At 45.4% G+C, this 288,358-nt stretch overlaps 1 protein-coding gene and 1 long non-coding RNA gene across 6 annotated transcripts; one reads left to right on the top strand and one right to left on the bottom strand.

The window, feature by feature from the left end:
* Positions 1 to 135,039: 135,039 nt before the first annotated feature.
* Positions 135,040 to 252,611, top strand: LOC146869490 (uncharacterized). Of its 5 annotated transcripts, XR_014960049.1 has the most exons (7): positions 149,482 to 149,617; positions 162,425 to 162,551; positions 195,840 to 195,947; positions 200,540 to 200,611; positions 202,551 to 202,646; positions 221,636 to 222,551; positions 252,544 to 252,611. XR_014960049.1 is itself a non-coding variant. In XM_085599941.1 (6 exons), exons 2-6 carry the CDS (start codon positions 162,518 to 162,520, stop codon positions 222,496 to 222,498), a joined length of 1,173 nt encoding a protein of 390 aa, XP_085456067.1. In that variant the 5' UTR covers positions 135,040 to 135,107; positions 162,425 to 162,517; the 3' UTR covers positions 222,499 to 226,174. The 5 variants fall into 5 exon arrangements, 4 of the variants coding, with proteins under 4 accessions (XP_085456067.1, XP_085456069.1, XP_085456061.1 ...); XM_085599941.1 differs by lacking the exons at positions 149,482 to 149,617; positions 252,544 to 252,611 and adding an exon at positions 135,040 to 135,107 and having other exon boundaries at positions 221,636 to 226,174; XM_085599935.1 differs by lacking the exon at positions 252,544 to 252,611 and having other exon boundaries at positions 149,467 to 149,617; positions 162,431 to 162,551; positions 221,636 to 226,174.
* Positions 162,546 to 166,992, bottom strand: LOC146869491 (uncharacterized). The gene is made up of 3 exons (XR_014960092.1): positions 166,061 to 166,992; positions 163,716 to 163,849; positions 162,546 to 162,702 (listed from the first exon to the last, which is right to left on the bottom strand). It is a non-coding gene; the product is annotated as an uncharacterized LOC146869491 (long non-coding RNA).
* Positions 252,612 to 288,358: the final 35,747 nt, after the last annotated feature.

Raw genomic sequence — 288,358 nt, 5'->3', positions numbered from 1 at the left:
GGGGCAAGAAGGGTCCATGAGAGGGAGGCGGGGGGGGGGGTGAGAAGTTAAAAGTTAAGTGTCGGCTTGATGCAAAGCTAAGTAAGGTACTTGTGAAAACCACAGAGAACTTTCTTGATGTTTATACCACAACATGGCGACGCGACATCTGACTGGTGTCAGTCATTGGTGCCAAATTACAGGACGCCTTTAACGGTTATTCAAACTGAAAAAGCCCATACTACTAACGTGTGAAATTGATTCTGGAAAGAGTATTTATAGCTGTCTTCATCCATTTAAGATCATTTCAGCTATGATGATTCCTGCAACCAAGAATTCTTAAACATCTAAGCGGTCATTACCTTATCTACTGCAATTGATAAACAAAATAGATGGTGTACAATAATGTTAATTCTTCCATTAATTGCTATCAGCAGTTATCCCTTTCATTGATATTTGCATATAGAATTATCTGCAGACTAGGATAGGATTGCAGACAAAGAACACTCCTTCCCCCGATGAAGACTTCAAAAAGTTATAGCATAGCCAAAAAATCAGAAGCTAATCTTCTCTCCTGTGGCTGTTATGAAAATGAGATAATGTTTCTTTTCATATACAGCACTACAGGGCTACTTTAAGAATTGACTAAATTACCCTTAAAATTACTTTTTTTGATCTGTGTGGAACGGTGATGTGTTTCAGTCGTCTTAGGGATTTTTAGGTATATTTGTAATATGTCTGTCCAATAGATTCTGATACTTTGAAAAATGTTCTTTGGTCTTGGTCATAGTATATGTTGATCGCGCCTCCGAGAACATTATGGTGTTCAAAAGAATAGAGGTTATTTCGCCACCCTGGATATATGAACTTATGAATCATAGGTTTATTGTGTAGGTAATGTGGCTGGAAAGGCTGAAGTAATTCCCCTTCCAGGATGGGAGGGGGAACGTATTACTCCCACATTTGATGGGGGTGAAGATAAAGGGCTTTTTGCAGTGAAAATACGTTTTAAAAGAAGTGATTTTGCACTGAGGGCTCCATTCCCTCTGTAGGAATTCTGTGCTATATAGGTTCCGCCCAGAGATTAGTAGCCTGTGGAAAATGCCGCAAGACATTCTCACTAGATCCCTGCAAATGGCTGAGCTGTCCAGCCACATGATTGGGAATATCTACTATAAAAAACAGTAAAAGTAGGGTTGGTGATGTAAATCCCCCCCCCCCCCCCCATAGTTTTAAGTTTTTTGAAAATGTGGCATGTGTTGGGCCCACCTAAAAGTATTAGTAGACCAGACTAGACTGAATTTATTTCTGTGAAATTGCTTGTGTTGCTGTTGCCTGCTAGAGACAGCTTTGACTACTTGCCCTTACTGCCCATGGAGAGTCAAGTGTACAATGGGAATAAACAGCAGCCCCGGGCGCTGGTAGTAAATGACAGATGCCAAAGTAGATACTGCCTGTAACTCCTGACTGATATGGAGCACAGACCTCACACGTCCCTGTTCTGAGATTTAAGGAATGCTTGGTAATGACCACCCCGTCTTCTCATTTACCCCCCGCCCCCTGAAGATGTTCGTCTAGTCGTTGTATGTTGGCGCTGTACAACCCAGCACTGGGAGCTGAGGCAGGCATGCTCTTGGTCACCGCGTCCTCCGTTTAGATCCAAGGGGTGCGTATTCCGTGTGCAATGGTGCTTTAACACAGGTCGAGAAGCGATTAAGGTCATGCATGTTCTTACTTCTGTGCTTATGACTGCCCTCCTCTGCCACAGGTACCAGGGCCATATTGGCGCATCTATAATTGTGGGCGGCGTGGATTGCAAGGGGTCCCACCTGTACACCATCTACCCCCATGGATCCACCGACACGCTTCCCTTCGTTGCCATGGGTAAGACTTTCTTTCCTGTACTGTAAGCATGACTGAGGTGTTTGAGTAATGGACAGTGCACCATGGTGGAGAGAATGCCATTATGACTATGACACAAGTAGACATAGTACCTGTAGAGACTTATAGATAGATTAATGCTCACTAATGTATGGACGTGCATAAGAGAGTGAATGACCGACCGAGAGGCAGACAAACACACACGGCCATGGATGGAGAGATGAGCAGACACAGAGACGGGCAGATACACCGTTTGATAGACCACGAATTCATAATGTAGACAGATCAGACATACATACTCTACCTCTGGAGCTGTCTGTAGATGATGAGGGGTGACTTGTCACTAGATGCTGGTTCTAATCCGTTCTCATCTTGCGGCCACAGGTTCCGGATCAGATGCTGCCATCGCTGTATTGGAAGATCGTTTCAAGCCCAACATGGAGGTGAGAGTTTCTCCCCATGTAGCAATGGTTTTCACTAACGTCGCTTTATTATCCAGTGCATAGAAGGAGGGGCGATGATTGTGCTGCACATATGTGGTAATACACCAGCGCTATCAGTATTACAGAGGGGGCTGCGGGCCCTTCTGTAATGCCAAAGTGCCCCAGGGACACACAAAGCGGTGGCACACGCCTGTGGTAATATGACCTCTGGTGTAGAGATCTTTGTAAAGCCTACAGGTCACCAGTTTTCAGTCCTGGAAGGTTAACTAAGCTTTAGATCTTTCAGAAGCTAACAAAATGGACACTCTTAAGTTACTAATAACACTTTTTATTTACAAAATTCACTTTGAGACGTGCAGTGTATAAATATTTTATATTATAATATAATACAATGTGACACTATATTATATATGCCAATCTCACTTTGAGATTATTTGCAATATCAGATGCATGCTGAAGTCAGAAATCACCTGTAATACCAATATTATGTCACTTCTAACAACTTTGTATTAGTTGCACAGCCATGATTTGAATTCCGACTACGGACTTGCAATTTGAAAAGACACGTCATCGTGTTGTTGTTCAAAAAAACTTTCTTCCAACCCGGTTGTCTTGAGCAATTTTCACTCATATCTTTGCTCCTTTTGCCATCCAAAGCACTAGAAAAGCATATTCATGCTCAGGTTTCTTTTTTGTTGAATTCAAATCTTTCCTGGACTCTAATTAGTCTGGTTTAAGCCATTTCATAGCACTGAACCTGCTTCACTGTTTGTCACTGAATCTGCTTTCCTGTGTCACTGAATCTACTTTCCTGTGTCACTGAATCTGCTTTCCTGTATGTCACTGAACCAGCTTTCCTGTATGTCACTGAACCAGCTTTCCTGTATGTCACTGAATCTGATTTCCTGTACGTCACTGAATCTACTTTCCTTTTGTGTATGTCACTGAACCTGCTTTACGGTAAGTCACTGATTCTACTTTCCTGTATGTCACTGAATCTACTTTCCTATATGTCACTGAATCTGCTTTCATGTATTTCACTGAATCTTCTTTCATGTATGTCACTGATAATCTTAAACTTGCAGTGGATCGGGGAGTCCTGGCTCCCTAGATCCTCCTGGATATCTCGGCAGCTATTGTGTCCCATATTATTCTTCTGCTTTTTCTTGCATATTGTGGCTCATACTCAACATTGATAAGACTTATAATTATTGCCGCCCCCAGTGCATGGTCAGCTGCTTTATGACCACCTGAGGCGGAGTACTCTACCCTCCCATACTCACTCTGCCAAAAAGATGGGCGTTTGCTTTGATCCCACTCTGCCATTTTGCACCCAGCAGATTCTTTCATCTTCAGGTCATCCAAAGTATTATTCTTTTTCTTCCAAAGGACCCCCACAGTGCCATGGTACAGTCCATTTTTATGTCTGAGCTTGAACATGCATCTCTCCTCAGCCTCCTCTGCCCTGCCGCTGTCTCTTCTGGTCCCCGCTCTTTGCCCCGGTTTCCTTCGGAAGTGGTCGGCGTCTGTGGTCCTCTGCCTCTGTTATGGGGCTTGTCATGGTTTAGATCCCAAACATATTTTGAAAAAAACAAACAAAAACTGGTCATGTATCAACCATTCCACACCCGATGCTCTCAGGCTCAACTGTATTCCAAAAGTCCATAAACTCCATTCTGAATGCAGAAATATTGACTTTCCGGCCACTGGTTGCGGGTATCTTAAAGCCAGGATCTCATCATCAGGTCTCCTGATAATGATCCTACGTTTTTTTGCATTCCTGATTCTGTGCACTGCTTCCTCCATTAGCTTCAGGACACTTTTAGTGGTAATAGCGCGCAGTATAATTGTATATTGTGTTTATCTAGTGGAAGTCATGTGCCGGCAGGACTAGCAAGTGCAGCAGAAGAGACACTGTGCATGCTGTCCCCTCGTAGACAGGCCATGCGACACAAAGTTGGAATGGAGTGGGAGGCTAAGGGCCAGGGTGATTGCTGGGTAAAGTCTGTGGTGTAGAATTTAGAAGCGAAGAACAACTGTCCTCGTCACTGCTAAGTAAGATCATGAACTGGGCAGATGTCACTCCCTTCTCAAACCACCAAAAAACCAGACGCATGTGTCACTTACTCCCAGCACTATCTGATGGACCAGTCCCCAGCAGAGCTCTTGTCAATAGCCAAGGTGAATGCCTGATGATTGCAGATTGCCAGATGTGGTTGTGGGAATCCGTTTTGCTATGTCTGCTGCGGGCTGGGATTGATGGGACAATGAGAGGCCTAGTGCCTATGTGTAGGATGTTTGGCTTCTCTTCCCTCCACACCATGTGATTTCTTTGAGTATAAGCCGGGCTGTCCCAGCAGAAGGTAAGTGAGTGAATGTTGATCTACAATACTAGTGTCTGGAATACGAAGCTGTCCCTCCAGCATGTGTGTGATAGTAGATTATTCCTAGAACGCGTCTCTCCGCAGTACAACTCTGCATCTCTTTTCCTAATGTGTGTTCCTGGAGTTGTACTTCTCTTGCTTATTGCTTTGCCTTCAGACTCACTACGGGTATACAGGATCACATAGAAGTGACATCCAATTTCACTACTTCTATTGCCTTTTATTCCCTTTTGCCATTTTTCGGTCCACTTCATCGCTCACAGCGTGAGGATGCCAAACAGCTGGTGCGGGAGGCCATTACTGCTGGAATCTCACATGTGACTTGGGATCCGGGAGCAATGTGGACTTGTGCATCATCACCAAGGAGGGCACGGAGTCTCTGCGTGGGTATGACAGCCCAGGCCAGAGCGGGCACAGGTGAGCCTGAATCAGTTCTGCTCCTGAGCGTCTTTACTCATGCATATCCCTAATAGACTCTTGGCAACGTGTAGCTGGTCTTTTCTTAAAGGGTTATAATTGTGAATTCTTCCTGTGAATTCTGCTGCGGAAATGTTACCCCAGTATGTAGTTAGCAGTGCCATGTGTCTCCAATGTGAAGCTGTGCTTCTCCCTTGTCTGGCAGAGCAAAACAGTAGAACTCTGATTGAGACCACAGGAGAAATTAATGTGTCTGGATATGTGGTTTGTTGGATCTTTTTAGATGGTATTTGTACCTGTGACCCCTACAATTGCTCCATTTTAAGGAATCCTGTCTCCACCATCATAACAATGTGTTTCTGTGGTCCATGGATCAATGTCAAGTTATCACAAGTGTCTAACTCAAGCCCTCTGAACTTGTTGTTTTCCCAGGCTTGGGTCTTACCGTTACCGGAAGGGGACCACCGCAGTACCGACGAAAACCATCACGCCCCTGGAGCTTGAAGTAGTGGAAGAGGTGGTGCAACCCATGGACACAGAATGAAATCCACTGTGAGCTTTCATCAGTCCTGAACTAGAGGTGTATAAATTAGTCTATCTTCCCCAGCCAGGAGCAGAGGCATGACTGTCCCCCAGCCCTACAACACAGGGTTGCAACTTTCTCAATCCTGTGCCAGCTGTAGGCTAGTGGTGTCTGGCTAGCTTGCTCCATCCAAGAGCTGCCTCTATGCAATTTCTGTGTCATCAGCCAGACCTGGCAACAGGTGCACAAATCTTTCTACCATCCCTTATCCCTTCTCTAAATATATGAGGTCTCCGCACATTATATCACCAGCTGCGTGACGACATGCAGCTCCGTCCTTTCGTCTTTGAGCAGTCCTCCAAGTTATGCTGCTCTTTTCATCCTCCCTTATAGGTCAGAACCTGTGGGCTGGATTGTACACCTCATTCAATCCACCTTCAGTCCTAGGCCTCTGAGGAACAGCTACTCCCATCCCCCATGCCTGGTCAGAGGAGCGCAACACTCCTTGGATTATCCACACGACCTGGGCCACATCTGTGAGGTTCCCTCCATTTTCACATTGCCATCAGAGGTGTGCAGCTCCTTCAATGCTCCTCCTCCCCTAAACTTAGAAAAGTGTGTTCGAGGCATATGAGCTGCAGATCACACACTGAGGATAAGATCGCCATCTGGTGTTGGGCTCGGATGATTGCAGGTTGTTGTTGTCTTCGGAAGAAGCCTTTGGTCACGAGGTTGGTGACTCCTCCCCTGGACAACAGTGCGCATGGGCATCCACTCCATCGTCAGATTGTTTTTTTCCGCCATTGGGTTCGGATGAACTTTTTCCGCTCCAGCAGAAAACTTTTAGCAATCGATTTAACTCCTTAATCTTCATTCCATCGACGTCGAAATCAACTCGGACCGGTTCCGGAAGCGGCTGATGGACAGGACACCCTTCAAAAAATGCCCCCAGTGTGGAGCGAAGTTCCCCCACAGTGACCACCACGAGGTTTGTAACCTCTGCCTGTCGCCGGAACACAACGAGTCCACCTGCCCAGCTTGTGCCGCTTTCCGTTCGAAGAAGACCCTCCGGGACCGAAGAGCTCGACGCCATATTATGGCCAAACCAGCTCCAGAACCGGAGGACATCTTTGCTCAAGATGTTCCCGAAGATGACACCGAAGATCTCGAGATCGTGTCCGAGGCCGACGATTCCGATGACCTCATCACTCCAGGGCAGTGTGTGAGTACCACCCCCCTGCCCCTGCCCCATCCAAAAAAGCATTGGTCAAGACTCCGCCAGCTGGGCCCAGTCGCGACCAAAAATCCTCTTCAGAAGCCCCGCCCTCGGGCCCGGCTCCGAAGACATCTAAGCCTGTAGGTGGCTCGGGCTCGAGCAAACCTCATCTGATTGTGCCTTTAACACCCTCGGCACCGAAAAAACCACTATCGGCACCGAAACAGGCTTCAAGACCGAAATCTCCTTCGGCACCGAAACGTTCCTCGGCACCGAAGTCTCCACCGGCGCCGAAACGGTCTTCGACACCGATGCCTAAAAGTCCCTCGGCACCGAAACATACATCGGCACCGAAACATACATCGGCACCGAAAACTCCATCGGCTCCGAAAAATCCACCGGACCCAAAACATCCTTCGGCACCGAAAACATCATCGGCACCGAAAACTACGTCCACACCGAAAAAAGCTCATAAAGACCCGAAGCGGCCGTCGCCGCCACCACCTTCGGAGCCAGATGAACTTTTTCGACCAGATCCTACTCAAAAGCGGATCTACATCAATCCCGACACTGGACATGTGACTGCCGTCCCATATAAAAAGCGGAAGCTGGACATTACACCTCCTCCAGCTCCCATACGGAAAAAGGACTGTGCCACTTCACCACTTCGTCCTTCCTCTCCTGTATTACCTCCTGACCCGTCCCCCCCTCCTCCTCCTGCTTCTCCTTTACCTTTACCTTTACCATCTCCCTATCATTCACCTCCTCCACAGGATGATAATGATGACTTAGGGGGAGGGACGGACCCTGATTTATTTAATGATCCTGTTGATCCAAACGACCCGTTTACATTTCCAGACACAGCACCAGTAGATGACTGGCCTTATCCAATGCCTGACATGCCTGACCCCACTACCTACCCCTCCAAGCCCTCCCCTCCTGATGACCATTTGGGGTTTGGCCAACTAATAAATAGGGCAGCAACATTCCATGGTGTCACTATGCACACGGACCCCCTTGAAGAGGATTTTCTCCTCGATACCTTTGAGCAGTCACAAAAAACTGTTCATATACTTCCCATGATTAAAGGGGTTATAAAGCATGCCACTGAGGTCTTTAAAGACCCTGTTCGAGCAAGGTTTCTCAACCCCCGCATCGAAAAAAAGTACCGACCAGCCCCACAGGACCCTGCATACATTAAAGCCCTGCTCCCTTTAGACTCCTTGGTCGTATCAAATGCCAGGAAGCGCGTTAACTCACAGACAACTGGAGAAACGCCCCCCCCAGACAAGGAGTCTAAGCTTTTAGAGGCCTCAGGCAAATGAGTCGCCGCACAGGCGGCGAACCACTGGCGTATTGCCAATACCCAGGCCCTGTTGGCCCGGTATGACAGGGCGCATTATGACCAACTTGAGGACCTTATGCCAACACCTGCCTGATCCCTTTAAGTCCCAGGCCGCTGACCTCATTCAAGAAGGCAAGTTAATATCTAATGCCTCTATTAAATGCGCCTTAGATGCGGCAGACACTGCTTCTCGGGCGGTCAATACTAGCGTCTTACTCAGACGACATGCCTGGCTCCGTATTTCCGGTTTTAAACCTGAGGTTCAAACCGCAATTCTAGCTCAACCTTTCAACCAAGAGCAGTTATTTGGCCCTGCAGTGGACACTGCATTAGAAAAAATGAAAAAAGATAATGAAACTGCCAAGTCCATGGGAGCACTGCAGTCTCCTCAAAACCGGGGTTCCTTTCGTCGCTCCTTTTATAGAGGAGGCTCCAAAAACACATCAACTGAGACCACGTCCACCTTTAAAAATTCTGGACAAACATCCCCTAACAGAGGTTATTTCCGGGGAGGTTATAGGGGAAACAATAACAAAGGTCGAGGGCGGGGCAACAATAACAACACCCGCACCTCCCCAGCCACCAAACAGTGACTTGCCACCACTCCCCCCAGACCATTCCACTCCGGTCGGGGGGCGACTCCAACAATTCCTACCTGTCTGGACTTCCATCACCACAGACAGATGGGTAAGACAAATTATCCAGTCTGGATACTGCCTAGAACTCCTACAATCCCCCCCAAACATACCACCCAAACAACGTCCAATGTCCTCACATCATCTCTCTCTCCTCAAACAAGAAGTTCAATCCCTGTTACAAAAACATGCGATAGAACCAGTTCCCCTTCAACATCAGGGAACCGGGGTGTATTCTCTAAACTTCCTCATTCCCAAAAAGGACAAAACATTACGGCCCATACTGGATCTCAGACTGCTAAACCAGTATATACATTCAGATCATTTTCATATGACTACCCTCCAACAAGTCCTCCCACTGTTACAACAGGGAGACTTCCTTGCCACTTTGGACCTCAAGGACGCGTACTTTCACATCCCTATGCATCCCGCTCACAGAAAATATCTACGATTTGTGGTAGATGGGCAACACTATCAATTCACAGTTCTCCCATTCGGAGTAACAACAGCACCCAGAGTGTTCACCAAGTGCTTAGCAGTCGTGGCAGCGCACCTCAGAAGACAACAGATCCATGTCTTCCCCTATCTGGACGATTGGCTCATAAAAGCCAATACTCACCAAAAATGCGTTCTCCACACTCATCGCACCATTCAAACTCTCCACGATTTGGGGTTCACTATCAACTACCCCAAATCCCATCTACAACCTTCCCACTTACATCAGTATCTAGGAGCAACCATAGATACATCCAAAGCCATTGCTTATCCCAGCACTGCCAGGATAGCCGTATACAAAATCTCATCTCTCAATTTCACACTCATCCATCTCTTCCAGCAAGAGTGTTCATGCAGCTCCTAGGCATGATGGCGTCCTGCATCTCCATAGTCCCACACGCACGACTTCAGATGCGTCCCTTACAGGAATGTCTAGCACAACAGTGGAACCAAGCTCACGGACAACTTACCGATCTGGTGTTGGTGGACAGTCGCTCGCTTCGCTCACTGAAATGGTGGAACACCATCAACCTGTCCAAAGGACGACCGTTCTTAGAGCCTCTTCCACAAGTTGTGCTAACTACCGACGCATCTCTCACAGGGTGGGGAGCCCACCTCCTTCACCATACCACTCAGGGCAGATGGACCAGTCAACAGAAACTGCTCCACATCAACCACCTGGAACTCTTAGCAGTGTTCCTAGCACTAAAATCCTTTCAAGTTCACCTAAAGAACAAAACTGTCCTCATACGCACAGACAACATGACGACAATGTATTATATACAGAAACAGGGAGGGACACATTCTCTCCAACTGTCCCAACTGGCACAGCAAATCTGGAGATGGGCAATTCCCCAAAACATCTACCTGTTAGCAGAACATCTCCCAGGGATCCACAATCAAGTGGCCGACCTCCTAAGTCGCTACACACAGCAGATCCACGAATGGGAACTACACCCCAAGGTTCTACTCCCCTTCTTCCAAAAGTGGGGACAACCAGACATAGACCTGTTCGCCACTCCCGAAAACACAAAATGCCCAACCTTCGCCGCCAGGTTTCCACACCCACAGTCGAAGGGCAATGCCCTATGGATGAACTGGTCAGGCAGATTTGCGTACGCTTTTACGCCTCTCCCACTAGTTCCATTTGTGGTACGCAAACTGAAACAACAGTCACTAACACTAATACTAGTGGCTCCCACTTGGGCACGTCAACCGTGGTTCACCACACTTCTGGAACTATCTTTAGTTCCACATCAAAGGCTACGCCTCTCCCCGGATCTATTAACCCAGAACCATGGAGAAATCAGACACCCAGATCCTCAAACACTGAACCTAGCGATCTGGCTCCTGAGGTCTTAGAGTTCGGTTACCTCAATCTCCCTCCAGACTGTATGAAAATCATAAAGACGCCCTACTACTAGAGCGTGTTATGCCGCTAAATGGAAACGATTTGCCATCTACTGCGCTAATAATGACATACATCCATTGGATGCTTCCATCCAAAACATCATTTGCTATCTACTACACTTGCAAAGATGCAATCTAGCGTATTCCTCTATACGTTTACACCTAGCAGCCTTGGCAGCCTACTTGCAAAATAGGCAACACCTGTCCCTTTTTAAGGTACCAGCCATCAAAGCGTTTATGGAAGGTCTCAAAAGAATTCTTCCCCCAAGATTGCCACCTGCCCCAGTGTGGAATCTCAATGTGGTTCTAACAAGACTCATGGGTCCCCCATTTGAACCTATGCACAAATGTGAATTGCAATTCCTAACATGGAAGGTAGCTTTCCTTATCGCAATCACTTCCCTACGCAGAGTAAGTGAAATACAAGCCCTTACACTAGAGGAACCTTTCTTACAACTACACCGTAACAAAGTGGTTCTTAGGACAAACCCTAAATTTCTCCCAAAAGTGATTTCCCCTTTCCACCTTAACCAATCAGTAGAGCTACCAGTCTTTTTCCCAAACCCAGACTCCGTAGCTGAAAGGGCCCTACATACCTTAGATGTCAAAAGAGCCTTGCTTTATTACATCGACAGGACAAAACCTTTTCGAAAGATAAAACAACTCTTTGTTGCTTTCGCACCACCACATAAAGGCAATCCGATCTCCAAATCAGGTATAGCCCGGTGGATAGTTAAATGCATCCAAATATGCTACCTAAAGGCTAAACGTACACTTACAGTTCCCCCTAGGGCGCACTCCACGCGTAAAATAGGGGCTTCTATGGCCTTCTTAGGTAACATTCCCTTAGAAGACATTTGCAAGGCAGCCACGTGGTCTACCACGCATACCTTCACTAAACACTATTGTGTTGACGTGCAGGCCAAACAACAGGCCTCCGTGGGCCAGGCTGTCCTAAAAACTTTATTTCAAGCTGCTGCAACGGATACAGGCGACCACCGCTAAGGGGAAGCACTGCTGTATAATCTATCCTCAGTGTGTGATCTGCAGCTCATATGCCTCGAACGGAATATGCTACTTACCAGTATGCATCTGTTCTTGGCATGTAGAGCTGCAGAGTCACACACGCCCGCCCGCCTCCCCGGGACCTGTATCTGTTCCAGCATCCGTCTTACTTAGACATTACACATGGACATCCTTTCTTTCATTCCTATACACTCCATCTTTTCCCATCATGGCGAAAAAACAATCTGACGATGGAGTGGATGCCCATGCGCACTGTTGTCCAGGGGAGGAGTCACCAACTTCGTGACCAAAGGCTTCTTCCGAAGACAACAACAACCTGCAATCATCCGAGCCCAACACCAGATGGCGATCTTATCCTCAGTGTGTGACTCTGCAGCTCTACATGCCAAGAACAGATGCATACTGGTAAGTAGCATATTCCTTTCTTTCTTTGAATCCACCCACAGGTCCAGAGGTATACAGTTCAAGCTCTCCTCCCCGAGACACTGTGGTGCAGCTAACATGCACTACACCCATGAGTCCCCACATGAAATTGCTACCCTCTATAGAAACATCACACATTTAGATTACATTACACTCTTTTTCTTTTCCTTTCTATACTTTTATTCAATTAATTTTAAAGGATTTTTTGATAAATTGTATAAAAACAAAATCTTATTTTAGTCAAAATTTGACATCTTGTTGCTTTTTGGGATATTTTCCAGTTCCTCAATAGATAAATCCCAAACATTGTCATGGGAAACAAAATACACAACTAATATTTGATTGATTCACTGTTCTTCTTCAGAAATAGATGTTCGAGGCATATGAGCTGTAGATTCTATACTTTAGCATAGATCGCCATCTAGTGTTGGGCTCGGATGTTTGCAGTTTGTTTTTGTCGAAGAAGTCTTTGTAGTCACAGGATAGGTGACTCCTCCTTATGGTGATTGTGCGCATGGGCATCGACTCCATCTTAAGATTGTTTTTTTCCGCCATCAGGTTTGGATATAAACGGCTGCGCTTCGGGTCAGTATCGTATTCGATTCCCCTTCAACACGCAATCCTTTACCGCTCGACAGTATTGTTTTTGATCGTGCTTCTCGACGCGGATCCAACACAAATCTCAACACCTTCGATTCCGGTCGTCGAGCCGGGCTGTTGGGCCTATCCGCGCCATCAGGCCCTACAGCTAATGTAAAGAACTCCATTCAAATAATGCCCCTTGTGTGGTGCCAAATTCCCACACACTGATCTCCAAGAGGTCTGTAACCTTTGCCTCTCTCCAGAACACGAGGACAAAGGGGCATATCAACAAGGGCTTTATCTCTGCTTTTTTGCCTTTAAAAGCCAAAAAGGAGAGATAAAACTAGCGCCCTATCAACAACAGGGTCCTAACATGCAAATTTGCATGTTACCACCCTTTTACTCTACGCTTCCCCTTGCATCTCTAATGAGATGCAAAGGGGGCGTTCCAGAGTAAAATAATAGGAGAAATGTCGCTAAGCGACATTTCTCCTATTATCAAGAATGTCGCTAACCCTGTTAGAGACAAAAAAAGCAGCGCTAACCGCGGTTAACGCTGCTTTTTTACGTCTGGTATGTTTCAGACTTAGCCATGATATCCTGTGGAAGGAGGATATCATGGCTAAGTTTGCCTGTCCCTATCAACAAGCTAACGTGAGATTATCGCTGGGTTTCCAGCGATAATCTCACGTTAGCCTGTTAGCCTGAGGATTTTTATCGCTATTGAGATAAGCGTTGCTAATAGCACGCTATCTCAGCGATAAAAATTCACGCTAGCCGGCGATAATTATCCGAGCGCTAAGTGCGCTTAGAGATAATTATCGCCGGTTGTTGTTGATATGCCCCAAAGATTGCCCGGCCTGCGCTTCATTCACATCGAAGAGAACCATACGTGATCACCGGGCTCGAAGTCACATAATGTCTCGATCCACTACCTCAGTGCCGGACGACATCTTCGATGCAGGCCCTGATGCTCCCGAGGAACAAGAACCGGAAAATGAGGACATCAGCGTCTCCGAGGCCGACGAATCAGAGGCCAAAGATCAGATGGTTACTCCAGGGCAACGAACCGTGAGCACCGACATCGACACCCCCTTCTCAAAAACATAAGGCTCCGGTAACACCTTCACCTTCCGGCTCAGGTCGACACCTTGACAGAACTTCTGATGCCCCACCTTCAGGCTCGGCTCCGAAGTCCAAAGACAAGCCTTCAGGCGACTCGGGAACGAGCCAGCCACGTATTGGTACCGAACTATCATTCTCGGTACCGAAACCCAAACATTCGGCACCGAAATACCATCCGAATAAACCCTTGAAGCCGCAACCAGGCCACAAATCTTCAGAGCTGAAAAAGAGCAAATCTTCGGAGCCGAAAAAACTCAACAAATCCTCAGAGGCCAAAAAATCCTCGGAGCTCAAAAAAGACCATAAATCCTCGGAGCCAAAAAAGTCCTCGGACTCCTCAGGTCCTCCAAAGCAAAAGGACACTCAAATTCCTCCTAAAGCTTCGGAATCAAGGCCAAAACAACCAAAATCATCGGTGCCGAACAAGGATACTGGATTAGAAGACCTATTTCAACCAGATCTAGTGGACCCTAAACAAAAAAACCTTCATATTGACCCTAAAACTGGTAAAACAATTCTATAAAAAAAGAGACTTTTGAACTCCCCAGCAGAACCCAAAATACCCTTAAAGAAGAGAGACATGGGAACGTCTCCAGCCAGGCCTTTCTCTCCTCCAAATATCCCCACTACACCACTTTACCACTTTCTCCAGCACACTCTCCAGTGCTTCCATATTCGCCTACACCACAAGATGGTGATGATGATCACCTTGAGTGTGGGAGGGGATGAAATCCCACAAGAGGATAATGATGATGACACTACTCTCCCTCCACCTGATCCTTGGGAGGATTATGATAATCCACCAGACGTCCCAAATCTCCCCGATCCAGACTCCTACCCATCTAGGCCATCCCCCCAGATGGCAACATAGGTTTTGCACAGCTCATAAACAGAGCTGCACAATATCATGGGGTCGAATTACATTCATTCCCACAGGAAGAAGATTTTTTGTTGGAGACTTTCACACAGTCACAAAAATCAACAAGCACTCTACCTACGTTAAAGGGTATCATCAAACATGCACCTGACATTTTTAAAGATCTTGTTAGGGCTAGAGTTGTCAACCCCAGGATCAAGAAAAAATACAAGCCAGCTCCCAACGATCCAGCTTATATTAAAGCACAGCTCCCTCTAGATTAATTGGTGGTGTCAAATGCACGTAAACGTTTAAATTCCCAAACATCACGGGATGCCGCACCTCCAGATAAGGAGTCTAAATTACTAGATGCATCTGGCAAACGCGTTGCCTCACAAGCAACAAATCACTGGTGCATTGTCAATATCCAAGCTTTACTGGCCAGGTATGATAGGGCCCATTACGATGAGCTTGAAAAGCTAATACAACATCTTCCTGATCAGTATAAGGCTAAGGCTAATGACCTCATACAAGAGGGAAAATTAATCACAAACACATAAAGTGTGCTCTTGATGCAGCCGACACAGCGTCCCGTGCAGTTAACACAAGCGTTCTACTACACAGACACGCATGGCTGCACATATCTGGGTTTATACAAGATGTGCAGTCCACAATTCTTAATCAACCTTTTGATCAAGAACACTTATTTGGACCCACTTTAGACACATCTTTGGAGAAAATGAAGAAGGACTCAGAAACTGCTAAGTCCATGGGAGCCCTACAGGTAACAACCAGTAGAGGTTCCTTGCGTCGCGTCTTTTATAGGGGCGCCTCTAAATCTATTGGGACGGACAACACCACATCCACCTACAAAAACACTTCTCAAACCTCTCCTAGTAGAGGCTATTTCAGAGGAGGTTATAGAGGAAACAACAACAAGGGTAGAGGCCGCGGTAATAACACCTGCACCTCTCCTACTACAAAACAGTGACTCCCCCCGACCATTCCACTCCAGTCGGGGGAAGACTATCACAGTTCCTACCTGTCTGGAATTCCATAACCACAGACAAGTGGGTAAGACAAATTATCCAGCATGGTTACTGCCTGGAACTCACTTCAACTCCCCCATTGATACCCCCAAACAACGCCCGATGTCCCCAGAACATCTGACACTGTTAAAACAAGAGATTCTCTCCTTATTACAAAAACAGGCAATAGAACCAGTTCCCTTACCTCATCAAGGAACAGGGATTTACTCCCTTTACTTTCTAATCTCAAAGAAAGACGGTGCTCTCAGACCAATACTAGACCTCCGACCGTTAAATCTCTGCATACAGTCAGACCACTTCCACATGGTCACTCTCCAACAGGTGCTCCCACTGCTCCAACAGGGCGATTTCCTTGCCACTCTAGACCTCAAGGACGCCTACTTTCATATTCCCATTCACCCCGTTCACAGAAAATGTTTACGGTTTGTAGTGGACCGACAGCACTACCAATTCAAAGTCCTCCCATTCGGAGTGACTACAGTATGCCGAGTCTTCACAAAATGTCTTGCAGTAGCCGCAGCTCATTTGCGCAGACAACACATTCACATGTTTCCATATCTCGTTGACTGGCTCATAAAAGCCAAGCCACACACACAATGTGTAAACAATACACACAGAACAATCCAGCTGCTCCACGACTTGGGATTCACAATAAATCTACCCGAGTCACACCTTCAACTGTCTCACATTATTCAGCATCTAGGTGCCACAATAGATACCTCAAAAGCCCTTGCATACCCCAATCCAGTCAGGATAGCCAGCATGCAAGCTCTCATATCAAAATTCCAACCTCAGCACTCCCTTCCAGCTCGAGTGTTCATGCAGCTAATAGGTATGATGGCCTCTTGCATCCTCATCGTTCCTTATGCAAGACTTCAAATGCGTCCCCTACAAGTTGAACCAAGCTCAAGGCCAGTTAACAGATCTGATGTTGGTGGACAGCCGCACACATTGCTCTTCAGTGGTGGAACACACAAAACCTATCCAAAGGGTGGGCGTTCCTCGACCCGGTTCCACAAATAGTGCTAACCACAGACGCATTGCTCACTGGATGGGGAGCTCATCTCCAAAACTAAACCTTTTAGGGTATATGGACCCATCAACAAAAACAACTCCACATAAATCACCTGGAGTTACTGCCAATCTTTCTAGTAATAAAGTCTTTTCAACTTTTGCTGCTGGGCAAAGCTGTCTTGATCCGTCAGACAACATGACAGCAATGTATTACATACAAAAGCAGGGGGATACGCTCTCTTCAGCTCTCACAACTAGCGCAAAGCATATGGAGATGGGCCATTCCTCAAAACACTTACCTCCTCGCAGAACACAATCTACTCAGTCGTCAAACACAGCAGATCCATGAATAGAAACTTCATCCTCAAGTTCTTCTTCCATTCTTTCACATGTGGGGTCATCCAGACATAAATCTGTTTGCCACACACCAAAACGCAGAATGCCCAAGCTTCGCCTCCAGATATCCACACCCATTGTCCAAAGGCGATGCACTACGGATGAACTGGTCAGGCAGATTTGCATACGCTTTTCCACCTTATTCCGTTACTGGTTCGTAAGCTCAAACAACACTCCCTCACAATGATCCTAGTCACTCCAACATGGGCACGCCAACCATGGTTCACAACCCTGTTGGAAGTTTCAGTAGTGCCTCATCAAAAGCTCCACCTCTCTCCCAAATTCCAGAACCATGGAGAGATAAGGCACCCAGATCCCAATCAACTCAATGAACATCATTAAGGTGTCTAGACGTCCTACTACTAGAGCATGCTATGCTGCAAAGCTGAAGCGATTTGCCATTTATTGTACAAATAACAAAATCGATCCGCTAGATGCTTCCATCCAAAATATTATCTGTTATCTTTTACATCTACAACAATGTAACCTAGCATATACATCTATACGGTTACATCTTGCTGCTAACCTCCAAAACAGTCAATATTTGTAATTTTTTTGACGTACCCGCTATCAAAGCATTTGTGGAAGGACTTAAAAGAATAGTTCCACCTAGAGTTCCACCTTCTCCGATATGGAATCTCAACATAGTCCTCACCAGACTTATGGGTCCCCCATTTGAACCTCTGCACAAGATCGAGTTGCAGTTCCTTACTTGGAAAGTAGCTTTCCTTGTAGCCATCACATCACTTAGAGGAGTTATTGAACTGCAGGGATTAACCATACAAGAAACATTTCTACAAATACACCATAGAAAAGTGGTTCTTAGGCCTAATCCAAAATTTCTACCTAAAGTGGTATCTGCCTTTCACCTTAATCAGTCGGTTGAACTTCCAGGATTTTTCCCTCAACCAGTCTCAGTAGCACAACCCGCTCTCCTCCCGTTAGACATTAAAAGAGCCGTACTCTACTACATGGAAAGAACTAAAAGTTTTAGTAGAACAAAGCAACTTTTTGTCACTTTCTCCCCACCTCACAAAAGCAATCCCATTTCAAAAACAGGAATTGCAAGGTGGATTGGTAAATGCATCCAAATATGCTATCTCAAGGCTAAACGCACATTAACTATTCCCCCTAGAGCTCATTCCACATGCAAACTAGGGGCTTCTATTGCATTCTTAGGGAACATTCCTCTAGATGACATCTGCAAAGCAGCAACTTGGTCTGCACCACATACTTTCACTAAACACTATTGTGTAGATGTGCAAGCAAAGCAACAAGCTAATGTGGGCCAGGCTGTATTAAGAACACTTTTTCACACTACTGCAACGGATACAGGTGTCCACCGCTAGGGAGAAAACTGCTTTATAGTCTATGCTAAAGTATACAATCTGCAGCTCATATGCCTCGAACGGAAAATGCTACTTACCAGTATGCATCTGTTCTTGGCATGTAGAGCTGTAGAGTTGTATAAGCCCAGCCAGCTCCCTGGGTACCTTTATCTTTTGCAGTATTATCTTATCTTACTTAGATACATCACATGGACATCCTTTTCTATTTTCTTCCTAACTCCATCATCACCCTTTATGGCGAAAAACAGTCTGAAGATAGAGTTGATGCCCATGCGCACTATCACCATAAAGAGGAGTCACCTATCCGGTGACTACAAATACTTCTTTGACAAAAACAAACTGCAAACAATCGAGCCGAACACCAGATGGCGATATATGCTAAAGTATACAACTCTACAGCTCTACATGCCAAGAACAGATGCATACTGGTAAGTAGTATTTTCCATCTGCTGATGGTGTGATGTACATCCATTCGGTGTCCTCCTGCTCTTGGAATTTTCACTATTTTGTTTACCTCGTGCCCAGTCTCCTTAATCAAATCTTTCCTCAAAACAATTCCTTTGATGTATTCAATTGTTTTTATTCTTTATTAATTTTTTTCTTACAGTCTCAAAAAAGATGGCAGCTCATCTGCATCATTGATGCCTCTTGGATGTACGGTTCTCAATGTTTATAGCGAGAATATCTCTTGTTTTAATGCATTCAGTCTTGCATCTCCTGCTCCTCTATTGATTTTAAAACCTCTTAATATTTGATTAATCTGTTTGTGTTAGATTGTGCTTATATTGATTGAAATGTATGCCAATTGTTGATTTAACGTTCTTCATGCTTATATTGCAATGATGATGCTTCAAACATAACTTCCCAGAATGTTCTGTTATCCCTGTGTGCACTAGCCAACATCTTGCATGATCATTTACTTTAGTTTTACTTCCCATATTGGTGATCTGCAATATTTCTCTTTGTATTCTCAATTACCACCATTCATTCAACAGTACATTTGAGTTTTTTGGTTCTGTGATCTTTTGTTGATTCCTGATATGATTTAAATAAGTAGACCTCTAAACTGTTTTCTCATTGATAAAATACAAGTATTTTTCTTTAAATGTGTTTCACTTCTGGTTTTTTTAGTTTCCAATGTTTGAAAATTGCTTTCCATATTTTGGATAATTGTTGAGAATAATTTATTATGTAATTCATTTTGTATATTACCTTACATGATCCTCAATTCTGGGTTAGGGGCAGTACTTCCAGGGCAGTGAGGACAGAAGTGCTATGAAAGATTCCCCAAGATTGTATAGGGGCCTGGCAACATTCACCAGCTATTTCAGCTTTCTACGCTTCTAAACCAGTTCATCATCTGGCCTTGTCTCCACACTTTATTATTTTCTTCCCTTCCTGGTTCTCTGTTCTAGTGGCACACCTCATTATTCTCCAACTATTCTCCACCTTTGTTCCCCCTTATTTCTCCTGTTCCTGAATTTAAAAAGACCTCTATTTCCTTAGCTGCATTGGCTCATCTACCAGGGGCAATATATGGTGATAAGGAATAAAGGGGAGCCATTTTGAGAAAGTCCATTGGATATTTATCTGCTCTCCTGAATCACACTGGCACTTACTTACAATTACCCTGATTCATCCCCTATCATGAATCACAGACAGGAAAATCTTTCAAATTATCTACCTGTAGTTGCTTATCAAAAAATTCATGAATTCCTTGAGGAATTTGCAGCATGGAGATATATGTATATGTATACACATTACCTACTGGCGGTCGCCAGTAGGTAGTTATAGTTAGGACCACGTTTCCATAGGAAAACCTCAACATTCTATTTTGAATAACTTTGGCGCCGGTCGACGAATCCTCGCAAATTTCTCAAAATAGGTGGGGCGCTACGCTCCGCTCCTACCCTGAAAGTCTCGGGGGGATCCGTCAAGCGGGGGCTGAGATAAAAGGGGGGTCCCAAAACGCGTTTTTCCCATGCATTTTTCCATAGGACCTTTAGAACGAGCTACAGCCCGAACGGCTGAACAGAATTACTCAAAATTTGGCAGAGAGGTAGTCCCTAGGTCAAGGAAGTGCCTTTTGTAGGTTTGGTGTAAATCTGTTCAGTAGATTCTGAGAAAATAGCCTTTAAATCAATATATATATCTGAGCCCGCTTACGGTACGCTTACCGTACGCTTACGGTAAGCGTACGGTGGCGTGCGCGAGCGCGATTCTGATTGGCTCTTAGATCTTAGTAAACATTCGAATCGGCCGAAACCAGGAAGCGGCGGCCGCCATTTTGTGTATTTCACTCTGAAAAAAAAGAGTGAAAACAAGGAAAGGGGGCAATGAGGAGAGTTACAGACCCCCTAACAATTGTAAGGGGGTCAAAGAAGGACAGAAAAGTACAAAAAAAACATTTATTGATTTTAAAAAAAATCACGGGGTACGCGTACGGTAAGCTTACGGTAAGCGTACGGTAAAAAAAATAAAAATAAATAAATGAAAAGCAGATTTAAGAGTTTAGAAATTAGGGAGCTCTAAAAAGAGCTGTTGTGTTTATGAAGTCATTTTTTTTAGTGGTACCTACAAGTAAGTACCGATGCAGAGTCTAAGGTTCAAGAGGAAGACTCTGTTCCCTTCATCATTGAAGTGCACACCATCTCCTCTATAAATGTCTTGCATGTCATAACGCAAGTTGTTGTGGTAAATGGCACCCATACCATAGTCACGGAGGAAAGCAGAAACAGATTTGTTGACGTGCTTTCTTGCTTTGTCAATCTGCGGACAGAAATGATTGGACCAGTTCCATTTTTGCCTTTGGCATATGTTGGAAAACACAAAGGCAGTTTTAGGGAAAAGTGTAAACAGTTGTGCAAAGGTGTCCTTCATAAGCATTTCCAGACCTACCCCAGTCAAAGTGCCTAGGTCATTGCCACCACAGTGCACTATTATGAGGTCAGGGTGTTGGATTTGAATGAAGGATTTCACCAATGGCATCAATTGGTGCCACTTTAACCCTCTCTGACCAATCCATTTAATGTCTACATTTGGCAAAGCAAGGTCTCTCACCATATCTGTTTTCTCTGCAAACTTTTCACTCCAGAAGACATAGCTGTGCCCTACAATCCACACTGTGAACATCTTCAAAGGAGAACTGGATGCACTCAGGAGGTGTCTTTCAGTAGAATGGCAATATGAAAAGAAAGACAGTTTGGAAATGGAGGCATACATATTTTTTTAAAACAAAAAGAACTGATTGGCTGTTTCATACCATTCCAGAATAAAAACTAGGCTGTATGTGAAAATTAATAGAAGCATGTTTTGTATTGGTACAAAAAAATGTGTAACCAAAGAACAGTACTATGGATTTGCTGTTAGGTTTGAAAAGTCAAGCACTCTTGCTCTGTGGAATTGAAACATTGTGTGTCGAACTTCTGACCTAACTGCACACAGCAGTGTTCCATGAGCTGTTGCTATGGTAGCAGGCAGAAGTCAAGTTGGGGGAAGGGTACTAGGCAGAAGTCAAGTTGGGGGCAGGGTAATTAAGGAAAAGGGTTGGTTTTCAACCAATAGAAATGTGTGATTACATTTGAAAAAAAGGGGGAAGCACTGAGATTTGAAACTTACATGTATATGTGTGGAAAAATAGAGGGAAAGTTTGCCATTATCTGGTTCTGCTGAGAGGAGAGAGGTGAACACAACAGAGATCCTGGCTCTGATAATCTGCTGTTTGAGTGTCACATTTCTTTCACAACTAACTAATTTTAAAGGTGAGTTTACAGTTTGAGAGGGGATGTATGTGGTAACTTAAGAAATGAATAATAGAAATGGGAATTGTTTTTGTTGTAGTTACACATGGTGGTTTCATAATGTGTCAGTGTGTAAAAGTGATTTACACTTGCCCCGAAAAAAAAAAAGAGCAGTAAGTGTGCTTTCAAATTGGCAAAGAAATTTCGTTTTGGGACTAATGTGAAAACATGACTCTGTGTGCATAGAAGAATTATAGGCAGAGATTTATTGCGTCTTGCTCTGGTGATTTCACAGTAGCATTAGATGGAAAGGGGGAGCGAATTATTGGGGGAAGAAGCAGAGGCTTAGCACACACCCATGTCCTTGCCGTGTATAGTCATGCACAGTATTTACAAGCCAGTGGGGTTTTCAGGTTTAAGTCTGTAATGCAAATACATTCAGCATCACTAAGGCTGGTTGCCCTTGCTGGAGTGTAGGCAGTCACAGAGAATGCACATGGTGGTGGTCTGAAAAAAAAACAGCTTGGACACGTGCAATTAAATAAATCAAAAATAGTGGTTTCATAATGTGTCAGTCTGTAAAAGTGATTTCAAATTGTAAAAAGAGATTTTCACTTGGCCCGAAAAAAAAAGAGCAGTAAGTGTGCTTTGAAATTGGCAAAGAAATTTCGTTTTGGCACTAATGTGAAAACATGACTCTGTGTGCATAGAAGAATTATAGGCAGAGATTTATTGCGTCTTGCTCTGGTGATTTCACAGTTGCATTAGATGGAAAGGGGGAGCGAATTATTGGGGGAAGAAGCAGAGGCTTAGCACACACCCATGTCCTTGCCGTGTATAGTCATGCACAGTATTTACAAGCCAGTGGGGTTTTCAGGTTTAAGTCTGTAATGCAAATACATTCAGCATCACTAAGGCTGGTTGCCCTTGGTGGAGTGTAGGCAGTCACAGAGAATGCACATGGTGGTGGTCTGAAAAAAAAACAGCTTGGACACGTGCAATTAAATAAATCAAAAATAGTGGTTTCATAATGTGTCAGTCTGTAAAAGTGATTTCAAATTGTAAAAAGAGATTTTCACTTGGCCCGAAAAAAAAAAGAGCAGTAAGTGTGCTTTCAAATTGGCAAAGAAATTTCGTTTTGGGACTAATGTGAAAACATGACTCTGTGTGCATAGAAGAATTATAGGCAGAGATTTATTGCGTCTTGCTCTGGTGATTTCACAGTTGCATTAGATGGAAAGGGGGAGCGAATTATTGGGGGAAGAAGCAGAGGCTTAGCACACACCCATGTCCTTGCCGTGTATAGTCATGCACAGTATTTACAAGCCAGTGGGGTTTTCAGGTTTAAGTCTGTAATGCAAATACATTCAGCATCACTAAGGCTGGTTGCCCTTGGTGGAGTGTAGGCAGTCACAGAGAATGCACATGGTGGTGGTCTGAAAAAAAAACAGCTTGGACACGTGCAATTAAATAAATCAAAAATAGTGGTTTCATAATGTGTCAGTCTGTAAAAGTGATTTCAAATTGTAAAAAGAGATTTTCACTTGGCCCGAAAAAAAAAGAGCAGTAAGTGTGCTTTGAAATTGGCAAAGAAATTTCGTTTTGGCACTAATGTGAAAACATGACTCTGTGTGCATAGAAGAATTATAGGCAGAGATTTATTGCGTCTTGCTCTGGTGATTTCACAGTTGCATTAGATGGAAAGGGGGAGCGAATTATTGGGGGAAGAAGCAGAGGCTTAGCACACACCCATGTCCTTGCCGTGTATAGTCATGCACAGTATTTACAAGCCAGTGGGGTTTTCAGGTTTAAGTCTGTAATGCAAATACATTCAGCATCACTAAGGCTGGTTGCCCTTGGTGGAGTGTAGGCAGTCACAGAGAATGGACATGGTGGTGGTCTGAAAAAAAAACAGCTTGGACACGTGCAATTAAATAAATCAAAAATAGTGGTTTCATAATGTGTCAGTCTGTAAAAGTGATTTCAAATTGTAAAAAGAGATTTTCACTTGGCCCAAAAAAAAAAGAGCAGTAAGTGTGCTTTCAAATTGGCAAAGAAATTTCGTTTTGGCACTAATGTGAAAACATGACTCTGTGTGCATAGAAGAATTATAGGCAGAGATTTATTGCGTCTTGCTCTGGTGATTTCACAGTTGCATTAGATGGAAAGGGGGAGCGAATTATTGGCGGAAGAAGCAGAGGCTTAGCACACACCCATGTCCTTGCCGTGTATAGTCATGCACAGTATTTACAAGCCAGTGGGGTGTTCAGGTTTAAGTCTGTAATGCAAATACATTCAGCATCACTAAGGTTGGTTGCCCTTGGTGGAGTGTAGGCAGTCACAGAGAATGCACATGGTGGTGGTCTGAAAAAAAAACAGCTTGAACACGTGCAATTAAATAAATCAAAAATAGTGGTTTCATAATGTGTCAGTCTGTAAAAGTGATTTCAAATTGTAAAAAGAGATTTACACTTGCCCCGAAAAAAAAAAAGAGCAGTAAGTGTGCTTTCAAATTGGCAAAGAAATTTCGTTTTGGGACTAATGTGAAAACATGACTCTGTGTGCATAGAAGAATTATAGGCAGAGATTTATTGCGTCTTGCTCTGGTGATTTCACAGTAGCATTAGATGGAAAGGGGGAGCGAATTATTGGGGGAAGAAGCAGAGGCTTAGCACACACCCATGTCCTTGCCGTGTATAGTCATGCACAGTATTTACAAGCCAGTGGGGTTTTCAGGTTTAAGTCTGTAATGCAAATACATTCAGCATCACTAAGGCTGGTTGCCCTTGCTGGAGTGTAGGCAGTCACAGAGAATGCACATGGTGGTGGTCTGAAAAAAAAACAGCTTGGACACGTGCAATTAAATAAATCAAAAATAGTGGTTTCATAATGTGTCAGTCTGTAAAAGTGATTTCAAATTGTAAAAAGAGATTTTCACTTGGCCCGAAAAAAAAAGAGCAGTAAGTGTGCTTTGAAATTGGCAAAGAAATTTCGTTTTGGCACTAATGTGAAAACATGACTCTGTGTGCATAGAAGAATTATAGGCAGAGATTTATTGCGTCTTGCTCTGGTGATTTCACAGTTGCATTAGATGGAAAGGGGGAGCGAATTATTGGGGGAAGAAGCAGAGGCTTAGCACACACCCATGTCCTTGCCGTGTATAGTCATGCACAGTATTTACAAGCCAGTGGGGTTTTCAGGTTTAAGTCTGTAATGCAAATACATTCAGCATCACTAAGGCTGGTTGCCCTTGGTGGAGTGTAGGCAGTCACAGAGAATGCACATGGTGGTGGTCTGAAAAAAAAACAGCTTGGACACGTGCAATTAAATAAATCAAAAATAGTGGTTTCATAATGTGTCAGTCTGTAAAAGTGATTTCAAATTGTAAAAAGAGATTTTCACTTGGCCCGAAAAAAAAAAGAGCAGTAAGTGTGCTTTCAAATTGGCAAAGAAATTTCGTTTTGGGACTAATGTGAAAACATGACTCTGTGTGCATAGAAGAATTATAGGCAGAGATTTATTGCGTCTTGCTCTGGTGATTTCACAGTTGCATTAGATGGAAAGGGGGAGCGAATTATTGGGGGAAGAAGCAGAGGCTTAGCACACACCCATGTCCTTGCCGTGTATAGTCATGCACAGTATTTACAAGCCAGTGGGGTTTTCAGGTTTAAGTCTGTAATGCAAATACATTCAGCATCACTAAGGCTGGTTGCCCTTGGTGGAGTGTAGGCAGTCACAGAGAATGCACATGGTGGTGGTCTGAAAAAAAAACAGCTTGGACACGTGCAATTAAATAAATCAAAAATAGTGGTTTCATAATGTGTCAGTCTGTAAAAGTGATTTCAAATTGTAAAAAGAGATTTTCACTTGGCCCGAAAAAAAAAGAGCAGTAAGTGTGCTTTGAAATTGGCAAAGAAATTTCGTTTTGGCACTAATGTGAAAACATGACTCTGTGTGCATAGAAGAATTATAGGCAGAGATTTATTGCGTCTTGCTCTGGTGATTTCACAGTTGCATTAGATGGAAAGGGGGAGCGAATTATTGGGGGAAGAAGCAGAGGCTTAGCACACACCCATGTCCTTGCCGTGTATAGTCATGCACAGTATTTACAAGCCAGTGGGGTTTTCAGGTTTAAGTCTGTAATGCAAATACATTCAGCATCACTAAGGCTGGTTGCCCTTGGTGGAGTGTAGGCAGTCACAGAGAATGGACATGGTGGTGGTCTGAAAAAAAAACAGCTTGGACACGTGCAATTAAATAAATCAAAAATAGTGGTTTCATAATGTGTCAGTCTGTAAAAGTGATTTCAAATTGTAAAAAGAGATTTTCACTTGGCCCAAAAAAAAAAGAGCAGTAAATGTGCTTTCAAATTGGCAAAGAAATTTCGTTTTGGCACTAATGTGAAAACATGACTCTGTGTGCATAGAAGAATTATAGGCAGAGATTTATTGCGTCTTGCTCTGGTGATTTCACAGTTGCATTAGATGGAAAGGGGGAGCGAATTATTGGAGGAAGATGCAGAGGCTTAGCACACACCCATGTCCTTGCCGTGTATAGTCATGCACAGTATTTACAAGCCAGTGGGGTGTTCAGGTTTAAGTCTGTAATGCAAATACATTCAGCATCACTAAGGTTGGTTGCCCTTGGTGGAGTGTAGGCAGTCACAGAGAATGCACATGGTGGTGGTCTGAAAAAAAAACAGCTTGAACACGTGCAATTAAATAAATCAAAAATAGTGGTTTCATAATGTGTCAGTCTGTAAAAGTGATTTCAAATTGTAAAAAGAGATTTTCACTTGGCCCGAAAAAAAAAGAGCAGTAAGTGTGCTTTGAAATTGGCAAAGAAATTTCGTTTTGGCACTAATGTGAAAACATGACTCTGTGTGCATAGAAGAATTATAGGCAGAGATTTATTGCGTCTTGCTCTGGTGATTTCACAGTTGCATTAGATGGAAAGGGGGAGCGAATTATTGGGGGAAGAAGCAGAGGCTTAGCACACACCCATGTCCTTGCCGTGTATAGTCATGCACAGTATTTACAAGCCAGTGGGGTTTTCAGGTTTAAGTCTGTAATGCAAATACATTCAGCATCACTAAGGCTGGTTGCCCTTGGTGGAGTGTAGGCAGTCACAGAGAATGCACATGGTGGTGGTCTGAAAAAAAAACAGCTTGGACACGTGCAATTAAATAAATCAAAAATAGTGGTTTCATAATGTGTCAGTCTGTAAAAGTGATTTCAAATTGTAAAAAGAGATTTTCACTTGGCCCAAAAAAAAAAGAGCAGTAAGTGTGCTTTCAAATTGGCAAAGAAATTTCGTTTTGGGACTAATGTGAAAACATGACTCTGTGTGCATAGAAGAATTATAGGCAGAGATTTATTGCGTCTTGCTCTGGTGATTTCACAGTTGCATTAGATGGAAAGGGGGAGCGAAATATTGGGGGAAGAAGCAGAGGCTTAGCACACACCCATGTCCTTGCCGTGTATAGTCATGCACAGTATTTACAAGCCAGTGGGGTTTTCAGGTTTAAGTCTGTAATGCAAATACATTCAGCATCACTAAGGCTGGTTGCCCTTGGTGGAGTGTAGGCAGTCACAGAGAATGCACATGGTGGTGGTCTGAAAAAAAACAGCTTGGACACGTGCAATTAAATAAATCAAAAATAGTGGTTTCATAATGTGTCAGTCTGTAAAAGGGATTTCAAATTGTAAAAAGAGATTTTCACTTGGCCCGAAAAAAAAGAGCAGTAAGTGTGCTTTGAAATTGGCAAAGAAATTTCATTTTGGGACTAATGTGAAAACATGACTCTGTGTGCATAGAAGAATTATAGGCAGAGATTTATTGCGTCTTGCTCTGGTGATTTCACAGTTGCATTAGATGGAAAGGGGGAGCGAATTATTGGGGGAAGAAGCAGAGGCTTAGCACACACCCATGTCCTTGCCGTGTATAGTCATGCACAGTATTTACAAGCCAGTGGGGTTTTCAGGTTTAAGTCTGTAATGCAAATACATTCAGCATCACTAAGGCTGGTTGCCCTTGGTGGAGTGTAGGCAGTCACAGAGAATGCACATGGTGGTGGTCTGAAAAAAAAACAGCTTGGACACGTGCAATTAAATAAATCAAAAATAGTGGTTTCATAATGTGTCAGTCTGTAAAAGTGATTTCAAATTGTAAAAAGAGATTTTCACTTGGCCCGAAAAAAAAAAGAGCAGTAAGTGTGCTTTCAAATTGGCAAAGAAATTTCGTTTTGGGACTAATGTGAAAACATGACTCTGTGTGCATAGAAGAATTATAGGCAGAGATTTATTGCGTCTTGCTCTGGTGATTTCACAGTTGCATTAGATGGAAAGGGGGAGCGAATTATTGGCGGAAGAAGCAGAGGCTTAGCACACACCCATGTCCTTGCCGTGTATAGTCATGCACAGTATTTACAAGCCAGTGGGGTTTTCAGGTTTAAGTCTGTAATGCAAATACATTCAGCATCACTAAGGCTGGTTGCCCTTGGTGGAGTGTAGCACTGTGGACATGGGCTTTTTAAAAAATCTGAAAAGTGGTTTCATAATGTGACAGTTTGTAAAAGAGATTTTCACTTGCCCAAAAAAAAGAGCAGTTTGTGTGCATTCAAATTGGCAAAGAAATTTCGTTTTGTGACTATTGTGAAAAGAAATGTAGTAATATATTTAAATACAATAACAGATTTTTTTTTTAGTTTTTTTCAGGTATTGCTGAAGAACAGTGAACAAAATTTAAGATGCCTACAAAATCTCGAGTTCAAAAAACGCTAAAAAAAAAACTATATTTGAAGACAACTGGAGGACCAAAGTTAGTAGAAGATGCTGATGTTGGGAAAAAGAAAAAATCTTCTGGTAAGCAAAAAAAACAATTTCTAAACAAAATATTCAAAACAAAGAAAAATGTACAAAATGTCTGTTCTCGGAAAAATGTAACAAAACATAGAGAACAGCAAAAAATTGAGAATTTAGTTAATGCAAATATACCTTCTGCAATTGAAAAGTTTAACATAAACAGAAAAACAGCATTTAAAGAGATACGTAGAAAAATGTTTCAGAGAAGAGTTATGTCCAATTTGATAAAGGATATAAAGAAATATAAGCAAAAGGCTAAATATTACAAGAGAAAAAAAGAAATTGAAGCCATTGCAGCAAAAGCATTAGAATTAAAAAGGAAACTATTCATATTAATTTTGAATAGGATGCGTACATTAGATAAAATGGTTAATGTACTGAAATCACAAAGCAAAAGCAAAAGAGTAGTGAACAGAACAAACTTTTGTAAAGTGTTTTTAGGAAAGTGGATGCATAGTTCAAGTAGTGAACCTTTTTTTAATGAAGAGAGCTATTTTCAAAGTAATAGTTTGCTGCATGCAGTTGACACCAGAGGTCGTTCATACGAAGTAAAAAATGGTTGCATAATGGAGAAGGAGATAATGGTTCCAAGAGATGAGGTACAAGTGATGGCAGATGAGGCAATGGGGAGACGTCCTAAAGCCCCAGTGTACACTTGGAATTGTAGTAGTATTTGCACTGTGCGTCAGGAATCTATTGACAGATTTCGAGAGTTTCTAAGAGAATATAGTAAAAAAAGTGTAAAACAAAAGATTAAGGTGCTTCAAACTCTGGATCCATGCAGAGTGAGAGAGAATACTGGTTTGCAGGGTCATTCTCTTGCTTGTCTATCTAGAAAAGTGTGCAATAGTGTTTTCCATCATTTTAGGATGCTGGCTGTTCATCATACTGAAATGAGAAAGTTTGTGAGACGGTTGTATTTTGCCAAAAGTCCAGCAATAAAGTTAAATGAATTGAATAGGGCTCTGTTCCGAGGAACGGTATCAGATGTAGAGAAGGTTGTTGATGAAATTCAGTTTTGTTACTTTGGTCCTGAACAAAACAGTGCAGAGAAGGACACAGTAAATGAGGCAGAAGTGGAAGACAATGTAGAACCCTCTGTAAGTAACACATTTAATGATCATATAACAAAATTTGCAATAGTCTCTAATGAAAGACCAAATTTTACTTGTATTTGTTGCCGCAGAACTCATTATAGAAAACAAACTAGGAATGTTGATCTCTACAGAAAGAGTGAAAATGAAGATAATTATAAGTGGAAGGAATTTGCCACATATATATTTCTAGAAAATTGTTTTGAATTGGGTGAAGATCAGCGTATTTGTAAATACTGTTATAACAAGTTAGAGGAAAATAGAATGCCGACCAGAGCTGTACATAATAATTTAGAATTGGATGCTATTCCTGCTGAACTTTCTGAATTAAATACATATGAGTCTATACTCATTCAATGTGTTCATCCGTTCCAGACCATAGTACGTATGGAGCCCAAAACTGGTAAATTACCTCCTTCAGATTTACTGAGAGGTTTAAAAGGTAGAGTGGTGTATTTGCCCTTGGATTTGAAAAAAAATATGGAAACTATTGATGCGGATACTTTGGAAACTGAACCATTAATTATTCTGGTTAATGGTGTACCTACAAAGAATAAGAAGATTTGGCAGGAGCTGGTAGATGTGCGGAAAGTACAAAGAGCAAATTTGTATTTGAAAAAAAATAACAAATGGTATGAATCAATTTATATAGAAGAAGAAGAAGAAGAAGAAGATTTACAAGGAGACACAGAAACACCAACTGGACAAATTGAAAAAGTGGACAAGTCAAAGGAAGAAGAAATTTATGAACATTTTAGCATACATCCTCTCCATTCGAAAGAAGTTATGGGAGACAATATTGATCTCTTTCAGATGAAGAAAGCAAAAGGAAATCCCGTGAGTGTATGGGAGGAGAGCTTGGAAGCTCGATGTTTTCCCCAGCTGTTTCCTAAAGGAAAAGGAGGACGATACGATGAACGTCCAGAACAGATTCCAGCTTCAGAGTATCGAACTACAAGACTATATGCTGAAGATCCCAGATTTCGACAAAGTATTCCTTATTTGTTCCATCTTTTATTTGAAAGCGACTTGTCTGCACTGTCTTATGCAGTAAATCACATTTTAAAAAGTGGAGTACATTTACAAAATGTGTCTGCTAAGGATTTTATGGAGAAAGTGCAGCACCGAGATGATCATTTGGAAACACAACTGATCAATCTGATGGCTTGTCAGCGTGGGACAAATGAATATTGGTACCGACGCCATGGTGAACTAAAATGCATGTTACGCAATTTAGGAACACCAACATGGTTCCTTACCCTAAGCTGTGCCGAGTACGCTTGGGATGATTTACTGGATTTTCTACGAGAGGCCAATTCAAACATTAAAAACATCGAATACAAGACAGCAGGAGAACTGTGCTCATTGGATCCGGTTAATGTTTGCAGATATTTCAATCATAGATTTGAGGCTATGATGTCCTTCATCTGCAATAAAAAAAATCCACCCCTTGGAGAAGTAGTGGATTTCTTTTGGAGAAAAGAGTACCAGGCAAGAGGTGCTCCTCATATTCATATGCTGCTGTGGATCAAGGATGCCCCAAAGTTTGGAACAGATACTGATGAAGCAGTGTTATCTTACATTGAAGAATATGCAACATGTGCTATACCAAAAAGCACAGAAGAGAACAAGTTAAAGGAGCAAGTTCTACGTTTCCAAAGTCATCGGTGTGGAAAATACTGTCGACGGAAATACAAGAGCAAAGAAAAATACTACACTAAATGTCGATTTGGATTTCCTAGACCTGTTCTTTCAAATGGAAGAGTCAACAGTTTTATGTCAGCTGTGAGACATACTATCACAAGAAAATCACCTAAGAATACCTACAACCTTAAAAGAAAAGAAGAATCTAAAAATATAAATGACTACAACCCAGTCATTTTATCCATGTGGAACGCTAACATGGATATACAGTATGTTGCTGACAATTCCATTGCTGTTGCTCGATATGTAACGTCTTACATTACGAAATCAGAAAAAACAGAATTGAAGGAAATGTGGGAAGAGATTTCTCACGAGAAGACTGTCAGTAAGAAGCTGTACAGTTTCAGTTTGAAGATGTTATCGCATCGAGAAATTGGATCCTACGAATGTTCAGATAGGTTATCTTCTGCAAGTCTCTACTCGAAGTCAAGAAGAATAATTTGGGCAAGTTTAGGCCTTGCAGCAATGAGAAATCGGGTACTGAAATCTGTTGGAGAAATTGAATATTTGGCTGAGAATGACCCAGAAAGTACAGATATATTGAAAACAAACATGTTGGACACATATTATCCCAAGAGAAGTCATCATCTGGAGAACATGTGTCTCTATGAAGTGTTACAGAACTACATTTATTCACGGAAAGCTGCAGAAGACATCAACAGTGGAAAATATAAAGTTGTTGGTGAAGAAGGATGTTTGGTGAAGCAAACCAAAGGAAGTTTGATAAATCACCGGAAGCTGAGTTGCGACACTACCGACAAGAAAGAATTTTACTACTTGGCTCTTTTACAGTTGTTTAAACCATGGCGTACAGAGGATGAACTACTGGGAGAATTCCAGAGCTATGAAGATTCTTTTAATGCTTGCAAAGACAGCATACAATGCAGTACATTCTCAACTTATCTGCAAATGTTAAATGAAGAAATTGAACAGGAAACTACAATTGCAGCAGAAATAGCTAGAGACAGTTCTCAGGACAGCCAAAGTTCAGGAACATACAGTCAAGATCCCCTAGGACAACCAATCGTTGAAAATGAAGCATCAATAGCCATGAATGAAGTGGAAACGGCTATGAATTAAGGTCAAGAAGAATTTATAGACTTAGAAAATTTGGAAAGACAACTGAATCAAGAGCAGCAACAAATTTATGAAGAGATCAAAAACAAAATTGATCACGGATTTCTACATATCAAAAAAGAGTGCTCATGCACATCATTTCATCCAATCAGGATGTATGTAAGCGGACAAGCTGGCACTGGAAAAAGTTTCCTAATTAAAGTCATCAGAAGCTACCTAAAGCAAAAAACGGATTCTACTTTGTCTTGTGTGGTTACTGCTCCAACTGGGTTAGCAGCATATAACATAAAAGGAATCACCTTACATCGTTTGCTAATGTTACCAGTGGAGCATGAGAACAAAATACAATTCAACAAGCTAACTGGAGAAGCATCCTTGGAAGTTTCAAGAGTATTGAAGAAGATGCAAGTTCTCATTATTGATGAGGTGAGCATGGTATCAAACTTAATGCTTGCCTTTGTGCATTTAAGAATGCAGCAAATTTTGAAGACAGACTATGACGTGTTATTTGGTGGAAAACACGTCATAGTTTTTGGGGATCTTTTGCAACTTACTCCAGTTAAAGGACAACCAGTGTTTAATACTGTGACACATGAAGACACGAAGAAGTCATTGGGAAGCATTGGAAATACAAATATTTGGTCCTTCTTTGAGTACAAGGAACTTACAACTAATATGAGGCAAGCAAACGATGAAGAATATGGAAGTATTCTGAAAGATATCAGGATTGGAATACTCACAGAAGTTGGGAAAAAAGCATTACAGAGTCGGCTGCTACATAATTTATTTCCAAAGGAAGAAATAGTTGCAGAGAAAATATACAAGAATATTGCAGAAAACAAAAGTGTCATCTGCTTAATGCCAACTCTACGTGAATGCTCAATATTCAATGAGGAGCTTTTGAAATTGGAAAAGGAAGAGATCAGGAAATTGGAAGCAGTGGACAAAATTGAGGATGGAAGAATTACTGTCACAGTAACAGGCAAAATGAAAAATAAATTGGACTCACTAGAGAAGAACATCTCCAAAACAGCTGGATTAGAAAAAAATCTATATGTTTGCATGAACTGTAGAGTATTTTTAAGAAGAAATTTGGATGTTGAAAAAGGTTTAGTTAATGGAGCGATGGGAAGAGTTGTGGGTTTTATTAATTATCAGAAAAAAGAAGGAGTTGAATGTTTAAAAATAAAATTTGATCAGATAGAAGAAGTTAAAGATATTTGTCGTTGTTCAGTTCGTTTCATGCTTGTGAAAGACTTGTATGTACGTAGGAAGCAGTTTCCGTTTTCTCTAGCATATGCTGTAACTATTCACAAGTCTCAAGGATTGACTGTAGATTGTGCTTTTGTGAACATTGGTTCAACTGTGTTCAAAGAAGGTATGGCATATGTAGCTTTGTCACGAGTGAAAACATTATCTGGTTTATTCATGATAGACTTTGATGACTCAAAAGTTAGTGCTGATACAAACTGTGTAAAGGAGTATAATAGATTAAGAAGAAGCTATGCTCCTCATTTAGGTCAGTATCCTGTGTTGGAGAAACGTGTAGTTTCTCGTAAAAGGAGAAATGAGAATATCTGTAATGAAGATGTAGAGAGGAGGAAAAAAAAGAGGAGTGATGTAATTGCAAGCAAAAAGAATAAGGAAAATGAAGAACAGGTTGTAGGATGTTATTTTGAAAATACCTCTGGTGTCAACTGCTACGCAAATGTAGTGCTGAATGTTGCATTTTATCTGGAAAGTTTGCAAGAGCAGATAATAGTAAATCAGGGAAAAAGATTCTGTTCAGAGCTGAGTCTCCTTTTTCAAAAGCTGAGTAAAGATAAAACTCAAATAGAAAGTGCTACTGACATTAGAAAACTTTTAGATGTATGTTCAGGACGAACACAGTTTTCTCAAAATGAACAGCAAGATGCACACGAATTTTTGATGTATTTTCTTCAGGTAGTGGAAGAAGAAGGAGTTCCCATTGACATTTTTTTTGGTCTCTCTTATAAATGGGAACATAGTTGTGATAATTGTTATAATATATGTGGCTCTATTGTTGATAATGAAAGGTTTATTTATTTGACATTGCCAGAGAGTAAAACAGTCACTTTTGCAAAATTAGTTAAAGATGCTAATCATAGCATGAAATGTGGTGAGTGTAATTCTGACATGTTATCAACATTAATTTTAAGGGAATACGGACAGTATGTAATTTTAATGATGCAACGATGTAGAGCTGATGGATCAAAATTGGATACTTTAATAAAGAAGTTTACAGGACAGCAATTATCAATTTCAGGAAAAACTTTTGTAACTGTTGCAATAATTTTCCATGATGGACCTACTGTTACTTCTGGACATTACACAGTTTATCTAAAATGTGAAAAAGGCTGGACACTGTGTAATGATTCCCAATTGATTTTCAAACAACGTTTGCCTTTTGATTTAGCAAATTCCTATCTAATCTTCCTGAAACCTAAATTTTAGAGAGACTTGGCAAGATCTGGACAAAATAATTTTACCATTTTACTGGATTACCATTGCAATTTTGTAGAAAAAATATTTTTAAAATTATCATTTGGCCTAAAGGAAAGATAACCAATTGTAATGTGGACTTTTTTAATTTTTAATGCAATTTTGAAAAACCAATAATTTAGAGATAATCGGTAACTTCTGCACATTTTAAATTTTGGAATGCTATTGAACTGCCATTGGAAATTTTTTCAATAATGATTTAAAAAATTACTATTTGGCCATGTGGAAAAGTAAGCAATTCTATTGTGGACTAAATAAATTATTCAAAAAATTTTCGTGAACCAAAATGTTACAGAGAATCGGTGAGATCTGGACAGATTAAACTTTAGAATTTTAATGGATTTCCCTTGGAAATTTATTCCAGGAAAAAAAAAAAAATACTATTTGGCCTAAAGGAAATAAAATCAGATGTATTTTGGAGTTATTTGAGATATAATATTGTGATTATACTTCTCAAACAAACATATCAGACGGTATTTTAAAGAAAAAAGTATTGTTTTTAGATGATATTTTTTTAGAATAATATGCATTTCTGTAATGATAAGTTTAAGTGAGAAGAGATTCTGGGCTTTTTTAATACAATCTTTGAGATTGTTAATTTTTTTTGCCCGCTGTAAAATGATGAATGCAATTGCTTTCACAATTTATAGTGAAATGCAATATATTCTGAAAACAGCAAAAATAAGGCAAAAATATTTTTTGGTAAAAAATGTAAATATGTGTACTGTATTATAAAATGGTTTAAAAATATTAATACTTTTTTCTTTATTTTCAGATCGATATAGAAAATTTTCGGAAACTACAACCATTTTAAAAACTATTTTTTAAAAAAACAAATGAATAAATATTTTTTTGAGTGAGTATGGTAAGTCATTAATAATAATTGTAGTCTCTCAAGGACCTTGTAATGTGATAAATGATTTTTAGTGTTTTTTTTAAAAAATAAAAAAAAAGGTACGCTTACCGTACGCGTACGGTAAAAAAAAAAAAAAAAAGTTTTTAAAAAAATGTAAAAAAAAGATGAAAGATAAGGTTGGCTCTTAAAAGAACCGTTGTGTTCATGCAGGGACAGAGGAAAGGAAGCATGGGAAAATCATTCATAGCTACAAATGTGCTGATCTATTTTGTTGTTCACTAGGGAAACACTGGTCTCCCTATGACAAATTAGACCTTTACAAAATGTGCAATGAATATCAACCTTCCGAAATCGAAGGTTCATTTCCAGAGGGCCAGCAAAAGGAGATTCTCCCCCCACAGATGAAGGGCTCACCTGACCTGCAGAAGAAGGAGTCAGCCCTGCAGGTGATGGTCCAGGCTGAGCTGCTGTGGATGTACTGGCTCGTCTTTCTGAAGAGTTACCTCCAAAAAGATGACCATGTGTCCTTCTGTGTACATCCTGGAGGTGTCTCTTCATGGTGTGATTCCCAAAGGAATACTTCCTGTTAGGATTACCTCTAGAAAGTACACGCTGACACAGCTTGCAAGTAACTAAGGGTGCATTCACCTTTTGCTGGCCTTCTGGAAACGTAAAATAATCCCAAACATAAGAAGGCTTTTGTTTCCTCGATCTCTGCCTCAAGACAGTGCTGCTGGTGCTAGCCTCACTCTCAGAAGAGCTCTGCTGTTCTGCCATCGTATCCCAAAGACAAACCAGCTCCTTCTCCCAAGGGATCACAAGCAGAAATGAGGGGAATGGGTGTGGTGTAGGAGAGTTCTAGAACTGAAAGTAGTTGCAACCAATCAAAAGTTGTGTTTCAAGATCACATGACCTACCGTACGCTTACGGTACGCTTACGGTACGCTTACGGCAAAAAGTACGCGTGCGCGTAAAAAAGACACGCGCTTCCGCGCATGCGCATAACAGTCACTACCCGGCACTTCCGCGTAACGTGCGCGTGTGGCGTAAGCGCGCACGCGTCCCACGCGCAGTACGCGCGGCTACGCAAAGTACGTAACTATACGCAAGTAGCGTAGATAGATTACGGACGTTGCGTAAACCGTACGCTTACCGTGAGCTTACGGTACGCGTACTATAAAAAAAAAAAAAAAAAAAAAAAAAAAAACTGGAAATAAATTTTACGTTTATTTTAAAAAATATATATAAAAAAAATATTTAAGGATTTTAAAAATTTAAGCATAGTCTTTATAAAAGGTAAGAAAATTAAATTAAAAATATGTTTGAAAAAAATGAAGAATAAAAAAAAAAATAGCATTTAAAAAACCTTGCAAATTCACTGAAAAAACCATGGGTTTCACACACGTTATAGTTAGGAATTAGCATTTAAAAAACCTTGCAAATTCACTGAAAAAACCATGGGTTTCACACACGTTATAGTTAGGAATTAGCATTTAAAAAACCTTAGAAATTCACTGAAAAAACCATAGGTTTCACACACGTTATAGTTAGGAATTAGCATTTAAAAAACCTTAGAAATTCAGTGAAAAAACCATAGGTTTCACACATGTTATAGTTAGCTGGACATTTTACTCGTAAAAAACCAATGAAATTGCCCCGTTATAGTTAGTTCAGCTAACTATAACTCGCGCGCCCGCAATGCACTGCTGATGACGTCACATATTACATCACTCATGACATGGTCAGTGACATCACTCATGACATCACTGATGACATCTCAAATGACATCACTGATGACATCACTGATGACATCATCCTTGTGATAGAGTGGCAGACCTCCTCTCACCTTAATATAAGCTTTGATACACACATTCAAAAATAGAGACTAAAAATTTCAAAACAATGGACATACCAATACCAGTTACAACAACCTCTTCAGTAATTCTAAGATCCATATACACATCCACTCATTCACCAACAGTCCTATACAGTCACTCATACATGTACTCACTCATCATATGTACTCATACACCTATACATCCTGTTACATAATGCCACTCATCCATAGAGTTACTCACACACATAGTCACTCATGCTAATAAAGAATCAAACATACATTCACCTGCATATACAGTTATACACACACCACCACACTTACTTCTACGGAAACTTACACATACTTAGTCTTTTAAACAATCACTTATAGAAACACATACTTATTCATACAGGAACTCTTTCAATCTCTCCCTCTCACATATACTCACATATATACACCAATAGTCACATATACTAGTTTAAAACATATGTAGTTACTCCTGAAGACACTATTGAGACAGTCTTTCACTCACTAACACACCCATACACACACTCATCCACCCATACAGTCCTGCACACATGCTGTCTTCAACACATACAAACAGTGAGTCACTCATTCATGCACCTATGCACTACGTAATACCCCCCACCGAACCATACAGACACTCAGACTGATACTCAAAAAAACAACTAATAACCTATATAGACACCCATGTAGCTACTCACCAACCCATGCAGCCACTTATACACAAAGTGAGAGATACACTTAATCAGTCAGTTACACAATCAATTTTTCAAAAACAAATCATCCATTTAGACACTTATATACCCATTTATTCTTCCATCGACCTTGAGATATACATATATAAAACATATTTAATTTTCAGAAAAACACACATTCACTGGATGATGTCATCAGTGATGTCATCAGTGATGTCATTTGAGATGTCATCAGTGATGTCATGAGTGATGTCACTGACCATGTCATGAGTGATGTAATATGTGACGTCATCAGCAGTGCATTGCGGGCGCGCGAGTTATAGTTAGCTGAACTAACTATAACGGGGCAATTTCATTGGTTTTTTACGAGTAAAATGTCCAGCTAACTATAACATGTGTGAAACCTATGGTTTTTTCACTGAATTTCTAAGGTTTTTTAAATGCTAATTCCTAACTATAACGTGTGTGAAACCTATGGTTTTTTCAGTGAATTTCTAAGGTTTTTTAAATGCTAATTCCTAACTATAACGTGTGTGAAACCCATGGTTTTTTCAGTGAATATATATATAAACACATACAAGAAATATATGTGCCAATACCTTCTTTTTGTGAAAAAGGAAGCATTCATGTGTATACTATATTTTTAGATTATTTGATATTATCAAAGAAGTAATTGGCACATATATTTCTTGTGTATATATATATATATTATCTACTGGCGGTCACCAGTAGATAGTTATAGTTAGGACCGTGTTTCTATAGGAAATCTCAAAATTCTATTTTGAATAACTTTTGCGCCGGTTGACGAATCCTCGCAAAATTTTCAAAACTAATGGGGCGCTCCGCTCAGCTCCTACCCTGAAAGTCTCGGGGTGATTCGTCAAGCGGGGGCCGAGAAAAATGGGGGGTCCCAAAACGCGTTTTCCCCATGCATTTTCCCATAGGACCTTTAGTCGAAGGTACAGCCCGAACGGCTGGACAGAATTACTTGAAATTTGGCAAAGAGGTAGTCCTCAGGTCAAAGAAGTGCCTTTTGCATATATGGAGTCAATCTGTTCAGTATTTCCTAAGAAAATTGCAGTTGAAAGTACATAAATATCTATAGCCGCGCACCGTGCGCGAGCGTAATTCTGATTGGTGGATAGATGTCAGTAAACATTCGAATCGGTCGAAATCAGGAAGTGTCGGCCGCCATTTTGTCTGTCGCACTGAAAAGGAAAGGTGGAGAACGTGAAAAGGGGGCAGGGTGGAGAGTTCCTGACCCCCTAGCCTTTGTCTGGGGGTCACTGAAGGACCCCGAAGGGTGAAAAAAACATTTTATTCTTTTTAAAAAAATCACGGTGTGCGCACACCGTGCGCGCATGGTAAAAAACCCTTGAAACACAAAAAAAACCATATAAGAACATGAAAAGGGGGTAGGGTAGAGAGTTTCTGACCCCCTAGCCTTTGTCAGGGGGTCCCTAAAGGACCCCAAAGGGTGAAAAAAAAATTAGATTTTTTTTCAAAAAATCGCAAGGGTGCGCGCACCGTGCGCGCATGGTGAAAAACCCTTAAAAAAAAAAAACCTTTTAAAACTGTTTATAATTTTATAGAAGATATTAACTATGCTGTTCAACTTTATCCAAATTCAACAAAAAAAAGGTGAGCCATTCCAAATTACAGGATACAGCCAATCTATTACTATATACATAGGTAGTTTATTGTAAAATGAATATATCAAAAATATAATTATACATTCATAAATTTGCATTTAAAAAACCTTGCAAATTCACTAAAAAAACCATAGGTTTCACACACGTTATAGTTAGGAATTAGCATTTAAAAAACCTTTGAAATTCACTGAAAAAACCATAGGGTTCACACACGTTATAGTTAGGAACTAGCATTTAAAAAACCTTGCAAATTCACTTAAAAAACCATAGGTTTCACACATGTTATAGTTAGCTGGACATTTCACTCGTAAAAAACCAATGAAATTCCACCGTTATAGTTAGTTAAGGTAACTATAACTCGCGCGACCGCAATCCACTGCTGATGACGTCACATATTACATCACTGATGACATCATCCAGTGAAAATGTGTCTTTCTGTAAAATAAATATTTTTTATATATGTATATCTTGGAAGAATAAATGGGTAAATAAGTGTCTAAATACAGTGATGTAATATGTGACGTCATCAACAGTGGATTGCGGTCGCGCGAGTAATAGTTACCTTAACTAATTATAACGGTGGAATTTCATTGGTTTTTTACGAGTGAAATGTCCAGCTAACTATAACATGTGTGAAACCTATGGTTTTTTAAGTGAATATATATATATATATCTATCTATATATATATATATAGATATATATATATATATTATCTACTGGTAAGATAGTTATAGTTAGGACCTATTTTCCATAGGAAATCCGCAACATTCTATTGGGAATATCTTTGGCGCCGATTGACGAATCTTCGCGAAATTCTCCAAACCTTTGGCCAGCTCCGCTCCGCTCCTACCCTGAAAGTTTTGTGGTGATTTGTCAAGCGGAGGCCGAGAAAAAAGGGGGTCCCAAAACGCGTTTTCCCCATGCAATTTCCCATAGGATCTGTTGTCGCACCTACAGCCCGAACCGCTGAACGGAATGACACCAAATTTAACAAGGAGGTAGTCCTCAGTTTGGACTCGTGCCTTTTGTATATATGGTGTGAATCTGTTCAGTAGTTCCTGAGAAAATTAAGGTAAAACATTTAGTGATATCTATGGCCGCGGAGGATCCGCGGACTCTACCCGCACCGTAAGCACACCCTCCCCGAACTGAGCGCGCACCCTCCCGATCGTGCGCTGCATGCTAATTGGCTGTCGAGTGTCTCTCTACATTCTAAACCAGGAACTGTTGGCGGCCATTTTATGCCTCGGTAGAAGCGAGGCTGAAGAAGCAAGGGGAATAAGTGTGTAAAACATATAAAGGGGGCAGAGTGGAAATACTCTGACCCTCTAGAGGTGCTTAGGAGGTCCCAGAAGGTCCCCCTGGGGCCCCCCCTTTTTAAAAAAAAAACAAAAACGGCGAAATGCGCGCATGGTGCATGCATCCTATCGCGTTGGGTGCGCGGATCCACGGCAATGTTTTTTTTAAAAAGACAAGAAATCATTGGTTGTATGACTACTTTCTACACTGAAAGGTAGGGTGTATGTTTCTGTTTTTTAAAGGTATGATTCTTATTGATTAACAAAAACAGATTGTACGGAACATTATATATGATAAGCTGATATGTTGAAAAGTCAAGCACACTTCCTGTCTTGATTAGCAATCATGTGTGCTGAACTTGTGACCTGTGAGCTCAGTGCAGTGTTCCGTGAGCTGTTTCTATGGTAACAGGCAGAAGACAGATTGGGGGAAGGGTTGAAATGTATTTCAGTTGGAAAGGGTTGAAATGTTTAACCAATAGAAATGTGTGTTTGCTTTTGAGTTTATGTGTGAAGGATTGTGATTTGATGTTTACATGTAAATGTGTAGAAAATGAGAGGGAAACTTTTCCATTCTTTGTTTTTGCTGAGAGGTGCACAGTGCAGAGATTCTGTAAAAGAAAATATGGTGAGTGATTGATATACTTCTTAATCTACAAAAGAACTTGAAAGATGAGTTATTTAATTGTGAGGGGATGTATGTAGACTATTTTGATTTTAATCAGACTAATGTATTTCTCCTGCTAAAGTGTAGGGAGTACTTTTTTTCTCTACAATGTGTGTGCATGTAGAAACCATTCTGTGATAAGCATTTGTGTTTTTCATGTGTTTGTAGACCGATAACTGTGCTGTTTTTATATTTTGGTAGAATTGGAAAGCAGTCATTGTTTATGAATTTGTGAAATGAGTTATGTTATGTTTCTATAATAAAATGTAGTACTACTTCTAGATGAAGAGATGTGTTTTGGTATAGTGCAAGAGATAGTGTTGATTGTCTAGAATCACACAGTGAGTCTGTGTGCATTTGGGAACCACTGTGAGAGAAGAATTTGGTAACATTGTGTATTTGCTGACAGATAACTGTTTTAACTTGTCATGTTGTGAAGTTTTAGTAGCATTAGAAGACAGTTATGGCTTATGACTTGATTAAATGAGTCAGGCCTTGACAGAAAAGTGCAGTCCTGAAATATGTAGATTGTGTGCAGTTCCCTTACCACTTGCACTGTAGTGAATGAGTTTTGGTAAACCCCTAGGGATAGTGGTGCTTGTCTAGAATCACACTGTGAGTTAGTGTGTAATTGGGATCAGTGTGAGAGAAGCATTTGGTAACATCATGTATTTGCTGACAGATAACTGTTTTAAAACCTGTCATGTTGTGAAGTTTTAGTAGCATTAGAATCCAGTCTTTGCTTATGCGTTGATTAAATGAGTCATGGGGACTTACTTACTGGTGAAAACCCTTCCAGAACGCCGATAATCGCCGACGCCTTGATCTGGGAACCGCCACTTGCTCCTGCAGCCTCCCTATGTCCCAGGAGGGATTGACCGCCTGAGTCCCGCGTAAACAGCTTGCAGCACCCGCTTCGCGGGTGCCGCAGCGCGGCGCCCAGGTGTGGGGTCGAGGCAGCAGGTCTACACCCAGCATCCAGCACCCGGGAGGAACAAAGAACTGCGCAAGGTAACTGGGGGCGCGTGACGCAGGGACTCCATAGACCAGGAGTCCCCGCGCTGCACAGGTGTGCACGGCCGCGCCCACAGCAAGCCAGGCCCCCGGCCGTCCAAGCTCTGTTAAAAAGCGAAACTTTCCAGAGCACAGTGGGACTTACTTACTGGTGAAAACCCTTCCAGAACGCCGATAATCGCCGACGCCTTGATCTGGGAACCGCCACTTGCTCCTGCAGCCTCCCTATGTCCCAGGAGGGATTGACCGCCTGAGTCCCGCGTAAACAGCTTGCAGCACCCGCTTTGCGGGTGCCGCAGCGCGGCGCCCAGGTGTGGGGTCGAGGCAGCAGGTCTACACCCAGCATTCAGCACCCGGGAGGAACAAAGAACTGCGCAAGGTAACTGGGGGCGCGTGACGCAGGGACTCCATAGACCAGGAGTCCCCGCGCTGCACAGGTGTGCACGGCCGCGCCCACAGCAAGCCAGGCCCCCGGCCGCAACACCATCTACAAACAAAGTGCGGCAACGCTTAGCGGGACGTGAGCGGGACGCCGAGCGAAGCCCGGGCAAAGGGCGGGCCCTCTGTGGCCCTCAGGGGCCAGAAGAGGCCGGGCTGGGCCAGCCCCCCAAAATTGCCCTTTTAAAAATTCATCGCTAACAGTCTCACGGCAACTAGCCTGACTACTGGCCATCCCCATCGAGACAAGCTACATCTGCCCGTTACCCCCCAACACAGTACCCCTTGCAATGAGGAAAACTACTAAGAAGACCAGGATGCCTACCCTAAGATCGAGCACAAAAGCCAAATCGGATCATCCACCCCCTCTACCGACCCTTACTGCCATCGACAAAATGCTCAAACAGACTATAGGGGCGGTTTCCGACGCCATAGCTAACACCGAGAGAAGAATGTCCTTACCACCTGTAACTATCATCCAAGAAACTCAGGATTCACTGATTAATCTATCAGAAGCCTCCGAAGACTTGGCAGAGGAGATCGATACTAGCCGGCCCATAACCCCACCATCTTTTGCTGACCTTCCTCGTGCCCAGGTGCCCGCTGAAACCAGCAGGGATAGACCTGGCGCACAAACAAGCATTCAAACAAACACTTATGACAAAGACGTACTCCCCGCGGAGAAAACGCCGCATAGGGAAGGCCACAAACAAGGGAGGAAAAAAGGTCACGTAAAATCCAGTAATCACAATCTGATCACGCCTATAAACCCATCTACACCCGGAATACCATGCTGGATAACCAACATGGTGGCGGATCTTAAACTTGACCTGGAGCACTCCATCACGGTGCTGTTAAAACCCCTCATAGCAAAAATAGATAGACTGACATCACTGGTTAACAATAAGGGGATCAGCCCGAAAACCCATCCTGTGCAGGAACGGGTCTCGACAAAACTAAAGGACCCTACACCAACAAGTTTACCAAAAGATAAGGTCTCTTTAGCAACCAATGGGGGGGCTAAGCTCAATAATACCAGTGTCACGCAGAAAGGAGCTAAGGAAAAACAAAAGGTCGCCTCTACCCCGCAAACAGGCAAAAATAAAAATCAAACACCCACTGGCAACAATAAACCCCCACCCGGATCTTCACAAATGTTAGAAGAAAATAAGGCCCTAACCCCTAAGGCGGACCCTAAGTCCTCCCGGATTCCCACCGCGACAACCACCAACGAAAAGAAAACTGCAACACGCTTCAGGACAATTAATCTTCCGCCTGAGGCATTGCCCTTTGTAGTCGTCCTAACAGGAGTTCCTCCTTTAAAGAAGGGTCAACGGGAATCACAAATCGAACTAAAAAACAAATGTGTACAGTGGCTGCAAATACACAGACCTTTGCCCCCTAACATCTACGGGGAAATCCTTTCAGTGAGAAGGGGCGAGTGGATCGGCAAAGGTACCAAGACCATTGCAGGGGACATTATTACGGTGAACTTTAGAGACATGGCGGCTGTTAACTTCATCTGCAACGCCCCCCCGAGTTATACTCGATCACAAATTCACCCGGTTCATCTATCCTACTTTTACCCCTTTGCACCTCAAAGGCCCAGGCAGAATATTGGTCCTAACAGAACACCGCATTTGGGTTTCCAATATGGCCCACCTCAACGGCAAAGGCCAAATCCTGTATTCCCAACCTATGACTCCTCTATAACGCAGTACGCCCATTGGAACAGGTTCAGTACACTTGAAGGGGTGGACTGACAGAGATTGGGCTGTTCATCTCCAAAAACCAAATACAGGAAGGAGCCAAGTTTACCATCAACAGGGATAAAAGAAGGAGCAGACCAGGGCCAAACTGATGTTTTGGGTCCTGTGCATACCATAGGAGGCAGTAGCACACCACCGAATACCATCCGGGGAAAAGGGGAGGGGACAAATCCCACAACAGATAACTCCCACTCTACTCATAGAAGAATTGCTACCCCCTACAGGCCGCAACCAAGCCGGGTTGCCGTACCCGCAACGGATAAACAATCAAAGCCTTTGCTAGGCGAGGGAAAAAGAACACCCAAGGTCATGATCCATGATAATCTATTAATAGCTACCTGGAACATTGCAGGGCTAGCGGCCAAGTTCGCATCTCAGGACTGGCTCAGCTATATAAGCAAATTCCATATCTTATGCCTGCAAGAGACCTGGGCCACTGAACCGCACGCCTATAGCCTGGAAGGCTATAAAAGCTTCTTCGTCCCTGCAAAAAAAGCTACTTCGGGGAGAGCAAGTGGGGGGCTCGCGGTCTATGTCAATTTAGACATCAAGGGCACCTGGTCCAACACCAAATGGGCCACACACAACCTCCAAGTACTAAGGTTCACTTCACCAAGATTAACATTCCTGCTAATGAACTGGTACAACGCACCGGCTATAACGGAGAAGGGTATAGCCATAAATGAACTAGAAAATTGTTTGAACTTTTTATCTAAGACACCAAATCCCACGGGCTTAATACTAATGGGAGATTTTAATTGTCACCTTTGTGAGAAACTAATACCCTTCAACAACGACTGGTCAAGATGCACGATCATGAAAGGCCCACACTTCACCCATTCAACAGAGGGCTGGGATCTAGAAAGACTAATGAAAAGGCACAACCTAATCCAAACTCTAGACCTTGTTATCCTAAACGAGAAAGGAGAATTAACCCCAACATTCAAAGGAAGAGGTTGTCACTCTTACATCGACTTTGCACTAGTCTCTACCAATCTAAAAAGAAGCATCAGCACAATCATCATAGAGGCCAGCAGCTTCAGTGATCACAATCCGGTGATCATTAAAATGGAAGGTTTTGTTTTTTCACTCCAAAAGAGACCTGCTATCATGGAAAGAGCAGTGGACCAGGGTAGAAGAATCAAATGGGCCAAAATTAATGTGGACAGCTTTTACAAAAGACTATTACTCGAAGCCTTAGCAGCAATCGATAAATGTCTTGACCCCTGCGTAACCGGAGCTGAGGTGGTGAAGGCATTTGAAGAAATCGCGCAGGTTGTAAATAACTCCCTACAAACCACAGGAGCTAAGAATAAAATGCCCCTAAACCCCCGTTGGTTTGACTCAAATTGCACAAAGGCGCTGAAAAACCTGAAGGATAGCCTCCATGCCCAACCAAGGGACAAAACGAAGGTGGCACGGAACAGAGCCGAATACAAAAAAGCTCTGAAGGTACGAAAGCAAAGTATACAAAACCAGGCTTGGGAAGACTTAAGGGACGCCGCAGAAAGAAAAGACTCTATTGCCTTCTGGAAAGTGATCAACGCCCCCTGCTTCCAGGACCATGGGGCTCCAAAAATCATGAACACCATTCTGCCGGAGCAATGGCAGAAACATTTCCAGAGCCTATATAACCATTCAAACCAGGCACCCCAGGAGGAGTTAGCGGAGGCCCATCAGCCCGTTAAGCTAAATTTCACCCTGAAGGAGGTCGAACTAGGAATAACCGGGCTCAGCAAAAATAAAGCGTCGGGCCCGGACGGAATTCCACCAGACCTATTCCTAAGTAGACCTGAACTATGGGCTCCGTTACTTACGAGGGTGCTAAACGAGGCAGTGGAGGCAGGCCTCCCCCAGTCCTGGTCAACGGCGACCATAGTCCCCATCTATAAAAAAGGCAACCGTGATGACCCCCAATGTTACCGACCCATTTCTCTCATCGACGTGACAGCCAAGGTCCTGGGGCGAGTCATCCTATTGAGATTGCAAGACTGGGCAGAGGAGCAACAAATCCTCTCCGAAATCCAATACGGTTTCAGGAAAGGCAGATCTACCACTGACCAATGCCTAAATCTATACCTCCTGATTGCAAAATATACCATCGCCGGGAGGGGGTCAATACACATGGGGTTTATGGACCTCTCAGCGGCCTTCGATCGCGTAAACAGGAGAAAGCTCTGGGCTATGCTAAAGGAACTAGGAGCGGACCAATCACTAGTCGACACTCTACAAAACCTCCACCGGAACACCTCTGCAAGCGTAAGGTACAGCCAGGAAGGTAAAAAGACCGATCCCTTCATCTGCAATAGTGGAGTAAGGCAGGGATGCATCCTTGCGCCCTTCCTTTTCTCTATTTACATTAATGCATTGGAAAAGGACCTCCTTAAGCTTAAAGTTGACTCACCCCAAATCGGTCATCGAGCAGTGCCCGTACTACTCTACGCCGATGACGCGGTCCTGCTCTCTAGAACACCGCTGGGACTGCAAAAACTAATTGACGGGTTTGTCAAATTCATGGACAAACTGGACCTGGCAACAAACCTGGAAAAGTCCTATATTATGTCATCTGGGAAACCCACAAAAGGAACTTTCACTTATAACATCGGGTCACATAAAATAGACCAGGTCAAGTCTTTTACGTACTTGGGGGTGTTATTCGATCACGACTTATCGTTTAAACCCCTGATTGAGAAGCACTCTACAAAACTGGCAGCTGCAGTAGGAGCAATCATGGGGTATGGGCAAAGACTAGGGAAATGGTCCCCGGAACAAATTCTGACCTTATACAGATCCATCTGCTGTGCGAAAGTAAGTTATGGGGCAGAAGTGTGGGGCTTCCTGGGCAAAAAAGCACAGCCGCTTCAGACTGAAGAAAACAAATTCTTACGAAGAATATTAAAAGTTCCACAGAGTGTTTCGGCCCACATTATACACGAAGAGGTAGGAGAACCCTTTCTAGAGGACAAAATCAAATCCAAACCTCTCCTGGCATGGGTGAAAGTATGGACCAACCCTGAGGCGGCCCTTACAAGACAAATCATTGAGGACTGCCTCAAAAGAGACAAAGGCCACGCAATCCCCTGGCTGAAATTTGTCAAGAAGTCGCTAACAGAGATTGGTTGCTCTAAATACTTCTCATCCCCCGACTCTCTGACCCCGGAGAGCAAGACCTTGGTTAAAAAACTTTTTCTTACACATCTGAAGACATCAAGGGCTGAAAAAGAGAAGCATAAACCCACCAATCTCTTGTATAACGACCTCACTGCGAAGCAAGGCATGGAACCCTATCTGAGGGTCATGTACAACGCGCAGGATCGCTACCTCATGACCCGTTTCAGAATTAACATGTTACACCACATCCTTGCAGTGCCATCTGGGTTTACCCACACAGTGGAGGAGAAGGGTACCTGCGGCTGCGATCTTAGATCTCCGCAGGACACCCTCCACTTTGTTTTACTGTGTCCATTTTACACGATGCCAAGACGCAAGTTCCTGGTGGGAATCCTGAAAGAGCTAAAATTTAAACACGCAAAACTGGCGCTGAGATTCCTACAGGAAGCGGAGGACGCTTATACCCTGTTTTGCACGATAAACTTTATTCGAATTGCAACAAGACTGAGGAACACCAGAGACATTGGCCCCTAACGTGATTTGAACATTTAAACTCTTTAAATCCCCTGGCCCTCTCCCTGAGTACAGAAAATCTTAACATTTATACTTTTTAAACTGAATATCACTTGCTGTGTTTTTAATTTGTGTATATATATTGTATTTGCGCTTTTATGGTGTCTTTTTAAGAACCGAATAAAGATTATAATTGAATTGAATTGAGTCATGCTTTGACACTGATGTGCTGTACTTAAATATGTAGATTGTGTGCAGTACCATTAACTCTTCCAGACTGGTGAATGAGTTTTGGTAAACTCCTAGGATAGTGTTGCTTGTCTAAAATCACACTGTGAGTCTGTGTGCATTTGGGTAAGGATTGTGAGAGAAGAATTTGGTAACATCGTGTATTTGCTGACAGATAACTGTTTTAAAACCGGTCATGTCAAGTTTTAGTAGCATTAGAAGCCAGTCTTTGCTTATGCTTTGATTAAATGAGTCAGGCTTTGACACAAAAGTGCAGTCCTGAAATATGAAGATTGTGTGCAGTTCCCTTACCACTTCCACAGTAGTGAATGATTTTTGGTAAACTCCTGGGTATAGTGGTTGTTGTCTAGAATCACACTGTGAGTGTGTGTGCATTTGGGAACCACTATGAGAGAAGCATTTGGTAACATCGTGTATTTGCAGACAGATAACTATTTTAAAACCTGTCATGTTGTCAAGTTTTAGTAGCATTAGAAGCTAGTCATTGCTTATGCGTTGATTAAATGAGTCAGGCATTGACACTAAAGTGCAGTCGTGAAATATGTAGATTGTGTGCAGTTCCCTTACCACTTCCACTGTAGTGAATGAGTTTTGGTAATCTGCTAGGGATAGTGTTGTTTGTCTAGAATCACACTGTGAGTCTGTGTGCATTTGGGAACCACTGTGAGAGAAGTGTTTGGTAACATCGCGTATTTGCTGACAGATAACTGTTTTAAAACATGTCATGTTGTCAAGTTTTAGTAGCATTAGAAGACAGTTATGGCTTATGCTTTCATTATATGAGTCAGGCATTGGCAGTAAATTGCAGTCGTGAAATATGTAGATTGTGTGCAGTTCCCTTACCACTTGCACTGTAGTGAATGAGTTTTGGTAAACTCAAAGGGATAGTGGTGCTTGTCTAGAATCACACTGTGAGTTAGTGTGTATTTGAGATCACTGTGAGAGAAGCATTTGGTAACATCATGTATTTGCTGACAGATAACTGTTTTAAAACCTGTCATGTTGTGAAGTTTTAGTAGCATTAGAATCCAGTCTTTGCTTATGTGTTGATTAAATGAGTCATGCTTTGACACTGATGTGGTGTACTTAAATATGTAGATTGTGTGCAGTACCATTAACTCTTCCAGACTAGTGAATGAGTTTCTGTAAACTCCTAGGATAGTGTTGCTTGTCTAAAATCACACTGTGAGTCTGTGTGCATTTGGGTAAGGATTGTGAGAGAAGCATTTGGTAACATCGTGTATTTGCTGACAGATAACTGTTTTAAAACCGGTCATGTTGTCAAGTTTTAGTAGCATTAGAATCCAGTTTTTGCTTATGTGTTGATTAAATGAGTCATGCTTTGACACTGATGTGGTGTACTTAAATATGTAGATTGTGTGCAGTACCATTAACTCATCCAGACTAGTGAATGAGTTTCTGTAAACTCCTAGGATAGTGTTGCTTGTCTAAAATCACACTGTGAGTCTGTGTGCATTTGGGTAAGGATTGTGAGAGAAGCATTTGGTAACATCGTGTATTTGCTGACAGATAACTGTTTTAAAACCGGTCATGTTGTCAAGTTTTAGTAGCATTAGAAGCCAGTCTTTGCTTATGCTTTGATTATATGAGTCAGGCTTTGACATAAAAGTGCAGTCCTGAAATATGAAGATTGTGTGCAGTTCCTTTACCACTTTCACAGTAGTGAATGATTTTTGGTAAACTCCTAGGTATAGTGGTTGTTGTCTAGAATCACACTGTGAGTCTGTGTGCATTTGGGAACCACTGTGAGATAAGCATTTGGTAACATCGTGTATTTGCTGACAGATAACTAATTTAAAACCTCTCATGTTGTCAAGTTTTAGTAGCATTAGAAGCTAGTCTTTGCTTATGCATTGATAAAATGAGTCCGGGTTTGACACTAAGGTGCAGTACCATGTACTATTCTGTTCACTGTGGCAGAACTGAAAATGTTAAAGTTTTACCTAAGCACTGTCCTAAAAGTAGTCTGATTATTTAGTCAGTTTCTAAGTACCAAATAGATTGCTTCAAATGTCTATGCAGTATGCATGTAGTGTTCTAACATACTATACACTTGTCTTTTACACCTTCAATTCCCTAGTCAGTATCCATACACTTCCAGGAAACATCCTGTCACTTCCTTTGCAGTTCTCTAGAGACCCATTCAACAGCATGTACTAATCCGTTCACTGTGCCAAAACCCAAACACTTATAAATACACCTAGACACTCTCTTTCCAGTACTCTAATGATTCAGTCACTGCCTAAGTATTCATGCACTGAGCCAGGTCTTAGCACATGGACTACTTCAAACCCCTATCCACTATGCATGCAGTCCTCTAAGCACCTACACACTTGTCCTTCACACCTTCAATTCCCCAGTCAGTATCCGTTCACTTCCAGCAAACACCCTGTCACTCCATTTGCACTCCTCTAGTGACCCATTCAGCAAATTGTACTAATCCATTCACTGCGCCAAACCCTAATAAATTCACCCAGGCACTCTCCTTGCAGTACTCTAATCATTGAGTCAGTACCCAAGTACTCATCCAGTGACCCAGGCCTTAGTATATGAACTGCTTCAAACCCCTATCCACTATGCATGCAGTCCTCTAACCACCTACACAATTGTCTTTCACACCTTCAATTCCCTAGTCAGTATCCATACACTTCCAGGAAATACCCTGTCACTCCCTTTGCAGTCCTCTAGTGACCCATTCAGCACCATGTACTAATCCATTCACTGTGCTAAAACCCAAACACTTATAAATTCACTAAGATACTATCTTTGCAGTACTCTAATCATTCAGTCAGTGCCTAAGTATTCATACACTGAGCCAGGCCTTAGCACATGGACTGCTTCAAACCCCTATGCACTATGCATGGAGTCTTCTAACCACCTAGACACTTGTCTTTCACACTTTCAATTTCCTAGTAAGTATCCATACAGTCCAGCACTTGTCACTGCCTTTGCACTCCTCTAGTGACCCATTCAGTACCAAGTACTAATCTATTCCCTGTGCGAAAAGCCTAGAACTCTTATAAATTCACCTAGGCACTCTCCTTGCTGTACTCTAATCATTCAGTCAGTACCCAAGTAATCATGCAGTGAGCCAGGCCTTAGCACATGGACTGCTTTAAATGCCTATGCAGTATGGATGCAGTCCTCTAATCACCTACACAGTTGTGTTTCACAACTTCTATTCCCTAGTTAGTATTCATACTCTTCTAGGAAACACCCTATGACTCACCCAGTGTGTCTACTGTAATCATTTAGTCAGTTAGCATGTAGTCTTTTAGTGAGGTAGGTTTTAGGGCATGAACTGCTTCATAGTAGTATGCACTATGCATGTAGTGTTTTAACGATCGTCACACTTGTGGTTCAGGGCTATAGTTTCTTAGTCAGTTTTTATATAAAATGTGTTTGTACAGTAATGGAATAGTATACATTTGTAAGTTATTAACCCCTTCGATGCGGCGCCGATTCCCGCTCAGCGCTGACCGTTTCTTGCGCGGGCGTGGTCATGACGGAACGGTTCCGTCATGAGCACAGCTCAACCGACGCTCATGATGGAACCGTTCCGTCATGAGCGCCGAAGGGGTTAATATACATTTATTTGTGATTCTTTTTTACAGATACAGAACAGGAGTGTTTCTCATCTGTTTGCACTCTTCTCGTGCAAGATTGTTTGGATGAAGGGTCCTTAGGTGTTTCATCATACTTGCTGTGCCGCACGAGTATTTTTTGTTAGGATCTCCTCGTAACAGAACTCTTTGGCAAATCTTGCGAGAGACGAAGGTGGCATTGGTCTTTGTTTGCCCCTTGGAAAAAGTAAAAAATTTCCTCACCACTGAAGAAAAACGTTGTTGGCGTGGTGCCTTCTGCAAAAAAATTTCCTCAGATTCGGTAAATATTTTAAAGCGCCAACATTTACAGTTTTTGTAAGTTAAACTTATAAAATGTTGTTAGCTGTATGCATTTTATATATTTGTGATTTGTTTCTTGTGGTATTTTGTTGAGAATACCATGTTGGTTTTTTTTAAGAATCTTTCTTATTTTCCAGGTCTGTCGTCGACATCCATTATCCCCACAGGAGTGTTCCGCCTTGTTGTTTTTTATTATTGTTGTTACATTTTGTTTATTAGTTTATTGTTCATATATATGTTAATAAAAAAATAAAGTTTGAAAATAGTTTGTTTATATATTTATTATTATAAAAAAATAAAGTTGGAAAAAAAAATTATAACGTTTTTGGTTGTTCTCTTAACTGCTGTGTGACTCTTTCTTGTTCTTATTACTGTTATTTGATGGAGTCCACCATGATGTTAAATTTTGGGGCACTTATCACTGGAATACTGGTGATATCTGCAGTTTGCACCAACTTCTGAATAGTGTGTTAGATTTATCTCAACTTTACTTCCGTTAAAGTGCTGATAATGAAATGGAGAGTAGCCGTTCCTGTGCAAAAAGACACGAGGTGCACCTTTCCGATTTATTCTAAATACTAAAATCCTGTATTGAATTGCACTGAGGTATTTGCTGCACTTACAGTGTACACACAAAATCTATTAAGAAATCTCATTGTATTTATATTGATTGGGTATAGTGCGTCAGGTGCTGGATCTTGACGAGATACACTGCTCAGTTCGTATGTTGTTCTGCACACAAAAAAAATCACATCACAAATTTCACACCAATTGCAATGCGAAACAAATTCCGACGATAAGACACGTTAGCACCAGGGATTTTACACCTGCTTTCTGCTGGTGTTAAGCAGTACAACTACCTGCACCATGAAAGGGAACACAGCCAAGAGCCACACCAGAACACCCACAAGTGCCATAGAGTCAATCAGCATGATACAGGGATAACCATGAGGGCCAGAAGACTCATCTCAACAACTCCAGGACTGCCAATGCCCCCCAAACCCACATCTTAGTAAGTGTCTCCCTCTGGTCATTGTCTTAGCATGATAGGCACGAGCCCTGCAACATCACAGTGTGCTGTCACCTCAGCGTTGGCAGTGAGCCTGGACGTGTAGCTACGCACGCATCCTCCTGCATGCACAACTGGCGTGTGCTGGTCTGGGGTTCACAGGTCAGTGCAGGGGTGTGCCTATCTGGCAAGGGGAACGGGGTATCTCGGACATGTCCGTGTACAGGAAGTGCGGTAAGTGTGTCTCTGTGTTCTGGTGTGGCCTGCTACAAGAGCCGCAGCAGTCGATGTTGTAAAGTGGCATGCACCACCTACAAACAGCACTGTGATGGTGTAGTTGGAATGCAGCAGGACATGCGCAAATAGGCATTACAATGGTGTGCCGTACGAGTGCATGAGATACAACAGCGCACCGTAGAAAAGTGTGGGGGCTCGTGGGAGGGAGGAGCAGCCGTTTGGCAACATAACACACAGTGAACTCGACCATGTGCCACATGCTGGGCATCTCATCCATGATGACCACTGTCGCAGACATCCCACAACACCAACGACTGGCCTTTGTACACATCCTGTATGAATGCAGCGTGGTTTTCACTTCTATGCTTGTTCAGTGGTGTGATGTTGGCGGGTTGTGTGACTTGTGCTCCTTGTTGGTGTGTTTCATTTTGGCCATTGTTAGTCTATATGTGTGTTGTACTTAATTGTGCATGTGTGCCATTCTGCCCATCTCCCCCCTCCCCCCACTCCCTGCTTCTTCCTCTTCCTAGTGCTGTTGTGTCTATAATTGTGTTGCTGCACACATAAATACATGTAATGAATAAACTAGAATAGTTCCTTCATTCTTTTAGGTTTCAAAACTTCTCTATTGGTTTCTTTTTAATTTTCCATATGAACCGTTTTTTTAATATTCAACAAAACATAGAAGTCAGAAGTGCAACGTATTCTATCAACACACTTTCTAGAACATTCTACAACACGTGCAGGTTAAAAGTTCATCAATTTTTTAAAACTTAACGATATTTTTTTGTATCATTTTCTTGAATATTTAACGACACGTGCAGGTTAAAAGTTCACGATTGTTTTAAGTTCGAACAGTGCCTTCCAAATGCAAGTAGAAGGTGTGGTTGAGCTGAGCAAATTTTATCCTATGATATGTACTCCACGTTGAAACTGCTTTTTCTTAACCAATCACAAGATGCTTATCCACAAAACTAATGTGCACCCTACTTTTAAAAAAGAATGCTTTTCATGATATGTTTAGAGATAAGTTATAGATAGGAATTAGCATTTAAAAAACCTTTGAAATTCACTGAAAATAACATAGGTTTCATGCACGTTATAGTTAGGAATTGGCATTTAAAACACCTTTGAAATTCACTGAAAGAACCATAGGTTTCAGGCACGTTATAGTTAGGAATTAGCATTTAAAAAACCTTTCAGGGGCTTTATAGTTAGCTGGACATTTCCCTCGTACAAAACCCTAGAAATTCCCCTGTTATAGTTAGTTCAGCTAATTATAACTCGCCCCCCCCGCAATGCACTGCTGATGACGTCACATATTACATCACTCATGACATGGTCAGTGACATCACTCATGACATCACTGATGACATCTCAAATGACATCACTGATGACTTCATCCAGTGACTGTGTGTTTCTGTAAAGTTTAAATATATTTTATATATTTATAGTGAAAGGCCTGTGGAAGAATGAGTGTGTGTACAAGTGTGTGAATGGATGATTTTCTAGGTGCGTAACTGACTCTATAAGTGAGTCATTAAATGTATCTTACTGCGGACTAGTGACTAAACTGTGTGAATATCTGTATGTGTCTGTGTGTAGGTGTATAACTGGCTGCATGGTTTTGTGAATAGCTATATGAGTGTCTATATGGGTTATTGATTGGTTGTCTGAGTATCTGTATGGGTGCCTGAGTGTTTGTGTGGGTAGGGCGTGTGTGACTCTATCCATAGATGTGTGAGTGGGTGATTCTATGGGTGCATGGTTTTAAGAGTGCATCTGTGATCAACTGTATGGTTGGGTGAGTGTATGTATGGGTGTGTTTGGGATTGAATGTATATCTCAGTGGTACATGTGTGACTAACTACATATGTGAAAGGCAGTATATATGCTTGTAAGAGTATATAAGTGGGTATATGTGAGAGTGTGTGATTGTGAGAGTGGCTGTATGGATGAGTGTGTGCTTGTATCAATGATTGTATAAGAGCATAAGAATGTGGTACTATTTTTATGAGTAAGTGAACTTGAGTGTGTTTAACTGTATAGGTGAGTAAATTGGACTGTGTTTAATTACTTGCACGACTGACTAGGTGTGTCAGTACCTCAATGGATGATTGGCGGTCTGTGAGTGTCTATATAGGTGTATAAATGCATATGATAGTCTTGTTCGGAGTGACTGTAAGTATGAGTGACTGTACAGGTGAGTGAGTGGAGGTGTATGTAGACCTAAGAGTTAATGAGTGGGTATGTAGCTATTGGTATTGGAGTATCTATGGTTTTGAGAATGGACGTCTGAAATTTTGAGTTGGTGTATCAAAGGTTAAATTAGGGTGTGAGAAGATGCAGTAATTTATCACATGGATGACGTCATCAGTGAGGTCATCAGTGATGTCATTTGAGATGTCATCAGTGATGTCACTGACCATGTCATGAGTGATGTAATATGTGATGTCATCAGCAGCGCATTGCGGGGCCGCGAGTTATAGTTAGCTGAACTAACTATAACAGGGGAATTTCTAGGATTTTGTATGAGGGAAATGTCCAGCTAACTATTACGCCCCTGAAACCTATGTTTTTTTCAGTGAATATATATATATATATATATATATCCAGCTCACGGGGAGTGTCCAAAAATCGAATCGCACTCGCACACAGAGTAGCTTTCCCCATCGCTATTTATTGGTAAAGCAGTTGCACTTGCCAGTAAAATTCAGCATCCGACGACATCCCTGATGCGTTTCGAATCATCTTTTTCAAAGGGTGATTGCAGTCTAAAAGAGCATGTGTGGCAACGCCCACCCTGTAATGCGTTATTGTGAGTCCTGATAGGACAACTCTGAATGAGTCATCACGTTGCATGCTGGTAGGTGAAGTCCACTATTAGTCCCCAAATGGATGCGCTTTTGAAATTTGATGCAATTCGAGGTCTAACATGAGCCCTGGAAAGCGCCGCTGCATTGATCCATCTTTGTACCTCACTCTGAAGCTCATGACATCTAGAGCTCCGTGACCTTCCTTATGAAGTGGTGCAGATTCAGCGGCAGGACGGCCGCTCAATATCCAGCTCACGGGGAGTGTCCAAAAATCGAATCGCACACAGAGTAGCTTTCCCCATCGCTATTTATTGGTAAAGCAGTTGCACTTGCCGGTAAAATTCAGCAAAATCGAATCGCACTCGCACACAGAGTAGCCACACATGCTCTGTTAGACTGCAATCACCCTTTGAAAAAGATGATTCGAAACGCGTCAGCAAGTTACTGGCAAGTGCAACTGCTTTACCAATAAATAGCGATGGGGAAAGCTACTCTGAGTGCGATTCGATTTTTGGACACTCCTCGTGAGCTGGAGATATATATATATATATATATATATATATATATATATATATATATATATATATATATATATATATATATATATATATATATATATCCACACAAAAAGGCGCGCTCCTTCCAGCAGCGTCAAACGGGCCACACCAACAGTGCTTGTAAATAGTTCTTTATTCAAAGAAAAAAACAAACAGGCATTACGCGTTTCGAGTCTAGCGACTCTTAATCATATGCCAATCGCCACAATGACGGTGGGTTCGTTAGCTTTTAAAACGTAGCTTGTGAGACATTGAGAAAGGACAATTTTTCCAGTTTAAAGGGACAGTTAATTTCTTGAGTATTTATTCAAGGTTTCATCAATTAACTTGATATTTTGCGCAGCGAAGGCCAGTACAGTCTCTCCAATATTCTCCAGGTTAATCCTTTAAACCTTAAGTGGCATTATTCTCTGTTTATCTTCGTTGCTCATTTCATTTCGTTATTCATTTAATTTTCGGGACTCCATCTCCCATAATACCTCATAACTGTCCTTGTTACTTTTCTGGTTCCCAATGTCGATTTTGGCAAAACTTTACTGACTCAACTGTGTTCCAAGAGCAATACATGCTATAATAGGAAAGTTCCATACCTCGGCCACAGTCTTCATCAGGAAAATTTCACTACCACCGTATTCTTTGTCAGCTTGTAGTTCGTCTTTCAGGTAAAATCAAGCACGATATATATATATATCAAAGTGCCCCAAAGCAACGGGAGGTCACTCGACGGCATTCTCCTCAGTGACAAGCTTCGTTGCAACTCGCCTGTCTTCACCCAGACATTATACCATAAAGCCGACGCGTTTCGAGGCTTTGCGCCTCTTCTTCTTGGGCAGGCAATGATACACTGAGCGCTCACCATTCTCCTTTATTTAGTATTATCGTCCTTAATGGGCGTGGCCTCATTGGCCTAATGGCATTCTGGGACTGGTAGTCCTCAATGGTAAGTGTTTTAATTGTTTTCCTTAGTAGGTGCAGCGTATCAAATGTCTTATTTGAAATCAATTTTCTTCCTAAGTAGGATGGGACTCAGGCAGACGAGCATTTTATCTGCATGAGAACGCCGTGCTTCGTGATTTGGAGTCGTTCCACTTCACAGCCTTTTCATCATTCGGAAAATGGTGCTCCTCCCCACGGCAAGGGCGGCCGTGTAAATATGTAGATCAAAGTGCCCCAAAGCAACGGGAGGTCACTCGACGGCATTCTCCTCAGTGACAAGCCTCGCTGCAACTCGCCTGTCTTCACCCAGACATTATACCATAAAGCCGACGCGTTTCGAGGCTTTGCGCCTCTTCTTCTTGGGCAGGCAATGATACACTGAGCGCTCACCATTCTCCTTTATTTAGTATTATCGTCCTTAATGGGCGTGGCCTCATTGGCCTGATGGCATTCTGGGACTGGTAGTCCTCAATGGTAAGTGTTTTAATTGTTTTCCTTAGTAGGTGCAGCGTATCAAATGTCTTATTTGAAATCAATTTTCTTCCTAAGTAGGATGGGACTCAGGCAGACGAGCATTTTATCTGCATGAGAACGCCGTGCTTCGTGATTTGGAGTCGTTCCACTTCACAGCCTTTTCATCATTCGGAAAATGGTGCTCCTCCCCACGGCAAGGGCGGCCGTGTAAATATGTAGATCAAAGTGCCCCAAAGCAACGGGAGGTCACTCGACGGCATTCTCCTCAGTGACAAGCCTCGCTGCAACTCGCCTGTCTTCACCCAGACATTATACCATAAAGCTGACGCGTTTCGAGGCTTTGCGCCTCTTCTTCTTGGGCAGGCAATGATACACTGAGCGCTCACCATTCTCCTTTATTTAGTATTATCGTCCTTAATGGGCGTGGCCTCATTGGCCTGATGGCATTCTGGGACTGGTAGTCCTCAATGGTAAGTGTTTTAATTGTTTTCCTTAGTAGGTGCAGCTTATCAAATGTCTTATTTGAAATCAATTTTCTTCCTAAGTAGGATGGGATTCAGGCAGAGGAGCATTTTATCTGCATGAGAACGCCGTGCTTCGTGATTTGGAGTCGTTCCACTTCACAGCCTTTTCATCATTCGGAAAAGGGTGCTCCTCCCCACGGCAAGGGCAGCCGTGTAAATATGTAGATCAAAGTGCCCCAAAGCAACGGGAGGTCACTCGACGGCATTCTCCTCAGTGACAAGCCTCGCTGCAACTCGCCTGTCTTCACCCAGACATTATACCATAAAGCCAACGCGTTTCGAGGCTTTGCGCCTCTTCTTCTTGGGCAGGCAATGATACACTGAGCGCTCACCATTCTCCTTTATTTAGTATTATCGTCCTTAATGGGCGTGGCCTCATTGGCCTGATGGCATTCTGGGACTGGTAGTCCTCAATGGTAAGTGTTTTAATTGTTTTCCTTAGTAGGTGCAGCGTATCAAATGTCTTATTTGAAATCAATTTTCTTCCTAAGTAGGATGGGATTCAGGCAGACGAGCATTTTATCTGCATGAGAACGCCGTGCTTCGTGATTTGGAGTTGTTCCACTTCACAGCCTTTTCATCGTTCACAAAATGGTGCTCCTCCCCACGGCAAGGGCGGCCGTGTAAATATGTAGATCAAAGTGCCCCAAAGCAACGGGAGGTCACTCGACAGCATTCTCCTCAGTGACAAGCCTCGCTGCAACTTGCCTGTCTTCACCCAGACATTATACCATAAAGCCGACGCGTTTCGAGGCTATGCGCCTCTTCTTCTTGGGCAGGCAATGATACACTGAGCGCTCACCATTCTCCTTTATTTAGTATTATAGTCCTTAATGGGCGTGGCTCATTGGCCTGATGGCATTCTGGGACTGGTAGTCCTCAATGGTAAGTGTTTTAATTGTTTTTCTTAGTAGGTGCAGCGTATCAAATGTCTTATTTGAAATCAATTTTCTTCCTAAGTAGGATGGGATTCAGGCAGACGAGCATTTTATCTGCATGAGAACGCCGTGCTTCGTGATTTGGAGTCGTTCCACTTCACAGCCTTTTCATCATTCGGAAAATGGTGCTCCTCCCCACGGCAAGGGCGGCCGTTTAAATATGTAGATCAAAGTGCCCCAAAGCAACGGGAGGTCACTCGACGGCATTCTCCTCAGTGACAAGCCTCGCTGCAACTCGCCTGTCTTCACCCAGACATTATACCATAAAGCCGACGCGTTTCGAGGCTTTGCGCCTCTTCTTCTTGGGCAGGCAATGATACACTGAGCGCTCACCATTCTCCTTTATTTAGTATTATCGTCCTTAATGGGCGTGGCCTCATTGGCCTGATGGCATTCTGGGAGTGGTAGTCCTCAATGGTAAGTGTTTTAATTGTTTTCCTTAGTAGGTGCAGCGTATCAAATGTCTTATTTGAAATCAATTTTCTTCCTAAGTAGGACGGGATTCAGGCAGACGAGCATTTTATCTGCATGAGAACGCCGTGCTTCGTGATTTGGAGTCGTTCCACTTCACAGCCTTTTCATCGTTCGGAAAATGGTGCTCCTCCCCACGGCAAGGGCGGCTGTGTAAATATGTAGATCAAAGTGCCCCAAAGCAACGGGAGGTCACTCGACGGCATTCTCCTCAGTGACAAGCCTCGCTGCAACTCGCCTGTCTTCACCCAGACATTATACCATAAAGCCAACGCGTTTCGAGGCTTTGCACCTCTTCTTCTTGGGCAGGCAATGATACACTGAGCGCTCACCATTCTCCTTTATTTAGTATTATCGTCCTTAATGGGCGTGGCCGTCGAGTGATCTCCCAAAATGTAAGGGCCATTGTTTTAAAGATTGTTACACGGCAGCCTGGCCGTGGGGAGAGGCACCATCGTCATCTGGCAGCGAAATGGAAACCAGATGAGCGAGGCTGCAGGTTTGCACTGTTTGAACTTGCTGAGCACGATGTTCTATATGCAAATTTAGCTTGCCGGAATGAAAAACGACCTACTAAGGAAATAATGTATAAAAAATGAGCAAATGAACATTTGAAATTACCAAAATGTATATTGACTCTCGTATCAAGGACTAAATGTCCCATCATGCATCATAACAACAGGCACTGTGCACACGCCCACTGGAGGGCGGTGTGATAATGCAATAAAACCGGATGTGGTATACATGATGCGGGCCTCAGATGTATAATTTGCAGCCCCAGAGGAAGAGGTTTTCACCTTGAAACGCGTTGGGCAAATTAACACTTCGTGAATTAAGAAGGCAGGCTGCATGGCACACGAGCGCCGTCGAGTGATCTCCCAAAACGTAAGGGCCATTGTTTTAAAGATTGTTACACGGCAGCCTGGCCGTGGGGAGAGGCACCATCATCATCTGGCAGCGAAATGGAAACCAGATGAGCGAGGCTGCAGGTTTGCACTGTTTGAACTTGCTGAGCACGACGTTCTATATGCAAATTTAGCCTGCCGGAATGAAAAACGACCTACTAAGGAAATAATGTATAAAAAATGAGCAAATGAACATTTGAAATTACCAAAATGTATATTGACTCTCGTATCAAGGACTAAATGTCCCATCATGCATCATAACAACAGGCACTGTGCACACGCCCACTGGAGGGCGGTGTGATAATGCAATAAAACCGGATGTGGTATACATGATGCGAGCCTCAGATGTATAATTTGCAGCCCCAGAGGAAGAGGTTTTCACCTTGAAACACGTTGGGCAAATTAACACTTCGTGAATTAAGAAGGCAGGCTGCATGGCACACGAGCACCGTCGAGGGATCTCCCAAAACGTAAGGGCCATTGTTGAAAAAAAAAAAAAAATATATATATATATATATATATATATCAAGCTCCTGGTTGACACACGCAGTTTGGAAGGCACTCGAGCAGCTGCGTAAGGCTCAACCTGTTCCTTAAATCACTGGTACGGGCAGCATCCGCCTGCAAGCAGAAATAAATGCAAATCACTTTTTTGCCTGACGCGTTTCGTTTATTAACTTCTTCAGAGGCTGTACCATGATGAACACTCCCCCATCGCTTTTAATGTCTATTTCATCTGCCACGCCCAGATGGGCTGTCCGAATGGAACTGTGGTGATTGCTGGGAAATGGAGTGTCCGAAATTAATCCTCAGATGGAAGCACATTTCTTTAAGCTCTGGATGAGCCCCCACAAGCGTTACTGTCCTCAATCCAGCGCAGTTGCCCCATGATCAGGTAGGTAAATACCATCCACATGGCCCCCAATGTTCGCGGGGTGGTGCCCTTCCGACGGCCGTGTAGCCGCCAAAACATCAAGCTCCTGGTTGACACACGCAGTTTGGAAGGCACTCGAGCAGCTGCGTAAGGCTCAACCTGTTCCTTAAATCACTGGTACGGGCAGCATCCGCCTGCATGCAGAAATAAATGCAAATCACTTTTTTGCCTGACGCGTTTCGTTTATTAACTTCTTCAGAGGCAGTACCATGATGAACACTCCCCCATCGCTTTTAATGTCTATTTCATCTACCACGCCCAGATGGGCTGTCCGAATGGAACTGTGGTGATTGCTGGGAAATGGAGTGTCCGAAATTAATCCTCAGATGGAAGCACATTTCTTTAAGCTCTGGATGAGCCCCCACAAGCGTTACTGTCCTCAATCCAGCACAGTTGCCCCATGATCAGGTAGGTAAATACCATCCACATGGCCCCCAATGTTCGCGGGGTGGTGCCCTTCCGACGGCCGTGTAGCCGCCAAAACATCAAGCTCCTGGTTGACACACGCAGTTTGGAAGTATTAAAGCGATGGGGGAGTGTTCATCATGGTACTGCCTCTGAAGAAGTTAATAAACGAAACGCGTCAGGCAAAAAAGTGATTTGCATTTATTTCTGCTTGCAGGCGGATGCTGCCCGTACCAGTGATTTAACGAACAGGTTGAGCCTTACGCAGCTGCTCGTGTGCCTTCCAAACTGCGTGTGTCAACCAGGAGCTTGATATATATATATATATATTTCCATGCTGCAAATTCCTCAAGGAATTTATTCCATCAAAATAAAAAAATCAAGGGTACATGCAAGGAAAATCATAGTCAACGTGTTTCGCCAACTGAGCCTATCCTGGAATCATCGTGGCTCATGTTTTTTATACGTTGAATTCATGTCCTTCCTTACTGTCCATGACCCCCTGACAACTAGAACACTAACAGTATCACAATACTGGAGTTAGTCAGTATCCATTTTCGAATTCAACCTATACTACGCGCTCAAATACATAATCTGCAGCAAGTTTCTAATCATTCCATTAGAATAGCATTGAATCAGCGATGTTAATACATTTCTTGAACGTTCGTGCAATCTACAATCCAATTTCAATATTTTGTGTATTTACATTCTTAGAAACATATTGAGTCATGATAGCAAACATTATTATTAGTTGTCATGACGAAATCTTTGAATATCCACTGTTACAAATTGACTCAGCCACCAGCTTGTCTGCAGATTCATAGTTCTCCACACACTTTATTGTTTTTACTCCTGTTTTTGCTATGTATTCGCCTCCAAGAATCTTTATGTTCTATTTGAATCATCCCATTGTCCATTCATTCCATTCAACTAATATGTGGAAGACCAAGGCCTCATGTATGACGTTTTGACGTAGGGCAGTGCTGCAAGGAATCTTGCTGCGCTGCCCTACATCAAAACAAAAGGGCCGGAATGCGCAATATCTATGAAATACTTTGCATTCCTGTCCTTTTCCACTTCACTGGCGCACTGGCATGCGCCAATGCAGACCTCCTTGCACCATAGTGCAAGGGTGCCTGTGTTGCGGGGCTGATTGTGTTCAGGAAGGTGCACCTTCCTCTACAAAATCAATCAATACTGGCGATTTCATCTTTCTATGTGTGCTGAAGAATGCAGCACAAATAGAAAAGGGAAAAATGGAGAAATTAAAACATTTATCCTCGCTGCGCCTCCCTCACACCACCAATGGGGTGGCGTTAGATTCTGACGTATTCCCAGGTTTATGATTTCTCCTAAATTTGGGAATGCTTCAGATTCAATGGATGTTGCGTGGGAACACCCGCAGCAACACCCATGGAACGCTCCTTTCACGCGGTGTTGTGCCTGAAACGGGCACATGTTTACAAGCCCTTAATAAGCCATGTAAAGTGGCTTTACGAGGCCTTATAAATATGCCGGGGCACATTTCGCTACTGGGTCAAAAACGTGACGTTCCAGCATCGCAAAAGTGCTCATAAATGAGGCCCCTAATGTCTGAGCTTCTAATGTGTGAGTATAATGGAGGTTAATCTCACATAAACTTTGAATATGAAAACCATTAATTGCACTCCTCATCCTAAACATATATATACACACACAATTTGTGTATCACTTTTATGTCTTGTGTGACTGGATGTACTGTACATAAGAATTTTGTATTTTGTGCACTCTTATTCCATTTGTGTAATGGTGTCTTGACTTCATGTACAACCATCTGAACTGTTTACAATTCTTGTGTGTATTATTCAAACTTGGCAGGACTCTTCTCCACACTTTGGCATCTTCATCTCCAAAGCTGTATCCTGGTAGGGCTGGGGTTATTCAAGGCACTTATTGGTTGATCACACACAGCTCTTGACTGTTGTTTCTTGTTTGCTTACAAGAATTTACGTATTCTTTGTCTTTATGTTATGTCAACAGCGCCAAGCAGTGGTTCTTAGGTGACCTGGGGCTGCTGTCAGTGCTTTTCTGAAGCAGTGTCTTATCCGACCCCTAATTCTTCCCGTGTTCCTAACTGATGTATTATTATGCGGTGCATCAGTTGGAACAGGTCGTTGGTTCTGAGTGTCGGCTATATGTTTTGGGGAGTTCATCCGTGAATTGAATCCTGACAGTAGGGGAAGTGCTCGCCGGCTGGCACAGATTCTTTTATGCTCTTTCTGGAAGTTTCTGATTTGAAGTGGGCATGACAAGTAGTCTGGGTTGCCGCAAGCTCTTTTATGAGTAAAGTTGAGCAGTGTATGAATCTAATTTCATATCCATCACTTTTTTGATTTAGTTGTAACTATCAAGCATAAGTCTTCCACAACCACCATCAGAACATGCAGGACCACTGAATTCTGATCTACGGCGGAGTGCTGTTGGGACATGTCCTATGGTGCCACCACCATGGCGGTGCTATTGTAGCAATAGAAGCATCAATATGGTCATTGTCAAGAAAGGAAGGTTGGAAAATTATGCCTTGCATAGGCAGGCAAACAGCATTGTCTCATCTGTGCTTAAAAACCTATAAAGCTCAGTAGGGTTCTAAGATCCTTTTCCAACTCCCCAAAGGTATCTACCAGTTTTAACACTCCTAGGTTTCTTCTCCTGCTTTTCTAACAGTTCTAAGAAAGTGAAAAAAAAGTTTATGAGTGGTAAGTTGGCGGTGACTTAAGACTACACCACCACCCAACAAGCTACCACCATTTGGTCATTGTTATTTGACAGATGACACAACAAACACAAGTTTCAGTAACACGAAAGAGCAAGCACAGTAAGTAAATAGACTGCATAACATACAGTTCACAGTAGTTTTACAGTCATCGAGGAGAATTTCTATAAATTGAAAAAGCAATAAGTAAATATTAGCAAAGATCATTGTTTTTCTTAGCATGTGATCAAATCAAGAGAAGGGGAAAACAAAGAGAAGATAAGGAAACAAATGTACTGGAATGAGGGGCTGGGAGTGCCAACAACAATGATCTACAAACAAATAATAATAGATCAAAGCAAACAAAACCCTATATCCACCCTGGATAGAATAAATGTAATTAAACTGTGCCTCTTCAAAGTAGATTTCTCAAAAATGACCAGTTCACATACAGAGGTCGGGACAGTGTCCACTCTTTTGACCACAAAAAAGTACATGAAGGAAACATTATCTCTGCCTCCGGTCAAAGATTTGCATTTAATCTTAGTTATGGAATGCTATTAATGATGGCATGTTTAGGGGTGGACATCCATTCCTATACCAATTACATTTTAGAGGCAATATTTCTGAAACAACATTTCCTTTAAGAATGTCCACAATATATGAAGCACAGCCCACTACTATGCAAATGAAATGATAAACAAAATGTCATTTAAAAACAACACAAATATCAAGTATCAGCCAGTGTTGTGCCATTAATTACCAGAATGTTATCAATCATACCCAGAATTTGAAAGAATGAGTCAGTATAATGGCAGGAATAGTGAGGGCATCTTCAGGAATGCCAACAACATGTCTAGGATGGGGCACTTTTGTGCCAGGGATTGCCTGAATGATTTATAGATTGTCCGCAGTACCACAGTTACACCGGGTATAGCAAAATGTTTGCCAAGTATGCTCAAAATAAGTCTTAAATATGCCATCATGATGCCTGGCATAACCACTACCAGTATGTGCTAGGGTTATCCCACGGTTAAGTCAAGGATAGCATGGATGTTTTCGGGAATGGTCACAATATGTTCAGAATGGGCCACAGTGATGCCAGGAAGAGCCAGAATGAGCTATCAATAATAATAATAAAGCTCACACTTTGTCAACAATCGGCCACTATTATAACAGAGACAGGAAGAATATTCCGAGGCCCAGGAACACCCAGAATATGGCATTGGTTGGCCACTATTATGGCAGGAATATCCTGTATGTTGTCAAGGATGATCACAAAATATCCCAGATTGGGATACATTTTTCCAGAGATAGCCATAACTCCATCATGAATGCCTATATTATGCAATTGACCTCTTTTTCTAGAGCTAGAATGAATAGTGTCGTGAATGTCCACAGTGTGTCAAAGGTGAGCTATCATCATGCCAGGAATAGCTTGAATGTCGCAATGTATCATGGATGGCCCATTACTATGGCAAAAATAGCCAGAAAGTGGCAACAAATGCCGTCAGTGTTGCACAAATGGATCATTGATGTGCTTGGGATGACCACATTGTTATGAAGGATGTCTACAAGAAGTCATGCGAGGGTAGCACCAGTAGCCATCACCTGGTAACATCATCCAGTCCTCATTACCATAACCACTACCTCTTACCAGTACCCACATGCAGACATGTCCACTCACATGCATATGTATACTCACACACATAAACATGTGCACATGGATGCATACACTCTTCTTTCCAGCTTACTTTCCTAAGCCCAGCAGCACTGCAGGTGTCCCTTCCCTAGCTTTGCTGAAGCGACGAAGTCGCTGGAACAGCGTTTCAACAGGGAGATTTGAAAATTGTAATTGAAAGTTTGTGCGTGTCCCAGCTCAGGTCTGGCTTCATCTGCCAGCTGCAAATAGGGAGGGATTAGGGAGCGTGTCATAAATCTTTATTCATCTCATCTCATTTGAGCTCATGAAAGTGTCATTCTGTGCTTTACATTCTCTGTTTTCCAGTCCTCCTCTGGCACTGTTGATGGGCTGCATCATAACAAAGTTAATCCAACTATTCTTCTGCTTCAAAGCATCGTCTTCACATAATGCTACCCTAAGACCTGTTGCTGAGCAATAGCCGGTGCTTACACATCCACAGGTATCTGAAACAAAGCAAATTAACACTCCTACAACTCAAGTTGCTTCTTAAGGGTTCCCAAATTCTAAAAACATATTTTCTAAGTGAGATAACCTTATCTCAAGCTAATGATTATCTGAAGAATCCAGAAGATAAGAGATCAATTTTTTAAAACTAATTTGTAGTTCCAAAAATTGATAAATCTCCTTCTCAATACTATCCAAACATTTTGTATCATAAAAGAGACGTACATTATATTATTTATTTCTGTTTTAAGGAGCTGATGCTCTACAAAAATGTATAAAATCCTTTCAATAAGAAGGTAATATTCCAGTAAAATTTGAATTCTTGGAGCAACAGCCATGTGTTCCATTCTTCCTAAAAGCGATCGAACTTATTAAGCAACCATTTTTGAAAAAGATAGGATATAAATTAATACAAAGCAAATTTAAAAACCTCATTTGATTCAGAACACAATGCGCTGAGCTACATTTACTCCTGAGGCCACTTGAGCAGACAACTAAAATTTGTTTTATCATTTTCCTTGTATACCTTTTTTTTTTAACTTTATTTAACATTTTGTCACGAAGGCAATATCATATGCATTAGTATACACAGTCGTAAGTAATACATAAAAATATAAAGAAGCTTGCACAGTTATAAATCTCCAAGTGTCCAATATCACCTACCAAGTGGACGCATCCAGGGTCAACATATTGCTTACTACTCAGCAGTCCTTAGATTTAAAAAGTGTAACATCTCATCATATTGTGTGATTGCCACAGTCGAGAACCCGGTACATAAGAGCTGTAAATTCATAGGAGGGAGCGCTCTGAAAGGCGAAGAGACAGACATTACAGTCTACAAGTTGCGGGCTAGCATCCCATTAACCAACCACGGTGGGAACTATGCCTTGCTGTAGCTGTGACTCGATTGGGAAACAAGGAAACCCTACCCACAAGGAGCCTGGGTATTGTGTGCTGTAAGGAGACAATAGCTCATGCGGATTAATACTGTAGCTGTGAGGCAGAGTCTTGCTGTCGCGATGTGAGGTATGATCTGAATTAATCCCTTTTGTCTCTGGGACGTGATGAAGACGGGACTGTTGTGGAGTACATATCACTATTCGTGTTACAGGAAGCCAAGCTGCCCAACCAACTCTGAACTGTAGGTACTGTCCTTCAGCCCCAGTGTATAGCCACCTCTCTCTTGGCCAATAAAAGACTAAGAGCCACAAATTTCCGAAACTTTTTAGGAAAGTTGGCCACATAGCCCAAGAGAGCGATTTCAGGCATGGGGTTAATTGGTGAGTTGAAAATGTCGCCCAGTGTTTTGTGTACCGCTCCCCAATACGGTTGTAAGCGAGGACAGGTCCATGCTAGGTGTGCGAAGTCTGCTTGGGGGGGACTCGCATTTGCGGCAGCAATGGGGTCTGGAAGGGTCCAGCCTGTGGACTCTGGCAGGTGTGACGTAAACTCTACGCAGGAACTTAAAGTGGAGTAGTTTGTGTCTGCTGTTGAGGGATACATCTTTCGTGACTGCACAGCAGGCAGTCCACTGGTCATCGATTATCGGGCTGCCCAAATCCCCTTCTCAGTCCCTTTGGATTTTGTCATCATTGACGGGATGAGTCTCGCACAAGCTTTGTATAATTTGGAGATGAGGTGGGCACCCAGTTCACTTTCAGTAACTAATGATAAGGGGGCAAACGATTCTGGTTCAAGGGGAAAGCTGGGTAATGCGACGCGCATTGCTGATTGAATTCGCCCGAGCACAAATCGGTCCATGAATGTGGCGTTGTCATCACTCACCGCAAAGGTGTGGCCATCTGGGAACAAGTTATCCGTTTTTGCGATGGCGAATTTGGTTAAGGTGCGTTGTACGACTCGCTCACCCGACATTGGTAGCCATCATGAATTAGGGAGTGGTAGGGCTGTTGAATATAGAGTGGCAGTGTTGGTGACCCGCTGTAGCTTTTCCCAGGCCCAGCTTGTTGTTGAGACTAAATATTGTTAGGGTCTCTAGGGAGGCCCTTGAGGAGGACTGTAGACAATTGTTTGGGGAGGACAAGGTGGAGAAGTGTAGCTCACTGGTTAGAGGAGGCATACCCTGAAGCAGAGGTCAGACCCGGGACCAGGGTTCAATTCCCGACGCGGCAGGGTCCGGAGCCCAATTGTCCACGGACTCGATAATTCTCGCTTCGGTGCCCACTCTAAGCACGAGTTCACACTATGCAGCTCTGGGCAACAAGCTTGCTTAATCTCCACAACGGCCCCCCCGCGGCGGGATGCCTGGCTTTCTTTCACCTTGGGGATGCCCAGTACGGGTTATCTCACAGGGAAAAACCAGGACGGGTTCCCAATGCAAGCGCCAATATGCCCAAGGGTAAGTTGAGCGCTATATAAGAACACATAATAATAATAATAATTCTGGCTGAAGGAATGGGATCTTGGCGTCTGGGTGGTACCAAGCATAAGCATAGCTAAACTGAGCTTCTAGATAATATAAATGGAGACCAGGGAACCCGTAGCCGCCTCTGTCATAAGGAAGAGTGAGTACTTACCAGCGTACTCGTGCCAGTTTATCGCCCCAGACCAACCGTATCAAGTGTGATCTGAATGTTGAAAAAAAACAGTTTGGAAGGGGTAAGGGAATATTGTTGAAAAGGTATAGGAATTTGGGGAGGACAACCATCTTGATTATGGCTACCCTGCCTGCCATACATAATGGCAACTTCAGCCACCTGTCAATTTGTGTCTCCAGGGTGGCGATAACCTGCCCATAATTGAGGCGCACGATCAACTCTGTTTCTAAGTGTATGTGTCTTTCCAAATATTTAACCAAATCTGTACACCATTCCAGTGGGTACTCCAGTTCCCAGGGGGTCGTGCTGCGCATCAGGGGAACAATCACGGACTTGTGCCAGTTGATGCCCAGGCCAGAGTGCTGGCCAAATCGGAGTATCTTTCGTATGAGGGGATCTAGGTTGACACGTGGCTCACGAACATAGAGGATGGTGTCATCTGCGTAAAGTGAGACTAGCAGGGGGCCTGTATTAAATTGCAAGCCTCTCCGGAGATGGTTTTCTTGAAAATGACCAATAAGTGGGTCCATAGCAAGAATGAATAGAAAGGGCGACAACGGGCAGCCTTGTCGTGTGCCCTGCGACAGTAAAAAGGGTCGGGAGAGTATGCCGTTTAACCGGAGGTGGTAGCAATGAAACCTATAGGCATTCCCATACGGCACATGATTGACATGAAAAAGGGCCACTCCAGAGAATCGAAAGCCTTTTCCATGTCAGGTAGAATAGCAGCCGCTGGTGTTTCCAGATTTATCCAGTGTAGTACGGAAAAGAGAGTTCTGAGGTTCAATGATGTGGAACGGCGGAGAACAAAGCCAGATTGGGCAGGGGAGATGATGAATTCCATTAATTGAGATAGATGCCCCGCAATAATTTTAGCAAGGATTTTGTAGTCTAAATTTAATAACGACAGGAGCCACAGAACTGTGGGTCTTTCCAGGTTTTGGGAGAAGGATTATGGCCGCTTCGTGAAGTGTGAGAGGTAGGATTTGTCTCTCAAGGGCCACGGCATATACCTCTATAAGTTGCGGCACCAATAAGTCTTTATAGGCCTTGTAAAAGTCGCCCGTGAACCCGTCCAGCCCGGGGGCAGAGGATGACCGCAGGGAGTCAATGGTCCCCAATACATCATTTTCGGAGATGGGTTCCGCTAGGAAGTCCTGCATATCTTTCTCAAGGTAGACTAACGCTATCTCAGACAGGTAGGATTCCAGGGCAGTGTGATCGTTCCCTATTCTGGAGGTGTACAAAGTTGTAAAGTAGGACAGAAATTTGTCGCAAATTTCTGTGGCGCCGATAAGTTGCTGGCCGGTGGACATCTGTAACTCGGTGACATAGGCTTTACTGAATGGGGATCGGAGCATCTGTGCTAGCACCCTCCCCCGCTGCTCTCCCTCTCCATACTGTTTTGCAGTTTGATATTGGCCAATGAAAAGCATCTCACATTCTGCAGTGTCTCTATAATCTGCGAGCAGGGCTACTCGGGTCTGTTCAGTGTCTAGGCTGCGTGTTCGTGCCAGGGTGGCGTCCAAGTCAGCTACCTCGCGTTCTAATCGGGACAGTGTACCCCAGCATGTTTGGAAATACACACACCCTGTATATATGCTTTGAATCCCTCCCAAAAAACAGCCATTGTGTCTACAGAGTTAGTATTGATGGTAAAGTAATCTTCAATTGCTTCACGAATTTCATGTTGAAACAGGTCATCCTGTAGTGCACGGCTCGGGAAGCGCCAGTGCCTTTCGAACCCTTCCGGGCGGGGGACCTTCAGAAACCGTATCACAGGGGAGTGATCTAAATATGTCCTCGGGAGAGTCTGAATCGAGTGGCAACAACTGGAGATGCCTGGGGACAGCAACCAATAGTCAATTCTGGTCCAGGTGTTGTGATAACCTGTGTAATGAGTGTATTCCATGAGGGTGGGATTGCGTGTGTTCCATATGTCAAGCAGAGATAATTGTTCGCATAAGTACATAAGCGCACAGCGAGCGCGGGGCTTGGAATCAGAAGCAATGGAGGTGCTATCCAGGGTCAGGTCGGGAATAATGTTGAAGTCCCCTCCTACTAGAAAAGCCATAGGTCCCAGTTTTAGGAGCTGAAGGAGCAGAGAATGAAAAAAGTCAGGGAAATCAGCGTTCAGGCCATATACGCACACCAGTGCCACCACGTGCCCCATCAATGACCCAACCACAATGGTATATCTGCCCTCCCTGTCACATATAATCGTGTGGGGTTGAATGAGACCCTCTTGTGAATAAAGATGGCAGTGCCCCTAGCGTAGTTGCTGAAATTAGTAAAATATCTGTGCACGCCCCAACTGGAAGCAAAGCGGGCGGGGTCAGACGTGGGCAAGTGCATCTCCTGCAGAAAGGCAATATCATTTTTGTGGCACAGTAAATAATGTAAGACATGGAGATTTTTGCGGTTATCATTAAGGCCCCGGATGTTGCATGACATCAAAAATAGGTTGGAGGGTCCACTAACGCTACCTAGCTGGGTCATGGAGGGGTCGTAACTAGGATGAAAAAAGTATTGCGCAGTATTTCAATGCGGATTTTGACTGTGATCAAACATATGAGCAACCAAACGTAACTCAACAATAGCTATCGTCCCCTGCCCACCACCCAACCTTACAACCTGACAAGTAAGGCACAAACAATATTTCCAAATATATCAAAAGTACCAATCGAGGCAACAAGAAAATGCAAAAAGCCCCAAAAAGGCACATCCGTAAGCTAGAAAGCAAAACCATGGTGTACACCAACTGGTGGTGGCAACGCCACGACAATCAACCAGCGCTATGGAACGGTGAGTAGTGAAATGCAATATCCCAGAGTTCTCAGGAGTCGGTAGAAAAAAAAGTATCAGGTTAAGATCAGCCAAGGCCAGTCCCAGAGAAAAGTTCCATACTGGCCTCCGAACCGCATTGTGAGGGAGGAGGTCAGCACTATCTGCGACCGTCTTAGTGTTGTTTTTATATGTGCGACAGAATTCCTGAAACTCAGTGGGGTTGTCAAAGATGCGGGCCCTGCTGCTGACCTTCACGCGTAGTCGTGCTGGATATAGCATGCCATACTTTAGGTTGAGGTTCCTGAGTGCAGCCTTGGTGCCATTGAACTTGCGGCGGGCCTCCTGGACCATGATGGTGAAGTCCGGATAGAGTGACAGTTTTGAGCCCTGCCAGGTGGTGTCTCCACATTCGCGAGCAAGACGCAGTGTCTCGGTCCCTAAAGTACATGATCCGTGCAATGATGGGTCTTGGTGGGCATCCTGGGTTGGGTCGGGGGCCCAGCGTACGGTGGGTGCGCTCCACCACGAAGCCAGGGGTGAAAGATTCCCTCCCAAACATATCAGTCAGAAGTGTCCAACAAAGACGGCCATACGGCCTGTGGCGGTCGCCTCAGGCACTCCCAAAATGCGAACGTTGTTCCGTCGACTGTGCACCTCCAGGTCTTCGTTCTTTATTGCCACGTCTTTAAGTATACGTTCTAACCTTTCAAGCCGTTTGGGGGACTGCGCCGTGCTGTCTTCGATGTCGGATATGCGGGCTTCTGCAACATCAAGGCGTCAGTCATGCACCTGAATTTTAGCGCTGAGATCAGCAAGGTTCTTGTCTAGAGTGTCAAACCTACCATCTAGAGACTTGAATCCTTCTCTCACCTCTTGTAGCAGCAAGCCAACCTGTCCCATGGGGTCATCGAGGCGCATCGCTTCTTGTCTGCCCTCCCCCATGTCGGAACTGTTCTCAGGGGCCGTCTCCGCAACTTTCTCAAAAGGGAGAGTCCTCTGCTTCGGGTCTTTGCGGCCCATGCCGCTCCCTAGCACAATTGGTAGGTAACAAGTGGATGGCCCCAGGGATGGACTCAAGTGGAAGGCAGGGGCCAGGGCACACACCCAACGGAATGGATCGAAGACCAAGGAGGTGGGAAGGGCTATGTGTCGTCCAGAGGGTGGGCAGTGCAGGCCGGGTGCGTGAGAAAGTCCAGTAACTGTGGGGAGTGGCGAGAGTACAGAAGGACAGTGTGGAGAGCAATAGCCTGGCAGGCTAGCAGGTACAGGCGACAACTCTGGAAGCGGTTGCAGTTGCGGTCAAGCTGGAGAGCGTAACGCGGTCTTAGGGAAAGAGGAGGCAGCAGTTGCGGCGAGGCCGGGCCCACGCTGGCAGCGATAGAAACAGGGGGAGGGGGGTCAGCAAGGCACGGGCTGTGGCATTACTCTGCAGATCTTGCACTGTGAGCCCACTATGGCCCGGGGACCACAACTGTGAAGACCACACATGCCCTGTCCCCGCGGGGCTCAGTATGCTACGGGGATGCTCACTTTCCGATGCACGAGCGGTCAAACGGACCGGGCTTAGATCAATGCAGTGAAAGCGGTGGGTGATTAAGCCCCGCGCCCAGCGCACTCACCGCCTCTCCGCCCCATTGCCACAGCTCAATGGAGATACAGGGCTCGCGCTCCACTCACGGGTCTCGGGTGCTCCAGGCCGGCGCTGCCGCCATTTTGTGGATCGCCCTCGCCGCCTTGAACATCGGAGATCACGATCACTGAGGCTCCGATCCGCAAGCAGCGAGGATCACTGGGCTCAAGAAGCGCTCACAGGTCTCATGGTGGTAATCTCATGGCGATCCGCCCCGTTTCAATGGGGGATATTAGTAGTGTAGCTGGAAAGGCTGGCGGAGCTTCAATGCCGTGCGGCCATCTCGGTCCGCGGCTTGGCCACGCCTTCCTTGTATACTTTAAGCTTCCAAAATGGGTGGACCATAACCTGATCTCTCAAAAGTGTATAACATATTTTTGGGTTAGAGAACAACTCAACACAGGTTAAAAAGTTACATCCCCACAAAGTTTCTTGTTCCATCGACAGAGGATTTTATGAAATAACAATGCTTACCTCCAGTGCTTCTCATAGGCAACTAACTTTATAAACTAACCTTCTGGGGGGTTTGGTGAGGTGTAGCTTAGCCTCAAAATAAGATGGGCGCGCTCTTTATGTCAGTGTGGCCCGGCCCTATTCTGGCCTTAAATGGGGATCCCAGCCCAGCTTGTATTGCTAGGAAACAGTATTAGACCTGCCATGCATCAACGTGCTTTGAGGGGATCAACTTCTGATTGTTATCAGCAAGAATGAGAGCCATACTTGCTGACATGGCGCACTCTACTTAAAGGGCTGAGGACCTGGCGGCATATTTACAATGAAATGGCGCAGCGCACGAATAATTTTGCTGTGTCGAGTTGTGTCATTTCATAAAACACAGGGATGGCCGGTATGTACAATAATACGGCACACCCCTGTGCTCTCCCTTGCGCCGGAGCTGAAACAGCAGCCATGCACCAACAAGGCACCCTTACACCATGGTGCAAGGGTGCCTGCGTTGCAGGGATGATTGTTCTGGTGCAGGAAGGTACCCCTTCCTGCACCACAACAATCATTAATGGAATTTTGCTACTTCTATGTGTGCTGCGCTCTGCAGCACACATAGAGCAAAAAACAAGGAGAAATAAAAGTATTTCTCTTTGTTGCACCACTTTAAACCCTCCCCTGGAAAAGCATTGCCTTAGATTTACGAATCCTTGTAAATCTGGGGGAAGTGTGAAAAAACCATTGGTGTTGATAGAAACACCTTAGTCAAGAAAAGACCTCCTTGTCAACAATTCATTCAAACCAACGCACCTTTCGTACAAAGGGGATGAGGATGGACAGCAGCAGCATAAAGCACAAATAAGAAGAAATAAATCAGATAAATTTATTAAGCATAATAAAAGCGATGTGCAGAGTCAAATAGTTAATAATGCAACAGAAGACAATTTCATCGTATCAAGGTGTAAATATTAAAAAACAGTCAATCTAATCAAAAATAAGAAAAGACCTATACAATAATGCACAACACAACATTAAAATTGGGAACAACATACAAGGAAAACATTGTAATTATAATCCTATTGACACAAGGAAATCACCAAATCAAGAAGTTTTGTCAATTGTGACCCAGATCAATGTCCTTTTCGATTATATGTCACACAAACCAGTATTATTAGATTTTGAGTGGTTTCCTTTTTTAAAAAAGCATCGACGCGTTTCGGTGGGCCAAGATTCACAGCCAACACCTTCTTCAGGAAAAGTGCAATACAGTCCCAATAGTTAAAATCCTATAGAGATACAAAAAAACATTATATAGTCCCAATAGTTGGAATCCTATAAAGAACATAACATAAAAACAAATATTGTCAACATGTAGTATCTCTGCAAATGATTATCAGTATTATTTCTTCTTACCTAATAAAAATGCATACTGTCCACAAACATCCTCCGTAATACATTCATTCTCTCATCCTATCCAAACAGCAATCAGACTCCATTTATGTCACACCAAAAGGTGGGAAATTAGTGAGATATCACTTACACTTACACTAATGCAAATTGAACAGTATGGTATGTCCAAAAGACCGGCTACACCATGAAGGTAGTGGTCGTGTTAGTAATGCCTTATATAGGGTCGCAATGCTATAATCTATGCGTGCCCATAATCACACTAATAGTTCCTCATATTATAGTACTCATTATATCATGATATATTTCCCAGATGTTATATGAGAGGGGGACTTACATGAATCTTTTAGTAAGCAATGTCCATAAGGATCCTGCCAACGGTTCTGAACTTTCACTCATATATATATATATATTTTATTCGAAAATTCCTTGATTGCAGACACCCTATTTAGACAAAAAAATCAATAACAGACTGCTTGGTTTAGTGCTAGGCTAGGGTGTCAGGTTTAATTCGTCTGAAATATAGATAATACTTATATATACCTTGTGTTTGATCACATGCGGGTCTCAATGGACCTTGCCTGACTCACAAATATGCCAACGTCTGTGTCTATATGAAGCATGATTTTTCACGAGACCTAGAGGGAAAATATATAACTAGTTTAAACTCTATTCTCCGCAACCACATATCGCCAGGATTAATGTTGTTCTAACAATAAAGTCAAGTTGAAAAATAAAAAACGATTGAGAAAGGCTAATTAATAATAAGCAGCACCGCTATATGAGCCATACTGATGCATGCCTATCGCTAAGGCTGTGCAAGCTGAAAGTAGCTCCAGACCAAACGGTTGATAGGGGCCAACCTTTCATGAATCCCAGGCCCCAAGTATAGGCATTCCCAAGTTAGCCTTATATACAACTTCTAAAGGTCTCATTATGTATAACCATAGCGACATCTATATGCATACTGGAACTCCCATGTGATAATTTAGCAGGCCAAAGTGTATCCCCTATGCTTCAGGGAGGGCACCTAAGTATACGGGTAACAGAAAATGAAAATAACCCGACATAACTTGGTGTCGTAGAGTCTAAAGCAGACCTAGAGCTAGCTATGACCGAGCAACACGGTCCAATAAAAGTGGAGATAACCCGACATAAATTTGTGTCATGAATCCTACAGCCGACCTAAAGCTAGCTACGACCGAGCCACACGGTCCGATACTCATTAAATCACGTTTCCCCAGGTTTTCAATAAAGAGAGAAACAGCACAAATACAAATAGGACAATATACCTTACGTGCTGTCTCAACATTCGGTCACCGTGCCTTCGTCTGATATATATAAAAACGGATAAATTTAGTCCGGAGACGGTGCCGAAGAAGCACTGTGGAAATAAAAAAAAAAAATTTTAATCAACCCAAGTACCTAGAAAGTAGTTGATCGAACCAACCGCCCATCGCTAATTCTGCTAAAAACTTACCTCAATCTCGACTTGTTAAGGTATACGTGGCACGGTCTTCCTCGTCGGGTAAATGTAGAAATTGGACAACGCAGAATTCAAACACCGAGCATTTAATGGCCCCGCTAGTCGGAAGTAGATTCAACTCTTCCGGGGTATCCAAGCCTAGCTTCAGATCCTATATGTAATGCCCCAGAAAGAATGCGCCATCTTAGAGATGAGAATTGAAATGACGAACAGCTAGCATACGCATCACCATTGCTCGCATCAAATACAATATGACAAATCAGACCCGTGAAGGGTATGATGATGTATATCAGCCTATAGGAAAGGACAAACCAGTTCAGGATTGGTTCACAAAATATTTTTTGTCCCATGTTCGTCAACCCCTATAACATCGAATCCATCCTTGGAAGGTACACAGTGTGGGTGAGATGCTTAGTCACGGCATGAAGTACGAAACCCAATACTATTATTGAATAGTCCTGATGTTAAGCCTCAATGAGGGTAAAACATCCTCACGTAGTAGCTAATATATCCCAACCGGCCGTTAAGTGATCAGGAGCGCCATATTGGAAAGGTACGGCAGATACACACAACCCATAAAATCTAGGGAGACAAAGTGTATACTAGCATCAGGCCGTGCAGAAAAAATATATATTAATTAAGGTAATGAAAGCATAAGTCGGTGTAAACTCTACCAACGGGAATAAAATGATCTGATAGATGGAATATAACCACAAGCTGGTGTCATGAGCCTAGATGGACCTATATACAGGATATAAGTAGCCCCAGTACGGGACAGGGGTCTAAATAGGTCTTTTTAAACACAGACCAGTCTTGTAGCCTGAATAGCGATTAATCACACTGACTGCCTAACGGGAAAAGTATGAGTATAAACAAAAAGACGCTAAAATGACTATACCAGTATATAGGTAATTATAAACGCAGGCCAGTGTTTTTGCCTTGATAGCGTTTTTTAATCATATTGACTGTCTAACTGGAGAGGTAAGAATATGAACGACAAGGCACTTAAATGACTCTACCAGTATTGATTATCTTGATAGAAACACCCACAGCAACACCCATGACACGTCCCTTTGACGCAGAGTACTGCATGAAAGAGGGCCATATTTACAAGGCCGTGTAAAGCCACACAAAGTGGCTTTGCGTGGTCTTGTAAATATGGGCCAGCACATAGCACCACCGGAGCGTCAAATAAAGTGACGCTCCAATGATGCTATGGGATTGTGAATATAACCCCTCATGCTCCTGTCAGGTGTAATCGCCAGTGCCTACCATGCTCTTGGGGTGCCGCAGGTAGGGAAATGCTTGTACTGTGCTGTCTGAGTGTGTCCCGCAAGCTTCTGCTCCCCTGTGACGATGACAAGATTAAGAGGGAGAGTCACACAGGTGTAGTGCTGCAGTTGGTTGTGGTGAAAACGGTCCGTGAAGTGGATGGAGGTGTGAACTGTGATTCCTGACATCTGTTTGAGGAGGCTGCCGCTGATCGGTTCACAGAGCTTTGGCCATCTTGGATTGGGCTGGGCTCCACCTGATGACATCATTAATCAACGTTTGCAGGACCATATTTACAGCCATTGTTTACTTTCATATCTTTTATAAAGCCTCCCAGTTCCAGGAACACTTCACACGTCTGCACGCTCAAGCAGTGGAGGGGACAGGCTTGATCAGTCACTCCATATCTGTTAGCATAAGCACACTCGTACAGTGCCACACATTTGCTGAACGTGGGGAAAGGTAAGCCACAGTACCAAATGTAGTGATCATTATTAAACAAATACTGGTGCATGGACACACCCTCATTTTTTTTGTTTATGTGGCCAGGATTATCCCCTTCAGTGCCCATGACGAGATAGTCTCGTCATGGAGCGCGGTTGCGCTGTGCCCATGACGAGACTATCTCGTCATGAACCACGCCCGCTACTGAAACGCCCGGCACAGGGCGTGGAAAGGGCGGGGCACTGAAGAGGTTAGATTCTCCACCAGATTTTTGTTTCTTTATCTACTTGAACTACAATTAGTTTTTTAAAGCATGGACAGCTGAAACTGTTCCATCTATATGTGAAGAAAACATACAGGTCGCTCTTTTTTTCTGAAGCAGGAGCGGGGAGACGGTCTGGTGCTACCTCATGTATCCTAGAAATGGAAATGTACTCCTCTGCTCTCAACTAGATTCTGACTCAGTCTAAAGCTGTAAAAGTGTCACTACGGTTGAGCAGGCCAAGACTGATACCAACAAAGAAGTCACAGCTTTTCACACAGAACTGGCCTCCCTCAAAACTAGGCTAGATTAGACAGAGAGGAGGAATGATTTGGAATGAAGCATTTTGGAGATGCCAAACTGGGAAAGTGAATTGTGGAATCTCCAGCAAAAAGTAATTGATTTAGAAAATGGAAGTAGATAAAATAATATTGAAGTATATGGAATTCCAGAAAATGAGGAAGGAGAGAATTTTACAAATTTCCTAAAGTCAACCTTAATGACAGTCCAATTTGAGGGGCTGTTAGAATTTCAGAGAGTTCGTTGAATCAATTCTAGTCATATGGGCCACCAGGAATTACCTAGGCAATAGTCACATTGCCTCTGGCACTTTCAAGGGAAGGCAATACTTCATGCTGTTAAAACACACGGCCAGTATCAGTATAAGGGTCATAGAATCTTGACTGCAGCAGATTTCTCCTATGAAATTAACAGTGTCAGGAGACAATCTTTAGCTCTCTGTCCATCGCAGAAAAAGTATGACACCATTATGCAAGACAAAAGAATATCATGATCCGTCATAGCAAAAACAAGTGCTAACACTGATGTAGGAAGAGCACATGGACACAGGCCCAGTCCCAACAGCTAAGAACAGAATTTCTCAACAGAATTCGAAGATGTGAAATTAGACAAACAAAATACCCCACATTATGAATCACAGCTGACTAAAAAAAAATAGTGTTCCTGCAAGAAGGCATACAGATGGCACCTCAGCAGAGCGAGAAAAGTCCAGATGCCTATTGATGGAAGCCAACTGTTTTCAGAAGGATAGAAACTAGTTGACTTTTACTATAAAAACACTGCCAGAACAGTCACCTTTTCTCTCATATATATGGTTCCCTCCATATCCATGATACTCGATCATGCTAGGCTCACTCAATTAGTGCTGGAGCGTTTCCTGGGTACAGCTAAGCTTCCACTTAGCGCGCCATTCAAAGTTACAGGGTTTTTTATTGTGTCTGGTTGTATCTACTTTGACCTTACCTGTGTATAAATATGTTGCTTCTCTTTTACTCTTCTAACCAACTTGCAAATATAACATGCTCCAAATTCTTACTAGAATGCTTTCATTCATTAGATATATTATTCAGAATTAAGGCACTCAACTATTGATGTTCATGCTTAGCATTTTTAGTATATAAACAATAAGAATCTCGCCATCCTCCTATTAAAATTCAACAGACAGAATAAAGACATTAAACAGAAAAAGATCCTTGCATCGAAGTAAACGGATATAGCTCTCCTCCAGGAAACGCATCTCTTCCAAGTTGAATCTTCACAATTGCAGCGAGACTCGGTTGGAAAGGTGCTGTATGGAACCAGAACACAACATAGAAAAGGAAGTGTAGCTAGCTTAGTAGATAAGAACCTACCAGTTAGAATCTGTAAGTCATGGTCAGATCCAAATGGCAGATATGAATTCGGCAAACTGCATATCCATTCTTCTATGTGACACTTAGCAGCTCTATTCATGCCCCTAATGATAGGAGAAGAAATGTCCTCTCTGATCTGAGTAGGCTACTGATCGAACTCAGATGCCCCAAGATGATAAAAGGGGAAGACGACAATATCGCAGTAGATCCTTGGCGGATATTACTCCCCTGAGTGAGGCAATATACGTTTCTATCATGTACACGTTAATGAAAATAGGATCAATAGGTTTATGGTCTCCTACACTGTGAGTTTAAGGCTGCGTGGGAATGAGACACTTGACTATGGCCTTTCAGATAACTCTACCTTTACCAACTCCTAAAATGGCTTTGGTACATGGGCAATCCAATTTGGAGTGTTTGTGACAGCAAAAAGGTTTTGTACATCTGGCCAGCATGTTCCACATCCTATGTACTAGGTAACATGCTCTATGTTCTCGTCTTATGTACTAGCAGTCAAAGAGAGTCATTTAAGTCAGTTCCCCAGAAGGTAGCAAATGGGATTTTTCTTTATAACAATTTGTGACAACCTAGAATCCTTAAGTTATTTCAGTGCAGATAGTTTTCTTGATCAGTTAACTTTGACTAGACTCTTCACAATTTTTCTGAAGCATTAAAAGATTCCTCTACAGCCATATCACCTTCTTTCAGCATCTGGGTGATTAAAGGAATAATCTGGCACCCATTAAGGTGTATTCTGAAGCAAATACAGGAATCTGGGGAGTGTCATTATCTAACACTTGTCCCCTCTGCCCATGAGGGAGAGTGGAAGATTTCTCCAGTGGTTAGTTACAGAATGCCCCTTTGCATATGCCTTGCCTTATTTCTGAGCCCCCTCACAGCTTCACATATATTTTACAATGCATATTTACGTTTGAAATTTGGTTTATTTTTTTTCACAGTATAACTTTTTTTGTTAAAAGTTAATAGTGTATAAATGGTCCATGTGTCATATTGATGCAATATGATATTTAGAGAGAAACACAGTTGATACTGGATGAATCTGCATAGGAATTCACATTTCTATTCACAACTCTAATCACAGATCACAAGTTTAGTTTGTCTCATCATAATATTGGGAAATGTTATATAAAGCCAGTAGTCGAGCCGCTCTGAGAGAAAGCTTCTACGTGACTAACAGTCTGCATTAAAGTCACACTAGTAATCTGCTATGAGAATGTTTGCAGAACATCAACAAACAGAGACTAAGAGTGGGATTACCTATGGGCAAACAGCAGACTGGACAAAAGCCAACACTATGAGCAGGTATGTGTGTACTCTTTAGGAAACTCCCAATGTTGGTACTGATGTATACATTAGCTAGGATTAGGAAGGAAGGGAGCTCATGACAGGGGTCACAGTCTGTGTTTACTGGCCAAGTTGGTGAGTTGGATCAAACTGGTTGCAGAGTCCGGGGTCAGGTGGAGGTAGTAATAAAGAGGGATTCTCCCTAAAGGCTCGCACAGAGGGAGCCTGTAAAGCAGTGCGCTGCAGAGTCCGGGGTCAGGTGGAGGTAGTAATGAAGAGGGATTCTCCCTGAAGGCTCGCACAGAGGGAGCCTGTAAGGGAGTGTGCTGCAGAGTCCGGGGTCAGGTGGAGGTAGTAATGAAGAGGGATTCTCCCTGAAGGCTCGCACAGAGAGAGCCTATAAGGGAGCGCGTTGCGGAGTCCAGGGTCAGGTGCAGGTAGTAATGAAGAGGGAAGGCTCGCACAGAGGGAGCCTGTAAGGGAGTGCGTTGCAGAGTCCGGGGTCAGGTGGAGGTAGTAATGAAGAGGGAAGGCTCGCACAGAAGGAGCCTGTAAGGGACTGCGTTGCAGAGTCCGGGGTCAGGTGGAGGTAGTAATGAAGAGGGAGTCTCCCTGAAGGCTCGCACAGAGGGAGCCTGTAAGGGACTGCGTTGCAGAGTCCGGGGTCAGGTGGAGGTAGTAATGAAGAGGGATTCTCCCTGAAGGCTCGCACAGAGGGAGCCTGTAAGGGAGCGCGCTGCAGAGTCCGGCGTCAGGTGGAGGTAGTAATGAAGAGGGATTCTCCCTGAAGGCTCGCACAGAGGGAGCCTGTAAGGGAGCGCGCTGCAGAGTCTGGCGTCAGGTGGAGGTAGTAATGAAGAGAGATTCTCCCTGAAGGCTCGCACAGAGGGAGCCTGTAAGGGAGCGTGCTGCAGAGTCCGGTGTCAGGTGGAGGTAGTCATGAAGAGGGATTCTCCCTGAAGGCTCGCACAGAGAGAGCCAGTAAGGGAGCGCGTTGCAGAGTCCAGGGTCAGGTGGAGGTAGTAATGAAGAGGGATTCTCCCTGAAGGCTCGCACAGAGGGAGCCTGTAAGGGAGTGCGTTGCAGAGTCCGGGGTCAGGTGGAGGTAGTAATGAAGAGGGAAGGCTCGCACAGAGGGAGCCTGTAAGGGACTGCGTTGCAGAGTCCGGGGTCAGGTGGAGGTAGTAATGAAGAGGGAGTCTCCCTGAAGGCTCGCACAGAGGGAGCCTGTAAGGGACTGCGTTGCAGAGTCCGGGGTCAGGTGGAGGTAGTAATGAAGAGGGATTCTCCCTGAAGGCTCACACAGAGGGAGCCTGTAAGGGAGCGCGCTGCAGAGTCCGGCGTCAGGTGGAGGTAGTAATGAAGAGGGATTCTCCCTGAAGGCTCGCACAGAGGGAGCCTGTAAGGGAGCGCGCTGCAGAGTCTGGCGTCAGGTGGAGGTAGTAATGAAGAGAGATTCTCCCTGAAGGCTCGCACAGAGGGAACCTGTAAGGGAGCGTGCTGCAGAGTCCGGTGTCAGGTGGAGGTAGTCATGAAGAGGGATTCTCCCTGAAGGCTCGCACAGAGAGAGCCTGTAAGGGAGCGCGTTGCAGAGTCCAGGGTCAGGTGGAGGTAGTAATGAAGAGGGATTCTCCCTGAAGGCTCGCACAGAGGGAGCCTGTAAGGGAGTGCGTTGCAGAGTCCGGGGTCAGGTGGAGGTAGTAATGAAGAGGGAAGGCTCGCACAGAGGGAGCCTGTAAGGGACTGCGTTGCAGAGTCCGGGGTCAGGTGGCGGTAGTAATGAAGAGGGAGTATCCCTGAAGGCTCGCACAGAGGGAGCCTGTAAGGGAGTGCGTTGCAGAGTCCAAGGTCAGGTGGAGGTAGTAATGAAGAGGGATTCTCCCTGAAGGCTCGCACAGAGGGAGCCTGTAAGGGAGTGCGTTGCAGAGTCAGGTGGAGGTAGTAATGAAGAGGGATTCTCCCTGAAGGCTCGCACAGAGGGAGCCTGTAAGGGAGTGCGTTGCAGAGTCCAGGGTCAGGTGGAGGTAGTCATGAAGAGGGATTCTCCCTGAAGGCTCGCACAGAGGGAGCCTGTAAGGGAGTGCGTTGCAGAGTCTGGGGTCAGGTGAAGGTAGTAATGAAGAAGGATTCTCCCTGAAGGCTCGCACAGAGGGAGACTGTAAGGGGTGCGATGCAGAGTCAGGGGTCAGGTGGGGGTAGTAATGAAGAGGGATTCTCCCTGAAGGCTCGCACAGAGGGAGCCTGTAAGGGAGCGCGCTACAGAGTCAGGGGTCAGGTGGGGTTAGTAATGAAGAGGGATTCTCCCTGAAGGCTCGCACAGAGGGAGCCTGTAAGGGGTGCGATGCAGAGTCTGGGGTCAGGTGAAGGTAGTAATGAAGAGGGATTCTCCCTGAAGGCTCGCACAGAGGGAGCCTGTAAGGGAGCGCGTTGCAGAGTCAGGGGTCAGGTGGAGGTAGTAATGAAGAAGGATTCTCCCTGAAGGCTCGCACAGAGGGAGCCTGTAAGGGAGTGCGTTGCAAACTCCGGGGTCAGGCGGAGGTAGTAATGAAGAGGGATTCTTCCTGAAGGCTCGCACAGAGGGAGCCTGTAAGAATATTGCCAAAAAGTGTCAAATTGTTTATTTTCACGCGGCTGCTGTCCATCTTTATATGAACCTGAAGGTTTGATAGAGACAGTGAGACTGGACAGCACTGTAACCCGCAGGGACTGGACATTGGCGCTTCCGCATATTTCTAGCGCCTTTTTAAGCACCACCCCCACCCATTTCGTGAATCTCACTCACACAGAGAGGTCAAGTCAGCAGTGCAGGGTCAGGCTTTATGGTAAAGTGCAGACGCCGGGACTGAAGCCCTGATCTTCTGAACCCACCTTTGACAGATAGCCCCCGAAACAAAATATAATCAAATATTCAAAGTATGGCGACTAAACCCATTTCTTTGCAGTTTGAAGAGCAATGAGAGAGCACCAGAAACACAAACGCGTCTCACAAGAGTGCAGCACAGTCATGTGAGCTAGTGATCTCAGAATTCAGAGTTACAATATTTAACACAAATTATCTAGGCGATAAAAATGCTGCGGCTTGTGACTGTTTTACCAGAACAATTCAACATACGGCGCTGGACGCTGGGCCCTCATGCAAACAACCGCACATCGGAGAGCGGCATTTCACATCGTACTACAGTTTCCATCATCCAAATAAAACACCAAACACCACAGAAATGTGATTTAAGAAACAGAGGCAGTGAAATTGATAATCTGGAAGTTTTACGGTCTAAAACAGAAGATCTTTTGGGGTTTTGGAGAAAAAAAAGCCACCCACAATGGGAGAGATGTCAACCTCCTGCAGGGATGTGTTCATGGGTACACGCTGTGTCCAGAAGGGCAACATGAAAGCAGAGACGTCATATGCTGTTTTTAGGAGCCACCTCTCCCTCCAAACTTTGTAGCCTTCTTATCCCGGCTCCCACTACCTATCCTCACCGTGTGATCTACGCAAACCACTTTTTCTCCCCCCACGTCGGATCCCCTTCCTGACAAAAATGGAAGCAGTTCAGTCAGTCAGTCAGTCACACAGCTTTATTCGATCTCTTTAAAACGGATCATAAAAGCACAAGTTATCTAAAAATTCCAACACAATATATACACATATATACACATTTAAAATAAGAATTAAACAGTTGCAGTGATCCGGGTAAATTCATATAAAAAACGTTTATAAAAAAAAGCTGTTGAGAATTTAAAATTAATTAATTAGTTGTTGCTACTAAAATGTTGTCCCACCTTTTTCCTCTTCCTAAGACAAGCCCACAAAAATGAGGCAACAGAACAGCCTACAAATGGATCCGGTGGAGTTTTTAAGAAGTACATGGCCACCCGGCACTGCCTAAAAGTGTGGTACCTCAGGATTGGGAGTATGAATGTTTTCCTTTCCTCTGTATAGGTCTAGCAAAATAATACAATGTGTAGATCTGACTGTACTGGTAGTTTTTACAGGGACAGGGTAAGAGGTCTGCTAATTTATATTTATTTTGGGGGTATCCCAGGAGTAGCGGGATCATGTTCATGCGGAAACGCAAAAGGATAAATCTGCGTTGCGCATTATTTATGCGTGATAAATACTGAAAACCTTCCCCCGATCTTGGTGGTACCACATCATATAGAATGGAGGAATGATGAATACGTTTCTTTTCTCTTCGGGCATACTTTGATCTCTTAATTAATAAATCAGTTATTCTTTCCTATGAAACCCTTTTGCAGGACTCAGGGAAGCAGTTAGAAAGGCCTGTGGGCTAGTATTAAGCTTAATTGTTACATATTTAATAATACTGAAGAGGTAATTGATCTAAGTGTTTGATTATTTCTGACACCTGTCGGCCAAGAGTTCCAATAAGGGCCACCTCAGCCTTTCGTCTTTCCAAATTGGCGCACTGAGCATCATTACCGCGTGTCAACCTGACGCTTGGAAATTCCAGGGCTTAGAATCGGTATAGCTCCTTCTTATAACGATTTATTGTCAAAAAATCGAGTTTGGGAAATCAAGTCGAGTGTTTTTGAAAATATTAAATACAAAAATCATTTATACAGCTAGTCCCCTAATTTGGTGTTACTCAAGCCAAAATAGGCAAATGAGGTAAGGTGCTGGCAGCTCACCGAAAAGTGCTGACAATCGATGTTTTTTTGTGTGATGTGCTTTTTTTGCACACCTTTTTAACCTAACACGACTTTTGATACACCCTTTGCACGATTCTACACGAAAACACATTTTGGGTGAATCTGAATTGAAGACTGCAAGTGTCTGTCCACGTTAGTGTCACACAGCCCTGCGCCGTGAGTGTTGGCCTGGTGCTAATCGAGCGGACCCGTTAGTGCTTTAAATGGGCCGGTGCTGTCCGGTACTGAGCACCGGCGCTTCTTTAATTTGAAGGGGAAAGTACCTCCAAAAGCGATTGGACGGCTCGTCAGGAGTAGTAAGCGCTATATAAATGCAATTACAATATAATACAATACCTGCACTTCTCAGTGCTGCTGCAACACATTACAACGGAGGAGCACCGGGACATCTGAAGAGCAAACAGGTACTCCTAAGAGAGGGTACTACCACATGTATGTTTCCATTTAAAGCACTGCCAGACAGGGGTGGTTTGTGTGGGATTCCACTCTGGCATGAGCGGTTTTGAGCATCTACAGTACTGCCAGTTTGAACCGGAATATTGATATCTTTTGGGGTCTGTTGCTTCGATGTGTTATTTTCTTTTGATTAGCGTGGCTTCCCTTGCGTGTGTGTATGTTTAGGTCTCGCTGAGACAGCAAAAGCTGTCTCTTTGAGACATTTTGTAAGTGGGCTTTCAAAAGTGCTACCTACATGGTTTTGCTGGCCTAGGGCTTGAGTGCACGATGGCGTGCACGTGCACAGGTGCTCCTCGGCTCATTGCATTCCCCCCTCCTTCTCACCCAGCCCTTTGGCGCTCTGCTCGATTACTTTCACTTTCGCCGCTTTGACCCTTGCATTCCCCCCTCCCTTCTCACCCAGCCCTTTGATGCTCTGCTCGATTACTTTCACTTTCGCCGCTTTGATGTTTGATCGCAAACGCGATCACTTCCGCTTGTTCCTGATTCCATGCAAGATCCTTGAAATGGCATTTCAAACACTGCATGCCTCTAAGCAGTTTTTGATCGATGCCTATGGCTTCGCCGCCCATGTTCTGTCTGCCGCTGCCCAATGGCTTTCTAAGATTCACATAAAAGGGGGATTTCCTTTAAAAATGTCATTTGAAGGTTTGTACCATGGAAGTGCACATGGCACGGTGAAACCTGCTTTGCATTTTATTTTCCGTGGTTGAGGTAAAGCTCCCAGGAGCAGAGAGTGTTGCCTATATAACTATTAGATCAAAGAATGAATAAGAGGTTAATGCGCATATTCATACAATTCCATCTCTTTCTGCTCCTGTATGCGTCATGGGTCCTCTTGGGCTAGTACAGTGTGTGCTGCTCTGCGCGGCCACTTGTAGTTTGATATTCTTTCCCCCTTTGTTTGCAGTTTCCATTTAATGTCTTAATGCACTATATATTCAGATCGGTATAGAGTGAAATCTTATTGGACTCTGCATACAGGTTGCAGAAGATGCAACATTGGTTGTTACGAAGAAGGTAGATTTTTCTTGACTATGGTCTCAGAGAAATAGTAAAATAAAGGGTAGGGTGAGGATGGAGGTGAGGCGCGGGGGGGATGCAAATCACATTGAAATGAATGTTTTCAGAAACTCCTGGCATGGAGAAAGTGCTAAGGTAAAATAGAAGTAAAGTGAAGCAGGCGCATGTCCACAGTTCCTACCACCTGCAGTATTCACTCACCCCGGCAAGTGACTGAGAGTGGGCCCATAAAACAATTGGCACCACATCTTGGACTGCAGATCTCAGCTGGGTTTTTTTTTTAGGCAAAATGATGCCCGTTTATTTTCCGTTGGTGCTCCAAGCACTTTGTGAGCTGGGGTTTCTGGGCTCTGTTTAGGTGTAGCTGTACAGGTGAATGTTGAGTTGTGTTCTGTAGGCCCGGGTGAAATTAAAATTATGCATCATTTTGGGAATTTCACAATATGCTTGTTACACAAAATTCCTAAAAGTATGCCAGTATGCCACTTTATGTAATTACGTGCCACTCAGTAAACATTTGAATGCACAGGAACAGCAGGACGGCGGTACCTGTTTTCCACTGTTGTTTTGATTTTATTGTAATTTTTTAGCACAAAATGTGTGTTCATGTCAAATTTTGCTGTGATGACGTATTTCAAACTAAAAAATATGGAACTAAATGACAGATTTGCATTCTTATTTACATGCCATTTCATGTATATTTGCAAAAAGTTTGCACAACTAGACAAAAGCAAATTACACTCATTTTCACACACACCTAGTATTCAGAAGGATAGAAGGTTTGATCTCTTCGGAAACAGTTTGGGACATGCACGACTGGCAAATTTGCCCATGCATCACAAAAACATCACTCAGGTAATATGAATAATACAATCTCAAGTGTCAAAGAGCATGACCTGATTGTTGTTTACAAAAATGTTGTCCCATCGGATTTGATATTAGAACATCGACACCCAATGGCATGATATTTTCATAGAAATCCCGATATACTGCAAAGTATCTTTATGCATCAACAAGAGCTAAGAGTTGGCTTTCTGGGGTCGTATTACATCAAGTGCCCTTGGGCGCAACGGATGTTTGCGCCCTCTTTGCACAACCCCGGGGCTCTTTAGTATTACTGAAGGGGCTGCAGACTTTTGTGCGGCCCCTTCTGTAATCCCGATAGTCCTGGCGCACATAAAGTACCAGCGCTACCTTCAGGGGACCTTTCCTCGTTTGCATGGGGGCGTGCCCCATGCAAATGAGGAAATCCCTTTGCCTCTGTATTACAGATGCAGCGCAGAGGCAAAGAAGCTCTCAGGAGTCACACTGACAGTGCGCCACCAAGAAGGTGGCACATTGTCAGTGCGCCCTCTTAGAGCCGAAGGGGGGATAGAGGGTCCCCCAGACATCCCCTTGCAGGTGGGTGCAGTCACTGACAGCACCCGCCTGCAAGGGGATCTCCAATCCCCTATAATAGTGCCGGCTGCTGCCTTCATAGTGAAAACACGGAGGGGCTTCAAAGCGCCGCTCTGTCTTTCACAGGAATGCTTTGCCCTGGCAGCGCAAGTTTGCGGCTGCCCTGAAGGCACCACATTCATCATAATATGTTGCATTTTCCTTCAGTGCGCTGGACGCACCTTTTTAGGTCTCGCCTTGCTATCGCGTAAGCGATCACAAAGCGAGACTATTGTAAGGGGCTCCCAAAACTGCTCCGAAAAGCGGATTGCATGGCGAGCACGCGCACAATCACGTGCATCGTGCCGCCATGCAATCCGTTTGGCATCGCACTTCAAAGGGTCCGCTCCCCCGCCTGGAATGCGCTCCCCCGCCCCCGCCAAGCACGCGCGCCACGCTCCGCCGGGCTTGTCTTGTTTCTCATGTTACTGAACGCCCCCCCCTACCCCCCTTCTTCCTCTGTCGCACATCTATTTTCATTCTCTTTTCGCGCTGTGTTTTTTAATGCCTTTTGTTTTTACTAAAATTGCATACACTATACGCTTACTTATAGGGGCATTCAGCCACTCCTCTTCATTCATTGGCCCGCTGTTATGTCATTTAAAAGATTTTACTTTTTTCCGCCGGGCTTGTCTTGTTTCTAATGTTACTGAACGCCCCCCCACCCCCCTTCTTCCTCTATCGCACATCTATTTTTATTCTCTTTTTGCGCTGTGTTTTTTAATGCCTTTTGTTTTTACTAAAATTGCACACACTATACGCTTACTTCTAGGGGCATTCAGCCACTCCTCTTCATTCATTGGCCCGCTGTTATGTCATTTACATTTTTTACTTTTTGCAGTTGTGTATAGCACGAACTCGACCGGAGGTATCAGAGCCTTTACATGAGCACCAGTTGCATACCAGATGGACACATTTATTTTTAGGCACGGGGAGATAAGTGATTTTTTTTGTTGCACATTTCTATAGCGCGAACTCGACCGAAGGTATCAGAGCGCTTTGCATGACCACCGGTTACGTTACACAAGGACACATCCAGGCACGGGGAGATTAAGTGATTTGCCCAGAATCACAGGATGTTTGAGCCTGTCTCTGATCTGCTCTTTACCGCCATCTGTAGCGCTAGCATCCTTCTTTTGGGCTCGAGGCGCCGAAGTTGCAATCTTAAAATTATAATCTGTTAATATGTCTTCTAGGTGGTGGCAGAAGGAAAGAAAGATACAGGCCTCTCTTTTATTCAAAGAAAGAATCCTTAACTTTTACCTAACAAGGCTGTGTTTTTGCCAGTCGTTTAACCGGGAACTACAAGTACCAGAATGCACCGTGCTTCGCAGAGCATGGACTGACTGAACACCACTCGCCAGACTCGAACATGAAGCCTGGCTCTGGCTCAGCTGGAAGTGCTGTTGTAACCGCAAGATCATACCGAGCCGACCCTTGATGCGGCTTTTTGCCTGCCTCTACCCGCGATTTGGTATTAAGGCCAGAGCTGTCAGGTTCGAATCTCGGTGTCGGCTCAACATCATGTGATTCTGGGCAAGTCACTTCATCTCCCGCTATAAACAATGCATGGATAGTTGTGTAATACAACTGATGCCCAGGTAAAGCGCTCCAATACCTGTGGCCGCTATATTTAAAAAACAGCCGAAGAATGCACTAAGAGGTTAAAACACAAAACAGAAACCTAATGACTGGCTGTTTGTACAGAGTGAAACCAGAAAACACGGATAGATACTGTGAGAAGTTGGCCTGGTATATGATGTTCACTAGTTAAAGTGACCACCTTGTACCATGCCAAGCAACCCTTATGGTGTGGTTGTAAGTCAACCTTTTTGGACTAGCTGCCCTAGTGGTAGCGTAGGCTAAGCAGTCTTTGAGGCCAAACTCGTTAAAGCGTGTTAAGCAGGCTGTTTTACCACATGTAACCCCCCTTTATACCAATGAAAGGACACCACACAGATATACAAAATATATATGTATTTATTACTCAAAGTATCCCCTAGACTCTTTATGAGCACAGGAGCACAAATCGTTAAACAAGAAAGTATTACAATATACAGAAGTTGCACTTTATATAGATGGGCCCTGGTGGCCACTCAAACCATATACTAAAATAGTGGTATAAGTACCACGAACAGGAAAGGGAAAAGGCCTAGGGCCTCTAGAATCGCTGGGCCTACAAGGAGCTAACTTCAGTTAGTGACCAGGAGGTCCACGGGTCGCGTGTGCAGTGAGGAAAGTTACACACGGGCTCCCATAGGTTTTCAATGGGTGCGTAAAAGTTCAAAAGTTACTGCAAAAAGGGTGTTCTGGGTGAGCTACGAACTTAAGACTTAAAACACAGACACTAGACATGTTTCTCTACACTTGGGCACCAGAGTGCCAGCTTTACCTCACCCACAGGAAGCGGGTGCATAGGCCTCGAAGTGCGTCGGGTTTCGTCTATCAATTCAATGGAGCCTGATGACAAAGATGCTGCAGGCGGCCGGTCCAGAAGAGATGCGGTGGATCCAAGGGTGGATCGGAGTTGTAGAAGACCTGAAAGCAGAGGGGACAGTGTTCACAGTCACTAGCCAGTGACCAGCGTGGCACCAGGTAGGTACCAGGCGATGTCGGGTGCAAACAGGTGATGAGGTGTAGCTTGTCTCCGCAGCCACGTGGTCCCTGAAGGTCGACGACGTCCAGGAGTCGGTTCACGGGCTGTCCCATGCAGGCTCTCGCTGTCGGCGGTGTCGGCGACTCGAAGGAAGCAAACAAGCCTTGGCAAAAGCAGAAGTTGTGAAGAATGAAGAAAGCTGATTACTCTGACCAGCAAGGTCAGAGGGGCTGCTCCTTTTGAGGGGAGCAAGGGCCAGTCTGGAGCAACCAGACCAGCATCGTAGTTTTCGAAGTTCTTTGCCAAAATGGCCACTAGCCAACGGGCCAGGGTCCGGTTAGGCGCGTCGAGTTGCAAAGTGCAGAGGGGCCCCACGCAGATCGTGGAGATGCTGGAGGGCTCACCTTTGGTGCAGATGCCGCTCGGGAGTTGGGCTTCTCAGGTCCCAAAGCACAACTTGGAGGGAGCCTCTGTTGTCGCGCTTGCAGCTTGTCGTGGGTCTTTCAAGATGGCTGGCTCCACGTGTCTCGGTGCCTCCAGGTTCCTTCTTTTCAGGGACTGTGGATCGGGCGGTGAGAGGTCTGGAGGTCCAGGTCTTGTCGGGCTCTGGGCTCGGGCTCCGGCAGAAGGCGGCGGCAAAGCAGACGTCGAGTAGCTAGTTGGTGCTTGCGTTAGCAAGATGGTCACTCCCTGACCATAGGTGAGATTTCCTTCTGTCCTCTGTGCAGCAGAGCATCGAAGTTCCCGTCTTCTCCTTTAGTTCAAGTTGATTCCAGGATGTCTGAAGTCTTAGGACACAGCTCCTACCTTTAAGCGGATTCTAGGGGCCGGACTACCTGCTAGGTCCCTCCCTAAGGGTGGGACCAGGAAGGGGGGTGGTTACACCCCCAATCCTTTGTCCAGCTCGCCCCAGGTCCGGGGCTGGTGTGCCCCAGGACCGGTTTGAACTGGCATATGCACCGAGGCTCCTTGTGAGCCTCAGGCATGTCTGATTCCATTCAAGCCCTACCTGACCAATACACAAAATCCTGTCTGGGGTGGTGCTCGCACCTCCCCTGGCAGGAAACCCTTTGTCCACGTCTCCCAAGCTGGAAGGACTCCCAGCAGCAGGAGGGCAGACTTGTGTCTGTGGTGGCAGCATACATTTTGTGGAGCTGAGGCTATGTCTGATTTTACCCGGGTTTCAGGTACTGTACATGTCGTGTCCCTCTAGAAGGGTGGAATGCTAACCCCGTCGCCAGAATTGGCGAGGGGTTAGTATTCCAATTCGTATGACACCTTACTCGACATGTTTTGATAAAGCCAAACCAAAGATAGCATTTAACCGCGAGGTTCATAATGCACTTAAGAGTATATGGTATGACGATATCTGGAAACGGTAGAAGGAAGTTGTTCCGACCACTGCAGACAGGCTCAGCTCATGCCAGAGCACCATCTCACATGGAACCAAGCACTCTGCCTTCAGGATTGTTAAGGCCTGCCATAGGAGTGACTTATAGGTTAACATGTGTCCCATATAAGGTTAGGTATAGGTATTCTACACCTAAGTAAGAGGTGGTTACACCAACTTACCCCAGCTGAGTGATCAGCCAGTTGTGTCAAAATCGCTAGGCCAGGCCAGGGGTGGCATAATACATGCTTCAGCCCCTGGTAGGCCTTAGATACACCAATGCCCTGGGTACCTAGTTTACACTGGTACAGGGGCTCACAGGGTGATCCAACCAATTGGGTATGTACCTAGGGTACATGGAGTCCATTTTAAAGAGAGAACAGCTAGGCTGAGATCCTGAATGGCAGGATCTCAGGCCAACTAAGTCGAAAAACCAGCTAGACAGTAGGCAAAAAATTGGGGGTAACCATAGTCAGATATCCACCTTCCTACAGACACCTGCTTACATTGTGTGATTTTAGGCCAATGTTGTTTTTACCAAAACTCTTTTTTCTTCGTTATCACCGTCACGCATGAAAGCGCTTGAGAAAGTGCGAGTTCAGGCTACCATTTGTACAAAACTATCACTTTTAATAAGTGCTTATCAGGGCAGTCCTATAACGTGCCCTGTTAGTGTCAAATCTTCCACAGGTTAAAGAAACATTTTTTTGAACTTTGAAGACTCGCTATCATATTTTACGTGAATTGTTGTATTTTTGTGCAAGTGGTTTACGGCTCGGCTCGTGCACAGCTCTGAGATCCCAACCAGACTTTGCTAGCACGTAAACGTGCCATGTCGCCTCCCACGGGTATGTGTCACTGCGCGGGGGAGGGGTGGGGCCGGTGGAGAGAGATCACCCAAGGCGCTAGCCTGCTGTGACGAGCAGATGGCCCCTCCGAATTACTTGTCCCCCCACCTCCATTACCTCCCTTTCTTCTGTTGCCTCCCACCCCATCATTACTTCTCACCCACCTCCCTCTCACTCTAGTCCACCCCCTTGTTAATCCCCCCTGCGCCTGGCCCCCCTTCCCTCCATCTCTCTTACTCCTAATAACTCCACCTCCTTGTGATATGTCCCCTCTCCATAGCTCTCTCACCACTGTCCACTCCTGCCCCCCCTTGTCATCTCCCCTCTTCATCAGTTTATCGACAACCTCCTGCGCCTCCTTCCCCCTGGCACACGCTCTTTACCTCTGTCCTCTATCACAACCCGGCAGGCTGCCCCACCTACTCGTTTACCCATTTGTCTCCCCCTCAGGTCTCTCACCACTGCCCGCGGCCGCCTTTCGTACCTGTCCACCCCGTCCCCCCATCATTACCTCTCTCGTCACTGCCCTGAGCTTTCCCTTTGCTAATCTGCCCCGCAGCTCTCTTACTCCTCTAGCTTCTTCTCGCCTTTTACCCCCTCAGCAGCCCCCCATCTCTCTCCACTGCCCTATGCTCTCCCCAATCTAATCTGCCCCGCAGCTCTCTTACTCCTGTAGCTTCTTCTCGCCTTTTACCCCCTCAGCAGCCCCCATCTCTCTCCACTGCCCCATGCTCTCCCCAATCTAATCTGCCCCGCAGCTCTCTTACTCCTGTAGCTTCTTCTCGCCTCTTACCCCCTCAGCAGCCCCCCATCTCTCTCCACTGCCCTATGCTCACCCCAATCTAATCTGCCCCGCAGCTCTCTTACTCCTGTAGCTTCTTCTCGCCTTTTACCCCCTCAGCAGCCCCCATCTCTCTCCACTGCCCCATGCTCTCCCCAATCTAATCTGCCCCGCAGCTCTCTTACTCCTGTAGCTTCTTCTCGCCTCTTACCCCCTCAGCAGCCCCTGCTCTCTCATATAATTTATTTTTAACCAGCGTGATTGTTGGGAAATCTTAGCTTACACCTCTGCCCCCCCCACACTCTCCATCTTACTGCCAAAGCTACGCCCCCAGTGATTGCCTCTCGTTATGCTATATTCAGGGGGTGCATTATGCCGTTCAATAGTAAATTCATGGGGTGTCAAGGGCCTCTCCCCTCCCAAAATTTACCCAATCTTTCTCTGGAGAAAGCAACGTCAACATTTTGATTATATTTCTAAACATTTTAAAACCCATTTCAAACAGTTTGGGAAACAATTAGGTACGTGCAGGTCCAACAAAAGCCGCTACTAAAACAAGCATTTGCAATGCAATAGGTCTCGCAGTTACGAGAGTTTCAGCTATTGGCATTGTAAATAACAATGCCTTTTATTTATGTTTTTAAAACAAAAATAAAAAGTATTATTATTTGCAATGTCAATAGCTCAAACTCTCGTAAATGCGAGACCTATTGCATTGCAAATGCTTGTTTGTGTTTGCTTGCTGGGTGCACATAGCCCAGTGTTCAAAATCTCCCAATACTTCAGCTGGGTCCAAGAGAGACCACATGCATGCTGTCTACAATAGCCTTCATATTTCATTCAAATGTGTGGACTCATTTTTAGATCGAGCTTCGATCCACCTGTTATATTGGTTGTGTGGGGTGTGTCACACCCACCAATGGCCATTGGCTGTTAGCTACATCATTTACAAAAGCTGGCTTGTTATTGGTGCATTTGTTTGAATGTTCCTCCTTTGTGGACTTACCTCCCTCGCTTGCGATTTCACTAAGTGAACCTTTTGTTTGGCCATCACACTGTACAGCGTGTGATGGCCTCTCCTTTTGTCTGGGTTATTTATAGCTGTTTATTCCTGCACTCAGCGCGGCTGCCTGCATTCCTGAAATAGGAGCTGCAACTGGGATGGCTGGGCACGGGAGTGCCCTGCTTGTTTAATTTATGAAGTGCACTTCTAGAGATTGTACGTGATTGTAGCATCGTGCTACAAAGAACCACGGACACTTCTTGTGGTTTACAGGAGCTTTATTTATCAGCCTCTTCTCTCTGCCTTGTCCCTACACTAACTGCCCCTCTATCCTGTCGGGACTCCTCCTCTTCCCTTGACCCTCCGGCTCCGCCCTCCCAGCTACTGGACTGCTAACTCTATTACATCTCCCCTTTTCTTAATAAAACAAACGGGCAACAGTGCTTTAGTCCATTTCTACAATGAGTCTCTTGGGTGGCCGGATTTCACGACGTGGCCGCAGTGACATGTTCCCGGTGAGTACACTCGTCACTGGCTCACTTTGCTGACCTCTGTCTTCAGTGTCAATAGTGTCATGTTCTTCACTTGCAGGCATGAGAGTCGTGTCTATCCCTGGTCCGTTCGGGTCTCGCGGACACCTCTTGAAATGGGAGACATTTCTGGTGATTCTGTGCTGCTCAGATTCTGCGGTCAGCATAGTGCCCTTCTGTTGAGTAACTACCAGGGGCTCATCACAGAAGTGGGAATCAGTCTTTTTCCGCTGCTCTTGTTTGACGAGGACGTGATCCCCTTCATGCAAGGACGGAGACCTCGCTCTTCTCTTTGCGTCAGCATACGATTTCATTTTGTCCTTGTTGTGCTTATCCGTCACTACCATTTCCTGATGGATGAGATTTGGTGATACTGCTTGCAAGGCGCCCTCCCATGTCGGGATGCGATTTCTCATTGGTCGCCCTAGCATGAGGGTTGCAGGGCATTGTCCGGTGGTTGAGTGTGGTGTTGTCCGGTACGCTCTGAGGACTTCAGTCAGGGCTTCCTGTAGTTCTTTCTTCTCAGCGGACGCTTGCTGAAATGTCTTTTTAATCGTGGCCATAAATCTCTCAATGGTGCCATTTGTTTGGGGCCAGAGTGGTGTGACCTTTCGGTGTTTGAAGTCCATGTGCTTCGCAAAGGCACTGAATTCGTGTCCATTGAATGGGGGACCATTGTCCGTTTTGACTTCTCTGGGGACACCCCATGTTGCAAATACTTCGTCTAGCACTTTGAGAGTGCAAGAGGCGCTAGTAGATGATATGATTTGTGCGATGGGAAATCGTGAATATTCATCGATTATGGCAACCACGTATTTGCCAGACTGCAGTGGCCCATAAAAGTCCATGGCAACTTCTTGCCATACTCCACTGGGTAAGGTGGTCATCTGTAGCGGTGCCGGTGGATTGCTTTGGCTGGTCAGCTGACAGAGGTGGCAGTCCCTTAGCGTGGACTCTACCATCTGATCCAGGAAGGGGAACCAGACGCATTCCCGCAGAGCTCGCTTTGTGGACACCACTCCTCTATGGCCTTCATGGGCCAGGTCGATTACTCCCTGCCGTAGTTGACTGGGGATGACGAGTCGTTGGTCTCTTAGAATGACTCCATCCGCGGTGACCGATAGTTCATCACAGACGTGCCGGAATGCCTGAATCTCTTTCCGGATTGTCGAATCTGTGTCTTCTTCTTGCGTGTTATGTCTCCATTTATTAGTTCGGATCCGGTGTAACACTATTTGCAGGATGGTGTCCTGGGCGGTGACCTCCCGAATGACATCCATGGGCATGGCCGGTGGCAGTGCTCGGGCAGCCACGAAGTGAATATATTCCTCGGCAATCGATGGGCTCGATTCTGAAGATGGCTGAGGATGACGGGACATGTAGTCAGCCGGGTTCTCCTCCTTCCCCGGTTTATGAATAATTGTGAAAGTGTACTCCTGAAGTCGGAGACCCCATCTCTCAATTCTCGGAGGCATCTTGGATTTGGGATTGCCGTAGATGGTGAGCAGCGCCTGATGATCCGTGATCAAGGTAAAGTGCTTGCCATATATAAACACATGAAAATGTTCGCACGCCCATACTACAGCAAGACTTTCCTTCTCCGGCTGCGAGTACTTCTTCTCGGGATCCGACAGGCTGCGGCTGGCATATGCGACGATCCGCCTCTGGTCAGAGTCATTCTCATATTGAGCCAGGATGGCCCCCAATCCAACAGGGCTGGCATCAACAGTGATCTCCGTCTTCCGTCGTGGATTGAAATAGGAGAGGCTGTCGGCCGACTCCACTGCGCACTTTATTTCCGTGAACGCCCTCTCACACTCAGGTGTCCAGTCAAACGGTTGACCAAGCTTGGTCAGGATCCGAAGGGGGTGACTGATAGTCGCGTAGTCCTGGATGTAGCGGGCACAATAGCTGGCCATCCCTAAGAAAGACCTCAAGTCATTGACATCCTGCGGGCTGTTGGTGTTGTTCAACGTCGCAATCTTATCCGGGTCAGGCTTCATGCCCTCGTCGGAGAAGATATGACCGAAGAACTTCAGAGTGGCCTTGTGGAACTCACATTTCTCTTTGTTCAGCGTCAAATTTGCATCCAGCAGGGCATGGCAAACGCGATCAAGAGCGATGTCATGCTCACTAACATCAGACCCATAGACCAGGATGTCGTCGCTGTAATTCAGCGTGTTCGGAATGTGTTGAATGATCTGGCGGATAGCTTCCTGGAAAATTTCCACGGCAGACGAGACTGTGGTAAACAAAAATCTTCTTTACCGGACTGAATTTCATACGGGATCTTGAAATAAAATAAAATAGCTCAGAATAACAAGAGGCAGAATCCGTGGTATAAGAGTTTCTAAATGGGCTTTATTCCATCAAAATGGCCGACTCGAGTCGCGGCCTTCAGGTTCCGTCACCACGAGGGTTCAGGAAGTGAAGTACAATACTTTATTGACAGACATGTATTTTTATAATAAGTACATTACAATGAAACGAATGTAGAAGGCGTAACATTTGATAAGAAAAGTGACAAAACAGGTACGTAATCGAAACTAGGCGTAATAAGGAATAAAAGAAACATGATTGGTTAGGATTATCAGACATAGGTGGATCTATAAGATAATACTTGGCATAGATGCGCGCGCAGCAGCATGACGTGTGATTGACGTGCAACTAGGGGGTGAAGGGGACTTGACATTTAGCTCTACATGTGGAGACGAGAAGTCTGGGGGGTCAAGTCAACCTAATCCCAAATCATATCTAACATCCTATGTTTAAAGAACTATGTTATCCACAAGGAAGGACTCTCGGACAGAATCTAGTCTATACTGACTGTGTGCGTGCACAAACGCCTAAGTGTCTATATGAGATGCGAGAGGCAGAAAACTTTCCATGACAGCAGGGCTATGAATCACTTGCAGGAGGACGGAAAGGCTGAGTCCTTTGCTTGTGAGCTAAAGGAAATGTTTACCTAAATCACTAGACAGGAATGCATCGGCTGGAGAGCAAAATAGATAATTCGAAGGTGAAATACAGCTTCTTGGCAGGCAGGCGAAAACTGGCCGAGGCAGGCACCGTTAGCTGCACAGGGAGTAGGACAAAGTTCATGGATACAGATGCGAGCTCAAGCTGAAGCTGTCAAAAGACAGAGAGCAGGGAAAGGCTTTGAGGACAGAATCGGGCCTACTTGCCTGAACTGTAAAAATGGAGTAACTTAGCCATATAAAGTCGGTGGCCTTTCATGCTTAGGAATCGAATATCCAGCCCATTGATGGCGGATCTGACAGAGAACATGTCGACGGTAGACACACATATGTTTGCGTCTTAGAAACTGGAACTGGAGGGAACATACATGTACTTGTAACATGCATATAGAACCGTTGGGGTCCAAGATAGGGGACATAACTGATCAGGAAAATCCACATTTCCACATTCCCTCCTTGTCCCCTACTTGCCCTTCAAGAGATATCAATCTTCATCATTCCATCGATTTGCTCATGGAGCATCATTTCTTCTTCCTTCTTCTTCCGGTATTTTGAACGAGAACTGTGATATGGAATGCATGATGTGGCACACAGACCACAAATCGCTGGTCCACATTGCAGGCATAAACAACAACTGAAGAGCATAAGAAGGCCAATACCTAGGAAGGAGAGAACTCTCCATCCCCAGGCTGATATCACACTCCAAAACCACCCGGACCACGTCCAAGTGCCTGGATTCTCGTGTATCTGGCTCACAATCTTATGAAGGCGTGTTATAGCTTTATATACAGATGGCGAATTTTCTGGTATAAATATGCAGCAGCTGGATCCGATGACCCTGCAAGCTCCGCCCCTATCGGCCAGGATGACGTCAAGGACAAGACGATTCTGGAGAACAACAATTCTCATCACTGATTGTTCTTCTGTCAGATTGCCTAGGGCGGCTATAGTCTCGTTTACTACAGCTTCAAGAGTCTTGGTTAGTCTGCGTATCAGCTTACTATTTGATATTGTACCTATATAGGGAAAGATACCTTTATTGAAATCTACATACTTGTCCCATGCCGTCTCAGTATAATCGACAACTGGGAGATCTCTTCGCTCTCTATTGTGTACTAAATGAACATTTCGATAATAATCAGGGGGGGCTAGGAAAACAGGTGGCAGAAGGAATGCTATGTAACAGGTACCATCCCAATCTAGAGGCAGACGCATATATGCCGTCTGACCACATATAAAGTAAGAATGGCGAGAAGCTCTAAATGAAGATTTACCTTGATCACGATATTCTACTGTAGTAACGCATTGGCTATGGCCCATATGTATGGAACCAACTTTTCTCACACATAATTCACCCTTAACTGGAAATACAGACATAGTGGGCAGAATTAGTTCAACTTCGGTTTTGACATTCAAAATCATAAGATTAGGTGTAAAATTACCTAATCTATACACTTCATTTTCTAAATCAGTTCCTGTTCTACTGGGGTGACCCTCCTTATTAGGGTGACAGACTTTGAATAAAACTAGATTCAGATTTCCCCATATCCAATGTTGTTGATAAACTGCTGTGTCTGGGTCTATGGAATTTAATAAACTAAACCATGCTCCACAGGAGCCATTGTGTGTGAACGGATGTGGAAAGAAAGGCAGAACTCCTTTGTTATTCTGATAGGGAGGGAGTCGGCCACACACCCAACAATTGGTGGCATTACTAGTCTGATGGGAATGATGTAACATACTAATGAAGGTGTTATTGCGCAGCGCAAGTCTATAGGATAATTCATGTGGCGGTAGGTCACTAAAAGAATGTTCAGCAGTAATATTATAAACATGTCTAGAAATAGGATGATATATGTGCAAAATCACACTCGTAATGATTATTAAAACACTCAATAAAAACAGAATTAATAATGTCCTCACACAGTAGCTACGCAGTGATTTACAATACGCCTGTCGTTTCAACATTTCTCTGGTATTTTCTCTACTCAGGTCCAAGGGATACATGTCAGAGACAATTCAACCGCTTCACCTTGGAGAGGACTTAAACAATCAAATTGCTCGACTGTTTGGGCCTAAGTTTTAATTTATAGTTCTGAGAGTCATTCCTTTCAACAAAGGGAAGTTTTGAATCAGTCTGTGAGGGAGTGCAGGGCACAGTGTCTATATCCGAGGATAGTCCATGAAATTTCTTGACGTGACTGGAATGTATCCATCCTTTGCGGCCCTCCACTTTCACGGCTGTTCTTGTGGTCAGCAGGACTAGCTTCGGTGTTTTCCACCTGGGCTCCAATTGGGTTTTCCGATCGAAATTCCTCACAAACACCAGATCCCCCGGAGCAACGTCATGGGGTTTCACCTCAGTGTTGTCAGGAAAAGCTGCAGCTACCTGTGAACGACAAGATTGTAGTGCAGACATCAAGGAAGCCAGGTAATCTGTCAGCATATTACAATTAACATCAGTTATTTTACGTGGTACAGGCGTCCCCCACATATTTGGTGGTCTTCCGAAGATCACCTCATACGGGGATAGCCCTGTTCGAGAGTGTGCTACCATTCTTATGTAAAATAGTGCAACTGGTAAGGCTACTATCCAATCAACACCTTTCTCCTTACATATTTTAGACAATCTGATTTTCAAAATTTGATTATGTCGTTCCACGAGACCTGCTGCCTCGGGGTGTCGGACACAGTGGAACTTCCACTGATATCCCAACAAAAGTGAGACATGTTTCATTAATTCGGATGAGAAAGGCTGGCCGTTATCTGAATATACAACACGTGGTAAACCGTACCGTGGGAAGAATTCTCGAACTAGCTGCTTGGCAGTAGTCGGGGCAGTGTAATCTGATACGGGATACGCCTCTGTCCAACGGGAGAGAGCGCAGACAACTACAAGAACATATTTGAATCCTCGACATCGTTCCATCTGGATATAATCCATTTGGAGCACTTCAAAAGGATGATCAGGGGTCTGGAATCCTCCCTGTTCTACGGGAACACTTTTTCCCGGGTTGAACTGACAACATATCATACAGGTACGAACTTTTTGTTTAGCTGCTGCTCGTAAATGTTTGTTGAACCAAATGTGCTGAATGCTGTCTAGCATAGCCTTCTCTCCTAAATGTGCTGGACTGTGAACTGTAGCTATAATGGCTTGAACCATGGAATCAGGGAGAAACCATACAGATTTCTCCTTCGTCATCCATCCTTGATCTGTCTGGATCCCTCCTAGTTCAGTCCATTTCTTTATTTCTTCTGCTGTGGCATGTGTCTGTATGTCAATTACGTCAAGTGCGGGATCCTTAATTGTCATACACTGTGTTGGTGTCTGAACTATTGGCTTTGTCATGTCTAATGTGCGATTCTGAGCAGTCTGTTTAGCTGTTCTGTCAGCTAAATCATTGCCTTGAGAAATGGTATCAGTAACCTTCGTGTGTGCTTTACATTTCATAATCGATATAGCAGTGGGTAGATGTATTGCGTCTAACAAAGCATGAATGAGGGGTCCGTGCTGAATGTGGGCACCATGGGAAGTTAAATAACCTCTCTCTCGCCACAGCACGCCGAAGTCGTGTACAACTCCGAATGCATAACGTGAGTCAGTGTATACATTAACTTTCTTATTTGTGGCTTGAATACAGGCTTGTGTTAGAGCAATAAGTTCTGCTGCTTGGGCTGACAAAGTATCTATACAATTTGTCTCAATAACTTCAGTGTCTGTTGTGACTGCATACGCGGCCACTAAATCTCCTGTACTTGTTCTCATGCACGATCCGTCTACATACAACGTCAGGTCTGGATCTAACAATGGAACGTCTGTCAAGTCTTGTCTAGGTTTCGTCTTTATTTCAATGATTTCAACACAATCATGAGCTAGTGGGTCTGTTCCAATTACAGGTAATAGTGTAGCAGGATTCAATGTATTACACCGTCGGATCTCTATGTGTGGTTGAAACAATGTCAGTTCATAACCGGTAAGTCTTGCTATGGTCAAGTGTTGTGTTTGTGTTCGGTTCACAAGAACCTCTACTGCATGTGGTACTTGTACTGTCAATGGATGTCCTAACACTATGGCATCGCTTTGTCTGATTGCTAAAGCTGTCGCTGCCACTGATTTCAGGCATGCAGGCAAAGCCTGAGCTACGGGATCTAATGTACTGGAAAAATAAGCACATGGCTTGCGTGATCCTGCTTGATCCTGAGTGAGTACTGACAAGGCAGTACCTTCGCGTTCTGTAACAAAGAGTGTAAAATGTTTGCTATAACATGGTGTTGCTAAAACAGGTGCTTGACATAAAGCTTCCTTTAGGCTTTCAAAAGCTTGTGTATGTTCCTGAGTCCAAGGGAGAACAGTCGATGTGGCTGCCTCCTGTGTGGTTAACTGAATGAGTGGTTTTGCTAGAAATGCGTACTGAGGGATCCACTGCCTACAATATGAAGTGAGGCCTATGAAAGCTCGCACCTCCTTTTGTGTCTGGGGTATTGACATGTTAGCAATTAACTGGATGCGATCTGGTGTAAGCTGCCTTCCCTCCTTGGACAGCGAGTGACCAAGATAAATGACTCGCTGGACACAGAATTGCAGCTTAGAAGGAGACACCTTGTGCCCCTTGTCGGCTAGGAAATGTAAAACTGTCAGAGAAGCTTTTTCACATTCTGGCTCGCTTCTTGCGGTGATCAGCAGATCATCGACATATTGAAGCAGTGCAGTATTGACTGGCATGTGGATACTGTCAAGTTCTCGTTTCAGTGCTTGGCTGTAGATGCTGGGGCTTTCTGTGAATCCTTGGGGAGCGCGTGAGAATTTAAAACTGCGCCCATTTAAACTGAATCCGAACAAATATTGGCTTTCCGGATCTATTGGGACGCTGAAAAAGGCATTCTTGAGATCGATTACAGTAAAGAATGTTGCTTCGGAATCAATTGCTGTCAACAATGATGATATGTCAGGGACCACAGGGAATTGTGGTACAATACACTTGTTTAGTTCACGCAAATCAATAACCAATCGGTACACTGGTGGGGCAGTAGGATCAGTTCGTTTAAGAATCGGAATTATCGGTGAATTACATACATTGGAGTCTGTTTCTACAACTACTCCCTGGACAATCAGCTCATCAATGATTTTCAGCAAAGCCACTACAGCATCATGCGGTAACTTGTATTGTCGCATTCGTGGTAGTACCACTCCTGCTTTCAGGGTGACTCGATAGGGTGTAATGTTCATGCAGCCAACATCCGTAGGGCCTTGTGCCCATAGATGTACTGGTAAAGTCTGTAGTCGGGGATCCATGTCTCTAGACACATAGTGACCTTTAAAATCACGTAAAAACAACCTTACTCCTTCCGGAGAACAACATATTATGGCTCCTAGTGCTTTCAGAGTTTTAATTCCTAACAGATTTTCTGGGCATGATTTAGTAAGCAATAAATCTGTAGTTCGTGTCAAAGGTCCTATCGTAAGTGGTAGAGGCTGTGATACTACATTAACAATAGGTTTTCCTGAAAAACCAAGGGAAACATTTTGAGAGCCTGAGAGGGGTGCCCCTGGAACTTCACTACGTTTTATGGTCGTTCGACTTGCCCCTGTATCGAGTAAGAATTTTCTATCTTGACCTAATAATTCACTATGTACATAAGGTCCTTCTTGATCTACAGGAATCTCGATAAGCGGTAAGTCAACTTCCCTCTCTAGGCTGGTTCATGCGTAACGCTGATACTCAGGGTATTCATACTGTGCAGTCTGATACATTTGTCGTGTTGTGGTTTGTGTGGCAGTAGCAGGCAACGGTGGTGCAGCTGGCACAAACTGTATGGGTTGCTGTGAGGCTGGCATGGACTGTTGTTGAACTGGCATGGACTGTCCATGCTGCATAGCTCCTTGTTCATTCTGATCTTGTCTAACTAATCGTGGTCTCTCCTTTGCAATACCTGTAGCTATATTACGTTTCAGGACTGGACAATCGTGTACATAATGGCCCAGTTGTTTACAGTAATTGCAGGTTCCCTTTACAGGAACTGCAGAATCACCAGAATGTGTCACACCCTTTTTGTGACCATCTGCTGGTACTGTCTGAGAAACTAGCATTTTCATTTTTGTATCCTTCATGCGTCTATGCTCGTGTTCTTGTTCATCCCTAATTCTATTGTGATGATACTGTAACATTTGTAGCATTTGTGACGGAGTGTTACTTTGCCAGGTACTCTCGAATTTCAATATTCTATTCTTTACTGGAGGCAATGCATTTTCCACTAATTTTGTCACAAATAAATGTGGATATGAGTCACTACTTGCTTTTATACCACTATTTATACCAAAACATTTTTCAAATCGAGCATAATAATCGCTTGTGTCTTCATCTTGCTTTTGTTTGCAGGCTGTGATTGCACCCCAATCTTCCTTTTTTGTAGTTAATAAACGTGGCAGTACCTGTACTAGTAAACCTGGTAACAGTTTAACTTTATCCCCGAGCCCTGAACCTGCAGTTCGGCCCCTTTCTTCCTCTGCTAATGCTGTCCAGTCTATCTTTTGGTCACCCACTTCCCACTCTTTTTCTTTCAGTTTTTCATAAATGCCAGCAGGCAAAAGCACCTTTAATATCGTCATAATATCAGGAAAGGTGTACTCTCCCATCAGTAACATGTCTTTAATTTCTCGGTGGAAACCCGCTGGGTCTTTGTCATGACTAGGTACTACTTTCTTCATTTCCAATAATTCCATTTTTGATATGGGTGTGTAAACAAATACACGGTGAAACTCATTGTCTTCGCCTTTTATTGGGTGCACTTCTCGTAGGGGATTTTGTCTATCCATATAGTACGGCGCTCTTTCTCTGCGGGGCAGCGAGAGAGAATCCGGACTTACAAAAAGGACATACTGCTTACGTGACACTAATATCTCTTTAATTAGCTTGTTACTAGAACCTCTCCATCTGTTCGTGAGTAGTTCCGTTAATATATCAGGTAAAGGACCAGGGTCAGCATGTTGGCTCTTATATAATATGAGGAGTTGCTGAATCATATAGATTCCAGCTAAACGTTGTTCATCTGTACTGAGATTAAAAAACGTGTGTGCTACGGTCTCATCACCGTATTTTTCAGGACTGTCAATCCAGTGAACGGCTGATCTAGCTAATTCTTGCTCATCCATGGAATCGAGGAGGTGGTAACCCCTTCGTTCTCGTAGTATTTTATCTGCGGCTTGAAACGAATGTTCAGGAGACTTCAGATTTATTATAGGCGTCGGATACGTTCTGCTATTATTTGGGCATACAGAGTGTATGGGATCAGAAAAACATCTAGCATTATCACAGGATCTTCCTCTGCCTACATAGGCTATGGTCTCTGACTGTCTTGCGGAATTCCCTGATTCGGACACTTCATCTTGCTCAAACTCGTCTGTTCCCAATCTTTCTTCATGAATACGCTCTATTTCTTTACGGATTTTTCGGCACATGGCTATTATACAATTTTGCTTATCGTGTCTCCCTTCTGATATATTCTGACTCCATCTTGTAAGAATAAGCATTGTATTCGGGTCTACCCCCGAGCGGTCTTGATTTCTGATCACACAGTTTATGAGGAAACGTAACAGTTCCCCCTGTATCTCTACTTTCTGGAATTCCATAGCTCTGTTAATACATCCTGGATCTCGTCCTGTTTGAACAAAATGATATATGTTATCTAGATGCGTAATCATTCCTGGTAACCTTGCTAAATACTCTGCGGCTCGCCTGATACGTAATGATGCCAGGACCATTTCGTCCTCTTTACCAACCACCGGGTCATATCTACAATTTACAAGGAGTTCCTTAAGCGTACGTTCACTTACGAATTTAGGTGTCCGTGAATGCGCTGACTCTTGAAAAACAAGTTTATTTATTCTGGGTGGTGTAAAGGTAATGCTAGCACCTCCCGTGGCCCCATCTGGGGCGTCGGGTGTGAATGGATTCGTTGAACGTGACACAGCAACTATGGGTGTCGATACCCCTGTAGGATCGACTGCGGAGACAGATGCGGAAACAGATGTGCTTGCCGAAGCTTGTGTCGGGACTTGCTGTTGCACGGGGACAGATACCTGATCCTGACGTTGAACCCCTACACCAGACGGTCTATGTGGTGCGGCGTTAGCATACTCGGGAGCTGCGTCGTCTAGATATGAGGAAAGAAAAACATCTTCTGCGGTTCTGGGATGCCCTTTTGGATGTACCTTAATTGGAAATAATGGGGGTGGCAAGTCTTTTGGCATCTCTGGAGCAGCCTTAGGTAGTCCTTCGGCTAGAAGGGGATACATACCATTCATAAGAGCATTTCTTTGTCTATTTACTTGTTCTGATTTCACTCGGATACCTTCCTCAATTAATAGATATTCTTGAACTTTATTTGAACTTTCTTTACTCCTCTCTTCTTGTCTACGTGCTTTTTCTGTACGTCTATGAGATTCTTTACGCCATAACTCAACAGCGTCTTTCTGTGACTGTCTGACCTTTCTTTTCCATAACTCTTCCTCTACTTTCATGATGCATTCTGCATCCCAGGTTCCCGCTACGGGCCACCTTTGACTTTCCGGCAATCCCTTGGTATAATCTACCCATAGATCAAGAAACAATATGGCATCTAAGCCATGCTTATGGTACATAAAATGCCCTGGAGTGTCCCTAGGAGGAATAGGAACTGCTTCTTCAAGCACCCCTTTTCTGGTAGTAATCTGTCTTAACTTCGAGAAGAGCGGCATATTGACAACTGATCTGATACTTACTCTTGAACTCACTTTATACGAAAAACACAATAATGAACAGTGAACAATGAACACTCATTCATACCACAATATTTGAACACTTTAAACATTAAACATTAAACATTTAACAACGACCGACAATGATGACAGTCTGCCTAACTAATCACCACGCTGAATTCTTGACAATAACTGCATACTTCGGAATACTTGATATACTGCTAAACAGTACATATACACTGCTAAACAGTGCAGACCGGATTTGTGTACCCAAATCCGTCTTGACCGGCACAACCTATGTGCGCGTCAACACGCCTCCCCGGCGATGGTACTCACCGAGTAGCTCCTTGAAACGGAAGGCCTCAGAGAATGGACAGGACTCGATGACTGCGGACAGCGGACCCTCTGGACATCGGGATTTCGAGAAACCTGGTGGGCCTCTGTATACCTCGGATCTTGCTCTCTCAGCTAGGCTCTGGTCGGGATACTTCGCACTTCTCACCGCCTCGTCTGGGTTGATCGCAGCCTCAGTCGCCCCCGCTTGACCGGAGGGAGCTTACAGGAAATCCTGCTGGTACGCGTTTATGGTCCGTCCAGCTGTGGCAGGAGACCGGGCCTGCAACGCACCGCCGGCGCGTGAGATGAGAAAGTGTCCCTGTTCGGGCGCCATTATGTGGTAAACAAAAATCTTCTTTACCGGACTGAATTTCATACGGGATCTTGAAATAAAATAAAATAGCTCAGAATAACAAGAGGCAGAATCCGTGGTATAAGAGTTTCTAAATGGGCTTTATTCCATCAAAATGGCCGACTCGAGTCGCGGCCTTCAGGTTCCGTCACCACGAGGGTTCAGGAAGTGAAGTACAATACTTTATTGACAGACATGTATTTTTATAATAAGTACATTACAATGAAACGAATGTAGAAGGCGTAACATTTGATAAGAAAAGTGACAAAACAGGTACGTAATCGAAACTAGGCGTAATAAGGAATAAAAGAAACATGATTGGTTAGGATTATCAGACATAGGTGGATCTATAAGATAATACTTGGCATAGATGCGCGCGCAGCAGCATGACGTGTGATTGACGTGCAACTAGGGGGTGAAGGGGACTTGACATTTAGCTCTACATGTGGAGACGAGAAGTCTGGGGGGTCAAGTCAACCTAATCCCAAATCATATCTAACATCCTATGTTTAAAGAACTATGTTATCCACAAGGAAGGACTCTCGGACAGAATCTAGTCTATACTGACTGTGTGCGTGCACAAACGCCTAAGTGTCTATATGAGATGCGAGAGGCAGAAAACTTTCCATGACAGCAGGGCTATGAATCACTTGCAGGAGGACGGAAAGGCTGAGTCCTTTGCTTGTGAGCTAAAGGAAATGTTTACCTAAATCACTAGACAGGAATGCATCGGCTGGAGAGCAAAATAGATAATTCGAAGGTGAAATACAGCTTCTTGGCAGGCAGGCGAAAACTGGCCGAGGCAGGCACCGTTAGCTGCACAGGGAGTAGGACAAAGTTCATGGATACAGATGCGAGCTCAAGCTGAAGCTGTCAAAAGACAGAGAGCAGGGAAAGGCTTTGAGGACAGAATCGGGCCTACTTGCCTGAACTGTAAAAATGGAGTAACTTAGCCATATAAAGTCGGTGGCCTTTCATGCTTAGGAATCGAATATCCAGCCCATTGATGGCGGATCTGACAGAGAACATGTCGACGGTAGACACACATATGTTTGCGTCTTAGAAACTGGAACTGGAGGGAACATACATGTACTTGTAACATGCATATAGAACCGTTGGGGTCCAAGATAGGGGACATAACTGATCAGGAAAATCCACATTTCCACAAGACACCAAAGCTCAGCCGTTTGTACCGGAACAGCCCTAGGTGTGTAGCGAACGTGGTGATGTAACGAGACTTGGCGTCCAGTTCTAGTTGGTGATAACCTTTATTCAAGTCCAGCTTTGAAAACACCCTTGCGCCATTCAGGGCAGCGATCATATCGCTCAGGTGTGGTCCAGGGTGCCGCTCTCTTTCAATTGCGGTATTGGGCAAGCGCATGTCAACGCACAATCTCACTTTGTTGGGAGTCCCCTTTTTCGGTACGATGACCACCGGCGATACCCACGGCGTCGGGCCATCCGTGCGCTCGATGATGTCCGCTGAAAGCAGTTCCTGAAGTTCCTACTCAACAGCACTTTGAAGATGATAGGGAACCCGTCGTGGGTGCTGCGCAACGGGCTTGACCTGTTCATTGATGTGCAGCCGAATTTGGCAACCTCTCAGCTTGCCTAGACCGTGAAAGAGTTCGGGAAACTTGGTAACGTAGTCCTGTGTGTTGTTGATTTTGAATAAAATTTCCACCAGACGAAGCCGCTCCGCCGTGGGGAGGCTAAGAAGGCAGTCGGCTTCAGGCCCTTTGATGACATGTATGACCGCCTGTATGGTGATGTTGCCATGCGTGAGCGTTGTGTGGAATTTGCCCAGACAGGGAAGCGGTTTGTTGGCCATCCACGTGAAAACGCGGACCGGTGCAAAAGTCAGTGGGGGTTTTGGGACCATTTTGTCATGCTCCGTAACTGGAATGTAGTTCAGCGAAGCACCGCTATCCATGACAAATTTATTGTTGTGATTCCCCACTTTAATGTCTAGTCGCGGATATTTTTTTTAGCTGATTGGGGTCTGCAAGCATATTCAAGTATTCCACTGTGTATGTAGAATCTCGGGAGGATGATGAGCTCGAGTCCCGAGATGGGGATCGGCGTTCCCAACATGACCTGCGTGATTCCCGGCTAGAATGTGATGAGCCTGGGGACCGCACGAGCTCTCCTTGAACGGCTCGTATGTGGTGTTTCCGGGTGTCTGAGCGGGACGATCTCGTTGTTTCACTTCACTTGTTTCGGTGGTAGTCCCCACACATTGCTTCGAAGTGATTAGACCGCCCACATTTCCTGCACCGTTGGCCCATGGCCGGACAGGTGTCCACATGAGGATAGTCACGTCCACACCGATAACATCGCTTAGTCCTTTCTGTCTTCCGATCTCTTCGCCTGAGCTCCCTTCTCCCATACTCTGGACGCCGTTGGTGAGACGACGTGCTGTGCCTCCATTTGTTCTCCGGCGAATATTTCCTTCTGCCACTCGAGCGTTCTTGAACGCGGTGTGCTTGCTCATGGCTGACGTTGTGACCTGTTTCAATGGTGGCAGCGTGGTCCTCCGCTTGGTCATATATGCGGGTCATTTCTTCAATCTCTTCTAGTTCGTGGGGTTTCCTCAGTAGCCGTCTCCGGAGTGTCTCTGAGTGGCAACCTGTTATTATTTGCGATTTGATGGCAGCATCAGGCGAGAATGTTTCAAACTCGCAGTATCTCGACAGCCGTCGTAGCCTGGTGATGAATGCACCCATCGCTTCCTCCTTTCCTTGGCGTGCTTGATGGAATGTATGGCGCTCATAATCTACGTTTCTTTTGTGAAGGAATTTTTTGTTCAGTGCCTCACGCACTTTGTCATACGTCCCCGTTTCAGCAGGCGGAAGATCCTTGATTATTTTGCTTATTTCTCGGCCTGCGAGGTTGCGGAGGGCAATTAACTTCTCTTTGTCTTCCGTCACCTTGGATCCCTCAATATAGTCTTCGAAGTCTTCCAACCATTCTTGCCACTTTGGGCCCATACTCCCTCCTGTGGTCACGGTCAGACATTCCAGAGCTCGCAGGTGTGATCCTCCCGCAACGAGGAGCTTCCGCTGTGGTGAGGTCGACATTGCGTCGTTGTCTTCTTTCCACTCCCTCGGTGGTGCTTGTTTCTTTACGTGTTCTCGCCAATGCTTGTTTATTTGCTCTCGTCAATGCTTGTTTGTTTGCTCTTGTCGACGCTTGTTTATTTGCTCTGGCCACTGCTTGTTTACTTGCTCTCGTCAATGCTTGTTTATTTCTTCTTGCCAATGCTTGTTTACTTGTACTTGCCAATGCTTGTTTTATGTCCCTTCGCCAATGCTTGTTTATTTGCACTTGACAAGGCTTGCTTATTTGCTGGGTGCCTGACTTCAAGATGGCCGCTCTGCACCACTCAAGGGGACTGTCTCGAAAACTGCCTGACTTCAAGATGGCCGCCGTCCCTGCACACACACGAGGCGCTCTCTCCTAGCTCAGTCAGTCATTTCCATGCTGGACTCACCGGCGGGCAGCTTCAGGGTGACACTCTTCAAATTCTGCTTATCTCCGACGGCGACAGCTATCAGGTGAGGTCGGGGTGGGCTCCCGCCTTATTCTGCAGCTTCCCGCTTTTCCTTCGCGACAGCGTGCCAAAGCTCACGCATCGGGCGTGAGGTTAACCGGCATCGACGGGCTTTCAGCTCGTATTTCAACGCGCTCAACGACGCGCGCTGGCAGGCTTTCGGAGACAGCATCTCCAACGTAGAGGCACTCCTCTCTTCGTTCTGGGGCACAAGGCAGGGTCGGGGTGGGCTCCCGACTTCACTGGTGGCATCCAACTCTTACACATCCAGCGTGCATCGCGCTTCGGAGCGATCAGTCGCTTCAGGCAGGTCCACACCTGCTCCTGTGGCTGCTCCCGGCTCTTCAATAATCTCGGGGGCTCCTTGGACAGTGGGGGCTTGCTTATCCCACTCTCGTCGCCAGTTGTAGCATCGTGCTACAAAGAACCACGGACACTTCTTGTGGTTTACAGGAGCTTTATTTATCAGCCTCTTCTCTCTGCCTTGTCCCTACACTAACTGCCCCTCTATCCTGTCGGGACTCCTCCTCTTCCCTTGACCCTCCGGCTCCGCCCTCCCAGCTACTGGACTGCTAACTCTATTACAGTGATCGCAGAAATAAACAATTTTTTAGCTTGTGTTTTTCGTTATTTAGTGCACGCGAGCACCCTGCTTGTTTAATTTACGGTGTGCACTTCTGGAGATTGTGCGCGATCGCAGAAATAAACACAATAGACTACTGTGCTTGTACCTTATCCTGCCGGAGCTCCTGACTGTGGTGACTTACGTCTGCTGCAAATCTCCGTATTTACCCCGGTAGCGGAGACCGGAGAGGAGCAGTGGGGCCCGAGATAAGAGGAGCGGTTGACGCACTGGAAACCTGCCCTTCACTGCACGTTGATGTCCCAAGCAGTTGCTGTGGCTTTTGTCAATCCTACATGTCTTTCGTCTCCAGTGGTACTCTCTAGGAAACTAATAATGGGAATTCACTTTAGGTGAAACGTTTCTGCGCTACCTGCATTACAAATATAATCAGAGGTTTTTTTTTTACATCTATTATATCCGAGTTTAGTTTTAGGGCACGTCCTGGAGTAGCTAAGTAATCCCTGGTTGTTTGTAAAGATTGCATTTTTTCAATTTTATTTTTAAATAGATGTTTCTTTGCTCGCATTTATCATTTTTATTTTGAAATAGCTGTCGTTCCGACACTGATAAATTGCATTTTGTCAATATGACCCAAGGTTTGGCTGGACATACTCCTGCTTTCATTTCAGTGCCAAGACTGTTCCTTGTCTTGCATGAGTGATTTGCCTCAGCCCAGATTTCAAATTTTGAGGACGCTAAGCCTATTTGAAAGTTGCAAAAACCTTTTTTTTGTTTTTGAAATTACGTTTTTCCCAACACAATTTTCCCCAAAAAATGCTGCTCTCTGAATGATGCTTGTTTCATCCTAGGTCGAGTCAGTAATCGCAACAAAGTCGTCCAGCAAGAGGTAATATATGTGAACACGTGTGAATTCTGATAGGAAAGCTTCATTGCAGATCAGGAGCGCTCTGTCTGCATTTGGAAAACTGAGTCACCATCTCAGTAATATGTGACCAGCAACGTACGGTGCATTTTGCACATTCCAGAGAGAATTAATGGTGGCATAGTTAATGAGCTTTCATGAAAATAATAGCCAGTGTCTACTAAGCACACCTTTGTGTCGCCACCAGTCATCACGTCAGTTTCGCTTTTGATGAAGATATTAAGCTTAAACATGTCGGGGCATAATCTCAAGGATCTATTGCCGAGTTATCGGCACTTTATCGCAGCCAAAGTCACGATCAATCTATCACGCAATTCACAAGCTGGTGCTAACAGCCGATACCACCAGTTTACCTGCGATAGCATCCGCAAAAAACATCGCCACAGATGACCCCGGCAACTATCGCTAATGAGATGCATAGTAGGTGTTCCCGAGCAAAAATCAGCGACAACACCACACCTCAACATTCTCAATGACCATCCAAATCGGCGATAAGACCACACAACAGGTGATAAGGCGCGTTAGCAGCATGAAATTAACACCTGCTCTGACCTGGTGTAAAGTCGGACAACAACCTGCACCATCAAAGGGAGCCCAGCCCAGAGCCACACATGAAGAACAACAGATGCCATGGAGCCACTGACCATGCATCCCGCAGCCCCGAGAGGGCAACAACACCCACCGCCACCCCCCCGGACTCCCCTCTGCCCTTGCCCACACCATCATTGCCCACAGGCTGACGGTACCAACACAGCGGACAACCAACATCCCTCCACAGACAAAGCTGCTGGCTGTGCTGCACCAGTTGGCCTCTTGTACCTTCCAACCAACAACCGCCAGAGTCGGAGGAGTCTCACAGCCAGCCATATCCAAATCCCCCACACCTGTCCTGGATGCCATCATCAGCCTGGTACCCCAGTATCTATACGTCCACCACAATGCACAGGAACAGCTGGAGACCAAGCAAGGACTATACGCCATAGCTGGATTCCTGCATGTGTTGGGGGCAATCGACTGCACATATGTCCTACTTGTGCCCCCTGCCGACACTGCACACAATCACCGCAACAGAAAGCACACACATTCAATCAATGTGCAGGCAATAGTGGACCTCCGGGGACTCTTCCCCAATGTCTTTGTCAACTACCCAGGCAGTGCGCATGATTCCTTCATCTTCCGACAATCCATCATCAACCAGCGCTTTGAGGCTGGCACCTACGCGAATGCACTGCTCGTTGGTAAGTACCAAATGAACATACCACCCACCTCAACTCCACACTCATGCAACACACAACTCTGGCAATGCACACGTTACAAAATCAAATACAACATGCCAAACAACATGCCCACCCACCAGACACAACAGCACAACTTACTGTGGCAACACAGGGCTAGCCATGTACATGAGCCATCATCGGCATGGCACCTTAGCCACACAATAGTGGAATGCGGGGAGAGGTGGGAACCAGGCATGTGTGGAGGAGGCAAGTGACCCATGAATGATAATGTACACAACGCCAAGTGTGGTGGAGATGTGCTGGACACACTGCAGTATGCAGACCACAGACAAATCCATGTCTACATGCACTGCTGTTGTTTGGAGTGTAGTGGACAGTGGACGCAACCATGTCACCCCAGCCTGTGGGGAAGATTGTGGAAATGTAGCTTGTGACGTTCCCACCCCCCTGTAAGCGTGTGCGGAGTGGGCTGGCCCAGCGCACACCAGGCCAGCGTAGGGGTGTGAATAAAAAGCACGTAGCTCTGGGCGTGGTTCTCTTCCGGAATGGCCAACGTGTCTGCCAGGGCGGCACCCCTCACGCCACCATGAGGCCGATGCCATGAGCGGTAGTGTCTGCGATCCTGAGCGCCTGCTGCACCCTAGGCCGCTGGTCCCCAGACCAGTCTTGCCCGCCACTGCGCAACCAGGCCTCACTGCTCACCTGCCGACACCGGCGTGCGTCAAAGAGAGCACACCACGTGCCGGCGCAAGCTCAAAGATGAGGCCCGCGACCTTGGCAGCCTCCTCAGACCATCACGGCCTCCGCGACACAGGCCCACTGTACTCCTTTCTCGTTGATGTACTCTACCGCTGCCTCTGGCCTACACTGCGGTCAAGTAGGTCACACATTTGGAACTGAGTCTTGATTATACAATGGCAGAGTACATATATTTATTGCAGATTTGATTTACTCCCTTCGATGTGGTGCCACTAACTCTGTGCATAGCATTCGAACGACACCTGTCGTGGTCCCTTGCTGACTACTGCCTTCTGCTAACACTGCGGTCGAGTAGGTCACACATTGTGAACTCAGTCATGATTTATTTATGGCATATTGTATATCATTGTACTCGCCTCATTGCAGAATGCATCCCCTTCATTGCAGACTGCATCCCCTTTCAGCTCCGGTGCCACTAAGTCTGTTCCCCAACATCCATGGACACTTTCCGGTTGAACTTTGGTGGCGACTGAGACTATGGACTGGGGAGTGTCTTCATCATGTTGGTGATACTGACTTTGTGGCAAAAATGAGGCTCTAGCATTCCACTCCTCCATTTGCCGCTTCCAGACGGCTTCTGCCCTCTGCATCATGCCCTGGAGGACACCTTCCACTATCCCTCGCAAACCTCCGCTACATTCACCTTCGACATCGACGAGGAGCCGCTCAGCTCGCGTGGCCCTATCTCACTGCACCGCAAGTCACCGTCCCGTGGCGGTGTGCCTGTGCCGGCCGCAGTGCATCCGGGGCCACTACCTCTGTGCAGCTCAAGTCATGGACCCTGTCTGATAGCATATTGGATGGCCTCCGGGTCGATGGACTGGGGTCATCAAGGCCATGTGTCTGTGGCCCTGCGCTGTACGCTGGCTCCGGCCTCATCTGTGGTCCACCTGGGCTCACCCATCAAATCGAGTCCTGACCTGCCTGGACATCGCATCACCGCTGGATGCACACGCCACCACCGGCAGGACCAACTCCAAACAGGTGCCAGAGTCGGAAGTGTCTTACTGCTAGCCTATTAGAGTTGCTCACACCTGTCGTGGATGCCATCATCAGCTTGATACCCTGCTCAGCTCTTCAGGTGCCACTAACTCAGTGCACCACAACTCATGGACCATTCAGCTTGCATATTGGGTGAACACTGTACTTTCTCCGGCTACCACCATGATGCTTCACAGTTGTTTCTGTTATGCTGGTGTTTTCTGTTTTCGCTTTAATTGTGATCACTGTTCAAGTGTTTGCCAGCACCAACGACTCCATGAGGGCTGGCTTACACTCACCCCACACACATCCAGCACATGTGTCACTGTACATGTGACCCTGGCAATAAAGGTTTCAAGCGCATGTGCCCGTTGCCAGTTCAATGAACTATCTGAGTGTGTCTGTGTGCTCATGATGTATGCATTGGGGCCCCGGGCCCTACAACATCACAATGTGCCATGTACAGAGGACGCAGCAATGTCACCGCAGGCAGCGGGTGAGACCTTGCACATGTAGCTTTGTCGTCCCCCACTCAATTCGCAAGAGGAGTGAACTGGGCATGCGTACGCCAGTCCAGCGTGGGGGTTTGGATGATTATCCCGTGGCTCTGGGTGTGGTTCAGTACTGGAAATGTGCTAAGGCATGTGTCTCTGTCACAGTGTGGGTCTCCGTTCAGGAGTGTAGATGGTCCCTGATGGGACTTTGACACCTACATATGTGATCTAGTTCGGCTTCCATGAGGTAGAACCCCACTGCACCTGTTTGGCCACCCCCTTCTGGCAGTCTGACACCTTGCCTTGGAATGCGATGTGTGCTTCGGTGGGCTGCTGGGAGCCAGCCGTGGTGGTGGGTGCTTCCTGCTGTTTGGTCTGTGTAGGGGGTGTGGTCTCCACGATGCAGCTGGGCTGGCCTGCTCCTGGAGGTGGGGTGCCTAAGATGTCCATTAGCTGTTGTAGGGCATTTGTGTCGAAGGTGTGGAGGTCCTCTTCAGCATCACTGTACAGTTGTCTCGTCTGCTCTGCTCGAGGTGTTGTTTGTCTCTCTGCAATGTGAAGGGGGAGATGCTTGTTGACATTGTGTTGGCATGTAGGTTGGCATATTGTTCAAGTATACATACAGACTGCATGACAATGTACATTGTGACTGTTTGGGAGGAGCGGACTATTTGATGCGGGACAGTGAACATTTGGACTACCTGACGTAGGTGAGGTTGTACGCATACATTTTCATCTCACAGTTTCCTGCGATGTCAGATGTGATTGGCCATTTTCTATGCATAAGCGGACCCAGTTGTGTCCTCTGTTCTGCAGTGTAAGTGTTGCACTGTGTACCACATTGTCGTCCATGTGGTTGTGCTGTCATTGCTATGTGTGTGTGCTGCATTGTGGGAGAGTCACACCTGTAGCTGTGATTTTGCTGCCCCCTATCCTTTGGAGGTGGTGTGCCTTTGACTTTTGTGCTTTTAAGGTGCTGTGATGTTGGCGACTTGGGCCATTTGTGCTCTTGGACGGTATTTGTACTCTTGTGCATTGTTTGTCTGCAGATGTATTGTTGACGTCAGTGGTTGTTTGTGCATGTGGATGTGTCAGAGTGTGACCTGCTCCTTTCCGGATGTGTTCCACACTCAGCCACCTCAGTTTCGTGGCGTGAACAATGTCATGGTGATTGTAATCCAGCCATGCTGCTCGTCATGTGGTGTCACTTGCATTGTCAGTGTGGCTCACAAATACGCATCTTTGCTGTGTTTCGCACGGGTGCACGTGTGTGTTGTGGAATTGGTGATGTGTGGGGTGGGACCCCTTTGGGCACATGGTGGACGGGGACCTACTTGATGTTTGTATGTGTGCTGCAGTGTGCCACGGGGATCAGAGACATGACCCAGGGTCATTGTGGGTGTGCGGTGTGCTACATGTCATTGTGCTTGTGTGCCATTGTGCCCATCACTCCCTGTCCCCCCAGTCCCTGTTCATTACTCACCATGTTGATGTTGTGTCAGGTCATGTCGAGCAGTGTCCGGACTCCCGATTCCTTGCACCGTCTCCACACTGATGACTCTGGCCACCATTTGCTCCGGCTCCTCCTGTGGCGCAAGACTCCCACCTCCATTCACCGTTGCTGCCTTCCTGTTGGCGTGCCAGCGCATCTTGGACTCCTCGACACTCCGACTGCATTCACGATGGAATGCCATTTTTACCTCTGTGTTGCCAATGACACGGTGGAGGTGACTGACAGTTGCTCTTAGTGTTCTGTCACCTTCGTGACGACGATCCGTTTGTCATGTGGACTGTAACCCGTCGACCTCTTCTACTTGGCCTTCCACGACCCCAAAGTTCCTTGCTGGTGGTCTGTGAGGCATGTGGGGTTTGCGTTGACCTGGGCACTCGTTCTGGGTGCATCCATGTTGCTACGCAGTTTATTTTGTTTTTGGTGCGTTTTTCTTGTTCTGCTTTTATAGTGCATTTTCCCGCATTACGCGTGGGAATTGCAGGTCTGTCGCTAGTTATCGCTGATTTTTGTATCGCGGTTGGCCACATTGCAACTTTATTCGCGTTCGTGTTTCGCATTTTTGCAGCATCGCGTTAATTTTAACGCGGTCATTAGACGCGTTATCATGGGACTATCGCATGGTGCTGCCAGGTTGAGAATACTACTTTACCACGGCGTTGTTTTCCCGCGATAGACTGCGATATGCGAAGTGTTAAGCTAAATTTGCGATGGTTATCACACGTTCTTGAGAATATGCCCGTCTTGTACTAGATTTCTTCTGTTTCGGAAGGGTTCAAGCAGTAATAATATTTCAAAGGGAGGGGGGGAGCGCTCTTAGTTCTGCCGTTTAAAAAAAATTCCTGCTGGTAATTAGAAGTCAGTCAGCTGCTTGCCTTTATACTTGCATTGTGTAACGAGGGTGCAGAAATCCAACATTAAGCAGCATTCGTGTACTGGCAAACGGGAGCTCTGTGTCCCACAGTTCACTATTATGTAAATTTAGAGGTCTGCCAGTAAAGCCATTGCTATACCCAGATCACTTCTTGGGTCGAGAGATGATGTAAACTTAAATTTCACAGTCTGTTTTTTTTTTTACACAAACTGGAACTTTCATTCCAAAGTACATGGCCTCAGTATGGAATACATATATTGTTTTCAGCTTTGTACCTTAACAGTCTGCTTTTTAGTGGAAATGTTTGGGCATCCTCATAGCAGGAGTGCCTTAAGTGGCATTTTTGGGTTCCACCTACAGTGCAGCGCGCATGCGCTGCCAGCGAAAGCTATTGCTAATAAAAAAGCTTCAAACTGGATGCCGATAGTGCTTTGAAAATAGGTGTTTCAGAGCGCTAAAGAGCGCAGCATTGCCACAGTAGGCACTTCAGCAAAGTAAGTAGAAACAAAACATATTTCAGTGGCATTGACTGTGTTTCATCTTGTGTTGCTGTGCAAGGTGTCGAAAAAAAATTACTGACAAAACCAGTTGATGTCACAAAGGTGAAACCGGATGGCTTTGCCAATGCTTGGTTAAAGAGAGGATGGAGACTTGAACCATGCCTAAAAAGGCTCTCTACTTCAAATAGGTTGTATAGAGCGCACTTAGTTTGGAGGCCCGTAAACTTAGATCATCTCTCATTATATTTATAACTAGCTATGTCATTGGCCTGGACCAAATGATTTTCAAGCAGTGCCAAATATACGAGGTCTTTGTTCCAAGAAATCTCAGCTCGGTAAGTCAAGGCACCAATGAATTTGCGCGACGGTGTTGATGAATTCACAAGTAAGCTGGTGACATGTATCTAGCCATGAGCTTGCATTGGCTCTTATTTCACCTAGCCATTTTTCCATTGAGGTCCTTTATTAAACCCCATTGAACTTTGGCAAACCCCAAGCAATGCTTTATTAAAAAAATGCACATTTTGCTTCCAAAATACTTTTTGTATTTTAAAAAAAATATTTTTGTCAGTGCCTTTATTTCATCATATACCACATTGTCACCGTTGATGTTACTGGTTTGTTTACATTTTGCAACTATTTGGTACTTCTTAGTTATCTTCTTGGGCAATGTTGCATAAAACACTATTGAGTAAACAATGTGAACTTATAAAATATTGCATACCACTATATCACAAGATAAGTATAAAGCTAAGTATATATTTACTATTCTAAACTCAATCAATCAAAAACCTTTATTCGTTCTTGAAAACAATAGACCGTAAAAGTACATAAAAATATTGCACATAACTGTGAACACACATAGAAGTTTAATATGATGAGAAATAAGTAAGGAATTTTTAAAATACTAAGAGAGAGTTTTGAAGTACAAGACAAAACATGATGGCTAGTACCTCAAATAACCAGGCTGGCTGAACAACGTGACCATATAATTACATTGAAATATTACACATAGCTAAGAGCGCTCAAAGTTCTTAACTCAACATTTAATTTCTGCAATGATGGCGTAGTAGGATGCAATATTGTTTTCATGCAATACATTACACAAGATATAGTGAACCCACATTAAGTTTTGAAGAATGTATGACTGGTTGATTTCACTCATGTAATGAGACAAACGTAATATATTTTCAGAGAACTGTTAAGTATTCTGATTGATTATGTTACACTGAAGTTTTATGAATGTATTGTGAAAAAAACAAACGTTATTGATTCAATTCTCAGTCCAGACAAAACAAACCAGAAGTCAGCATGGTGGCAACAAGTAGAAAAAAAACAGGTCACCCACATCAAAAGCGAAAGCTACCAATTCTTCTGGAAATAACGTTTTCACTATGTCAACTATAAAGTCCCATTTTGTTGCTTTGTCTTTGAAAAATTAAAACACTATTGGCTGGTACGTGATGCCGTCTCAGAATCGCTGGCCGGCATTGCACAATTTCACTGAATGTGCTCCAGCTATGCCACCAAAGGTACTTTTTGGCAAGCAAAAACACTGTATGGGTGAGAAACCTCGAATATAGTGAAGGGTTTTTATCTGGGTGGAAGAAGTGGTGCACAAGAGCGGGCTTAGGTGGTCTCTCCCACACACATGGATATAGCTTCAAACCTAAACAAGCATCTGCAATGCAATCTGTCTCGCATTACTGAAAGTTTGAGCTATTGGTGTTGCTAATAATTATGCAACGCCAATAGCTCAAACTTTCAGTAATGCGAGAGATATTGCATTTTACATTTTCTTTCTATTTATTTATTTGTTTACGCAATCGCGGCACTCGTGCTTGTTGCTTACAAAATAAATAAATAGAAAAAAACATTTGCAAATCAATAGCTCTCGCATTACTGAAAATTTGAGCTCTTGGCGTTGCATTATTATTAGCAATGCCAAGAGCTCAAACTTTCAGTAAGGCGAGACCGATTGCATTGCAAATGCTTGTTCTTAGTTGTTGTGCTTCTGTGCGTTCGGGGTCCTGCTGGTGTGGCTGTTTGGACAGGTAAGGGGGTTGAAGGTGTTGACGTCTATAAGTTGGTCATTGCTGTGCTTTTGTGCCCGGACGTTTTTCCTTTGCCACAGTCTACAGCGCCTCAGTCTGTAACGAGGTGACGCTTGTGTGACACTTGCAGTCGGTCATCCGGCTGTGCTCACCCAGAGACTGTACTTCAGTAGTGCACAACAAAGGAATGTGAGAAAATGACATTGTAAAAAATATAAGGTGTTCATTAGAGAAGTTATCGATGGTCACGCATGCGTGTCTGTGTGTGTGAAGTATTTTGCGGGCTGCATTATTAAAAAGCAGGAAACAGAAAGGCTACTGAAGTCCAGTGTAACCTCGATGATGCTGGTAATTGTCAAGCCTGCTGTTTCTCAAAATGTAAAGGGTCACTTTTTATCAGGCCGTGGCCTCACGTGTGTGGCATGGGCCCTAGAGCAAGGACGGACATGGAGCCCATGGCCTCTGGATGGACAGCGTTCAGTTGCCCCTCAGGCCTCTGGGCCCCAGTGCCACTGCTCCTTATACACCAGTGGGAGCTATGGCTCTGGCACACCACTTGAAACGCTATCTGATATTATTTATTTATTTGTATTTACAGAGCTTGTAGAGCGCGCAGCTACCCAAAAGGGTCTCCCGGCGCTAGAGCAAACAGCAACAGGGTGCATAAGCCCAAATTAGAATCCACTGAGCTCATTAAGAGCAGCTGAAGAGCAATGATTTCAAATTCTTATGGAACTTGAGTAGAGAATGGCAGTTCCTGAGAGCCAAAGGAAGAGAGTGCCAGAGTTTAGGGCCTAAGTATGCAAAGGAGCATCCCTTCATGCGGGCCAGGTGAAACCTGGGCACAGTGCATAGGGTGAGGTTAGCTGATCTCAATGGTCAGGTGGGGAAATAAGTTGACAACAGACCTTTGATGTATGTAGGGGCGAGGCTGTGCCTAGCTAGATTATCGCCCTTCACCTGGTGTTTGCTAGTTTTAGTGCAGGCAGCGTAATATGTGCACCATTGGTGTGTACCTGTGTACATGTGCACAGCCGGCGTCACCCCAATAGCAGAGTATTTTTTTTTTTTTTGTTTCCACCCAGACCCCCTTGGATTAGGCAGGACAGTTTAGGTCTGAGCAGACAGCAGTTTCCCCAAGACTCCTTGCTGTGCGACATGTCGAAACAGGTCTACAGCAGCAGCCAGCGGGTGCAACTTTTCACATCCTACTTTCTGCCTTTCAAAGCCCACTGACTCGGATTGCAGTTTGCATTTTTGTTCAAACGAACATTTCCGGTGAAGGGTTGGGCGTGCCACATTCCTATGGCTAAACACAGGAACAGAAGAGTTCTGCAAAATGTGTTTGTTAGACTTGGAATCTTTTGACGCGTTTCCCCTGAACTTTTGCTTTCTGACCTCCCGTTTTTGACTCTGTTTTTGCTGATGTAGTGTTTCTGCGCACTCTTCTCACTGCTGATCAGTGGTAAAGTGCAAATGCTCCTGTGATAAGTTGTGTTATGGATTGGTGTTTCCATGATTGGATATTTGATTTACTTGTTAGTCCCTAGTAAAGTCCACTGAGTGTGCCAGGGCCTGTGAATCAAATGCTACTAGCGGGCCTGCAGCACTGATTGTGCCACCCATGTGAGTAGCCCTGAAAAGGTAACTCAGACCCGCCATTGCGGAGTCTGTGCGCAGTTTGTAACTGCGATGTCGACTTGGACAGTGCACACACTTGCCAGTCCATCACCTTCCCTTTTCTTACATGTCAGCCACGCCTAAGGTAGGTCCAAGGTACCCCTGTGGGCTGGGTGCAGTGTATGTGAAAGGCAGAACATTCCCTGTTGTCTGTGCAATGTCCTGATAGTAAATTACGGCCAATTTTGTTTTTCGCTATTGCAAGGCTACCTGTTCCCCATAGCACAGAATGGGAAATTTGTTTATAACATCTTATAAACAGGAAATTAGGTAGGAAAATAAAGTTTTGTATTCCTGAAGGGGGAGGAGATTTCCTTGCACCTCAAAGGGCCTAGTCTGCCTCTGACCATGCCGTCTCCCTCTCCTGTCAGGAAATCACACCAGAGAATACAGAACTGGGCACAGACACTCTCTGCCTAAGAGATCAAATGATTTTGGGATATAAATATTGGGGCCCAGGCCCCTGAACTTTAGAACTCTTTTGGACCAAGAAGACTGCCAAGAAGAAGCTATGAGGAGGGACTACCACAATGCTCTGTGCTTTGCTGTGTTGACCTGCAGTGGCTGCTTTGGTCTTGGACTGAACTTTCTGCAATCAACTTTTGTGAGTTTCTCCAAGGGCTTGAGGTAGAGCTTGCCCCCGTACAAGAAGTTTCAGGAACAGCAAAGACTTCAAGCTCTTCTGCCCTCAGCACTGGGAACTGTGTGTTTTGTACTGCAACAGAAGAAAAAGCAACCAGGCGACGTCGACGACGCTGCAGCCAACTCAGTGTCCTGAAGGCACCGCAGAAGGCACCGCGACTCTGGTCTTACCGACGACGCCTGCTGATACCACCGAGCCGCTGCTGGCACCGCGACCTGTGAGACCCACACTCTGTACCGCTTCACTTCAGGACACCCTGGTATCCCAGATGCCGCCGCTCCACGTCAGAATCGACACTGCTGTTTGCACCGTGGTCTAGGGCACCGCTCGTAAAGTTACACAACGCACCGCTCTCATCCCACACTGCAGCCTTGGCCTACAGACTCTGGCGCCATCGACTCCAGTTTGTCTGCCGACGACAGCGCTTCAGCAACGACGCCGCTGCTTGCACCGCAACCTGCCTGCACCGCGACAGGAACTGTATTCACTTCACACTGCGACCCTGGTCTCACCTACGACGTCATCTGACACCGCCACCGAGGCACTGCTCGCACTGCGACCTGAGGGCACAGCACGCCGCACCGCTGCACTTCGCACCGCAGCACCGGACGCCTGCCGACGCAAGCGCTCCTGACTTCAACAGAGAGAAGTTCGATCTGCGACGCGTGTGACTTCGAAGGCCCCGACGACTCCTGCACCGATCTCCGGAACAGATGCCTGCGAACACCGTGCTTTCGGAAGCTCAACGAGAGGTCGCCGATGCCCTGCATTTCTAATAGGTACTGTTTGCGGGTCTTCCCGACACCGTAGCTTGCCCGCGACACCGCGGTCAGCCAGAACTGTTTGGATTTGTTTTCTCACAACGCCATGATATCGATATCAAGGAACTGGTTTTCAAGCATATTTTGATAACCGTAGATTTTTAAGTACTAAATTGTGGATTGTATCGTTTTTGGTCTTGTCTTAAGTATATAACAATATTGGATATTTTTCTAAACTGGTGTGGTGTCCTTTTGTAGGGCTTACACTGTATTACTGTTGGTTATGTGCAAATGGTTTACACGCTGCCGCTAAGATAAGCCTGACTGCTTGTGCCAAGCTACCAAGGGTGTGAGCAGGGGTTATTTTAGGAGTGTAACTCCCTTATCTTGACTAGAGTGATGGTTTCTGCTTGGCTTTGGCACATGTCCTAGCCTACCAAAAATCCCATTTCTAACAGTGCTCTTCTTGACAAAGCATATTTTTTTTAGATTAAAACGCAATTTGTTTAAGTTTTGGCATTGCCAGCAGCAAATCACATCACCTAGAATATATTGAAGGGACAGGCAGTGGTGTAGCAGAAACTGACCCCCTCCTGCCCCGAAATGTGACGACGGGCCCCTCAGTCTCCCTTATCTCAAAGAAATATATATATATTTTTTTTTTTCACTGAAAATAACCTTAGGTTTCAGGGACGATATAGTTAGAAATTAGCATTTAAAAAAACTAAATTCACTGAAAAACCCACAGGTTTCAGGGACGTTATAGTTAGAAATTAGCATTTAAAAAACCTTTAAAATTCAATGAAAAAACCATAGGTTTGAGGGAAAGTACAGTTAGAAATTGGCATTTAAAGACCATAGAAATAAACTAAAAAAAACACAGGTTTCAGGGACGTTATAGTTAGTTGGACATTTCACTCGCACAAAACCAGAGAAATTCGGCCGTTATAGTTAGCTCAGCTAGCTATAACTCACGCCCCCGCAATGCACTGCAGATGACGTCACATATTACATCATTTATGACATGGCCAGTGACATCACTTGTGTTAAATATATCTTAAAAGGGACTTACCGCCCACTCTATTGCTTTCATTGGTTTGTGTGCTTGCGACTTACTTTTGCTCTGTTTCTATTGGCTGTAGCACACTGTTTCCTCATCCTGTGCTTCTTTTATCAGTTTCCCTTCACCAAATTACGGTTTCCATTTGCTTTCGCATTCCAGGTCGTGGCTTGCCCAGCCCTCCCACCACCTCACTCCTGTCGCCTCTTCTCTCTTTCCTCCAGTAGCCGCCTCCAACTGTCCTTTTTATTATTTTGAAGTATAGCACCCCATCAGACGCCCGCATTTGTTTTCTATATTTTTTGCAATTAAATATAATGCAAACCCGATTGCAACACTTTACACAAGCATCAGTTGCATTACAAATGGACACGTTCATTTTTGGCAATGAGACATTTAAGTGAGCCTCCTTTTGAGGCCTGAACCCAGTTCCCCAGCTTCAAATGTGGCCCCCTACAGCCGGTACGCCACATATTTGCATGTTCAGCTCGTACTGTACTAAATTTATTGAGCAAGAGGCACTTTTCCAGTTGTGCGTGTTATTGACTTATTTCATATGTGTAGTGTGTACATGGGGTGAGCAAGGCGGGGGACTAGAATTTGTGAGGGTTGTTGACTTCTTTCTGCTTCTTATCGAGTGATCTAGCAGTCAGTGGTGGTTGGGGCTAGCAACGCTTTCCAGCCCTTTAAATGCGGGCACTGCCCACAGACGAGCGTTAAAACAAGAATAAGGACGTATGTCTTTGGTGCTAAAACAGTGATTTTTACTTATTTTTTTTTATTGATCTTTTATTAAATCGCTGTTGTGGTTTTTTGCACAGATAGTTTTTTTTATGCAAAGCAGAGTTTTTAATCTCACTTATGGGATTTTACTTTCAATCTCGAACCATAATTCAGGTTCTTCCTGGCTTTTTCTTTTTATTTCGTATGAGTGGTGTTTACATGGGGAGAGCAAAGCGAGGAACTTGAATTTGTGAGGGCTGTTGACTTCATCCGGCGCTCCTTTCTGCTTCTCATCGAGCGCTCTAGCGGTTGGTGGTGGGCGGGGCTAGCAGAGTATTTTTTCCTGTAATATATACCTTATCCAAAGTGAACATTTACCTGTGGGTGCTGCTATTAATCATCCATACGCCCGCCAGACAACGAAAATGTGAAACAAAAAAATTGACTGCTTTCTTTTAAACATGGGTCTTTCTAAATAATATTTGCACAGCTGTGCGCATTTAAAGTATGCTGTGGTTTAAACAACAATTTATGCTATCTCATTTTATACTAGCAGCACACAATGTAAAAGTTTTTGAGAGCTATTGCATTTCTTCATTTTGGGGGCGCACTAACTCGTTGTTACAATTCTAACAGGGAAATATATTGGCTACTGATACATTACACACATCCTCTTATGCCCAACAGTAAAATCGCCACACAGAAACACATTGCAAATAGTATATTTTAGGATTAAAACACTGCTCCAAATTTTTTTAGCATGCTGAATATTTCTTTTACAAGCCTATACTTCATACTAATCTTCTCCTTCTTTCTAAAACACAATATCATACAACTTTTCCTGCCGGCGTACAATATGTGAGCATTTTTTGGAGAACACATTTCACAAAATATATTTGGGGTCCATAAATCACTAGAAATCTATATAACACATTTCCTTTCTTTATTTCATATATTTATCTAACTTCGTCACATTTATTACATGAAGTGTATCCTCCTTGGGAAAGTTGTGCATGAATTCAAGTAGACAAGGAATCTTCACTCTTTGATAGGAGTTTATTCCAGCCAACAGGATATACAAGTATACAGGTGTAGAGGGCTCAAGGTGGCTGCTCCAACTGCTAGAAAAGCAATTCCATCCTCTAACCCAAACATTCCAAACATGTAATACATGGAATACTTAGACAAGTACAAAGTAACGTTCTAACATTTATATGTAAAAGAAGTGCACTAAGAATGAATGCATAGACACCACATATCTCCCTCCTTTTTACAAAAAGAGAAAATTACACATTTGACAAAAATTGTGAACAAAGATCCTTATTTAACATACCTACTGGGAATTCTCCTAAATCTCGAACTCCTTCTGACCTCAGGAGAACTTTCACCAATATTTACAACTGGATTGTAAACAGGATTGGATCTGGCCAAACGACCAAAATTCCACCATTGACCATTCTCTAATTTTGCAGAGTTACCTCTAATAATGACTACACGTGCAGGATCCCTAAACTTTGATTTCCCTTTTTGCAGTAACAAAGGATCCTTGACACGAACAAGATCACCAACAACAAATTTGACTTATTTCTTGGAGACAGGCACGAAAAGTTTATCACATCTCCTAACACTTGCTTCATCACTGCGATTTTTGGCAATGAGTGAATTCTCTGCAACATCACATTTATTATCCAAGCAATTCAACTTCCAAAACGGATTGAGCGTAGATACCACTTTCCTCCCTCTCATCAATTCAAAAGGAACACAACCAGATACAGAGTGAGGAGTAGTCCTATATGCCCACACTACATCTCTAACAGCAGACTCACAGTCTACTCTAGCTTTGATGGCACTCTGAATGCATTCAACTAGCACCCTATTGAATCTTTCATCTTTGCCATTTGCTTGAGGAAAGTATAAAGGAGTGCGCAAATGTTTGATGCCCATCTTTGTCAGAAATTCTTGCATGAGTTGTGAAGTAAACTGAACCCCATTATCTGTAAGTAATTCCTCCGGTGTGCCCTCTCTGCTGAACACATCCTGAAGAAATTTAATGACAGATTTTGTGTTTGGTTCAGAAACACCTCTGACCTCTACCCACCTGGATAAATGATCAATTAAGACTATGAAATATCTCATACAATTGGGTAGTACATGAAATGGTCCAAGTAAATCTACTGTGACCTTTTGCCACACTCTATTGGGAGAAATTGAAGGTTTGGGAGACGGAGAACTTGTGACCAAATGTTTGTCACTGTACAAACACTGTGTACAATTAACAACAAGTGCTTCCACATCTCGATCAACCGATGGCCACCCAAAATCATTGCGAACTTTGCGCTTGGTGGCAGTCATACCCAAATGACCTGAATGTGCCGTTTCTAGGATTCTTTGTCGAAGGCAATTTGGGGGAATCAATTTACCTTCTCTGACTAAGAGATCACCTTCCAGAGATAACTCATTTGCAACCTTACAAAATGGTTGTAACTCAGGTTCAACAGATCTTTCCTTAGGCCAACCTTTCACTACAAATTCCATAACTTGTTTGAGTACTGCATCACTTTCTAATGCTTTATGCCACTCTACCATGTCAGAACAGATTACAGTGTCATCAATGCTGGCAATTATACACTCTTCAATGTCATCTTCTGAAACATTAGACTTGTCCACCTGCACAGGATGTCTGGATAAAAAGTCAGCTTTAATATGTTTTCCTCCAGCTATGTATTGTACTACAAAATTGAATTCCAACAGCTTTGTGGATAGCCTGGCTAACCTAGCAGTTGCTTTTTTGATTTTGTTGCCAGAAAGGATGTCTACTAAAGGCTTGTGATCGGTTCTCAAACAGAATTTTCTCCCCCACAAATATGGTTTGAATTTCTCAATTCCCCATACACAAGCAAGTAATTCTTTTTCGATAACTGAATATCTCAGTTCAACATCTTTCATGCGTCTGGATGCAAAACCAATTGTAAGCTCATTGTTGCCAGACATTTGCAATAATACAGCACCCATGCCATAAGAACTGGCATCCACAGTAACAAAAGTATCCCGCCCTTCCACGTATGCTTGAAGAGCAGGTGCAGAAAGAATGCTCTCTTTAATGCGCTGAAAATGATCTTGACAGGTGGCTGTCCATATAAAATCCGAGTTTTTCTTTAAAAGACTTCTGAAACATTCAGTGAGACTTGCGAAGTTCTTTATAAACTTGGAATAAAATTCGCAAAGTCCAATGAATGATCGAAGTTGATCTTTGTCAATAGGGTGAGGTGCATTGACAATACCATCCACAATGCTGGGTTTAGGTTTAACACCATCCTTGGAAAGAACGTGTCCTAAGTATTCAATTTCATTTACTAGAAAGATGCATTTATCTTCTCTGACAGTAACATGATTGTTTTGCAATAAGGTAAGTACTTTTTCAAGTACCATGTTGTGTTCTTCTTTTGAAACAGTGTGCACCAAAATGTCATCTTGAAACACAACTACATTGGGAATATCTTTGAATAGGTTACTCATGACTTTCTGAAATACAGAAGCAGCTGACACCAAGCCAAATGGCATCCTACGAAACTGGAAAGTACCATCAGGTGTAACGAAGGCCGTGAGGTGCCTTGATGACACATCCAGTTCCACCTGATGATACGCAGCTCGTAAATCTAGTTTGGAAAACCATTTGGATTGGCCGACAGCGGTGATTAGATCTTCAATGCGGGGTAAAGGATAGTTCTCTACCCAAATCGCATTGTTAATAGTGCGCAAGTCAATGCATAGACGAAGTTCGCCATTTGTTTTCTTGGCCAAAACAATCGGAGAAAGCCATAGGGTGGCATCTACTTTCTCTATAATGCCATCCTTTTGCATACTGTTCAACATAGCCGACAGTTCACCTCTAACACTGTGAGGAACTTTGCGTAGTTTATGCTTGACTGGTTGCGCACCTTCCTTAACCTTGATGGTGTGGTAAAAAAAATTAATCAAGCCAATTTTATCAGAAAAAACATTTTTAAATTTCTCTTTCCAAGTTGAATGGTCAGAAACTGAATTGGTAAGAGAAACGGGATATTTATGACCAGGTTAAATGATCATCCCAAATTCTGCTTGGTGCCACCACCCCAGAACATTAATACCTTTGTAAGCCACATAAATTTTACCATGAATGGTTTTAGTTTCAAAAGTGATGTTGCCACAGAAGTATCCTGCTAAGTCAATCCTGCTGCCTTCAAAAGCGGTAGTGACAACATCAGGAGGTAATAACACTTTGTGAGACCAGCTTTGTTTATACTTGTCAATAGAAATAATAGTAATTCTTGCACCCGAATCTATGAGTAGAGGAATGTTGATATTATCAATGAAAATCTGAACTAAAGGATCAGAAATTGTGTTCTCGGAATGTACATTATTAATGTCAATGCAATCTACTGCTAACATTAATTCTTCAAATTTGTTTTCTACAACATCAGTGTCAACATCAGAATCTTGAACCAGTCTGATAGGGTGGAGTTTTCCTCCTCTACAAACATTGCCAAAGTGACCAATTTTCTTACATTTCCAGCACTCTTGTGCTGCAGCTGGACAATTTTTAAAACTTGAAACATGGGAATTTGAACCGCACCTAAAACATACAATTCTGCCGCGACCAAAAGACGTACCTCTGAAACTTCTAAAATTTGAGAAAGCGCCTCTGGTTTTGTTGGTTACAGTATCATTTGTGTGTGATGGTTTTGTTGACAAAGCACAAGTGGTTGAGGGCAAAGGTTGAGTTTGCAAAATTTTTGAATCGCATTCAGAGGTTTCAATACTCTTTGCTATATCAATAGCTTCATCTAATGAAGGATTTCTACAGGATAACAACCTTTGTTGAATTTTCTTTGAATAACATCTAGATACTAATGGATCTCTAATTAATTGTGATGTAAAATGATTAATTGTGATGTAAAATGATCAAAATCACAGTAGCTGGCCAAAACTTTTAAAGCTGTTATGTGTCAATGGACTCATTGGGACCTTGGATGCGTGTAAAAAATTTGTGACGATGAACAACTAAATTAACTTTTCCCTCATAATAAATAGTTAATTTTTTGACAGCCAGCTGATATTCATCTAGATCACCTAAATCTTGGCCCAAATATACTGGTAAATGATCAAAAACATTTTGCCCTTCAACACCTAAGTAATAATACATAAGACTACGTTTTCTTTCTGGTTTGAATTTCAAACCATCAATAGCACCTATGTAGGCTTCAAAGGATCTGAACCAAAGTCGCCATTTTAGAGGTGGTTCCCCAGGGTCCTGTAGAAATAAAGCGGGAGGCGTAACGGTTTGCATGATGTAATCTGTAAATAAATGAACTAGGGCAGTTGTACCTGTAAATGGAAATGAATAATTAAATGGTAAACATGGAACAAATATTGACAATGTGATACAAAAAGCGTTGTTGATGGCTGTGCTTCAAATGTCAATCAGCAAAAACCCCCCCAAAATTGTTTTTTTGTTTTTTTTTACATGAGGAAAAACTCAAGCATATAGAGTGTTAATTGTTGATGAAGGGAAATGAAAAAAAATTATCCAACAGATGGCGCTGTGACAAAAGATAATGAAATCAAGGAGTGTAGTAGTTCTTGTTATGGAGCACTTCCTTTGAAAATGCAGTTGAACAAGTCTATGGTCACACTCCAGCTGTGAATCTGAAAGGAGTGGATATCCGTGAAGAAAAAACAAGGTAAAAGATAATATGCAGAGTAGTAGTCAAGAGCTGTATTTACTTATTTTGAAAGTAACTTGTTTGTTGGCAAAGCAAGGAAAACTAGACGTTTAATTCAAAGTGTGTATGCCTTTTAAAAGCAAATGTATTCAAAGAGCTGTTTAATACTTGGCTGTTGAACTTGGAAACGGGATGAAAAATGGACAAACGTGTGAAAAGACAATGACTGTGCCTTCGCTTCTGAATTAACACGTTAAATAAAAGCAAGGAAATGTGGAAATAAAGGCTTTCCCTTCACGCTAGATTGAGCTTGTTGAAGGGAAACACTTAAAAAGATTAATGGCTTTCCCTTCACGCTTGGGAGAACAAGTCACTTAAGGACGGGTGTTTATCTTTAATTGTTGTTTACTTAGAGATGACACTGGGCAGAGCGCGCTGAAGTCGAAGTGCTGGTGATTGACAAAAGGTAGATTCCAGACTTGAGAGCATGCACTAGAGCACTTGTGCTGTTTAGAAGGTCTAATTGAAGGTAAAAAACGAGCGCGCTGCAGGCTGAGTGTTGAATGTTGACAGTGGAAGAATTCCAGACTTGAAAACACACTCTAGAGCTCTCGCGCTGTGTGGAAGATTTAATTTAAAGATAAACAACGATGCGCTGCCAAAGTTTACTTTGAAATCGTTGATGCTCTTTAATTGAAGCGCGCAATGCTTGACTTGCACTATGAAAGTCTATGCTTTGAAGCTCGCGCTGAGAGGTAAAGGCTTAAAAAGATTTATTTACTTTCAAGTCTTTAATCACGAAGCTCGCGCTGAGACGTGTAGTCTTGGAAAGATTTGTTTACTTTCAAGTCTTTGATCACGTACTTCGTACAGCTTTATCAAAGCATATCAGGAAATGGTTTTAACGCGCATCAGAATAATTGGATAGTGAGAGTTTAAAACAACACGCTTATTGTTGAAAGTACTGAAATGAATCTTGTGCAGGCAAATAATTGTAATTGAGTGACAGGGGGATGTCACAGGAAAACGATTTGGCCTGAAATGAATCCTTGAGCCCTCAGAAATAACAAAGAGATTACAGTACCTTATTGAAGTGGGAAAGAATAAAGTCCATTTTCTCTCAGATTTTGAAGTAGAAGAAAAATAAAATTATTCATCCCAAGCTTGTCGCCAATTTTGAAGTGTATCCTCCTTGGGAAAGTTGTGCAGGAATTCAAGTAGACAAGGAATCTTCACTCTTTGATAGGAGTTTATTCCAGCCAACAGGATATACAAGTATACAGGTGTAGAGGGCTCAAGGTGGCTGCTCCAACTGCTAGAGAAGCAATTCCATCCTCTAACCCAAACATTCCAAACATGTAATACATGGAATACTTAGACAAGTACAAAGTAACGTTCTAACATTTATATGTAAAAGAAGTGCACTAAGAATGAATGCATAGACACCACATTACATTAAACCGCACATGTGCTGTGCAGAGATAACAGACATCCCTCTTTAAACACATATGTAGTGAGTAAGACGTTGGGCGAAGCACAATTGTTGAAGTTATTCTTTATTGTAGATTAAGGTGCTGCACAGCAGCCGGCAGAAGGAAACATCAGGCAGCAACTGTACCAACATATTCATACCAAGGTTCTTAATTCTCTAGTGGAATACTAAAACCAAAATGGCCACTACACAGCGAAGACGTAACCATACATAAAATACTTCCAAAATGGCGCTTAGAATTTGCGTGCATGAAACGACTGGTGCTCAGACCTTCGCAATGCCGGTGCCGCTATTTTAAATAAACATTTAACAGTACCTCACAGTCCCCAACAAGAGAGTATGTGGTCCTCACAAATCTTCCTTCAACTGTCGTCGTTCTTAAGACATATGTGACAGCGTCGCAGGACCGTACAGCAGGACAGAGGCTCAGACGGAGACCGTGGGTTCAGTAGTCACCTGAAGATTGTAGCCATCAATTTTGTAGTGAGTAAGACGTTGGCGGAGCACAATTGTTGAAATTATTCTTTATTGTAGATTCAGGTGCAGAGGCCGGCAAAGTTCTCAATTCTCTAGTGGAATACTGTAACGCCCTGAACGTCTCAGGATCGTTTAACAGACACGATAATGAGAACGCAACCACTTGTGAAGGTTTAGTTATTTTAATGAAGGCAAAAATAATACAAGGAATAAACAAAGGTTATAGTCACTGGAATCCTCCAGGCTAAGTACGTTACCAGCCCACAGCACGGATGGTCCTAACCGTCCTCTGCATATACGCCGATCCCGGCGTATGCCAACAGAGGGCAGAAATGAAATGGCCGACAATGCCAATCGGTAGGCTGTGAGGGGCACGAAGAGTGTTGGGGAGAATCGAGGAGTCAGGGAAACACCCAGCCGGGGTCTCTACCTGAAGGGAGCAGCCGCTCAACCTCTTCCTCAGACTGCACCGGGACGCGGAGTCACCTCCTGGTGATGCGTCACCGATACCCCAATCACAAGCAAAGAAGACTGAACCGAGAGCAGCCGCTCGATCGATCCTGTGGACTTCCGAGTCTGTAACGCGGCAAACACCTCCTGGTGTGCGTTACAGCTGGCAGTCCCTGTATCTCTGGTCGGGCTGGGAGTTACGACTCCAACCAGCAAAAGCGCCACTGCGCTTTGACTCAGCCGAGTCAAAAAGTGAAGCTCAATGGTTATCCGGTAGAGCTTCCGGGTCCTTCACAGGTGACGATGGGGCAAGACACGGCCCAGGGAGTAACGACTCGACCTACCTCCGTTCTTGCCTTACTGGAGCACCACTCCGGAACACTGCTCTTCACTAAGCAGGTACGTCGGTGTAAACACAATATCCGACAGCGTTGTACCTCCCGGTTCCTCCCTTTATAGGGCGTGTTGTCCTTGAGTTATGTAACAGCTCTCCTGTTTACATAAGGGCGTGTTTTCCTTGAGTTATGTAACAGCTCTCCTGTTTACATAAGGGCGTGTTTTCCTTGAGTTATGTAACAGCTCTCCTGTTTACATAACCTCTCAACCGCTAAGTATCCTGGGAGATGTAGTCCGTTTTCGCTGGTTACCGTTTTCCTCCCCTCGCATGACAGGAATTCTTGACAGTACATCCTCCCTCTCAGCGGCTCCCCACGGGTCCAGCGCTGGCAGGAAAACGCCGATGGAACAAGGAGACCAAGCGCGGAGCATGAACCCCTTCGGCCGGTTCCCATGACTGCTCCTCCGGGCCATAGCCTTTCCACGCAACCAGGTACCACAGCTTCCCCCTGCACCATTTGGACGCCCGTATGCCCGACACTTCATACTCCACCTCCGACTCCACGCATACCTGCCTAGGTGTCCCAGACGGCTTGGAGGGTGCTGGTTTGAGCAATGATACATGAAAGACAGGGTGTATCCGCAATGACTGGGGCAAGCACACCTTCACGTTCACGGGACCCATACACTTGGTAATTCGATAGGGGCCCATGTACTTGGGATGGAACACACTGTTCTTTCGAAACCTCATGTTTCTTGTGGATATCCAGACGTAGTCTCCAGTGCGGTACAGTGGCCCGGGCCTTCTCTTCCTGTCTGCCGCAGCCTTGTATCTTCTCTTGGCCTCTATTAGGACAGCCCTTGAGCGCATCAACGTGTCTTTTATGTGTGCCACCCTGTCCGCTGTGGCGGGAATCCTGTCCTCTCTGAACGGATGTAGAAATGGCAAGAACCTGGGATGTTGGCCATAGTTGCTATAGAACGGAGATGACTGTGTGGAGCTGTGAGTGGCGTTGTTATAGGCTATCTCTGCAACCCATAGCAAGTCGACCCATTCTTCCCTGGTCCACAAAACATCGCAGATACTGTTTGAGCGTTTGGTTCAGGCACTCGGTTTGGCCGTCCGTTTGAGGGTGGTAGCTGGTGGACAGGGCGGTCTTAACATGCAGCGCAGTGCACCAAGTCTTCCAGAATTGCGCAGTAAACTGCGACCCCCGGTCCGACACGATCACCCCAGGTAATCCATGCAGTCGTACCACATTCTTTAGGAGTAGTGACGCCAATTCCCCGGCCGTAGGGACTCTCTTGCAGGGGATGAAGTGCCCCATTGTCGTCAAGTAATCCACCACCACCAGTATTGCCGTCATCCCCTGGTCTACCGGTAGGCCCACCACGAAGTCCAGTGATATGCTATCCCATGGTCTATCCGGGGTCGGAAGTGGATGTAAGAGCCCTTGGGTTCGGCCATGGTCGGCCTTCATGGTAGCACACGTAGGACACTCCTGTCCCCACCTCCTGACATCCACTCTCATGGTTGGCCACCAGAAATGCCGTCCCATGCTAGCCACCGTTTTTTCAAAGCCCAAATGACCTGCGCATGGAGAGTCATGGCACCAGATGAATGCTTGTTTCCTTAGCCTAGGCGTGGGTATCAATAGGCACCTGCCCTTCAGGGGTATCCCGTCCTTCAGCTGCCATTCTCTGTGACTGAGGAGCCACCTCCGCCATGCGAATGACCTGATCCCTCTCTTCATTCCCCTCAGGAAAGTATCCGGTTGGATAACCTCCAATACCATCCTCGGGGAAATGATGGAATGCTCGGTCGCAGGCAATGGTTCCTTAACTGCAGATTGACGGGACAGGGCGTCCGCCTTCCGGTTTTCCGTCCCCGGCCGATATGTGATGCGGAAGTTGAACCCCGCAAAGAAGATCATCCACCGCAGCTGTCTGGGAGAAAGGTGTCTTGTGGCCGTCATGAACTGTAGGTTCCGATGGTCCGTGTACACCGATACCACATGTCTTGCCCCCATCAACCAATGCCTCCATTCGGTGAAGGCGTCCTTGATTGCGAGAAGCTCCTTCTCCGCAATATGGTAGTTGCGTTCGGCGTCGTTGAGTTTGCGGGACATGTACGCAACGGGATGAAGCACCCCTGTGTCGTGGTTGCGTTGGGACAAGATAGCCCCCAGCGCCACATCCGATGCGTCCGCTTCCACCACGTAGGGGAGATCCGGATCGGGGTGAGCCAACACCGGCGCCTTACCAAAGGCGCTTTTCAGGGCCTCAAAGGCTTTGTTCGCTTCAGGGGACCAGACAAACTCCTTGGACTTCCTCAGTAGCTGTGTGATTGGGGCCACCAATCCTGAAAATCCATCTATAAACCGCCTGTAAAAGTTGGCGAAGCCAATGAAACTTTGGACGTCCTTCACGCTTTGGGGCACCGGCCATTCTATCACCGCCTTGATCTTTCGTTCTGCCATCTCCTGTCCCTCTGGACTCAGCATCACTCCGAGGAATTCCACGGATGTGACGTGGAAGTCACACTTGCTGAGTTTACAAAACAGCATGTTTTCCCTCAGCTTTTGGAGCACAGCTTTGACGTGGTGTACGTGCTCCTCCACACTGGACGAATAGATGAGGATGTCGTCGATATATACGACCACGTAGATATCCAACTCCTCTCTGAATACCTCATTCAAAAAGTACTGAAAGGCTGCCGGGGCGTTGCACAGACCGAACGGCATGACGAGGTACTCAAAAAGGCCGAACCTGGTCTTAAAGGCGGTCTTCCACTCGTCTCCGTCCCTCATGCGCACCAGATGGTATGCCCCTTTCAAATCCAACTTGGTGTAGATACGAGCTTTCTTGACCTGTTCCAGAAGTACACTGATGAGAGGCAAGGGGTACCGATTCTTTACGGTTATCGCATTCAATGCCCTAAAGTCCACACAGGCTCTCAGCTCCCCATTAGCCTTCGGGATGAAGAAGAGTGGCGAGGCGGCCGGAGACTTGGACGGGCGGATGAATCCTAGCTTGAGGAGTTTATCCAGGTACCCCCGGAGATGCACGTTTTCAGGCTCCGTCAGGGCATACAGCCTGCCGCTGGGAACGCTGGCCCCTGGCACCAGGTCGATCTGGCAGTCAAACTGTCTATGTGGTGGTAGCACTTCCGCCTTCACCTCATCAAATACATCCTCAAAACTGTGATAAGCCTGGGGGAGAGCCACATCTTTTTCTGCCGCTGTAGCCACCGTCTGACTCCCGCTCTCATCTGCGTCAAGGGATTCCGTTCTTATTCCACAATGTAGGATGCAATACGGTGACGTCAGTTCGATGCGATGTGTTGGCCAATCCACAGAGGGGTTGTGTTTCTGTAGCCACGGCAATCCCAATATGACGCCATATTGGGGCGCTCGGATGATGTTAAAATCGATTTGTTCCAAATGGTTCCTCCCACATCTCATCGGAAGGACCCCCGTGTGCTGCCCGATGGGCCCCGTCACCAATCGCCTTCCGTCTACAGCATAGACGTCTTCGGGTACAGCTTTGGGAAGAAGCACTAGCCCTAGCCTGCATGCCTCGTTGTGGTCCATAAACATGCCAGTGGCCCCTGAATCCACCATGACCACAATGGGTATCCACTGGTCATGCACTCCCACGTGCACCGTGAGAAACAGGTGTCGTGGTCCCTTAGTGACCGAGTTGGAAAGTGAAGGGATGGATGAGTGACTCCGAGATGCCCCTTCTTTGGTCTGGGAGTCCTCTAGTTTTCCGCCGGTACGTCCACCACGGCTGTTACCGACCGGTTGGCCCGATAACGTGACGTCTTCGGTTTGGCAGGGCATTCACGTACGTAGTGGCCTTTTTTGCCACAATATAGGCACAATCCTTGTTTACGGCGTGACTCTTTCTCCGTGGCTGTGAGGCTCGCTCGTATTGCGCCGATGTCCATGGGTTCTCCCTTGGATGCGGTGGAAGTTTCAGGACTTCCCACTGTCACATAGGATGGAAGGGATTTTCCTTTTCTCCCATGATCCCCCTTTCTTTCACTTAGCCTATGTTCCAGCCGTAATACCAGGTTGATAAGGCCCTCACATGTCTTGGGTTGTGGGTCAATATGAGCCACGGCGTCCTTGAGCTCATCGCACAGCCCGTGATGGAAGAGCGCCGTCTGTTTAGCAACAGGCCACTTGGTTTCCGCAACCAGCCTTCGGAACGCGTTGAGATACTGCACCAGGTCGTTGGATCCCTGTCTCAACTCAAGCATTTCACGGTCCGCCGTGTACGAGTCAGCCCTTCTGTCGAAGACCTTCAGGAATTCCTCGCGAAAAGCACCCCAATCACATAAGATGGGGTAGTCCCTGCTCACCAGAGGTACGGCCCATTGTGCCGCGTTTCCAGCCAAATAGGATATAAGGAAAGCCACACGAGCCTGACTCGTGGGGAACGCCCTTGGTTTGCACGATAAATGTAGCGCCACTTGTGTGAGGAATACCTGCACTGTGTTAGGATCCCCACTGTACCTCTCTGGTGTTGCCAAGGGGACGGCTACCGGCATTTCCACTACTACCGCAGGGGTCTGGTTCGTGAGGGAGGTGCTGGGCGTGAGCGGGTCCAATTGGATAGCATCCAGTCTGGCTTTTACATCGGCTGTTTCTTGCCTGGAGGCAGCCAATTCAATTTGCACGGTCGCTAAAGCAGCCAGCACATCATCAAGTGTTGCCATGTCTGTTATCGACCGGGAGACAGTTAGTGTTATTGAGGTCGGATATTTTGTAACGCCCTGAACGTCTCAGGATCGTTTAACAGACACGATAATGAGAACGCAACCACTTGTGAAGGTTTAGTTATTTTAATGAAGGCAAAAATAATACAAGGAATAAACAAAGGTTATAGTCACTGGAATCCTCCAGGCTAAGTACGTTACCAGCCCACAGCACGGATGGTCCTAACCGTCCTCTGCATATACGCCGATCCCGGCGTATGCCAACAGAGGGCAGAAATGAAATGGCCGACAATGCCAATCGGTAGGCTGTGAGGGGCACGAAGAGTGTTGGGGAGAATCGAGGAGTCAGGGAAACACCCAGCCGGGGTCTCTACCTGAAGGGAGCAGCCGCTCAACCTCTTCTTCAGACTGCACCGGGACGCGGAGTCACCTCCTGGTGATGCGTCACCGATACCCCAATCACAAGCAAAGAAGACTGAACCGAGAGCAGCCGCTCGATCGATCCTGTGGACTTCCGAGTCTGTAACGCGGCAAACACCTCCTGGTGTGCGTTACAGCTGGCAGTCCCTGTATCTCTGGTCGGGCTGGGAGTTACGACTCCAACCAGCAAAAGCGCCACTGCGCTTTGACTCAGCCGAGTCAAAAAGCGAAGCTCAATGGTTATCCGGTAGAGCTTCCGGGTCCTTCACAGGTGACGATGGGGCAAGACACGGCCCAGGGAGTAACGACTCGACCTACCTCCGTTCTTGCCTTACTGGAGCACCACTCCGGAACACTGCTCTTCACTAAGCAGGTACGTCGGTGTAAACACAATATCCGACAGCGTTGTACCTCCCGGTTCCTCCCTTTATAGGGCGTGTTGTCCTTGAGTTATGTAACAGCTCTCCTGTTTACATAAGGGCGTGTTTTCCTTGAGTTATGTAACAGCTCTCCTGTTTACATAAGGGCGTGTTTTCCTTGAGTTATGTAACAGCTCTCCTGTTTACATAACCTCTCAACCGCTAAGTATCCTGGGAGATGTAGTCCGTTTTCGCTGGTTACCGTTTTCCTCCCCTCGCATGACAGGAATTCTTGACAAATACTCACGGCCAGAACATTATGGCGCGAGCATTTCAACAAGTAAAGTATGCGGAGCAAACCACTACAACATTCTTCCGTGTTTTCCAACTCTCCAACAATAATTTATTGTTGGCGCCATTTTACCATAAGTGAATTTACAGTACTTCACACTCTTATTAATGAAACTTTTACATTCCATGGTGCTTTTATTATTCTCTTTTCCCTCGCTTCTTCTCTGGTCCTAAATCTAATTTCTGGGCAATCACTTGAATTCATTCCCTGAAGTCCATCTTCACTCCTCATTACACCCTCTTCTACTCCACCAAACACAGCAAAAATAAAAAAAATATTATTAATCATATAGGTGGAACCAAGTGCATTTCCAATGCTTGTTTTATATGCAAGCACACAGGTTTCACCTGCATTTTTAAATTTCCACTATCATAACTATTGAAAATCCGAGCTCCACCCATTCATTCCAATATTTTGACCAATTCAAAACAATATATCACGCAGCACAAACTCGGTCACATTCCAAAAGGTCAGTAAGACCTGCTCAGTATTGACCTTCATGGCTCAAATTGAGTGATACATATGTAACATTTTATGTTTTTTTCAGTTGTTGTAGTATTATGATTCTACAAATATTTGTTTTTTTCTTGTCTGATAATTTGGTCTTATATAATCTACTAATTATCCTCTGGCTTTTGAATGTCCCACATAATTGTAATTTTATTATCTGTAATTCGCGGATGTCTTTGCAAGCATGATAACCAACTAAAGCTCTCCACACATTCACTGCACTTGAACGGTTTTTCTTGTGTGTGCTCGCTGATGATTCTGTAAAGCAGAAGCTTCACTAAAACTACTTCCAAATTCACTGCAGCGGTCACAAAATGCTTTGTGTGTGTGTGTGTCTTGAGACTGGATAGCAGCTTTTGACGTTTGCAGATAAAGATTATTCTTCCTCCTGGTGAATACAAATTGGGACTGTACTATATATTTTAGACAGCAGAACTTCTCTTTCCTTTATCCTTCTATCGATTGTCAACACTCTGTTGTATTTTTTTTTTATTGGTTGCTGTGGTATAGTCAGGAAGAGTTTACAATACACCTAGGGCGCTGAATGATGATCTATTATCATTTTAGGAATCAAGAGCACTACGGTAATCACATCATATTGATCCCATGATCAAAGCTTGTATTGGACACTTGCTTACACAGGAAGTGGTTCATCAATGGTGTTACCTTAATTTTCTGGACGTCATTTCTCAGTCTTGTGCCGTGAAGGTGCAGAGCTCAGACTCTTGCATTCACTGAATTCCTCTTGACTGTTTCTTCCACGATCTGTCAGTTTTTGTTCAGGTTACAGAATACTGTTACACAATACTTCAGACAGTTGTTATGCAAATTCAAAGTATTATCTTAATTATTATAATAATTTTGTGCATTCAAGGCGTTTCCTATTGAATGTAAAGAGATTCATAATTACTAAATGCAAATGTAATATAATGTAATATAATGTGAATACACAATATTTATCTGGCTGTAAAAGACATCTGTTTGCTATCTTTGAAACTTATCAAAGGACATTTCACCATATACAGATATTTAACTAAAAGTTCTGTTGAGTAAGTCACATTGTATTTACTTCAGAAAAGGAGGTGATTTACCAGTGTTCACAGAGTAACTTCGTGAAGAACGGGTGCTCACAGAGCACCCACATGCTACAGGTAGAGCTTTAGGAAGATGCACATTGTCAAAATTTAATTTAAGAAAGAACAGATTGAAGAAAAAAGGCTGAGCAGGATGTGCTGCTGATACTTAAGTTTCAGGAAGTGAATAACAAAGGTAACTCTTCAGGAAGCATATAAGGTGTGCTTTTCTGTTCACTTTGGGTTAGCTCAAGTGCCAACTTCTGTCTTTACCTTGCTTTTTGTTAAGTAACCTTTACCACTATCCCTGCCCCCATGGGGTTGGTTCAAGCATTTTTGGTATCTTACAACTTAAAAGACTGATGCATTATTGTGCAATGAGGTGGATTTCGTTTTGCCATAACATTTGTTCACCTCTCTAAAACTAGCACATCTTACAGGGACTTCCTCTGGCTGGCACACATTATAAAGAAGAGATTCTTTAGTTCTCCCTAAAGTAGATAAACATCAGACCTTGTTGCATTTCAAGCTGCAGCTCCTTTCTGGACAGGGATTTTTTGTAAAGCAGAATGAGGGGCTCGTTATAATGTCCCGCTTTTACAATATGCGCACAGATAAGGCAAACAAACTGATTCATAATTTAATTTAAATTAACAATATCAATCATTAAGGTCTTATAATAGAGAATCTATGACAACCAATTATTTATTTACCTGACAAATCGTCACAGCCTGCATATTAATCTTTTTTTTTTGCTAAAGCGCCAGAAAGCACAAAGTACCAAGGATAGTAATTATCGCTGTAGAACCGCTATGGAGCGCAGGTCAGATACACTAACCAGGTTTGTCAATGATTTCACCTCCTGACTTTAGTCCTTTAAGTTTCAATTAACCACAAGAGTACAATTTTAAAGCCCCTCCCCCCAGGATCTCAGAGGAGGCATTAGAGACAAACTGGGTGTCAGGCAGAGTCCAGTCCAGGCATAGTTGCCACTGATCAACTGGGCAGTTTCAGAAAGGTTTCTTGTTGCTTGAACAGGTCAGCTTTATAACCCTTGCAGTCCACATCTTTGTTCTTGGTAGAAGAGAGAGCAGGCCCAGTCCTCTAGGGATCTACTCAGGCAGGAAAAAGGCAACTTTCTAAAAGTGCAAAAACAACAATTGATAGACAGAATGCCGAACAATCTCATACATTCACCCCAGTACAGAGATCTGGGCCTAAATCCATCGTTTTTTGCTCACCATGCCATTCCAGTTTGAACCCAGCCATATGCAAATCAGTCTTGACCCTGTACCTCATGGGAACAGTCCAGCCCGAACTTTCTAAAAGTACCTTTTCCTTAATAGTTATACAAAATGTGATTTTATCATTAAATTGGAGTTTGAATGTCTCTTACAAAGAGTTCTTGAATTGTTTTGCTATCTGCTCCCAAACAGCAATTAGCCTTATTAGATGTAATAATGTAACCCAGTGTTTTACTATGGAGCAACCAGCCGTGCTACAGCGAAAATAGGTGTAGGACCTTTTTCACTGTACTGACATGTTGAACAGTAAACCTTTACCTGTCCTACTTTTAAATATGGTGTACAGTGCCTTATGGATGATAAGGCCTATGTGGAGGGGTCTTATTGATGATAACGCCTACGTGGAGGGGTCTTATTGATGATAAGGCCTACGTGGAGGGGTCTTATTAATATTTATAAAAAAACATTAGGTCGGTCGAAAGGAGTGATTTTTTTGACAAGACGCATTTCCAGTTTAAAACTACGCGGCCAGACTACAATGGTAAAAGACACAATTGATGGACGGAATGCAGAACAAATCAAAACATTGACCCCCAGTCAAGAGATATGGGTTAAGTCCATCATTTCTTTGCTCACCATGTCACCCCAGACTACAATGCTAAACCTGGAGACCTGCTTAATAGTGCAACTGTAGTGTTTGACACAATGTCTGCTGCAGTCCAATGGTAGCATTCAATTTACAGGCCGGGGGTATACTTTGTACCATTCACTAGGGACCTATAGGAAATTAAACAAACCAATCAGTTGTATACCAATTTTACAGTGTCCAAAGGAGGAGTACAATCACTTTACTACTGGCTGGCTGGGGTAAAAGGCACAAGAGTTCTGTAGCCGGCAAAAATAAGGGGCAGCAAAAAATGAAGCCTCCTGCTAGCCAAAAGCTATGGTAGACCAATCGATAGCCTGCAAAGATGATAAAATGTGGAAACTTTTCTTATGTCTATTGTGTAAGGTATGCCTGGAGCAGGCCTACTGTCTCTATGACAGCACAGGCAACAAATCCAGTTCAGAAGTGGTATCACCGGGTTCAAGTCTTGAGTCATCAACACAAGTTTCGGTGTGAAATCCAAATGTAATCTACCACCTTCTTCACGGCGCAAAAAGGTTAAAAGTAAAGGAGGGCAGGGGAACTAGAGAAAATATAAAATCTTTAACAAAGGAAGGGCTGACATGACTACAATAAACTCATATGCAATAGAGAGTGTGTCTTCGATACATGGGTAGGATAGAGGTTGAAAAACAAAAAAGGTTACGACCTACACAAATAAGTGCCCATATCCAAACTCTATATGGCCTTACAGAAAGAAATGACCCAAATGTGTGGGAAACCAAAGATTATGTCAGGTTCGAATAACAATCCAATAGTTTTCCAGTGCTGCCCTACAGTCTTAGAGAAATAAAGATTGTAAACGTAAGTAACTAATAAATAGACTAGCACTAACACCTTTACGCTAAGACATTGAACGACCTAAAAATCCTACCCATATTTGCCGAATTAAGTTTGCAGGGGTGTAACTAGTTGGGTTGCAAAATAATGTCCCAGGTCAGGCGAAGTGGAGGGGCTAACGGGAAGGGGTGACGGTGGGTCAACCAAACTGACCCAATACCAGCAGAGCACCCAATGGGATAGAGGAGAAAGGCCAATTAGAAATATAAAAACGTGTATTGATAGTACTTAATTAGAGAGATTAGACAAACCAAATCTTACCTCTAAGTCTGGGCACAAGGACAAAGAAACCACTGCCAACGGTGATAAGATGACAACCACCGAGGGAAAATATTATCCAAACTAGATCGAGATCCCTGATATAAGTGCTTCGTGTTGTGCCCACACACCCATTCTCTCAGGTATACTACAGAAGAGAGAGAAACACAGATGTCCTCACTATGAAACAGTGGTAAGGGGAAAGTCTTCAACATGAACACAGATTCCTACAGAATGAAGAGATATCCGTAAGGGAAACCCTTCAAGATCCCCTTGAAATGCATAGGAAGACTTCTCCCTTATTGCGCCCATGAAATCCAGTGAATAATCCCCAGATCATGACAATGGGCAGGTGCCTACTGTTCACGGAAAGATAAAGAAGGACCTCCAACCAAGACCCTAACTAAACGGTAAAGCCTCGGTCTCAAAAACTTGCAGTGGCTGAAGAAAGGAAAAAAACACACCGCCTCTCCTTCCATCATAATGAGAAATTCCAGATCGCTCGGTAGCTGAAAGAAACGCCCCAGAGCCGTTTACACTGCCCGCTCAGACTCCGCCCTGCACATGCCTCATGCTGAAGGCAGCTCCTGAACAGGTCACTGACACTGAGCCCGCTCTATGCTGCCGCGCGCTGCGCTTCCTACGTGCTGACAGCGGTATGAACGGGAATGAACGGTGGACCATGCGAGGGGAAAGCGCTCTCCCTGAATAAACATGCCGCGCTGTCGCTCAGACCTCCCACTCTGTTTGAGGTCCCTTTACGCATTTTGTTATCCAAAAAATGTATTTCTGAGCTTCCCGCGGCAGCACTGTAAACAACCGTTCAGGACTGTGGCTGGCCCGGAGGCGCTTTAATACCACACACCGGATCCTAGGCGCTACACACGTGACATATCAATCACTCAGAATAAAGGAAAATCTCATGTCTGACTCCGTTTTGAATCTTTCAGCCCAGGTACTTTGATCCCTTGATGCTACTGCCCCTTAAATGATCTATTTCCCAAAAAGTGACCTTGCTCTCTGAGCTCGCGCAGTAAGAAGCGACATATCCCGGGCATGCGTAGTAAGCATGTCACTTATTGTCAGGGCATGCGCAGTGAGACATGGCACTTAACTTGCGAGCATGCGTAGTAGTGATACACGATACTTATCTTCTGGACATGCGCAGTAAGTAGATCTCTATAGGCAGCAGTAAGTGCCACAGTGCCCAGCAGGGAGAGGTTTAAATAAACTTCCAGGCTCCTCTCTCCAATCACTTGCTCGCTTTTATTCAGCCGGTAATCGCAAGATCCCAGTGAAGAGCCGCCCACGAGGTACCATGGAGGTGAGATCGGCTTGATATAGTTTGTCGGTACTTAGGGCTCATCACTGTCTGTGCCCCTCTGACAGCTTACCTCTGCCCCCAGTGTCACTTCAGGTAGGGTTAACCCCCTCCCTCCAGTGTCACTTCAGGTAGGGTTAAAGGCCACCCAGTGTGACTTCAGGTATGTTAACTCCCCTCCCTTTAGTGTCACTTCAGGTATGTTAACCCCCTCTACCTTCAGTGTCACTTCAGGTACGGTTGACTCCCCAGTGTCACTTTAGGTAGGGTTAACCCCCTCCAGTGTCACTTCAGGTACTGTTACCCCCCCTCCAGTGTCACTTCAGGTAGGGTTAACCCCCCCCCAGTGTCTCTTCATGTGGGGTTAACCCCCCCCCTCCTCCTCTAGTGTCGCTTTAGGTAGGGTTAACCCCCCTCCAGTGTCGCTTTAGGTAGGGTTAACCCCCTTCCGGTGTCACATCAGGTAGGATTAACCCCCCTCCAGTGTCACTTCAGGTATGTTAAACCCCCTCCCTCCAGTGTCACTTCTGGTAGGGTTAAACGCCCCCCAGTTTCACTTCAAGGCTGTTAAACACGCCCCCCCTTCAGTGTCACTTCAGGTATGTTAAACCCCCTTCAGGTTCGGTTGACTCCCCAGTGTCACTTCCGGTAGGGTTAACGCCCTCTCCCCCGGAGTCACTTCAGGTAGGGTTAATCTCCCCACTCATGTCACTTCTGGTAGGTCTTAAGCCCCCTGCCAGTGCCACTTCAGGTAAGGTTAACCCCCCTGAAGTGTCACCTCAGATGGGGTTACCCCCTCTACAGTGTCACTTCAGGTAGGCTTAACCCCCCCGACCCTAGTGTCACTTCAGGTAGGGTCACCCCCCCCCGTCCCCCTCCAGTGTCGCTTCAGGTAGGGTTAACGCTTCAGGTAGGGTTAGCCTCACCCAGAGTCAGTACAGGTAGGGATACCCCACTTCCAGTGTCACTTCAGGTAGAGTTAACCCCCACTCCAGTGTCACTTCAGGTAGAGTTAACCCTCACTCCAGTGTCACTTCATTAGGGTTACCCCCCCATTCCCGTGTCACTTCAGGTAGGGTTTAACTCCCCCTTAAGCGCTCATATTCTATATATTCCTATTCCTGAAGCTCTACACACTCCCTTACCTCTGTACCTCTTCGTGATTGCACTGCCCACACCAGTGTTCTTAGCACACACACACACCTGAATGGTGTATTCTTTAACAGATGATTTCACACTCACTCCTGTTACAATTCACTGATTCAGCTTTTTTAACCCCAGTAAGACACATAACTGCAGCATGTTGTTTCTCCTCCTCCTCCTCCGTCAGAGCTTGTGCCTTGATCACTGGTGCATCTACACTGTACACTCTTTCGTACTTTGGAAAAATGTTGTTTGCAACATGAATATGGTATCCTCCTCTAACATCCAACGACTGTCCTGAGAGTTTGCGGAGTACACTAACGTGGCGCAGAGGAAACGCCAGGAAGACGAGTGAGGAGTACTTTCTGCCACTCGGGTCAGAGAAATCATATTGTGGTTTTTGTATACCCTGGAAGGAGGACTATAGAAGATTAGTGATTGTATAGAAGTCTATCTCAAGCAGTAGATTTCTGGAATAGAGAGATATTTTACAAGCCCTGACGGACGCATCATATCTGACGAAACACGTGTTGGCTAGTGCTGGAAATATCTCAGGAATCAACATCGGAGTTGAAAGAAGATGGACTGGACTTCGATTTCACAATACATACTGAATGGTGCTCAGTATAACTTGCCTTTTTGTTATGTATGACTGCCATTGTCAGCCTCCATCACGAGTAGCAGAGTTATTCACTATGGTAATATAGGAACAGGGGGAGGCGTTCCAGGCGTCTCTATCAGCACTCTCAAATAGCCTGTCAGTGCAGTGCTGGCTTTAGTTTCCGTTTGGGAGCAGAGGCTCACGAGGAGCAGGCCGGGAGATGCACAGAAGGCGGTGGAGGTAGATGGCAAGAGGCTAACTTTTTAAACATTTGATGCTGGGAGTTGAGGCTGTTATGGCTGTCTCCCCCATTACCTCTAGGTTTCCCATTACCTCTAGGTCGCTTGTCCTCGACCCACTCCTCGAACTATGAGGTGCCTATCCAGTCCCAGGAGCCAGGGGCTACAATAAAGTACCATTCCCTCAGCGCTTCCTGTTTTGTTACCTGTCCTGCAGATGCAAGGCAGGGAATTCTGAAGTCGACTTCCACCAGCGTAGGTGATGTTATTCTCGCTTCTGGGCTCGGAGAAAAATTCTCTACCTATGTGGTAGCTATGCTGGTTGGGAGAGCATAAACAAATCCCCCTGGCACCCGATGGTGTCAATAGGAACATCATTTTAATGAAAGTCAGTCTGATATGACTTGTCTTCCCTCGGCTATGTGAGTGTTGCTGAAAGAGCACTCTTTACGCTTATAGGAGCAGGTCTCTTTGTTCATCGCTACTTCCCCCATTATGTTAGGTAGAGTTTGTATGGCTCAGATAATCGCTTGTAAGGGTTTCCAGGTGGTGGAGTAAGTGTGTAGATGTTGGGTGTCAGACCCTGCAGAAATTAGTTGAAGAGCCATGTCTTTAGCTTCTTGTGGAATTCAAGAAGTGAGGAGTAGGCCCGGATGTGTTGGGGAGTTTGCAAGGAAGAATGTGGCTGAGTGCAGGTGTCTTGTGGGGTGGTAGAAGTGCAGGCTTTTATTCAGGTATGCAGGTCTGATGTTGTGCAGCACTTTGTATGTATGCATGAGGAGTTTGAATTGGCTGCGTTTGTGGATGAGGAGCCAGTAGAGCTCTTTGAGGCGTGGTAAGATGTGGGTACACCGTGAGAGGTCAAGGATTCGTTTTGCTTTGGCATTCTGGAAGCAGTGTAGGAGGTGGTTGGAGCTCCTGGCGTAGAGTGCGTTGCTGTGCTGTAATCTGCTAGTGATGAGGGATTGCATGATAGTGTGCCTGGTGTTAAGAGATAGCCATCTGAATATCTTGAAGTCATGAGAAGAATGTGGAAGAAGGAGGAGCTGACCGCATTGACCTGCGATGCCATGTTGAGCTTGTCATCCAGGATGCTTCCTAGGTTTCTGACACGGTCAGTCAAGGTAGAAGTTTATCCAAACTCCGAAGACCACCACCTGGAGCCCTGTGGAGAGTTCTTGTTCCCAAAGATCAGCACTTCCGTCTTGTCGGAGTTGTCATCCAGTCTGCTGCGTTGATCATGCAGTTGGAGAAGTTGCTTCTGATGATGGTGGACTTGTCTGTCACAGACAGGAGAAGTTGGATGTCATTGGTGTAGGATATGATGGTGATGCCTTTGGAGCTATGATGTTGGTGACCAGGGTCATGTAGCTGTTGAACAGGGTTGGGCTGAGTGAAGAATCTAGAGAGCCTTCACAGATCAGCTCCTTGGATTCTGATTTGTACGGTGGTAGTCTGAATTTCTTTATTCTTTCTGTGAGAAAGGATCCTATCCAGTTGAGGGCTGGTCCTTGAATACCTATCTTGTAGAGTCTTCTGATGAGTGTGTGGTTGGAGACTATATCGAAGACTGCGGAGAGGTTGAGTAGGATAAGGGCTATGGCTTCTCCTAGGTCCAGCATAGTGCAGATGTTGTCTATGAGTGCTGTTTCTGTGCTGTGGTTGTCCTAAATCCTGATTCGGTGTGGTTCAGTAGGTTGTAGTGTTCGAGGTGGCTGGTGAGTTGTCTGTTGATGGCCTTCTCCATCACTTTGGCCTGTAATAAAGCAGAGAGAAGGAATGGATGTTGTTCAGCTCACTGAGGTTGGCTGATTACAAATAAAATGTTATTAAGGTGGGCATTGACTGATGCATGTTTCCAGACTTCTGGGAAGGTGGCAGATTTGATGGAGATGTTGATGATGTGAGCGACAGCACTGCTGATTGGTGGACCTCCCACATTGTATATGTGGTGGAGAGATGGGTCCGTAGGTGCCCCGGAGCGTTCTGTTTTCATGATTGCTGCAGTATCTTCTTTGGTGAGAGTTTTCCATTCATTCAGTCATTCGTCTCTTTTTGTGGTGGTCAGGTGGATGATCAGATATTTGGGGTCTGATTTTTGTTCGGAGTTGCTGTAGAACTTTTCTGTTTTGCTGTGGATAACTTGTCGTCGAATTCCAGTGAAAGAGTGATGGTGCTGGCTTTGACCTCAGGGTGGTGAACGTTTTATGATTGTGACAATCTCCTTGCAGCTGTTGGAGCTTGCCTCTAATCGTTGGGTTAGTGGCCTTCTTTTGGTGACTCTCAGAAGTTGGTGTGAGCGTCTCAGTGTGGCCTTGTAGGTGGATCTGCATTGTCGTTGGTTCTCCATTTTCTTTCTAGCTGCTTGAGTAGCGTTTAGATTCTTGGAGGTCCTCTGTTTACCAGCTGGCTTGTTTGTTGGTTCTTCTTTGTTTGTTGCTTTTGATGGGCACAAGAGAGTCTGAAAAGTTCTTGATCCATTTGATGAAATTGGTGATGTCCGTGTCGAGGTTATTGTTGGTTTTGAGTTAGTCTGTTTGGAGGACGATGAGCCAGTCTGCCTCTGTTACTTTGTTCCAGCTACGGCTGGGTAGGTTGATGCTTGTGGGTGCATTGTCTTGCGCTGTGGTGATTACAAAGTTTATGATGGAGTGGTCAGTCCCTGTACGCAGTGAGGTGGTGTTTTAGGTGATCAAATCACTGATAGTGAAAATTGGATCCAGGGTATTTCCTGCAATGTGAGTAGGGCCTTGATACTTGAGGCTCTGCGCAACACAAAGATATCTCATCACACAGCCTCAACACTCCTTCACTCACCAAGCACACTACTGAGATCTGAGACCTACTACATGAACATTTGCTGGGCATTCTTATTTTTTTCAAGGCAACATGAATGAACCTTCGGACCAGACATTGCCACAGCAATCTCGGATGACTACAAGATTGTTAGACAGGACCTCCAGAGCAAGCCCAGAGGCAGAGGTGCCATCATACTCAAGAACACAATCCTCTGCTTCACCACCACGGACTCCACCGCCAACTATATGGAACACTTCACTTTCAAGCTTCACACCATAGCCAACCTCAGCCTATTAGGAACCCTTATATGCAGACCTCTGAGACCCGCTCCAACTACATGTGCAATTTCACAAACTTCATTGTGCCCCATATCATCGATGCCAGCACATTCATCCGCCTCAGAGATCTCAACTTTCACCTAGAAGACCCCACTGACCCATACTCCACAGCTCTCTTACAGACCCTCAGAAACCTAGGGCTTCCCAAGCATATTACCAGACTGATCTATGCCGCTGGTCATCTCCTGGACCCAATTTACACTTCCCTCAGCTACATCACAGTCAACAATACAGTACCATTGACCTGGACAGACCATGGGCTTATCAGCTTCAGCGTTCACATCCTATAACACCCAAAACCTCACTTCATTGGAACTGCCTGCCGGATCTGGAACAAAGTCACAGAACCCGACTGGACCACCATACTCACCACGCTCAACCTGAACATGCCAGCAGCCTACCTACTGCCATCAGAAGGTTCAACAGATGATTAACTTCCTGGGCCAACGTTCTGGCCCTCTTAATTCTTGAGCAGAAAGGCATCACCCCAAGACCCAACCCAACGCAAGCTGGTACACAGCAGATCTCAGTCTGACAAGAGACACTGCAAGCAACTGGAGAATAGGTGTCAATTCACCCAAGACACCGCTTACAAAGACACTGGCTGATGCCAATTGACAAAAGTACAACTACCACAGACCATATCAATGCCTGCACAAACAAGAGAAAGGAGATTTTCACCACTGTCAAGGAGTTCACCGCCCTGCCACGTGTCTACAGCTGTAATGCCCTCACAAGACCTCTGTGACAAACTCTGAATACTCCAGCAACAACATTGCCACCATCTATGGAAACTTTGGCCGGCAACCAGACCCCATCACCCAGGTCGCCCAACTCCTCACTGAGACTGGGGACCAAATACTGACTGCCTGGATCACCATCACCCAGACTCAATAACTACTACCATAATGACAGACTACTCGGGCTCCTGCCGACTCCTGCCCAGACCACATCTTCACCAAATGACTCCTTCCTAACAGCGAAGTTCTAACTACCAACCTCAGTGCCTCCACTGACTTAGCCGATATCCCAGACACCTGCAAACCGTCACTCCCCTGCTCAAGAAGCCATCTGCCACACTCTCCAACTACAGGCCCAACTCCCTCCTACCATACCCAACCAAGGTCTCAGAGAAGGTAATCAATCTATCACTCATTGACCACCTCAACAACCATCAACCCTTTGACATCACTCAATAATGTTTTAGGCTCAACCAAAGCATGGAACTGGCACTCATTGCCCCCACAGACAACATCCGCATGATTCTAGATAGGGTAATCTGTGTCCCTCATCGTCCTGTATCTTTTGACAGCCCTCAGCACCATCTCACACCCTATCCTCATCATGCATCTGCATGACTTCAGTGTCCAAAGACCACCCTCCACTGGATCTGCTCCTTCTAAACTGAGAAAACACAAGCTGGCAGTCTGGCACTGTATTTCTCAGTAGCCTGCAAACTAATCTGTGGAGTGTGACCTGGTCAGTGCCCGTCGCTCATCCCGCCGCGTGGCTCACCTGTGTGTGCCTAGTCCCCGTTTGCCGCCGCCACTGCCAGTAACTGTTTCTTGGATTGTTATTGTATTTTATTTAATTGTATTGTGCCAGTACTCTGTTTCTCCCGCTGTTGTGCCCCTGACTGTTTGCCTGCTATCGCCGTTTTCCTCCCCCTGTTTGCCACTGTCGTGCCCCTGATTGCATTTCTGTTCTCTCGGTTCTCCCGCTGATCTACCCCGCTCCCCGCTGCTGCTCCCCCGCGGCCCCACCCCCGTTCCTTCAGCCTCACCTCGCTCCCCTCCCCACTCGCCACCCCGCTCCCGCCTCCCAGCTGCTCCTCCCTCCCACTGAGTACTTAAGGTGGTGTCCGCGAGGCGGGGAGCTGTGACCTGACCTGACCTGGTCAGTGCCGGTCGCTCCACCCGCCGCGTGGCCCACCTGCGTGTGCCTAGTCCCTGTTTGCCGCCGCCACTGCCAGTAACTGTTTCTTGGATTGTTATTGTATTTTATTTTATTGTATTGTGCCAGTACTCTGTTTCTCCCGCTGTTGTGCCCCTGACTGTTTGCCTGCTATCGCCGTTTTCCTCCCCCTGTTTGCCACTGTCGTGCCCCTGATTGCATTTCGGTTCTCTCGGTTCTCCCGCTGATTCACCCCGCTCCCCGCTCCCTGCCGCTGCTCCCCCACGGCCCCACCCCCATTCCTTCAGCCTCACCTCGCATCGCTCCCCTCCCCACTCGCCACCCCGCTCCCGCCTCCCAGCTGCTCCTCCCTCCCACTGAGTACTTAAGGTGGTGTCCGCGAGGCGGGGAGCTGTGACCTGACCTGGTCAGTGCCGGTCGCTCCACCCGCCGCGTGGCCCACCTGCGTGTGCCTAGTCCCCGTTTGCCGCCGCCACTGCCTCCACTGCCAGTAACTGTTTCTTGGATTGTTATTGTATTTTATTTTATTGTATTGTGCCAGTACTCTGTTTCTCCCGCTGCTGTGCCCCTGACTGTTTGCCTGCTATCGCCGTTTACCTCCCCCTGTTTGCCACTGTCGTGCCCCTGATTGCATTTCTGTTCTCTCCGTTCTCCCGCTGATCCACCCCGCTCCCCGCTCCCTGCCGCTGCTCCCCCGCGGCCCCACCCCCGTTCCTTAAGCCTCACCTCGCATCGCTCCCCTCCCCACTCGCCACCCCGCTCCCACGTCCCAGCTGCTCCACCCTCGCTCCGCCCCCTCCACTCTCCATTTATGGCAGAGTCCGCACGTACGCGCAGCGTTCACGCCCAGCGGGTGCGCCAATGGTGCGCCGAAGGCGCGCCAAAGGCAAGCCCGTCTGCGCCCATCCACGCCTGGACCGCGCCCAGCGCCAGACCCCCTGGCCCCCGCAGATGCCATCCCACCCGCCAGACGTATGACGCCGCCACCCTCAGCGCACTCAACACCGGACGCCTCCCCGGCTGCCACCAAGCCACCCCAGGACGCACCAGCGGACCCTTCACCTGCTAATCCTGCAAGTTCCCCTGCATCCGGACCTGCAACCGACCCGCACCCGCCAAGCCAAGCACCAACAGCAACCACCTGAAGTGCATCCTACTCAACACCCGCTCCGTCCAAAAACACGCCGTGGAACTATGGAACCTGCTCGACACCACATCTCCGGACGTCGCCTTCCTCACGGAGACCTGGATGAACGCCTCCTCAGCACCCAACATCGCCATAGCCATCCCGGACGGTTACAAGATCACCCGGAGGGACCGCGTCAACCAGACAGGAGGAGGCATCGCCATCGTCCACAAGAACACCATCCGCATCATGACCAACTCCGAAGACACCCTCGCAGCCGCCGAACATCTTCACTTCCAGATACACACCGACCCCAAGACCACACTCAGAGGCACCCTCATCTACAGACCCCCAGGACCCCGCACACATTTCAGCGAAGACATCGCAGACTTCATCAGCCCATACGCCCTCCCCTCCGCTGACTACATCCTCCTAGGGGACCTCAACTTCCACCTGGAGAACAACAACGACAACAACACCACCACCCTACTGGACAACCTCGCCAACCTCGGACTCAAGCAACTAGTGAACACCCCCACCCACTACGCCGGACACACGCTCGACCCAATCTTCTCCTCCAGCAAGTACATCTCCTTCAGCCACTCCACCGGACTCCACTGGACAGACCACAGCTGCGTCCACTTCAGCTTCAGAAAGACCACCACTCACCACCTCCCGCAACAGGTCCCCCGCAGGAACTGGAACAAGATCACCACCGACCACATCACTGAACCACAACCCTCCCGCCAGATCAACGGACCCCAACCAAGCAGCCCACAACCTCACGCAGTGGATCACCAACTGCGCCGACGACCTCGCACCCCAGAAAACGCATCCCAGCAGGCCCGGAAGCAAGAAAGCCCTGTGGTTCAACGGCGACCTCAAGAACTCCAAGAAGAACTGCCGCACCCTCGAGAAAGCCTGGCGAAAGAATCCGACCACAGACAACATGACCGCCCTCAAGCACGCCACCCGCAAACACCACCAGCTGATCCACACCACCAAGAAGACAGCATTCAAGGAACGACTAGACAACAACGCACACAACTGCAAGGAGCTCTTCAGTATCGTCAAAGAGCTCTCCAACCCCAGCGCCGGAAACAACGACATCACTCCCTCACAAGACCTCTGCGACTCACTCGCCACGTTCTTCCACCGCAAGATCGCAGACATACACAACAGCTTCGGCGAACAGACCACGCACCCCACCACTGAACCAACGCCCCCCCCCCCCCCCCACCACCCTGCGTGACTGGACCCCAGTCAACACCGAAGACACCATCCGCACGATGAACACCATCCACTCCGGATCGCCAACCGACCCATGCCCTCACCACGTCTTCAACAAGGCCGACTCCGTCATCGCGCCCCATCTCCTGGACATCATCAACTGCTCCTTCAACACTGCCACCTTCCCGGAGAGCTGGAAACACGCCGAACTCAGCGCCATCCTGAAGAAACCATCAGCAGACCCCGCCGACCTCAAGAACTACCGCCCCATCTCGCTCCTCCCGTTTCCTGCCAAAGTCATCGAGAAGACCGTCAACAGACAGCTGGCCGCCTTCCACGAGACGAACGGATCCCTCGACCACTCACAGTCCGGCTTCCGAGCCAATCACAGCACCGAGACCGCCCTCATCGCAGCCACCGACGACATCCGAACCCTGCTCGACAACGGGGAAACAGCGGCCCTCATCCTCCTGGACCTCTCCGCAGCGTTCGATACTGTCTGCCACCGCACCCTAGTACAACGCCTCAGCAACGTCGGAATCCAAGAGAAGGCACTGGAGTGGATCATCTCGTTCCTCGCCGGAAGAACCCAGAGAGTCCGCCTCCCCCAGTTCAGATCTGAGGCCACCGAAGTCATCTGCGGCGTACCACAAGGATCATCACTCAGCCCCACCCTCTTCAACGTGTACATGAGCCCCCTCGCAGCCATCGCACGCAAACACAGCCTCAACATCATCTCCTACGCCGATGACACCCAGCTGATCCTCTCCCTCACCAACGACCCCGCTACCGCCAGAACCAACCTACACGAAGGGATGAGAAAAGTTGCCGAGTGGATGAAGAACAGCTGCCTGAAACTGAACTCAGACAAGACGGAAGTCCTCATCCTCGGATCACCACCATCTGCCTGGGACGACTCCTGGTGGCCCTAGGCAGCGCACCCAAACCAACGGACCACGCACGCAACCTGGTTCTTCATCCTGGACTCCTCCCTGTCCATGACCAGACAAGTCAACGCCGTCTCGTCTTCATGTTTCAACATCCTTCGCATGCTCCGAAAGATCTTCCGATGGATCCCCACCGAAACCAGGAAGACGGTCACCCAGGCACTTGTCACCAGCCGACTGGACTACGGAAACACCCTCTACACCGGAACCACAGCCAAACTGCAACAAAGACTCCAACGCATCCAGAACGCCTTCGCACGACTCATCCTGGACATCCCCCGCCACAGCCACATCTCCGGACACCTGGAAGACCTGCACTGGCTCCCCGTCAGCAAAAGAATCACGTTCCGCCTCCTCACCCACGCACACAAAGCCCTCCACGACCTGGGCCCCAGGTACCTCAACAACCGCCTGACCTTCTACACTCCCACCCGCCAACTACGATCGACCAGCCACGCCCTCGCCGCCGTCCCACGCATCCGAAGAGCCATCATGGGAGGAAGATCCTTCTCCTACCTGGCAGCCAAGACCTGGAATTCCCTCCCCATCCACCTCCGGATCACCCAAGACCACCTCGCCTTCAGGAAACTACTCAAGACCTGGCTGTTCGAGCAGTAGCGGACCCCCTTACCCCCCCCCCCCCCCAAGCGCCTTGAGACCCCCCGGGTGAGTAGCGCGCTATACAAATTTCTTGATTGATTGAGTAGCACAAGGCTGTTCCCTCAGCCCCACGCTTTTCAACGCATACATGATCCCACTGGACAAAGTCATGCAAACCCACAACATCAACATTCTCTCCTACGCCAATGAAATGCAACTGATAATCTCCCTCTCAGACAGGACCCCTAAAACAAGAAGCAAGATCACCACCTGCATGACGAATGGAAGCAGTCCAACTATCTGAAGCTGAACACCGACAGTTCAGATGTAGTCATCTTCGGCCGCAGCACCTTAACTTGGAATTACAACTTGTAACCGTTGAACTGGGACCTACATCCTCAACCAACAACTACACCAGGGAACTCTGGATCATCATAGACAACTAACTGAGCATAGAGAGTCAAGTCAATGACGTCACAGCATCGTGCTCCCACACCCTGAAAATGGTAATGAAGATTTACAAGTGCTCCCCTACCACACCAGAAAGACTGTCAGCTTCGCCTTCGTCACCATCAAACTATACTGCGAAAACACCCTCACTGCCGGAATCTCCAAACAACCAACCAGAAGGCTTTATTCCATCCGGAACTAAGCAGCAAGACTGATACTCAAACTCCCACACTGGACCCACACACACACCACACCTCAGGGAGCTCCACTGGGTCCCCGTACACATATGCCCTCACTTCAGACTCCTTACACATACATTCAAGACACTACAAAACTTTATTCCCCCTTACCTGAATCACCTTCTGCCAACCACACAGACTCCTCCGTTCTGTCCAACTCCTACTTGCACATATCCCATGCATACACAGAAACAAAGCCAAGGGCCGGGCGTTCTTGCACGTTGCTACTAAAGCCCAGAATGACTTACCTCCTCACATCTCAGCCTCCTTCTCGCTTCTTGAGTTCCGTAGTAGGCTGAAGACTTGTCTTTTGGAGTAACCTCGCTATAGACAGTTTAGACTCCAGTACTCGCATAGCGTTAGGATACCCTCAAGGTTGATAGCGCGCTCTACAAATACTTGTAACCTAGCATAACCGTATCAAGCTCATCCAGATGGAATTACATTGGCTCCACTTGCCAGGCCTCAACATCTTCAAATCAGATGCATCATTTACAAAGCCATCACGAATAACACCCCTGCTTACTTTACAGACAAGCTCACCAACTCTGGTGTCACTCGGCACACCCACAGCCTGGACACCATCAGGCTGGAGACTAAGAACACTACATCACAGTATAGAAGCAAGACACAAACTATCTCAGCTTTTATCACTCGTTGACCTTATTCTTGCCTTTGACCCTGTACACAACTCTTCTGCCGTTTGGTGCTGTACAAGTACCATATAAATATAAACCTATGCGCATACACACATGTATTAACATGCCCAGATAAATAGCAATTCATGTTCCCTATTAATTTCCTGCAAATTGAATCTGCAAAATTTAATGGAGCAAAACCTTATCGCCCACTGTAATTACTGCATGCAATAAACACCTCCTTGTTTATAGATGTGTGTGAGGGGATTGTCTTTTAATGACCCACTTGTAATCAGGCACTGAGTGTTAAAACTATTATTTAATCAATTGTTTCATATTTAAAGTGGTCTTCAGCCCCTCCCAGTCAGTTTATTCATTCCGCCTTTTTAATTTCAGAAATGCTCTTAAGTGTATCAATCTCTGCTTCTATTAAAAAGAAGAGGAAGAATGTAGTGGAAAGTTAACATTAAGGTCAATCTATTTAAGATGAACACAGGGACACAGAGTGTAGCAGCCAAGATAGAAACATAACAGTTTTTGTTCCAGACACAGGTTCCCTTTGGCAATGCTTCTTGCAGTTTCTCACCGGACGACTGGAATCTTTTACAAGAATGGCAGAAGGAGCTCTATGGGAACGTGATGAAAGAAATTCACCGGGCGCTGATCTCGCTGGGTAAAGTTGCAGTATTGATCATTAATATGAGACGTTGCTGTCATCCGGATACTGCATGTATGGATTCTTGCTTTGAAGTTCTGTCTTTGTTCTATCACTTTCATTCTTCCAGCAGTAATGTTGTGGGTGTGTCGAGGTGGAGTGGGTACTCCTGAAAAACAGGCCGCAGTGGTTATGATGCATGCTTAAAGATTGTTAGTGGTAACAAGCATTTGCAATGCAATAGGTCACGCATTTACAAGAGTTTGAGCTATTGGCATTGTAAATGACAACGCCAATAGCTTAAACTTTTGCAAATGCAAGACCCATTGCATTGCAAATGCTATTTTTGGAAAATCTCCCCATGCTGCGCTTTCACTTTGAACTGAGAGCCAATCATTTGCAACTAAATAACAAAGACAAAGGGGAAATTGGAGGTTTTAATCATCAGACGGGTAAGACCTCAAAAGTGAGCATTGCTTCCCATTAGCCGCCACAGATAATCAATGAAAAGACAGACTTAGTTTGAGGTCTACAGACAAATTGGTTGTTTAAAAAAATAATTGTTTTCATGCAAATCTTTTTTTACATTTTTTGACCAAAAACTGGCCACACATGTTTCACGACATCAAGGTCTCTTCATCAGGGCCATACAATGGGCTACAAAGTAAAAGTTAATGTCAAAACAGACAGTGATCATAACCAGATACAAGGAAAGACAAGAAAAAGGTAATGAATGAGATAAATAAACAAAACAATCATTACATCAGAATCACTTGTGAATATCTTCTGGATAAAATAAAATTGAAAAATCAAAGACACAACGGGTTTGTGAACATAAACAAAGATATGCAAAGGATAGACCCATAGGTACCAATCAAAAAAAACCCATACTGTAGTATTGAAACTATTGTTATCAATATAGTGGACACAGTCCCCTCCTTTTCAGTGATTCCTTTGGGATGAGATAGCTATAGTTTTACTATAACATTTATCAGTGGAACATTTACCATAGAAGTACGTGACAGGATATGACGACAAAAACTCAGTAGGAGTGGATGGAGGTTGGCGGGGGATAGCTCAGAGAAAAAATAATACCTAGGGGGAAACTGGCATCATAAATGAGTTCAGAAAGGCCTGGTACAGGCACAGAGAGTTTGAGTAAGCAAAGATAAAGTTGCATACCACGTAGAGTCTGGGTTTTCAAAGAACGCAAGGAGTGGGCAGGCTGAAATGGCTTCTCTTCAAATGTAATTTCTGCTTAGTTTTGCAAATGCCCTCTATTCCTCCAAGGCTGTGGAAGCTGTTACTTCATGTTACTGCAATGTCAAACAATACAAGAAATACTTTTCTTGAAAAAAAATATAAGTGGTGCAATACAATTTCACACGGGAACAGAGCAGATCTTTTTTTAATCGACCTCTACATCTTTCTCCACCCTCCCACCCAAGTAACTGAATGGCGTGTGCGCTCAGACAATGTCTGAATTGCTTCCCTTCATATGACCAGAAATCTGGGATACTGTGTGCAGTCTGTAAATACGGCCCTGAGGAATACGTTACAGTAGTCAAAGTATGCTGCTTGCGAGGCAGGATGGGGTTTCTTAATCGGTTCAGTCTGTTTGAGAGCGGTACTGAAATTACATTGCGCTTCCCAGCATGCCTTGTGTTGCTGGTGGAGTAAGCCGCCCCCAGGTTTGTTTCTGGTTTACATCTGGTTATAGAGTTTGTTAGTAGCAGCTATGTTGGTGAAATTAGAAAAATAATTGGACATTATCAACCATCTACAGATGTAAAACAAGTGAGAAGGGGCGGGCATACTTCTCTGTGGGGCCAACGGTTGCACATACCCCTCGTTCGCACACATTCTCTTTTCCTGCACACAGCGTTTGAAACAAGCATTTGCAATGCAATAGGTCTCACATTCACACGATTTTGAGGTATTGGCATTGTTAAATGACAATGCCTTCTATTTATGTTTTGGGTTTTAAAACATAAATACAAGGCATTTGTTATTTACAATACAATACAATACAGGATGACACGATGTAAAAAGGACTTCCATCTCCAGCCCAAAAAACAGATACTAAAATAAAAATAAAAAATTGACTTTATACACTAAGACAAGGGGCCTGTATACTCTACATAGTGGTGGTTTGGCATTATCACTGTCCGTCAATATTTCTGAGGAACCCTAGAGTCACCAAACCTGCAACAATAACATGGCAGACCCCAACAGATTTACAACGCGATTACACTTAGCCAAGGGCAACCTGGGAGAGGAGCCAGGGCTCTGTTTGGATAGTGGGAATAAATGAGTAGAAGGGAAGGAGTGGAATTTCCACCCAAGGTTTTAGGGGGTGTATCCTGTACTGCCCATCACAGGTCCCCCCTACCTATAGCCCCACACCTATAAAACAGATTCCCCGTTCAGAACAAAAAGATGGGAGGAAAAGAGATTAATAAGGAGATTGGATGTAATGGAGAGCTACTCAATCAGTCGGAGTTTGTCAAAAAGGGAGATAAACTTATATCAATCTTTCTAATCAGGGATGTCCATGAAGAACACATTATATGGGGTTTGGGTGCTGCCAACTTGATCATTTCTTGCCAGTCCCTTAATTAAACAATCGATTCAGGACTTTATTTTTTTTTTTAACTTCCGAACTGCCACAAGGTGGTAGTTTAGACTTGAGGCAGCAGCAGAAATACTATATTTGGACGAGAATGAATGAAACTTTTCATGAGCAAAATGAAGCAATGGAGATGAGGGAGATATATAAATATCACAAATTACAACTATTTGCACAATGAGACACTACAAGCTTCTTGGTGCATCCCTGTGTTGGAGGAGGTGAAATGTCTGGCAGGCATTTACTGCACTGTGAGAGGTGGACATCGGTGAAGTTTGAATGGGAGCTTCTGAAGGCAGTGAAAGGCCCGTTGGCAGCGCTACTGTGCCCACTCCAACTGAGCGAGACAAGGAGGTGGAAAGACACGGACAGAGTGACACTAGGACACAGACACAGTAACAGACGCGTATTTACAGACCCTGAGATTTATAGAGATAGACAGAGGAGCATAAAGACATGGGTAGACTTCCGCTACAACTTAATGCAGACACAGGGTAGAAAGGTGCATGGCACTCACACCAACACGTAGGGAGACATTAATGGGGCATACAGGAATGAGTGAATTGGCACTGACAATTAATTACAAACAATGCAAAGATTGAAACTTTGAGAAACTTAGAGAGACTGAAAACGGAATAAAAGGCTTAAATAATTAATGTGACCTTGTGGGGGTTGTGAAAAGTGACAACATGATGCCAAAATCAACTGCATGGCTATTTATTGCACAGGACCAGTAACACATTTTTTAATCATCATGCAGCACTCTCGAGGCTGATGTTTACCCAAAGTCACTAGTTAATTATGCCACAAAAAAAGACATTGTTTACTAGACACACAACCAAGCACTTCACAAAGTTAGAGAGTCGCAAATCTTAAAGCAGTCAGATTTATTGCTTACCCGGCTGGAAAGCGGACTTCAAACTGTCTGTAGCTCCCTGGAATGGTTCAGGACAGGCACTGGAGCGTCTAATCAGCAGCCCCTGCTCCCTGCCCTGTCTCGACCCCTCCTCGGGGCCCGACTTTGTCCATTACTCTGAGGCCTGGTCTGTACTACCTGTCACGGTGCAGCACTGCACCCAGGGTCTCCTTGCGCCTCCCGGGACAGCTTCTCTGCCGCATCGGGGTTTCTAGTTTTAGACGCTTGGCCATAGCTAACCCCTGGCAACGGCTGGGCTCAGCACTGGCCCCCCATCATGGAGCGAGGAGGGCGATGGCTGCCGTGATGGACTGCTACTCCGGGAAGCATATGAAATAGGCCTCCCGTCCCAGGCGTTGCGACTGCGAACCCGGGCTGCGGCATTAGGTGCACCTCAGACAGCTTTCCAGGCTGACGGGGCAGGAAGGGGAGGCTAACGGCGCAATGGGGTTGAATGAGGAGCGGACAGCTTTATTTCCGGTTTCTACCAAGATAGGAACCCATAATGTAACAGCACAGCACCAGCAGGAGCGTCTGCCGGCGCTGGTTGAAACTTTAAGTTGTGCACTGCTCGCGCGCTGCAGCAGGTCAAAGATTCTATCCCTCCTCGGGGCAGAAGTAATTGCGCAAAATCAGACTGACTCTCATGACGTCCGTGCTGAATGCCGTGGTGTAACATTGTAGACAAACCTCGCTCAGCTGAGCCAGACCCCCAGCTCCAAGCAGCAGATCGCAGCTTGCACTAGCTTGCTAATTCGGTAACACAGTGGTTCTAAATGCTAATTAAAGCTCTCCGCTTGACAGTTGAGGAGGCGCTTTGAATGGGTGACATCGCATTTCAGTGCCGTGATACGGTCCACCTCACTGAAATGCGGTGTGTGACACTTGGCAGGGCTGCCTTGCTTGCCGCCTGCTCCTCCTTCTGCTGCTGAGCAGTGGGGGCGGGTAGAGGGAGGGGTGTCATGCGGAACACCTCACTGAAATGCGACGTGTGCCTTGCTTGCCGACTGCTCCTCCTCCTGCATTGCTGCCCCTGGCCTCTGCTGCTGCGCAGTGGGGGCGGGTAGAGGGAGGGGTGTGATGCGGTCCACCTCACTGAAATGCGGTGTGAGACACTTGGCAGGGCTGCCTTGCTTGCCGACTGCTCCTCCTCCTGCATTGCTGCTCCTGGCCTCTGCTGCTGAGCAGTGGGGGCGGGTAGAGGGAGGGGTGTCATGTGAGTTCGGGACGGTGCAATGCTGGTAGGCATAGAGGGCTGCTGTATGAAAGTGAAAGTGCGGTATGGCGCACTGTTATAAAGTAAGAAATGGATGGTTTTGACTGCCTTTTTACATAATAAGTGCGGTCTGCACGCTACAATGAAAGTGAAAGGGCGCATGGCGTGCTGATTGTTGCAGGAAAGCATGTCGGGCCTGCAGTACGAGAAATTAATTAAAGAAAAGAGTGCTTACAGACTAAAATAAACGTACTGTGTAACAGCCGAAGTAAAAGAGCAAGTCCTCATGGGAGGTTACAAATGAAGACAGGACGGTACCCAGGAGGGGCTAACAAGTCTATTACCATTCAGAAGCCACTATATACGAAGGACAATGACACAAGCCACAGAAAAATATGGGTGGAGATTGGGCGTGGCTTCAAGTCCATACCCTAATACAGCATGGCTTTCAGAGCAGCCCATGCGCTGCCTAGGCTTGACCTAAAAAGGGAACGGCGGCCACTGGACTGGGACAGTAGTAAATTAGGGCATACTTTGGACACGAAGGGCATGCTTGGCTGGTGGGGGTAGAGGCTGCCCGAGAAGAGGTAGTACTGACCAACCGTGTGCTGCGAACAGCCAAAGGCCAAAGTGCGGCCGGGCATTGGCTGCTTTTGAAGGGTTGGGCGCAGAACCTTCCTGTCCATACATTAAGCTAATAATATTAGCCAGTTAGATGTGGTTTCTATGATATCTAGGCCTGAGTAAGTTGCCACTCTGCTATTGCCCACTCTATTAATTCTGCTTTCCAGGCTTTTCCTTCGGGCCTTAGACCTCACCCACTGTATTGCAATCCGCCTCCTCGTCAACATAATACTGAGCGCCAAAATTCAGGTTTTCATTATGGAGCATTTTCTTTTGGCATCACACCCAACAGGCACATTTTGATAGAGAAGGATGCTTGCATCTGCTGCAAACTGCGGGCCTGGTGGGGTATTTCTTAGTCAATTTATTTGGCCTCAGGTAGGTTCAATATAAATGCAGAAAACACGCTCGCTAAAATGTTGCCTTCACTCGTTCACATGATGTGAGGAACCATGTGTTTTTGCAGTGCCCCCCTATATTTTTTCCCCAATTGTTACCTCCTAGATGCTGATTTTCTGACTGCGAGTTTGCCCTGGGCTATGCTAACCAGACCCAGGGCCAGTACTCTGATTAAAAAGGTATATAGTAATTAGGTATAATTACAGTTGGCAATGACAGACTCCTCTAAATCCCTAGTATATAATGGGGCAAGAGGGATTCAAACTACCTATAAGTCCCTAGTATATAATCGGGCCGGGAGGTTTATAGGCCCAGTTTACTTCCTGCACTGGAGTGTGCACTGTTGTTTTGCCTGCTGTCACTTTTAAAGGCAGCCCTGCTTTGCAGACTGTCTTTAAAAGTAGATTGTATGCAAATTTGACTTTGGAATTAAAGGTACTTCCAAAGTGCTAATCTACCTTATTTTTACATAAGTCTCCCCTAGGTGCCCCAAGGGTGGGGTGCCATGCAGTTACATGCAGGGACATTATAAAAGGTGTTTTATATGCCATAGTGAGTGAAAAACAAACAATTTCCCTTTTCCCTATTGTAGACACTTCGCTTCATAGGCTAATATTGAAATATTTTATTTTAGTACATATAACGATAGAAAAATATCATTCAAGGATTCAAAAAGATTGGTAATGATAAATCCAATGACTTGCCACTGTTGAATTTACCATAAATAATGGGGAAGAAATGTTATTGGGCTTCCTTTTTTGTGAGCCCAAATCCAGTCTTCTAGCAGCCTCTCCTGATTAGTCAGCCTTAACAGGCTTAGCCAAGCCGCTTTGATGAGGTGATAGTGGCCTGCGTGAGCAAAGGTTATCTGGTGTGGAGAGCTCTGCAGCTGCAAGGAACAGGTCACAAGGGGGAGTATCAAACTGGACTTCAAAGACAGCAGGACAGCAAGGAATGCCCCCCTGCCAGCTGGCAGGCCTAGGAATGGAATTTGCAGAAGGTCTGGTGGGGGATTGTTAATGGAAATGAGCCACACAGGGCTCGGAAAATCCACTCGTCCAGTGTCAATAGCGAGCCAGATTAAATCGGGACAAGCTATCTTTAGGGCCTACTCGCCCATTCTGGCGAGCTGACAAAAGGTGTTCCACTTGCTCACAAAGTAAATGACCAATAAAAATGCCTTTAAAATCTGTTATCTTGTCACATTTTTCCTCTTCCTGTCTCTCTACATTTACTTTACTTTCTGTCACTGAAGTTAGAGGATTTTGTAAAGTGACCTGCGTGACAGTCAGGATGAGACCCGTTCACGGGTCAACTACATTACAGTTAGGTTGAGTAGTGTATTCAAGTTACTAGACATGCAGGTGTAGTAAAATGTTTGATTTTTCGAGCCCTGCCACATGAGTAGGTTGGTTTAGCTATGTTTTACTCTGCTGGAGAAGAATCCTCCATCTTGGATTTTAAAGTGCAGTGCTTTGTGGTACAAGAATATGCCACACTTTGGAGGAGCTGTCATACTTTTGGGTGGCACCCTGCACCTGATTGGACAATGGTGCCCCCTCCCCCCTCGCTTGGTGCCCCAGAGCATTGAATAAATATGTGAGGGCCATATTTGGTGTTATTTTAAAGATAAAAATATTTCTTATTTTTATAACATGGTGTGGTATGTTTATTGTGTGTTGTCTAACGTATTTAATGTATTGGTGTTTTTAAATGCTTTACACACATTTGTTTACTAAGTTAAGCCTCCCTGCTCATTGCCAGCTACCAGCTGTTGAGCTATGGGCTAGTTTACTGAGACCTTGACTGAAACTAACATTGCATTGGTAGCCTTATTCATAGTGGTAGGTTCATACTTACCCCTACTAATAATCCACCTTCCAACACATGCCCTCATCCATTCTGCCACAGTCGGTTCATCTGAACAGTCAGCACTCCACTGGTCCATAGCTTGGTCATGCCACCTTTATCTATCACTAAGGCCGCATGTAGATGTGTTATTCAGCTCTGCCAAGTACTATGCATCAGGGTACTTGGCAGGTGTCTGCATCACCTCGCCAGTCCCATTACCTGTTGTACGACTGCATGTTCCTGTTATTTATATGGGGACAAAATCCAAATCCCTCGGGCAGTGTGTGCTAATGCATTCTGATGCAGTTGAGAGTATATAGAGTTCCTCTTGTGAATGGGAGCATTTATGCCCCGAACACGAACCAGATGCATGTTTTCGAGTCTCTGGCCCTGCAGTTGTCACGAGACATGCCAATTGCAATGGTGTTTGGAGGAGATTATAATTGTGTGGAAATGTGACCCTGGCTAGGTCAGTTCCCCCTCTTATTGGCTAACCAGTAGTAAAATTAACTTAGACTATCGAGGATGGGCGATAAACTGAGATTTGGCTGACGTCTGGAGACTAAGGTATATTCCTCTTATAAACCAGTTTATGATCTACATGTCCAACTGGATAGACTGATGTGCTTCCCGGAATTAGTGAGATCATATACATAGAGTATTCTACCAGCACATTAATGGACCGCGGGCCCTTCATTTTCAGAGTTGTGTGGAGATGACAGCTAGCACCAATTCCTTCATGGAGGCTCTCGCCCTTACATTTACACAAACATATGTTTAGAGATCCCTTGGGCAATGCAGGTGGGAAATATTTTTGAATCAATCATGGCACAACACACCACATCAACTTAGAGTGGGATGTCTTTAAGGGTGTGGTACGGGGCTTTTGCATCAGTCAAACAATAGGAGTGCAAAAGTCCTTAAAAAACAAATTGATCAAACTGGAAGGCAGCATGCATGCGCTGGAAATGGCTTTCCAGTAGACCCCTTGATCAAACCCATATTAGGAAAATGAGAAACATGCAACTGTGGTGGCACAGTTAAGGGCCCTGAATGATCAAGAACACTTGGACTCCACACATGCAGAGAGTGGCAGAGCAGAAACTGCTGGCCTGGTTGTTATAACCTGAAGGGAGGAGCTAGCTGCTCAGTGACTGAGATTAATAGATCACTAGGTGACGTCGTGTTCTGTCAGTGTGACATGCACATGGTCTTTATTCAACATTATTGAGAACTGTGTGACAAACCACCCCCGGTTCCTGAGGAGGAAATGGAGACATTTCTGGATAGGGTAACATTTTCACAGTTAGCGGTTGAAGAGTGTGAGACATTAGGTGGGCCAGTAATGGAGTCTGAAATTAAAGAAGCCATCAAGGAACTTGCGAGGGGTATAATGTTGAGGATGTATGGGCTACTGGTGGAATTCTATCAGACATATGTGGTCTCCTCGGCATCCTGTTTGGCCGCCATTTATTCTGGGTCATAGAAATGGGGTTCCTAGCTAGACACTACTAGAGAGGCTCTGATTGTCTCCATCTCCAAGCCCATAGTAATGTATTTGCAGTAGCCTTATCCCCTCTTCACGAGGAACTTGTATTACAAAATCATCAGCAAATATTTGCTGTCACCCACCTCAGGCTTGTATTGGAGACAGGCTGTTGGTGCAAATGTCTAAGAGCAGAAGAATGCCTTCTTTTTAAAAGTTACAAACACAAAGTACCTTGTCTGAAATTATTTACACACAAATTGGTTTGATGTAATCAAGAAAAGTAATTAGCATGACCACTTCTTCATTGCGTTATATTCGTTTTACAATTTATAGGTTCATTTTACAAGACAAATAATAACCATTGGATGACATAACCATTAGTTAAATATATAAACTTCAGTGGCCCACATCTCATTCATGAGTGCCTAAAACCAACAGAAAACAATGTAAAACATTACCTAGTTTGAAAATCAGTTAAAAATGTACTAGTTCACAACTCTGTTACAGAAGGAGTTGCATTTATTTCCCTCAATTACCAATACTCCTGAACTAAATATAAAACATCAGGGGTTAGTACACCTTATTATTCTGGCCAATATGAGGCCCCAAATCAGTCACACAGGTTGCCTCTCCAAGGTAAGCACTTCCATATCATCCAAAAGCTTGGCAGTCGACGCAATTCAACCTCTTTTGTTTTAGGGTCTCCTCGGGCTAGAGAACTAGGTACAACTTACTAAAAGTGGCCTTTTTTTAGAGTGTAGTGATAAATTTGACTTTAGCAGTAGAGAGGATTTTTACCATTCCAGAGTTAATAAACATGACAGATCTACTCCCACTCAATCTAGAAATTAAGTGAACTAAGGCATCCCCAATATTTTCCTATGAGAGGGATGGGCCTCACTGTAGTGAAAAACAAATTTAAGTGTTTTTCACTACCAGGACACATAAAACTTAAACGTACATGTCCTGCCTTTTGGTTGCACAGCACCCTTCCCTATGGGCTACCTGGGTCCAACCAGAGAAATGTCTTAAATGTAATAAAAGGAGAGTGCAACTCTTAGCAAGGGGTTTTAAAGGCCAAGTTGACATGGCAGTGTAAACTGCACACACAGGCCTGAGACATCTTTAAAGGACTACTTAAATGGGAGGCACAATCCATGCTGTAGGCGGTCCACTAGTAGCATTTAATTTACAGGTCCTGGGCACATGTAGTGCACTCTACTAGACCATGTTTATGGGAGTGAGCACAAGCACTTTAGCACTGGTACAACCGCGATCTGGTACAGGTAGGATCTTTATTCCATGGTACAACCGTGATCTGGTACAGGTAGGATCTTTATTCCATGGTACAACCGTGATCTGGTACAGGTAAGATCTTTATTCTATGGTACAGTCGTATTCTGGTACAGGTATGTTCTTCATTCCATGTTACAATCACACTCCGGTACAGGTGGGTTCTTTATTCCAAGTTACAATCACAGGTTGGTAGAGGTAATTTCTTTATTCCACGCTACAATCACAATCATGTACAGGTAGGTTCTTTACTCCATGTTACAATGACAATCTGGTATAGGTGGTAGGTTCTTTATTCCATGATACAATCACACTCTGGTACATTTCGGTTCTTAATTCCTTGTTACTATCACACTATGGTATTGTAGCTTCTTTATTCCATGATACAGTTGCAATCGGTTACAGGCCGGTTCTTTGTTCCATGTTACAATCACGATCTGGTCCAGGTAGGTTCTGAATTCCATGTTGCAATAACAATCTGGTACAGGTGGTAGATGTAATATTCCATGATATAATCACACTCTGGTAGAGGTAGGTTTTTTATCCCATGTTACAATCACACTCTGGTACATGTGGGTTCTTTATCCCATGTTACAATCAGACTCTGGTACAGGTAGGTTCTTTATTCTATGTTAAAATCACACTCCGGTACCGGTGTCTGTTCTTTATTCCATGTCACAATCACAGTCTTGTACATATGGGTTCTTAATTCCATGTTACAATCACAGTCTGTTACATGTGGGTTCTTAATTCCATGTTACAATCAGTCTTGTACAAGTGTTGTTTTTATTCCATGTTACCATCACACTCTGGCACAGGTAGGTTCTTTGTTCCATGTTAAAATCACAATCTGGTACAAGTCAGTAATTCATTCCATGTTACAATCATAATCTGGTACATGTGGGTTCCTTATTCCATGTTACAATCACAATCTGGTACATGTGGGTTCTTTATCCCATGTTACAATCAGACTCTGGTACAGGTAGGTTCTTTATTCTATGTTAAAATCACACTCCGGTCGCTTCAGAGTAACTTGCTGCAGGTGCAACACACCATACAATAATACCTTATGGGTGCAGCAAAGGAGATCTGGGAAGCATCGCAACACAGAATATATCAGTAGGGGGACAAGTCAAGTAAAATGCTGCATAGACTCTGCCTGGTAGACAGAGCCCCCGCTGCGGTCCTGACCTTACGGGACGCTGAGGGTAGCCTTTGCTCATCTCCGGGAGGGTCGCTCAAGAATTCGCACGGCACTTTACCTCACTATACGAATGTCGCAAGCAACTCTCAGAAGCCCAAATAGCGGAGTTTCTCAGAGATATCCCACCCCGCAGACTCGCTGACCAGGTACGGGAGCAACTAGAAGCCCCAATCACACTTGATGAGTTGAGCGGGGCCTTGCATGACATGCGCCTGGGGTGGGCCCCTTGACCCAACGGATTCCCCATAGAATTTCTGCCACCGCACATGCACATGCCAGGCCCACATCTACTGGCAGCAATACAGGATGCCCATGAACAGAATATATTACCCTGGGCGTGGCGTCACGCGGAGATTGTTTTATTCCTCAAACCGGGTCGCCCGACGGAGAAGCCCTCTTCATACCGCCCAATTTCCCTCATTAACTTCGAACCAAAACTCCTAGGGAAGGTTCTGGCGGATCACCTGTGCACCTGTGAGGCGGACTTAATCCATCCAGACCAATCAGGCTTTATGCCATACCGAGACACCTGTCAGAACATCTGCAGAGTACATAACGCCGTGGCATTAGCCCCAGAATTAGGACGCCCAGCGGCTATATTATTGGCCGACATATACAAAGCATTTGATTCTCTTAGCTAGGTCTATCTCTTCCAATTACTCGAAGTGGCTAATTTTGGCCCTCTATTTACAACGTATGTCCATTTGCTATACACTGACTTGACGGCCTCCGTGCGTATAGCAGGTCATCGCTCACACCCCTTCCCTATATGCAGGGGCACGAGGCAGGGATGCCCCCGCTATTATTTGCTTTGGCTGTGGAGCCCCTGGCTGTGTGGGTTTGGAGTGACCCAGTTTTCCGTGGATTTGAGTCGTCTCAGGTGAGATCGGATCGTATTGCGCTGTATGCGGATTATGTCCTCTTCTTTTTAACGGACCCGTGGTTCTCAGGCCCACACCTCTTGCAAATCCTCAGAGGGTTTGGGTAAACTACGGGCCTCCACACCAACCCTGCTTAATCCGTGCTTTTTCCAGTATGTGACAACCAGGGGCGGGGCACCTGGGCGACGCAGCTATCGCACGCGACTGGGGGTTTTAAATATTTAGGCATTTTTATGTCGCCCTGTCCAAAGATTTCCTGGGAACATAATATTAACCCGGTACTTACAAGTCTGAACAATGAAACAGCAATTTGGTCCTCCCTCCCCTTATCGTTATACGGGTGGTCTGCCAAGGATTCTGTACCAACTTCAAAATTTCCCTTACAGTATACTGAGGTCCTGGTTTGCGCAAGTCAATGCCGTACACATTAAATTCCTGTGGAATGGGGGAGCGATCCGTGTATGCATACTACAGCTCATCTCACCTCCTAATAATTAATGAATGGTGGTATAACTCCCCAACGGACTCTGCTTTTGCGCTAGAGCATGCGGCAATGGAGGAGGTTCCCCTTCTTCAGTTCCTGTATAGCTCTAGGAATCTCAGTGTACTACCCCCTGCGAGTAGAACTGTGATTCGGCTCTGGCGGTACAAGGTGAGGCAAATGGAGTGGCGCGGGACCCTGACCCAAACAATCCCCTTGTGGCAGAGCACGTACTTGCGCCCAGTGACGGCCTTGCAGGGGTTTTGACAATGGGACTTGGTGGGAATATCTGCGCTAGGAGATGTGATGCAGGGCACTACATTGAAATTCTTTCAACAGTTGCAAGAGGAATCGCACTTACACAAGACACAATTCTATAAATATCTTCAATATCTTCAACTACGTCATGCACTAGACCCCCTGATACGTGCTCTAGAAACCCTACCGGAATGCCATCCACTTGAGGGCCGTCTACTGATGGTAGACCTGGGGCTCCATAAAATCAGGCAAATATATCAAACACTGACTACACACACACACGAACAACACTTGATAAAACTAGGAGAGCATGGCAAGACGATATCTCGGATTTGACAGATGATGACTGGGCCGAAGCCATAGCCAACCCCCGGAGTGCTGCGGTGTCTACACGCTACCGCCTCATTCAAATCAAGTACATACACCGGGCCTATTACACTTGATTCTGACTTTGGAAAATGGGGGTAATTCAGCCACCTACCTGTTTGAGATGTGAAAGGGAAAAGAGTAAATTTTTACACACGGTCTGGCGTGTCTCTCTTTAGCAGCCGTTCTGGAGGAGGGTGGCTTCTTGCCTTAGTGACATACTTTCCTGGGAACTCCCGCTAGATCCGAGACTTTTCCTTTTATACCGCACTGGATCGGGGGTAACAAATAAAAACAACATTTCCTTTTTTTGGCTCTTACCATTGCCAAACGCGACATAGCCCAGCTGTGGAAGGGGGTCCAATGGAAGGCTAAGCTAGATAGATGTACGGGTGCGGAGATCGTAGTGTTTCTGGCCAGTGATGCCCCCAGAAGCATAGAAAGATATGGACTCTTTGGGTGACATACCGAGGGATAGACCTTCCCCCCCCTCCCATCTTTAGACCCCTGATAGAACTTATCACTCACACCAATGTTTGATACACGTTATATTTCGCATCATGTGACTGTCTGCCTTAGCTTATATGTAACTTTTACGCAAGCACGGGGATCTAGGAATGTCTGCACTGTGTTTGTATTGTTTTGCCTGCAGTTCCTGCAGGAGTTACAATTGTTTAAATACTATGGTACTCCTGATTCATCTTGTTTCCTACAGGTACTGGTTGGGCTATGAGCCATATTGCATCAGGAAAACCAAATAAAATTTGTTATTTAAAAAAAAAAATCACACTCCGGTACAGGCCGGTTCTTTATTCCATGTTACAATCAGTCTTGTACATGTGGGTTCTTTATTCCATGTTGCAATCAGTCTCTGGTACAGGTAGTTTTTTTAGGTCTCGCTGAGCCCAGCACATGCGCTTGCTCGGAGAGACATTTTGTATGTGCGCTTTTTTAAGTGCTGCTTGCTGGCCTAGCGCTTGCGTGCATGTGAGCGTGCACGTGCGCAGCCACAATGCGCTAGGCCAGCCAGCAGCACTTAAAAAAGCGCACATACAAAATGTCATCGCGATCACTTTCGCTTTCACAGCGATCGGGATGATGTTATAATCACTGCACCCGCGCTTTACTTTTAACATTAAAAGTAAAGCGTGGGTGCCGCGATTATACCAAAAGTAAAGTAATAGAAAGAAACATCTATTTCTTTACTTTTGGTATAATCGTGGCACCCGCGCTTTACTTTTAACATTAACCTCTTCAGTGCCCGCCCCTTTCCCCGCCCTGTGCCGGCCGTTGTATTAGCGGGCGGGGTTTATGATGAGCTGGTCTCGTCATGGGCACAGCGCGACCGCGGCCCATGACGAGACCAGCTCGTCACGGGCATTGAAGAGGTTAAAAGTAAAGCGCGGGTGCCGCGATTATACCAAAAGTAAAGTAATAGAAAAAACATCTATTTCTTTACTTTTGGTATAATGGCGGCACCCGTGCTTTACTTTTAACGTTAAAAGTAAAGCGGGGGTGCCGCGGCTGCCTGGTTGTTTAATTGTATCTGCTCCCCCACCCTGTAGATGCCAGCTGCCATTGTCTGAGAGGGAACTCATGTCACAAAACACTCTTTAAAAAGATGCCTCCCAGGTTCTTAATGGAACAGTCTTCTTGTTACTCTGTTTACAATGTAAGCAGATCAGGCTGCATTTTTACCTCCTTGTTCTCCGCCGAGTAGGGATGTCTCTGCATTTGGATGCTGCAATGGAGTTCTATGACATTAACCTGGAAGATTATATTTATTGAACATTCAGGGGATACAGATGAGACCTCTATTAGGCTTCCTTTCTGCAGATCTGAGTACGAACTTGCAATTAAATACACGCTAGGATGCTGTTTGCATGGAAGAAAACTTTGCAAAAAGGAGGTATGTGCCGAAAACGAAGCGGGGAATTATTATTATTATGCAGAACCAGGACTACAGATATGTAACCTTTTCTTCACATGCTCTGCATACCCCTGCATTTAGCGTTGGGTACGGATGTTTGCAACTTCTTTGAGAAGGTCGAGTCACAAGAGCAGCAGTGACCATGCCCATGGTCCACAATGCACCGGCACAGAGGCTCCTCCTCAGATTGTTTTCAGCTCAGCAGGCAAGGGAATCATGCGCAGGCCCCCTCCTCTCTCCCCTCCCCCTGCGGCTTTTTACTTTCAGCGTGAGGGTTCTTCTGGAAAGGTAGTGTTATGCCTTTTAAATGCGTGTTTTTTATTAATTTGCCAAAACTATGAAAACAGGCTTTCTGTATGTAGTCAACTATGCCCTCTGCCATAGTTAAACATCACTTTGATCTGCGCCTCTTCTCCTCACTTCCTCTCCCACGCTGCGCCTCGCTGTGACAATAGCTTCTTTCTTTGCCTTTACCTTCTCTGCTATGCACGCAGCGCGGCGCGGCTGCAATTACCATTCAATTCCATGTGCGCCTCAGAGACAGTTGCTCCGGTCTCTTAGCTAGAGAGCGCCCACTCGTAAAACAAGAGCACTCACAAGCAGAAAACCGTATCCTGCTTTAGTTCACGCTCTATGTGGCAGCATGCACTTGCCTCTCTTCACGCCTCTACTTTCACTTTGATCTGCGCCTCACAGTGGCAGCTGCTTCAGATTTTGCCTTCACTTTCTCCCCCTGTGAATATAGTCTACAATATGCGCTCTTCCGTCTCCGTCCACAGCAACGCTGCCTCACTTTAATGCGCTGACACTTTCTCCACGGTGCATATCACGTTTGGGTTCCTCCCGCGTTCAGCCTGCGCTGCCCTTCCGAAATTTCCTTTAATTTACTGCTTGTTGCAGTTGCCAGGGGCACTTTTTAGGTCTCGCCTGAGACAGCGCTTTAGCGCTGCTCTCGCGAGAGCTTTTGTAAAAGGGGGATCTGGAAGTGCAAACTAGTGCTTTTCAGGCCTCCAAATACAGTGCATGTGCGCCAGGCGCGCGCACCATTTGGCAGCCTGAAAGCACTAGTTTGCACTTTGAAATCCCTTGTTTACAAAAGCTCATTTCGCGGCCGCTTTGATGAGAACATCAAAGCGGCCGGAAAGTGCTCACCATTTGCCACCCCCTCCCTTATCCCACTTCCCTCACAATGGCGACAGCTTGTTAGAGTTTCGTTCCTATTTAAACCTGCAGACTACTAAAAGAAAATAATTCCTTTTTTTACTGTTGGATGAAGCCAGATTTACAAGAGCGATAGTTCATTGCTGTTTAACCAGGTAAGGAAAATTTTCGGTGAATGTACTTTATATGGCATTTGTATTATTATAAAAAATCCCACTTTGCATCACTATTTTCATATGTACTATCTCTCGTGATACTGCATAAACACGCAGCAATTATATGTACAAACTTTGCTTTTTCAATGCCTCTGCCTAACTTTCCTTATTGCTAGGACTTTCTAACTGATTTATTTGTGGCCGCAAGGTGTTTGCCGTTCCTACCTTCACAATTTTCAAACTAACAAACGCAATAAAGCTGTTAAAAATGTTACACTGTGGGATTTTTAAAAATTAAATGCTAGTAAGCACTGTTTAAAACTTGTTGGTGTAACCCACTGCTCCCCCGCTCAGACACTTTGCTGCAGCGGCTCCCGCTTACTATGCTAATTGTTCTATGGAGCCTGTACTTGTCCCTGCCACTCGCCTGTATGTTATCCTTCTCCCTCACTGCCTCATAATTGTTGCTCCATACAAACACGTTTCTTGGCGGCCGCAACGTGTCTGCGTCCTCCCTGAGCACCTTACAAACACTTACCTGCAGTGGCTCATGCTTACTACAGTTATTGTTTGCTGAAGCCTCTATTCGTCCATGACGCTTGCCAGCATTTTATTATCCTCCTTAACCGTCTCACCACTGAGACAGCAGCGCTACATTCTAAGATATCACAACTAATGTGCAAGAACTAACACAGCAAGGCTTTCACTCGTGCTATCTTATATAAATGTACTGCTTAAATGGACAAAGTTTGTTATGCTGTCTTAGTCACAGCTTATACCTTTATTTTAGCCCGTTTTTAAAATTATATTTTATCGTGCTGTTGTTTTAAAGGCAATCGCGTTATATCAATACATTATGTTAATATACTGCCATATGTTTTAGCCTTAATATACACACAGTGCTCTGCAAAGACACAGATAGCAGCGCTATCCCTCCAAATACCACAACTAATGTACAAAAACTGAGACAGCAGCGCTATCTCTCAAACGTTACAGCCCCTGTTAATAGTATGCCTTCCAGACAGAAACACACTGTACCTCCTACTCACACATACACATAGTTGTAATCAACAGTACAATTTATTTTTGGCCATAGCTGGTGCCAGCATTTTATCCTTCTTCTTAACCGTCTCACCACTAAGACAGCAGCGCGATGTTTTCAGATACCACAACTAATGTGCAAAGACTAACACAGCAGAGCTATCACTCCTGATACTACAAAATACACATAAAATACTTTACAAGTATAAAGACTGCAGCACTATCCCTAAAAATAAAACACCTGATGTGCGATAACTAAAACAGCAGCGCTATCACTCGTGCTATTTTATATATACGTAGTGCTTACATGAATAATGTTTGTTTTTTTGTCGTAGCCACAGCTTGGACTTTCTTTTTGGCTGTTTTTACAATTGTATTTAATTATGCTGTGTTGTTTTAAGCCAATCACGTTATATTAATAAGTACTTACACAGCGCGGCGCGCACCACGCATTGTACATAAAATAAGATCTCTTATTTATAACACACACGTTTAATCTGCAGGCGCAGGGCTGCTATGCCCCCTCACCCTTAAGGTCAGGTTTACATCGCCACAATTTAAGATCTAATTTTAAAATCACGAGTGCCAGCTACTGCAAAGCACCTATGGGCCTCTCATTTCCCTAGGTATGCTGCTGCAGTCTACCACAAGCGCTGTGTAAAGGATTAATATAGCAGTGCTATCACTCAAAATACCATGCTATTCTCACACGCATAGTAATGTATAACTAAGCACAAAGATAGCAGCACTATCTTTTTAAATGACAAGTAATGTACATGGACTGAAACAGCAGCGCTATTCATCCAAAGTTACAGCCCATGCTAATAGTACTCCTTCTTGGGAAAAACAGACAGTGCCATAGTACTGTTTAGTAAACGTTATCTTAACACACGGGTCAGTGCGTCACTGTTTTACCAGGAAGGGCGCAGCTCGCTCTAAGACACAGCTCTCTCTCTGCTCTCGGCACTCTGGCCCTGCGCGAAGAAGGGGGGTAGCGTTATTGCTTAAAAACCCCTTGTCTGTTCTCACAATTATGGTAACTTACTTTACACTGCGCGCAGCACACCACGCATTGCAAATAAAATACCATCTCTTATACTTTATAACACAAGCACATTTAATCTACAGGCACAAGTTTGCTCTGTCTCGTCATCCTTAAGGTCAGGTTTACATCTGCACCATCTACTGCACAATCCACTGAGAGAGCAGCAGATGTTTTCAGATAACACAACTAATATGCAAGGATTAACACAGTAGGGCTAACACTCGTGCTACCTCAAAATACACATAAAGTACTTTAAAAGTATAAAGATAGCAGCAGTATCCCTCAAAGTAACACAACTAATGTGCGAAGCCTGAGAAAGCAGCGCTATCACTCGTGCTATCTTATATATACGTAGTACTCAAATAAACAATGTTTTGTTGTCTTAGCCACAGCTTGTACTTTCCTTTGGGCTGTTATTAAAATGGAACTTTTTCCTACTGTGTTGTTTTTAAGACAATCCATTATATTAATAATTAATTGTAAGATACTGCAAAATGTTTGAGCCTCAATACACGCACAGTGCTCTCCAAAGACACACACAGCAGTGGTATCCTTACAAATACCAAATTTGATATACGAGCACTGAGACAGCGAATATCTCTCCAAGGTTACAGCCCGTGCTAATAGTATGCTTCCTAAGAACAAGCATTTGCAATGCAATAGGTCTCGCAGTTACACGAGTTAAAGCTATTGGCATTGTAAATGACAATGCCAATAGGCATTGTTATTTGCAATGTCAATAGCTCAAACTCACGGAAATGCGAGACCTAATGCATTGCAAATGCTTGTTCATAATTAGGATCAGTCGCGTCAGAGAGTGAATCAAGTGGAGGTTAAAGCGTGCTCGCAGCCGCGGAGCTCCTGGTAACAGCCAGGGGTAGCGTGAGGGGGCTCCTGCGGGCGGGGAGGCGTCATGTTGAGCTGGCCCCCTGCTCCTCACCGCATTTCACCCCCAACTCACTCATCTCCACTAGTTTGCTGATCTGGCAAACTGCAGCTTGCTTTCCTCACCGTCAGGCATCTCAAAATCCACCAAATGTGTACTTTGAGAGCTGAAGCAGGGGGTTAATATATTCCTAAATTTCTGGTGATTTGAGAAGCATTTCACACGTTCTGCCGTTCAATCACCCATCGCTTGCATTTACCCAGACCTTAATTTTGTGAAAGTTTCACGAACTAGGGCAAAGGTGACCGCTGTACTCCGCAAACAGCATTTACTGCCCAACCCTTCTGTCTTTTACGTAAAGTAAATTTTTAAAAAACGACCACAAAGCACTGATCTTTAGTTGCGGTTAGACCCTTGTACAGCTCCCGGACAATGAGCCTGTCTGGCTTGTCTCATACTAGTTGAGTAAGGAGGTATGGACTGGTGAAGTACTGGGTATTTTAGACCCAGCGGTGCAGGGGCACACACCCTATGACTTCTGGGTTCACCCTGTTCCGGACCTACAGAAACACAGAGTCTTCTGGGTGAAGTCAAAGAATCGTTTATTGGCTGCAGACCAATGACAGGTATCCTAGAAGTACAACAGCGTGTATGTTCTCAGGAGACTGCTGAAAATCATAGGAACGGACTTCTCCTTAAGTACAAAATATCATGCTCCAGGCACACATTCCTTGGTTTACGATATGGTCATATAAAGGCATACATTACAAACGAAAAAGCAGAGTCATGATGACCATCCCACATTCCAGTTCGGCCAGCCCACAATGATTTACACAGTAAGGTTCAGATCCCACGTTTGAAGTAAATAGACCCCCCAATAAACATGAGCATCTCCTGTTTTGGGAAACAAGTCATAAAGCAAGAACAAGCAGGTGTGGAAGAGATTAGCCGGGGGATTGTGTAGAATGAAAGGGCTTTATGACGGGTCAAACCCTGATGCTAATCACAGGTGGACGGAGGAAGGGGAGCTCGTGAGACCGGTTTGACCCGGGGCAGCAGAGCCAGCTGCCCAGGTCACAGAGAAGTCAGAGGGAAAGCCCATGTACTGTGAGGCCCGTATTAACTCCATCATAGCCTATGTGAGGGCAATGACAAGATGGCCACTGCTTCCAAAATGGAACCCGCGTAGTGAAGCAGAATAACGTGTACACAGTGCATTCATAGCTAGAACGATATATAAAGCACTCGTACATGCCGCATTTACCATTTGCGGTTCGCTAATACCAACATAGACAGGGGTAGGGCCCTGTCCCCTACGCGGTCCCGAATATTAAAGTACGACACTGGGGGGTACTGTACATAGCGCACTTTAGGCTCGGTAAGCCCGGTTTAAAATCCCCCAACTATCTGTGTGATCCTCGTCAAGTTATTATGTTTGCCGACCGGCACCTACGTTCTAATAGTTGTGAAAACCCGGCAGTGCCTCTAGTCAAGGCGGGTCAGTCATTCACGCGTTCCAGTTGTTCGAATGTATTACACCTCCATGTCCCAAGTTTGGCGCTGCAAAGGCAACAGAACGGCCTTTCCTGTGAGGCACTAATCCCTCTAAATCAGTAATGTGGGGGCGTGGCCAAGATGGCGGGGTGAGCGGACGCTTCCTCCCGTAGCTCCTCCGGCCCGGCCAAGCTAAAGCCTTTTTGTTATGCTTTTCTCCCCCCGCTGAGGCTCAGCGCGGGAGAGGAGCGTGGCGGAACATCAGGGGCACACATCGGTGCTGTTTTGGTCCGGATCGCCCCGGGGGAACCCCCCCAAAAGTTCGTCTGAGATCAGGGGACGACGGCGGTGAGCCCGAGGGGCGGAGCGTATTGGAGAGCTGTCCGGGCGCCTCGGTTGGGCCTGGTGCTGAAAGCTGCGGTCTGGAGGGGATCTGGCCCGCCGCTCGACGGTGACTGAAGGAGCCTGGCGGGAAGGGGCCCGACGGTGTGGAGGGCTTGGGACGGGTGCCCCGGCACTCGGACTGGTGACGGCGACACCTGGCACTGCGGAGGCCCTGACCCCTAGCCGAGGTACGGCGGACTCCTTGTTGGGGCCGGATCATCTGGCCCCCTGTGCGTGACTAACGGGGGCCGGTGGTGGAACTTATTTCACGGCGGGGCACCTCGGAGGCCCCGGGGGTGTCGCCGGGCCTAGTCGGTGTGGCTTGCTCCGCCCGGCCGCCATTTTGTCCCCGAAGGAGCAGTGGTGGCGACCTCCGCTGAGCCCTGGCTGCTGGCTGCACACGACCTCCCGATATTGCTGTCTTGACTACCGGAGGGATGAGCTGTTGGGACCCCCTCGCTGCGGCCCCCTTGGTTGTCTCACGCTAGCTCTTGCGGCTGACGGTGACCGGGCTCGGCCGCCATTTTGTCACCTGTGACGCAGCGACCTCACTTGTGGGGGATCCCCCGGCCCGAGTGCTTGCCGGCGGCTGAGCATCTCTGGGGCGCCTGGATCGGGGCCCGACTGCGGAGCTGACGATGGCTGGGAAAGGAGGCCCGAAGAAAGGGGACCGTACTCTGCCGGACATGCTTGGCAGGGCCCAGCACTTGCGGGACAGGACACAGCCCTCGCCGGGGCCCTCCCGGGCTCCGGCGGATGTGACTGGAGGGGAGCCACCCGTCACGAGGGCCTTCATGGAGGAACTGTTTAGCTCCCTCAGGGAGGACTTCCAGACACTGAAGCGGGAGGTGGCCAGCGAGGTCCGAGAAGTGCGCAGAGAGGTGGAGGGCCTAGGTGAGCGTGTGGAGGCGGTGGAGACGGAGGGCCAACAGCGAGCGGAGGAGATAGTCCACCTCCAGCAGGACGTTCTTCGCCTCCGGGAACAGTGTGTGGAGCTCCAGGCCCACTCTGAGGACCTCGAGAACAGATCTCGGAGGAACAACATCCGAGTGCGTGGCGTGCCGACTGCGGATGAGGGGTCCGATCTGGGGGGCTATCTGCGGGCCCTGTTCCGAGAAATCCTGGGGGAGGCCGCGGACTTTCCCATCAGCATCGACAGGGCGCATAGGGTTGGCCGCCAGCGCCAGCCATCGGCACCCCCACCGGACATTCTGGCCTTCCTGCCCGACTTTCCACTAAAGGAGCGTATCATGGCTGAAGCCCGCAGGAAACAGCCCCTGACCTTTCGGGATCGGCCGGTGGCGCTGTACCAGGACCTCTCTGCCATCACTCTCCAGAAACGCAGGTCCTTTAGGATTGCCACTGACTTTTTGCGCGAGCATGAGACGCCGTACTCTTGGGGTCACCCCTTCCGCTTGATTTTTCGGTGGAACGGGGTATTGCATCAGCTACGCTCCTTGCAAGACATTTGTGGTGTCCTGGGGCTCACGGCAGCGGAGGAAGAGGGAGCTACGCCGTCGTGGAGGTCCTCGGAGGGACGGAATCGGCGGAGGTCATCGAGGCGGCGCTCAGCGACCAGTGCAGGGCGCCCGGACTCCCCTACCATTAGGGCGGACATGGCAGACGCCCTGAGGGCGGCGGCCGGGGACTCGATCGGCTCCTCTAGCGTGGCCTTGACGGCCTAACATACACTCCGGGGGGAGATGTCTTTAGCTTCTTAACATGCTTGGCACGGGGCGGGGGGGTTGGGGGGGAGCGGGCGGAGGTGAGTGGCTGGACGTCCACTTTGCTATTTTCTACGGACTTGCCCGTTTTGGGGCTTGACTGAGACTATGGGGTGTTTGAGTTTGGGGATGGCTAGTTGCCAAGGTTGTGTTTTGGGTGGGGGAGGGGGTTGTTTTGGGGTTGGGAAGGTCCCGTCCGATGTTGTCTTTGCCCGCTTTGTCTTGGCTTGTCCCGCGCTGCGGCCCCGCGCGCCCCACCCGCTGATTCCCTACCCATTGCATGGCGCTCCCGATCCCTGCGAGGAATGCCGGGCCTAAAGGTAGTGACCCTTAATGTTCAGGGTCTGAATAACCCGGTGAAGCGCAGGGCGATCCTGTCGTTGCTGGAGGGGACGCAGGCGGACATTTGCCTTTTGCAGGAGACACACTTATTGCCCCGAGACTGCCACAGGATGCGCTCTGCTAAGTTCCCCACCCAGTTCTTTTCCTCGGCAGCGAACAAGACGGAAGGGGTAGCCATTCTCCTAGCGAGCTCCTTTCGGGGGGAGGTGTTGCATAAGTGTGCTGAACAGAAGGGGAGGCTCCTTGCGTATCGCATGAGCCTGGGAGGCATAGCATTTACGGTTGGCTCCGTTTATAGCCCAAACGAGCACCAGGAGCGCTTCCTAGACTCCGCGCTGGTGGATGTCACTGCTTCCCCGGACCGACACGTTATCTTGGGCGGAGACCTCAACATTGTCTTTGACTCTGGGATGGACAGATCGGCGCAGCGCTTCCCGCAGACGGGGGAACTGTCCCAGGCTGGGAAGGCCCGAATTGCGGACATGGACTTGCATGATCTCTGGCGCTCCCTGCACCCCACGGATAGGGACTACTCTTTCTTCTCGCACGCACACCGCACTTACTCACGGCTGGACTACCTCCTGGTGAGTGGACCGATGCGTGCCGCTGCCACGGCGGCGGACATCGGGGTCCTGACCCTGTCTGACCACTCTCCAGTTATCGGCGTTTTCCAGTGGCCGGCGGCCTCCCCCTCTCGGGGGGTGTGGCGCCTCCGGGACACACTTCTACACAAAAAATCGGTGGTGCAACGCATCGGGGAGGTCATACAGGACTATCTCACTCACAATAGCAACACTGACACCTCGCAGGCGACACAGTGGGCGGCATTGAAGGCCGTCCTACGGGGGGAATTCATCTCTATCTCTGCAGCCGAGAATAAGGAGCGACAACTGAAGAGGGATGAGTTGACGGCTCAAGTTCGGGAGCTTGAGCAGGTCCACCGCCGTACGGGAGCGCCGAGGGTCTGGAGGCAGTTGAAGGCAGCGAGGAAGCTCCTCTCGGCTCTGGATCTTGATAGGGCGGAGTACGCCGCCTTACGTTTGAAACATGCCTACTACACTGGGGGGGACAGATGTGGCAAGCTCCTAGCACACCGGCTCCGGGTCGCGCAACAGCGCAGCGTCGTGAAAGAATTGGTGGGCGCGGACGGGGGGGTTGTCTCCGGGGACGCGGAAGTAGCGGAGTCTTTCCGCGGCTTCTACGAGGCGCTGTATGCTGAGGAGCCCTCCCCGCCACGGGAGACCGATAGCTATTTGGAGTCGGTGACCCTCCCGGTACTGGACCCGGCTCAGGCTGACCACCTGGAGCGGGACATCCATGTGGAGGAAGTGATTTCAGCTATTGCGCGGCTGAAACATGGCAAGGCCCCGGGCCCGGACGGGTTCACGTCGCTATTCTACAAGACTTTTTGCACGGCCGTGGCCCCTGTCCTTACGCGGCTGTTTAACTCTTTCTCCGCACCGGGAGCCATCCCTCCGGATCTCCTGAGGGCGACGGTCGCGGTAATCCCGAAGCCTGGGAAGGACCGGGCCCTTTGCGGCTCATACCGGCCCATCTCTCTCCTAAATGTCGACCTCAAGTTGTACACGGGGATTCTCGCAGCCAGGCTGGGTCCACACCTCCCCGACCTGGTGGAGGCGGACCAGGCTGGTTTTGTGCCCGGTAGACAGACGGTTGACAACACCAAGAGGGTGACACATGTTCTGGAGAAGGCCTCAAGGATCTCGGGGGAGCGGATGTTGTTGTCCGTTGATGCAGAGAAGGCCTTCGACAGAGTTCACTGGCCGTATCTTGAGCGGGTCCTTAAGAAACTGGGAATCGGCGATAAGTTCCGCACCATGGTATTTAATTGCTATAAGCATCCTTCAGCGTCGGTGCGGGTAAACGGGTGTAGCTCTGGTAGCTTTGCCATCGAGCGCGGCACGCGGCAGGGCTGCCCTCTCTCGCCGCTCCTGTTTGCCCTCTACATGGAGCCGTTTGCTCAGAGGATTCGTGACAATCCGGATGCTGTCGGGGTCCGGATGGGCCAGTACGTCCACACCGTCAGTCTCTATGCGGACGATGTCCTGCTGACTTTGGACGACCCTAGGAGGTCGCTGCCTACTTGCCTCCGAGAGTTGGACGCCTTCGCGGGGGTGTCCGGCTTCAAAATGAATATGAGCAAGTCGATGGCACTGGACGTGTCCCTGGCTGCGGAAACCAGGAGGGATCTTCAACGGCTCTTCCCCATGCAGTGGTCCTCGTCCACGGTGCCGTATCTGGGGATTCTGCTGGCGCCTACACTGTCGGAGATGGTTACGGCCAATTATGCCTCCCTCAGCAGGAAGATCAAGGACGAGCTTGGCCGCTGGAACAAGGGCCTGCTGTCCTGGCTGGGGCGAATCGCGGCGGTCAAAATGACGGTGCTGCCCCAGATACTATATCTTTTCCGGGCCCTTCCACTCCAACCCCCGGTGGGCTGGATACGACAAATGCAGGCTGACATCTCCCGCTTTGTCTGGCAGGGCCGCAGGCCACGCATGAAGAGGGTCCTCTCCACGCTTGCTCCGGAAGCGGGGGGTCTCGGCATTCCGGACCTCCGTAAGTACTTTCAGGCGGCACAGCTCCGCTATCTGGTGGAGTGGAGCAGGTGGGAGTCCGACAAACATTGGCTCTTCCAAGACCAGGCAGTGGCGGGCCGCACCTTACAAGAGGTTCCATTCCTGCGCCGCGCGCACCGCCCCGCTAATCTTTACGCTTCCTTTGTTACGCGGGTCCCCCTGCGTGTGTGGGACGCGGTCTGTGAGGCCCGGGGCCTTACCACCTTCCCTTCGCCGCTCACGCCCATTGCGGGCAACCCGGACTTCTCCCCTGGGATGGAGCCGGGGGTTTTCTCCCACTGGGTGCAGGCGGGCTGCAGGGCACTCTTCCAGATCTATGGCCCGGAAGGAGTGGTTCCTTTTCAGCAACTCCGCCAGGAGTTCGGCCTGACGGAGCTGGACAGATTGCGCTACATGCAAGTTCGGCATTGGGCCCTCCAGCCTCAGGTGCGTGCCGCCGCTGCCCGTCCAATTACACCGTATGAGCGGTGGTTGGCTACTCGGACCTCCGACGCTAAACTGATCACTGATCTGTACAAACACCTACAACCCCCGCCGTTTCACTACTACAATCCGGGGAGGGAGCGTTGGCACAGGGAATTGGGTAGGACACTCAGCCACAAGGAATGGGACAAAATTGCGTATCGGGCGCGGCACTCTGCATACCACACGGGCCTTACGGAAACCTTCACTAAAGTGTCCACATACTGGTACTATACCCCGGAGAGACTGTATGAAATGCATAGACACACTGACAAGGGGTGCTGGCGGAGCTGCGGGCAGGAAGGTACCCTTACACACATCCTATGGGATTGCCCAGTGCTGACCGCCTACTGGAAGGAAGTTCTGGACGAGGTGGATGAGCACTTTGGCATAGAGCTGCCGCGCCTCCCGGCGTATGTCCTGCTGGGCCTCCCCAATGACCTAATGTACCCACTGAAGTCCCGCAGGGGTAGGCAGATTGCGATAGCGCTGGGGTCTGCGGTTCAGAACATTCTGATCCACTGGCGCACATCCACCGCCCCCTCCATCACCGGTTGGTTGCACAGACTCTGGCATGTGCTGGGGATGGAGAAGCTGTCGCTTACGGTTGCGGGGGAGATAGACCAATTTGAGGAGCTATGGCAACCCTTTCTAGCGCTGCTGTCCACTGAATTCCGGGAGCTCACCTGCCCGAGGTATCTTAGGCTTCTCAGGCTGCGGCCGCCGGTGACCCCGGCGGACTAGCTTACATGTGAGATGGGGACCCCCGGCGGGGGGGGGGGGGGCTGTGCGGGGCTTCCTGGTTAGGGCTACTTTGCTGCGGGACCATAGGACGGGGGGAGGGGGGAGTGTTGTTGTTTTTGTACTGGGAGGATGGGGGATGGGAGGGGGGGGACTGTGTTCTGTTGAGGGGTTGATTGGGGGGGGTTTTATTGCTCTGCTTTTGGGTGTCGGATACGCGCGTGGGATTCCACAGCTTGTAATTCTAGCGTTCATTTACTGTGTTCTTCCCTCTGAGCCAACGCTTCACCTATTGCCAACCCTCTGGAGATGCATCCCTTCTTCTTTGACTGTATTCCACGTATCCTGCCTCCTGTCCCCCTCCCCCATGGTTTGTTTTGTCTCAATAAAAACGTTTTAAACATAAATCAGTAATGTGCTGGCCTGTTATTGCACCACAGAAGGCAGTTTACATAACTCAGTAATTTACAGCCCTGCATGCAGCCTGCACTTAGCAAGTTCACCCTCAATGCTGAACCACCTGCATATGCCAAATTAGTTGCTTTATAATATTAGCAATATTTTTTCCTAAACTGCATTCTTGTGCGCGTGGTTTTACGCGTGGATTGCTTCTGATTTAAACCTTGAATGTTGCTCTGGTATATTTCTCTCCAACTCCCCCTTCCTCTCTCAAAGTTTACCAGTGCCTGCTGCACTTAACCTGGGGGAGCTGGGGAAAAGTGGCAGATACAATGAGTGGCATTGAGCTCTCAAAAGTGGGCTCCAAGGGCACAAGCAGTGCAGGTAAATGCCCGGGGAATAAAAGGCCTGGCAAGCCTCATTTACCATCTTCACCCATCGCCAACATATCTCTCAAAAAAGCAGCAGTATTCCTGTTCACTTCGTTAGTTTTAAAAACCTTGCCGACAATTAACTTCACGAAGTTGGATACTTCAGAATAACAGGAACAAGAAGAGAAAAAATAAAATAAATGTCTGGTGTTGACTGCCAGCCTCGTCTTTGTCAATGCGTTTTTTGTAATGGATTTAGCAAACACTTTCTAGACACTGCTGGGCCCTTATTAACCTATTTTAAAAAATGGCTGAAGGCAAGATGCAGTCTTAAAAAGCCCACATTGCTTTAGTGGTCCACAGCACCGAAGTGCAGATATGCTTCTAGTGGAAGAGCAGAACTACATCACCCAGGAGAAGATAGTCACTGGGTCAAGTGGGATGACCCACTGTCCCATGCTGTAGTTTGCGGAAGGTAAGATATGAATGACGAACCAATGGATGAAGAGGATTGGCTGAAAGTCCCAGTAAGTACAACCATTGAATATATCATTTTAGTAAACTAAAAATGCCTTGGAAAAGATGCCATCCCAAGAAAGTGATCCAGGTAAGCATCAAAAATGAACAGTTTTTTTCAGGGTACATCTCTCCTTTTGTTCATATTGTGTGAAGTCCACAAACATAGTAACTTTAAGGGCATAAGATGTAAATTTGTGAACTCTGCACAACTTACCTAGGAGAAAATCTAGATCACACAGACTAATGGCAAAAAACTGTTATAATAGACAAACCAAAGCGCATGTCATCAACACACCCTACATTAATGGGATTCAATGCAGTCAAAATATAAGCTACGAAGTTCGTAGATATGAACCACCAAATTATCTGTGACCCCAACCTTGATGCTTTCACCTTTAATTAGGGAGCCCTAAAAGCTTGGATGAGCAGGTCTCAACCGGCTTAGCACTTACCATTCTAGCAAGTAACCAACTGATTAACAATTTATCCCCGGCAAAAGCATTGGCATAGCCAATCGGTCTCGTCTTTGGGACCTTATAAGTGTTTAGCCATGTAACACTTGATGTTCTAGCACTAAGGATATTGTGCTGGATAACTAAACACTTATAAGGTCCCAAAGGCGAGACCTATTGGCTATGCCAATGCTTGTTATTCCATGTTACAATCACACTCTGATACTGGTCAGTTATTTATTCCATGTTACAATTGCAATCTGGTACAGCAGTGTTCTTTATTTCATAATGAAATCCCAATCTGGTACAGGTATGTTCTTTAATCCATGATACAATCACAGTCTGGTAGATGTGTTTTTTTTATTCCATGTTACAATCCGACTCTGGTACAGGTAGGTTCTTTATTCCATGTTAGTCACTCTCTGGTACAGGTCGGTTATTTATTCCATGTTACAATTGCAATCTGGTACAGCTGGGTTGTTTATTCTATGTTGAAATCATAATCTGGTACAGGTATGTTCTTTATTCCTTGTTACAATCACAATCTGGTACAGGTAGGTTCCTTGTTCCATGTTACAATCGCAATCTGGTACAGGTAGGTTCCTTGTTCCATGTTACAATCGCAATCTGGTACAGGTAGGTTCCTTGTTCCATGTTACAATCGCAATCTGGTACAGGTAGGTTCCTTGTTCCATGTTACAATCGCAATCTGGTACAGGTAGGTTCCTTGTTCCATGTTACAATCACAATCTGGTACAGGTAGGTTCCTTGTTCCATGTTACAATCGCAATCTGGTACAGGTAGGTTCCTTGTTCCATGTTACAATCGCAATCTGGTACAGGTAGGTTCCTTGTTCCATGTTACAATCGCAATCTGGTACAGGTAGGTTCCTTGTTCCATGTTACAATCACAATCTGGTACATGTGGGTTCTTTATTCTGAGGTTACAATCCGACTCTGCTACAGGTAGGTTCTTTATTCCATATTACAATCCCAATCTGGTACAGGTAGGTTCTTTACTCCATATGATGTAGGTTCTTTATTCCATGTTACAGTCACACACTAGAAGTGAACTCTCACTCTTTTAGATGCTTTCCGGGGGTACTTTTATTGTATTTTAAATTATTTTTTGCTCTAATTGTTTGATGATGTTAGATGCAGTGCAAACACAAGGAGATAATGGTCGGAGCGCTGAAACTTTTCAGTCACTCACCCCCAGTCACAGATCTGGGTTGAATCCATCATCGTTCTTTAGCTCACTTTGCCACCTCAGTTTAGACCCAGCTATATACAAATCAGTCTTGACCCAGTGCCTCATGGGAAGAGTCCAGCCAGAACTGCCAAGCCAGGTCTTCCGTGAACCGGAAACAAGCATCCTGAGACCTGCTTCGGGGTAACACCCCTCATCAGCCAGGCTAGCTTGAATCCAGTCGCAAAATGAGCATGGGGTCCACGTCTGGGCATACCCTGCCAACTTAGGGCGAACAACGCAAATACAAGGTGATGATGGACAGAGCGCTGAAACTTTTCAGACCCGTGCTCTCCATGCTACTGAAGTAAAGCTAGCCTGGCTGATGAGGTGCGAAGCCCCGAAACCAGTCCCAAGATGCTTGTTTCCTTTCCAGGGAGGACCTGCTCTGGCAGTTCGGGCTAGACTGTTCCCATGGGGAACAGGGTCAAGACTGATTTGCATATGGCTGGCTTAAAACTGGAATGGCATGGGAGACAAACCATGGATGGATTTGGGCCTGGATCTCTGTACTGGGGTGAATGTTTGACATTGATCAGCATTCTGTCCAGACTTACCTGGGCATTGTTGCTTCGATTTAGTGCTCTAGGGTGTGTTGGAGATTGGGACTCCCTGGCCGTGTGCAGTGTCACTTCGCCTCAATAGCACTTGAGTGGACGCCATCTTTATTGGCAGTCTAGCTTTTTTTTGTCACTTAGAACTCGGTCTCTATTTAATGAAGAACGATGCGCAGCGGACACGCTCCTAAGGCAAGCCCACCTGCGCCTGGCAGGGGAAAGGGGCTAGAAACCCTCATCCTTCGCAGGTGAATTGGACACATTATACTTCAAAGGAATGGAAGGTCCTTATGTTGATATCCAAGGAAGTGTGCTCTCATTCCCTGAACCCAATGTCACTGCCAAGTAAGTGCTCATATTACCACCTGGCTACGCAATCACAAAAATGACCGATCTGGGAAGAAATGGGGTAGGCAAAGCTATTATTTTCAAAGAGCACTTTCAGTGTAAATCGTATCCCATCACCATTACAGGCTGCCAAAGTCTTTTGTGTTTTCATGAAAACTTTCCCTCATATTCCCCTTCTCAGGTATGCCTCTGTACCACCCTCCAGGGCTTGCAGCCCAATTTGTACAGGAATGGCCTGGAACTGTAGCAGCTCATAGTCTTGCATCATCCACCTTCACAGTACTAGGGGACTTACATATTCACCTGAAGGATAATCTGTGCACGTCGGCGAACAATCTTATACAAGATCTTTTAGGACTACATTTCAAACAGTAGGTGATCCATCCTACGCACTCCAAGGGCCATCTCCTGAATCCTATATTTTCAAATCTTAAATCTATGCAGACATCCACTCTCTGGCCAATATTATGGTCGGATTATCTGTTGATACAATTCACCACCCTAAAAATGAAATCACCTAATGTTGATAAAGCGTTTGGAAGACCTTCAAGGCAGTGGTCCAAATTGGACATTTTAATCTGGCAGCAACGTTGAGTAGGTCCACTCATAGGACCGATGAGGAAGTTGGTGCATCCTATCCTATCTTAAGGGATTGGATAGACTCTACGGTGGAAAGCCTGGACCCGATAAGTGCCGTTAGATCTTCCAGCACCAAAACAAGGGCCAGTTGGTTCTCGCCCGGGTTAAGGGATTTTAAGAAGGAATGTAAAAAACAAGAAAGGAAATGGAGGCACCATTAGGATGAAAATAAAAAGTTGTATAAGATATCAATAAAAAGGTACGGAAAATGAAGTGCCAAATTGAGTGACTTTGCTGACGAGATTAGCCAGGCAAAATACCCTGCCAAAGAAATGTATATGAATGTCAACACCTTTTTGAACCCAGATGTTGCAGGAATAGGTGCCCCTCCTTCCAAGGAGTGCTGCAAACATCTGGTGAATTATTTTCTGGGTAAAATCAAGTTTGATTCTTTGGGAGAGACATCGGACTCCCCAAATATATCAAAAGCTGGCAATCTGGTACTGGTAGTTTCTTTATTCCATATTACAATTATGATCTGGTACATATAGGTTGTTTATTCCATGTTACAATCGCATTCTGGTACATATAGGTTTATTGTTCCATGTTACAATCACAATTCGGTACAGGTAGGTTCTTTATTCCATGTTACAACCACACTCTGGTAACTTCTCTCGAGGCTCCATCCCCCCATCAACTGTCCAAAACCTGCCTATCTAGAATCTGCTTACACAGGCTGACATTCCATGACATCATCACATTCTCTAGGCCACACTAACCCATCGTGCATCAGTTTACCTACCCCAAGAATGCAAGCATGCAAGACACAATGCATCTCTCAGTGTATCCTGAGGGAGGCATCTCTCACATTCTCTCTGCTCAGGGTTTAAGCCGTATCATTGATTCTTATGTTGGGGAGGATGTGTCTCACATTGCCTCTCTTGAAGGGCGATGACATCTCGCACGCGGTCTCTCTTGAAGCGCATGCCTATCTCTCACTCTTTCCCTCCTGAAGAGAAGCCCATCTTCCACATTGTGTTTTGTGAGGGGAATGAGTCCTTCTCTCACATTGTCTCCATTGGATGGGTGTGCACATCTTTCACTTTGTTTGTCTTTGAATTTCTGGACTAAGCCTGCCGTGCTGTGCTCAATATCCGCTCCACCAATGAACGTCTGTGGTGTGACTCAAACAGCAGATACTGCTCAATATTGTAAATTGCCCTTTGCAGACTTAATTATTTGTGATTTCTTTCTTTAACAGGCCCTCTCATTGTCAGTACTGTCTTTTCATTGACAACGAAAGAAACACAACTGCTCCATCCTATGGACAACGATGAGTCCGAGAGAAGAGACAGTGTCAGCGCCCCAAGTAAGCAAGCGGTGCTTTAGCCAGAATATGAGAGAGATGGCCTTTTCCATATGGGACACTTGTGCTCTTTAGACAAGGCACTGCTTACCGATCACAGCAGTGACCGCACACTCATGGAGGCACACACAAGGTGTATGTCTTCATTAGACCAGGCACTGCTTACCGATCACAGCAGGGACCGCACACTCATGGAGGCACACACAAGGTGTATGTCTTGATTAGACAAGGCACTGCTTACCGATCACAGCAAGGACCACACACTCATGGAGGCACACACAAGGTGTATCCTTACTAGACAAGGCACTGCTTACTGATCACAGCAGTGACCACCACACACTCATGGAGGCACTAATAAGGTGTATCCTCACTAAACAAGGCACTGCTTACCGATCACAGCAGTGACCACACACTCATGGAGGCACTAATAAGGTGTATCCTCACTAGACAAGGCACTGCTTACCAATCACAGCAGTGACCACACACTCATGGAGGCACACATAAGGTGTATCCTCACTAGACAAGGCACTGCTTACCGATCACAGCAGGGACCACACACTCATGGAGGCACACATAAGGTGCATGCCTTACTAGACCAGGCACTACTCACCCATCACAGCAGTGACCACACACTCATGGAGGCACACACAAGGTGTATCCTCACTAGACAAGGCACTGCTTACCGATCACAGCAGTGACCACACACTCATGGAGGAACACGTAAGGTGTATCCTCACTAGACAAGGCACTGCTTACCGATCACAGCAGGGACCGCACACTCATGGAGGAACACATAAAGTGTATCCTCACTAGACAAGGCACTGCTTACCGATCACAGCAGGGACCACACACTCATGGAGGAACACATAAGGTGTATCCTCACTAGACAAGGCACTGCTTACCGATCACAGCAGGGACCGCACACTCATGGAGGAACACATAAGGTGTATCCTCACTAGACAAGGCACTGCTTACCGATCACAGCAGTGACCACACACTCATGGAGGCACACATAAGGTGTATCCTCACTAGACAAGGTACTGCTTACCGATCACAGCAGTGACCACACACTCATGGAGGCACACACAAGGTGTATCCTCACTAGACAAGGCACTGCTTACCGATCACAGCAGTGACCACACACTCATGGAGGCACACATAAGGTGTATCCTCACTAGACAAGGTACTGCTTACCGATCACAGCAGTGACCACACACTCATGGAGGCACACATAAGGTGTATCCTCACTAGACAAAGCACTGCTTACCGATCACAGCAGTGACCACACACTCATGGAGGCGCACAGAAGGTGTATTCTCACTAGACAAGGCACTGCTTACCGATCACAGCAGGGACCACACACTCATGGAGGCGCACAGAAGGTGTATTCTCACTAGACAAAGCACTGCTTACCGATCACAGCAGTGACCACACACTCATGGAGGCACACATAAGGTGTATCCTCACTAGACAAAGCACTGCTTACCGATCACAGCAGTGACCACACACTCATGGAGGCGCACAGAAGGTGTATTCTCACTAGACAAGGCACTGCTTACCGATCACAGCAGGGACCACACACTCATGGAGGCGCACAGAAGGTGTATTCTCACTAGACAAGGCACTGCTTACCGATCACAGCAGTGACCACCACACACTCATGGAGGCACACACAAGGTGTATGTCTTCATTAGACAAGGCACTGCTTACCGATCACAGCAGTGACCACACACTCATGGAGGCACACATAAGGTGTATCCTCACTAGACAAGGCACTACTTACCCATCACAGCAGTGACCACACACTCATGGAGGCGCACATAAGGTGTATCCTCACTAGACAAGGTACTGCTTACCGATCACAGCAGTGACCACACACTCATGGAGGCGCACATAAGGTGTATCCTCACTAGACAAGGTACTGCTTACCGATCACAGCAGGGACCACACACTCATGGAGGCACACATAAGGTGTATCCTCACTAGACAAGGCACTGCTTACCGATCACAGCAGGGACCACACACTCATGGAGGCACACATAAGGTGTATCCTCACTAGACAAGGCACTGCTTACCGATCACAGCAGGGACCACACACTCATGGAGGCACATATAAGGTGTATCCTCACTAGACAAGGCACTGCTTACCGATCACAGCAGGGACCACACACTCATGGAGGCACACATAAGGTGTATCTCCTCACTAGACAAGGCACTGCTTACCGTTCATAGCAATGACCACAAACTCATGGAGGCACACACAAGGTGTCTGTCTTCATTAGACAAGGCACTGCTTAACCATCCCAGCAGTGACCGCACACTCTCGAAGGCACACACAACGTTTATGTCTTTACCAGACAAGGCGTGCCTACCCATCACAGCAGTAACCACCCTCATGGAGGAACACATAAGGTGCATGCCTTACTAGACCAGGCACTGCTTACCGATCACAGCAGGGACCGCACACTCATGGAGGCACACACAAGATGTACGTTTCCACTAGACCGTGCACTTCTTATTGACTGCAGCATTGAATATACACTCACGGAGGGACACACAAGGTGCATGTCCTTACTAGACAAGGCACTGCTTACCAATCACAGCAGTGACCACACAGTCATGGAGGCACACATGAGGTGTATCCTCACTAGACAAGGCACTGCTTACCGATCACAGCAGTGACCACACACTCATGGAGGCACACATAAGGTGTATCCTCACTAGACAAGGCACTGCTTATTGACTGCAGCATTGAACACACACTCACTAAGGCACAAAAGTGGTGTATGTCCTCACTAGACAAGGCACTGCTTACCGTTCATAGCAATGACCACAAACTCATGGAGGCACACACAAGGTGTATGTCTTCATTAGACAAGGCACTGCTTAACCATCACAGCAGTGACCGCACACTCTCGAAGGCACACACAACGTTTATGTCTTTACCAGACAAGGCATGCTTACCCATCACAGCAGTGACCACACTCATGGAGGCACACATAAGGTGCATGCCTTACTAGACCAGGCACTACTCACCCATCACAGCAGTGACCACACACTCATGGAGGCACACACAAGGTGTACGTTTCCACTAGACAGTGCACTTCTTATTGACTGCAGCATTGAATATACACTCCCGGAGGGACACATAAACTGCATGTCCTTACTAGACAAGGCACTGCTTACCAATCACAGCAGGGACCGCACCCTCATGTAGGCGCACATAAGGTGCTTGTCCTCCTTAGACAAGGTACTGCTTACCTTTCTCAGCAGTGACCACACACTCACAGAGGCACACATAAGGTATATGTCCTCACTAGACAAGGCACTGCTTACCGTTCATAGCAGGGACCGCACACTCACGTAGGCGCACATAAGGTGCCTGTCCTCATTAGACAAGGCACTGCTTACCTTTCTCAGCAGTGACCACACACTCATGGAGGCACACATAAGCTGCATGTCCTTACTAGACAAGGCACTGCTTACCTTTCTCAGCAGTGACCGCACACTCACGGAGGCACACATATGGTATATGTCCACACTAGACAAGGCTATGATTACCAATCACAGCATTGAGCACAGACTGAGAGGCACATACATAGAGGAGGAAATGTCCAACTGAGCAGCCCCTAGGAAACGGACGAAAGAAAAGATTGTCTTAGCAGAATTAAGAATATTGGAAATATTGAAATATCTCTTCCCTTCCGAACCCTTGTAATGGGAAATTACCCATTGTAGCCCGCTCCAATTGCAAGATTAGCCAAGAATGTGGAATAGTGTCCATCACTGTGATGTTATACTGCCACAAACCTCTGACTTTCAGGAAGCCTTTGTCCTATTCACCTGTGCAGAAATTGTTGTGCCTCTGCAGGAAACTGGATTGTTAGACTATCGGGCCTCCGTTCTTGATATAAGGTGTGGCTGAACTCGAGCATGGGGAAAACAATCTTTTGCATAAACATAAAACAAGGTTTCTGTGAAGAATTCTATGCTTTCTTTTTGTAGTCTGAGAAAAGCAATTGCATTCCTCTAACAAAAGTTCATTTGGCATATGTAGTGTTGCACCAAAACAACATTAAAGTGAGTATATAAGCCCAAACCCATATCAAATTTAGTTCAGCAGAAAACAATTTAACAACTGAAATGTCTGGCGTAAATCTTTTGTAGAGATAAGCAAGATTGAAAAAAAGACGAGGGTGTTTTGTATTACGTCTTAGTGGGTGTTAATTTAAACACAACAATCAGCTTTGATTTGCAAAACTGCCTCTAGGAGACTTGGCATTCAATCAAAGTAATGCACCTCACAGAATAGGTGTATAGAGAAGATCTATTTTCTGAACATCATGTCCTTTCTTTTAGTAGTTTCACCTACTTGCAGAAAAGTCCATGTTTAGATAGTTAATACAAAATTCAAATGGCAAGATCTTCTGAACTTGTAAAAGGTAATGGTCCTAACCTTATAGAAAGAATATTATTGGTCTAAAATTGTATGTTTGTAATAGATGAAACTCGGTTTGTATAAACCTGTAACTGTCAATAACTTGTTCTACCTAATTTTCTTTTCGTCATTCTGCTATTTTTTTTGAGGAAAAAAGAAGAGCCAGCTTCAACTTTTATTGATCATCTTGGTCAGGAAATTGAAGAAATCAGTGCAGACCCAGAGGCGGGTAAGTCCTAAATTGTTGCACTTCTTGTGTTGGACAATATGTGGTCAGTCCCAGTATTTCATTTGTTTGGGACTCTCCTCCTGGTAACCTTGCACTTTAACTCTGGGACACTACTACCTGGTGCCCAGTGTATGCACCCGAGGCCCTAAAAGATGTAAAAAACGTCTGAAAACTAGATTGGCACTTTTAACTGTTCTATAAGATCCCATTATATGGTGCAGAAATGCACATTAATAGCATGGAAAGTTACATGTCACCTCTGAACTACGGCACTTGTTGTGCCATCCGCTACAGTGGAAGTGAAAAGTAGCTTTAGTCCTGCCCTGTGTAGCTTGACTGCAGCTCACAGTGTAGGGCGAATAATATGTAAGAGTTGAACATGTGTGACATTAGAAATGCTATGTTCACCCAGTGACTGGGCCCAAACAAAATTGTCACTGATCAGACTATAACTAGTAAATAGGAAAAGTCAAGGTATAACAAACGTACATACTTTATAACTTTTGCCCTGTACCAGCCACAGACACATTTCAAGCACCTATTTTTTATTTATTAACAATAAAATCTAATGACTAAGTCAGAATCTTTATTAAATATATTGAAAATGTAATTTTAGTAAGCTGCCTCTGCTGAGCTGGGTACTTCCAATAAAAGGCCTCTTGAATTCTGTCGAGTCTCTGAAGTCACACAAGAGGTCCGCTAAATGGCCCTTGAAAGAGTGCAACTCTTTGTCCATGATAGAAGAGAAAGGAGATGCACTTCTTCTGTGCTCCTCTCAGGTCACAGATGGCAGGTCCAGTCCTCTTCTCTATAGCTCCAGGGCACCACCGGGACCAACCTGCTTCAAGTATATGACCTTCGGTTTCACACCACGGCTACAATTTCAGCAGCAGCCCACTCGAAAGGGATTTTTCTTCCCAAAAGTGGCAGTCCCTTCTGAACTTTTTGACCTCCAGACTTTTGTCAGGATCAGCCTACTTGTTGTATCAGACCAGTGCTCCATTTGGGTTGGACAGTGTGTAGCTGCACCTCAGGCTCTGAGAGTGTTCAGGTCTACCCATGGGTTGGACAGTGTGTAACTGCACCTCAGGCTCTGAGAGTGTTCAGGTCTACCCTTGTGTTTGACAGTGTATCACTGCACCTCGGGCTCAGAGAGAGTTTGAGTCTAGCCTTGTCTTAGACAGTGTGTTGCTGCACCTCAGGCTCAGAGAGGGTTCAAATATACCATAACTAAAGCAAACAAAAATCCTACTGAATTCAAAGTTGGAGGTAACGGTTTTACCACTGTGGTTATCGTACAAGCAGATCATCTTTTAACCCTCTAATTTCTTTAGCCATTTTAAAAGAAGTTTCCCAGATGTTGTGCTTTACTTGTACAAGAAAAAAATGCGAAGGTAAAAGCCACAACTTTTACAACGTGAATAGTCATCTTAAAAATTGGGGGCATTCCTAGCTAGCATCAGTAACACAGTGTTCAGAAGTTCAAGTTCTTCTAACGTTTGCTGCACAATTTAAGTTCCTCCTTTCTCCCCCTGGCCTAAATGTCACATAACCAATGACCTGCTTCTGAAAAAGGGTTTCATAGATTACCAAAGAATAAAGTAATTTTCCTTAATTTACCAAAAATTAAGTTTATTTTACTAGTTTGTATTAATTGCCTTTGCCCATTTTTTGTATGATTCTAAGAAACTGATGGTGTTTCCACCATGGCCGCCAGCGACGTATATGCAGTTTGTGCAGTTTAGCTTAGAGAGTTTGGGATTTTTTTGTACTGTATACACTGTGGCGTCACTCACCTGTGTGTCTGTTCTACAGCTCATCTTTTAAGGCCTCTTTTCAGATAGTTGCTTTTTGGTTATGCTTCATGGATTTCTCAACTTATTGTGTTTATTCAGTCATTCTATCATGCAATTATATATGGTATGTCTCCTCTTTTCAGGGGATCCACTTATAACAGCAGTGTTTTCACTGAGCACAAGACCAGAGGAAGAATCATGTGTTCAGGAGACAACAAAACCTGAAATAAGGAGTTCAGGTGAGCATGAGAAGATGTGGTTAGTTACAAGTTAGTAGAGAATGTAACACGCTTTGTGTGTCTGAGAATTAATGCATCCTTGTACAGATCCATGGAAACTTAAGGGATGGATTTAAAGGAGGCTTGTTACAGCAATTATCATAGCAGATTCTACGGAAATTTAATATAAGTTTCAATGGATGAAAACAAAAATATACAAATATGTAGATATAGATGTGTAGAGATATGTAAGATATTATAATCTGGCTGCGGGTTCTGATACCTGCCAACGTTTCTCCTGGACGTGCCCTTTGCTGCTGCTCGGTGTATGACCGTTCAAACCACCCTATGAACTCCATCTCCCAGGTTGCAACGCGGCCTCACACAGCTGCTCTGGGACCCGCTGACGAGGGGGAGGCACCGCTCCACCTCAGCGCATAAAGCGCAGCCTCTACCCCCGCAGCGTGGGTCCCTGTAACCCTTTTTCTGCCCTCCTACCAGTGTTTGAGTGAAATCTGGCTGCGGGTTCATATACCTGCCAACGTTTCTCCTGGACGTGCCCTTTGCTGCTGCTCGCTGTATGACCATTCAAACCACCCTATGAACTCCGTCTCCCAGGGTGCAACGTGGCCTCGCACAGCTGCTCTGGGACCAGCTGACGAGGGGGAGGAACCGCTCCACCTCAGCGCATAAAGCGCAGCCTCCTCACCCGCAGCGCGGGACGTGCCGGGCGAAGCTCGGGCTAAGGGCGGGGCCGTCTGAGCCCGTTCGAGACTGATCGAGGCTGGGCTGGGCCATTCCCCTGATAAGTTGGGTTACGTGAGTTTACATGATACAAGTTTGGGCATCGGGTTATTGTTGTTGAACTTTGGAGTTTTGCCGAGGGGTTTTGGAAAGAGTGAAGGTCTGGCTTTTTGGTACTCATTTAACTGTAGGGAGTGTGTTATTTTGACTCACTTGAATAATCATTCTTGTACTACTCCCATATAAAGGAGGTTTAGCTATAATTTAGTATGGGGGACAGTACTTCTCCACCTACAAGGCCTAACACTCGCCAGAAAGCCACTGTGCGCACGCCCATTGTGAAACCATGCCATTGATAAAATGTTACGGCAGGCAATTGGGGCGGTCTCTAATGCGATAGAACGCACTGAAAGACGGCTGTCTCTAACGCCTAGGATTCCAAACTCCCTAATAACCTTGGAAATCGAAGATCTTGATTCCTCTCAAATAGCAAATCCTTCGACCACTCCTGATTTAAGGCCCTCACCTGAAAAAGTAATTTCTGGAAATTCAAATAAACATGACATGGGGTGTGGGGGGGGGGAATCAGGATAGGTGGCCAGAAGAAACAAAAAACTCATAAAGGGGAAAAGCAAGTGAATAGCCCTTCGAGAATAACATCAAAGACCCAGACAGAGGGCCATATTACTGGTGGAAATGGCTTAGCTGCAGTGGATCCTCCAATGTGGGCTTCAAATTTGGCTAAAGAACTTAAAACTCATTTTGAAATTCTTGTACGATCTGAGTTAGAGGTGGTTAAGAGCCAAATTGAGAAGATTACATCATTGGTTGCTATATGGGGGAGCAAAATAGCTAGTATTTCTAACATCTTGGATAACTTTAAAAATTTCTGAGCAGGCTCCCCCATACCAAAGCAATCACGCAAATGTACCTGCCTCCACTGCCCTTCCAGCCTCTAAAATCTTAATGGAACCTAGCCCCCCTACTCAACAAACTGTAGATCCAGTTGTGTTACATCATGGGGCATATAAGGAGGGGGACTTTGCTCGTGGCCCTATGACCTTGCCAACAATCTTAGGACCGCAAGTGGAACAAAATCTTTCCAGTAATTGTAGAAGTGATCCTGGGAATAATCGACAATCCAATAGAAGTTTAATAAAACCTAGCCTGACGTGCACCGATCTACACCCGGCCTCGACCTCCTACACTGTTATTTTATCTGGAGTACCAGAGTTAGAAAAAGGTAGAGGGGAGACTCATTCAGAATTAAAAAATAAAGTTACTTTTTGGCTAAATAAACATAGACCGCTCCCACCCCTAATACAGTGTGAAATTCTCTTTGTTAGGCGGGTTAGTTGGCTGGGACAGAGGAGGAAAGATATTCCGAGGGATTGTTTCCTGATTAATTTTAGGGACACTAGGGTGGTGCAATATATTTTGAATTGGGGTCAATCCGGGGAGATTAGCGGCATTCAGACGCTCTCTCTGGGTTATGTTTATCCCCCTAGTCCCCTGACTGAAAGAATGGGAGGAGTCTATAAAAAGTGGGAAATGAGAGCCCAGACTGGTAACCTGCAAAATATGGGCCGGGACTCTGAAACAACCCCATCCTTTAATATTCCAGTCAGTAATAGATACAGCAGTTTAGATCTAGTCGAATGACTGGATCTTTCAGCTGTATTAATTGAAGACATAGACACCCAGCCAGTTGTGCCCCAAAATTGTGATATGTATAAAGAACAATGGTTCCCTTGAGTAGAAACAATGCGTATTGTAGTTAGCCGTAGTTACTTCAGCATAACATATAAAATATTTCTGAAAGCAAGAACATTTCTTAAACAAAAAGGGGAAGGAACAAGAACACAGAGAATGGATTTTCATTAATTTATGTATTGATAGCATTCGTTATGTAAACAAAAAAAAAAACATTGCAGAATTTTATACTTCCAAATTCATACAGTGATACACAATAATGTAATGGTGGTGCTCAGTGGTGATATAGATACACAGTGCAGTGAGGTGGGGGGATGTGGTTTGTTTTGAAAGGCCAGATTCAAAATGCAGTAACAAGTAAGTTAAACAAATTATATAGTTGGTAACAACTGTGTCCTGCAATCTGTGCCCCAATAGATCGTCGACGTTTCAACCCTATGGGCGCTTGGTGGAGTGTCACAAGCCGGTCTTCATCAGGACTGTGGAGGAGGAGGGGCCGCCCTAGAATTTCAGGGCGGTCAAGGCAAATTGATTGAAGGGGTTTGGTTATTCTAACAGGATGTCAACTGTGATATGAATTGCACAGAAGATCAAAGAATGATTGTTTTTCTTGAGTCCTCACGAAACACTCCACCAAGCGCCCATAGGGTTAAAACGTCGACGATCTATTGGGGCACAGATTGCAGGACACAACTATGTATCTATAGACTCAGACTGTGTATCTATATCACCACTGAGCACCACCATTACATTATTGTGCATCACTGTATGAATTTGGAAGTATAAAATTCTGCAATGTTTTTTTTTTGTTGTTTACATAACGAATGCTATCAATTCTGATACATAAATTAATGAAAATCCTTTCTCTGTGTTCTTGTTCCTTCCCCTTTTTGTTTAAGAAATGTTCTTGCTTTCAGAAATGTTTTATATGTTATGCTGAAGTAACTACGGCTAATTACAATATGCATTGTTTCTACCCAAGGGAACCATTGTTCTTTATACATTAAAAACCCAGGTTCCTAGGGACACAGGGTCACCCCATTGTGTTAATATATCAAACTTGTGATAGTCCTGAGGCTGGGGACTACCCTCTTAGGAATACTCTTGAGCTTGCAGTGGCCCCTGGAAGCTCTGGTGCTCCGCTGAAAACATCTGGGGAGGCTGTGGGTAAAGAACAGGAAAGGGAGAGGACTCCGTGCCAGGTGCTACAGCAGGAGCTGGAATCCCCGCACATACAGATTGATAAAAAAAAAAGATTTGCAGAATACAAGGCTTCTATCTTGGAAAATAGCAGGTCTTACTTCCAAGCTGGAACTCCCTGATTGGGGGAAATACATTGACACCCATGAGATTTGTCTCTTTGAAGAGACATGGTCCATTGAACGACTGTATAGGATAGGTTATGCTGCATATTGTATTCCCCCCTTGCAGGGGCCTAGAGGGACACCCTTGGGGGGCCTCTGCATCTGGGTGGCTACTCATTTGGGTTGTACAATTAAAGTTCTAGATACGGAATCTCTGGATATCCAGTGCATTCTCCTTTTCTTTGATGATATATTTAAGTTGGCTGTTATCAATATATATTCTCGCCCTGTGAGGATGGGGCAAACTTCAGAGACCATAGATTCATTGGCCTCTTTTCTTCTTACTATACCAGAATCTGTCCATACAATAGTTGGGGGGGATTTCAATTGCCACTTCGAACCTCTTAATGGCTTAAATGTCAACGTTACAAGTGAAGAAGACTCTGTGTGGTCAATTCCAGTAATATCTGCCCAACAAGGGGGTGGACCCCGCTTGTTCTTCAAGTGACTTCACTTACCCTTACTTATTTGCTAAGGGCTTGTAATGGTAAATTTTCTTCAGACAGTCCGGGAAGCCCAACTTTTAATAAATTGGGGCAGGCTTCTACAATTGATTATATTCTGGTAGATGTTGAGAATTGGTCTAGAATCAAGGATTTTGTGGTCCATGGGGGGCGCTAGGTGGCGCCAGACCAACATGGCCGCACACCTGTGAGGCTCTCGCCAGCCGGGCGAATAAAATACCCTTAATTCCATCCTGTGGCACCAAAATCTGCTTTCCGTCCGGGAATCTGGAAGATTGGGTGCAGGCATAATCGGTTAAAGGCTTGAACCGATTCGTGCTTCCGATCCTTAGCGCGGAGCGCTGCATTCTTTGCCGGAAGGGCCGCAGGGACTCTGTGGACGCGGCGGCGGCATGCGCGGGCACGCAAGACTGGGGACTGGCTGGAGCCGACGGGCCGCAAGGCACAGGCGGGGACAGAGTAGGCCGCGGAGCTGTCGCCTGAGGCCTTGGTGACGGAGGTACGGAGCTGCAGGATCCGCGACTTGAATGAGGTGAGGAGGATGCAAGCGGGCGAGAACATTCACACTCAGAACCCGACGGCCCCCTGACACTGGAGGGGAGGACGAGATCCGCCATTACTGAGAGATGCATATGTGGGTGGAGAATCGGTGATGCCCCCAAAGACTCTGTCGTGCTGAATCCCATGCGCCCCATTTAATATTTGATTCTGGCTCACCTGAGGGGCTGCTGCTTGGGCCATCGTGGTTGCTATTTCCAACCGATTGTAAGGGAGGAGGAGACTGTTTGCGTCGAGGCCACACGTGCCCCATACACATCCCTTCACCTGCCAGGGGCCAGCCTGTAGTACATCGGAGGCATACACGACCCTGCATTAAATCCCCCCACCTACTGGGGCTTGGGGTGGGTGCCTCGAGGTACCCAATACTGCTGTCCGCGGAGGTGCAATTGCTGGTTCTGCTGGGTGGTGCGGCGAACTGAAGGCCCCCAACTTGCTGTCCTGTCGCCGCGGCCTGTCCTTCTCCTGTCACCAACATGGGTAAAACCGACACCAGGCAATCTAAGCTCCCGTTTGAGTCTTCAAAAGAAAAAATCCCGCACACCCTCAGCTGAGTGTGCCGACTCAGATGGCGGGGATGACGCTGAGGTAGACTGGAAGGCGCTCTTACTCACTCATGGTGTCTCACCTAAGATAGACACCATGTCCACACGCCTTGACTCCGTGGTGCACCGATTCGATCAACAAGAAGAGAGATTGAAGGAAGCAGAGCAGAGGGTTTCTGGGTTGGAGGATGGGGCCACGGCCAGCACCACCAAAATGTCGCAAATGGAGAGGCTCCTAAAGGTGATCGCAGATAAAAACGAAGATTTAGAAACGCGTTCGCGCCGAAACAATGTTCGCCTTATTGGGTTGGCCGAATCCACCAATGTGGGCAGAATGGAAACCTTTATTGAGCAGCTACTATCTGATATCTTTGGCCTGGAGGCATTCTCTAAGCAACTGGTTGTCGAGCGGGCCCACCGCTCTCTCGGTCCTCGGCCCATACCCGGTGCACCCCCTAGACCGGTCATCAGATTTCTGAATTACAGAGACTGGGACACTCTACTACGACTAGCCCGTGAAAAACAACCGGTACAGTTTGAAAACGCCACGATCTCCTTCTATCCGGACTTCACGCAGTCGGTGCAGGATGCGCGCCGAAAGTTTGCAGTGGTAAAAAAGAGGCTTCTCCAGCGTGATATCCAATACACAATGCTGTATCCGGCCAAGCTGCGTATAGTCCACCAGGGCAAACAGATCCTATTTCACAACCCATCGCAGGTGGAAAACGTTTTAAAAGAAAATGGGCGATCCCCTGGAACTACCCGGTCCCCGTCGGGGTGGGCTAGGTCCCACTCTCCTACCTCTGCATTGGACTGATGGGTGGACCTCTCTTTGTCTTTCTTTGTTGGCTCTGTCCCTAGCCTCATTCTACTGTCTGTACTCTGTCCGCTGGGCAGAGACTACGGTACATGCTGGTTTAAGTTGCACCCCCAAGCATTGTAATGTTCCGGCTGTTTAAGGGTTGCCACTTTTCTCCCTTTACTGTTCGCCCTGGCACTCCCCCCCCCCCCCCCTATCCCGCAGTCGCCGCTAGTCAACGATACTGGCGTGCAGCGGGTGAAATATCGGGGAGATGGAGGGCAGGTCTGGACCCCTTTCGTCCCCCACAATGGGTGTTCCTCTCTATGGTTACGATTTGGTTTCTTGGTTTTGGACGGGTGGGGATGCATTCCCGACATGATTGGGATGTAGGCATGGGTGGGGAAGGGCGTACTTTTGGTACAGTAAATGTTATTGTTGTGAATGTTGAAGATGGCGATATAAAGCACAACTTTGAGTTAGTACCCAAATTGGTCAGTGAAAAAGACACAATAGAATTGGCTGTTGACAGTGCACTCATTGGTCATTTGAATTCCTTGGGGGGACAGGATGTGTGACGGTAACACAGATACTAACTTGGGGGAAGTGATCTCCACTCTTACATGGAACGTTAGGGGGCTGGGCGACCCCAGGAAGCGCAGACAGATAGCTAATGCTCTTGATAGACTAAAGGTGCACATTGTATTCTTACAAGAGACCCACATGGACCCACTTCGCAAAGGTAGTTTTGCTTTTAGATGGGCTGCGTACTCTGTTTTTGTTCCTTATTCTTCTTATGCTAGAGGTACTGCCATCCTGATAAAAAAACATACCCCATACATTCCTTTGGGGGATGCTGTGGACCGTGAGGGGTGGTATTGTTTAACATGGGGCAGGATTGGTAATGAAACTCTTACTTTGGCCTGCTCCTACGGCCCGAACAGTGATGACCCTAGCAGTTTCCTCGCCCTCCGGTACAAGATAAAAGATATCGATTCGACTCATTTGGTATGGGGAGGAGATTTTAATGCAGTCATTAACCCAGTAGTAAATAGATCTAACCCCTCCGCCCATCATTACACTAACACGCACAGATATCTGCGTGATCTATACGATCACCAGGATATTATAGACACATGGTGGCACTTACACCCGACGTTGACGGAAGGCACACATTGGAATGCCGCACACGCTTCCTGGGCTAGACATCATGATCTCTCAGGGGCTCGCCCCCTCTTTAGTGGCGGCGCAACATGTTGGACGTACATTTTCCGATCATTCCCCGGTCCTGGCTAAGCTCAGGCTAATCGACACAGTGGGGGGACCACCACCATGGAGACTGCAACCCAACATACTACTTGATGAGCTCTTCCGAAAGGAACTGGGTCAAGAGCTTGAAGAATTTTTAATGCATAATAAGGGGTCGGTGGATTGTATGGCAACTATGTGGGAGGCACTGAAGGTCACCGTGCGGGGTATTTGTATTTCCAAGAGCTCAGGAGTACTGCGTGCGCTGCGAGACACGTTACACAAACTGGGGCAAACACTGCGCTCACTGGAAACTCTTCCGGACTTTGCTGCTAACGCAGATGCACAACACCAGTTCAGAACCGCATTGACTGATTACAAATCCACTGCCGGTAGCGAGGTTCACTTCCGGAGTAAATACTTCATGGCTAGGGCATACGGAGAGGGCGAGCGCCCGGGAAGGATGCTGGCGGGATTTGTGAGGCCCCCTAGGCAATCTAACTATGTCTTGGAGCTGGAAGGTGAGGGAGGAACACCGTTGCGCGACACACACTCAATCATAACTGCCTTTACAGTTCACTATGCATCACTCTATACAACTACCAGAAAGGTTCCCCTGGAAATGGACGAGTATCTGAGAGAGATTATTTTGGGACGGCTACCAGACTATCAGCAAGAATTCTTGTCAGCGCCCATTGGCCTGGACGAGATCCGGGATGCAATAGGGCAGATGGCATCCGGGAAGGCGCCTGGCCTAGACGGCCTGCCCATAGATTTTTACAAGGTTTATGTGGATCTATTGGCTCCTGTGCTTAGAGAGGTTTTCGTGGAGGCACATGAGACCGGGACACTTCCACCGTCGATGCAGGAGGCCCTAATCATCTCCCTGCTGAAGCCGGGGAAACCGCCCCAAACCTGCGACTCATATCGGCCCCTCTCCCTTATCAACTGCGATGCCAAGATTTTGGCAAAAGTATTGGCTAATCGCCTGAAGTTATTGGTAGAGGGAATGGTGTTGTCTGACCAGGCGGGGTTTATTCCTAGTAGAGCTACCTCACACAACCTACGTACCCTCTTCTCGATCCTGCAAAATGTCGACTCTGGATTACCAATGGTGGCAGTCTTTTTAGACGCCACCAAAGCCTTTGATTCACTAGAGTGGGACTACCTCCTTTGTATATAACGCAATATGGGACTCCCTGCAGTGTTTCTGCAGTGGATCACAATCCTCTATCATAAACCAGTAGCCAGGGTGAGTATTAACGGCAGGGTATCCGAGGCCTTTTCAATATCACGAGGCACGCGTCAGGGTTGCCCCCTGTCTCCCCTCTTATTCGCCCTGGCCATGGAGCCTCTGGCGGACAGGCTCCGTCAGCACCACCGGGATAAAGCTCTGCGCTGTTTCCAGAGACAAGTCCTGATATCCCTATACACGGATGACATTACGCTCTACGTAAGAGACCCATCCAATAATCTCAACCCACGCTTGAGGGAATTCATACGATTTGCTGCCCTGTCTTGGGTTCATATTAATTGGGGTAAATCCACTATATTCCCTCTTACTGAGGCGGCAAAAATCTTCCCACTCGATTACCCATTGCAATGGTGTGACAGTGAAGTCAGATATCTAGGAATAATGATCTCCCGGGATCGTGAAGAATTAATGCGACTGAACTATGGACGTGCAATGGACCATATCCAGACTTGCGTGGCGAGATGGATCACGCTCCTTCTCTCCATGGCGGGACGAGCGTCCCTCATTAAGATGGTCATTCTCCCGAAACTCCTTTATTTATTTTTAAATGTTCCCTTTCACCCGGGCAAGCCTTTGTTTAAAACCTTACGTACTGAGCTCATCAGGCTAGTTTGGGGAGGTAAACGCCCTCGTTTGAGTTGGGACACCCTGACCCGCCCATTTGCTCAGGGAGGTATTGATTTACCGGATTTTGAGCTATATTATCAAAGCGCGCAGGCCCACTTCGTCTACTACTGGATCCATCCCCCCCCCCTTTATGCCCCAGGTTGCGGTCGAACACTGGCTGGCAGACCCTGTCCCGCTTGAAGGGGCACTATTTAGTAAACCCGGGGCACTATTTAGTAAACCCGTGGCACAGGTTACATATCACACCCCTGTATCCTGCTCCATATTAGCTTGGCGTTATATTGCACAAAAAGCCCTGACGACATTTGCCTACTCCCCACTGCTCCCTCTAGTGTACCACCCTTCCATGCCTCTGCTGCAGGAACAATTGTTTAAAAATGTCATGACCAAATTAAAAGTGAAGACCTGGGGGGATGTTTTCGCTCATTAGCGCATATGTTTGGGGACCAGACACCTACCTCCTTGGACACCTTTCTATATATCCGTCTCCGAAGTGGGATTCAGGCAGTGACTGAGACGTTCCCTGACGAACCACCTACATTGGATCCCCTGCACCAGCTGCTAAAGGCTGATTCTCCAGCACACGCGGTCTCTAAATTGTATCACTCCATGCACACCTCACTCGACTCCGGGCCTTGCAAAGCACGCGCTAGGTGGGAGGAAGAGCTGGGCGCACTCATAGAAGATGCACACTGGATTTTTTGCTGCCAGCAAACTGAGCAGATCTCGTCCAGCAGTAAAATCAGGATTATTCATTATACATTTCTTCATAGACTTTACTGCACCCCCGTTCAAATGCATAGATTCGGCCTCCGAGTGGATGATCTCTGTGAGCGCTGTCGTGCTCCAACAGCAGATTTTCTGCATCTGGCTTGGGAGTGCCCTGACGTTGCGCGATACTGGCTGCTGGTATACTCGGCCCTTTCTGAGATGATTGATACCCCCCTAACTCCATCTCCACTCCAAGCGCTATTGGGATATACCAAACTAATAGGAAGGCCTTACCGTAAATTCATAACTGTCGCTCTCCTTTTGGCAAAGAGGCGTGTGGCTTGTCGTTGGGGGAGGAGCAGAGCTCCAAAGTTTAAAGAATGGGTACAGGATATGCTATACTGTCAGGACACGTTGCTCAGATACGCAGAACTTCTTCCTACTGCTTCTAAACCCGCTGATATATGGGAGCCCCTAAAAAGTTATCATCTTGCACACCCTTTGGATACGAACGCCGCCACCGTCGCTGCCACCATGGAGTCCGCAACATAATTTGTGGAGACTATGGGAGGTGGAAATTAGCACTCCTGGAGTCTTGGGGCCTGGGTTGCAACCGTCTTTCCATTACTTGTGACATGGTAATCTTCTCGAATAAGGTCATTGTCTGGTGAATTACAGCTGAGGGTGTGCTCTGGCGCTGCTGATGTGGGTACCCGGGTGCACCATACAAGTCAAGGTTAAGATACGTATGCACTGCCTCGGTATTGTTATGTTTTCTCCCCAACCTGTGAATACAGAGCCGGAACACTATTCTAGACCCATCCGGACTAACATGATGATTATATGCCACTGTAAAAGCTGTGAACACTGTTTGGCTTATTTGCTCCTTGTAATGTACGCCTATGATGAAAGTTGTGTATGTTTATTGGAAACTGAATAAATAAAGTTTAAAAAAAAAAAAAAAGGATTTTGTGGTCCATCCTCGATGTGAAAGTGATCACAATCCATTGGTACTTGTGATAGCCTACTCCGAACTCATGAGAGATCAGGGGTTGCTAATTCAACCTCCCCCAACCCTAATTACAATAGAAGGGGGTAGAAAAGTGCGCTGGGGGAGTTTTGCTACATCTAATGAAAAAATGGCTTCTTTGTACACACAATCTATTCCTTATTTAGAAACTGATTTTTGTGTGTCCGAAAATCATCAAGGCCAGGAATCATTGTTGATGATAAATATGAATCAGCGGGACATGATTTCAAAGTTGTAAGAGTTCTTTTATAATCATGGAAATAATAACAATTACGATCCCAAACCTAAACACCCTTGGTTTAATAAAGCGTGTAGAGAAGCAAAACGCACACTAGTACTAGGGGTTAAGAATAAGGACCCTATACGTACCAGAATTGACCGGTCACACTATAAAAATACCGTTATTGAAGCAAAAGCAGCTTGGGAGAAAGAAAAATGGGAAGCAATTAAGATAGCTTTGAACACTAGAGATATGAGAGGCTTTTGGAATTTGGTTAAAACTGGCCACTCCGAAGGCAACTCAGCTATTGAACCAAATCTGGGGAAAGAAGCGTGGAGATCACATTTTACAGTTTTATATTCTATGCCTCTGGATGAAGCTGTAGTACATGGATCAGTAGACATAGATCAAATTCCCCTAAATAGCGACCCACCACTTTGCCCAGCGCCATGTTAACGTCCAAAATTGTACAAACTACTTCCTAATAAGGCACCGGGTTTGGACAGAATTCCTGGTGACCTGTTCAGAAACGAACAGGTGGTGTGAGCTCCTTATCTACAGATACTATTCAATGCTATCATTCAGGGTATGGCACTCCCTTTGACTTGGGCTGGTGCGGAAATTATCCCAATTTTAAAAAAAAGGCTCCACCTAAACCCAGCAAATTAACGGCCAATAAGCCTTATTGATGTTTCACAAAAGATATTTGTTTGTGTTCTCCTGGGGCGATTGCAATCTTGGATGGACGAGATGAATGTCTTAACCCTGCTGCAAGCGAGATTTAGACCTAAAACCTCGACCATCGACCAGATTTTTACATTGCAATTAATCCACTGGAAAACAGTAACTTTGGATGGGGGTAGCCTTAATTTAACTTTCGTGGACCTTAAGTCCGCCTTTGATATGGTTCAGCGTGACCAGTTATGGGGTCTTCTCCCCGATATGGGAGTACCGGTCTATCTTTGCCAATTATTGAAGCGCCTACATGAAGGCACCTATGCGATGGTAAGATACGGTAAGAAAGGAGAATTGACTTCTCCTTTTCCTGTGGCGAAGGGGGTAAGGCAGGGATCGTGTTAGCGCCAACCCTTTTTTCCCTCTTTTTAAATGGCTTAATTGAGACCCTCTTGGCAGTAAAGGACATAGACTCACCAAGGCTAGCTAATCGTAAAATACCGGCTTTAATGTTTGCTGATTACACGCTGCTCCTGTCTAAATCATCAATGGGTATGGAGCGTGTATTGGATGAGTTTAGCGCATTCTGCAGGAATAGAAATTTGGAAATAAATGTTCAGAAAACTAAATATATGGTTTTCCACGCCAAAACCATTAATTGTTCGCATCCCCAAATGGAGGGTAGGTCCCTAGAGAGAGTATCCATATTTGATTACCTATGTATTACACTTAATGACAAGATTGATTGAGGGACTCAAATTAAGAAGGCCAATCTGAAATTAACACAGTCAATGGATGGTATATTGAAAGTTCACAAAAACTGCACCCAGAAAGTGGTTGGTCCCCCGGCAGAAATCTATAAAATCCAAGCGAGGGGAGCCTCTTTATGCGGAGCTGAACTCTGGGGACATAGCCCATTTTATACTCTGTCGGCTACAGAGAATATTTTTATAAGGCAGTTGTTGGGATTACCAAGAAGTACGCCCCTAATCCCATTGAGGATGGATTGCTTTTGAAGAACACAATGTACAAATTCATGCTGTCTGACATCAAGGTTTTTGGATCTTAAGCAGCAGTACAAATTAGACTTGGCCCTGGATAGCATCCAACCATTCATGGCTAAAAAATTGTATTTACAATTTAGGCACGGTACGTTACCGCTCCGTGCATTTACGAATAGATGGAAGGGTGCAACCAAGGCTGATTGCCCTGGCTGCTCTGACTCCGAAGAAACAGAACTCCACGTGACGCTCGTTTGTCCTGCTTATATTAGGCCCAAATCGAAGTGGATCCTCCAACTTTGTAGGAACCTTTGGCTTAGAAACTATGTTGAGGTCTTAAGGCTACTTAAATATGAAACACTTCCTTTATTTGTAGTCGCTACCTCGAAATTTCTATTTGCGGCGGTGCATACGTGGAGGTATCTTAAAGGGGAAAGAGCTTGGGCGTAACTAGATGCTGCTTATTCGCTAATAAAGTAACTGTCCTATGTTTCTATTTAGCTTCATCCAGAGAATTGTAATAACATTTTTGTTTAGGTAAAACAATTTTAATGTTTTTCTTTTAACTTTTTTTTGTTGTAAAAAACAGGTTTTAATACTTTTATAATTCCCACTAAGGTGACCTGTAATATTCTGATAATTATGTATGCCAATCTTGGGGGGTCGGATAGATTATGTGGCAAGAGCCAATATTATAATAAGAATGCATTATACTATTCTTTATGAACTCATTGATGTTTTGAATATTTCTGCTGACTCCATCACTTCTGTAAGAATAATCAATTATATTTTATGGATTGTAATATGTATTGTGCTTTTATGGCTGTATAGCCGAAATAAAGTTTTTTGACTTGACTTGATATTATATTTATATTTCTTTCAATGAAAAAACAATGGTTAAAGGGAAGTTACAGTTAGTTGATAATGTCAGTTAAGACGTACCGTTTTAAAGAAACAAAACCACTGAAATATACAAATAACTCTAACTCGTACCCTAAAGTAACTATAACTTACGTCCGGCCATGCACAGTTTTGTCATCAATGATGTCATAGGACGTCATGCGTGACGTAATACGGGAAGTAATTAGCAATGGATGGCGAGTGAACGAGTTAAAGTTTTGTTGGGGCACGAGGTAGGATAATTGCGTAGCTCAAATATACAGAGAGGAGAGGAGTAGGATGATTGTTTCTGCTGGTGCTAGATGCAACAACACCTCCACCGATTGACTCAACACCGGACAACATTAGTAACTCATACCCTGGTTGAAAGCACTGTAAAAAGATTTGAGCTTCCTATGGCAGTCAGACAAAATGACTGTCTATATGACTGTGACGACATGCAAAGAGACAAGTAAGCTGAGGCAGACCCCAGCTACAGTTGCAGTAGTGGTTCCTAAACTGGACAAGAAATATAAGGAGCCAGATGAGTCACTAGCTTGTCTTCTGGGTCACCCACAACGGGACCAAATACAATTCTGTGTTTTTTTTTAATCATATACTCCCGGCTACCCTAATGGACACAGCTTTTGGTCGTGTGCAGTAGTGGGTTGGCAGCAGGGCCTGGCCTCTGGCCAGGCCCAGCAACCAACTCCCCCCATGGGCTCCTAACCCCTAGTGGATGACCACCCCTCACTTTACATATTTATCTTAAAAAAATGTTGCCCATGCACAGCGGGGGTTGGCTGCTGCAGCCAACCCTGTGGGTGCCAAGACCCATGCTGTGCAAATCCTTTTGCTGTGTGTCGGTGTGGTGTTGCCTGCAGGCCCTGCACACTATCCCCTGCGGGTTACCAAACGCCTCATGAACCCATGTCAAAATCACTGTTTTGACCTGTAGTAAAACCCGATTTTAAATATTAAATAACTCACCTCTAAGTGTTGCTACTCAGAAGGTTGGGTGCATAATATGTAAGTGTTGAACATATTCCCCAGCTGAAAGCGAAGAGAACTACCCAATCTCCCAGGAGTTCTCATCAATAAGGTAGAAATACCTAAAGATACCATCACATTTACGTGGTCTCACCCGGGACGGTGTTCCATCGTAACTTCTATTCCCTGTAGGAAGATGGACGGCCTCAACAATTTCATCATCTGCATCAACCATCTAAGGAGCCTCTGATCTGTCTGAACCCGGAAGTGAGTGGCAAACCGGTATGGTCACAGCTTCTTCAGCACCCAAATCACAGCAAAGGTTTCTCTCTCAATGGCAATCCCATCTTTGTTCCTGGGGAAGTATCCCCCTACTGATGAAGTCTACAAGTTAGTCTAGGGCTGCCTCATTTAACTGGGACAATACTGCCCCAATGCCATACTGTGAGGCATCAGTTTGCACAATAAATTCTTTGGGAAAGTCCGGGGCCTTGATTACAGGGGATGTGCACATGGCCTGTTTGAGGAAGTCAAAGGCTTTCTGGCATTCCTCTGTCCAGATCACCTTTCTTGGCTCCTTCTTCAAAGTCAACTCACTCAAAGGTGCAACAGTGGTACCATACCCCTTGACAAACCTCCTGCAGTAACCAGTGAGGCCCAGGAATGCCTTCACTTTTGTCTGCCTTTTGGGGGGCTTCCTGGCCATAATGGTTTCTATCATGGCCTGGAGGGACTGCTCCTTACCCCTGCCCATCGGGCATTCCAAGTACACTATAGACTCCTGCCTTATCTGAAACTTACTGGCCTTGATATTAAGGCCTGCGTGTTGCAGAACCTGAAGCACTTCCTGGAGCTGAAACGGGTGTCTTACCAACTGCTACTGCTGTGGCATCCAGGTAAGGAGCTCTGAAGACCTCCATTTAAAGCCACATCCTGGTTCACCAGCCTCTTGAAGGTGGCAGGGGCATTTTTCTGGTCAAAGGGCATTACCTTGAATTCGAAGTGGCTTCTGGTGTGGAAACGCTATACTCAATTTAGCTACCTCAGTTAGGGCAATCTGCCAGGAGCCTCAAGTCAGTACAAAAGTTCTCAGGAACTTTGCAGTTCCCATCAATGAGCTCATCATCTGAAGGGATGGGTCACTTAATTGAGCCCCTTGTATTCCAGACAGAACTGGAGCTATGGTCTGGTGCCCGGTGGGGCAGCCTCTGGAACCAGCATCACTGGGCTGGACCAGGGACTACTGCAGTGGTCGCAACTCCAGCATCTTGGAGACCCACTCCTTGGTGCTGTCCCTCACCTTGCCTGACCTTCTGTAGATTTGTTTTTGACAGAGGAACTGTCACCAGTGTCCGTATCGTGGGTACACAAGTTAGTAAGCCCAGGGCTGAGGGAGAACAGAGATTGAAACTGTCCCAATAGCTGGCGACAGTCCCTCTGCTGCTCTGGGGTCAGAGTAGGGGAGAGGTTGACACCATCCACTGACCCATCTCTCTCCTTGGATGACACAAGATCAGGGAGAGGTTCCCTCTACTCCATCATCCGTCACTAAAAACGTGGTGACTTTTGCCCTGTACCAGCTACAGACACATTTCAAGCACCTATTTTATATTTATTAACAATGAAATCTAATGACTATGTCAGAATTTTTATTGAATATATTGAAAATGTAATTTTAGTAAGCTGCCTCTGCTGAGCTGGGGACTTCCAAGAAAAGGCCTATTGAATTCTGTCGAGTCTCTGAAGCCACACAGGAGGTCCGCTAAATGGCCCTTAAGAGTGCAACTCTTTGTCCATGATAGAAGAGAAAGGAGATGCACTTCTTCAGGGCTCCTCTCAGGTCACAGATGGCAGGTCCAGGCCTCTTCTGCAAAGCTCCGTGGCCCCACTGGGACAAACCCGCTTCAAATATCCAACCATTGGTTTCAGACCATGGCTACAATTTCAGCAGCAGCAGCCCACTCGAGATGCCCCATGGTGGGGCTACAGGCAATTGAGGAGGAGGACCCATAGGGGGTGTCTGAGTGTCTTGAGATCCACCAGGTATGAAGCCTACTCCTTCCTTTCAATCACCTCGTAGGGCGCTATCCAATGATCTTGGAGGGCCCTGTGCTCAACTGACGCCATCACTCTCACCTTCTGGTCTGGCTAAAACTCAACCAGAGTGACCTTCTGGTCATATTGTTGCTTTGTCAACTTCTGGCTAGCTTCTAAGTTATCAGAAGCCTTTTTCCAGAACGTCTGCATTTGGTTGCAGCAGGTTAGCATGTAGCTCACCACATCCTGAGAGGGCTTCTCTGGAGTCCAAGAAGGCTCAGTCCTACTCCTTTCTACACTATTCTATGTATGCAAAGAGTAGGCACAGCAAGAGGACGTCCCACTTCCACCTCATGGCCTCCGGTAGGTCCATACTTATGTCCTTGAGGGTCTTGTTGAATCTCTCATCAATCCCATTAGTCTAGGGGTGATAAGTTGTGAAGAGCATCTAGGTTACCCCACATTCCTTCCACATGAACTTCATGTACATGGGCATGAAGTTGATGCCACTGTCTGACACCACTTGCTTGGGGAATCTCATCAAGGCCCTAGCCACTGCAGGTGTAGTTATGATTTTCAGAGGGATGATCTTTGGAAAGCATGTGGCATGGTCCACCAACTCCTGGGTAAACCTGTTGCCCAGGGCAATTTTGGGGTCCAGAGACCAACAATGTTGATGCCCACCCTCTCAAAGGAAATGCCAACAGGCATGGGAGTCAGGGAAACCTTGAGCTTCTTCCCTGTCTTCCCACTGGCTTGGTAAGTGAGACGAGTCTTACAGAAAGCATCTGAGACTGTCCTCATCGAGGGCCAATAAAAGTGGGTGACAAACCTGTCAAAGCTCCTTGTCCTGTCCCAGATGTCCTGCCGGGATATCCCATGAGCCAAACCCAGTAGCAAGGCCCTGTAACATTGGTGAACCACCAGCACATGTTGCCCCATGCACAGGCTCTTTAGGCTCACTGTAGAGGAGGCTCCCAGTAAATAAGGTGATCTCCAGAGGTGCCATCAGTTGCCTGGGTTTCGGCCTGCCACCTCAGCCTCTCTGGGGTTTAGCAATCGGTAGGTCCACCCTCAACTTGCCATCCAGCAGGCTCAGGCAGATCTCCTACAAAGGCAGTGTCCTCCCTGGTTGGGTCCATGGCCGCCGCCTCCTGCACCTCATCTACCAATAACGCAGGAGGTTCCAAGGCTGGTTTCCCACGCCATCTGCTGTTCCCTTTCTTTGCAGCTGCCTGGACCCTTCTTCCATGCTCCAGGCTCTCTTGACTCTCCTCCCAGGCAGCCTTGCAACACTTCTTGTTGGCCATCTAGGAGTTTGGCCATCCCGTTCACCACTTAATATACACGGTACTCTAACACATACATTGAAGAAAAACCCACTTACTCTGACACTCTCCTGCAGCGTCTGACATGTGTAGTTGCAGACTAGTGATTTGGGGAAGCTGCTCCCTTATCTGGGAGAGAGACTATTTTGCTAATCACCACCAAAACATAAAAAATGCCCTACGTATGAATGACCTTTTCCACAAGCTATGGCTGAAGGTGACTGTGGTTGGTGCAAGCAACCAAAGTTGAAGTGTCTGAACCAAAGTCGTCTTTTTTTGTTAATTGATAATCTATTATCAGGCAGAGGACTAAAGCTGTCCGGGGAGACACTTAAAATATACAGGCGATCCTGTTTTAAAACATTCAAAAGACTCCTGACTAACAGAACATATTAACTACACAATGGTTTTCCCAAATTAACAACCAAGATGTAATCTACTCTGAAGAATCTGATTGATCGAAGTTCTCAGTTGTTGTGTAATCGATTGGCGGTTTTCAGCTCTAGCCTGCTTAACATCATGCCCATTGTGCACCATTGAGCATACACCAGCCATTGTTCGGACTGGTACATGTTTGTCACTCAAGGTATCTAACACTTGCTTTCATTGGACTTATGGAGTTTTGTCAGTAATAGGGCAGAATAACATTTGTCATTCAGTGCACATGCTTATCCGAGAACAATGTGACATCTTTCTGCTTCTTGACTATCATTGATTGTTTGTCTGTGTTATGACTGTCCCTCTTTCACAGGGGACAACTGAGATGTTTTTTGTTTAATTAAGAAAATATTCTTCCTAATTTATTTTTTCATTCTATGTCAGGTATGTCAAGTATGCTTGTGAAGGAGTCCACTACATGCTATGAAAACAAGACCTCTATTCCAAAGACACTCCTTAACCAATATCGAATACTCCAAAGTGAGGACAAGCACACCTTCTCCACTGATGGTAAAAATACATTTAAAAGAATTGAGAATCATCTACACTATCAGAAATATCATGGACTAAAGAAGCGCTTTCCCTGTACCTATTGTGGAAAGGGTTTTGCTCACAAGTCCTATCTTCTTCGTCACCAGAGAATCCATACTGGTGAGAAGCCCTTTTCCTGTACTGAATGTCTGAAGAGTTTTACTCAGTCGTCAATTCTTCGGCGTCACCAGAGAATTCACACAGGTGAGAAACCCTTTCTCTGCACTGAATGTGGGAAAGGTTTTACTCAGCAGGGAGGGCTTATATGTCACCAGAAAATACACAAGGGTGAGTTTAAAAAACCATTTCCTTGCTCTAAATGTGGAGAGTGCTTTGTGTACAAGTCAGATTTTCAGCGTCACCAGAGAAGCCATATTAAGAAGAGCTTTGATTTTAAATTAGACTTTCAACAAGACCAGAGAATTCAAAATGATGAAAAGCCATTTGCCTGCACTGAATGTGGGAAGAGCTTTACTCTCAAATCAACACTTGAACGCCACCTGCAAATCCACAGGGGTGCAATTGAGAAACCCTTTATCTGCAGCGAGTGTGAGAAGAGATTTCTCTACAAGTCAGATTTAGAACGTCACCGAAGAATCCACACTGGTGAGAAGCCCTTTGTGTGCACTGTGTGTGGAAAAAGCTTTATTCAAAGGTCAAATCTTGGACATCACCTGATAACCCACGAAGAAGCCACTTTCATGCAATCATTATGAAAAGATGTTTCATCAGTGCACATGTTTTAAACATAGCCAGATAATCCACACAGGTGAGAAACAATTTTCATGCATTGAATGTGTGAAGAGTTTTATCTATGAAACAGACCTTTAGTATCATCGTAGAGTTTACATGGATGAGAAGCTATTTTCTTGCACTCAGTACAAGAAGAGCTTGGTGAATAAATGATCTTCACTGTCACCAGACGTTCCATGGGTGATAAGCCATTTGCATTCACAGAATCCAATAAGAAGTTTGTTAAAAAGGACATTCTATGACCCTAGATTGTCTACACAGGTTGGAACCCTAGAAGTTGAAAGATCGTTTCACAAAAGATATCTTCAACATCACAAGAGAATTTTCACGAGGCCTGAACTTTTAAAACGTATTCTGAACTTCAAATGAGTATTCATATCAATTGACAGTTTAATCCCTACACCAGTGATGGGAAAATAAGTTGTAGATCTGCGTTGTGTTATTTACTGCTTCTTCAGTTGACGTTTATTTGCCTGATCGTTTATAAATTCTCACCTACTGCCACCTATCTGAGAAAGCTAGTGTGGAAGGGAATAACTGCATCTGGTATTTCCTGTAGTTGGAACTGTTCAATAGGGATCGGCTGCACTTTGCTTATTGAGGAAAGTCCACTCTTTGTTGTTTTTATCTGAACTAAGTGCTTCTCTATATTTTTGTTATTTATTTTAGCCTGGGTCTTACTTAATGTCATTTCTATGGTGGTCAGCAGTAAATATATGAACCTTATCTTTCCACAAAAGGATGAATTTGGACTTTGAACATCTCTTTTAGGCCATGCTTAGTAGACCTGGGTGGAGTTTCACTCCGCAGAAGTCAGCGAAGTGCTAGAAGAACTCTGCTGCGCTGTGCGGAGTTCCATAAGCGGCAAAGTCTATTGAGTCGCACTGCTCCCACTGATTTTTTTGTGCTGGGAGTTTGTCCTGCGCTGTAAAATCAGCACGAATGGCCCTAGGCATCACAGCAGCGGGCGCTGCTGCTTTCTGCCTCTTGAACAGACATTCTACTCGAGTGGCAGATTTCTCAACGTGAGCGGCCGCCACCAGCTGCTAACACCTGCGTTGAGGAATCTTGCCGAGAGGAGGTATAGCGCCCAATTTTTTTCTCATAAGCGCCTACCAACTTAGTGTTGACACGCTCCAAAGAGAAAACTCCGCTCTGTGTCACCTCACAGAGTGTTTCGGAAGTCCGTGCAGAACGTGGATTGGGCAAAACTCCGCTGGTGTAGTGGAATTTTTCGCCCACCCCTAATTGCTAATCATATCTTGGGATATGATACTTAACTTTTTTGTTTGAATTTCCTATGAATTTGTATGGATTTTTCAAATATATATTATTGTATGCTTTTATGGTTATACTATTTAATGTATACAGAATAAAGATTATCTGATCTGATGGGAAAATACTTTTATAAAAAATGTATTTACAGAATCGCTAGAGAATTCCCCAAGGAGGTTGCAGCTCTCTCAGGGCCTGGCTGTAAAAAGAGTTTTCTATAGTACGAGAAATGCTGCACTCAAAAGTGCTGCACTCAAGTATGTTCTTTCTGTGCAACAAGTGTGAAAAAAGCTTTATTCAAAGCACATGTGCTCTAACACGGAGGAATTCAGACAGGAATGATGCTCTTCTCTTGCGCTGTTAGTGTGTGATCTACACAGGTTGCTCCCTATACATAGATTTTTAATATGTGACAGCCCGCTTGCCCCTACCAAATCACTGCCCCTTGTGCTGTGCTGTGCAGCCCACCTGATTCTGCCATGTTATTGCCCCTTGTGCTACGCAGCCCACCTGCTCCTGCCATGTTACTGCCCCCTTGTGCTGCACAGCCCACCTTCCCCTGCTCTGTAACTGCCCTCTTGTGCTGCACAGATCCCCTGCCACAGCCATGTTACTGCCCCTGGCGCTGCGCAGCCCACCTGCCCCTCAACAGCCATCAGCATTGAAGCTAGGCTTCATGTGAACATGTGGAACCGAGCCCAGCACCTGCCACATGAAACCAGCACTGCAGTGTTTGAATGATCAAGAAACGTGAGGTTTCAGCAACATTTCTAGGGCTGCAAAAGCATTTCACCTTCTTTTAGTACATAATTTTTTTATCATTCTGGCTCCTTCGTCCCAACTTCTCCAATGTGAAGTGTTTTTTAACTAAACACATACATTTAGCGCCCTGGACCTTACTGAGAGCTCTTGGCGTGAGGAGAGGATCCCGGACATTTAGTGACAATTTTGAGAGAGTAGCATTGTGAAAGAGGCTTGTCTTTTAGACCCCGGACTTAACCTGCACAGTTGTTATATCTGGCTCAGCCGTGTAATTTCTTATCAAGCGCCTAGAATCTCAGTCACCCAGAGATCCCCATGGGCAGCAACAGGATAGAGACAGGTCAGCCCAGGAGAGCCCTCTTGGCCAGTCACAGAGTGGAACAGTACAATGCGGGCCGCAGAGTAGAGGAGTCATCGTGAAACCTCCTTTGTACAGGAAAATGAATCTGGCTGTTAGGAGGGGGCAGACCTGGAGGAGGAGGCACAGTTCACACCAGTGGAAAAAGATGGTGTGGCCATAACACAAAACTGATTTGCACTACTTGTGATAAAGTGTTGCATCTTAGTCACTGCAGCAGTTCGTACATAAGAGCAGAGGAGTGTTACACCATTCCCATGCACTGCTGCAGAAAGCATGTAAAATAAAATGGTAATAAAATCAGTTTATCACTATTTTAATTTTTACTCTTTCGAACGGAGACTCTTCCCAGCACCACAAGGTAATTACCCTTCTAACCGGCTCGGTTAAAGAGCTTGACAACGTATTCAGGACAGAATCCTTAACTTAGTTCACTCTTCTCCCCTTTTTTAGCTGTATTAAAATAAGCTGTGTCCTGGATTGTTTAAATCAATCACGTGACCCGCGCTATATGCGCGGTTACTACGAACTCAATCTCAATAGCGCCATCTCTTCGCCAACCACAAACTGAATCCCAAACAGAGTTGGATATTGTCATCAACCCGGGTAAGTCGCCATACCCTTCCTTTAGAACTAAGGACCCTTTGCTATACATTCTTGGGAACCAATGTCATTATTTAATTTTCAGGTATCGGTGTGCCATTCATTGGACCCCTTGAGCACCACATGATTCTTGTTGAGGTGGGTCCTTTTCCCTTGATGTGCAGACATTAAGTAATGGTAACCCTCATAGGTACCCGTTTTAAGTTCCCTTGTTTTCACTCTATAGGGTCTACTCTCCCTTCCTTCCCCTGTCCTGAGGAAGATCCGCATGGCTGAGGCACCAAATTCCCTCGGTTGCCATTAAGTCAGATCGAAACGTCGACGCTATCCCTTCTCGCACCTGGACCATCCTCCCCAATTCCCCTGTTCCAGCTTAAAAATTCAAATGATTTTTAAATATGGCCAGGTAGCATTGAACTGTTAATTCATTATCAGTTTTTGTACATTTGTGTAAATATATGCCACTTATCTTCTGTTTTGAAAACTGTGAGTCCTCTTGACTCCTTCTAACTTTTTTTAGCACCCCTCTTCTACACGTTCCCTTGAACAATTTTCTCCTCTGCTTTCCATGACCCTCTAAGTTTTGTTTAAAATGTTTTTGTCTTTTACTCATCAAATAAATATTTTGTAATATAACATAATTTTGTCTTGCACATCATGTTTGTTTGGTAAAATTGATGATTTATATACGTTTTGTGAGCTGACTATTGCGAGCTCTTAATAGTTTGCAACTGTTCTTATGTATGTACCTGAGGTCACAGTGCCTGATGAGGTTAGAATCATTTTAAAGTCAGGGTTATTTGTTAAGTAACAGCCATGAGGCTGCTGCCACAAATTAGGTCAAATGCACTAGTGATGTCAGTCACTGGTGAAGTCACAGTTGTTCTTGAGGTCACAGCAATTGCTGAGATCACGGTCACTAGTGACATCACAGTGATTAGGGAATTCAGTGGTAAAGACGATTTCACTGTAATTAATTAGGTAAATAACTAGTGAGGTCATGGTCAGTGGTGAATTCTTAGTTACTAATGATGTCACAAGTCATTGGAAGGTCTTTGCCACTGGTGGGTTTACTGTCTACAGTGGATTCATTTTGGGCAGCTGAGTACCAGACTGCACAGACCATATCCAGTTTCCAATGACTTGTGACATCATTAGTAACTAAGAATGACGATTCTCCAATTCTTATGCAGAGAGAATCTTGATTTCATTACAAGACCAGAGGCTACCATTATGCAAATACTTTTATTTGCTGCCCAACATGCAGCCCTTTAAAGAATGTAAATACATCACAAAGAGTAGAACACTCATAACATAACTAGTAGCCACTGTATATTCCAATCTTCCTCTTGGGCTGCGATGACACAGGCGTAAAAGGAGGAGAAAGAAGTATTCTTAAGCGTTGTTATCTGAGGAGATAAAACCAAAAAACGCACTGTATAGTGAATGAAGTATGAGCAGATGAAACACAAAAGATAATGAGTAATACATCAGAATTGTTATAATATATTTAATAACATTATATTGATGATATACAACAAAATAGACCCGAACCCCTCAGGGAGAGGAGGCTGGGATAATGTTACTCCATCACTGCCACAATGGCGAAAAACAATCTGAGGATGGAGAGGATGCCCATGCGCACTGTAGTCCAGGGGAGGAGTCACCTATCCCAGGATACTTCGAAGACTCTTCCAGGACAACAACGTGCAAACATCCGGACCCAACACTAGGCGGCGATCTATGCACAGATATGAATGTCAGCAGCCCTACATGCCAAGAACAGATGCATACTGGTAAGTAGCATATTCATAACATAACTAGTAGCCACTGTATATTCCAATCTTCCTCTTTTGTTCGCTGCTCTGACACAGCTAAGTACTCTCTTCATTTATGGCCTTTCTTATTGACTATATATAATTACTTGACATGTTAATTATCTAATGGTTTAAATTATTGTAACCTTTATGTCTAGGGTATTATTTATTGACCCCTCTTTATGCCTATGCTTACATTTATGCTTATACTGTTTATTTGTAACGTTTTTTCTTACAGTAATTAGACAGGTGTTATGTGTTATAACCCAAACTTTGTTTTTCAGCCTTCCCCTTTCCAATTTATGGTGGGGAACAATGTTTAATTCACTTTATGTACATCGATCGCCTCGCGATCGTGGCATTTGCCTCAGGTAAGTCTTGCCATTAATCCCACAACTCCCGCTTGGCGGGGCACCTACTCCGCGATCTTAAAATTGCTCAATACGCGATGCGGTATCATAATAAGTAAAGGAAAGAAGAAACTCGCATTTACAACACCTCTGTTGGCATTCGACTCCCGCGTCTCTTAGCAACGCGCTGGGAGACGCGGGAGCGTGCCTACTAATTCGTCATTTCCCCTCATTGGTTACCCTGGTTACGAATTTCAAAACGGTAAACTTACGAGCCGGAGCCTCACACGAAGCCTTTTTCTTCTTTTAAAATAGCGGAAAGACGATTGATATCCTCTTCTTTGAACCGCTAGTGCCACCTTGTGGCCTAATTTATTAACTTTAATCCTGGGTTTCACCTGATTTACTCTCTTCATAACGAGAGTTCAAATATATCTTTGTTAAAACGAGGAAAAGTCAATATTATATTATTGAAAGAGAAAGATCTCATTAGGAAGACTTCTGTAAGTAATCCTTTCAAGAATTTTTAATTTGATATAGAATTGTTTATTTATAAAATCATTACAATGAATAATGAAAACAATAACCCAATGCAATCCCCTCAGGAATTGCTGGGTGATAATTTAAAAAGACTGATTGGTGAAGAACTCAAGTCTTCACTCAGAGATGCGGTCGATGCCGCTCTAACCAAAAGAAAGAGAACGCCTCCCACTGAGGAAACCTATTTCTCACTTTCGGATGGAGACTCCTCTTCTATATCAGACCCTAAGAAAAGAGGGAAAGTTACCGAAAAAAAGAAGCATACGAATGAGGCACCTACCCGTGCATTTGTTATTGGTAGCCCTCGCGCTACAATAGATTTTGGTGCTCATAGCAGCACAAAAGAAAGATCCCATTACCTTGGGACAGAGAGAAGAGTTGTCCATAGCGACATGAAAAATGAAGGTAACCTTTACGGTACAAATGAAATTGATGACGATCCGGAATCTCATATCTATGAGAATCAAAATATAGATTAATTCTTTTTTGATCCCCAGGACAGCTTGGAGGATCTTGATGAGGATATTAATAATCCCTCCACCTCATCATGCATTGTCAAAGACCCCATTGGTGGGGAAATGTTTAATCCAAATGGTATTCATCACCCCCGGAGTTCAGAATGGTGGCCAATGGACCACGTCGGGAAATACCTCTCTCAGAGAGTAAGGAAACCTTTAGACAGAGATGCACGCAATCTCATGAGTAACGAGTGCCCTCGTCCCTCCTCAGAGGACAAGATTTGCAACACCCCTAATTTGGACACCGAGATCATCACCTTTCTATTTAAATCTGGAAGAGATCCTAGGAAGGGTATAGAAAAATGCCTCAAACCGTGTCAAGATAAACTACTTGACGTGCTTGGCCCATTAACAAAGATTCTTGATATGACGGAAGAGGCTAGGATCAACAATACACCCATAAATGTTGAACGGCTAAGAGGTTGGTCCCAACGAGCAATCTGCTTTGTTGGCAACGCTAATTCTAACCTCATTAGCGAAAGAAGAAAGGTTGTCCTCTTAAGAATAAACCCGAAGATCGCAGATCTTTCTACCAAAGAAGACATATGTGATGCTAAAGGGTTATTGTTTGGGGAAAATTTCGCACATTCACTTGGAAAGTACGTATTCAACTTTAACGCATTCAGTAGAGCGCAATCTAACATGCGAAGAGTGTTTGGTGGCCGTGCAGTTTTTGGAAGGGCTGATAGGAGGGGACAGTCTATCAGCCGAGGTTTCTACAGGTCCCATTTCTATCCCCAAGACGAAAGAGGCTCCTTCCGCTCCAATAGAGGCTACCGCTCGTACTCAAATTTTTACCCCTCAAGAGGAAGGGGATCAAGATCCAGGAGTGGCAGACCCAGATCCACCAATCAATCTTATCAATGTAAGCCAGAAATATCTTTCATCCTTAAAGGTGGCAGGGAGACTGAGATATTTTGCACACAATTGGGCGCAAATTACTCAAGATCCTTGGGTATTAGAAACAATTGTTGGGTTCAAAACAGATTTTTGGGAAGTACCCTTTCAGGAAAAAATTCCAAGTGAAATGACTCTAGACATGGAGAACTCAAAACTTCTAGAGCTGGAGATTTCCCAAATGTTAGAGAAGGTTGCCATTGTAAGGATCCCTCTATCAGAAATGCAGGAAAGCTTCATAAGTACCATATTCCTAGTCAAAAAGAAGGACAAAGGTTGGCGTCCCGTTATAAACCTAAAATATTTGAACAACTTTCTGACATACAGGCACTTCAAGATGGAAGGTATCCATCTATTAAGAGACATATTACAAGCAAAGGATTGGCTAGTAAAACTAGCAAGTACCTCCGTTTTACATGGAAAGGGACTCTTTATCAGTTCCAATGTCTTCCCTTCGGGCTTTCCTCAGCACCTTGGTGTTTCACGAAGGTCCTTCGTCCAGTGGTCTCTTATCTCAGAGAAAGGAGTTCGCCTGATAATTTACCTAGACGACATCCTCATTATGTCTCAAAATCCTTTGACTACGCAAGAACATCTAAAAATGACAGTAGACCTACTTCAGAACCTGGGCTTCATCATAAATCTAGAGAAATCCATCATGAAACCTACACAGGAGTTAGAATTCCTGGGTTTTCAAGTAAATACCCTCCTTTCAACCCTAATACTTCCACAGAAGAAGGTGACGAAAATAAAGAAATATATTTCCGTTATCCTTTTGAAGGACTTAATTCATCTCAAAGACCTAGCCAGGGTTCTAGGTCTCCTTTCCTCCTCCATCCAAGCTATTTCACCCGGTCCTCTCCACTACAGGGGTTTACAAAGACTAAAAGCTCTAGCCTTAAGAAAAGGTCTTTGGTACGAAGACTCCGTTCCCCTCTCGGAGGATGCTCGAGAAGATCTTCTTTGGTGGGTAAAAAATCTTCAAGCATGGAACGGAAAAGCGATTTTTGTGAACGTTCCAGACTTCACTCTAGAATCGGACGCGAGCACTCGGGGATGGGGTGCTCGCCTAAACAATTTGGAGACCGGAGGGAGGTGGTCCTTACTAGAACAATCCCTTCACATAAACACTCTGGAAATGTTAGCAGCTCTGAATGCTCTTATGAGCTTCAAAGAACTTCTAAAGAATTCCAACACATTAATCCATCTAGACATTTTTTCTGCAGTCTCTTATATAAATCGCCTAGGGGGATCGAGGTCCAAGAATCTTTCAGATATTGCCCAAAAGATCTGGTATTTTTGCTGGGATCACAAAATTATTCTCAGAGCAGAATTCATTCCGGGAACTCAGAACCTGAGAGCAGACTGGAATTCTCGTTATCTCCACGACTCCAGCGATTGGAAACTGAATCCAGAGATTTTCTCTTTGATTCAAAAATTGTGGGGTCCCTTCCAGATAGATCTTTTTGCAAACAGATTAACCCATCAACTTCAGACTTATTTCAGTTGGAGACCGGACCCAAATGCATCAGGGGTACATGCCTTTCTCCAATCCTGGACCGGAATAAATGCTTACGCTTTTCCCCCTTTCTCATTGATCCAGAGATTATTATGGAAAGTAAGACTCGAGCGCTCCTCAATCATCCTTGTAACACCGTTTTGGAAATCACAAGTTTGGTTTCCAGGGGTTATGGAGTTAACAGTGGATTTCCCACGTTTAATCCCATCATCACTCGGCCTCCTCCAGGGCCCAGACGGAGAAGAACATCCTTTGGTTCTAGAAGGAAAATTGAACCTTCTTGTCTGGAAGATATCAGGAATTCAGGAAGATATTCTGAACTTTCAGGAGAAGCTACGAGCCTTTTGGAAGACTCATGGGCACCTGGAACAAGGAAGAGGTATTCAGGTGTATTGAGAAAGTGGTCTTGCTGGTGCTTGGAAAGGGATCTGGATCCCGTACAAGCCTCTTTACAGTAGATAGCCAACTACCTTGCTTATCTTTTTGATTCAGGGCTCTCATATAGAACGATCAATTGCTACAGATCAGCAATTTCTTCAGGACACTCCTTGATAAATAACCTTGCTATTGGAAGCAACCCTTTAATCAAGAGAGTTATGAAAGGTATTAGATTGAGGAGACCTCCTAAAGCCCGTTACAAATCCCTATGGGATGTTAACCTCATCTTTAATTTATTTATTTCCTGGCCTTCCAACGACCTACTTTCTCTTTAAAGAACCTCCATGAAATTGGCGACCCTTTAGTGCCTCATCTCCTTTAGAAGAATATCAGACATTAAAGCTCTGGAAATTTCTAATAGATTCTATTCGTCCGAAGGTGTTCATTTTGACATCTGGAGAAGAACTAAAACAATGTCAGAATCTGTCTTTTATCCTTTCTTTCGTGAATGTGAAAGACTCTGTGTTGTAAACTGTATGAAATGTTACGATAATAAAATTTCTACTTTTAGACCCGCTAACAGCGATCAACTTCTCCTGTCTTATGTTAAACCCTTTAGACCTGTCTCTTCAGCCAATTTAGCCAGGTGGGTATGTCTGATTATGCATGAAGCTGGTGTAGATCTCTCTAGATTGGGAGCTCACTCCTCTCGAGGAGCTATGACTAGTAAAGTATTTTGGGGCGGAGGCTCCCTTCCTGAAATACTTAGAGTCGCAGATTGGTCTAATGCTTCTACATTCTCAAAATTCTATTTGAGACCGATAGAGCATGTTAGCAATGTAGTCTTACATGGCTTTAAACATGCATAATGGTAGCCTCCGCGCTCTTGTAATGAAATGACGATTCTCCAATTCTTATGCAGAGAGAATCTCGATTTCATTAAAGACATACGGAGGCTAACATTATCCCACCCTCCTCTCCCTGAGGGGTTCGGGTCTATTTTGTTGTATATCATCAATATAATGTTATTAAATATATTATAACAATTCTGATGTATTACTCATTATCTTTTGTGTTTCATCTGCTCATACTTCATTCACTATACAGTGCGTTTTTTGGTTTTATCTCCTCAGATAACAACGCTTAAGAATACTTCTTTCTCCTCCTTTTACGCCTGTGTCATCGCAGCCCAAGAGGAAGATTGGAATATACAGTGGCTACTAGTTATGTTATGAATGTTCTACTCTTTGTGATGTACTTACATTCTTTAAAGGGCTGCATGTTGGGCAGCAAATAAAAGTATTTGCATAATGTTAGCCTCCGTATGTCTTTAATGAAATCAAAATTCTCTCTGCATAAGAATTGGAGAATCGTCATTCTTAGTTACTAATGATGTCACAAGTCATTGGAAGGTCTTTGCCACTGGTGGGTTTACTGTCTACAGTGGATTCATTTTGGGCAGCTGAGTACCAGACTGCACAGACCATATCCAGTTTTACTTTTAGACACTTCCAAATGAAATGGACGCAATAAATCACAGAAACACCAAATTTTCAAAGAGAAGTACACAGCGATAGGGGACGGTTTAGGAAGCAAGTCACCTTTATCACGGTACATGTTTGAGGTGAGCTCCTGGAAGTCGCCACCAGTGTGCCTTGATTGTCTGTGATCATGACGAGGCGGTTTTTGTACGAAGTAAAATATTCCAGGAAGCTCTTCTTTTTAAGCCACCAGTAGCTTGGCCATCATCACATATGGGCAAGGGTTTTGGGGAGCGTGAGCAGCTGGTGTTGTGGTGGGAGGCTTTCATGCGGGACTAGGATATATAACACCACCAATCCCTCAAACCTTTATCTCAGCCCCACACTGAGAAGTGCCCCTTGCAAACCTCTGAGTGGGTGCCGCGGTAGCAGTGACTGCCTCTCCCCCAATCCATTAAATGAATCTGTAAGATGGCGGGCACAGACAGGAAGAAGGGGAGTCTCTGAGCACTTGTTTTCAGACTCCTTCGCACTCGTATGAAGGCACTAGCACAGAAGCTTTACCCCACACGATGTATGGCACAACACCCCATCCCGCCTTAATAACACACATGGTGCACACAGGACACTTTAAGAGCTCCAGGTCACCGAGAACTTTCTACATTGCAAGTACATCGGGCGACTGTACAGAGGCGGCAATAATAGAAGGGTGCACATGTAGAGTGCGTTTTTATGTATGTTCGCATGACGCCGCACCATTTCTACATGTCACTAACCGCCGCAGATTATTCAGTCCATTTCTACAATCACAGCAGAAGGTGCTGACAATCTCCCACCAGAGTAGAAACCTGTGCAGACATTTCCAGGCTCTCTCCTCCGTCCGGGCCTGGAGTGGGGCAGGTACAGATATGGGGTTTGAGGGGTTGCGGATGGGTCTGAAGATGAAGACAATTGCACAGACAGACAGGGGTAAAGTAATTTTCATTTATGCATAATTTCATTACGTGTGTATATATATATATATATATATATAAATACATCATTCTAAAAAAGAAGTGTTTAGTATAAAATAATAAAAAGATAAAAAGCAAATGTGCCAATATTTAGACTTGATGTGCAGAAATATGCCATACTATGCAATTTCTCATGTTATGTATAGCTAATAATAATTTGTTGTCAGCAAATCATAGCCTTTTTCTATGTCTTTCAGTTCAGGATAGAGTCTGATGGAGTCGATATTATTACATGTCTGCAAGTTCGTACACCCCGTTCATTGAATAAAACTTTCAGCATTGATTGTCGTTCTTGCGTTAAGGCCAGGCGTACAATATGTATAATATTTTCATTTCCTGATTTACACAGTCTGCAGATCAAGTCCGATTTTAACTTATTCCATCTTTTTCCAATACATTCTCCTGGGGTGCGACCAAGAGGGTAATGCATAAAATCAATTTTTGAAGAACCGCGACCATTCTGCCTCTAAATACATTTGTTGCTTATGTGTCTTATATCCGTTAATCAAAGACCGGACGTGAGATCTAGAAGCCAACATTTCTTTATCTTTAAGGAGCGGTAATTTCTTTACAGAGATGTTTACACTTTCTTTTGAAGATTGCTTGTGAAAATGTATTTTACCAGAGAGATTGGATTTCTAGGTCTTCAATTGATTGATTAAGATAAGTACAGGTGGGCGCATCCTTATTCTGTTGTAATTCCTGCCACACGGCTTGGCATTGTTGGTTTTTGGAAGATTACTTTATTCTGTACAACGTTTTTATTTAGGCCCCTTTTCTTGCAATACTTGATTAACTAATCCGAATTCCAATCTTATCTGAGCTGGAGATGCATTTAGAGGAAGATGAAATAATGTTTAGAAGAAAAGCAGAATTAACGGCGGACTCCAATGACTGCACCTCCTTACTGTGTTCCCGATTCGTATAAAATGGTTTTAAAAGTTAGTGATGGTGTGCAAGCAAACGCCCCTGCATCCGCCGTTAGTAGATGCCAACTGCCAAGCAGATAACTGAAAATTCGGAAGGGGTTTGGGGCGGTGCACCACCAATTGGCTTATCAATATATTACACCAAGTGGTCAGTAGTTGGTGGTTCAAAAAGTCTTTATTTTAAATTAAATTGATTATCCAAACAAAGCCTCAGCCAACGCGTTTCGTTCACATTGAACTTCGTCAGGGCTGGAAGAATACAGAAAAACATGACATAAATACACATAACATTTAAAAATGCATTGAAAGACACCATTTAAAAGTTGACACAAACTGAGAGAATACGCACAGGACAAATATTAAGTGTACCCTAGACAATTAGCATACAAATATTACTAAACACAACAAGTTTTTTTTGAAAAAACAACACGTAACAATACGAACTAAAACAATTGCATTAATGTCAAGGGAGGCGACAGTGTGCCTCTGTGGTTCCAAAATATTAACGTTCTGAGAGACCCTTATTGTATGTGAGTACAATTTAAACAGGAGTACCCCTAACTTGAGCATAATTACTATAGTTTTGAATCTGAAATATTAACGTTCTAAGAGACCCTTATTGTATGTGAGTACAATTTAATCAGGAGTACCCCTAACTTGAGCATAATTACTATAGTTTTGAATCTGAATGCCCCATGTGGCCATGTGTAATTCGCAGTATTTAATCAGAAATTAGGGGAGGAATTGGCGGGGGCATGTATGGGCCTGTATAATTCAAAATTGGGTTTACCCATACTGTCAATGGGCTATCTTGTACATAGGAAAAGCAAGCTCAATTAGGGTAGAAAGGCAGGAAAGAAACTATGAAGAAGAACGTCCCCCATAGGGAGACACGTACCATAAGTTGAAAGGCAAGTGCAATCCAATGGAAAACCGAAGTGTATGTAGACATGCTTCGAGTGCGCATGCTAGCTCCGTTATCTCAAATATTCCGTATGGGGAGATGGTTAGAACCAGACGGTTATGTAGTGAGGAACAAGGATTCAGGGAGAACATTAACGATATCAAACAGCGTTTCACACACAGGGGATACAATCCCAGTACACTGGACAGAGCTGAGCGTAGAGTCTTAAAACTCCCTAGATCCCAGACGCTTTTGCAAAATGACAGAGGGGCTTCCAGGAACTCGCTCACAAGTTCCAAAACAGGAGAAAAAATACGTCCTCCCCTAATTTCTGATTAAATACTGCGAATTACACATGGCCACATGGGGCATTCAGATTCAAAACTATAGTAATTATGCTCAAGTTAGGGGTACTCCTGATTAAATTGTACTCACATACAATAAGGGTCTCTTAGAACGTTAATATTTCAGATTCAAAACTATAGTAATTATGCTCAAGTTAGGGGTACTCCTGTTTAAATTGTACTCACATACAATAAGGGTCTCTCAGAACGTTAATATTTTGGAACCACAGAGGCACACTGTCGCCTCCCTTGACATTAATGCAATTGTTTTAGTTTGTATTGTTACGTGTTGTTTTTTAAAAAAAAACTTGTTGTGTTTAGTAATATTTGTATGCTAATTGTCTAGGGTACACTTAATATTTGTCCTGTGCGTATTCTCTCAGTTTGTGTCAACTTTTAAATGGTGTCTTTCAATGCATTTTTAAATGTTATGTGTATTTATGTCATGTTTTTCTGTATTCTTCCAGCCCTGACGAAGTTCAATGTGAACGAAACGCGTTGGCTGAGGCTTTGTTTGGATAATCAATTTAATTTAAAATAAAGACTTTTTGAACCACCAACTACTGACCACTTGGTGTAATATATTGATAAGCCAATTGGTGGTGCACCGCCCCAAACCCCTTCCGAAGATGAAATAATGATCTAAACACTCTTGCCGATCCAGTATTAATCCGGACGGCATCTCTCCCTCGAAAAACTTACTTTCACATGTAATGCCGGGTATCGGTGTAGCTGAGATGACTTTCAGTAAAGAGGTGATGCTTGGTCCAGCTAAAGTTCTTTGTAGAGATTGAACGGTCAAGGTAGTAGCTTTTCTCTGCAGATATTTCTTGTGCTGTTGGAATGTGGCCCTATCATTGAATAATACACCCAGACACCTGTAGGTAGAAGTCAGCTCCAGTTGTTTCCACATAGGAACCAACTCTTCCGTTTTTTTTTATTCTACCGCTAACTTCCATCACCATTCATTTCTTTAGGTTGACTGTCATGCCATTTATTATAGTGTAAGAATACAACTTATCGATTAGTCATTGTAGGCCGAATTTTGGTCTGACTCATCAGGATGACATAGTCAGCATACAAAATCTGCATAGTACCTATTTTTGGTGCATGGGAAGTTATTTTATTTAGTTCAAGATTGAGAGATCGGCCAAAAACAAATGAAAGAGATATGGGGCCAACACACATCCTTGCTTTAGCCCAGTGGTTCCCAAACTGTGCGCCGTGGCTCCCTGGGGAGCCGTCAAGCCTAGCCAGAGGAGCCGCTCACCAAGCACTTTAATACATTTAATGTTATGTTATGTTATGTTAACAGAACTTATAAAGCGCAGTGTATACCTGGAGGTGTCTTGGTGCTAGTTCAGCAATCGTAGGTGAGAGAAGAAAGAAAGCCTACAGATTAAATAGCCATTTTTAGGTCTCGCTGGCGTTGCAGCGTGAAGCGCTGCTGCCAACGAGAACTATTGTTGCCGTGATGCCTCTCAAGGGAGACAGACCGGGCACGTGCAGCGATCGGGGTCTGTGGACGCGCTTCTGAGACGCGCTTGTTTTTAAATGGTCGCACGCACGCTTCCTGTGCATCTAGATAAAGACTTGACCGCTGAGAATCCACTTACAAGATGGCGCTCATCAACGTGCTACGTCAGCACGATGCAGGGCTTGTGAGCGCGCTGCAGGTTGAGAGGAGAAATTTTCCGATTGCAAATATGATGCGGTTGCGGCTTCCCTCATTAAATTTAGTGTCTTACATTCGCGGTATGAAGCGCAACTCACTTCTCCATCATTACGCTAATTCTCTCCTGTCGTGTTGAGATCACTGCACAGCAGACGTCCTTCTCGCATTGGGTTCCTTCGATGAAAACCCGGCAACACCAGAGATAGTTTAAGTATTTTTTTCTTTCAGCCACAGCTACTTTAAAGATGCTTCTAACTCCGAGGATGCTTCCTTCTCTCTTACTGCTACGTGCTTGCTCTTAAGGTCAGGTTTCAGCTTGCTCCTTCTTCTTTTTGCATTTTCTATGTACACACGTGGGCTTCTTGGTGTGCTGTTCTGTTCAGCTCGTTGCCATCATTGTTAAGTAGACTCCGAAGCTATAGTAGACTTGAGAATAACCTTCATCACGACAGGAACAGGTTGCCGGCCAGAACAGAATTGCCTTTCAACTGTAAAAACGGGCAATCAGCTGGCATTCTAGAATGCCAGCTGATGACAAGCAATGCAAGTGCGAGGGCAGTGACGTGCGTGGAGGGGTACGGGAACCTACAGGGGACAAGAGGGGTTGGGAGGAAAAGCGCAACACTACAGTTTGTTGTTCAGACTCCTCGCTTCTGACTTTGCTTCATGACATCCTCAGATGGCCAGTTTGAACAAAAAGCTTTATTAAAAAAAATCTCCAACTGCTTTAAGAATGATTTCATTTGTAAAACTCAGCGAGCAGTTCTTGTAACTTTTGTAGAGATGAAAATAAAGCCTTAAAGTTTTGCCGTTTCCAAAATGTCACAGTGCACTACTGAAACATCTCCGATTTGGAGTTCTTGATCTTTATCGCTTCAGAAGCATTTGTTATTATTGCACTGTGCCTGCACGTTTTTTTAACATAAATGATAACTAAGTAAATTGTAGAGCACTTTTACTGCACCCTTTTCCTTCCCTTTCCAGGTGATAATCATTATCCCACGTATTTGAAAGAGCGAGTTTTGTTTGTTCGCATTTATAGAGATGTATCACAATCTGTTATGTAGCAAAATCTTAATACAACACAAAATAAAGCCAATAAAGCCATGGCGCTTGCTTGGACGAGTCTTTAATATGCAAGATATTCTTTTATATTACCTTACTGGCTCGCACGAACCTCAAAGTGCCAATATTGTGTATTTGAAGTACGTACTGTATATTCTAGAAGGAGGGATAACTGTTAGCTACACAAATCTTGCTGTATGGCTCTCTCGCACACACATTTTCATAAGCCAAACTTCCAACTCAGTGCCCATTGTCTTGACAGCCTAATGCCCATCTTGTTTATATTGCGGAACACCTTAATTATGATTGATATTTATTTTAATTTTTATTTTTTTTACATTTTACTCATTAGGAATACACCTTCCTGGCTTTAGACTGGTGCGCAAAAAAACGTTTCCCCCATCATAAACTCTCCAGCACCATCCGCTAGTGCCACATGGATCTGTCGGCGGGCAAACCTGTGTCTCATTTACTCTTTTCTATGCGCTGACAACTGGACCGGGAATAGTGTAGTCCTTATTGGACTTTGGATGCTCTCCGCTGCGTTTGTCTCTCTATTAGTCAAGTCTTACAAATGGATATTGAATAGAAGGCAATTCTAAAATTTAAAGATTTACCTAAGAATATCAGTTTGAGCAGTGCATAGGCGGGGCGATCAATCAATTAGTTCACTATGCATACAAATTATAAGGAGTAAAGCAAAGAGCTAATTAAAGTTCCAGTGGAAATCCAGCATAAATTTGCTTTTTAAGAATGGGGAAGGATTTTTCTCCAATATGAATGAATGAAATTACTTCTAATAGTGCACAGCTACTCACAAAGAGTGTCCTGGCGCTTTGGGTAAAAGTCAGGATGGAACCAGAGAACCAACACAATGCTGACACGACTACAATCTGAAAAGCAATGTTTTCAGCACCTTTTTAGGTCTCGCCTAGGCAGCGTCCATGCGTTGCTCTAGAAAAAAAGACCTCTTGGAATCGCTCTGGACTGACTTCCGGCCTATGGCTTGCTGTTACGCGCACCGGCTCGTGAGTACGCGCTCACCACTAGTGGGACGCTGCAGCTGCATTCGCGGCTGTGCTTGTCATTGATTTGTTGTTCAGACTCCTCAGTAACCTTTTAAGTGCTAAAATACAAGGAGAGCATATGGAATTAAAAAATGAACATGGCTTTAAAATATAGCAGTGAGGAAATTCTAGAAATTGTTTAGTTTTTAGTACTCTAGTTCAGTTGCTGGGGCATCAAATCTCCGTTTTTTTCTGGCATCCTACAGTGCGGTTTGTTTTCTTTTTCTACTAGTTTGCTGATGCGCCGCGGGAACTTAATCGCAATTTCAGCTCCATGGAAATGTAAAGGCTGTTTTCCCCTCAGGTACAGGGTGCATTTGATCTGCTGGGTAATACGATGGTAGAGACTTGCAGAAGAGTCGTTGAATGCTACAAGGAAATCAATTAACAGGGACCTGAACGGAAATGTCTGCCACACAGAGAGTTATTAATGTTCTCTCTTTCTCTCTCTTTGTCTACGAGCCTCTACATGTTTTTCAAACAGGTTGTGTTCTTTTTTGTCTCAATAAAATGAAATGGTTTTCGGATAATAGCCTGAGCCTCCGTACAGGAGGTCTGTTAGAAAATAAAATTGGGAGGAATAGGTTTCTTTTTTTAATAACACAGTTTACTGAACTTATATCAGCCATGCAGAGGGCAAATGAAACCAGCAATGGAATAGCAAATAGGTCTCGCCTTTGGGACCTTATAAATGTTTAGCCATGCAACAGTTGATGTTGTTGCACCAAGGATATTGGGCTGCATAACTAAACACTTATAAGGTTCCAAAGGCGAGACCTATTGGCTATGCCAATGCTTTTTGTTGTCCTTGAAAGCAATCTGCAGCACAGTACCCTTACTCGTGTGCGCTTTGACTGTTTATAAAAAGCTTTGGTTGTGTTTGTTGTGATATTGTGATATAGCATATTTTCATTATATGGTTTATTCTGAAGTGTGAGTCAGCCCATGGGAGTCGATTGTTTTAGGTTGAGCCTAGCGGCAGCGTGCATGCGCTGCTCACTCTGCGAGGCATGCAGTAGTCGAGTATGCTGTTGAAGCCTCGCCTACACTCCCATATTTTTGATTGGCTGGTGTCATTGTCCTTGGTAAATGCTGGCTTCCGATTGATAATGAGGCTTGTTAGTCGCCATTTGTTACCTCGCATGAGGACTGGATCTTTTACTTGTGGCGTTACATGGTCTCCTTCATAAGTCGGTAAGCACTATTTTTTTTTTTTTAAATAATTTATCGCCCAGGCCGAAAGGGAGAGTTTCTATTCACTAATCGAACAAGCTCTTGCAATGCAATAGGTATCGCATTAACGCGAGTTTGAGCTATTGACATTGCAAAAACAATGCCTTTTATTTTTGTTTTCGTTTTTAAAACATAAATTAAAGGCATTTTCATTTACAATGCCAATAGTTTAAACTTGTGTAAATGCGAGACCTATTGCATTGCAAATGCTTGTTTTCGGGAGCTTCCTGAATTGAAGAAGAGAGGGAGGTGACCTAATGTGTAATGGGAGGAGATTTCATGATTTGGAGGCTCCAGCCAAGAAACTGCTTCCTCCCCATTTAGATTTCCTGAATCTAATGGTGTTTATTTTGAACGAGCCTGATGATCTTAAGTTCCTAGTAGGGGTATACCGAGAGGGCTTTCTTCAAGAAGGGAGGTACAGAGCCATGGAGGGATTAATATGTAGAGAGACTTAAAGTTAATTCTATTCTTTACCTTCAGCCAGTGGAGATCTTTCAACGCAGGGAGAACGAGTGATGCTTAGGCAGTCCCAGTAGAAGTCTGGCTGCTGAGTTCTGAAGCACTTGCAGTTTGTTAACACATTGGGCCTGGAGACAGTAAAAAAAAGCCATTGCAATAGTCTATTTTGGCAAGTATTAAAGTAGATGGGACTGTCTTCCTGACAGTGGTGGGAAGAACAATTAGTATTGTCTTAAGTATTCTTAAGCTGTTGTAAGGTGAAGAGACCACCGAAGTTATTTGTTTACCTAGATCTAGACTGTCATCAATAATGACCCCCCAGACTCTTGGCCTTATTTGTAGGGCCAGGAAGAGGTCCCATTTCTGCAGCCCAGCAAGATGCTGACCAGAAATTAGGGTTATTACCAAACATGCTCACCTCGGTTTTCCCGGCGTTGAGCTTAAGACAATGCTTGCTCATCCAAGAGTTATTGTGTCTCATACAGCTCTGGATGTGATGACTGGTGTCGTTAGCATTGTTTGAAGCAGAAAGCACGATTTACATGTCATCCGCATACGAGGTGAGTGAAAAGCCGAAGGATTGGACAAGCCGGCCCAATTCTGCAACATACACGTTAAAAAGAGTGGGGCTGAGCGAAGATCCCCCGGGGAGACACAACAAGGTAGGCAAAAAAATGCAGGGAAAAAGAGGATATTTTAAATGCGTTTCCGCGGTCAGAAAGGAAGGATGATCGTCATTTTAAGGCAAGATTTTTTTATACATATTGCTTCCAAACGATGCATAAAAATAGAGTGATCCACTATGTCAAATGCCGCTGATAGATCTAACAGGATTAAAGCGGCTGATCCTTCGTCGTCCAAGATAGACTTAAGTTCATCAGTAGCCTTGATCAGGTCCATCTCGGTGCTGTGTTGCGATCTGAACCCGAATTGAGTGGGATCAAGGCAGTTGTTATTTTTGATGAACTGGTTTAATTAGGTATTCATAACCTTTCCGATTATTTTGGCGGGGAGAGGAAGTCTGGAGATGGGGTGGTAGTTGGCTGGGTCTACCGTGTCCAACTTAGTGTTTTTTTAAAAGCGGCAGAATGGAAGCTTGTTTCCGGATCGATGGAAAGATGCCTGTTCTGAAAACGGTGCTAAAGATGTTGGTGAGGTTGGATCCAGTGATTTCAGGAACAAGCTTAAACATTGAAGGTGGACAAGGATCATTTGGGGAGCCTGACTTAGTGGTTAATACAATGTCTTTGATTTGAGCTGTAGTCACTGGGAGAAAAGTGTCAATGACGGCCAATGCCGTATCGTTGACAGGATGACCAGCCCTTGTGCGGTGACAGACTGGCAAGATAAGATTGCAAGAGTGGTCAAAGATTTGATCAATTTTACTCCTAGAGTGCCACGCAATCCTGTCACAGTAGGACTGACTAACCCAGTCACCTTTGTTGAAGGGTCTGTTGGCTTCAGTTAAACTAATTAGACTTAAACGCATGATGTTGATGATCTGTAAGCGACATGCCTAAAGCTGTAAACCTAGTGCTTAATTGATGGCATGTTGAGGGAGATGACCTCCATATTTCACTGGATCCCCGTGTTCCAACACTCCCAAAGTAAGCAGGAGATGCCTGATTTATTTTCTTAGACTCGTCAGTAGTTTTTCCAAATGCATTTTACACCAATGCAAGTTATCAGGAAAGTACAGTTGTCCTGTCTATTAAACACACTAAGTATTATTAGGAATTGACATTTGTACTTGAATCATTGGTACTTCCAGTACACATTTCTTTCAGTGCACACACATTTGCAGACAGGTCTGCTCTCTCCTTAAGCACAGGGAAGAAAAACACCATATACAGCATAATGCCAACATTTGGAAGCAAGAAAGAGGGACGTTTAAAAAGAAAATCACAAAACCAGCAGAATTTATTTTACTTGCATTGATTTGGAGGCAATTTTAGGGAGGAGACGGTAAAAATAAAGCTGTATGTGGTTTAAAAATCGTGAGGCACCCTGCTGAGACAGGTGTGTTGGCACACAAGACATGGTTAGAAATGGAAGTGCATGCAAATATTGTTCGTGCAGAAACACTTTGGCAATGGGGCCAACATGCATATGGATGCTATCTAGCACTGTAAGCGGGATAAAAAGGTTTGAGAAGGTACTCTATAAAAAGACATGGGCAAAGGAGTGTAACTAGGAATATTTTATTGGAGGCAGCGCCATAGTGATACGAAACACCCTGCATACATGATTATAATACCTTCATCAGCTTCATCCCAATTATTTTCAGGGAGAAAAATGCAAGTGCTCCCGATGGCGGGCTTTCGTCCACCCACCCTCCAAAAAAAAGTAACAGTGGAGAGCCATGGGCAATGGAGCCACGGGTCGAAAAAGTTTGGGAACCACTGCTTTAGCCCCTGGTTTATTTGTATTTTTCTTGAAAGCCCAGATCCATCCCCAATTCACACCCTTGCCCAGGTTTTTTAATAAAGTTACTGGATTTATTTTAGTAAATAGGCCGGGATACCCCAGAATGATAGTTTTTGCCATAGCAAGTTGCGATTTACAGTCAAACGCTGACTTGTAATCCACTTAACATGAGTACAGTGGCTGTTTCTTATACTTCTGTTTGTCCATTGCTAGGGTCAAGCATTGCAGATTGGTATCCGTTCCTGCACCCTGGATAAATTCTTTCTGGTTTGGGGGGGACAATTTTGTTTTCGTCTGCCCATTTTAAAAGATCTAAGAGCAGCAGGCTGGCAAAATGTTCAGCCTCAATATCTTGGAGGGTAATACATCAATAATTACCTGGTTGAAGTCCATTACCCTCCTTAAAGATAGAGGTTTATTATTGATCCCCTCCAAGAGTCAGGAATAGACTGCTGTTGCATTGCACAATTATATATCTGTGTCAACCTGCCGGCCCAAAATGCTGCATCTACTTTAAATAAAGCCTGAGCGAGCCCATTTGGTCCTGGGGCCCGTCTTTCTTGCATTTTTAAATCACTTGCTGGCCTTGATCCTCCAAAAAAGTATTGACTAAAGACACCTGCAAATATGTCTCTGCTCCTCTGGTCTGCGTTTGTTTATACGGATATACTGTGAGCTGAGTGAGAGAGGACTTCTAATGCTCAGACAGATAATTCATCCAGGGGGTTTCTGTTAGATTTGAACTAGTCATTGGGACATGTAATTGGTTCATACCATTGATTAGTTGCCAAAAATATATTGAGTTTTTCTTTTTGCCAAGATAAAAAGCCTTTGTCCAATAAGCTTGTTTTCCATTGCACACCTCTTCCCATACTGCTATCTTGAAGTTTCTGTTTAAAATATTGAAGGACCTACGTAATTCTGCATTGATCGGGTTCTTCTTGATCCTCCTCCAGAGAAGATTACGCTAATTTCTTATTATTCAGCAAGCTACTGAGACCATATGCTTTCTTTGCTCTTCCGCATTTATTTCCTTTTTCTTTCCCTGCGGCCTTCTAATTAATTGTTGGTTATCTGATAACTTATCAATAAATAGAGACCTTTTGGCAGTTGGATATAATGAATATCTTGCACCAAGCTTTGAATGTTTCCGTTTGCCTCTTCTGACCATCTCAGCCTTCAATAGTTTGTTGTGGGGATTTCCCCAGATAATGGGGGAGCTTTCCTGTGAAAGGAACTTTGAACGTCGACTTGATTCAGAAGTGGAAGAGTGACTGCAGTATAATTTAAAATCGAGGTTGAGTTTGAAGCATAATATGTTCATTGAGGCGGGGAGTCTTGTTGGTACCTCCCGTTTTGAATTCTTAGGCCATGTGATTCTAAGTCCTTTGTTAATGCAATGGCCTGCGCATCCGTTGCTCTTTCTTTTGTAACCTTTGTAGACTGTGTTGGAATGGAACAAAAATAATCCTGCTTTGTTATATAGTCTTCATCATTAAAAGAGCTCAGTAAGGTGGAGAGAGCCCACCGAGTATCAGGAGGGAGACCTAGACCGGGAGCCCCCCACGACCTATTCTGGCCCGAATATTCAACTTTAGGGACCGAGATGCGATTCTGCAGGCAGCCCGGATTGCGCCCCCCTTGAGGGTAAACAACAGTAACGTGACATTATACCCTGACTACACAGCGGCTGTAACAAAGCAATGCTGAAATTCTTTGGATATCAAAAGAGAGCTGCGCAGTTGAGAACTCAAATACGCCATGCTCTTCCCAGCGAAACTGAGAGTGGAAGCAGAATGAAAGAGCTAGTTCTTCACGGCGCCGGAGGAAGCCCGAGAATGTCTGGAGGGATGTCGCCCGGCCAAAGGGCATAACAGGCAAGGGGCAAAGCAAAGACACCAACTCACTAAACCAATCCTATCAAAAGAGACGGAAACAGTAGCGGGGGTGGACGCTGGTACGAGGACTAACAGCGACACAGAATGATGCCTCACATGATACACTCAGAACCGTGGGATCATCCCAAGGCGGCACTGCCGCGACTGGAAAAGAACTTCATGTCATGACAAGATTGCAACGACCCACAGATTGGGGGTCCGTACGTAAAGATGGCCTAGGGCCCCATAGACTAAGGGATACACCCCATGGATAACGACGGCCAGTTTGAAAATTGCGCTTCGGTCGGATTGCTGGAAGGTGCAGGATGTTCGCTGCAGACTGCGAGGACACAAAGGCAATGAACGGGGGACACGGAGTGACTCTCCCCCCTTACGCAAGTTCAAAGTTATGGGACTAAAGCACTCTGCTGAGTTGGGGAGGCGGGTAGTTTTAAATCCGCAGAGTAGGGAGGCAGGGAGGAGGGAGGAGGGAGGAGGGATGGGCTCAGTTATTTGGATTTTTTTTTAGTATTGGTTGTTTTTTGAGGACAGGTGTTACAACAAGGATCAGGCCAGAAGACACTAGGGGGACTGCATTGCAAATAACCCAAGGGTGGCTAAACATTATTGACGATCATGCCAAACACAAACTCAGAGATCGGTGACGCCGGTTCCCAGACACAGACCTCCCGACTGTCCGGCCTTTTGCTGAGGGTGATATCATGGAACGTAAATGGTCTGGGGGATAAAATTAAACTGGGCCTAGTCTTACACTACCTCAGAAGTAAAAATCCTGCGGCAGCTCTCCTCCAGGAATCTCATTTGCAGGGACCGACCGTTAAAGCCCTGGACAGGTGGAGCTTCAAAATGATGGTACACTCAGATTCTACCTCCGGTTCAAGAGGGGTGGGGATCCTAGTAAATAGATGTTTCCCATTGGTTATAACTGGAACTCACAAGGACGACCAAGGGCGATTTGCAGCGATAACATGCCAATGGGACGGTAGAATATATAACATAGTGTCAGTTTACGTCCCACCGACGTTGCATCAGACTGCCTTTCCAGACCTGGGAAAATTCCTGCTTGCACTCCCGCGTGACGAACTAATTATGGGGGGTGACTTTAATGCCACCATGAATGCATCCTTAGACCGACAGCCCCCTAGGGACCCTAGTGGTGCCAACCTCCAATTAGTAGAATTCGTAGATGCTCTTGGCTTATTAGACGTCTGGAGGACCAGATACCTGATAGAAAGGCAATATACATTCCACTCTGGAGTACATAATAGCCTCTCCAGACTAGACTACATCTTTTCCTTAGCCACAGGGATGCTAGGAATGGCAGAGATTACGCACTTATCCAGAGGTATATCAGGCCACTCACCAATACTCATTACATACACACCCTTCGCCCCACAACGGCAAAGACTGTTCCCAATCCACCCCGGATACCTTAAAAATCATAAAATTAGTAGGGACCTCATTAAGGCGACAAAGAGCTATTTTGAAGAAAACCAGCACTCGGTTCCCTCTCCAACGACGCTGTGGGAAACGTGCAAGACAGTGCTCCGCGGGCACGCAATCTCCCTAATTGTGAGACAGAAACGGGAACGACAAAGCCACATTGATAATTTAGAACTAGAAGTATCCTTGGCAGAGGCAGCACATATAGAGGATGCTACGGAGGAGACGACACATAAGTTACACCTTGCACAACAGGCATATAACGTCTACACGCTGGTGGAGGCTCATAATACGCTTACAAAAACACACCACACTGTCTACGAACTCGGCGATAAAGCGGGTAAGCTATTGGCCTGGTTGGAAAAGAAGGAAAGGGCGAGTAAATGGGTGGCGCAGATCCGTTTAGATGACGGACAAATAACAGCTGCACCGCAACAAATCCCCGAAGCGGTGGCAACACACTATAAAATGATATGTACACCAACTGCCACCGCCTCAAAGGAGGACAATCTGGCGTTCCTTCAAGACATACGCATACCCACACTAACTCCAGATGCAGCAGCAGCTCTGGAAGGAGATATAACACTGGAGGAACTCACACAGGCCATAGGAGCACTACACACGGGGAAGGCAGTAGGGCCCAACGGAATTCCGGTTGAATTCTATAAGCAAGCAGCACCCCAGCTTGTACTACACTTGCTGGCCATGTACACGGATAGCTTAGAAAAGGGGATCCTTCCTAGAGATCAGCGCCTAGCTACCATAGTCGCGATACATAAACCTGGCAAACCGCCACAGGAATGTACGTCCTATAGACCGATTTCCCTGATAAACGCTGAGGCAAAAATACTAGCTAAGGCACTGGCCGACCGACTAAAACCACATCTCTCCACGGTGATCCACCCGGATCAGTTCGGATTAATGCCCAGCCGCAATACTGCGCTCAATCTGAGGAGGCTACATGGTGTTATAGAGCGCAGATCCACCATAGAAGAGGACGCAGTTATACTCTCACTAGATGCACGAATGGCGTTCAGCTTAGTTGCATGGCCCTTCTTTTTTGCAGTCCTCGGCCACTTGGGATTCGGGCCCAAATTCTGTGCATGGATCCATTTACTATACACTCAGCCACTAGCCCAAGTAGTGGTGAAAGGCCATATATCGACCGATTTCCCACTAGGGAGCGGGACAAGGCAGGATTGCCCATTATCACCACTCCTGTTTGCAATAGCGCTGGAGCCCCTGGCGGCCTGGATAAGGCAAGACCCAGTGATACGTGGATTGCGGTGGGCACTGGACTGGGAAGACCGAATCTCGCTATATGTGGACGACATACTCATACTTAACGTTCCCAGCACGCTCCATTAACTGCCTCTTAGATATCTGCACGGCCCTTGGGCGGGTATCCGGGTATACCATAAACTGGGCAAAGTCACTCCTCTATATCCTACATGGTTCCCCGCCCCGGCTCCTATGTGGATGTACACTTCAGGTAGCGGATACTGGCTTTAAATATCTAGGGATATTCGTAACACATGATCGATCACAGTTCATTGCACAAAACCTAAGACAGCCCTTGACGATATTCAAAGGTGACGTCAAACACTGGCGCACTGCCACTGACACTGCTGGGAAGGACAGCCCTCTTTAAAATGATGGCACTCCCCAGATTTCTATACGCACTACAAAATGCACCGTCCCCTGTCCCCCCAACATACTTCACAGCAATAAATGCGGAAGTGACGACTCTGCTTTGGGATGGAAAAACTCCCCGTATAGCTATGCACAAACTTACGAGAAGATGGTACGATGGGGGTATCGCCCTTCCTGATATTAAAATATATTATTGGGTATCCCAGTTGGTTGCTATCAACCATTGGATCCATGTACCCCAAGAGGACCCAGCATACCGAATGGACAGACACCTTCTAGACACTCTGGGGATTATGGGAGCGCTATACAATAGGGCGAGAAGGCACAACCTCACTGGTCCAACAGCGCACATGATACATGTCTGGTTCGAGGCACAGAGAGCATTAGGATGGGAGGGAGTAATAACTCAAGCTATGCCGCTGTGGGACACAAAGAGGCTGGGCATGCTGCGCAATACCAAAGACTTCAGCCAATGGGATATGAGTGGAATATCGAAAGTTGGAGACCTCTGGAAGAAAGGGGAAATAGTCATATTTGCAGGCCACCTACGGATTAGCACAGACAGAACTATTCTGCTACATACAGGTTATTTACGCACTCCAGTCTTTGATCCCACTAGGAACACGACCTGAAGAATCCTCACCATTAGAAGATAGGCTTCTAACAGACCACCTTCACAAAAAGGCAATCTCACAAACCTATCGGAAAATTGTGAATAACTGCCCAGACCCCACTGCAGCATTGAAGGCCAGATGGGAACAAGCAATAGCTGAACTAGATGAAGCTGACTGGCAGGCGGCATTGGCGTCCCCATGGGTGTGGAATTTAATATTATATCTACTTTTCCATGGGGCAGGTTGCTTCATAAATCTACTTGTCCTGTAACAAAATCCACTTGTCCCTTTTGTTGCATGTAATGCTGTGACAAATTATGGCAGCAATCTCATTATATAAGAGCTCTGAAATAGCCTCTCTGATTATGCCAGGGCTCCTTCCATAGTAGGGTTTGAATACTAGCAATCTACCATGTTTCCGCAGATCTGCATACTGGCGCTGAAATTAATGGTAAGCAACAGTTCCAGGGTTGGAATGCCCTTTTGAGTCTGTGCAAACCTACTAACTTGCATGTTTTAAGGGTTTTCACCAACTCTTCTCTAATCTTTTCCCATACTGAGAAAGGTTGGAAATTTACTCCTGGCAATGACAGATATAAACTTCTTCCAGGGTTGGGAACAAAGGGTTGGAGGGAGAGTGAAATGCAAACACTCAGATTTTCTCACAAGCAAATCTACACCTGCATATTTGCTTGTGCTAAAATGCTGTTAACAAATATTTTCTATGAGTACTATTTCTTGGCCTACTTCTGTAAAGTCTTGTGAATTCACAAATGTTGTATATCTGCACTCAATGCAGGGACATGAGTGCACTTTTGAGACTTTATCTAATAATTGGGCCCCTAATTAGGTCTGGCGTTAACCATGATATTTTGTGTTTATTAAAATTCTGTCTATTGGCTAGCTTCATTGTGAGTGACCGCATTCTGTTCTTTCACAAGTAGCATAATCAACACAGTCGTTGTGTTCAGTGCCAGGAACTGCTGTGGCAATGTGTGCTTTTTGAGACCAAAACCATTTTTGCTTTTGCCAATGTTTGTTATAATGATGAGGACCCGGCAGCTCCCACACCAATAAGGTTTTACAAAACCCATGCCAAAACAAGTCACGCACTGACAAAATCAAAAGGCTGACCAACAATTTCTGACCTATTAGCTTTACCAGTGCTTGTTTATTTTTATGTTCCATAATCTTATTGAAACTGGTTACACTGACTTATCATTATGAATATTTTTTGGAAATACTAGCATACATCAACATATTTTATTAACGGATGCTGCAAAAAAAAAGGTACCTAAATGTTACCGTAGTTTAGCAAAATGTTTTTGCAATTTCTTGTGAACATTTTATTTTGAAAGCAAAGAACCATCAATCTTGCTTTCAAGCTTCTGCATCTAACCAGAGAGCATTCTGGGAGCAGTATACATAGCCTCATATTGCTAAACATTGAAAACGTGTGTACACATTTTTATACTAGAACCACTGACAGTAGTACAGTCTGAGCTAACAACATGTACTTTGATCGCTCACCCTAATAATAAAGGTTTTGCATTAATGAACCACGAATACAAGTTTGAACAGCATTAACACATGGACACAAATATTACCTTAACTGCAGGAAATGCCTTTCCCTGATCCATAATGTGGTACTGTAGACTGGCAGTCAAAGGGTTTATGATGTAGGGGGTTGGGCCTACTTGTCCCAAGGACAAAATACACATGAAAGCTTGTTGCCCTTGACCCCAAACAATATGTCCCGGGCGTCGGGCTATAGAAATTCCACCTCCATGGTCCCCTAGGGAGGCAGCGATACCCTCGAGGCTTATATTGGTGCAATTAAAAATCTTACACCGTACATATTATACCAGGACACTATTGCACACAATACATCGAGCAGACACGCCACTGTGTCTCAGGCAATGTGGGGAATCCGGTACACTTTACCATACTATCTGCCTTTGCCCAGAGATAGCGCGCTATTGGAGAGCAGTGATGCGTACGCTCTCACAAGTCACGACAGTCACAGTTCTCTCAGAACCAAAACGTTGTCTTCTCAATATCTGGGAACCCACGGATTTAAACAACACAGCGCAAAACTGGGTAACACTGGGCATGACCATAGCAAAACGAAATATAGCGCAACGCTGCGGCTCCAGACTTACCCCTGCCCTCAGTCAATGGTGCAATGAAATGGACATGGCAATGGTGGCAGAGAAATCAGTCTACATTCACCGAGGGTGCCCCAAAAAATGGACGAAGGTATGGGGGAAGTGGAACGCCTACCGTGGAAATATATGTGAAACAGGATGAGTCTGGGTCCGACATTAGTGAATGAACACACCTTGGTACAGGATGTTTCTTGGATATGTTATAGTTGATTTATCAGTCCCACCACCCTGGGTGGACGAGTCTCCGATATGTATAAACAGCGAGACTACTCTCTGTAAACTGTTACATCTATGGTTGTACACCGTGAAAAATTATTGTATTGCAAGGCATTGTAATGATAAAAGAAATGTCAATAAAATTGTTAAAAAAAAAAAAAAAAAAGAGCTCAGTAAGTTCATATTAAAATCTCCAGTCACAATAAAGTCTCGGCGGGGCTCTTCCTGAAGGCTAGTTAGTATTGTATTAGCAAGTTTTGAAGCAGGTGATGATATTGACCTTGTGTTTGAAGGGATATAAAGGTTAATCAAGAAAAATGTTTTTGCTTCTCTTATGCCATTTTGTTAATTTTATTAGATATTCTCGACTTCTAAAATTATCTTTTCTTTTTTCACTAGTAGGTGTATTGCTACAAAAGTGGCCAGGCCACCCTTTGGCTGGCCTGCCCTGCCCTTTTCACTTTTACCACTGAAGAAAAGAAACCAACATATCTGCTAATTGAGAATGGTTTTAACAACCAGGTCTCTTTCCTCCTTCAACTCTGCTGCAGACTGAACAAGAGGAGAGGCCGGAACTGAGGTCAGCACCCGCTGCTGGTGCTGTCTCTGCCACCGCTGACCCAGAAAAGGAAACCCTTCTTCAGTTTATACAATGTGCTTCGTGGATTTTATCAAGAGGCGAGGCGTGCCCGTTGGTGGTCGTTGCCAGAACTGCTGCCTCCAGTCTCCAGGAGTTGAATGTATTTCAAACAAACAAGCATTTTGTCTGCGGGAAAGACCTGGATTTTTAGATGTCACAGACACTGATGTTTTTAAGATGCACACAGTCCAATTATACAGGGTCTCACAAGGATGCTCTGTTAGGCTTCAGCTGGAGCAGAGCTATTTCACATCCTGCTTTCTTAAGTAAACACCAAACTGGTCACAAATTTAGTTTTAAGCGTATTTATTTCCAGGCCCTTGTTGTAACTCTAGCCCTGGAATCTATCCATCAGCTTTGTAGCCCTATAGGTGTGTGGGAAATAAGCAACGCATCAACTACAAATATTAAGGCAGGTATGGGAATCCATCAAGTTTTGGCATTCAAGCAGACAGGTGTTAACATGACTCAGATAGAGGGAAAAGAGAGTAGGCGCCAAGATACAGCCCTGCTAAACTCTGATATTGACATGAATGTGCTCCATCAACTCCCCCCGTCTTCCCCACCTCACTTCCCCCGCCTCCCCCACCTCACTTGGGCATAGTTGCCCTCATGGATTCAAGCCAAAATGATTATCAGCGACTCCACAACCCCAATCTCCTTCAGATGATCCCAAAGCTTATGCATGGGCACCAAAACGAAAGCTGCCCTTAGGTCCGCGACGGCAGTATACAAATGATCCTTAACTATCTGTATGTAGTTCCAAGTTATCAATGCCAAATGAAAGAACTGGTCAATAGTACTGGTTTGAGATCTGAAACCTGCTTAGTTGTTGGAAGTTCTCGTGCTTCCTGCATGCACCCTTGAAGTTCCATCAGAATTATTCTGCTAAAGATTTTCGAGGTGTTATCAAAGGCTAATTGCAAAAACAACAGTTGATGGACAGAATGCAGAACAGAACCAGTGCGCCTGGTATGCCCAGATGTGGGTCCTAGGCTCACTGCGCAGCTGGAATCAAGCTATCCTGGCTGAAGAGGAATAGAACCTCGAAACCGGTCCTAAGATGCTTGTTTCCGGTCCAGGGAGGAGCTGACTTGGCAGTTCGGTCTGGACTGTTCCCATGAGACACAGGGTCAATACTGATTTGCATATGGGCAGGTCTAAACTGGGGTGGCATGGTGAGCAAAATAATGATGGATTTAACCCAGATCTCTTCACTGGGGGTGGATGTTTTGATTTGTTCTACATTCCGTCCATCAATTGTGTGTCTTTTGCTTTCTTGCCCTTAGTGCGCCAGGTATGCCCAGACGTGGGTCCTGGGCTCACTGTGCCACTGGAATCAACCTTATCCTGGCTGAAGAGGGGTGAAACCTCGAGACCGGTCCTAGGATGCTTGTTTCCGGTCCAGGGAGGACCTGGCTTGGCAGTTCGGGATGGACTGTTCGCATGAGGCACACGGTCAAGACTGATTTGCATATGGCCAGGTATAAACTGGGGTGGCATAGTGAGCAAAAGAATGATGGATTTAACCCAGATCTCTTGACTGGGGGTGAATGTTTTGATTTGTTCTGCATTCCGTCCATCAATTATGTGTCTTTTGATCAAAGGCTAATTGGCCTATAGTTGCCTGGGAAGCCCCTGTCCTCATTCTTGAAAATGGGGACAATTATAGCTCCCTGTCAGCAGTCCTGGGTCAGGGGCCCCTGCTGTTATGGCATTAAACTGTAGTTTAAAGTTAGAGCTTCCATCCTCCAGTTCAGACCTAAAAAGACCGCCAAGTATCCCATATGCTCCTGGTGCCTTCGCTGGCTTAACATTTTCAATTGCCTTTCAGGTGTTGTTAATAGTGAACATCAAGGAAGGTGAAGGATCACCAAGATGGAAGTGGGCCAGATAATATAATCTTGGATCCTTGGATATGCAGTATAAGGAAGCAAAATGGTTAACCTACTGGTCTGTTTGGATAAAATGATCTGTGCCATGAGCAATGATGTGGCAAAACCTAGCAACGTTTCACTCCCTGGAAGCATCCAACAATTCTGTCCAGTTCTGATCATCCCATTCTTTTTCACTACGATCAAGCACCTTGTTATATGTCTTCCTATTTCGTTGGATGGATTTTAAATATTTAGCTTTAATAGATTTTATCAAATCTGCTTTCGCTTTCCTACACTGGCTAGTGTACCAGGGATTAATTTATGGTTTAGGTTTCTGTTCTATTCTAGAAAAAGGCAAGACAAAGCATTATTTCAACCAGCTAAAGAAGGAATAATGTATCTGTGTAATGTGATTATTAAATAGCTCTTTGTGGGCATCTAGCGTAGTTGATTGCAAAATATATATATATATCAACAAGACACCATCCATCTTTAATTGTAGGTCATTTAACAATTCTTTGTCCTTTACCAATGATGTCTCCTCCTGTTGCATCTGCCTCCTGGGGACCGATAGTGCTAAGAAGGAATACTTGCATAGTCAGAATTGGGGCGTTCTCATCGCTGGCATGCCTCTCTACAAAATTAGAATCTGTCATCTATGGCCAGTATCTGATGTCCAATAATATATAATCGAGCCAATGGACATATGTGCCTCTCTCAAAAGTATACATTTTAGTGCGTGAGACTTAAACCTTCCATTACAGGCTCTTAACCCATTGTCTAGAGCGGGGATCTTCAAACTGGGGGTCAGGCACCCCTAGGGATCCCCCATTGTCTAGAGCAGGGATCGTCAAACTGGGGGTTGGGCACCCCTAGGGGGGCCTCAAGTAGTTCCAGGGAGGGTGCCATACTCTGGCCAAAAGAATCATTATGCTGAGCTTTGTTTTAAGTGAAAAAAAGGACCGTCAGTAAGCCGCTCTGTAAGGGGCCATCACTATCACCTTTTTTTTTTTTTTAATATCCTAGCTGGGAGTATGTGTCAAAAGGGAAGGGGCTCCAAATATTCTTCAAAACTCTCACCCCCTTTTTAAAAAATCACACTGAGGATACATTTACAAGTTAGTAAGGCCTGACTGACCAGAATAGTATGTTTGGCAATCAAGTATTTGAATGCATTTTTACAATAGCAACAGAACTTAACTGCAATGTTTTAATAAGTCTAGACATATTTAAACATTGCAAATTTTAATAGAATAATTGTGAGAAATTCTGATGGGGACTGTGGTATACTGTATCATACGGTATTACCTTTTCTTTACTGTTTCTTTAAGTTAGTAGAATCTCTATTTAGAATGGTGGTATGTCATGCAAGGTTCTAGCCTTTCTGTCAGTTGCTTTTCTATTCCTGCTTTCGTGACTGCTATGATTGTGGGCTCCTTATTTCCTTCTGTTTTACTACTGTGCCATGTGCCAATAAAGTACCGAATTTAATAACGAGGAGTTTCCTGATTCAACTGGTATTCCTTTACCACAATTTGGTACCAGAAGTGGGGTCTGATTCGCTATTACCACGACTTCACGACCGTCGCGACGAAGGAGCTCACCGGAGTGATACAACCTCCGTCATTGAACTTTTCCAAGGGACTTATCCACATTCAGGTCATTGGGATCAAGTTTCCCAAATTATTCTTGTCGACTGTGGTGTAACGTGAGGCGCGAGACGACTTAATTCAAAAGTCGCTTACCTCGTCGTTGCGGCCTCAGCTCGTTCCACTCCCCGAATTCACAGGCGTTCCGACCCTCTCTCCACATCGCTGCTTCCATTACGCCCTGACCGCCGCGTTGCATCTTGGGAGAGCGTGATTACGTCACACGCTTGCTGGCGGCCACCTTCGATTGGGTTGGGATCCTATTCGCATTGTGGATCATTTCGAATCAGCATTTCATTCGATATTCAATGAATTTCAAGATATCGAGTCAGCAATTTCAATTTCAATTCGTGCGACGCCTACATCGGTGACTCGCACACCATTCTCACTTCAGCGAGTCATTTCATCGCAATTTCAATTTCAATTCGTGCAACGCCTACATCGGTGACTCGCACACCATCTTCACTTCAGTGAGTCATTTAATTTATTTTGTTTGTCGCAGATCTTGGCCTCTAACGTTCATAATTGCATTAGAATTGCTGCAATGTTGGCTACTTGAATTCTTGACTAAATACGCTAACATTTTAATATAAATTTCGATATTTCAAGTTTCAATGGCATCCAGCCAAGGTGTCATCCAGCCAGCACCTTTCCTTGTGAAACCTGGCAAACCGGACTTGAAATGGTCAGAATGGTTGAGAGAATTAGAAAATTACCTCACTGCCACCGATGCTGACAAGTATGCACCTGCAAGGAAATTAGCGCTGTTGGTAAATCATCTTGGCACAGCTGGTCGCAGAGTCTTTGACAACCTTCCGCATTATCCTGCTCCTATTTCAGAAGAGACTGTGTGGAATTCCCTCTTCCATACCCTGTCTTTCCTTTTGTCTAATATACATCTATTTCAGTGGCGCTTCAGCAGACATTTTTCCGAGGCCCTTCCCTGGAGCTCTATCTTACTTCTTCCTTCTGCTCCAGCTCTGCTTCCTCTTCTCCAGTGGTATGTGCTTGGGCTGTCTTGTACTTCTTCCTTTTACTCCTGCTCACTTCCTCCTCTCTAGTGGCATGTGTTTGAGCTCTCTTGTACTTCTTCCTTCTACTCCTGCTCTGCTTCCTCCTCTCCAGTGGTATGTGCTTGGGCTCTCTTGTACTTCTTCCTTCTACTCCAGATCTGCTTCCTCCTCTCCAGTGGTACGTGCTGGGGCTCTCTTGTACTCCATCCTTCAACTCCTGCTTGCTTCCTCCTCTCTAGCGGTATGTGCTTGGACTCTCTTGTACGTCTTCCTTCTTCTCCAACTCTGATAACTCCTCTCTAGTGGTACGTGCTTGGGCTCTCTTGTACTTCTTCCTTTTACTCGAGCTCTGCTTCCTCTTCTCCAGTGGTATGCTTGGACTCTCTAGTACTTCTTCCTCCGACTCTTGGTCTGCTTCCTCCTCTCAGTGGCATGTGCTGGGGATCTCATCCTTCCATCTACTCCTAGTCCGCATTCTCTTCTCCTGCGGCACATGCTTGGGCTCTCTTGGATTATCCCCTTCCAGAATTCCGTCAGTTACACTTTCATCTGACTGCTCATATAAGCTCGACTTGGCATTTGTCACTGAAACCTGGGCGGGTGAATCTTCCGATCCAGAGCTGGGATTAGCAATCCCGGCAAGCTACTCGATTCTTAGAGCCTATCGGGCAGACAAGCGGGTGGGGGGGTCTAGCAATTATCTTCAGAGACAACTTGCTAGTTTTAGGGTCCGCAGCGGGACGTTCCCCAGATTGCGAAGTACTATCTTTTCAGATCACGCTAAGTAAAAACTATACGTTTAAGGGCCTTCTCCTATATGGACCTCCAAGGTCAAGGACCACCTTTCTGAATACCATTCGCACTTTTGTAGAATCTAGTATCGATGCAGCAGACTTCACAGTGTTAGGTGATGTCAATTATCATTTAGAAAAACAGGACGACCACAACACAACCTTATTAGTCGATGCCATGGCTTGCTTCTCCCTGAGACAGATCGTCGAGCATGTTACTCACGGCGCAGGGCATAGCTTAGATGGCATGTTTACCTCGAACTCATCCTTGAAGGTCTATGAAGTGCTGCCCATCCCTATAATATTCTCATTAAGCACTGAACAGCACACCTCAAGACCGCATAACCCCCGTATCACATCCAAAGGGGGTGAATGGGGGAAAATTGATCTATTCAGTCTACAAGTGTCCCTCTCCTGCTCAAAGCCAGACCTTATGACCGATGCCAATACTGCTGCTCACAGACTCACCTCCTGGATTAAAGCCGCAGTTGACCCACTAGCACCGATAAAGACCTGTCTCACCAGGCGGAAAAATCCCTCTGAACCAACATGGTTCTCTGATAAATTAAGAGCCCAGAAACAAGTCTGTAGAAGGATAGAGAGGCAGCTGAGAGCTAATTACGACCCTACGAAAAAAATGCAATACGCACAAACACTGACAGACTAGAATAAAATGATAATTGAAGAAAAAAGTAAATACTTTTCAACAAAAATCTTACAAGCAATAAACTTTAGTAAGGAGCTCTTCGCTACAGTTAAAAGCCTAGCCAAACTTACAGAGCAACCAAGGATGGAAATTAGTGCTGAATTTTGTAACCTACTGGCTCAATCTTTTAAAGACAAAGTAGATACAGTGTACAAATCTTTTATGGACTGTGATAAAACCATGTTTGGGAACCTTCTAGCAGCTACATCTCCTTTCCCACCCAATCTGTTTACTTCCTTCTCCCCTCCTACCACAGAACAGATTATCAAGATGGTAAAAACGTCCAAATAAGTGGCTTCATCCGACCCCTGTCCTCCTAAAATACTGCACCTGGTGCCTGATGTTATCAGTGAACAACTAGCCGTTGTATACAAGGAGATAATCTGCTCAGGTACTTTCCCTGATGCTTTGAAAACAACATCGATTCTTCCACTCCTAAAAAAACCCAACCTCAATCCAGCCAATCCTAGCAGCTACAGACCTATCGCCAGACTACCCTTCCCGGCTAAGGTGCTGGAAAAAATACTAAATGCACAGCTCACAGCATTTATCTCCTCCACTGACCTTCTAGATCCCTCACAATACGGGTTCCGGGAACGGCGCAGCACTGAGACAGCTCTTGTCATGACAGCAGTAGAATTAAGAACTATATTGAACGCTGGGGGTAAGGCCGCCCTGATCTTGTTAGATCTGTCGGTGGCCTTTGACACAGTGAACCATGAAATATTAGCTAACAGGCTGTCTGAGCTAGGAATTAGAGGCACAACCCTCAAGCTGCTGACATCATTTCTCTCCGACAGGGTTCAATCAGAGTCTGGAGCCTTCTCGTCTGAGCAATTTAAACTCCCCTGCGGGGTGCCACTGGGTTCGTCCCTAAGCCCTACGCTTTTTAATCTTTATGTGACCCCGCTAGCTACAATCATCAGATGGCACGACTTCTCAGTGGTATCATACACTGACGACACCCAGTTAGTGGTGTCAGTGTCAAGCAATGTCAAAGAGACAGCAGGTCAATTTAACAGCTGCATGACACAGTTAAACCAGTGGATGAGGTCCAATTGCCTAAAACCTAATAGCGGTAAAACGGAGGTCCTTCTGTTAGGTACTGATACCTCCTTCTGGTCACCTAGATGGTGGCCCTCCAGTTTGGGAGACTTTCCTGTTCAAGTGCAGAAGGTGAGAAACTTAGGTTTCACTTTCGATGACAAACTGACATTCAATGCCTAGCTTTTAAGGCATTGCATGGCGCCGGTCCTCAATTCCTGAAGAAACACCTGAACTGGTATACACCTTCCAGAAATCTAAGATCCGCACATAGCAAATTCCTCCAAATTCCTCGGATCAAGAGAACTCGATGGGGCGGAAGAAGCTTTCTGTTAGGGACGGTCAAAACATGGAACTCGCTTCCAGCCTGCATAAAGAACAGCCATACACTGTTAGCTTTTGGGAATTCACTATAAACCTGACTCTGTGCCAATTAGCATGCTCATCTACAGTTCCATCGGCACCTTACTGAACTCACTGGTATAAGCGCCTAGACGCCCCAAGGCATTTGTGCGCTATATAAATTAAAAAATCAAATCAATCAAATTGACTGTCCATCACTACAGTTCGAGTGGCCTCTGCAGGATCCATAGGTTTCAACCTTGTTGTACTCCTGTCGGCGGTACTTGTCTGCAGAGTCCCACTCATGCCATCATCTCTCTGGTTTCCTGGTTGGCAGAGAAGGATTAGTTACTTACCTGTAATCCTAGTTCTGTTCCAAGGGTATCCTCATCAAAGTCATAAGCATTAGAATATTCCCGCCCATGCGCGGGACCCTGGAAACACTATATTATATGTGCCCCACATATATATATCCATATATATATATACATATATATATATATAATTATATATATATAAAAATAAGCAATTGCAGCCTAATAAACACCAGAGCTGAAAACATGCTGTAAGGAATTTCCACTAAACATGTAAAACATGCATTAGAAACAGGAGAAATAACCATAAAACTTGTTTTAGAAACTGTTTTAATGCTCAGCACACAGTAGAAATCCTCATAAACCACTGAAAGCATAGGAAGCTCCCAGGCTGCATTGCAAACACCCAGTCTAACAAGACTGAAAAGCTAACCTGTAGCTGCATAGCAATAAACTGACACCGTGCCTTTAAGGCACACCTGACCCCCAGCTTCCCATCATGCCTCAGGGGTGACAGTTAGGTCAGTTGTTCTTTGCGGAGACTGAAAAAGCCATGGCACAAAGAGATGACCACATCTTTAAAAGATAACAATCCTTTGCCCGGGGAGGCGGGAGGGTTGCTTATGACTTTGATGAGGATACCCCTGGAAGAGAACTAGGATTACAGGTAAGTAACTAATCCTTCACTTCCAGGGGATCCTCATCAATAGTCATAAGCATTAGAATAGAATAGCGAGCCTCACCTCATCTCCTTGCGGGCAAAGGAGAACACAGAAAAGTGGTCAGTAAGCTTAACAAACCAAGCTCAGATAGAGCAAAAAAACTATCCAAACAGATTCCTCAAGGAGGCCTGGCCTACTTGAGCATGAGCCCTGGAATCAGATTCTAGGCAGTAGTGCCTTGTAAAGGTATGAACCGATTTCCAGGTTGCCGCCTTGCAGATCTCTGACATTGGGACGTCATGCAAGAAAGCAACTGTGGCCGCTTTCCCCCTAGTGGAATGAGCCTTAGGGGTTAACGGTAAGGGCCTTTTCACCAGCTGGTAAGCTAAGGTAATGCAGATCACAATCCATCTCGAAATGGATCTCTTAGCGGTTGGGAAGCCTGTTCTCATGGCGCCATAATTGGCAAATAACTGATCCGTTTTTCTTATGCCTTTGGTACTTTCTAAGTAGAACTTAAGTACCCTCTTGAGGTCCAAGGAATGGAGCGACCTCTCAGCCGGGGTCGCAGGATTTGGAAAAAAGGATGGAAGGGAAATGGACTGTTTGATATGAAAATCAGACACTACCTTCGGGAATGGATTCGCCCTCAAGACCACCTTACTATGGTGAAAAACAGTGTAAGGCTCCCTGGTACAGAGCGCTTGGATCTCGCTTACCCTGCGCCCCGATGTAATGGCTACCAGAAAAGCAGCCTTCCAAGACAAATGCTGCAAGGAAGCTCTGTGGATGGGCTCAAAAGGTGGGCCCATCAATTTGGATAACACCAGGTTCAACTCCCACGGAGGAGAAGGGTTTCGAACAGGGGGATACACCTATTTCAACCCCTGTAAGAAGTCCTTGACCACCTGCATCTGGAAAAAAGAGGGCTGACTAGGTGATCTTCTGTATGCCGTAATGGCAGACAAATGGACCCTGATCGAAGCATACTTTAAACCCGATCTGACTAGGTATAGAAGGTAAGGGAGAATGACATCTTCCTGACCCTTCGTAGGATCAAGGTGATGTTCTCTAAATCAAAGAAAAAACCTCTTCCACTTGAACGCATATGACGCTCTTGTGGCGGGTCTTTTCGCTTCTTTCAAATTATGCATGCAATCAGGAGGCAGATTCAGATGTCCGTATTGCAGGACCTCAGGAGCCATGCTGCCAAGTTCAGTGAGGGAAGGTTGGGATGAAGAATCCTCCCGCCCATTTTGGACAGCAGGTCCGGCCTGCAAGGTAGTCTCCTGTGTGGAAGTACCAACAGATGAAGAAGGTCCGGGTACCACCACTGCCATGGCCAGTCTGGAGCTATCAGAATCATGGTCATGCTGGATCTGAGTAGCTTGGACACCACCTTCGGGATCAGGGGCAGAGGAGGAAAGGCATAGGCAAATGTCCCTGACCAGTCCATCAAAAGCGCATTCCCCCTCGTCCCTGGACGGTGGAATCTGGACGCGAAGGCGTGGCATTTGGTGTTTTTGTCGTCTGCGAATAGATCTATTTCCGGACGACCCCAACGATGGAAAAGGTCCGCCACTACCTCGTCGTGTTGCACCCAGTCTGGCTGATCTTCGAAGTGCCTGCTGAGTGCGTCTGCCTTGACATTGAGCTCTCCTGGAAGATGTACTGCCACCACCGAGAGGTTCCGGGCGAGAAGCCAGTGCCAGATCGCCTGTGATTCCAGGGAAAGAGGACGCGACCGAGTTCCACCCTGTTTGTTTAGGTAGAACATGGTCGTCGTGTTGTCGGTCTGGACCAGGACCGAATCTGACTCGATTGCCGGTAGGAAAGCTTTCAGAGCCCGGTGGACTGCTCGTAGCTCCAGCATATTGATGTGATAGGTCAGTTCCTTCGCCGACCACCGCCCTTGTATCTGAAGGCACCCCATGTGTGCCCCCCAGCCTTGCAGAGACGCGTCTGTCACCACCGATTGCACTGGAAGTGGCTGGTGAAAAGGGACTCCCACCATCAGATTCTGCTGCTGAGTCCACCATGTGAGGGAGGATCTCGCCGCCTGGGAGAGACATATCCGATCTTCCCAGCGACCTGTTGACTGGTCCCACTGGTCCTCCAGAGTCTGCTGCAAAGGCCGCCTCCTCAGCCTGGCGTTGGGGATGAGAAAGATGCAGGACGCCATGGATCCTAGCAGGGATGCCACCTGCCGGACCGCCGGATTCTGCACCTGGAGCAGAAGCTTGCATATTTGTCTCATCGAAGACAGTCTCTCCTCCGAAGGATACGCTCTTCCTACGCTTGTGTCCAGAACGGAGCCAAGGTAGTGGATGGTTTGAGTGGGCTGCTGCACTGACTTCTCCATGTTGACATGAAGGCCGAGATCGTGCAACAGTTGAAGACATATCTGGAAGTCGTGCCTCACCTGCAGTGGGGATGGACCTTTCAGCAGCCAGTCGTCTAAGTATGGATAGACGAAGAGACCTTTTCTGTGGAGGAAAGCTGCCACCACTGCCATGCATTTGGTGAAGACTTGCGGAGCTGACTTGAGTCCAAAGGGCAGGACCTTGTATTGATAATGCTTGTGGCCGACCACAAACCGTAGGTACTTGCGATGATGTTTTGCTATGGAAATATGGAAGTACGCATCTTGGAGGTCCACCGAACACATCCAATCCCCCACTTGCAGATGTGGACATATCTGATGAAGTGCCAACATGCGAAACTTCTCTTTGACTATGACCTTGTTCAGAAGGCGAAGGTCCACAATTGGCCGAAATTTGTGCTCCTGAACTTTTTTGGGGACCAGAAAGTACCGGGAGTACACTCCCTTTCCAATTTGAGACAGGGGAACCCTTTCTATAGCCTGCTTGTGAAGAAGGGTCCTCACCTCCTTTTGGAGCAGCTGTAATTGATGAGGACGGGACTTTTTTGGTGGTATGTCCTTTGGGAGCGCACGGAAACGTAGCGCATATCCATTGCGCAGTATATTCAGCACCCAGCGATCTTTTGTGATGCTGACCCACTCTGCCAGATGTTGTGAAGCACTTCCTCCCACTGGAGTGGGCAACGGTGGCAGAGGAAGCCACTGCTCATGACTTTCCTCCTGCTTTCGCTGTGGTAGAGGACTGTTGCTGATGGCCCCCTCTACCTCTGTTGGACTTTCCTCCCCGAAACTGCGACTTTCCCTGCGCTTTGCTCTGGGTCCACTGAGGGGTTTGAACCCTCTGTTGAGGCCCTTTGCGCTGGTTGGGTCTGTAGCGGCGTCTGAAGTCTTTCTTCTTCTCCAACCCAACCGCCTTGAGAGTGTCCAACTTGGGTTTCATGCGGTTCATTTCCTCATACGCATGCGTGCCGAAGAAAGAAGAGCCAGAGAATGGGAGGTTCAAGATCCTCTGCTGTGCATCTGGCTTCAGCCCTGTCAGCCTCAACCAGGACGATCTCCTGGCGCACACCCCATGTGCGTAAGAATGAGCTGCTAGCACCGCCCCATCTGCTGCCATGCTGATTGTCTGATTAGCCACCAAGGATCCCTCAGTAACTATCTCGTTGAAATTTTTTTGGTCCTCCTTTGGAAGCTTGGATTTAAACCGCTCCAAAGAGTCCCAGAAAGCCCTGTCGTAACGGCCGAGCAGCGCAGCAGCACTGGAGACCTTAAGGGATGCAGCCGCTAACGTACAAGCTTTGCGACCCCATGAATCCTGAGACCTGCTCTCTTTATCTGGAGGGACAGAGGAAGATGCCGATACGGCGTGTCTTTTTCTTGCTGCTGCTACTATTACCGAGTCTGCAGGAGGGTCCGTTTTGACAAACACCGGGTCAGAGGCAGCCGGCATATATTTTTTAAGGATGCGAGCAGGCACCGCCTTGATGGTCGCAGGAGTTAAGAAGGTGTCCATGACTGGTTCGAGGATCCCAGGGACCAATGGAAGTAGAGGTCGAGACGCTGTCTTCTCGAAAATCACAGTTGTTGTGACTTGAGGGACTGACATTTGGATGTTGAGTTTCTGAGCACCTCTCTGCAGAACCTCATGATATGTATTGATATCATCAATAGGTGAGACCCTGGATACCGGGCTGTCCGAAAGTGTGGGGGAGTAATCCCGCTTTGAGGACCGGGTGGATGAAGTCGAGGAAGTAGACGGTGTTCTTCTACTCCGTCGATGATCACGGGATCTTACTGCACGATCATCTCGCCTGGGAGAGCGCGATCTAGGGCGCTGTCTCTCAGGTGACTTCTCGCGTGCTTGTCTAGGAGGACTCACCCTGTCCACTTCTTCCACCAGTCTCTGGAGAGGAGATCTATGTTGCAGACTGGCATAGTCTTGCATCCTCCTAGTCGCCCCTGAATCCCGCCAGTGATGCACGAGCCGCAACCATTCAGGCGACAGCTGAGCCGCAGAAGTAGTCTCGTGTGGTCTTGAAGGAGACCTGCGGACATGGCCAGCATCCTTTGTACGACTTTGTGGAGTTGCTGACCTGGGAGAAGCCCTTCTGGATGAGTGCGAGGACGAATGGCGCGAAGCCGACTCCGTCACTAGAACCACGGATTCTCCAGACCTCACCGAGGCTTGTCTCGACGTCGAGCGTGCTCTTGACGTTGATCTGGGCTCCTGCCTTCCTGCCTGCCGGGCCTCTCGTCTGCTCGACGTCGAACGCCTTGTCGACGGCGACCTGTGCCGATGAGAAGCAGGCGAAGAATGCTGTCTCGACGTCGAACGGCGATGTAAAGCCGACGACGGAGGGACCCTCTCTCTCGACGCCGAACGTCGACTAGACGACGGCGGAGCTGCGTCCAATCTCGACGTCGACAGTCTGCGCGACGACGGCTGAGGGGTATTTTTCGCCCTCGAAGCCGAACGCCGTCGAGACGACGACGGAGACCTCATCCTCGACGCCGATCGTCGCCTGGTTGATGACGGCGGAGGAGTCTTCGCTCTCGACGTCGATCGCTGATGGAACTGTGACGACGGAAGTGAGCCCGCCCTCAACGACAGAGGGGTGATACTCCTCGACGCCGATCGACGTCGAGACGACGACGGCAGAGGGTCTCTGCTCCTCGATGCTGAGCGTCGCCGTGTCGTCGACGGTGGAGGGTCTCTGCTCCTTGATGCCAAGCGTCGCCTGGTTGACGCCAGCGGAGGGTCTCTGCTACTCGATGCCGAGCGTCACCTGGTTGACGCCGGCGGAGGGGCCTTATCTCTCGACGCCGATCGTCGCCGGGTTGACGACGGCGGAGGAGTCTTGTCTCTGAACGCCGATCGTCGCCGGGTTGACGACGGCGGACGACTCTTCGACGTCGACGACGTACCTTTTCTCGACGGCGAGCCCGCTGTCGAGGGACTTTTTTGGGAAGTATAACCCACCTGAAGGTCTTTTTTCAGCGCCGAGCCCGACGCTGAAGTAGAAGGACGTGAGGACTTGCTTCTCGAAGGCGTCCTAGACCTCTTGGAGCCCTTCCTGTCCGGAGATCTTCCTCTAGATGGATTCGCCAGGCCATATATGCGAATTCTTTCCCTGTCCTTTAAAGTTCTTTTGGACAGGTTCTGGCAGTGAGGACAGGTCTTAGGATCATGGTCCTCCGGCAAACATAGGATACAGACCCTATGGGAATCCGTCTTGGCCTTCTTTTTGCCACAAGAAGGGCAAGGGTCAAAAAGAGATGGCATTTTAAGGTATTAAAAAATGCCTAAATCTGTCAAAAAGACAGCTTCTTACTTGAACCAATGGAAAACGTCGAAGTAAGGTGTAAAAGTTGGTAAAAGTGAAATTATTTTCTGAGAGAAATCAGAAAAAAGTGGAGCTGTGTTGCCAGGATCCTTCCTGAAGGAGCCGGAAAGAACAACTGACCTAACTGTCACCCCTGAGGCATGATGGGAAGCTGGGGGTCAGGTGTGCCTTAAAGGCACGGGGTCAGTTTATTGCTGTGCAGCTACAGGTTAGCTTTTCAGTCTTGTTAGACTGGGTGTTTTCAATGCAGCCTGGGAGCTTCCTATGCTTTCAGTGGTTTATGAGAATTTCTACTGTTTACTGAGCATTAAAACAGTTTCTAAACCAGTTTTATGGTTGTTTCTCCTGTTTCTAATGCATGTTTTACATGTTTAGTGGAAATTCTTTACAGCATGTTTTCAGCTCTGGTGTTTATTAGGCTGCAATTGCTTATTTTTATATATATATATATATATATATATATACACATATATATATATATATATATATGCAAAACAGATCACTCCAACGAAGAGACCAAAGGACACAGCGGGGAAATTTTCACAACGACCTTTTATTCACAGATGCAAGGCATAATGCATTTCGGCGTCTGCCTTCTTCGGATGCCTTTTTGCACTGGGTTACATTCGCTCCCTCCTTTAAACAATCACTGTGCTCCCATTGGCGGGAGTGTGACAGGCTCGGCTTGTTAATTGCTTGCAGCTGCGGTCCGATGTGAATGACTGCAAATCCCAGCTTGCATTTCTTCGGTAAGTACCGACTACAAAGCCATGTCATGCTTCAATGCATGCTGATGTGCCTGGAACAGGGGGGAGAGGGCTAGGTAACTGCCGAATGGATCCCAAAATAAATGTGTTTGTGGCCGCCTTATATATGTATCTATATATGGATATATATATGTGGGGCACATATAATATAGTGTTTCCGGGGTCCCGCGCATGGGCGGGAATATTCTAATGCTTATGACTTTGATGAGTATCCCCTGGAAGTGAAAATAGTCTATCTCCTATTTTTAAACTCCCTCTCCCATCCTCTCCCTTTTTGTTCTGGTCTATTTTCTCTCTCCTCTTCCACTCATGACCTCTTTCTGCACATGCTGAGACGGTTCTGGATAGGAGCGGACAGCAGCTGGACCCTACATACCTGAAAAGTACCGGGCCTAAATAGAACATGTCAATTCAGAGGACAAAGCTGTTGATGTTTTCCACCTACTCTAAGCAAGTGAAAGATATCAGTGGGAGTGCTGGTTGGGTCGGGAAGGTGGTCGTCGGTTACCAGGAAAGCGAAAGGAGTCAAGTGGAGGACTGTCTGCTCTCCCTTGATGTGTTCGTGGCAGGGGAAAGAGTGTGAAGTAATCTCAAGAACCTATATTTATCCAGACTTCAATACCAGTAGAACAGATAGGTGCCCTTGACTATGAGCTCTTGATGAAGATCTTTTTGGGATATGTGTGGGCAGGTAGGCCTGCAATTACAGGGGGACTTTTTGAAGTCTCTTCGACCCCCCTTGTGTCGGTCACTGGGAGGCCTATCCTTGATCCCTCAGTCGGACGCGGTGTGTCCGGAGTGTGGGTTCTCAGTGACGCAGATCTGCTTGCCCAACCAGCAGTCCAAGGGAGCTGCAAGGACCTTACATATTAGTGCGGCCCTTATTAACGCTAGATCCTTAAGGAAGCACTATATGGATGTGTTTGATCTGCTCATTGACAATGCCTTGGATTTGCTGTTTGTGACTGAGACCTGGTTGGACTCTGCTTCCAATCCTATGGTGGCGCTGGTTACACCAGCAGGCTACAAACTCTATCGCGTGGACCGCCCAGCTGGAAGAGGGGGCAGCCTGGCTATTTTATTTAGGGACTGCTGGGTGCTACATGGGGATGCCTCAGTCGTTTGGGGTAAGTGTGAGGCATTAGACTTTAGTATACAGTTCTCACCGCACTTCACTCTAGGGGGCTCCCTTATTAACCGTCCACCTGGGCCGGCTGAGGCTTTTCTTAAATCTTGTGGGGATGTGCTGGCAGAGCGAGTACTTCGCTTTTCTCGCTACTTGGTTCTGGACGATGTTAATCTCCATCTTGACCAATCTGACTTAGGCGACCCAGCTGATTTCCTTAGTTCGCTCCAGCTGGCTCATCTCTCTCAAAGGGTCTCCCATCCTACTCATCTTTAGACCCTGTTTGTTCTAATTTCCCTATTTTGGTGACTAAGCCTTTACCGGTTTCCTGATCTGACCATTTTCTGGTTTGCTTTTCTTGGGATATTCCCCAGCAGACTAGACAGGCTGTGCGCCACCATCCTCCAACTTTTAGAAAAATTGACCCTATTCAGTTTTCTATGGCTCTGGTTGCGCTTTGGCCTACTCCTCAGGAAGATCTTGGGGGTAATCTGTCCAATTTTACGGATTGGATTGCTGCCTCTGTGTCGGCTCTTTCTGTTCCATGCCGGCCTACGTTGGCCAGAGATTCTTCTTCTAAACCATGGTTTACCCCCGTATTGAAAGCTCTGAAACATGAGTGTAAAGTACTGGAACGGGCATGGCACACTAGCAACTATGGCCTCTCGGAAAAAATATCTCTCAGAGCCAAACAAAAAAGCTATTACACCGCTATAGCAGCTGCTAAAAGTTGCTATTTTTCTCTACGGATTGACCAAGCCAATAACACCTCTAAAGAAATGTTTTCTATCGTGCAAAGCTTTATGTCTCCGAGTGCCCAAGCTCGAGCTGCACCAATTTCAGAAACTTGGTGCAACACTCTTGCTAAGTTTTTTTTGGATAAGATCTGTACTACACAAGCTAGTTTTCCTCCTGGCACTCCGGCTCTATCGGGCTGTTTGTTAGGTGGGCTGGCCGCCACTCCCACTAACATTCTTTCTACTTTCGAGCCTATTGAGCCAGCTTGTTCGCTTAAAATTCTTAAAGCCTTGAAGTCGGGTTCTCCGACCGATCCTTGTGCTGCTAGACTTTTGGCTGCGAAGTTAACAAAATTGTCAATCTGTCATTGTTGGAAGGTCGGGTTCCGTCATCTTGGAAGCAGGCTCAAATCCTTCCCCTTCTTAAGAAGCCTGTGTAGGAGAGTAGGGCCTGCTTTCTATGTTCACCCCCACTTTTTGCTTTTGCTTCACTGGTTTTCGACTTAGATGTGGCTGTGGGCCTGCTAATCAGACCCACAGCCCAGCTGTTCTCTCTCTAAATTAATACTATGTACTTTAGGTGCATAACCCATTTGGATAGGATCACCTTATTGGCCCCTGTACAGTGTACCCTAGGTACCCAGGGCATAGGTGTACCCTAGGCCTACCAGGGGCTGCAGCATGTATTATGCCACCCCTGGCCTGGCCTTCCATTATGACACAACTGGCTGATCACTCAGCTGGGGCAAGGTCGTGTAATCACCTCATGCTTAGTTGTAGTATTCCTATACCTAACTTACATATAGACACATGTGTACCTATCAGCCACTCCTATGGCAGGCCTTAACAATCCTGGAGGCAGAGTGCTTGGTAACATGTGAGGTGGTGCTCTAGCATGAGCTGAGCCTGTCTGCAGCTTTCGGAACCATGTCCTTATAGCTGTTCTATGATATAGCCTACCATATACTCTTAAAGTACCTTATAATCTTTAACGGTTATGGTAACTATGGTTTGGCTTCATCAAAACATGTCGTGTAAGGTGTCTAACACTTTGGAATAATACCCCCATACCATTTCGGCGATGAGGATATTATTCCTCCCTTCTAGAGGGAGAAGACATGTTGAAACCTACTAACCCGGTTAAAGTTAACCAGAGCCCCAGCATCACAAAATGGATGCTGCTGCCACAGACACAAGTCTGACCTCCTGCTGCTGGGAGTCCTTCCAGCGAGGGAGCTTTGGACAATAGGTTTCCTGCCTTGGGAGGTGCGAACACCACCCCAGACAGGAGTTAGTGTATTGGGGCAGGGAGGGATGAAAGAAACTAGACACTGCCTGGGGCACACAAGGTGTCCCCTGCATAGTCCAGTTCAAACCGGCGCTGGGGCACTCCAGCCCCAGCTCTGGCGTGAAACTGGACAAAGGAAAGGGGGTGTAACCACTCCCCTTCCTGGTCCCACCCATAGGAGGGACCTTGCAGGTAGCCCAGCCCACTAGCCAAGTATAATAGTAGGTAGCTGAGCCCTGCAGGATTAGATTATCCTGAATCTGCAACTTGAACAGAAACTCTGGACCTTCGACATTCGACCTCAGGAAGAAGACTGAAGAATCTCCCTTGTGGCCAAGGAGTGACCACCCTGGGCAACCAGGCACCATCCAGCGACCGCTGCTTGCTTTGCGACTGATCCTACGAGGGACGACTGCAGAGACTGACCAGCGCCGAGACTTCCAGACACCTCTGACCCAGATCCACATCGACAGCAAAGCTGAGACCCATGGAGGCGACGAGGGACGTGGGACCGGCGACTTGGGAAAAGTGGCTAGTAGCTGACTAGCACGACTTCTGAGGCTTCCTCGAGGCTGTGCTTGGGGAATTGAGAAGCCCCAATCCCGAGCACCATCTGCAAAGAAGAGCAACTCCCCACACTTCACGTGTTCTGTGTGGGGCCCTTCTGCACTTGTGTTGTTCAACGTGTTGTCCGGTTGCTGGCCCATTGGCTAGTGACCTTCCAGACGACGAACCTTTAATTTCACCTTGCTGGTCCGGCTCCTCCAGACTGGCACTCGCTCCTCTGTGAAAGAGGAGCACCCCAGACCTTCCTAGTCTGCACCAGAAGCGATTCCTCCATCCTGCGTGGGTTCCGCTTGCCAAGGCTTGTCGGGTCCTAGATCGACATCGACGCCGCCGACAGCAAGAGCCTTCGTGGGGCAGCTCACCTCCTGGTCCTGGTCGTCCTCGACGTCTCCTGGTACCCGTGGCTGCTGCGACAAGCTTCACCTCTTCACCTGCATCTGCACGACATCGCCTGGTTCCTTCCTGGTTCCTTCCTGGCTCCTGGCTGGTGACCTAGACTCTGTCCCTTCTGCTTGCAGGTTCCTTCCTTCTTGATCCACACCTTGGGATCCACCGGACACTCTTCACTGACTGCCTGTCAGCAACTTTTCTTCAGGCATCCATAGGAGTCAACGACGAAACCCAACGCAAGTTCACACCTATGCACCCGCAGCCCGTGGGCTAGGTAACTTGAGTACTCCGGTGCTCACAAGGGTATTGACTATCCTAGGGTCTAGTTTCCAAGTCTCGAACTCCTAACTACTTCAGAAGTGTCCTTAAACTCTTAATTTCTAATAATTACTATTTCTATCGACTTTTACGCATTACGCGTGAGTGTTTCCACTCTGCACCTGAATCCCGTGAGCCTCCCACTTCCTAACCTTTGGTAGCGTAGTGTAGCCCCAGGGATTCCCTAGGCCTAGGCCTATCCTGTGTTCGTGACAGTGGTTTTTATATTACTTACTTAGTATATGGTTTGCGTGGCCCCTAGGGCCTAACTGTATTACTTACCTGTGTGACTTAATGTATGCTTAAATAAGACTGTGTTGTACTTACCTCTAATCTCATAAAGAGTGCTGAGGGTTTGACTAGAATAAATACATTCTATTTTTATATATATCTGTTGTGGTGTCCTCTCATTTGGTATTCAAGGGATTACAAATGGTATAACAGCTGGCTTCACATGCCATACAGACTGCTCTTGTCCATGCTACCACTAGGATAGCTGGTCCATAAGGGGCCCCCCATTCAGACCCTCAAGTGGACTTAACCAGGGAAGCAGGAGAGAAAGATCCCCTTCAAGGGAATCTGTCCACTCCCATGTCTCTAACAGCTCCCATGCCTCTTCTCATAGGGGGATGACTTCTCCACAGAGAAAAGAGCATCAGGCCAGAATCAGGGAAGCCAATCTGAGGATTGAAAGGAAAGAACTTGCCCTTGCCAAGGAGAGGCTGGCTCTGGCCAGAGAGCAAAGGTTAGGTGGGTTAGATCCCACTGGTGGCAGCAATATCCCTAAGGATAGAGATAGGACCTATGACAATAGAAACCTGAGCAAGATTGTTCCTCCCTACAAGTGTGGGGATGACATCCACAAATGGATAACTGTTTTGGAGAGAGCCTGCAAAGTACAGCAGGTACCCCAAAGTCAGTGGGCAGCTATCTTGTGGCTCTCCTTCTCTGAGAAAGGTAGAGACAAGCTCCTCACAGTTAGTGATGAGGATGCAAACAATCACACTGTCCTGAAGAGTGCTCTGATTGATGCGTTTGGCCTAACCACTGAACAATACAGGTTGTTGTTCAGGGATACCCAGAAGACACAGACTCAGGACTGGACTGACTTTGTAGATTGTGCCACTGAGGCTCTGGAAGGCTGGCTAGTGGGAAGTAAGGTTAAGGACTATACAGGATTGTATAATTTGATCATGAGAGAACAAATCCTTAATAACTGTCAAAACCAGCTATTGCATCAACACTTGATTGACTCTGACCTAACTTCTCCCCAGGAATTGGGAAAGAAGGCAGATAGGTGGGTCAGGACAAGGGTTAAGCAGAAAAACCAGAACCAGGGCGGTGAGCAGAAAAAGGCAGACCAGAAGGGTAATGATCAGAAACAAAAAGACCAGAAGTCTTCACCAGGCCCCCAAAAGGCTCAGGGGGAGGGTGGTCCCAAAAAGGATAAAAAGAAAGATGGCCAAAAGAAACCCTGGTGCAACTATTGTAAATCAAACTCACATTGGTTTAGTGAGTGCATCAAAAAGGATAAGCCCCCAGCCTCCATTGCCCCTAAGGCAACTGTACCCCCTAGTCCAGCTGTAAGTGGTGTTTCCCAGCAAAAGGGTGTAGTAGGGTTAACCCTGGGAACTGAGGAGGATTCTGGCCTAGTCAGGATACCCACTCTGTTCTGATCTGTGATGGGGACATAGCTTTGTCCTCTACTGTGGGACCCAGTAACCTGGGCAAGTACAGACAGACACCTTTTATCAACAATAGAATGGCTCAGGCCTACAGGGACACTGGGGCTAGTGTCACAATTGTGACACCTGCCTTTGTGGACCCTGGACAGATCATGCTAGGTGAGAACTACCTAGTGACCAACGCTAGCAATGCCACTACCTCCCATAGTGTGGCAATTGTTAACTTCTCCTGGGGAGGGGTAACTGGCCTCAAGAAAGTTGTGGTAAGTTCAGACCTTCCTGTAGAGTGTCTGTTGGGAAATGACCTTGAAACTTCAGTTTGGTCTCAAGTGGAGTATAGGACCCATGTAGAAATGCTGGGGATAGATGCACATGTCCTTGCTGTGACCAGGTCACAGGCCAAAAAGTGCACCACTGAACAAGTGCTGGATCCTGGGACAATGGACCAGACACAGCCCAAGAGAAAGAGCAATAGGGTAAAGGCTGTGCCTCCCCCCCCCTGCCTCAGGTAGTGGATCAGCCCTCACAGGAGGATGATTCTGAGAGCCCTGGAGGAACTGTCCTAGAAGAACTGGAACCTGATCAGGTTGAGTTTCTTGGGACAGGGGGACCTTCAAGGGCAGCTCTGAGGCAGGCACAATTAGACTGTCCTTCTCTTGAACCCCTCAGACAGCAGGCTGCTGCTGAGGCTGCAGGGAATGCTCAAGGTACCCATAGAGTGTATTGGGATGAAGGGCTGCTGTACTCAGAGGCTAGAGACCCCAAGCCTGGTGCGTCCAGGAGGTTGGTCATACTATTGAGTTTCAGAGGCTTCCTTCTTACCTTGGCCCATGATATTCCCCTTGCAGGACACTTAGGCCAGAACAAGACTTGGGACAGGCTTGTCCCTCACTTTCACTGGCCTCACATGTCAGAAGATACCAAGGAGTTTTGTCGCTCCTGTGTCACCTGCCAAGCCAGTGGCAAATCAGGTGGCACCACAAAGGCCCCTCTCATACCACTACCTGTGGTGGGGGTTCCCTTTGAGAGAGTGGGGATAGACATTGTAGGACCAATGGACCCCCAAACAGCATCTGGGCACAGATTCATACTGGTGATAGTGGACCATGCCACCAGGTATCCAGAAGCTATTCCCCTGAGGACCACAACAGCACCTGTTGTGGCAAGAGCCCTACTTGGAGTATTCTCCAGAGTGGGTTTTCCAAAGGAGGTTGTGTCTGACAGAGGTGCCAACTTCATGTCAGGATATTTGACTGCAATGTGGAAGGAGTGTGGTGTAAACTACAAATTCACTACCCCCTATCACCCACAATGCAATGGGCTTGTTGAAAGGTTCAACAAGACCCTAAAAGGGATGATTAAAGGTTTACCAGACAAGCTTAGGCGAATATGGGACATCCTTTTACCCTGCCTTCTGTTTGCTTACAGAGAGGTCCCACAAAAGGGGGTAGGCTACAGCCCTTTTGAGCTTTTGTTTGGGCATCCTGTAAGAGGACCCCTATGTCTAGTAAGGGAAGGATGGGAGAGACCTCTCAGACAACCCAAGCTTGATATAGTGGATTATGTACTTGGTCTCCGCTCCAGGATGGCAGAGTACATGAAGAAGGCTTCTAAAAACCTTGAGGCAAGCCAAGAACTCCAAAAAGCTTGGCATGACCAAAAGGCTGTGCTGACTGTATACCAGCCAGGGCAGAAAGTGTGGGTGTTGGAGCCAGTGGCCCCAGCAGTACTCCAAGACAAATGGTCTGGACCCCACACTATTGTTGAGCAAAAGGGAGAAGTCACCTACTTGGTGGACCTTGGGACTCCCAGAAGCCCCCACAGGGTGCTTCATGTCAACAGATTGAAGGCATATGTTGACAGGGCAGACATGGGCTTGCTCATGGCCACAGATGAGGGGCAGGAGGAAGAGAGTGACCCTCTCCCAGACCTGTTGACTCAGAACCCTGATGATGGCTCAGTTAATGGTGTAGTCTTTTCTGGCAGCCTCACTGATCATCAGCAACAGGACTGCAGGCAAGTTCTGCAGTCCTACAGACATATGTTCTCTCTGGCCCCAAGTCAGACAAACTGGTGCACCCATGAGGTGGACACTGGTGACAGTCTGCCTGTGAAGAGTAAAATCTACAGGCAACCTGACATGTCAGGGGCTGCATAAAAGTTGAGGTACAAAAGATGTTGGCGCTGGGAGTCATTGAACCTTCAGAGAGCCCTTGGGCTAGTCCTGTAGTTCTTGTGCCAAAACCTCACACCCAAGATGGTAAGAGAGAGATGAGGTTTTGCGTGGATTACAGAGGTCTCCATGCTGTCACTAGGACAGATGCCCACCCAATACCTAGGGCAGATGAGCTCATTGACAGATTGGCAGCTGCCAAGTTTTTGAGTACATTTGACCTCACAGCTGGCTACTGACAAATCAGGCTACCTGAAAGTGCAAAAGCCAAAACTGCTTTCTCGACCCCAGGAGGACATTATCAATTTGTGGTAATGCCCTTTGGTTTGAAGAATGCACCTGCCACTTTCCAAAGGTTGGTGAATCAAGTCGTTACAGGCCTGGATGACTACTGTGCAGCTTATCTTGATAATATTGCTGTCTTTAGCTCCACCTGGGAGGATCATCTGGTCCACCTGAGGAATGTTTTAGAGGCCCTGCAAAAGGCAGGCCTCACTATCAAGACCACTAAGTGCCAGATAGGGCAGAGCAAGGTTGTGTACCTGGGCCACCTAGTTGGTGGGGGTCAGGTTCAACCACTGGAGAGCAAGATCCAGACCATAAAGGACTGGACTCCTCCAACTACCCAGACTCAGGTCAGAGCTTTCTTGGGCCTGACTGGGTACTACAGAAAGTTTGTTAAGAACTATGGGTCCATTGTGACACCACTTAATGACTTGACCTCTAAGAAGATGCCAAAGAAAGTTCAGTGGACAGTAAGCTGTCAAAAAGCATTTGATGACCTTTGGGGAAAAGTATTGCAAATCCAGTGTTCCTAGGTACATTTACAAAACAACAATTGACAATAATTGAATGGGTTTTTAAGGGAGTTCTAAATCATCTGAGCAAGGGAGACCTCAATGGAAGAGTCAGTAGGAGAGATATACAGGGTAAGCATAGGATGTTGGGAGAGCATGTCCACAGTTGAGGGAGTGAGTGTGGTGACTTCTACTACTTAAAGAAGCAGGAACTTGCCAAACAGCTGCCCAGTCATTGTTTCAGAGCCTTGCAGTCAGTGCTTAATATGTGCATTTGGTTTCAGGTAGCGGACACTGGCACTTATCTTTTGGGACCCAGACTTATTTTTCATCATTCAATTTTGACCCTGACCAAAATCAAGATGGGCAGAAAAAAAAGAAATAAGGAGGAGTAGAAATGTCAGAAAAAGATGACAGAGACAGAACACACGGGCGAAAAAGATCTTGCAAGAGTAAGAAAAAGAGCTAGAAAGTGTAAGGTGATGGAAGAAAGAGGCACTCAGTGGAATCAAGACTGGACAGCCTTAACATTCAGCACCCTGCCCATGCAGCAGGTCCGTCCTCATTGATGCCCCACTGACTGTGACAGTAAAAAGCGTGTGCCTTCACTATTTCTAGGAGCCAACATTGTATTCGGTCAACACAGACTACAACAGACAGAGATTTGGGTTATTTTAGGCAGGACCAAGGGGTCATTGCTAACAGGCTTCCATATTATCTCATGGAAGAATGTTAGGGAGTATTGCTGATGTTCAGCACTTGCTAACACTATGCCTTCATGGTGCTGTTAAACGTGTTGTTTAGATTGGACCATAGACTTGCTTATTCTTATGTCTATAGTCCGAGTGTTTGTTGCCTCTGGTGTGTCTCCCTATACTTGTATCCATGCAATAGTGCTTCAGCGTCAGTGATTTTGTGTAATATTTAGTGTCTGTGCCTCTGTGTCTGTGTAGCTCTCTTTCCCAACTGTGAGAACTACAGTGTCAATATTATGGTTTTAGTGTAAGTCTGTCTTTCAGTATCTTGATATCAGTGTCCAAATGTCAATATCCCCTTACCAGTGTTGGTGCCCCGATGTCCATATGTCCCTTTAATTGTCTTTGTGTCCCTGCATCATTTTCCCAGTAATAATCTCCCCATCAATGTCTGAGTCATTTTCCAAGAGTAGCATTTCCAGTGTCAGTGCCACTCAATCTCTGTGACTGTGTCTCCGTGTCAGTGATGGACGACCCTATTGCTGTACAAGTGTTCCATTGTCAGTATTGATATATCTTAGTCCGTTTGTCAATATATCCCTCGCAGTGTGCTTGTTTTGGTGTTCCAGTGTCTCGGTCCATGTAAAAGTTTCCTTGTGTTAGTGTCCTAATGCCAATGACCAAGTGTCAGTGCCTTCATGCTTGTTGTTCATGCCATCTTTGCATGTAGTATCTCTGACTCCGTGTTTTAATGCTGGCACCCTTCTGTAAGTGCCTCAGCATTAGTGTTTGTGGACTTGTTAATGTTACTGGATTCGAGTCCTTATGACACTGTTACTGCATATGTGTCCCTTCATTTTTCTCCCATCATGAGTGCTCCAGTATTGATGTTAGCGTTCCTATTCCCCCATCTACCCTTGTCCCAGTGTCATTGTTCTCCTGTCAGTTTTTCTGTGTCAATGTCCTTGTGCCCATGTCAGCATATCAATTTCAATGTACCATGTTAGTTTTAGTGTCTCTGTGTCAGTGTTCACTTTTCCTAGTGTCTGTCTGTACCCAAACAGGGTTACTGGGAAGTAACGCCTTGGCAGTGTTGTCAGTGTCGCAGTGTAAATTGTTGAGTCTCTGACCCTATGTCCCTCTTCCCGTTTCCTCAAGACCTGGCCATTTGACGGAGACCCCAGCACCGAGATAACCCCAGGGGTGATGGTGCCATGCTCTACAAATGCTGATTGATTGCTTAATATGTATGTGCCCTGTCAGCACCCTTGTGTCAGTATCCCAGCGACAGTGATTTATCTCAGCAACTACAGGTCAGTACCTGAGTGTCACGTTCACCCAGAGAGTGTATCACCTGGTGTTATAGCCAAGCATAAATATTTAAGTGCTTATGTTCTAAAGTCCTTAAAACAATTACGCAATGTCACTGCCTCATGGCATTGGACCAGCATCAATGTGTGTGCAAGTGTCTTTATCCCCAAGTCAATATTCCCATGTTGATGTTGCATTATCTGTGTACCAGTGAAAATGTCCGTGTGTCAGCATCACTAAGGTGCAGGTGTGTTAATGTCCTAATGTGTCCCAGTGTCAATATTTGTGATCCACATCAATGAACGACTTCCAGTGCCACATCGCCAACATCCCTATGCCATTGTTGGTGCCACTAATCAGTGTTCGAGTGTCCATGACCCAATGGCAGTGTGGATTAAAAGAAAAAAGAAAAAGCATATGGACCACTCTTTTCATTTTCTTTATACGCGACTTGTTTAAAAAAAATTACAATTGACTTGAGCGTGTGCAGAGGACAGGAATTGGTACTAGCATTAGTGTTTGTGTCCCATGCTCACGTCCCAATGCCACTGTTTCCATGTTAGTATTGATGGTCCTCTTTCAGTACCCCTGTTCCAGTGCCCAAGTGTCAGTGTTGATTTGCCTGGCTCATTATCTTACTGACAGTGCCCATTTGTTTGTGGCCCTGGGCCTATTTGTCACTGTGGTTACATCAATGCCTCCATGTCATTGTTGGTTTTCTTTTGGCAGTGCGCTAGTTATCATGTTGGAGGCCCATTCTAAGTGCCGCTAAGTCATTCTTGTTGTCCCTGTTTCAGTTTCCCAGCTTCAGTGTAGGCCCCACTGTATCACTGGACTAGCCGTAGTGACTCATGTGATGGCATTGTTTGCCTATAAACTATTTATCCAATCCAAGGGGAGACAAATGTAAGAGCAATTTGGTGATATAAAAAGTAGATTAGGAATGATAAAGTGTATTGGAAAGTATAAATTGAAAATAACAAGATCTAACATAGCATTTTAAGACGGAGACGCTTTTCAAAAAATGGGGAATTGAAAAGCCAAAACAAGCATTTGATTAATATGTGTCGTAAAGGGATATATGTCGTTACAACGCACACTTTTACAACGCATGCACTTACAATGCATTTTTTACAACGCAACATCCACTACAACGCATTCCATTACATAGCATGACACTACAACGCATGTTTAAAAACTACCTTTACAACGCATTCCATTACATCGCATACTACCTTTACAACGCATACCATTACAACGCATAATATTAAATTGCATTTAAGGTAAGTATTGGATAGTACAGGGGTAAAAATTACTATTCTAACTCCAGGGGGTGCAACAGTAGGGTAAGTGTTGGATTGCGTTGTAATGATATGCATTGTAAAGGTAGTATGCGATGTAATGGAATGCGCTGTAAAGGTAGTTTTTAAACATGCGTTGTAGTGTCATGCTATGTAATGGAATGCGTTGTAGTGGATGTTGCGTTGTAAAAATTTCGTTGTAAGTGTAGTGCGTTGTAACAGTTGCGTTGTAAAGGTTGTTCACCGTTATAAAGTTATAAATGCAGCATTATGATTAACCCCACATCAGGCAAATATTTCTAAATAGCCATGCAGTAGCACTTTCACTGATCATTTGAACATAGTTTGAGGTTTGTTCACAAAGCAGTGAAACATTGCTTAATTTATAATAAATAAATAAGGTCAAGTGCCCAATATTTTTCTTACGAGGCCTCCCACTTCCTTCTCAAGCATTCCCACCTCTACAGAAGTTTCCACTCATTTCCTCTACTGCATGGACAATGCCCAAATAAAGCAAGTGCACCTGTCTTTTTTAAGTGGTTCAAAAAGTGCACTTTGCAGTCCTAGACCAATGTTCAATTGATTTTGGTAGAAAGCTAATTCATCTGAAATGGCACTCATAAAAGAATGCAGTGCTTTGAAGGGCAGTTATTGTTGGGTGGGAGAGCAATTTTGCGTACACCATTGCTGATTCAACCATTCTGTGTATTTGTAGTGCGAGCTGGCTAGACTAGACTTGTCAGTATTAAAAAGCCTTAGCCACTGTGTGTGGTGAAAGGCGTGTGAAAGTGATATTCTTGGTGACCTGTTGGTGGTGGGGTCAAGATTGATACACATCTAGTTACGAATTGATTAATTTCTGACAGAGGTACACTCTGAGAATTGAGGTATGGTATAACACTGCCTGGTATTCGATGACGCATTAATAACCGATTCTACATCGGAGCACTTTCAGGACCTGCACCAGTTGGGGAGACGAGACCAAGTGCGCATGACAATATAGCTGCACGTTATGTCTGTGCGTTTTGTGTCTGTATCGTTTGTTGTGACCTTTGTGTTATATGCTTAGTTTGCATGACTTTTGTCTGTGTGCTGTAATCATGAGGACCTATGTTTGTGTCTGTGGTCTGTCCTTTTGCTTTATATGTGGCGTGCTTCGTGCTGTGCGGTATGTTGAAGTCTGTGTGTGCTACATTCGTGATTGGGTATGTAAGAGCTGGTTGACAGGATTCATTGTAAGTCCTTAAACAGTAGCTAGTTATTCAGGAGGCACAATGGTGTGCTGCTAATGAGTTCTGTCTCTCTTGAGGTTCGTGAGCTGGATGGAAGGATTGCAGTGCTTCCTGTTTTAAAATATATGCCAGCTCCCAAATATTTCTTAACAAGTACCTACTGCAAGCTGTGCAATATGCAATGCACAATTGTACAATGTACAGCGCCTTACTGATGTCCAACTATGTTTGAACGTAATGCTTGCAATGTTGGATCCATCTAGAGTTGTTCTTTGTTTGTTGAAGTAACATTTCTATTTCTGTTTTCCTTTGCATTTTGGTATTTTTATTCCTGAATATATAATGAACGTCAATCTACTAGAAACAGGATTCAATGCTAAAATAGAATTGATAGGTTACTTGTATTTCATAGGTAGACTTGGTAACTCCTATTTGATTGTAACAGAGGTTTTACATCTAAATGTAAATACAATCTTCTAAATACCAGATCCAAATCAGGAAGCTGCTACCATATTACAGGTTGTCCTGGACCACCTTTCCTACTTCAAGAAGTGTCAGGCCTAAAAGGGGAGAGGTGCTTGGGTGGTACTGGTACCTCAGCCACATCTCCATTCATGAAATATAATGCGTGCATGTCACTCACAATTAGCTGTGCTGTTGCGGTGGTTTATTTTGCTACAAATATGCACCTACTGAGCCAAAGCACATTTACTGAAATCATGATTCAGGAACCCCAGTTTTGTTCTTTTGGTCTATAATGTATTCCTGGCTCCACTTTGGAGCTGCTAACATTTGTCTCATATGCTTTGCCATCAGACCGCCTTTTGTTCTCCTGCATATGAATCCAGATGCAAGGCAGATTTCTTCTTGAAACCAGCAAAGGGATTGAGGTGGCTGAGGAAGATAGTCAATTTAGCACGTTCCTGCATACAGAGGCATATTTAAGCATCCCCCTTCACCTTCCAAGGCTTCAGTGGCAGGCTGGGCACTGGGGGATCCTGGGCTTCACCAACACACAGAAGTTTCTTCTGATTTAAGTACTCCTTCATTCAAGAAACAGGCATACCAGTGAGCTGAGCAGTGATAGCTGTGAAAGTGGACAAACATGTTGAAATCGGTGAGAGGGAGATGCACAAAAGAAGTCATAAAAATGTGTCCTCTCCATTAATTTACATTGAACTGGAGGATTTTTTCAAAGTGGCTAAACCTAAAAAAAGGCATGTTTGCTTTAAAAATGATAGACTCAAGAAAACTGGTGCGTATGTCTGTCTTAGGTTGTTCGTATTCATCACACAGAGAAACACACACACATTCACCTGCCCACCAGCACACATGTCAGCGGACACAAAAATGCACGACGTTTAACATCTAGATAACGGTATGAAGAGCTATATCACTACTATAACTTTGACACTACCTTTACTTCTGCTTAGTACTGGTACCGGCCCATAATCTGTATTTTCAGCAGTTGATATTGCTGTCCCACTCCTCTTCCAATGCAAGCACTAGCCTTGCATATCTCTGTCCACAAACTCTTAATGCTGCCCTCTGAAATACTGAAAGTTGTTTTTTCATTGAGTCCTCTAATACCCGTAAACTCTGTAGTTTTGCACACTTGCAAAGACGTATTAGCATGTATTCCTCTTCTACAATAAGCTGTTGGAATCAACAATTATTTTTTTTCTAAGATTGTCTCCCTTCCAGCGCCAGGGTTGGACTGTGACAGAAAAAAGGATCGAGCATCATAATAAACGTGGCCCCATTAGGGAATAAGATAGCTAGAAAATCCCTCATTTGCAACTCACAGCCGTTGTGAGCTTACAGAGACATGCTGTACGGCTGCTTTGCAAGGCATGCACGACTGCATGCTTTTATGGATGTGGTAATATCACGGAAATGAACCATGAAAAAACAGCTCTCCAGATTATAAAAACAGACCACAAACGATCAAAAATAGCCAACCCACTGACATGTCAGCCCACGCCTTCTGCTACTGGTAGAGTGCTCCACAGGCCAACCTACCCGGCTGCTCAGCCCCATATAACAGCAACCGGCGCTCTGGGCTGAGTGTGACTGTTAATGCATTAAAGTAAAGCTGCTTCAAACACAGAGTATTGAAAAATGCAGTGTTAAACTATAAACAGAATCAAAACCTGACCTGACCTTTGACTTGATTCATGGCCAGTGTGTCTTACGCTGCTGGAGTCTCCATAGGTGCTGCAGACTGAAGTGAAATGTTGTTCCTTTTAGGCTTTGGGATGTGGTGAATAGGGCCCGGGACAAACTCTGCTTCCTCCTACCGACCTGTGCGAAATCGTTACAATGCTGCTGCTTTCCCTGTCCAAAAGCCTCTGACTGTGGTTCTAGCAGCGACTTTCCCTGCAGGTAGTTTCTCTCTCCTAAACCCTCAGCAGACGCAAAGTCATCTGTGCAAAACGTAAGGCCTTTTTCATGATTTGCTTTATTAGAACTGTTGCCTGTGGGAGGACATCACTTCAAAGTAACAATACAGACACATTTCACTGCACAAAAAGCGGATCTACTCAAAGCAGAAGAAGTTAGCCTGTCTCTCTCTATCAACAGAAATTGGTTTTGTTAGAAAAACAATGTATTCAAGCTCCCTCTGACACCACTCAAGCAGAGATAGACTCCACTAAGGCATCTAGAAAGGACATCTCATGCAAAATGCCTTAATAAATGAACAAGGTGAGCCTATGAGTAGCTGAAAAGGCAAGCAAATTGTTGACATGATCGGCAAGAGAAAGCACAAGTGAAAATGTAATATTATCAATTAACCATCCAGATACTAAAACTATAACCCAACATAAAAACAAGTTTTTCTTTACTTTTGCATTGCTATCAATTTATAAAACAAAATATTATTCCCCACTTGAAGAGGAGAGTAATTCTTTTGTATCTCTTCTCCAACTACCAACTCTTTCCTCCTCTGATTCTGTCTTTTTCTCTTAGCCTATAAGGGCTGACGATGTAAAAACTGCTATTTGGCAATTGCTAGCTGAACAGGTACCAGGGAAGATGTGTTTAGTATTGAGTTCTATTAAATCTATGCTTCCGACCTCATTCTAACACTTACTCAACTTATAAAACACGTAGGCCCTCATTACGATGTCGGGTGGACGCAACATTGCGGGTAAGGAACTGACCGACCATAGGTCAGCGGTTCCGAATCCCTAACTTGGATGCGACCACACAGCGCGGTCGGTAAAATCAATTTTAAATGGGAGCTTGTACTGCGGGCTGAAAACACCCACAGTGCAAGCTCCCATTGGAAAATGGAAGTTTGTAAACCTCTCAGCACCGAGTGGCAGGCACATCAAGGTGCCTACCACATGGTGCAGTGATGTTGAGGGCTGTATGCAGAGGGCCAGGGGGTCAGTTTTTCCTCTGACTGCCGTAATCGTGTCAAAAAACCCGGTAAGACCTCCTAGATTGGGTCACATCATCCAATCACATTATTCAATTCAGATTATAAAATTCTGGACAAAGTTATCAATAATTAATTACTATACATTGCCCCTATGCTAATCCACAGAGATTAAACGGGCTCCCTACCTGGAAGGAATACTGCAGTAAACACATATTTTTTGATTATTTTTAAATTGAATAACGATTGACCAGTAATATGGAATTTCTTATTTCTAATTCTTTAACTATACACGTTTCCTGCCCAGCTCACCAGGATAATTGGTCTCTCTTTACAAAAAGGCTATAACACGGACCATTATCAATAATAGATCTATTGGTCCTGTAATCCCCAAAAGAAGTATCCAGCAAAGATATCCCATCTCTACCTTGGTTTGTACTTGGTTCATTGAATTCTTATATAGCAAAAAGGAGGGTTTACTATATATCCACCCTGAGACGCACCACTATAGGAACAGTTAACCCTTTCAGAATTTGCATGCTTGATCTCAGGAGCAAGGGTTCTGGACCTCTTATTTGCTCCCTGTCCCTCCCTTCTTTTTGTGATTGATGTCATTGAATTCTTAACCATTCCTATTCACTTCCTTCCTTCAATTCATCCGCCGGTGGCTTACTCCTCATAAAACCAAAGGGCATATTCTCAAGGAGCTATCGCCGAGTTAACAGCCCTTTAGCGCAGCCAAAGTCGCAATAAATTTATCGCCCCATTCACAAGCCGGTGCAAACTGCTGATAACACCAGATTTCCAGTGATAGCACCCTCAAAAAAACATCGCCACGGATGACCACAGCAACTATCGCTAATGAGTAGGCGTTCCCGAGCAAAAAGCCGCGACAATACCACTCCACAACATTCTCAACGACTAGCCACAAAGGCGATAAGATCCCAAAACAGGCGATAAGGCGCGTTAGCAGCAGGAAGTTAACACCTGCTCCGATCTGGTGCAAAGTCGGACCACAACCAGCACCAGAAAGGGAACCAAGCCCAGAGCCACACCTGAAGCTCAACAGATGCCATTGAGCTACTCATCATGCAGCTCGGAGCCCCAACAGGGTCACAATACCCACCTCCACCACCCCCAGGACCGCCACCCCCACCCGGACCCCCAACACCCGCCCCCCTCGGACCACCACAGAGGCGAGCGCAGACAAAGACAACGGACATTCAGGAAATGCACCAGCCTCACAGACGTAACACCAGAGTATGTCATTGCCCACTACAGGCTCAAAAGGACAACCATCCTACGCATCCTCAACATCATTGCCCATAGACTGACGGCACCAACACAGCAGAGAACCAACATCCCTCCGCAGACAAAGCTGCTGGCTGTGCTTCACCTGTTGGCCTCTGGGACATTCCAACCAACAACTGCCATAGTCGGAGGAGTCTCTCAGCCAGCCCTATCCAAGTTCCTCCAACCTGTCCTGGATGCCATCCTCAGATTGGTTCTCCAGTACCTATACTTCCCCCACACTGTGCAGGAACAGCTGGAGACCATGCAAGGATTCTACGCCATAGCTGGATTCCCGCACGTCTTGGGGGCAATCGACTGCACACATGTCCTACTTGTGCCCCCTGCCGACACTGCACACACTTTCCATCAATGTGCAGGTAATAGTGGACCACCGGGGACTCTTCACTAATGTCGTCACCAACTACCCAGGGAGCGTGCACGACTCATACATCTTCCGGCAGTCCATCATCAACCGGCGCTTCCAGGATGGCACCGACGGAAATGCAGTGCTCGTTGGTAAGTACCAGCTGGACACACCACACACCTCAACTCCACAATCATGCAACCCACAACTCTGGCAAAACACGTCCCAAACCCACAAACAACATGGCAAACAACTTGCCCACCCACCAGACCCGACAGCACAACTTACTGTGGCAACCTGGGCTAGCCATGTACATGAGCCATCAACGGCATGGCACATCAGCCACACACCAGCGGAATGTGGAAGCAGGTGCCAACCAGGCATGTGCGAAGGAGGCGAGTGACCCATGAATGAGAACGCATACATTGCTAATTGTGGCTGGACAGACTGCACTATGCAAACCGCAGACATATCCATGCCGACAAATACTGCTGGTGTTGGTAGTGTTGTCAACAGTGGACGCAACCATGTCACCCCAGCCAGTGGGGAAGATCTCGGAAATGTTGCTTGTTGCATCCCCGCTGTAAGTGTGTGCGTAGTGGGCTTGCCCGGCATATGCCAGGCTAGCGCAGAGGTGTGAATAAAAAGCACGTAGCCCTGGGTGTGGTTCTATTCCAGAATGGCCAACGTCTCTGCCAGAGCGGCGCCTCACACCCCAACACGAGTCCGACGCCGTGTGCGGCGGTGCCTGCGATCATGTGTGCCAACCGCAGCTCCCCGAACCAGTCTTGTCCGCCCCTGCGCATCCTGGCCACACTGCACACCTGCCGACACCGGCGTGTGTTCAAGAGTGCCCACCCCGTGCCTGTGCTAGCTCCACGCCTGAGGCCCGCAACCATGGCAGCCTCCTCAGACCATCACAGCCTCCGTGAGCAAGGCACGCATTACTCCTTCTCGTTGACGCACTCTACCTGCATACACAGCGGATAAGTAGGTTGCACATTTGGAACTGAGTCTTGATGACGCAATGGCAGAGTACATTTTAAGGCAGAGCTCAAATTCCTATACTCCCTTCGATGTGGTGCCACCAACTCCTTGCATAGCATCCCGACCAAACATGTATGTGGGCCCTTGCGGACTACTGCCTTAGGCCTACACACCTGTCCAGCATGCCTCAGACAAATCCTTTCCAGTCAGTCCCAGCCAGGACACGGCATCATCGCTGTGTGCATAACCGCCCTGCTCTGGTGCCATTGACTCTGTGTCGCGGGAGTCATGGGCACCCTCCTGTTGGACTATTTTGGCGTCTGAGTCAATGGCCTTGGGGGTTGCATTCATCATGTAGCTGATACTGACATGGTAGGATACAGGAGACTGTAGCATTCATCTCCTACATTATGCCTGTTTCTGCTTGCTCCTGCCCTCTGCATCATTCCCTGGATGGGCACCTTCCTCTGTCCCCGTAACACTCCGCGACATTCTCCTGGGACATCAACGAGGACCCGCTCAGCTCTTGTGGCCGTATCTCAGTGCACCACAAGTCACCGTTCCTTGCGGGTGTGCCTGTGCCTGCCGCAGTGCATCCTGTGCCACTAACTCTGTGCAGCTCAAGTCATGGACCCTTGCTGTTTGTACTTTGGACCTCTGATCGTCAGATCACTGTTGTAGATGTTGGCAGAACCAGTGAGAGATTACTTACACTACCCTACACCCATCCAGCACAGGCGTCACTGGACGTGTGACCCTGGCAATAAAGGTGCCGGGTGCACGTGCCCGTACCACAAATTATCTCATTGTGTCTGTGTGATCATTATGTATGCATGAGGGCCCCGGGCCATACCACATCACATCGTGCTGTGTACCGCATGCACAACCTTGTCATCGCAGGCAGTGGTGTAGACCTTTGACATGTGGCTGTGTTGGACCCCCCTGTGAGCGTAAGTGAGTTGACCAGCGTACGGCAGTACGGTGTGGCGTGTGGTCTTTCGACACGTGGCTCTGGGTGTGGTTAAGATTAGGC

Source organism: Triturus cristatus, chromosome 1_1 (assembly GCF_964204655.1).
Source record: "Triturus cristatus chromosome 1_1, aTriCri1.1, whole genome shotgun sequence".
NCBI lineage: Eukaryota > Metazoa > Chordata > Amphibia > Caudata > Salamandridae > Triturus > Triturus cristatus.
This window is presented reverse-complemented; position numbering and strand designations above follow the sequence as displayed.

What these genes read in the sequence shown, in the direction of transcription:
- LOC146869490 (XM_085599927.1), top strand. An exon ending in AGACAGTGTCAGCGCCCCAA is followed by an intron (nt 195,948 to 200,539) that starts GTAAGCAAGCGG and finishes TGAGGAAAAAAG; the next exon opens with AAGAGCCAGCTTCAACTTTT. An exon ending in ACCTGAAATAAGGAGTTCAG is followed by an intron (nt 202,647 to 221,635) that starts GTGAGCATGAGA and finishes ATTCTATGTCAG; the next exon opens with GTATGTCAAGTATGCTTGTG.